We start from the raw sequence: 288,358 nt of genomic DNA on the forward strand, positions 1-288,358 counted from the left end.
GATGAGAGAGAACCATCAATCAGGTGCCTCCTGCACACCTCCCACCGGGGATGTGCCCGCAACCAAGGTACATGCCCCTGACAGGAATTGAACCTGGGACCTTTCAGTCCGCAGGCCAACACTCTATCCACTGAGCCAAACCGGTTTTGGCAGAAGTAAGTTTTTAAATATATATATTTCAGAGAAAGGGAGAGGGAGAGAGAGATAGAAACAACAACGATGAGAGAATCATTGACCAGCTGCCTCCTGCAAGTCCCCCAACTGGGGACCAAGCCCCCAACCCAGGCATATATATGCCCTTGACTGGAATCGAACCTAGGACCCTTCAGTCAACAGGCCAACTCCAACCCAGCCAGGGCAAGAAGTTTTCAGCTTTAGGAGGAATAGCCAGTGGCATTATGCCAAAGTTAAGGTTGGGGCATCTAAATCTCTTCCAAAATGTTCTGTGGCTGTTGCTTCTTCCAACAGTCAAGTCATTACACAGACAAGGGAGTGTCATTCAGCACAGCTACACACTAGCAGCAGACTTAAAGGAAGTGATGCCATTGGAATGAGCTAATTCTCATCTCTGCGTCTGGATAATCAATGACCAGAAATCACGTTAAGGACACGTGGGTGCTCACCCCGTTTTATCCAGGGTACTGTATATAAAGGTCATGTTTCTTGTCAGTGAACATTTATTCCGCTTTTACACTAACTTTCAAATAAGTACATTTCTGGTGCGCACACACGCAAAAAAAGAATGTTGGGGCCAAAACCGGTTTGGCTCAGTGGTAGAGCCGTCGGTCTGCGGACTGAAAGCTCCCAGGTTCGATTCCGGTCAGGGGCATGTATGTTGGTTGCGGGCACATCCCCGGTGGGAGGTGTGCAGGAGGCAGCTGATTGATGTCTCTCTCATCGATGTTTCTGACTCTCTATCCCTCTCTCTTCCTCTCTGTAAAAAATCAATAAAATATATTTAAAAAAAAAAAAAAAAAGAATGTTGGGTAAGTTTGAGTCAAAACTTGGTTTTCATAAAGAACAACAGGGAAAGAACTGTCACGATGTTGCAATATCCTGGCTTTTGTTCATTCTTTTAAAGCAGTGTTTCCCAAACTTCTCTCTTGATAAGAGTCACCTGGTGGAGTTGTTAAACTACAGATTCCTGAATCCCAACTAAGAAGTAAGCACTAGTTAAGTATACAATTTTACCTATATGTTCCCAAAAATTCTAGTTTAGCACTTCTTAGTTGGGATTCAGGAATCTGTAGTTTAACAACTCCACCAGGTGACTCTCATCATGAGAGAAGTTTGGAAAACACTGTTTTAAAGGATTCGCTTTTAAAAGTATTGAAATGGGAAAACCACACAGACTTGGAAAGCTGTCGGGGTGGCACTCATCCTCTTCATTCTGTAAGTGTGGGCTGAGTCTGTGCCACGTTCCAGGCACTGTTCAAACTCAGAGGGAACAGCCGGGAGCAAAACTAAACCTCTGCACGTGTGGAGCGTGCACTGGGTCATGGGATGGCAGTGAGGGGGCAGAAAATAAAGGCAAAGGTGCAGAATATAGACAGTGTGTCAGATGACCACCGTAAGAAGGAGGGGAGATTGAAAAGACGACTAGGAGGATTAGGGAGGGTTGCAATTTTTAAACAGAGCCATCAGCTCATTGAATGGATCTGGAAGAGATAAGGAAGAAGTTGGGAGCTTTTTATGCAGAGAAAAGAGCAAGGGCCAAGCAACCCACTCTGATACAGAGAGCTTTGTTAGTTCACCTTCTCTAAATAAAACTCTGCTTTCCCTCAAAAAAATAAAAATAGGGGACCCTTCTCCCCCTCCCCACCTGGAAGTCCATTCTGTGTCACTCTTCCCTCTCCCCATGTGGGAGTCTTGTTCTTCAATAAATCTCCACCTTTGCTTTTTTTAAAAAAAAAAATTAACAAAAATTGCCGAAACTGGTTTGGCTCAGTGGATAGAGCGTCGGGCTGCGGACTAAAAGGTCCCAGGTTCGATTCCGGTCAAGGGCATGTACATTGGTTGCGGGCACATCCCCGGTAGGGGGTGTGCAGGAGGCAGCTGGTCGATGTTTCTAGCTCTCTGTCCTTCTACCTTCCTCTCTGTAAAAAATCAATAAAATATTTTTTTAAAAAATTTAATAAAAATAAATAAAAAGAGAGAGCCAGGGCAAAGGCCCTGAAGGTGGGATTGTGATAAGTGACCATTAAAAATAAAAGTAAAAAAGATAGATTGCTCTCACTGTGGATTTTGGGACAATTTGGGAGTCATCAGTATGTAGATGATATCTATCTGAGTCTTGAACATAGTGCCTAGTAATAGCAGGTTCATCTGAACCTGATAGAAAAGGGGTCTGATATTTATAATAGAAACAAAAAGTTTGAACAAGTCTTGGAAAACTAAGTAATAAAATGATGGATCTACCCAAGGAGAAGAAGGGAAAATGTAATTATTTCCAGTCTTCAATATCGAAGAGTAAATGTTTAAGAAATTTCCCACTATCTTACCTTACCCCATTCTTCCTTAATAACAAAGTAAAAATTTCTGTCTTATTTCCAATCATCTTTCTAGAAAAGAGATGTGAAATACACATAATATGGGTATTGGAACTGTCTAATTTCCTGAAGACATCACTCTAATTTCTTCTTAGCTGCCCTGCTTATTAAAATTACATTGAGCATGCCGAGACCGGTTTGGCTCAATGGATAGAGCGTCGGCTTGGGGACTGAAAATTACATTGAGCAGTGCCCTAGGGGGAAAAAAAAATACACACACACACACACACACTTTTTCTTTCCTATATATAATTTCTCTGCCCTGGCCGGTGAGGCTCAGTGGCTTGGGAGTTGTCCTTTGCATTGAAAAGTTGCACTGAAAGATTGTCTTAACAATTCCAGTGGTGCCGAAACCGGTTTGGCTCAGTGGATAGAGCATCGTCCTTCGGACTGGAAGGTCCCAGGTTCAATTCCGGTCAAGGGCATGTACCTTGGTTGCGGGCACATCCCCAGTGGGAGGTGTGCGGGAGGCAGCTGATCAATGATTCTCTCTCATTGATGTTTCTAACTCTCTATCCCTCTCTCTTCATCTCTGTGAAAAATCAATAAAATATATTTAAAAAAAACAACACACCAATTCCAGTGGTAATCTTTCCAACCTAACCATTCTAATGGTCCTCTCCCAAACTCAACCTGGAAGCACCCCACTGGCCTCCACACCCGCATTATTCATTTTCTCCACTGCCTGCAAGCTGCAGAATTCTGTTGGCGCCTCAGCCAGCTTCAAAAGCTTAACACCTAGCACTGGCTGGTGTGGCTCGCTGGGTTGGAACATCACATCTGCCAGTGCACCAAGAGGTTTCAGTCGGGGTGCCTGTGGGAGGCCGCAGGTCTCTCTGTCTCTCCCCCCCCCCACACCACCACCACCTTCTCTCTGGAGTCAATTTTTTAAAAGTCTTTTTTAAAAAAATCTTAAGACCTTAATACACCAGAGGTTTTTGTTTGTTTGCTTGCTTGCTTGCCTGAGGTCTTTATGACTTCTCGGCAATCCTTACCGTACTTAGGGAGATTTTTTTTTTTTTTTTTTTTTTTGCTTCATCCCACTATGCAACCTGTTCTAAGTCTTCATTTCGCTCACCTCCTAATCTGCCCATAGTCCCAGGATATCAAGAGAAGCCCTCAAGCAATAGATTTCTCCTTTACTGTTCCCTTCCTCCTTCAGCGGTACTATTTCCTTCTTACGTTTCTTCCCTGCTCTATGGCTGCCTTTGAGCCCATGGTCTTCCTGTTATTTCATTTAAGCAGTTTTTACTTCATTAGTGAGATTCTGTTCTAGCATCCTCAGTCTCAGCTTCATTAGCTCCTTCTCTGCTGTTTAGAGGTCACCTCCGGGATTGAGCCCGCAACCTGGGCAGGTGCCCTTGACCGAAATCGAACCTGGAACCCTTCAGTCCACAGGCCAATGTCTATCCACTGAGCCACACTGGCTAGGGCTTCTTCATCTTAGAATGCCTCTTCCCTGGAATTCTGTGACACCTATAGGCCACCCTAGCTCCTCACCTCTATGTCCAACTAAGATACCTTCACCATCTCTCTCTGGTTACTCCCTCCTTCAGAACCGGCGCGGCATCTGGAGCACTGCAGGCCTCCTGATCCAGCGAGAGATTCCAACGCTGAATCTCCAGCCCTGGAGGCTTTGGTCTGTAAACTCCAGCCCATTATCTCTAACCTCCCAAATATTCCTTTCATTTCCACCCGAGACATGTTCAGACCTGCCCCGCTCTGAAGCTTCCTTTTCTGTCTACAATAGTAGGCACTTTAAAACAACTGACAATTATTTCTGGACATTTTCTTCCTCCCCACTGAAAATTCATTTAAAGCTGTTCAAAAATTTTATTGATTTTTAGGAAAAGAGGGAGGGAGAGCGGGAGAGAGAAAGATATCACCATCAGCTGCCTCCTGCACACCCTCTATGGGGGGTGGGGGAATGGAGCCTGAAACCCGGGAATGTGCCCCCACTGGGATTGAACCAATGGACCTGCAACCTTTCTGTGCATGGGAGGATCTCAAACAACTGAGCCACACCAGCCAGGGCCCCAGCCCTCTTGTGGGATCCATGACCAAATCCCATCCATTTTATTCCCTTTGTGGACAAAAAGGGGCCACAGAATAACCCGACTAGCTCAGGGAAGGCCTGCATGGCGGCCTTGCAAACTCAGAGGCCTAAAGAAACCACAAAGGATGGTCTGAGATTGAAATTTTAACTGAAAGCGGTTTATGGTGGGTAGTTATGTCCTAGGCTGGTATCTTTCCTGACAAAGATCAATCTTTATCTTAACTAAGCCAGCCTATTGTCTCTTGCATCAATGATAACATTCCTTTGGAATGTCAGGGTAACTTCCCCTTTTCCAGACCCCACAAGGCACACCCAGGACCCAGAGGAGACCATAAATCCTTTCAGTGTTTCACCGTGTCAGTTGTTGACTCTTAACTCTCCTGTACCCACCTATGTAAAAGATATATGTGTCTATCATCTTACTTTTTATACAACCTCAAAAATTTTCCCACTTTGCTTTCTCCCGACTCCCTAATCCAGTGTTTCCCAAACTTCTCTCATGAGAATCACCTGGTGGAGTTGTTAAACTACAGATTCCTGAATACCAACTAAGAAGTGCTAAAAGTTAAAGTATACAATTTTACCTATATGTTCCCCAAAATTCTAGTTTAGCACTTCTTACTTGGGATTCAGGAATCTGTAGTTTAACAACTCCACCAGGTGATTCTCTTCATGAGAGAAGTTTGGGAAACACTGCCAAATCTATCAACAGTGAATTTCATGTAGCCCACTTACATCTTTTATTTATTTATTTATATATTTTATTGATTTTTTTTACAGAGAGGAAGGGAGAGGGATAGAGTTAGAAACATCGATGAGAGAGAAACATTGATCAGCTGCCTCCTGCACACTCCCCACCAGGGATGTGCCCACAACCAAGGTACATGCCCTTGACTGGAATTGAACTGGGACCCTTGAGTCCACAGGCCGACACTCTATCCACTGAGCCAAACCAATTAGAGCTACATCTCTTTTAAAAAATATTTTTTTTTTAAATTTATTTCAGAGAGGAAGGGAAAGGAAGAGAGAGAGAGAGAGAGAGAGAGAGAGAGAGAGAGAGAGAGAGAGAGAGACCAATGATGAGAGATAATCATTGATCAGCTGCCTCCTGCATGCTTCCTGTTGGGAACAGAGTCTGCAACCCAGACAACCTGGGCTTGTGCCCTTGACCTGAATCAGCCTGAAACCCTTCAGACCGCAGGCCGACGCTCTATCCACTGAGCCAAACTGGGTAGGGCTATATCTTCTCCTTTGACTGTAAAATACAGAATGATTGTAGGCGGCAGGAATGGCACCAGTTGTCTAACTGGTAGGGTCAGACCAGACCTGGGGTCGGCAACCTCAGTGCTTGAGTTCTGGCTAGGAAAGAATTCACAGACAAGACCCAAACTATCAGAGAACACTTATTTGGTAAAATCAGAGGTAGAAAAAATAATTCCTAGAAGAAATGGGCTTAGGGCAGTGTTTCCCAAACTTCTCCCATGATGAGAGTCACCTGGTGGAGTTGTTAAACTACAGATTCCTGAATCCCAACTAAGAAGTGCTAAACTAGAATTTTGGGGAACATATAGATAAAATTGTGTACTTAAGTATACACTAAAGAAGTTAGCACTTCTTAGTTGGGATTCAGGAATCTGTAGTTTAACAACTCCACCAGGTAATCCTCATCATGAGAGAAGTTTGGGAAACACTGGCTTAGGGAAACAAGTTACGGAGGTAAAGGAAGTTGTCCTTGGAGTCTGGAGGCGGGGAAGTTAATGGTGAGGTGCCTGGGGCAGAGAGGGGGAGAGGAGGGGAAAGGAAAGGCATTGGTGCCCTCCTGGGAGGGAGGGTCCGGGCCCTCTGTCCTAAGGGTGGAGATTTTAGGGGAGGCCCCAGGGGGAGATCTTAATAGAAAATTCAACAGTTTTCCAGGCGTGTCCTTTCAAGGCTACGGCCTCCACTGGTGGATTGGCCAGCACCAAGGCCATTATTCCGTGCAGCTGGTCCGGAGGTCAGCCAGGGCAGGTTTTGTTGATTATGGGCCCTGGAGCAGAAATGCAATTGAGGCAGAGATGTTATCTCTTAGGGATTCAAACCTCCTGACCAGCCTTTTGGAAGGGAGGGAAAATTCACCCCAAGGGCAAGGTCCCACCCTACAGTTGATGGTCCAGTCCTTGGCACCTGGCTTTCCACCCTGACCTAGTGTACGGGTCCCAGCGTCCTTGGTCTGCTCACGTAGGTCTAACTGCCTGCCACAGAGTAAGGTGCAAAGCTACCCTCCTCTGGAGCATTATCCCAGTCTGTTAAGATTCTGCTTCCCGGCCCTTGTCAACAGGTTGGCTCAAATAAACTCACAAAAGTTCCTCACAGGTTTGTTTCTTACGTTAACACCTTCCCTGTGTCTCAAATTCATCAACTTCCCTTTACTCCCCTGGCCTTTACTTTAGAGCAGTGTTTCCCAAACTTCTCTCATGATGAGAATCACCTGGTGGAGTTGTTAAAACACAGATTCCTGAATCCCAACTAAGAAGTGCTAAACTAGAATTTTTGAGAACATATAGGTAAAATTGCATACCTAACTTAGTGCTCTGTATATAAAATCTGTCTTAGAGCACTAGTTAAGTATACAATTTTACCTATATGTTCCCAAAAATTCTAGTTTAGCACTTCTTAGTTGGGATTCAGGAATCTGTGTTTTAACAACTCCACCAGGTGATTCTCATCATGAGAGAAGTTTGGGAAACACTGCTTTAGAGTCTAAAGTTTAGACCAAGTGCCACATCTTACAATAGCCTACTTGTTCCTATCTCATAGCCAACTATAAGTACAGTGATCTCTTCTTAAATATATTTTATTTTTTATTTTATTTTATTTTATTTTATTTGATCATTTTTAAAAAATATATATTTTAGCCCAGGCCGGTTTGGCTCAGTGGATAGAGCGTTGGCCTGCGGGCTGAAGGGTCCCAGGTTCGATTCCGGTCAAGGGCATGTACCTTGGTTGCGGGCACATCCCCAGTGGGGTGTGTGCAGGAGGCAGCTGGTCGGTGTTTCTCTCTCATTGATGTTTCTAGCTCTCTATCCCTCTCTCTTCCTCTCTGTAAAAAAAATCAATAAAATTATATATATATAATAAATTGATTTCCGAGAGGCTATAAGAGGAAGAGATGGAAACATCAATGATAAGAGAGAATCATCCATTGACTGCCTCCTACTCCTTACCCCTCACTGGAGATTGAGTCCGAAACCCAGGTATGTGCCCTGACCCCCTAGGTATGGAACTGTGACCTCTTGGTTCATAGGTTGCCGTTCAACCACTGAGCCACACCAGCTAGGCCAGAACGATCTTTTGAAACATATACCTGACCACGACAGCCACAGCTTAACACTTTGGCCTCATGTTGCTTCTAGGCAATGACGTGGCTCCTTATAGCTACCATTGGCTATAAGACGTGACCTATTTCTCATGTCACAAACCTAGTTCTGCCACTAGCCACAGTGGCTTTCTCCTCTACTTGCAAAGCAGTATTTCTACTCTTGTAGACCAGTACACTTTATTTACAGACAAGTTTCATTTTAGGCAGGAAGAGCCTCTAGAGATCTCCAGTCTAGTAGCTCCTTCTATTGCCTTACACATTTGTCTGTGGAAGTCACCTGCCTGATCCCTGGATGGCCTTTGAATTTTGAACCTTGAATCTGAGTGTGATGATGCATTCTCTCTCATCAATGTTTCTAACTCTCTATCCCTCTCTCTCTTCCTCTCTGTAAAAAATCAATAAAATATATATTTTTAAAAAATAGCATAGCTGTGCTGAAATCAGTTTGGCTCAGTGGATAGAGGGTCAGCCTGCAGACTCAAGGGTCCCAAGTTCTATTCTGGTCAAGGACATGTACCTTAGTTGCGGGCGCATCCCAGTAGGTGTGCAGGAGGTGGCTGATTGAAAGGTCCCAGGTTCGATTCTGGTCAAGGGCATGTACCTAGGTTGCAGGCACATCCCCAGTAGTGGGTGTGCAAGAGGCAGCTGGTCGGTGCTTCTCTCTCATCGACGTTTCTAGCTCTCTATCTCTCTTCCTTCCTTTCTGTAAAAAATCAATAAAATAAAATATATTTTAAAAAATAGTAAGAATTACATCACATTATGCACTTTATTTATTTTTTTATTTATTGTTATTTTTTTTCCTAAGTATATTTTATTGATTTTTTACAGAGAGGAAGGGAGAGAGATAGAGAGCTAGAAACGTCGATGAGAGAGAAACATCGACCAGCTGCCTCTTGCACACCCCCTACCGGGGATGTGTCCGCAGCCAATGTACATGCCCTCACCTGGAATCGAACCTGGGACCCTTCAGTCCGCAGTCCGACGCTCTACCACTGAGCCAAACCGGCTTCGGCTTATGCACTTTATTTTAAAATTTATTAATTTTTAGAGGGGGAGAGAGAAACATCATTTTAAGATCTAATTACCCACAGACAAAAATATAACCAGTCTGCTCATCCTAGGAACACTGACTACCTACTCCCAGCCATGCAGCTTTGTCTTTCTCTGCTTCCAGGCCCTCTGCCACACCATCCTCTGCCAGGACCTAGGTCAGCATCCAACTGGCTGCCCCTCTTTAACCTTATTGGAATGGAGGTTAAATACTGGCATTGTTCAACCCAGATGTCTGTTGGGACAGAACCCTGGGAAAACCTGGGGTTTTTCCCCAATGATCAATTCAAGTTGTACTCAGTCAGTATAGATGAAAACAAACTGAAGAAAGAAAGTCCAGACTTTGAAACGAAATGTTTCATTATAAAGCTGTTTAGAATGAAGGTATTCTTTTTTTTTTTTTTTTTTTTTTTTTAATCAATCTTTATTGTTCATATTATTACAAAGGTTCCTCATTTCTTCCCCCCTCCACCAGGTTCCCACCCCACCCTCTGCCCCCTCCCCATCCCCCATTGTCCTCATCCATAGGTGCACAGTTTATATTCAGTCTCTTCCTCCCTCCCTTTCCCCGATAGTAAATCCCTTTTCAGATAGTAAATCTGTTACTTAGCATTTTCTCATATCAATAATACCTCCACATGCCCAATGATACATTTCACACAAAAGACATTTCCAAATAGGTCAACCAGCCTCATCCAGGCCCCACCCAAGGCACTCACAGATCAACACCCCAGCGCTATACTAACTCAACACATCCAGATCTAAGCCTTCATCACTTGATTCAGCAGACCCTCAAGTTCCTGCAAAAGTTTCCAGCCATGTCTGAGAGGCAGCCATGGGCAGGGACAGGCGAGGAGCGAGCTGTTTCGGGCCTGGCTGCTCCGGGCCTGGCCTCTGTTGCTCTGGTTCGTTCCACTGCCGCTCCCGACCTAGTTGCTCTGGACTTGGCTGTTGCTGCTACAGGCCTGGCCGCACCCGACCCGGCTGCTCTGGGCCCGGTTGCTCTGGTCCCGGCCGCTCCGGGCCTGGCCGCTCCCAGCCTGGCAGCCGCTGCTCCGGGCCTGGCCACACCAGACCCGGCTTAGAATGAAGGTATTCTAAAAGCCATCTGCACAATTTTCCACTTACCCAGGAAATATTTCCCCTCCAAATGCACAAAATCATGTTGGTGTATTGTGTTGGGATTTATATTGGTTAATAAATATTTGAAGCTTAAAAAATACATAACCAAAATGTGCTTTAAAAAAATTCAAACCATTGCCGAGACCGGTTTGGCTCAGTGGTAGAGCGTCGGTCTGCGGACTGAAAGGTCCCAGGTTCGATTCCAGTCAAAGGCATGTACCTTGGTTGCGGGCACATCCCCTGTGGGGGCTGTGCAGGAGGCAGCTGATCGGTTTCTCTCTCATGAATGTTTCTAGTTCTCTATCCCTCCCCCTTCCTCTCTGTAAAAAATCAATAAAATATATATATAGTTAAAAAAGTGTACAATGAAAAGTGAAAAGTGAAGTTCCCCATTCTTTTTTTAAAATGTATTTTTATTGACTTCAAAGAGGAAGGGAAAGAAAGAGATAGAAACATCAATAAGAGAGAATCATTGATCAGCTGCCTCCTGGGGATCGAGCCTGCAACCCGGACATGTGCCTTGCCCACGAATTATACCATGACCTCCAGGTTCATAGGTTTTGATGCTCAGCCACTGAACCACACTGGCCAGGCCATCTATTCCCTTTTTATCACTACATTTTTATGTTCCCATCAGCCCTCTTGCCTGCATTGCTGCAAGAGCTTCATAATTCGCTTCCTTGCTGTCAGATCTGTCAGCATTTACCTTCCCAATTGTCCTATTCATCTCTCCCAGATTAAATTTTTTAAAGCATAGCTGTCACCAGCTTCTTATTACCCACTGCATTAAGTCTAGGCTCTTCAGCCCAAGATGAACTGAGATTAAAACTGTGCATGATATAACCTTGCCCTCCTTTTTGTATAAGTACCGCGCGCTAACTGATTGTGCCATTGGAGCTCCTTGCCTTGCCCTCCTTTTTGAATGTTATTGGTCAGCGTTGGGGAATCATGAAGAGGGGTCACGCATCTTAAGAGAAGCAAACGTGCCGAAACCGGTTTGGCTCAATGGATAGAGCGTCAGCTTGGGGACTGAAGAGTCCCGGGTTCGATTCCGGTCAAGGGCATGTACCTTGGTTGCGGGCATATCCCCAGCGGGGGGTGTGCAGGAGGCAGCTGATTGATGACTCTCTCTCATCGATGTTTCTAACTCTCTATCTCTCTCCCTTCCTCTCTGTACAAAATCAATAAAATATATAAAGAAAAAAAAAAAAAAAGAGAGAAGCAAATGTGACTATTTTGGGGGTCTTTGGACATGTTGAATTTTCCTGTGTGTGTATGTGTTTGCCTTGGGGGACACACATAATAAACACATTTTATATATAATATAAAAATATAATATAAAAATAATCATAAAATTAAACTAAAATAGAAAAAAAGATAGCGGGTTTTGGTAGGGATGATGCTGACGTGGGTGGTAATTTTATTTTATTCTTTATTATTTTTTATTTTTTTGTGGGTGGTAATTTTAAATATTATAGCCAGGAAAGTCCTCCCCCAAAAAGGTAATATTTGTGTAAATACTTAAAGGAGAGGAGAGAATGAGGAATTTGCATGATCTAGGGGAAAAGCCATACAGGCCTAAAGAACCGTGTGTGCAAAGAGCCGGAGGGGAGAATGCCTGGAATTTATGAGGGACAAAAAAATCAGTGTGACTCCAGGGAGTCCTAGGATTGGAGGTCAGAGATATACCTAGGAAACCAGTAAACCACAGTAAGAATTTCTGTAAGCGCCGGGACCGGTTTGGCTCAGTGGATAGAGCGTCGGCCTGCGGACTGAAAGGTCCCGGGTTCGATTCCGGGCAAGGGCATGTACCTTGGTTGCAGGCACATCCCCGGTGGGGGGTGTGCAAGAGGCAGCTGATCGATGATTCTCTCTCATCGATGTTTCTAACTTTCTATCCCTCTCTCTTCATCTCTGTGAAAAATCAATAAAATATATTAAAAAAAAAAAAAAAAGAATTTCTGTAAGTGATATGGAAAGCCATTGAATGGTTTTGGAATAAGAGATGACAGATTTGTTTTAGATTTTAAAGGATTGTTTTGGCTGCCATATTGAGAATAGACAGTAGGAGGCCAAAGAAAGCAGGGAGACTAGGAAATTAATCAAAATTGCTGAACCGAGAATGGAGTTACTACTTAATGAAATAAAGAAAGGCTGTCGCAAGAGGACAACGACCATCTTTTTTTAAATATATATTTTATTGATTTTTTACAGAGAGGAAGGGAGATGGAAGAGCTAGAGAGCTAGAAGCATCGATGAGAGAGAAGCATCCATCAGCTGCCTTCTGCACGCCCCCCACTGGGAATGTGCCTGCAACCAAGATACATGCCCCTGATCTGAATCAAACCTGGGACCCTCAGTCCACAGGCTGACGCTCTATCCACTGAACCAAACTGGTTTTGGTGACAATGACCATCTTTTTGGAAAACTGTGGTAACTGTTTAGGATACCCAAGGAAAACTTAAGCAATGAGTGACTTATGCTCCTACTGTGGACAACAGGACAGTGAAGGCATCAACTGGCGGATAAGCCCCAGGGAGAGGAAGGAGGAAAGAGAAAGAGAAACATGGACGGAAGCTCAATCTGAATATTCCCTGTTACAAGTCCTTCTTCTAATCAGGAAATACCACACCTAGAACCATCACAACCTCCTTTGGTGCCCAGGCCTCATCATCCCTCTGACAGAAAGCAAGGATCTTTTGGCTCTGAAGGACCACGGCGCCCCCTTTCAGCAGGTAGCAGCTACAGAAGAGACCCTGGACGCCTTTTCTCTGAAAGAATGAATTCAGTGGCAGCCCTAGCTGGTTTGGCTCAGTGGGTGGAGCGTCAGCTTGTGGACTGAAGGGTCCAGTGTTTGATTCCAGTCAAGGGCACATGCCCGGTTGCGGTCTCAATCCCCAGTGCCTGCAGGAGGCAGCCAATCAATGATTCTCATCTTTGATGTTTCTATCTCTCTCTCCCTCTCCCTTCCTCTCTGAAATCAATAAAAATATTTTGAAAAAATCCTGAGGGGGGGTGGGGGGAATGTTAGACCCCCAGAGCAAGGATGATGGGCCAGCTACAGAAACTCACCAGGGTAGAAAGCTCCAGATGCCCAGTGAGGGGCCAAACTGGGAAAACAAGAACCTTGCCCCCAGGGCAGCCTATCCTCCCCTAGCAGATCGCTGGTCACGTGGTTTGGATCTCTGATCTTCCTCATCTCTGGTCAGGTGGTGTAGACCCCCTAACCTTTTCCTCCCCAGTGATAACATTTAGGCCTCAGTTGTATTTCAGCTCTAGGCCCAGAAAAGCAGCAAAACCAGACAAGTGACACCATGGCTGCCTCAGGAGGACCAGCTGGATTGACCAATAACCCCCTGGCCTGGCACAGACCAGTCACTGGAGATCACAACTCTGGAAGCTCACACCTGGAAAGCTGAGGAGTGGTCTATTAAGATCCTCCCCTGAGAACTTCCCTAAGCTGTCCACGTGCAAGAAAGAGAGAAGCACACTCAGGACAAAGGATCCAGTGCATGCTCTCCCTCCAAGGAGCACACCGGTGGTGCCCTCCCCCCACAGGAATGTACCCCCTAACCTCTAAGGAACTCCATGAGACTTGCAACCAGGGGCGCAATGGACAGCAGCTGCTCATCCTGGGCTAACCCCCTGCATCTGTCTCCAAGGCCCCTTTTTTCTGGGTAGCCCTTCCCTTTGGATATCCCCACCTCCCATTCCCTTTTCCTTAAATAAATTCAATGTTTAAAAAAAATAAAAAATAAAAAGGCTGTCATTGCTCGAAGTTGCTCAGTGGATAGTGTGTTGGCTTGTGGATAGAAGGGTTGTTGATTCGATTCCAATCAAGGGCACATGGCTAGGTTGCAGGCTCCATCCCCAGTGAAGGGGTGTGCAAGAGGCAGCCGATCAATGATTCTCTCTCACCATTGATGCTTCTACCACTCTCTCTCTCTGCCTTCCTTTCTGAAATAAAGTAAAAAAAAAAAAAAAAAATTAAGGCTGTTGGATTGGGGGGGAGCAATGGTATATGTACAAAGATAATAATTTAATTGAAAAAAATTTTTTTAAAAAGGCTGTTGGAGTAGCATGTTTGCAAAGGAAGATGATATTTTAAAAATTATGAGGTTTGCCGGGACCGGTTTGGCTCAATGGATAGAGTGTCGGCTTGGGGACTGAAGGGTCCCGGGTTTGATTCTGGTCAGGGGCATGTACCTTGGTTGCGGGCATATCCCCAGTAGGGGTTGTGCAAGAGGCAGCTGATCGATGACTCTCTCTCATTGATGTTTCTAGCTCTCTGTCTCTCTCCCTTTCTCTCTGTATAAAAACCAATAAAATATATTAAAAAAAAAAATTATGAGGTTAGTGAGAGCTTAAAAATGGCCACATGGGGAAGAATCCAAGATGGCTGCACAGGTAAACACCTAGCCGCAGCCGCACACAACAATTTCAATAAAATACAACTAAAATATAAAATGGACATTACCCAGAACTACAGGAAAGTCGACTGACTGGAAATTCTACAACGAGAAGCAAGGAGAAAACCAGAAGGAAGAGCGGGGGAGCTGTAAAAGCCTAAGGTACAGAGACACATGGCGCACGCGGAGCGGACGGAGCTGGAGAGTACGGGTGGCTGAGTGCCTGGCTGGCATTCCCTAGCAGGAAGGAGATAAAAGCTCCGACTGTGCTGGGCCCCAGTTCCGACTGCTCTGAACCCCAGTTCTAGGCCAGACCCTGGGGACCCAGGCTCATCCATAGGAAGCTGGGCTGAAAGGCAGAACCCCGGGGGAGCGGCGAAAGGAGGTCCTGGAGGCGCGCACATTGTGTGCAGAGAAGGGACGGTTGGCTGTGCGGCGGGATTGCCCTGACGGGAAGGAGACTGGGGCTCCAGACTGCTCTGAACGCCACCTCCAATCCCACTTCCAACTGAACTGAACCCCAGTTCTGGGCTCATTGGGGGAGAGCCTAGACTGTTTGGTAGCAGGCGAAAATCGAGGGCACCTTTCTCTCAGGGGTGCTTGCAGCGAGTTCTGAAGGACCCTGAGACTCAGGAGCAGCATAGGGGGTGGCTGACGGAAGCCAAAGCTGTAGGCTCCACCCTGAAACCCCGCCCCATCAGGGAAGCTGCGAAAATGCCGAGAGATGAAATAGATCACAAACGAAAGAAATGGAGGACAAAAAGCTACTGGATATAGAGTTCAAATCTAAACTTATAAGGTTTTTCAAGAATTTCCTAGAGCCGAAACCAGTTTGGCTCAGCGATAGAGCGTTGGTCTGCGGACTGAAAGGTCCCAGGTTCGATTCCAGTCAAGGGCATGTACATTGGTTGCGGGCACATCCCTGGTAGGGGGTGAGCAGAAAGCAGCTGGTCGATGTTTCTCTCTCATCAATGTATCTAGCTCTCTATCTCTCTTCTTTCCTCTCTGTAAAAAAATTAAAATATATTTTTAAAAAAAGAATTTCCGCCGAAACCGGTTTGGCTCAGTGGATAGAGCCTCGGCCTGCGGATTGAAAGGTCCCGGGTTTGATTCTGGTCAAGGGCACGTACCTTGGTTGCGGGCACATCCCCATTGGGGGGTGCAAGAGGCAGCTGGTTGATGTTTCTCTCTCATCGACGTTTCTAACTCTCTATCCCTCTCAATTCCTCTCTGTATAAAAATCAATAAAATATATTTAAAAAAAAAAAAGAATTTCCTAGAAAAGGTCGATAAGACCTATGAGGATATGAAAAGGGATCAACTAGAATTAATAAGGAATCAAGAAGAAATGATAAGGAATCAACAAGAAATAAAGAATACATTGTCTGAAATAAATAATATTATACAGAGTCCTAAAAACAGAATGGAAGATCGCAAGAATCAAGTCAAAGGTTTGGAACATAAAGAGCCAGAAGACACTCCTCCGCAGAAGCAAGAAGGCAAGAGAATCCAGAAAATTGAAGATAATGTAAGAAACCTCTGGGACAATTTCAAGCGAACCAACATCAGAATTATGGGGGTCCCAGAAGATGAGAGAGAGAGCAAGATATCGAAAACATACTGAAAGAAATAGTGACAGAAACCTTCCCCCACCTGGTGAAAGAATTAGACTTACAAGTCCAGGAAGTGCACAGAACCCCAAATAAAAGGAATCCGAAGAGGACCACACCAAGACAAATCATAATTAAAATTCCAAGAGCAAAAGACAAAGAGAGAATATTAAAAGCAGCAAGAGCAAGGCAGGTAGTTACCTATAAAGGAGCACCTATACGATTGTCAGCTAATTTCTCAACAGAAACCATGCAGGCCAGACGGGAATGGCAAGAAATATTCAAGGTGATGAATAGTAAGAACCTACAGCCAAAGATAATCTACCCAGCAAAGCTATCACTCAGAATCAAAGGCCAGATAAAGAGCTTCACTAATAAAAAAAAGCTAAATAAATTCATCAACACCAAACCAGAATTATATGAATTGCTGAAGGGGGTTCTTTTGGAAGAGAAGGTAAATAAAGATAAAAATTATGAACAACAAATATGTAACTATCAACAAGTGAATCTAAAAACCAAGGAAATTAAAAAAAAATCTGATGAACAATATTAACTGTTGAATATAATAGAATCAGAGGTATGGAAGGGGAGTGAACTGACAATTCTTGGGGAAAAGGGGAGAGGGGGATGTGGGAAGAGACTGCACATAAACTATGCACCTATGGATGAGGACAATAGGGGGTGAGGAAAGGGCAGAGGGAGGGATGGGAACCTGGTGGAGGAGAGCAATGGAGGGGGTGGGGGGAAAGGAACATTTGTAATAATATGAACAATAAAAATTTATTTAAAAAAAAATGGCCACATGGACATGCTCCCCGGACCAAACTGAAATTATAGCTGAAATACAGAAAAACTTCCTGAATAATCAAAGGAAGACCCTCCGGAGAGAACGGTGATAACTGAGGACCGAAAGTGGAGACCACATATAGACTGGAAGGAGGGGCGGAGGCGAGAAAGGGCTGGCTGGCCTCCCACAGACAGAAACGTAAGTGCCAGAGGGATTTCTGGGTCTCTGACTAATGACCCCCTGCCCTGGCACAGACCGATCACTGGAGAGCACAACTCCGAAAGCACCCGCCTGGAAAGCTGAGGAGTGGTCTACTAAGATCCTCCCCTGAGAACTTCCCTAAGATGTCCACCTGCAAGAAAGAGAAAAATATGCTCTCTTTTTATTTTTTTTAGATTTAATAAAAATAAATTTTATTAAATAAAAATTTAATAAAAATAAAAAGACTTTTTAAAATTTTTTTAAGCTGTGGGGGGTTGCCACTGAGAACTCTGGGGACTAAGCTGGACAATCCCCCCCCCCCCCCCCCCCCAGCAGAGAACATCAGAAATGAGAAGGGCACTGCAACCTAGGAGCCTGCAACCTAGTCATGTGCCCTTGACTGGAATCGAGTCAACAACCCTTCTATCCACAAGCCAACACACTATCCATGAGCCATATCGAGCAATGACAGCCCTTCTTTCTTTCTTTTTATTTTTTTAAGCTGTGGGGGGTTGCCACTGAGAATTCTGGGGGCTAATCCCTAAGCTGGACCCCCCAGCAGAGAATATCAGAAATGAGAAGGGCACCCACACAACAACTGGCTGTAAAAAGCAGGGGTGGAGTGGTAGGGTGGTGGTGGTGGTTGCTGTCTGCCAAGGAGAGAAGGCTGGACAGTCAGGCACCCTCTTGAAGGGCCAATGCACACAATTGCCTGTGGAGCCACCCACCCTGTGCTCCAGCAGAGGGAGGGCAGAGTGGACTGGAGCGATGTGAGCAGAAGCCGGCATCAGGGGCTCTGGGTCGGGAGCTCAGAAGGCAGACACTGGGGTTTCCTGAGCCATCCCCTCAAGCTGCAGAGATCATCTTTCTCCTGCAGGCATTTGTTATTCAGGAGATATTGCCTGGGGGGGAAGACAGTTGACCCACCCTATTGGAAAACACCTTGCCTCCTTGGAGACTGAGAATAACAATTAGCCTCTAGGCAGAAACAGCATTTGGCACGGTCCTGCACTAGAGATTGAGAGGCGTAGCAGATCTACCTACCATAATACATAGTCACAAACCCAAACAGGCAGCCAAATTAGGAGATAAAGAAACAACCCACAAATGAAAGAACAAGAGAATTCACCAGAAGAGGAGAGGAATGAAGTGGAGATAAGAAATTTACCTGAGCCGGGACCGGTTTGGCTCAGTGGATAGAGCGTCGGCCTGTGGACTGAAAGGTCCCGGGTTCGATTCTGGTCAAGGGCATGTACCTTGGTTGTGGGCACATCCCCAGTGGGGGGTGTGCAAGAGGCAGCTGATCGATGATTCTCTCTCATCGATGTTTCTAACTCTGTCCCTCTCAATTCCTCTCTGTGTAAAATCAATAAAATATATTTAAAAAAAAAAAAAAAGAAAAAAAAAAAAGAAATTTACCTGAAATACCAGTGGAATTCAGAATAATGATGTTAAAGATGCTCAACAGCATGAGAAAAGATGTAACTATGAAAAGAGAAATAAAGAATGACATAGCACAAACAAAGAACACATTGGGTGCTTCAGTTCCAAAGAAAAAGATGAAAAGGTGTAGTTCCCAGGGAATATGGAAGGTTTTGTCACTGGAGATGAGGTTGGTGATGAGGAAGATTTGGAATTTCAGAAACTTCATACATTGGGCATGGCATTTAAGTCTGGTGAACAAAAATGATGATGGATGGTTTGGTTGAAATTAAGGTAGACAAGATCAAGGGACTTGATCAAGAAAATGAAGGACTTTTGGAAAATGGAATTAAAAATGAGGAAACTACAGAACCGGGCGCTGATCTGCTGAGAATGTTGATGATCCCAACAAAAACACAAGCGAAAATGCAATGGCCAACGTGCTGAAAACAAGGAGGACTATCCAATGCCAGAGGAGTACAGAATTGAACCATATCAACCCAATGGATTATGTAATATCTAAGACAGGGTTTTACTATACGCTGTGTTCCCTCTTTTATCCAGATGAACAAGTGGCAAAGACTGCTCATTGCAGCAACCTTCCCCATGATCAGAAGTTAAAGAAATTCCTGAATAAGAATGCAGGCAGAAGAAAGAAGTTTAAGATGTGCAAGAGGCTTAAGGATTTCAAAGGAAATAACAACTCTCCATTTTCAATGATAACCTTTTTATTTTTTTAAATTATTTTTTTAAACTTTTTTTAAAAAATATATTTTATTGATTTTGTACAGAGAGGAAGGGAGAGAGATAGAGAGTTAGAAATATCAATGAGAGAGAGTCATGGATCAGCTGCCTCTTGCACACCCCTCACTGAGGATATGCCCGCAACCAAGGTACATGCCCTTGACCGGAATCGAACCCGGGACCTTTCAGTCCCCAAGCCGAGGCTCGAGCCAAACCGATCTTGGCACCTTTTTTATTTTTTAAAATTTTTTTTTTTTTTTTTTTAAATATATTTTTTTTTTATTGATTTTGTACAGAGAGGAAGGGAGAGAGACAAGAGAGTAGAAACATCGATGAGAGAGAGTCATCAATCAGCTGCCTCTTGCACACCCCCCACTGGGGATGTGCCCGCAACCAAGGTACATGCCCTTGACCGGAATCGAACCCGGGACCCTTCAGTCCCCAAGCCGACGCTCTATCCATTGAGCCAAACCAGTCCCGGCTATTTTTTAAAATTTTTTAAAAAAATATGTTTTATTGATTTCTTACAGAGAGGAAGAGAGAGGGATAGAGAGTTAGAAACATCAATGAGAGAGAATCATCGATCAGCTGCCTCTTGCACACCCCCTACTGGAGGAAGTGCCCACAACCAAGGTACTTGCCCTTGACTGAAATCAAAGGTGGGACCTCTGAGTCCGCAGGCCGACGCTCTATCCACTGAGCGAAACCGGCCAGAGCTGTGCTCTTTTGTTTTAATGGAAACATAATAGATGTCTGTTCTTATAGCAAAAACACATATATGGTTAAATTAATGAAGAATTTTTGTTTTATCAGAATAATAACAGAAAAAAGAATAATAACCGACAAGTTCTTTGTAGAGATTGATTTTTTAAAATATATTTTATTGATTTTTTACAGAGGGGAAGAGAGAAAGATAGAGAGTTAGAAACATCGATGAGAGTGAATCATCGATCAGCTGCCTCTTGCATACCCCCTACTGGGGATGTGCCCGCAACCAAGGTACATGCCCTTGACCGGAATCGAACCCGGGACCTTTCAGTCCACAGGCCGACGCTCTATCCACTGAGCCAAACCGGTCTTGGCTAAGTAACTGGCTTTAGATTTTGTATTTTTCCGACCTTGGAAAATAGATAGAAACATTGATGAGAGAGAATCATCGACCAGCTGCCTCTTTCACACCCCCTATTGGGGATGTGCCTGCAACCAAGGTACATGCCCTTGACCAGAATTGAACCTGAGACCTTTCAGTCTGCAGACAGACTCTCTACCACTGAGCCAAACCGGTTTCGGCTCAATTGTTATTTATATCAACTTTCTATTCTTTTTTTTTTTTTTTTTTTTAATATATTTTATTGATTTTTACAGAGAGGAAGGGAGAGAGATAGAGAGCTAGAAACGTTGATGAGAAAGAAACATGGACCAGCTGCCTCTTGCAAACCCCCTATCGGGGATGCGCCCTCAACCAATGTATAATACATGCCCTTGACCGGAATCGAACCTGGGACCTTTCAGTCCGCAGACAGACGCTCTATCCACTGAGCCAAACCGGTTTCAGCTCAACTTTCCATTCTTGATCTGGATTGGGTTTGGGGCCGTTAAGTGATTAACTAAATCTGTAAGGTATATCTCATTGGGAGTGGAAACGGAGGAGGAGAGGTATACCCGTACAGCCTATAGGACAGGGGAAAAATACACATTAGCACTAAAAATGGACAGTTTTGCTAGTTACATAACATAAAAATATAGACCTTTCTCTTTTGTTGCAACATAAAAAAACCTCAGGGGGCTTTTTCTTTGTATTTTTTATTATGATAAAATATACTTCATATAAAATTTACCATTTTTAGACAAGATCGGGCGTGTTCAGGGTGGTATGGCCGTAGACAAAATTTACCATTTTTAAATATGCGGCTCAGTAGGATTAATTACATTTACAATATTGTACCACTATATCCATTTTGGGCAGCTTTTCTTTTCATTAGACATATAAACTATAAATAATCACATTATTATAATGGGTCTGTATTTTCTGGTAGAAATGTAAAATTGGGAATATGGGGGGAAATAAACTTGAAGACTGGACTCATCATTAGTGATGGAATGTGACTAGAAACATCTTGCAGAGGCATATCCATAGAAAGAGAAAGAGGAGACAAGTGCCCAGTAATTAGGAAGGCTGGAGTAGTAAGTATAGAGGAAAGCAATAAACAGTTAACTTATGAGACGATAAAAGGTCAGAGCAACTTTGGTCACAAAGTCTAGGAATGAGTTTTTTTTTTAAAGGCTGCCCTTGTTTTCTGAAAGTTGTAGTTTCTTTTTGTTATATATATATTTTAAAAATATATTTTATTAATTTTTTACAGAGAGGAAGGGAGAGAGATAGAGAGCTAGAAACGTCGATGAGAAACATCGACCAGCTGCCTCTTGCACCAGGGATGTGCCCGCAACCTATGTACATGCCCTTGACCGGAATCGAACCCGGGACCCCTCAGTCCGCAGACCAATGCTCCACCACTGAGCCAAACCGGTTTTGGCTGTTTTAATATATTTTTATTGATTTCAGAGAGGAAGTGAGAGGGAGAGAGATAGAAACAGCAATGATGAGAATCATCCATTGGCAGCCTCCTGCACGCCCCCTACTGGGGATCAGCCTGTAACTCCTGGCATGTGCCCTTGGTTGGAATCGAACCTGGGACCCTTCAGTACGCAGGCTGATGCTCTGTCCACTGAGCCAAACCAACTACGGCTAGGAATGAATTTTGAGCAGAGTGGAACCGATGAGATGCTCAAGGTAAAAGAATTGTGCTCAAAGGGATGGGCCAGGGAGCAGAAGCTGGGGTTTCCTGAGTTTAGGGCAGAGATCTGGGATTGGTGGGGAGTAGCGCCCCGTGGAATTTGAGAGCTGAGATTCAGAAAGGCCTGACAAGGCATAAGCATTGGTGAAATGTGTAGGGCTCCGAAGAAAGAATACGCTGCCTTAGCATTATTTCTTTGCAAGAGGTGGTGGGGGTGGAGTGAATGCTTCGTGGGGGTTAGACGGGGCAGAAAGCGAGGGTTAGTGAGCTCTGCGAAGGCGGGGCTGACTTGGAGGGAGATGGCGCGATTGCACAGGTTCCTAGAAAGAGTCCGGAAGGAAAGGCTGGCGCTGGACGGGGTCCATCGTAGGGAAGTCAGTAGACAGCCGCTGGGCGGGTATAGGTCAAGGGTTCATATAAGTCAAAAGGACGGGTGGGGCAAAGTTGTCCGTTCCCGCCACGCTTCTCGCCTAGCGCCAGAATAGAGGGGGAAAGCTACCAGTCGGGGCAACTCCACTTCCGGCCTAGGTCCCGCCCCCCACCGCGCCCGGTACGTCATCAGCCCGCGCCCCCCCCCCCCGGCGCCGCGGGGTGTTGATCTGCCCCGCCCTCGCGGCTGTCGGAGTCCAGTCAGTGCCGGTAATGGCTGTGGCTCCGGTGCTTGGATTGTAAATTGGCGACTACAGCTTCCGACGTGGCCCCGGTCCCGATGGCGGCGGCGGCGGCGGCGGCGGCGGCCCTGACTGCGGCCGACCCGCCTCCCGCGATCCCGCAGGCGGCCGGAGCCGCAGGGCCCACCGCCCGCCGGGACTTCTACTGGCTGCGCTCCTTCCTGGCCGGAGGTGGGTGTTCGCGGGGAACCGGCCACCTCCGCGCGGGTGGCAGGGGCAGCCGGGGGCTCGCGGCCGCGGTGACATTCTTGGACAATGGCTGCGGCAGCCAGTGCCCTGCCAGATGCTGTCACCCTTTCCTAATAACCACTTGACTCGTGGCAGCAGGGTCCCGGGGAGGAAGGGTCTGGCGCTGTCGTGGAGCGGCTGTCGTGCTCACACTGCTGGGGGGACGTGGAAGGGCAGACCCGGGCACCCGTTCTTCCGGGCGGGGTGGCACGGAAAAGAGGGGGAGTCTCTTACAAGGACCCCGGGATTCCAGGGACACATGCAGGGCACTGCTTTCTTGTAGAAAGACCAATAGGTGGCTGAGAGTAGAGGTGAATTTTGCTGTTTAGCTTAAAAGAAAACATATAGCTCTTAAAACGTGGTTTGGGAATCTATGCAAAACAGTCTACAACCAAAACAGGTTCCAGTGATGCTGGTAAACTCTGCCGCTGCTACTTGGCAGGTAGCCGGTGCAGCCCTGCTGTAGGGCCAGAAGGTTCGTATTGTCTCCGAGAAATGCCTTCTGCCTTCCCATAAAGAGGTGCTTCAGTCCTTACCCTTTCTTAACTGATTGTGTGGGCTGTCATCGCGTACTTGTTAAGGCTAAGAATTAAAAAAAATCAAATTATGATGACTTATAGGAAGATAACATCTGTCTGCTGCAGTAATTTTTTTTCTTTTTTAAAAATCTATGTTTTATTGACTTTTTACAGAGAGGAAGGAAGAGGGAGAGAGAGTTAGAAACATCGATGAGAGAGAAACATCAATCAGCTGCCTCCTGCACACCCCCTCCTGGGCATGTGCCCGCAACCAAGGTACACGCTCTTGACCGGAATCGAACCTGAGACTCTTCAGTCCGCAGGCCGATTCTCTATCCACTGAGCCAAACCGGTCAGGGCTGCTGCAGTAATTTTAAGAATTGATTCTGCTGTTGGAAAGGACATTCACTTACTTATAAAAGGAACATTTGAGTGCCTGCTCCATGCTCATTGTACATCAGGGAGCAAAACAAAATCCTGGAGTTTACATTGGTTGAGGAGAAAGACAATAAGCAAAACGAAAAAATAAGTTCTATAGTATGTTAGAAGGTGATGAATGCAATGGAAAGAAGTGAAAAGGAGAATGGAGCAAGGAAGTGGAGAGATGCATCTGTATACATAAAACCCTAATATGCAAATAGACCCAACGGTGGAACAACCGAACAACTGGTCACTATGACTTGTGCTGACCACCAGGGGGCACGTGGGCGGAACATGGCAGGTGTTGGCAGCTGTGGCAGAGCATGGAGCATGGCATCAGCCTTGGTGGGATGGTGGAGCAGGTGATTGGGGGCTCCAGACAAAGGCGGTGCACTGGTTGTTGTCATCAGGGTGAGCCTCTAGTGGTTACTGAAAATTCTTTTATATATATATATATATATATATATATATATATATATATTATTGATTTTTTACAGAGAGGAAGGGACAGGGATGGAGATTTAGAAACATGGATGAGAGAGAAACATGGATCAGCCACATCCTGCACACACACCCTCCCCCCCACCGGGGATGTGCCCGCAACCAAGTACATGCCCCTGACCGGAATCAAACCTGGGACCCTTCAGTCCACAGGCCGACACTCTATCCACTGAGCCAAACCGGTTAGGACTGAAAATTCTTTGCTTGCGTGCCTGGCTCTGGAACCTGCTGTTGGCACTGATGCTGCTTGCACCTGCTGCTGGCGCTGGAGCCGCTGCTGGCACCTGCTGCCAGCGCCTGGCGCCAGCCCAGATCACTCGGCACCTCAGCCGGTGCAAGCGGTGGCTGCAGGTCCCGATCACCCCTCAGGGCTTCTCCACTTTCCCCTGCTTCTAAGGGCAACCAGGGCTGGCAGCCACCGCTTGCACCTGCAGCTGGCACTGGAGCTGCTGCTCTGCGGCTCGCACTGCGGGGCCGGCCCCAATCACTGCGCTGTCAGCGGGTGCGAGCCCGGCCAGCGCCATCAGCGTGTGGGAGTGGAGGCGGCAGAAGTGGGGCTGATGGCAGAGAGGGCACCGGGGGCTGTGGGCAGAAGGGGCTGGGTGGGGGTGTGGAGGATGGGCCGAGACCCACCTCTGTGCCCACTGCAGCCTCGTAGCCCACAGTTCTTTTCAAGGGACACGAATTTGTGCACTTGGCCCTTGGAATTAAATAAGCTAGTCGAAATAAGTCTCCTTTGGAGGGTGACACGTGAGCAGACTTGAAGTGAGAGAGTTTAGCTAGTTGATGGCTAAGGAGGAGCATGTCTGGAGGAGAGAAAGTATTATTTAGATAAATAAATAAGTCCATATTATAGACTAATTTGCAATTGTAACAATTATAAAAGTATTAATTGACTATGAACAATGTTCATAATCTATTAGTTGAATGTGGAAATATTACAACATACTAGAATCATATTGCGTTTTATACAAATAAACGTGCTTAGACAAAAGGCCAGAAGGACAGCCCTAACTGGTTTGGCTCAGTGGATAGAGCATCTTCCTGCGGACTGAAGGGTCCCGGGTTCGATTCTGGTCAAGGTGCACATCCCCAGTTGGGGAGTGTGCAGGAGGCACCTTGGTTGCGGGCACATCCGCAGCTGGGGGTGTGTGCAGGAGGCAGCTGATTGATGTTTCTCTCTCCTTGATGTTTCTAACTCTCTCTCTCTTTCCCTTCCTCTCTGTAATTCAGATGATGGATAGTGGCTTGGATCAGGTCAGTAACAGGAGAGGTGGTGAAAAATTGTGATAATCTGGATATAAATAGAACAAATAGGATTGTCTAACAGATTAGAAATGGGATAAGGAAGATAAGTCAAGAGTGACTCTTTTGGTTAGAGCAGCGGAAAGGTTGTGCTCATTGGCTGAAACGGAAGACTGTGGCTGGAGCAACTTTCATGATGGTGGTAGCAGGGAGATGAGGAGTTCAGTTTTAGACATGTTATAATACGTTTTGTGATTTGATTAGACTTTGAAATAGAATCATGGTATGTGTAGGTGAGGATAGCTGCCAGGACTTTCTGTATATATATGTTTTTAATATACTTTTATTGATTTCATAGAGGAAGAGAGAGGGAGAGAGAACTAGAAACATTAAAAATGAGAGGAAATAATTGATCGGTTGCCTCCTATACGCCCCCTATCACAGCCCAGGCGTGTGCCCTTGACCAAAGTTAAACCCGGGACCCAATAGGTTCATCGGGATGTAACCCATTGTAAATCAGGAATCCTGTGCACACCTAAGGTGTCTTAGTTCATTTGGGCTGCTCCAACAGAAATACCATAATCTGGGTGGCTTGTAAACAACTTTTATTTCTCATGGCTCTAGAGGCTGGGCAGTCCTAGATCATGGAGCCAGCAGATGGACATTCTGGTGAAGACTAGACAGCACCTTCCTTGCTGTGTTTTCACAAGGTGGAAGGGGCCAGGGGCGCCTGGGGCCTCATTTATAAGGGCACTGATCCCGTGGTTAGTGCCCTAATAATGGTTGAATCATATTATGTGGGTTTTTTTTTTATAAGTAATGTTTATTTATTTTATTTAAAAAAAAATTTTTTTAATTTAATTTTTTTAAAATATATTTTCAAGTGTACCTTCAAGTGTCTCTAGAACCACATGTAGCAAGATTCCCAGTGTCCTTCAGTTATTAGGAGACAGATTTACACCCTTTAAACTTAATTTTATTTGTTTATTTAAATATATTTTTATTGGAATCAGAGAGGAAGAAAGAGGGAGATAGAAACATCAATGATGAGAGAGAATCACTGATCAGCTGCCTCCTGCTCGCCCCTTACTGGGGACTGAGCCCGAAACCCAGGCATGTGCTCTTGACCGGAATCGAACCTGGGACTCTTCAGTCCACAGGCTGAGGCTCTATCCACTGAGCCAAACTGGCTAGGGCCAAACTTAATTTTAAGTATATCATGTTTGTTTGGTAAGTTACAGAGAACAAGGGCTAATCATCTGCTAATCATCACTTCTACTGGGCAGTGGAAGATCAGAGGGTGTCTGTTGGCTGAACAATAATGATTTCCATCTGGAAAGAAATGGTATGCAATTTCTCCTAACCTCTTACATTTTTTTAGGTATTGCAGGATGCTGTGCTAAAACAACAGTTGCTCCTTTGGATCGAGTAAAAGTTTTATTACAAGCTCACAATCGTCATTACAAACATTTAGGTGAGTTAATAGATGCTAAAGAAAAAGATGAATGAAAACATTATCCATCTGCACGCTTGGTTTCCGTTTGTGAATTACAGTAGAGGATCCAAAAGGGAATTAAAGTTTTGGGGCACATTTTACAAGGACTATCTCTTATCCAATTTAGTCTTCATTTGCAGTATGGTTATAATCATTTTAGTGTGCTGATATCCTCTAAACCAAAATCTTTGCATCATTGAATCATTGTTTATTGGGATTAACGTGCCACAACCTTGACAGACATGTTAACAGCATAACCTGATACAAAAAAAATAATATCAGTGATGGAGATATGGTTTATTCATTTTTTAAAAATATATAATTTTATTGATTGTTTACAGAGAGGAAGAGAGAGGTGCAGAGAGCCAGAAACATCAAGAGAGGAACATCGATCAGCTGCCTCCTGCACACCCCGCACTGGGCATGTGCCCGTAACCAAGGCACAGGCCGCCGACCGGAATCGAACCCGGGACCCCTGAGTCCCAGGCTGACGCTCTATCCACTGAGCCAAACCAGCCAGGGCTGGTTTATTTCTTTAAACACTTAAGTATGCCTTCTAGAAATCTTAGTGCAAGCAGAATCCAGTGCAATTGGTATATATGGGTAAATGTACATTATAAAAAAATATGAAGCCCTTAGTTGTTCTTTACAAACATAAAAATCCATTTAATTAACATGGACATTAATAATATATCATTGCCCAGGCCAGTTTAGCTCAGTGGATAGAGCGTCAGCCTACAGACTGAAGGGTCCTGGGTTCGATTCCAGTCAAGGGCATGTACCTTGGTTGCGGGCATATCCCCAGTTGTGGGGGGTGCAGGAGGCAGCTGATTGATGTTTCTCACTCATCGATGTTTCTGACTCTCTATCCCTCTCCCTTCCTCTCTGTAAAAAATCAATAAAATGTATTTTTTAAAAAGGCTAGGAGAATAAACATTAACATTAATATTAAGTGGTGAGATTAGAATAAATTTTTTTTCTCTAAGCCTGTGATTTTCAAACTTTTTCATCTCATGGCACACATAAGCTAATTACTAAAATTCTGCGGCACACCAAAAAAAATTTTTTAAAAATAATTTGCTGATCTGATGAAAATAGTATCATATAATTTTGATCCATTCACACTGGACAGTTATTGTTGTGTTGGTTGTTGTAATTAAAAAAAAAATGTTTTTGTTGACTTAAAAGAGAAAGGAAGGGAGAAGAAGAGAGAAACATAGATTGGCTGCCTCCTACATGCCCCCCTACTGGGGATTGAACCTGCAACCCCAGCATGTGCCTTAACCAGGAAGTGAGCTGGCAATCTCCTGGCGCATGGGGCAACATTCTAAACCACGCTGACTTGACATTTTTTTATTTGACAATTTAAGGCAGAAGAGGACAGAGCCCTGACTAAATAGTTAGGTATCGCATGTTTTAAAATTTTGGGATACACAGGTTGAACATCACCGTTATAAGTTAATTTGTAATAAATGTTGAACATACATATATTACCTTTTCAGTTGGAAAAAGATTAAAAAAAGGAAGAAATTAGGTTGAGGCGACTAACTCAGACCACTCCATTGCTTTACAGTTTCATGCTTCAACTGATAGGAATGATGTATGCTCTGCTGTGCAGCATCCTATATAATAAAAGCCCAATATGCAAATCAATAGATGGTTGGAACAACCAGCAGAAAGACTGGCTCAATGCAGGAGCTGCTGCCAGCCGCAGGCCCCAGGCCAGCCAAGGCGGGTGCTAGCAGGGCCCCCCCCCCAATTGCCCCAGTGGTCGCCCTACAGATTGGCCCTGATCGCTGGGCAGGCCTAGGGACCCTATCTGTGCACAAATTTTGTGCACTGGGCCTCTAGTCAGTGTATAACAGAGTAGATAAGAATCAATTATTATTTTTTGAAGATGCCACATACTTTTAAGAAATATATATATTTTATTGATTTTTTTTACAGAGAGGAAGGGAGAGAGATAGAGAGTTAGAAATATCAATGAGAGAGAGACATTGACCAGCTGCCTCCTGCACACTCCCCACTGGGGATGTGCCTGCAACCAATGTACATGCCCTTGACTGGAATTGAACCTGGGACCTTTCAGTCCGCAGATCAACACTCTATCCATTGAGCCAAACTGGTTTCGGCGAGCTATCAGTATTCTTTTTTTTTTTGCTATCAGTATTCTTAATTAAAGTGTTCTAATGAAAATTTGCCCCCAAATTTAAATTGCTTTAATAGTTTTTTATTTGTTTCTCTTATTTAGCAATACTTTTAAAAATATATATTTTTTATTGATTTCAGAGAGGAAGGAAGAGGGATAGACAGGTAGAAACATCAGTGATGAGAGAGAATCATTGATTGGCTGTCACCTGTATGCCCCCTACAGGGGATCGAGCCCACAACCCAGGCATGTGCCCCTGACTGGAATCAAAACCGGGACCCTTCAGTCCACAGGCTGATGCTCTACCCACTGAGCCAAACCAACTAGGGCACATGTGTCAAACACAAGGCCCGCGGGCCAAATCCAGCCCGCCAGGCCTTGCAATGTGGCCCGCACCGCGCTGTCATCACTGCACTCCGCTGTCAGTTTATGACATTGTCAGTTTATGACTGTTCAGTAAACCATTCGGCCCGCGATTTAGGCTGGATTTTAGATTTTGGCCCCTTCTCTGATTGAGTTCGACACCCCTAAACTAGGGCTATTTAGCAGTAATCTCATGTAAACTAACCACACATGTATCTGGGCAGTCTGGGGAACTTTTTTTCATCCTTCCAGATAGACTTCATCCTCTGCACTGTGTGTATAGACCTTGAATGTATTTCTGCTATTAATATTCTTTAGATTGCTATAGTTGAATATAATTTGTGATAATTATAAATATAATTTGTAGCTGTTTTTGCTATTATATGTTTTATATTTCTACATGCAGTATATTTATGTAATTTGAGCAAGTGAGGTATTTTAAGTAGTATTAACTTATATAGAAATCACTATTCATATAATTCATCAAACAAAATTATATTATAAATGATGGCATTAGTGATCTATCTTTGATTGTCATGAAAATTTGAATGTAGTTTTCTGTTTTAATATTTTTTCCCCTAAAAATAGGAGTATTTTCTACATTGCGTGCCGTTCCCCAAAAGGAGGGATACCTTGGATTGTATAAAGGGAATGGTGCAATGATGATTCGAATCTTCCCCTATGGTGCAATCCAGTTTATGGCATTTGAGCGCTACAAAACGGTGAAGTTTTGTTTTCTTTTGTTTCCTTAAATATCATGCTTTTGCTTTGGCCTATAAAGTTACTGTGGAAGAATGGCTAAATTAATGCCTTTTTGAAGGAATAAGACTGTGATAGTTTAAAATTTGCAATATAACTTGGTTTTAAAGTTATCTATTCTAGAATGGTTAGTCATTTTTGAGAAAATTGTCTATATTCACACTTATGAAAGAGCTTAAGAATCCTTCAAGTAATGTGCTTTTTGTGTCTCAGCTATAGGAGAGGAACATTGTGGCTTTAAAAAAAATTTTTTTATTGATTTTTTACAGAGAGGAAGGGAGAGAAATATAGAGAGTTAGAAACATTGATCAGCTGCCTGCTGCACACCCCCCACTGGGGATGTGCCCGCAACCAAGGTACATGCCCCTGACCGGAATTGAACCCGGGACCCTTGAGTACACAGGCTGACGCTCTTTCCACTGAGCCAAACCGGTTTTGGCAACATTGTGGCTTTTGATTTTCTTATTAAAATGGCAAAATCATACTTTAAAAGTTTGTTTATAAATAATGATTTTAAAAAAATATATATATTTTATTGATTTTACACAGAGAGGAATTGAGAGGGACAGAGAGTCAGAAACGTCGATGAGAGAGAAACACCAACCAGCTGCCTCTTGCACACCCTCCACTGGGGATGTGCCCGTAACCAAGGTACATGCCCTTGACCGGAATCGAACCCGGGACCCTTCAGTCCGCAGGCCGACGCTCTATCCACTGAGCCAAACCGGTCCCGGCTATAAATAATAATTTAATAAGTTAACAGCTTTTCCTGTCTTACTCATTGATCAAGTTTTTTTTTTTTTTTTTTTTTTTCTAGCTTACTGAAAGGTTATCTTCTTAAATATTCAAACTTCTTAACACAGAAGGGGGTTAAGTATGTTAAATTTCACAGTGTATCTTTTTTTAAATGACTCCATTAAATAAATTTATTTATTTATTTGTTAGATAGAGAGGGAGAGAGAGAAACATCGATGGGTTGCTTGCCATAAGCACCCTTCCAGGAATGGAATGCACAACCTGGAATCAAACCTGCCACCTTTCGGAGTGTGGGATATGCTCCAACGAGCCACACCTGCCAGGGTTCACAGTGTATCTTACAGTGAAAAGTGACCATTAGGGATGGGACAACCTTCTAAGCTAGTCTGTCAGATAGAATGGCTGCCTCAGTAATTAAGACTGCATTATCTGTGGAAGCATTTTATTCCTACTACTCCCGTTCACACTTTATTTGTGGTCATCAATGTGTAGTACACTCAGAAATTCTAAGGTAGATGCTCTGTAAAAGTACAAAGTTAGAGCAGAGGCTACAGAGGAAATATCTGACCTCTTTATGATGTGATAGAACACTGTCCAGCTTCCTGTAAGAGGGCTCATTTCACTCCCCTTTAATACTGATTTTCTTTTTACTAGTTCTGTAACTCCTTTGAAGTAAGTCCTCATTATTAAACAGTGAAATGGGTAGCATTTTAAAAATGTCTAATTTAATTTGATGTGTTTGGTTTCTAGTTCATTACTACAAAGCTGGGAATTTCTGGCCATGTGCACAGATTAATGGCTGGATCCATGGCAGGTAAGAGGAGTGGGTATATTTTATTTCTAACCAATTTAATTTGGTTTAGCTGATATGTGTGACATTGATTAAGTAGCATACATTTGTTAGCTTTCTATATTCAATTATGTAAGAAATCATTGATATTTCTACTCAAAACGAGCATTTTATATTAGGAGATGGTAAGGAATTGTCTAAACTTACAACAAAGGAAAAAACATACAGACTCTTTGACAATATCCTTCTGAAAATGTTTTTATTTTATTTTTCTTTTTAAAATATATTTTATTGCTTTTTTTACAGAGAGGAAGGGAGAGGGATAGAGAGTTAAAAACATCTATGAGAGAAACACCCATCAGCTGCCTCCTGCATACCTCCTACTGGGGATGTGCCCACAACCAAGGTACATGCCCTTGACCAGAATCGAACCTGGGAACCTTCAGTCCCCAGGCCAATGCTCTATCTATTGAGCCAAACCAGTTTTGTTTTTCTAAAAAAATTTAAAATTATAATGACTGTAGCAATACCTACTCCTATACAATGAAAATAGTTTCACTCCCTAGAAGCAATCAGTATTAGTAATTTCTTATGTATGCTTTTTTCCTAACCCTAATCCTCTATGGGATAAGAACTTTTCTTTTAGTTATCTCAAGACTTTCTATATCAGTACATAGATCTTATTATTATTATTATTATTTTAAGTATTGTGTTATATCCTTTTTTTTGAGAGGTCAAATTTCTTTCCTTTTATTTTTAGAACTGTGTTATATTCTAAGGAAATGTACCGTGATTTACTTAATCAATCCCCTATTGATTGACATTTGGGATATTTTCAGTTTCTGTTGTTGCAAACAACACATTGTACTTGTGTGACTATATATGTAGAATAAATTTTCAGAAGGGAAATTGCTTTATCAGAGGATATGTATGCTTAAATTTTGATAGACATTGGCAAACTGCTCTCCATAATGCTTTCAGTGGCCTTTTACATACCAAAACTGGGTTTAAAAAAAAATTTTTAATACATGGAAATTAATTATGAATAAGTTTGATCAGCATTTCAAACTTTAGTGACCATTTGTGTTTTTCTTAGTTGTTTCTATTCTTTAAATATTCATTTTTATAAGTTTTAGAATTAGGATATTTGTTTTCTTTTCTGTGAAATATTGCTAATATTTTATTTCCCAGTTTTAGATTTGTCTTTTGACCTTAACTTGTGTCTTAGAAAAGTTAATCTAAAAGTTGTTTTTAACCCCCTCATATAGAAGTTTTACATAGCCAAATGCATTAGTCTTTTTCTCTGTGGCTTTAACATTTTGTGTTGTGCTTATAAATGCCTTTCCTTTTCTTTTTTAAAAAATATTTTTTATTGATTTCAGAGAGGAAGGAGAGGGAGAGAGACATAGAAACATCAATGATGAGAGAGAATCACTGATCGGCTGCCTCCTGCACACCCCCTACTAGGGATCCAGCCCACTTCCCCGGGCATGTGCACTTGACCAGAATCGAACTCAAGAGCCTTCAGTCTACAGGCTGACCCTCTATCCACTGAGCCAAACCTGCCAGGGCAATGCCTTTCCCTTTCTAAGAGCAACAGCTATTTGCCAGGTGGCCAGATGGTGTAGAAATATTTGAATATTTTATATTGGCATGAGTAATATTAGCTAACATGTATCGCTCAGTTGCTATGTGCTGTTCACAGACCTAAGCCTGTGACATGTCATCTTGCCCATTGGTACGGAGATAGTCAGTTTTTCCTTCTGATATCTTACGATGAAATAGACAAGTAATAGAATTTACAAAATACTCGTGACCCATTTACGATGTACTATTTTAGGGCTAACAGTATATCTTGACAATGGGAAGAGCTTGAAAAGATTTTACAAACTGACCCTTTACTTAGTACAAAGTTGTTTTCAGCTGATGATATTATGATAAAATTGTATCAATATCACCTTTGATTTCATTGCTGTAATTTGAGAACACAACAAATGATAGGAAAGATGTGTGTATCTTTCATGACTGACATATATGATGTGATGTAATGATAGGAGAGAGACAAGTGTCAACATTTTATTCTACATTTAAGTTTCTGTTTTTTTTCAGGCATGACAGCAGTTATCTGTACTTACCCTCTCGACATGGTTAGAGTCCGCCTAGCATTCCAGGTGAAAGGGGAACACACTTACACAGGAATTATTCATGCATTCAAAACAATTTATGCAAAGGTATATATTTACTTTTCTCATCTATACCATGTCTTTTTATATTTAGGAAAATACTTTGAATATGATCTAGATAATTATTCTATTATTTATAAATAATTGATAATAATAATAATATTAGTGAAAACACATCTGTGTTTCAAGATGGGTCCCAGAATAATATTTTTGTTATGATGTATGCTTTTCCCCCCCTACTAATCCTCACCTGAGGATTTTTTTTTTCTTTTTAATATATTTTTATTGATTTCAGAGAAGAAGAGAGAAGGAGGGATAGAAACATCCATGATGAGCCCTAACCAGTTTGGCTCAGTGGATAGAGCATAGGCCTGCGGACTGAAGGGTCCCAGGTTTGATTCCCGTCAAGGGCATGTACGTTGGTTGCAGGCATATCCCAATAGGGGATGTGCAAGAGGCAGCTGATCGATGTTTCTCATCAATGTTTCTAACTCTATCCCTCTCCCTTCCTCTCTGTAAAAAAATCAATAAAACGTATATTAAAAAAAGAAAAGAAAAGAAACACCATGATGAGAGAGAATCACTGATCGGCCGCCTCCAGCAAAACTCCCAATGTGGATGGAGCCCACAACCCAGGCATGTGCCATTGGCTGGAATCAAACCCGGGACCCTTCAATCCGCGGGCTGATGCTCTATCCACTGAGCCAAAATCAAATCTGGGACCCTTCAGTCGGAGGGCCTACACTCTATCCACTGAGCAAAACTGGCTAGGGTGATGTATGCTTTGTAAAAAATTTTTATTTATTGATTTTTATTTTTCTTTTAGAGAGAGGGAAAGAGGGAGAGGGGGTGAAAGAGAAAGCGAAACATTGATTTGTTGTTTCTTATTTATGCATTCATTGATCGCTTCTTTATGTGCCCTGACTGGTGATCAAAGCCACAACCTTAGAGATGCTTTCACCAACGGAGCTATTAGGCCAGAAATATAATGTATGATTTGTTCTTTGATGTGTATCATAATGAAAGAAATGTAATCTTACTTCTGTTGTTTCTTCATTCAAAAGGAAGGCGGTTTCCTTGGATTTTACAGAGGCCTGATGCCTACTATATTAGGAATGGCTCCATATGCAGGTATGTTTCAAATTTAGCAGAATCTTGGTTTTTATTTTCTTCTAAGAATGATTTTTTAAGTTTAGCATTTTATATTTAAGCCAGTAATCTGTCAGGATTATTTTTTTTTCCTCCTTAGAGTAACCATTTGACCAGCACCACTTACTAAATAGTCCCTCCTTTCCCCAGTGATCTTCAGTGCTACCTCTTAAAACAATAGCGTGCAGTTTCATAAATCTTTATAGGACAAGTCCCAGGACTTTATGCCCCCCCCCCAGGATTGTAAGAACTGTAGATATTTTGTTATTTCACACACTTTGGAATCAGTTTTTGAAGTTGCAAAGCACTCTTATTGGGATTTTGAATGAAATTTCATACAGTTTTTGGACATTTTTGCTAGATACAGTCATAGACACCTTTATAAGCTTTGTCTTTTAGAAAATTACATTTTAAGTTTATTGCTTGATTTAATTGTTACATGACCTTATAACTTGCCATTATCCTACTTGCTGAGATGGCTCCTGCCATTGGTCCTATGGAAGAAGGAATCACTGAGTCTGAAACTCAGAGATTAAGGTCAAGTGACAAGCTTATTATTAAAGACCATGAAACATAGGAGAAGGCAAATAAATTTGTATATTTATAAAGAATAGGGAAACTTTGGCTGGTGGGGCTCAGTTGGTTGGGCATTGTCCTGTGTTCTGGTCAGGGCATATGCTGGGTTCAGGGCTCAATCCCCAACAGGGGGCAGTGCAGGAGGCAGTTGATCTATATCTCATTCCTCATAGATGTTTCTCTTTCTCCCTCTCCCTTTCTCTCTTTCTAAAAATCTATTTTTTAAAAATCTTTAAATAAATAACTTCAGGAAGGTTAAAAAAAAAAAAGAGTAAGGGGGTAAGGGTTTAAAAAATAAGCAAACAGCCGAGACCAGTTTGGCTCAGTGGATAGAGCGTTGGCCTGCAGACTGGAAGGTCCCAGATTCGATTCCAGTCAAGGGCATGTACCTTGGTTGTGGGTACATCCCCGGTGGGGGGTGTGCAGGAGGCAGCTGATCGATGATTCTCTCATCGATGTTTCTAACTTTCTATCCCTCTCTCTTCCTCTCTGTGAAAAATCAATAAAATATTAGAAAAAAAATAAGCAAACAAGGTAAGAAAGGAGTTTTAAAAGGAAAAAGAAAAGCAACACATAGGAATCAAATAGCAAGGTATAGAAACAAGTCTAAATACATCAACAATCTCAATAACGATTAAGTAGACTAACTGACAAAATATTTTACAGACTGGATTAAATAAAATATCCAGCTACAAATGATTACAAAAGAAATACCTAAAACATAAAGACACGAAAAAGTAGAAAATAAAAAAGGTGAAAAAAAAATATACCAGGCAAACATTAACTTGGATATGACCAAAAAATAATTATGAGGTAGGTAGCAATTTGAACAATGATTAGATGCTACTCAGAATTTATTTTAAAGTTTCAAATGGTATAAGGTCATGCTTTTTTTAAAAAAAGAATAAATGTATATATTGAGGTATTATCCTGGACAGAATTTTTGTAAATGCTTATTTGTTCTTAAGCATCAAGTATCTCTTTAAATATGTTTTTAAAATTTAGTAGATACCAAAATGTCTTGATTAATACTTAGGTGATAGGAATGCTTGAACTCTATTATTGATTTTTTTAATGTACAACTTTAATAGGTCTATTATAAAATTGTGTAAATTTTCAGCAACCTCAACTTCATATTATCAATAACTTAATTCAATATTTATCAGATTTCATGTGCCTTGGGAGGCAATATGAACATTTGTCTCATGGTCACAACTCTTTCTTGACAAAATTAGATGCCAAGTTAAAATAAAAATGCTTAGTCACTTCTGAATTTTTTGCCTCTATTTTACCTTATCATCATTATTGTTATTATAAATAGAAGTTGTCATATTTACTTGTAATTATTAATTTTTTAAAGAAATATATTTAAAAAAATATATTTTATTGATTTTTCACAGAGAGGAAGGGAGAGAGATAGAGAGCTAGAAATGTCGAGGAGAGAGAAACATCGACCAGTTGCCTCTTGCACACCCCCTACCGGGGATGTGCCCGCAACCAATGTACATGTCCCTGACTATACATGCCCCTGACCGGAATCGAACCTGGGACCTTTCAGTCCGCAGACCGACGCTGTACCACTGAGCCAAACCGGTCGGCTACTTGTAATTATTTATCATGGATATAATATTTATTCATATAAAACCTTGGAAAATAGTTCAATCACATTTCTATATAACGTGGCATTTAATCACCTTTGCCCTTATTCAGTAACTGAAGTATATATTAGTGTGTGAAAATCAATGCTATGATTTTTTATAGGTGGTAATTTTGTTGTCTGCAGATTACTTAATTGTTTTTTTTAATCTTAGAGTAAGCCCAATATCAGGCAACAGGAAATGCATAGATAGCTTCCTGAGTTAATTGGCTATTTTGTAAGAATGGTGTCTTTTCACAGCTCGTGTTCTGTTAAGCATCGTGGTGAATTTATATTTTGTTTTTCAGGTGTTTCATTTTTTACTTTTGGTACCTTAAAGAGTGTTGGGCTTTCCCATGCTCCTACCCTTCTTGGCAGACCTTCATCAGACAATCCTAATGTCTTAGTTTTGAAAACTCACATAAACTTACTTTGTGGTGGTGTTGCTGGAGCAATAGCACAGACAATATCGTAAGTTTCTTCATCAACTTAATTCAGTCAAATTACAGTTTCCCAATCCTGATTTTTAGCATTGGTTAATCATTTTTTTTTTTAACAGATTATTAAAACACATGATTCCTTGCAAAAGATGTCTTAATTTAATACATTTCTTTTCAGACATGCCTGCACTTTTAGCATATTATAAATAATTTAGTGCCAATTGACCAAATTAGTTTTAACCCACCCAATTTCCTGTCGATTCATTTACAAGAAAGAAAGGTAGAAAAACACAAAACAAAAACAGAGGATAGTCTTCATCCATATTTTCTCATGAATTCACCTAAATGAAGTTCTGGATTTTGAGCCATTTATGTGTTTGTGTGTGTAAGGCACAATTTCTCTTGCACTAAAATCTCGAAGGCCTGCTTTGTCAGACAGTGTATAAGGCTTTGGAAGGTTCCCTGAAGGAAAAACACAGTTATTGCCTCAGGAAGCCTATACTGTTATTGAGACAGTAGCAGTACATGGAGTTACTTGTTAACTTAAGTGCTAGTGGGAACATAAAGATATTATTATAAAGTACTTGGAAAGGTGGCTTCAAAGAATTTCTCTAGACCGGGAGTGATTGTGTAGATGAGATAAAAGAGGCTGGAATACTGAGAATTAGAAACTTTTCAGGAATAGGAAGAAGAAAAGCCGTCTGTGACTGAGGAGTATCCTGTAAAACAGGAAGTAGTAGTTTCAGACTCAAAACAGAGGATCCAATGGAAAAAGAAAAGTTAGACAAGTACTGAAAAGTAAGATGTTGATCAGATTTTGCAGTTGTTACTTTTGTGAAAGCAAATCTGGTGAACTTGTGTGTGAGAACAGATCACACTAGATTGAAGGTGGAGAAGAAGACAGGTGTGTGGTTTCCTTTTGGAAACCTTGCTGTGGGATCTTGTTCATGTGCAGAGATATGATCACCTCTGGCTGTTATTCTCTTCTTGCCTTTTTTCTATATTACTCACTTCCAACTTAGAGCCTTAAAATCTGTCTTCTCTTTCCCACTTCTCTTCTTAAACTACATTCTACACCATTAATTCTTCACAGATTCAGTGGCTCCTTCTCAGGTCTTTTACTCTCAGTTGTTCTAGTTCCCTGGTTGTTTTTAGCAGGGCCCTCTCTTGTCAGTCATGCTCCTTACCCTTCCTTTTCCCTTTTGCTGCTCACGTTCTCTTCTTCCTACCTATTGGTGTAGACCTTTGCTCTCCCCTTAAATATCTAGAATTAGCTTATCTGTCCTTATGGTTTCAATGGTCACTTCTCTACAGATAACCGGTTCTGTTTAAGCCTCCATTATTGACTCACTATTACTTCTCTGGCAAGCTCTTGGATATTTATACTTGGACTTCTGCAGTCAGTGCCAACTCTGTAATTCCGGTATTCCTTTCTTTCCTCTTTGTATTGATAAACATTGACCTTATAGTCCTAGTAATACCTTGAGATCATTTTTCACATTACCTTGAAATAATTTTTCACATTTTACATATCTGTGTAGTCGTTAAGTCTTATCATTTTTCACTTCAGAATTTTGCCTACAGTGCTATTTTCTTTCTTCCCCAATGTTATTTCCCTAGTTCTGATCCTTGGACCTGTCCTCTTACATTCTCTCCTTTATAATAATCAGTTTCTTCTAGCCACTTCTTTTCCTGCTTGGAAACAGAATCATTCAGGTTGAGGTTTTGGTCCCTTTACCCTTATGAAGTTTTTTCCTCTCCCCAAACCTCATTAAAAAATCATTCCTGGAGATGCTGTTGAAGTACATAGGGAGTTTCACCTATTGGTACTCTTATTTCTTGAACTGCTTGGTTGGTGCATGTTTGTGTTTTTTTTTTTAAACCTATTTCATAATAAATTTAAATGTATATAAAAGTATATGATTATTTTTCATCACATATCACTTATGTATCTGTTAGGTACCATGAAGAAGTTTGAGTAGGAAAGTAGAAAGCAGCTTTGTAACACTGGAAAGACTCAGTTTGTTAGAATTTTCTTACCTTAATGCGAGGATAACAGTACGTATGTCATGCAGTTGTTGTGAAGATGAAATTGTCTAGCACAGGTCAATATTAGCAAAATAAAAGTAAATCTCCTGGAATCCTACTCTGAAAAGAGATTACTTTTGTATATTTCATTTCAAGCAATCTTTACATAGAATTTTCTCTGTCCTCTAAATGTAATTCACTATATTGTTAATTTTAGTCCTTAAAGAAATTTTTTTGGTTTATCTATTGTATACAGGGGATGTGGTGACTGTTCTTAGAGTAAGGTTCTCAACTGGGTGATTGTGACTCCAGTGGACATTTATTAATGTGCGGAGACATTTGTGGTTGTCACAACGGGGGGAGTGCTCCTGGCATCTAGTGCGTAGAAGCCAGGGATGCACCCGAACATCCTACAGCGCACAGGACAGCCCTTCCCGGTGAGGCATCCCCCCCAATGTGCCACAGCTGAGAAGCCCCGTCTCAGGTTACATACGTTTCTGCAGGAAGTGGCATTTCGTTTGGACTTAAGGAATGAATAAAACTTGATATTGTGATAGGAGAGGAGAACCATCTAACCTGAGGGAATCGCATAAGCAAAGGCCAGGAGACCTCTGTATTGTTGATTTATTTTATTTATGCGCCTGTATCCCGACTCCCAGATTAGACAAAACAATAGGAGGATAGGAGCACATTATTTCTTAGCATATATAGGGCTTTGTATTCAATAATTGTTGAGTAGGAAACTAAAAACCATTTTTAAGTCTTGCTTTTTTTATCCTTTCAGCTATCCGTTTGATGTAACTCGTAGGCGAATGCAATTAGGAACTGTTCTTCCAGAATTTGAAAAGTGCCTGTAAGTTCTCCATTTGTTACTGTTTCTTTTCTTTAGGAAATGTAATGTTTAAAGTAAGTAGTGAGATAGTACTGTGTCTCACCGGTAGTCTAGAACTCCCAGTTTGTCTCCCATAGTTTAACTTGATTACCTTGTAAAATTTAAAAATATACATATATATATTTTATATATGTATAAATATATATACATAATAATATATAAACATACACAATAAAATATACATAATAATATACATATATGATTTCAGAGAGGAAGGGAGAGGGAGAGAGAGACAGAAATATTAATGACCAGAGAGAATCATTGATGTTATGTAATTTCAATTTTTCTGGTAGCCACATTAAAACTTGTATAAAAATAAACATGAAATTAAAAATATTTCTATTTAATCTAAAATATAACTTCAATTTATATCCCTTTTAAAAATATGCTTTTATTGATTTTAGAGAGAGAGAGAAAGGGGGAAGGAGAGAGAAAAACATTTATATAGGAGTGAGATATAGATCCACTGCCTCTAGTGGGGATTGAGACCTCAACCCAGGCTTGCACCCTAACTAGGAATTGAACCAGTAACTCCATGTTTCTATCTCTCTCTCTCCCTCTCCCTTCCTCTATGACATCAATAAAAATATATTTTAAAATATATATTTATGAAATTAAAAAGACTACATCAGTATTTCAGATATTATTATAGAATAGTGTTGCCAGTAAATGTCATTAGCACAGACAAACAAAATATATCTAATTAATGAGCCTAGCAATTCTTTGCATAGTGCTTGTACGAGTTTGGGATTAATTGCAGCTTTATTGTGAATTTTTAGCTTGTTTTAGCACCTGTGTTCCAAAACCTATTAAAGATGTCATTTTGGCTTCTTTTTAAAATGCTATTATGGATCTTAAAATTGTCCCTTCATGAGTGGGCTAAAGGTGTCAATCTTTTTAACCACTGTCTTTCAGTACCATGCGGGAGACGATGAAGTATGTCTACGGAAACCATGGCATTCGGAGAGGATTGTATCGTGGCTTATCTCTGAACTACATTCGTTGCATTCCCTCTCAAGCAGTGGCTTTCACAACATATGAACTCATGAAGCAGTTTCTTCACCTCAACTGAAGAAAAAATCGTGACTTCCCTCAGTAAATCCTCAGAGGGAGAAATAAAATGTTACTTTAATTGGGGGGAGAACATTACTTGAAGGGGGACACTTACCCTTTCACAGGAACCACTGGTGTTTTAGTACTTGATTTTTTTTATCATTACAAATCAAAAGTGCTTACTGTACCTTTTGATGCCAAAAGTTACCCTACAGAACATTGAAAACATTTCCTAAACTGATGCTGGCTAATCAGTTAGGATATTTGAAAGTGTTATTTGTAAGTAGAACTTACTTAAAACGGGACTCAAGAGGTTGTCATTAGTTTTATGCTGTTCCAAGCTTTTCATTGTAATCATGATTTTTCAAAGACTCTAACATTGCTTATTATTATCACAACAAACAGGCTTTGCAGCAGAATATGAAAACTGAACTTTTAAGTTATATAAGCTGTAGCTTAGAAGCCGGCATGGAAATATTATTCTTACTATTTCTCTTCTTACAATTCTGCTCCACTGGATAAAAGGACAAATATTTTTCTCTTCACTTTTTCAAAAAGCAAACGTTGTATTTAAAAAGTAGCCATGTAGGACTCAACAAGTGAAGAATTTTTCAGACATTGCTGAAATATTATTACCAAATACTATGACTGATTTAAATATTTTAAAAGTCAACATATTTCCCAAAGGTAGTAATAGTAAATACTGACTATCTGCTCTCAAAACAGATGATCATTATAGATTTGTTTGGTTAGATGATTCAGTGTATACTAGGACATTTATTTCGGTACACTATGAAATATCCATTAATATAGTTGTGAATGTCAAAGACTGTCTAAAATATTGTCATGATACATCAACTTGTTCTTCCATGTAAAATAGTTTTAGTGTAATATAAACTTACGTAGAAATGTAAAAATCATTTGAATTGCTATTTTTTATGTTAAAATGGTTTAAAATGTAAGAATTCCATTTATTGTATGTAAAACACTTTTTATGTTTTATTATAAACATGACAGAAATGAGAGGGGAACAGTTACAGTGTTGTCCTCAGACATACTGATTTGTAGAATTGATGTGATTTTAAAGACATTAGAAAACTAAGTTGAAAGTGTTATTTCTGCTTCAATTCTTACTTTTGCATTAAAGGTTTCTTGTTTGTCACACTTTGGTAAAATTTGGATGAACTGGTTTCATTTTCAAAGTGTATTTTAAAATAAATATGTATCTTTATATGATTTATAAGTGTACATGCAGGTATAAATACATGTGTTCCTAAAACCATTTTGTATATTTTCATTTCTGAATTACACTGTAGCTAAATATTGTTATCAAATCTCAAGATAATTTAAATATATATAAAATAAGTATCTCAGCGATGTTATCAATAAAAAGGATTGCAGGTATTTTTTAAATAAAAAATTGCATTGTATCTTTTTTTTTTTTTTTTGCATTGAGAGGGAGGAAGGGAGACAGAGAAAAACATTGATGTGAGAGACACATGGATTGACTGTCACACACACACACACACACACACACACACACACACCCGCCAGGGGATGAAACCCTCAACAGGGCATATGCCCTCACTGGGCATTGAACCCAGGACCTTCCCGTGCCCCGGGAACAGGTTGGCTTGTCTAGACAGAAGGCGGGAGCACACGGTTTGGGCAGGATTTGTGCAGCCTCTGTGTTCCCAAACCGAAGGCGAGAGAACAAAGCTCCTTTCCCAAGGGGCCCTGGCCCAGGTGCGGTGCAGCGGGTGGGAGCGCCCGCTGGGGGCGCTGCAGGCGGGCGGCGCGTGCGCGGCGCGGGGCGGCGGGGCGCCCTCCTCTCTCCGGCGGGTCCCCCGGTGGTGCCCGGCGGCCGTTTGCGGGGTCCGCACCGGGATGGAGCCGCTGGAGGACCTGGAGCTGCTGATGGAGGAGACGTTCGCGGAGGCGGCCGAGCCGCCCGCGGAGCTGTGAGCGGGCGGGGCGGGGCGGCGGGGCGGCGGGAGATTTGAACGGGAGGAGCGGGAGGCGGCCCGCGCCGCGGCGTGTCCGGCGCGGGGCCCGCCGGCCGGAGCCTGGAGCCTGCCCTGGGCCAGCGGCTCCTTCTCGCCCCCGGGGTCACGTCTTTCCCGGATTGGGGGAGCCCCAGCCGCTCACAGGTCTTCTTCAAAGGGAGCTGCGAGCTGCTTTCCTCCGCGTTTGCTTGGAGAGCTCTGCACCCGCCTCGCGGTGTATAGGGTCGGGGGTGGGGGGACGACCCACAGCCATGGGTTTGCACAGTTTGCACAAGTGGTGGAGTGTGTGGTTTAATTTTTTTAATTTCTCTCTTTTTTTAAAAAAATTTTTTATTGTTTAAAATATTACAAGTATTAATAGTAGTACATAGGTCTCCTCCCCCCCCCCCCCTTGACCTTCCCCCGTCATTTTCTCTTTAATTCTTATAACCATGGGGCTTATATTTGGAAATATCCTTGTCATAAGTATGTTTTCCAACAGCAGTGACACTGGTGCTGACTATTGGTAACGGATCTTGGCGTTTGGGGTTTGGGGGATCCGGAAGGCGTCCCAGCAGCTGCCTCGGGAAATGTGTGGGTTAGTGCATGTGGAGGTTCCAAAATAACAGAACCTAGGGTGATGGCAAGGCGATTTCAGAGCAATGTTCAAAGCATTTGGTGTGACAATTGGAGGGATGATGACTTCGGGCCCTGTGGGAGTCTTACTGCAATCAGACCGGAGAGACTTCAGAGGAATTTAATATTTTCTAGAGGAGAGATTATTCTGCATGGTTTTCAGGCGGCTGGGATCAGTGCATGAAAGGATTGTGATAGTGACTTGCCCATGATAGGAGAGATTTCTGAGTTACTCTGTGAAGGAACGAGCCACTGTATTGGGTGTGCTTTCTGTGCAATGCAGGGGCTGGCTGATTCCCAAAGAGATTTCATAGGATTTCCTGCATGAACTAGTACATTGGACTAGATGATTTCTATGTTTGCTCCTAAGTTAAAGATTAATGCAATTCTGTGGCTCACTGTTCTATAACAAACATCTCTTTAAAAAAAAAAGTTTTTATTGCCCTGCCTAGCCGGTTGGCCCAGTGGATAGAGCGTCGGCCTGTGGACTGAAGGGTCTGGGTTGGATTCTAGTCAAGGACACATGCCTCGATTGCATGTCGTTCCCCAATAGGGGGCGTGCAGGAGGTAGTCAACTAGTAAATCTCTTCAATAATGTTTCTCTCCCTCTCCCTTCTTCTCTGAAATCAATACAAAAAAAACCAAATAATTTTAAATTGATTTTTAGAGTGAAAAAGGGAGAGAGAAACATTGATGTGAGAGAGGAACGTCGGTTGCCCTCCATACACACCCCCGCAGGGTTTCGGACCGGAAACCTGGCATGTGCCCTGCCCAGGAATGGAACTGGCAACCTTTTGATGACTCTGAACCAACTGAACCACAGTTGGGCCAAGCGTCTCTTTTATTTACGAAAAGGATAGTGTCCAAAGTGGTCCCTTTAATTTGTCTGCGTTAGATTTCAGAAGGTGGCCGCTACGACGGTCCTGGGCCGCGGAGTGGATAACCGGTACCTGGTGCTGGCAGTCAGTGCCGTGCAGAAGGAGGACGGGAGCCACGAAAAGCACCTCGTCATCACGGCTTCCCAGTCGCGAGCCTGCAAAGAGCTGTGCATCCTCAGGAATGGCTGGTAACTTCTGTGCGGCTCCCGGCTCTGACCTGCAGGCTCTTCAGGGTCCCATCGCAGAGCCCGTCCCATGGGCTTGTGCGGCGGTCACTATCATTTAGATATTAACAGGGGGGGGTTGTTTTCAACCTGAACTAATTCCACATGAAAGTTACCCCAGCAGCATGTCAAGTCCCTTATCCCGAAAGTTGATTTTTATTGTCCGTTGAAACGACAGAGGGGCTTGTTAAATGATTGCATCCTTTTCCCAGTACTCTGTGTTTTAAGATTACAGCTTGGAACTCATATTCTCACAAAGAGCAAGATGAATCACAGCATAAGAACATGCTTTGACCTTACATTTCTCTACCCAAGTAAAGTGTGGTACGCTTGGGTGACGGGGAGATGCAGCGAAGTCAGCTCTGATTTTGCCTAGATTTTCTGTCGAGGCTGCAAGTAGGATGGTATGAACTAGATGAATATAGTTTTACTCTTGCTACATTGCATTTGGCTCCATGCCTCATTGACGATGTAGATACTATGTAAGCCTTAAGAATGAGATAATTTGGGGGAGATAATAGATCAACCGAAGGACTTGTATACATGCATATAAGTACAACCAATGGACATAAAACTCTGGGGAGGGAGGGGATGTATGGGAGGGAGGGGGGCAAAAAAAATCAATAAAATATATTTTAAAAAATTAAAAAAATATATCAAGCAAAAAGTAAAAAAAAAAAAAAAAGAATGAGATAATTTAAAAAAATGAGATAATTAATTATTAAAACAAAATCATCCGTAATTGGAGCTCTGTGTTACCCCATTAAAGATTTGATAGCTTTGGATGCTGCTAACGCAGCTTTCCTCCCTGGGATTAAAGGAAAACCCACGCGTATTCTCAGGAGTGTTTCAAAGGTGGGAAAGGGTGGTGTGACCAAGAGCTGATTCAGAAGACTGCATCCTGGTATTGAATTTTTTAAAAAAGGATCCATAAGTTTAGAAATACTCCTTCAGACAAAAGATTTGTTTATTTTTGAAGCCAATTAATAAGCTTAAATGTAGGAACCGAAACGGTGTTGATACTTGGCTTTCTTTGTAGGTGCTCCGTCCCAGTGGAGCCAGGGGACATCATTCACCTGGAGGGAGACTGCACGGCGGACACGTGGGTAATAGATGAAGATTTTGGCTATTTGATTCTGTACCCGGACATGCTGATTTCTGGCACAAGCATAGCCAGCAGCATTCGATGTCTGAGAAGAGCCGTCCTCAGTGAAACTTTCAGGGTGAGCAATATAACAGCACAGTTTCTGCAGGGGTGTAGAGTTTGTAGAGCACTTTTACACTTTCTTTTTTTTCTCTTCTCTTTGAGGCTGGAGGAGAGGGAGGGGAGGGAGTGTGGGGTACCTGGGGTGCGGGTTCGGGGCAGCAAGGGAAAGCAGGGTGGGAGGAAAGGGGAAGGGGCAGGAGTCACTTTCACACTTTTGTTTTACTTAACCCTTCCAGTAATGCTGTGAGGAGATGGTATGAACCAGCTGCATGTTACAGATGAGGGAAATCAGGCTCAGAGACTTAAAGTGACTTGCTAAAGTCATGTAGCTAGTAAGTGGCAGTACTGGGACTCATGGCCACGTGCCTGACTCTTTTGAATCTTGTTAAACACGGATAAAATAATTCTAATGATAAGGAAATTAGTTTAGTGATAAAAAATTAGTACATCTAGCTGAAACCGGTTTGGCTCAGTGGATAGAGCGTCGGTCTGCGGACTGAAGGGTCCCAAGTTCGATTCCGGTCAAGGGGCATGTTCATTGGTTGCGGGCAAGACCCCGGTAGGGGGTGTGCTGGAGGCAGCTGGTCGATGTTTCTAGTTCTCTATCCCTCTCCCTTCCTCTATGTGGAAAATCAATAAAATATATTTTTTAAAAAATTAGTACATCTAGATATTTCCAAACATTGCTTCATGTGATTGCATTGCTTTTCAGAGAGAGTGGAAGGGAGGTTGGAGGGGTGGGAAAGAAAGAAAGAGAAACATCCCTGTGAGAGATACACATTGACCGGTTGCCTCCCGCACGTTCCCCAACTGGGGCGGGGAGTGAACTTGCAATCCAGGTATGTGCCCTGGACCAGGAATTGAACCCTTGAACCTTTGGTTCTCTGGTCGGCACTATAACCACTGAGCAGCTCCAGCCAGGGCAGACCCTGAGTGTTTATTTGTTAAACGTTTGCTCCTTGCTCTGGCCGGATGGTTCAGTTGTTTGGAGCGTTGTCCCGTACACGGCAAGGCTGCAGGTTCAATTCCATGTCAGGGCACATACCGAGGTTGTGGGTTCAGTCCCTGGTTGGGCTTGTAGAGAAGGCAACGGGTTAATTGCATGGATGTTTCTCTCTCTCTCTCTCTCTCTCTCTCTCGCTCGCTCGCTCTCGCTCTTGCTCTCGCTCTCTCTCTCAAAAAAAAAAAAAAATAGTATATTCAGGTGAGGATTAAAAAGTTTCTTCCTCCCAGTGTGTTGTTTTATTTATACAAGTAACCTACCTGTATGTAGAAAATCAAAATTACAGCTGAGCAAGAGCTAAAGAAGGCAAAATACTTACGTAGATTTTTTTTCTAATAGTGTTAGTTGCTACTTATTTGTAGTTTAGTTTATCCACTTTTTTTCTTCAGTTGTGGGAGAGTATCAACTTCTCTCTTAATCATGTATTATAAGGTGGACCTAAATATTACTCTATTAAAAACTTTTATTTTAAAATAATTCAGACTCAACATCAAATTTGCAAAAATAGTACAAAGAGTACCTCTGTAAGTTTTTTAAAATCCCTGATGGATGGTTTGGTGGACTTTATCTAGTTTTTGGTTAATAAAAGAGTTACTTGAAAAACACTTCCTTTTTGAGTAGAGAGAACTTTCTTGCCAAAAATCTCTACTGTAAGTTAACATTTTATGTTTCAATAATATCTTTTGCTTTCAATAATTTGTGAACTATGCCTTTATTGACCTTTTCTATTTGGATAAATTATAAAATGAAATTAGAAATGAATATATTACAATAAATAGTTGAGAATATGTTGAACATTTTCACTTTAAAAAAAATATATTTTATATTTTTTTTACAGAGAGGAAGGGAAAGGGATAGAGAGATAGAAACATCGATGAGAGAGGAACATCGACCAGCTGCTTCCTGCATACCCCCTGAATGTGCCTGAAACCTATGTATATGTATATGTCCTTGACTGGAATCGAACCCGGGACCTCTCAGTCCGCAGACCGACGCTCTATCCACTGAGCCAAACCGGTTTCGGCTACTTTGGTTAATTTTTAAAATAGAAATATAATGATTTAAAAAACAAACACAACTCTCATACTTGTAGAATAATTCAGGCCATTCTGAATAGAAGGGTAAGTCACACTGGCCGGTTTGGCTCAGTATATAGAGCGTGGGCCCGAGGACTGAAGGGTCCTGGGTTCAATTCCTGTTAAGGGCATATAACTTGGTTCCAGGCTGCTGTGTGCAGTTCTGGGTGTATGTGGGAGGCAACCAATCAATGTGTCTCTCTCAAATTAATGTTTCTCTCTCTTTGTCTCTCCCTGTCCCTTCCCCTCTTTTTAAAAATCAATGGAAAATATCCTCTTGTGAGAATTAACAAGAAAAGAAAGGGGAAGTCACTTATAATTCCTCCCACCAGAAAAATGCATTGGTTGATATTTTGATATTTGTCTTACTATCAATAGTACACTTTGGCCATGGTGGTTTAATAGGTTAGGTAATAAGTATACATTCATTCCTGTTAATATGTTATAAAATAAAAGTTTTGTTCTTAATAGAGCTCTGATCCAGTCACACGCCAAATGCTGATTGGTACGGTTCTCCATGAAGTATTTCAGAAAGCAATAAGTGATAGCTTTGACCCAGAAAAGCTACAAGAACTTGCTTTGCAAACCGTTCAAGAGATACGGCACCTGAAAGAAATGTAAGTAGTTACAAGAAGTACAATTTTATTATATAACTTCTCCTAAATCTGTAAGGTACTCGGCCATTTTCCCAGTCAGTGTAAATTAGTGTAATACTGAAATGCAGATTCCAAAGTTGCAGTCCCCCCTTCCAGTTCTGCGGAGAGCTTCTAACATTGCACAGCAGGAACTCTGTGGCTAAGAATAACTGCACGTTCTGTCCAGCAGACTCAGAGAGTGTGCGGGTCGTGTTGTCCCCCCTTTAGAAATTGTGACACGCTGAACATTGTATGCGTTTGGAAGTCGGGCCTCCTTTGAAATTCTAGCTTTGCCAGTGAGATGGCCGCAGACGTCACTTAAACATTCTGAAAACGGCGATGACACCTGGTTTGCATTTTGTGACAATGGAAATAACGTGTATAAACCCACAGGAGGTTTTATGAGTGACTGACGACCTTCAGAGGGATTAGCACGCTCTGCCGTCTGTTTCTGCCTCTCCTCCTCCTGCAGCCCATCTTCTCTCACAGGCATGTCTTCATTGGCGATGAGTTTGTTCTGACATTGGTCTATTTTCCCAGATAGTAATTATATGTCTCACTGTTTATGTGGGGGGAAATGTGTTCCAAAATTTCACACAAATGACATAGCGATGACGCGTAATCTAGTCGTAAAACATGTCCGGCCGCGGCCGTGCGCCGGCCCTGTGTGTGCTCAGACGCGGATCCTGAGCCGTCCGACAGCAGCTCATTGTAAACGAGGAAACTTTTCATGACCATAAAGCACAGCATTCAGAATATAAAATAGATTTAATAAAGGTTTTGCTTTAAGAGTTCTATTTATTGCCTACTTGCCACTTTGCGTTTCAAAATTTTGAATTTTTTGGTCACAACCTAACCAGCAAATGATTACCTTATCTGTTGCATATTGGATTGATTATTGCCCAGTAGCCAGTCACATCACATCAGTGGCTTACGTGGCAAATGTCTAACCAGTGACTTCAGGGTTTCTGTAGAGTAGAAACTCAGGGTGGCTCAGCGGGTGGTTCTGGTCCTGGTCTCCATGTGGGCGACCGTCATCGAGGCTGCCCAGGGCAGGAGGAGGACTCACATGTCAGAGGGAATGTGGGACTGTTTGGGACACTGGTGTCAGCCGTGGCTCCCTGGCTTGAGGGACTTCAGCTTCTCTCTGGAACTGAGGCTCAGCCTGCTCAGGAGATGCTCTCGGCAGAGCCGGCTGCTCATTCTGTCCTCTTTGCTGACCCTGCTCTTCAGAGACCAACAGGGCTCTGCTCTCCCCCCTTTTCAGGCTGAATAATAACGCTTTGTACGTGTAGTTCACATTTTGTTTATCTGTTAGTCCGTGGTACTTGGGTTGCTTAATTGGATGTTTTTGTCCTTTTTTACTATTTTCATATTCATGCTTTAACATGTATTCTTTTACTGCACAGGTACCGCTTAAATTTGAATCAAGATGAAGTGAAACAAGACGTAGAAGAGTACCTTCCTTCATTTTCTAAGTGGGCTGGAGATTTCATGCATAAACACTCTCCAGCTGACTCCCCGCAGATGCAGCTCTCTCTGTAAGAAACCTCTGTATCTATGTGGTTCATACGTTTAGACCAGGATTCTGCTCTGAATTTTGAATTAAAGCTTTTTAAAGATTGAGTTATTGCAACTAGCCTTTTTGTTTGCTTATTTTACAAATTACAGTCCTGAGTATCTTTCCACTCTGGCCAGGGTTTTTATACTTTTTTAAATATCAATTTTATATGATATAAAATAAAATGCTTTATTACTAGAAAATATATTCTTTTCATGTCAGATTTATATTTCTAGTTTTTTATATGGCTTTGAGACTCAAATAGGATTAATAGAAGTTGGCTCTTATCTGAATTTTCTTCTGCAGAATGACTTTCTGCTCTAAAAATAAGTAAATCTTAGATAAGAAAAGTGTAAAAGGCTTTAAAAGTTATTTTTGTCTCTCCAGGATTGTCACAGGGGTGTAAGTGTTGGATGATCAAACTCATTCTTACCCACGTTGTTATGGTGTTACATGAAGGATCACATCACATGCAAGCATCAGTCTGTGTAATATCTAGTTGTATATCAGAATATTCAGATTGGTATTGTGGCTCCAGCAGTACAAGTAGCGAGGCTTGCAGTAATCTAGGCCTGAGGAAGGAAGGGCCGGGGTGGGAAGATTGCAGTAATAATGAACTGAAAGGGACAGATGACAAAAACGAGGAAATGTATGTTACATGAGTTGGAGCCTATAGGACTGGTTCCTGAACTTGAGTGTGCGTCAGAATTGCTTGGAGAGTTTGTTGAACAGATTGCTGGGCCTCACCCGTTAACATTTCTGATGGAGTAGGTCTAGAATGGGGCTTGAGAATTTGCAATGATCACAAGTTCCCAGATGATGCCAGTGCTGTAAGGTATATAGACTCTTTCCCCTCCCCACGTTCTCTGAGTGAAAAGTCAGTGGTAGCAGATGAGAATCGAGCCAAGTGTTCTCATTGTGTGTTTCTGTGTTTTGTTTTTAGGCCAAGTGATGGTGGTAACAATCATGCAGCATGTAATATTGAAGTCATAAAGGCATTGGATATCGAAGAAAGCATTTGGTCCCCTAGGTTTGGATTAAAGGGCAAGATAGATGTTACAGTTGGTGTGAAAATTCATCGAGGATGTAGAACCAAATATAAAGTAATGCCATTGGAACTTAAAACTGGCAAAGAGTCAAATTCTATCGAACACCGTAGTCAGGTATATAAATCTTCATAAGAAAACTGAATGTTTAATAGATTTAAAAATGTAGTCTGCAACCAAGTATATTTGTAGATATAATGATGCACATTTTAGGAGAAGACTTAAAGTAATACGGTCTGTTTCAGCTACATTTAACCTAATATTTCCTAAACCTAATTTTATGATGGAGCCATTGTTTTTATGTAACATCTACACAGGACACTCGTTAGGAAACATCATTGTAGCCTGGCTGGCATGGCACAATGGTTGAGCATTGACCTATGAACCAGGAGGTCAGGGTTTGATTCCCGGTCAGGGCGCATGCCCGGGATGCAGGCTTGATCCCCAGTGTGGGGTGTGCAGGAGGCAGCCGGTCAGTGATTCTCTGTCATCATTGATGTTTCTGTCTCTTTCCTTCTCCTTTCCCCTCTGAAATCAATGTAATTTTCAAAATGGAAATAGCTTAATTGACCTTTCGATTTTAAAATTATAGTATTGATTGCAAACACATACGGAAAAGCAGAAAGTTGAAGTTTCGTTTGACAAAATGCACGCTGTTCCCACAGCTGGTTCTGTACACGCTGCTGAGTCAGGAGAGAAGAGCTGACCCGGAGGCTGGCCTGCTCCTCTACCTCAAGACGGGCCAGATGTACCCTGTGCCAGCCAGACGTCTTGACAAAAGAGGTTGAGCTGTTTCCTCTCATCTTTACTTCTCTGGGTTTTGTTTGTTTCCCCTTCAACAGTCAGTGATGCATACAGCATACCTGGGCACGGCAGGTTTGGTTCCAGATCACCGCAGTAGAGCTAATATCACAGTGGAGCGCGTAAACATAATTTTTTTGCTTTCTTAGTGCATATAAAGGTTATGTTTACATGATCCTGTAGTCTATTAAGTGTGCAGTAGCATTATCCTCCTATATAATAAAGAGGTAATATGCAAATTAGCCCTCACGTCTTCACAAGATGGCTGCCTACAACCAGGCTGGCAGGGGAGTTAGTGAGGGATGACCAAACGACTGAATAGGCTGCCTGGGGCAACCAGGCCAGCATGGGGCATTGAGGGGAGACCAGGCCGGCAGTTGGGGACGACCAGGCCGGCAGGGAGGTCAGTAAGGGATGACCCAGCTGGTGGTGGTGGGGCGCAGTTGGGGGCAACCAGGCCAGCAGGGGCAGTTAGGAGCAGCTAGCCTGGAAGGGAGGGGCAGTTAGGGGTGACCAGACCAGCAGAGGGGCAGTTAGGGGAGATCAGGCTGGTATGGAATCAGTGATGGGTGATCAGGCTGGCAGGTGGGGGCAGTTACGGGCAACCAGGCAGGCAGATGAGCAATTAGGAGCCAGCAGTCCAGGATTGTGAGAGGGATGTTCGACTGCTGGGGATCGGGCCTAAACTGGGAGTCAGACATCCCCCAAGGGGTCCCAGATTGGAGGGGTGCAGGCTGTGCTGAGGGGATTTTGTGCAAATCTGTGAAGTGCAATAAAGTGAAGCACAATGAGACAAGGTGTCCCTGTATTTATACCTGACAGTAGCTCACTATACTTGCTAGGCCTAATAGAGGTTTTAATTTGTAGTTATGGTATTTTTTAGAAATAATTTTAACAATATACAGAATAGTTGAAAACATTAACTTATTAAAATTTTATCATATAAAACTTTAATTTCCTGCCCTATACTCTAGATAGTTGTATTTATCCTTAGCATTCAGCGAATAAAGCACCAACTTCAAAATTTGTACTAATTACGAGATACATGATTTAAAAAAAATATATTTTTATTGATTTTCCACAGAGGAAGGGAGAGGGATAGAGAACTAGAAACATCAATGAGAGAGAAACATCGACCAGCTGCCTCCTGCACACCCCCCACTGGGGATGTGCCTACAACCAATGTACATGCCCTTGACCGGAATCGAACCTGGGACCTTTCAGTCCGCAGGTCGAAGCTCTATCCACTGAGCCAAACTGGTTTCAGCAAGATACATGATTGTTGAGAGAATTTATCAAGTGAACAAAAGTTGGAGGAATTATACCAAAGTGTTAACGGTGGTTATTCTAGAGTAGTGGGAAAAATGAATGTTATTCTTTACTTTTTTTAAATGTTTTTAAATCTGAAAGTTTTATTTATGCGATGGAAAAGGTATATAATAAACTTATAATAAACTTTAAAGACACCTGTCCTCCCCCCCTTAGAATTAATTAATTTTTTCTTTTTCTTCCTCTCCCCCCATAGAATTATTAAAACTAAGAAACCAGATGGCATTCTCTTTGTTTCACCGTATTAGCAAACCTGCTACTGGAAAGGAGAAGACAGAGCTTAATCCTTTGCCACAAGTAATTGAGGAACAGCAAACCTGTAAATATTGTTCACAAGCGGGTAACTGTGCTCTTTATAGCAGGTAAACACACTGTCTTCCAAAAATACCAATTTCATTTAAGTGTGCGCCCAATTTAAAATGATTTAACATTGCTGGCCAGTCTGGCATTGATGGTTTCATTTTAGCCATTTTTTTCTGTGTGTATTTGTAAAATGAAGGGACTAGGAAAAAAAGCACAGTTCTTATTTTTTTTTAATCCTCACTCGAGGATATTTTTTCCCATTGATTTTTAGAGAGAGTGGAAGGGAGAGGAAGAGACAGAGAGAAACACTGATGTGAGAGAGATGTATCGATTGGTTGTCTCCCACATGCCTTCCACCAGGGCCAAGAACCTGCAACCGAGATACATACCCTTGATTGGGATCAAACCTTGGACCCTTCATTGTGCATGCTGATACTCTGTCCGCTGAGCCAAACTGTTTAGGGCCACAGTACATCTATATACCGTATTTTCCTGTGTATAAGACGACCTTTGATACGAAAAAAAGTCAACCGAAAATCGGGGGCAAAAGACCAAAATTGCACAAAAATTACCTGCAGATCTTGACAGCAAAGTAAGTCTTTTCTTTGAAGTGGGGGGTAGTCTTATACAGCGAATATAGGCTAAACCTATGTTTTAACTGTAAAATTAGGGGGTCGTCTTATACGCCAGAAAATACGGGTATATAAAAGGCTAATATGCAAAGTGTTCTCTTGGGAGTTTGCTTGCTTGCTATGACATGCCATGACCACCAGGGGGTGGCACAGAACGAAGGAAGATCCCCACCAGCAGCTGGCAGCCAGGGAAGGAAGGCCCTGGCCAGCAGCCGGAAGGCCTTGATCAGTCCTGATTTCTGGCCAGACCTACGGACCACCGGGCCTCTAGTATTTTATGCCTGTTTCCTTGGGGAACAATAGAATGCTTTTTGAACTCTGGTTCAGAAAGATGTCATATGTAGTATAGGCATTTTGAATGCAACTTAAATGGTGTTTTAAGAAGTCTTTCGCTTCTTAGTTGCTATTTTATTTCAGGCCTTTTGTAGTTTAAAATAACAGGGAAATTGGCCGAAACCGGTTTGGCTCAGTGGATAGAGCGTCAGCCTGCGGAATAAAAGGTCCCGGGTTCGATTCCAGTCAAGGACATGTGCCTTGGTTGTGGGCACATCCCCAGTAGGGGGTGTGCAAGAGGCAGCTGATCGATGATTCTCTCTCATTGATGTTTCTCTCTATCCCTCTCTCTTCCTCTCTGTAAAAAATCAATAAAATATATATTATTATAAAAAAATAATAATAAAATGCCGAGACCGGTTTGGCTCAATGGATAGAGCGTCGGCTTGGGGACTGAAGGGTCCCGGGTTCGATTCCGGTCAAGGGCATGTACCTTGGTTGCGGGCATATCCCTAGTAGGGGGTGTGCAAGAGGCAGCTGATCGATGACTCTCTCTCATCGATGTTTCTAACTCTCTATCTCTCTCCCTTCCTCTCTGTACAAAATCAATAAAATATATTAAAAAAATATATATAATAATAATAAAATGAAATAAAATAACAGGGAAATTGTTTCTTCCAGACACAAAGTTTGGTATGATCCAGTGGCCTTGAATGTTATGTCTATTTTATTACATGTGAGAAGTTTTTAGCTCTTATAAGCAGTCGTTTGTATTTATACCTTCATAGGCCAGCAAAAGGACACAAAAAAGTAGTTTGATGTAAATACAGACTAGATAAGATCAAATCAGAGCCAAAAATTCTAATTCAGCCTGAAAATTCACAGAAAGAATTTCTTTTTTAAAATGATTTTTTAAAAATATTTTATTGATTTTTTTTTTTTTTTTTTTTTTTTACAGAGAGTAAGAGAGAGGACTAGAGAGATAGAAACATCTATGAGAGAGAATCATCGATCAGCTGCCTCTTGCACACCCCCCACTGGGGAAGTGCCCGCAACCAAGGTACATGTCCTTGACCAGAATCAAACCTGGGACCTTTCAGTTTGCAGGCCGATGCTCTGTCCACTGAGCCAAACCGGTTTTGGCAGAAAGAACTTTTAAAACTATTGTATCAAAGGATCTCTTAATAGCAGAAGACTGAACCATGGGAAGCTGGGGCCTTTCCTATCAGCACGTTGTTTTGAAATCTTATGTTTTATTCTCAATGTTTTGTAGGCTTTCCTGTGAGATACTTGTTTCTATATAAAAATTTAGAAAAATCTTATTTTAGAAATTAGCATTAAGCAAAATGAAATTCCAGATAATTCTCCTGTTTTTTTATGTTGACCTTCCTGTGGCACAGAGCTGGCTGTACAAATATTGTGACTTTGAGAAATGTAGTTGTACAAAAAGCCAAAACTCGCTTCCAATAGGAATGAAGACGAGTGTACCAAGTAGTTGTTAGGGGCCCAGTCATTGAAGGCAAAACAATGCAGGATTGAGTTTCTTAAGCATTTTGTTTTGTAAACAGCCACTTTACTTTTAAAGAAAATTAGGGGCTGTGGTGATAAGTTATGATGACCATCATTATATGTACTTACTTTAGAAGTATCTCATTTATAGCCAGCAAAATGTGTTGTTTTTTTTTTTAAATATATTTTATTGATTTTGTATAGAGAGGAAGGGAGAGAGATAGAGAGTTAGAAACATCGATGAGAGAGAGTCATCGATCAGCTGCCTCTTGCACACCCCCTACTGGGGATATGCCCGCAACCAAGGTACATGCCCTTGACCGGAAACGAACCTGGGACCTTTCAGTTCCCAAGCCGACGCTCTATCCATTGAGCCAAACCGGTCTTGGCCAGCAAAACGTTTTGTACCCGTGTCTGACCTGGAGCTTTATCCTTAGAGCAGTGGAACAGCACACGGATGACCGTTCAGCCACCAGGGGCATGCTGCCCAGAATTAAAGAGGAAACCCAGCACCTCAAGGCCACACACTTGGAGTATTTCAGCCTGTGGTGTCTAATGTTAACTCTGGAGTCAAAATCAAAGGATAATAAAAAAAATAACCACAATATATGGTTGATGCCTTCATCAGAAATGTAAGTACTACATTTCATACAGTAAAACTTCAATAATCTGGATTAGTTAGTGGGATGGCATTTGGAATTCGTGACAAATATTGGTTATATTGTGTGAGAACGACATGCCGTTTCATATATTCATGCTAACTCCGGATGGCTGTCAGTGAATTGTTTCCGAGGAGAGCACCATTGTTAGCTACTTTCAGTAGGAAAAATTTGCCTCAGGAAGTCTAATTTTAAATATTTTCTTATTGATTTCAGAGAAGGAGACGGGGAGAGAGAGAGATGCATCAGTGATGAGAGAGAATCATTGATCAGCTGCCTCCTGCACACACTGGGGATCCAGCCCGCAGCCCAGGCATGTGCCCTGACTGGGAATTGAACTGTGACTTCCTGGTTCATCAGGTCAACGCTCAATCACTGAGCCACACCGCCAAGAGCATTTCTAAGATTTTAGTGCGGATTGTGGAATATGTGAAAATGACAGGCTCAATATTAGCATTAGAGTTTTTGGGGACCAGACAAACTAGAAAATTGGGGAAAACTGCCAATACAGTATTTATATGTGTGATATATAAATATATGTGATATATCTCTTTCTACTCCATAGGGAGCGAAGTGGCAACTGCGTTGGAAACCTGATTAGAACAGGACATGTAAAGACGGTTTGCGACGGACAGTATTTACACAATTTCCAACGTAAAAATGGCGCCATGCCTGTCACAAACCTAATGGCAGGTGACAGAATTATTTTAAGTGGAGAAGAGAGAACCCTGTTTGCTTTGTCTAGGGGATACGTGAGAGAGATTAACGTGACAACAATAACCTGTTTATTAGACAGGTAATGAAATGCTCCCTTTTTGGGGGGAGGGAGAACAGCTTTATTGTGGTGTAATTCACATGCCATACAGGTTCATCCATTTTACATGTACAATTCAATTGTTTTTAGTGTATTCAGAGTTACACCCATCACCAGGATCAATTTTAGAACACTTTCATCTCCCCATGAAGAAACCCTGTGCCCTGTAGCAGGCCCTCCTCCAGCCCTAGACAACACAGCCACCGTTTCCTTTCTGTCTCCGTAGCTTTACCTGTTCTGGACATTTTATGTAATGAGAGCGCACAGTATGTGGTCTTTTGTGATTGGCTTTTGTCATTTACCCTAATGTTTGTGTTTGTTTTAGCCTATCATTTTTTAAAATATATTTTATTGATTTTTTTACAGAGAGGAAGGGAGAGGGATAGAGAGAAACATCGATGAGAGAGAAACATCAATCAACTGCCTCCTGCACACCCCCCACTGGGGATGTGTCCGAAACTAAGGTACATGCCCTTGACTGGAATCGAACCTGGGACCCTTCAGTCCTCAGGCTGATGCTCTATCCACTGAGCCAAACCGGTCAGGGCTTAGCCTACTATTTTGAGATTCATTTTCATGTACCAGTATATATCAGTACTGCCTTTCTTTATTTAAAAATTTGAGGTAAAATTCACATAACATAAAGTGGACCGTTAATGATTTTAAAATGCACAGTTCCGTGGCATGTGGCACAGCCACAGCACTGTGCAGCCAGCACCTCTGTCTGGTTACAGGACACGTGCATCACCCTGGAAGGACACGTGCCCATGAAGCCATCGCTTTCTGCCCTCCCTCCCTCCGGCCCCTGGCAACAGCTCCTCTGCTTTCTGTCTCTATGGACGGACCTCTTTTAGCATGTTTCTGAGGTTCATCCATGTTTTAGCATTTATCAGTACCCTCATTTCTTTTTCTTTTTTCCTTTAGTACCTTATTTCTTTTTATGCCCAAGTAATACTCTGTTACATCAATAGACCACATTTGTTCATTTATTCACCAGCTGATAGACATCTGATTGTTTTGGGTGTTATGGCTAGTGTTACTATAAATATTCACCTGCAGATTTTAAAAAAAATATATTTTATTGATTTTCTTACAGAGAGGAAGGGAGAGCTCTACCACTGAGCCAAACCAGTTTCAGCTGCAGATTAAAAAAAAAAAAAAATTATATGTATATATATATATATATATATATATATATATTTTTTTTTTTTTTTTAATTGATTTTTCACAGAGAGGAAGGGAGAGGGATAGAGAGCCAGAAACATCAATGAGAGAGAAACATCGACCAGCTGCCTCCTGCACACCCCCCACCGGGGATGTGCCCGCAACCAATGTACATGCCCTTGACCGGAATCAAACCTGGGACCTTTCAGTCTGCAGACCGATGCTCTATCCACTGAGTCAAACCGGTTTCGGCTCACCTGCAGATTTTTATGTGAACATATTTTTCCTAGTGGAACTGCTGTGTCATCTGCTAATTTCCTGTTTGACATTTGAGGGACTTCCAAACGGCTGAACTTTTCTTTAGTACATCATGACCCCTAGTTCTAATGTGGACATAGTCTTTCCTCATTCTCACAGCCACATGTCTGTGATAAATATGTAGCTTATTTTTCCTTCTTAGCATTCTGGCATTTACCATTTCGTTCTTTCCCTTAAATTTATTCATTAATAATTGTGATATAAAGTATATTTATCTCAGTTCAAATAAACAGGTTGATTTAAAGAAAAATATTAATAGTAGAACAGTTACTGTAAAATTTTGGGGCAGAGTCTAATCTCCATGTTCATCAATATTCATGTCTTCTCCTTCCTTCCTATACTGCCTGCTTTCCCTGCTTTGAAGTGCAGGCATGTGTCACATGTGTCACCATTTCTTAATGGATGGAGTTGCAATGACTTCTGGGTAACTCAATGGAAATGGTATCCATTTTAAAAGCTATTAATATTTTGGCCCATTTGCTCTTTTAGCAGATAGTTATATCTGCTAAAACTTACCGTGTTAAGTGAAAAACATTCGTGTACACCTGTTTTGCTGTTTTAGGAACTTGTCGGTACTCCCAGAATCAACCTTGTTCCGATTGGACCAGGAAGAAAAGAATTGCGATATAGATACCCCATTAGGAAATCTTTCTAAGTTGATGAAGAATACTGATGCCAGGTTTGTAACAGTGAATGAATCTGAACTGTACCCCACTTTTCTGAGAAATATTACTAAAAGCATTTTTTTCTTTTCAGCCAAAAGCTCCGCGATTTAATCATTGACTTCCGTGAGCCTCAGTTTATACCCTACCTCAGCTCCATCCTTCCGCATGATGCGAAGGACACAGTTGCCTCTATTCTGAAAGGTATGCTGTAATCAGCATTCTGCTCCCAGTGTTTTTGTTCTATTTATAATTTAACCTACCGTCTAGTGTTTTTTTTTTTTTTTTTTTTTAAATATATTTTATTGATTTTGTACAGAGAGGAAGGGAGAGAGATAGAAAGCTAGAAACATCGATGAGAGAGAGTCATCGATCAGCTGCCTCTTGCACACCCCCTACTGGGGATATGCCCGCAACCAAGGTACATGCCCTTGACCGGAATCGAACCCGGGTCCTTCAGTCCCCAAGCCGACGCTCTATCCATTGAGCCAAACCGGTCTCGGCCCGTCTAGTGTTTTAATGACGTATATGCAGTTACAATTACTACACAAAGTCTGTTTGGAAGTAGTTTACATATATTTTTTAACATCACCATATTTTCTTGCTTTGCAAAGTTGTATTGGAGAAACTTGAATAAAAGGCTGCTTTTCTTATAGAAATAGTGAATTTGTTCACTGAAATTCAATACGTTTTTTTCTGTTATTTTTACATTTAAATGCAGGTCTGAATAAACCTCAGAGGCAAGCCATGAAAAAGGTGCTTCTTTCCAAAGACTACACGCTCATCGTGGGCATGCCCGGGACAGGAAAGACCACCACAATATGTGCTCTCGTAAGCTCATTGTTCTTTCGCTTAGAAACTAAATACGTAAACCAGCTCTTTGTTCAGAGAAGGTGATGTTTGAGATCAAAAGAGCTAGATATTGCCCGACTGGTGTGGTTCAGTGGTTGAGCTTCAACCTGTGAACCAGGAGGTCACAGTTCAGTTTCCAGTCAGGGCACATGCCTGGGTTGCAGGCTCAATCCCCAATGGAATCAATAAAATATATATTTTAAAAAAGAGCTGAATATTAACTCAAAATGCCTTTATTTCAAATTACCTTTTTAGAATGACATGAGAAATAGAGAAAGCTAAATGACCTATAGTTGTAATCATGTTGCAGATTCCTTGCATTTTGGACTGTCTAAGGTCTCTTCATGTTGATGGCATGTGTATCATTGTATGTTTTCCTTCCCTTTAAAAAACGATCAATTATATAGAGGTGGTTCAAATAGATTTTTCTTTTTTTCTTTTTTTCACATTGGCAAATTTCTGAGTGGTAATTTACTGATTAATGATAATGATGGTAGCAAGTATTTATTGATTGATACTGTGTGCCAGGCACTATTGGAAGTTCATAAGTATTCAGTTTTATTACTTTACATAATACTTTCATAACACATTTAAAAATATATATATTTTATTGATTTTTTACAGAGAGGAAGGGAGAGAGATAGAGAGCCAGAAACGTCGATGAGAGAGAAACACCGACCAGCCGCTTCCCGCCCCACCCCCCACCCCCCGGTCTGCCTCTCCCCCCCCCCCCCCCCCCCCCGGGGATGCGCCCACAACCAACATACATGCTGTTGACCGGAATCGAACCCGGGACCCTTCAGTCCACAGACTGACGCTCTACCACTGAGCCAAACCGGTTTCGGCTCATAACACATTTTGACCTTATAATTTTTAAAAAAAGTTATTTGATTCAACTCTTAGATATGCTTCATATTAAGTTTTCTAATTCTCTTAACATAAAAACATAAGCATGTTAAAAATGGTCTGGAATTAAAAGTAATGCTGTTTTCTTTTCTCTTATTCATCCTTAGGTAAGAATTCTATATGCCTGTGGTTTTAGCGTTTTGTTGACCAGTTATACACATTCTGCTGTGGACAATATTCTTTTGAAGTTAGCGAAGTTTAAAATAGGGTTTTTGCGCTTGGGTCAGACTCAGAAGGTACATCCAGATATCCAGAAATTTACCGAGGAGGAAATTTGCAGATCGAAGGCCATTAAGTCCTTAGCGCTTCTGGAAGAACTCTACAACAGTCACGTAAGTACAGTGTGGCATGGGAATGCTGATATTCATGTCTGCAGCCAGAACGGGGAGAAACAGCACTCTGGGAATTTCGGTCACACTGACCACATGTTACATGATTAATCCAGGTAAACTACAGGACCAGTTTACTAATTTATAGTTCGCTGGCTTGCTTCGGAACTGAAATGAGGTTTTTGGTTTATTATTCAGGGGTCTCCCCTAGTTTAAAATATCCTGCTTCTCTCACAACACTTCTGACACTCAGCCACCTGGAGTTAGTGTAGACCCCTCAGCTTCAGGGCTTCGTCCCACAAGACTGCCCCCCACTTCAGTTCTAAACTGCAAGTCACGGCCTCTTGTGCTTCTGAACAACTAGCTGTAAATCGGGGCTCCCATGACCCCCTCCTTGGGTTCGGTAATTTGCTAGAATGGCTCATAGAACTCAGGAAGGCGCTTTTCTTACTGCTCCTGAGTTCATCTTATAGGATGCATGCAGCCCAGGAGCAGCCAGGTGGAGAGCTGCACAGGGGAGGGTGCGTGGAAGCACCTGCAGCTTCTGTGTCCTCTCCAGGGGAGCCGCCCTCCCAGCTCCATGACGTGTTCACCAAACCCTGAGGTTTGGGGGTTTATGGAGATTCCATCATGTAGGTGTGGATGGGTCACTGGCCATTGGAGGTTAGCTCAATCCTCAGCCCCTCTCCCCCTCGTGGAGATGGAGGGATAGATGAGAGTCCTAACTCTATAATCACCTGGTTGGTTCCTCTGGCAATCAGCTCCAATCCCAGTGTCAAATCTTCTTGTAATAAATGCTGGGTTGGGTGCAAGGGGCTTATTATGAATAACAAAAGATGTTCTTCTCACCCCTATCAGGAGCTCTCTGCCAAGAACCGGGAGGGAGACCAAGTGTATGTGTGTGTGTGTGTGTGTGTGTGTGTATTTTATTTCTTATTATATCACACTGTCACACCTAGAAAACCATTCATCAGGATTTTTTAGTGAGTTTGAATTTAAAGGCAATAGCACACGAACAGTCTTGTGATTTTATTTTTCTATATAGAACCTAATTTACATTTTACTATTTAATGTCTATATATTTTTACTGGGAAGTCTTAACTGGTATTTTTTTCTTTTAAGATAATCATCTAGCCCTAGCTGGTTTGGCTCATTGGATAGAGCGTCAGTCTGTGGACTGAAGGGTCCCAGGTTCAATTCCGATCAAGGGAACATGCCTGGGTTGCAGGCTCAGTCCCCAATAGGGGGTGTGCAGGAGGCAGCCGATCAATAATTCATGCTTCTATCTCTCTTCCTCACCCTTCCTCTCTGAAATCAATAAAAATAGATTTAAAAAATTCATGTAGCCCTGGCTCATGTGGCTCAGTCTGTTGAGCATCATCCTACAAAAAGGTTGCCAAGGCAGAAATTAGTTTGGCTCAGTGGATAGAGCATCGGCGTGCAGACTGAAAGGTCCCAGGTTCGATTCCAGTCAAGGGCATGTGCCTTGGTTATCGGCACATCCTCAGTAGGGGTGTGCAGGAGGCAGCTGATGGATGCTTCTCTCTCATCGATGTTTCTAACTCTCTATCCCTCTCCCTTCCTTTCTGTAAAAAATCAGTAAAACATATTTTTTTAAAAAAAGGTTGCCAAGGTCACCTGTTTGATTCCTGATCAGGGCACAGGCCAGAATTGCAGACTCAATCCCCAGTAGGAGGCTGCAGGAGGCAGCCAAATAATGTTTCTTTCTCACACTGATCTCTCTTTCTCTTTCTCTCTCCCTTCCTCTCTCTCTTAAATCAATAAAAACATTAAGAAAAAGAAAAGAAACAGCTCTAGCCAGTGCGGCTCAGTTGGTTGGGCATTGTTCTGTGCAGCAAGAGATTGTGGGTTCGATTCCCAGTCAAGGGCATAAGCCTGTGTTGCAGGCTTGGTCTGGCAGGGGATATGCAGGAGCAGCTGATCGGTGTTGAGCTCTTACATCAATGTTTCTCTCTCTCTCTCTCTTTCTCTCTCTCTCTCTCAAAATCAACAAACTATATATATACAAAAGAAACATTATTAAAAATAAAATTACGAATAATCTAAAATAAATTAGACTTAATAAGTTGTTCCTTCAACTCCTTTGTCTAATACCTATGCCAGTTATTTTAAAGTTTTTGAAAATTAACCTTTTTATTTTGAGATAATTATAGATTCACATGTAGCTGTAAGAAATAATACAGAGATCGTGTATATCCTTAGCCCATTGTTTACCATTTTACAAAACTGTAGTAAACTCACAACCAGAATGCTGACATTGATACAGAATAATTAATCCATTACTACAAGGATCACTCATGTTGGCATTTTTATAACTCCACCCATTTCTTTCCCACTCACCCCTGCTTAACCCCTGATAACCACTTAACTGTTGTCTATTTCTACAATTTGGTCAAGTTAAGAATAGGGAGCCTTATAAACTAGGGGCAGTTGAAGTCTATGCACACTCCCCCCCCCCCCCCCCAATTAGGCCTCTGCTAGCATCGGTGGGGGGATGAAGCCACAGTTTTGTTTTTTAAATATTTTTATTGATTTCAGAGAGGAAGGGAGAGGGAGAGAGAGATAGAAACATCAATGATGAGAGAGAATTACTGATCGGCTGCCTTCTACACAACCCACACTGGTGCTCGAGCATATATATATATATATATATATATATATATATATATATGTATGTATATATAATTTTTTAAATTGATTTTAGAGAGGAAGGGAGTGGGAGAGTGAGACAGAAACATCAATGATGAGAGAATATCATTGATCGGCTGACTCCTGCCCACCCCCTGGGCATCGAGCCTGAAACTGAGCATGTGCCCTTGACTGGAATTGAACCCAGGACCTTCCAGTCTATAGTCCAGTATTCTAACCACTGAGCCAAACCAGTGAGGGGCACAGTTTTTTCTGTGGTGCTTGGCTAGAGCAGAGTGGTTATTGTATAAAACCTTTCTCTACTTGGCTTCTCTTTCCTATTCCTTTGGCTTTTGCTGGAACTGTTTTTGATCTGTAAATCTGAGAACTGTTATAATGTTCGGAAAATTTACTTGATTTTTTTCCCATTTGTAGTAAAAAAAATTAAATATTTTTGCATGCCATGTCTCAGGATTAATTAATATTGGGGTGTTCCTGTGATTGGGAGCAAAATCTTCTTAATATATTTTAATCTCAAAAATGGGGGGGAAAAAGAAATTACATTTCTTGGACATAATAAATAACTGATGGGTTTTCTTGGTTTTTAGCTCATCGTGGCAACGACATGTATGGGAACAAACCACCCAGTATTTGCTCGTAAGGTTTTCGATTTCTGCATCGTGGACGAAGCCTCTCAGATCAGCCAGCCCGTGTGCCTTGGGCCCCTCTTTTTCTCGCGGAGATTCGTGTTGGTGGGGGATCACCAGCAGCTGCCGCCCCTGGTGCTCAACCGTGAGGCCAGGTAAGCGGGTGGTGGAGTCCTGGCTTTAACCCTGGTTCTGTGTGAGGGGCGGGCACGGCGCTGACACGCGGGGTCTCTGTCGGCAGGGCCCTGGGCATGAGCGAGAGCCTGTTCAAGAGGCTGGCGCGCAAGGAGGCCGCTGTGGTGCAGCTGACGGTGCAGTACCGCATGAACAGGTACCTGTGACCTGCCCGCTCCGGGGCCGTGCGTGTCCGTCCTCACCGCCCAGGCTAACATGGCTTTGTCATCCCTCAGTAAGATCATGTCCCTCAGCAACACGCTGACCTACGGAGGGAAGCTGGAGTGTGGGTCCGACAGAGTGGCCGGCGCAGTGATAAACCTGCCCAACCTCAAGGACGTGACGCTGGAGCTGGAGTTTTATGCCGATTATTCTGAGAACCCTTGGCTGATGGGAGCATTTGAACCAAACAATCCTGTCTGTTTTCTTAATACAGACCAGGTAAGAAACCAAACTTTTATTTTTTTTTCTTTCAGTTTTTCTCCTTTTATTCTACTATTTAAATTCTTGTTTTCAATAGCAAATGCTTCATTAAAAAAAGAAGAAAAAAGAAGAAGAAGCTGCCCTAGCTGGTTTGGCTCAGTGGATAGAGCATCCGCCTGCGGACTGAAGGGTCCCAGGTTCGATTCCGGTCAAGGGCACAGGCCGGGGTTGTGGGCTTGATCCCCAGTGGGGGGGTGCAGGAGGCAGCCGATCAATGATTCTCATCATTGATGTTTTCTATCTCTCCCACTTCCTTCCTCTCTGAAATCAATAAAAGTATATTTAAAAAAATAATAAGCTTCGTTTGTGCTTATCAGTTAAAACTAGTATAATCTTACACACTTTTGCAACACTCGCAAATTTTTTTATTTTTTTATTTTTGTAGATTCAATATCGTTGGGGGAGGTTTTTCTGAGGATCAATAGATGTCAAAATTGACTTTTGAAGTAAGAAAGCTTGAGAGTGAACTCAAGTGTGTAATTACATTTTCTAAAAAGAAATTGGCATTAATACTACCAAAAGCTAGGTTTACCAATAAAGAGAAGATAGAATAAATTTTTGTCCTTTTAAAGACTTTGAAGAAAATAGACTTTATTTTTCTAGAATAGTTTCAGTTTCTCGGCACAATTGAGCTGAAAGTGAGGAGGTTTCCTATGTACTTCCCGACCCCACATAAAATCCTCTTTACAAACTTGGCCTTAAACAAAAATCTTCACAAGGTCTTAAATGACCTAATATTTCTAGCTCTTAATTAGAACAAAGTTTTGACCCTATATCTCTATAATTTGTCTTATATACTGTAGTGCTGCTCAGCATTGATTTGGAAATCTTTACATGAGTTCAAATAAAAATATAGTGGCTACTTATATGTATGCATATTACTCTAAAATGTATCACTTGTTATTAAGATGGGTGGAGTTAGCTGATTGTTAAAAATAGCTTTAACTGTTAAAACAAAACAAAACGTGTCACTGTGCAGTGTGCAGACCCTGCTGGGATTTTCCTTCTCTTGAATAATGGCCAGAGTCTTTCAGGTTCAAGAATTAATAACTAAGGGCAGGCAGATTCTGGAAAGTGTATTCAGATAAGCTAATATCACGAAGGACTGCTTTTATAAATCACATCTCCAATTTATTACTTATAATTTACTATTGTTTACCTAACCAATAATGACTCAAGTTCTTTATTTTTGCTACTCAGGTTTTTTCTTCCTTAGCATCAGGATTCCAAAGAAGTTGTATTGAAAGTAATCAAGGTTAGCCCTGGCCGGTATGGCTCAGTTGGCTGAAGCATCATTCCATGCACCAGAAGGTTGCAGGGTTTTGTTTTTATATTTTTTTTTTTATTGATTTCAAAAGAAAGGGAGAAGGAGAGAGAGAGGTAGAAACATCAACGATGAGAGAGTCATTGATCAGCTGCCTCCTGCGTGCTCCACACTCGGATCAAGTCCCAAACCTGGGCATGTGCTCTGACCGGGAATCGAACCATGACTTCCTGTCGTAGGTCGCTGCTCAGCCACGGAGCCATGCCGGCTGGGCAGGGTCACAGATTTGATTCCCATCGGGGTGACCGAGGTTCAATCCCAGTTTGTCTCTTTTCCTCCCTCTCTCAAGTAAAATATAATAAATAAATAAATAAATAAATAAATAATAATGAAGGTTAATTAGGGATGTGTAGAAGCAGAATGGTCCTTGGAGAGTTTTACCAGGTATTGGAGAACCCGGGGAACTTTATCTGCTCCATTGTTTGTATAAAAGGCAACAAGAAAATGGAAAGAGCACAGATATTAGAGTCAAATCTAAGTTTTTCTGTTTTATTTTTTAAGATTTTTAAATTAAATTTAACAATCCGTGAGAGAGAGGGAGAGAGAGAGGGGGATGTGAGAGACTGTCTTCTACACATCCCTTCCTGGGAATGGGTGTGCAACCCAGGCTTGTGCCCCAGCCAGGGATTGAACCAGCAGCTTTTCGGTGCATGGGATTGTGCCCAACCAACCGACTGAGCAGCCCCGGGCCAGGGCCAGATCTCCGTTTTCATTCCTAGTGCCGTGACTTACTGTGAGACCTTGAGCAAGTTCATTATCTTTTCTGGCCTTTGATTCCTTAAAATAGGGGATTGCGAAGTAAAGCAGGTGAAGCCCAATGTATGGTCCCATTCATGGAAATTTCAGCCTGAACTGTGGTATGTTTAAGATGGTTGCTTCTGGATGGCTTTCTGAAAAACGAATAACCGCATTCATTTTTGTTAATTCTTTTACCTTCAGCTTTTAGGATGAAGAAATTCTCAGCTGTCTCCACAACTGCAGTGCAGTCTCTATAGCTACCTCTGTGCTCTTTAGAGATTGTTTAATAAGCAGGATGCATGTTTTTCTGTTTAGGTTCCAGCACCAGAACAAGTTGAAAAAAGTGGTGTGAGCAATATAACAGAAGCCAAACTCATAGTTTTCCTGACCTCAATTTTTATTAAGGTAATTCAGAATTTTCATTTCATTTCATTTCATTAATATTTGCAACGTAATAGGATGTTAGAATGCAAGGACTTAAGATATAGTAGCATTTGCACTTGTTTATTAAGACAAGAGGATGGAACCTGATTAATTTTGAGAAAATTTATTTCAGACGTAATTTTTTTCCAGTTTTTTTTTTATTTCAAAACTATTTTAAACATAACAATGTTCCATGCAATAAACCTTAATATTTCAAGAAAAACGATCTTAAATATAAAATGTTACATGCAAGCCAAAACCGGTTTGGCTCAGTGGATAGAGCGTTGGCCTGCAAACTGGAAGGTCCCAGGTTCGATTCTGGTCAAGGGCATGTACCTTCGGCACATCCCCGGTAGGGAGTGTGCAGTAGGCAGCTGATTGATGTTTCTCTCTCATCAATGTTTCTAACTTTCTATCCCTTTCCCTTCTTCTCTGTAGAAAATCAGTAAGATATATTTTAAAAAAATAAAAAATAAAAATTTTATAATTATTTAAAAAAATGTTACATGCAATAAACATTAATATCTCAAGAAAAACGACTTTAAATATGATAACGTTACCTGCAGTAAACAATTATTCAAGAAAAATGATCTTACATATAATATTACATGCAATAAACATTAATATTTCAAGAATAAAAGGATTTTAAGTACACTAATATTACCAAAACTGTACTAACATAGTATGATATCACAAAAGTTATAGGAAATATTAAAAATCTGGAAATAACAGGATTGCTTCGATTATATTAAAAAAAAAACTATATATATATATATATATATATATATATATATATATGTATATATATATGTATTCCCCCTCTGGCTCTGTTTTCATTCATCACTTTATGTTGTTCTTTGTATTCCACAACTGATCATATGATATTTATCTTTCTCCAACTGGCTTATTTCGCTTAGCATGATGCTTTTAAAGTCTATTTTGTCAGATATGAGTATTGCTACTCCAGCTTTTTTTCTTTTCCATTTGCATGGAATTTCCATCCCTTCACTTTCATCCTGTGAGCGTCTTTTGTTTTGAGGTGGGTCTCTTGTAGGCAGCATATAGTTGGGTCATGTTTTTGTATCCATTCTGCTACCCTACACCTTTTGATTGGAGCATTTAGTCCATTTACATTTAGGGTTATTGTTGAGAGGTACTTACTTATAATCATTTTAATTCCATATGGCTAGGTTTCTGTTTCTTCTTCTCAGCAATCCCTTACTGCAATCCCTTCAGCATTTCTTGCAATGCTGGCTTGGTGGTGATGAACTCCTTTAGCCTTTTTTTGTCTGGGAAGCTCTATTTTGAATGATAGCCTTGTTGGATATAGTGATCTTGGTCTCAGGTCCTTGCTTTCCATTACCTTGAGTGCTTCATGCCATTTCCTTCTGGCCTGTAGAGTTTCTGATGAGAAATCATGTGCCAGCCTTATGGGAACTCCTTTGTAGGTAACAATTTTCTCTTGCTGCCTTTAAGATTCTCTCTTTGTCTTTAATTGTTGGGATTTTAATTATGATGTGTCTTGGCATGGGTCTGTTTGAGTTCTTCTTGCTTGGGGTTCTCTGTACCTGCTGAGCTTGTGTGACTTTTCTTTTATCAGGTTAGGGAAGTTTTCTACCTTAATTTCTTCAAACACCTTCTTTATTCGTTTCTCCCTTTCTGCCTCTTCTGGCATATCTACTATTCTAATATTGTTACATTTCACATCGTCCCACAGCTCCTTTAAGCAGTCCTATTTTTTAATTTTTTTTTCCTTTTTGAATCTTTGAGTGATATTTTCAACTCTTGTCTTCTAACTCAATGATTCAATCGATCCTCAGCTTCCCCTAATCTGTGGTGTATTCCTTCCAACGTGTTCTTTGTTTTATGTCATTCTTTATCTCAGACTGTTCTTTTTTAAATATATTTTATTGATTTTTTTTTTTTTTTTTTTTTACAGAGAGGCAAGGAGAGGGATAGAGAGTTAGAAACATTGATCAGCTGCCTCCTGCACACTCCCTAATGGAGATGTGCACGCAACCAAAGTACATGGCCTTGACCGGAATCGAACCTGGGACCCTTCAGTCTGCAGGCCGACGCTCTATCCACTGAGCCAAACCGACCAGGGCAGACTGTTCTTTTTTCATAGTTACTGTATCTTTTTTCATACTGCTGAGCATTTTTAACGTCATTTTAACTCTGTTTCAGATAAATTTCTTATCTCTGCTTCATTTATCTCTTAGTTCTTTCCTTTGGGGGTTGTTTCTTTGTTTCCTCATTTTGGTTGTTTAGGTTTGTGATTATGTTTTAGGTAGATCCTCTATCTCATGTAATATTTATAATGGCATTTTGGGTTTCCTTTTAGGACAACTTTTTGTAACATCAAATAATTCTGATTGTGTCAATATTGTGCTGCAGTCAGTATGATTGGGGATTGGAAACTTCAGTGATTTGTAAGGGATGGCAGTTTTCTACCTTAATTTCTTCAAACACCTTCTTTATTCGTTTCTCCCTTTCTGCCTCTTCTGGCATATCTACTATTCTAATATTGTTACATTTCACATCGTCCCACAGCTGAAATGTATTCTTTATACGCTTTGTATGGCGGCACTGTTCTATAGCGTGCAAACCGTTATACTGCCAGGAACTTCTAAACATCAGGGAGCAATGTTTGAGGAAATTATTCCATCTCAGGAAATGTGAATGTTGATTTAGAACAAATTCAATAATTGTATTTACTCCTTGTGATAGTTATATCTATTATAAACATCAATTTGGCAGATTATGTAGTAAACATTTAATTAAGTAAATTTAGTACTAGTAAAGCTTAAATTACAAAAATTAAGAGTATAAATTTTGAACTGTTTCCTTTTCTGTTTAGGCTGGATGTAATCCCTCTGATATTGGTATCATTGCACCATACAGGCAGCAGTTAAAGATCATCAATGATTTATTGGCACATTCTTCTGTTGGGATGGTTGAAGTTAACACAGTAGACAAATACCAAGGAAGAGACAAAAGTATCGTTCTAGTATCATTTGTTAGAAGTAATAAAGATGGAACTGTGAGTTAATTGTTTTTTTATTTTCTGCTGATTTGTCTGGGATACTTTCTCCACCCCCCCCCCCTCTTTTTTTTTTTTTTAGGAAATTGTATTTAAAACACAGAACATAAAATTCACCACCCTAACTACTGTTAAGTGTATCATTCAGTAGTGTTAAGTATGTTCACACAGTTGTTCAACAGATCTCCACAATGTGTTTTTGCAAACTGAAACTCTGTCCCCATGAATAACAAATAACTCCTTAATTCCTTCTCCTCCAGCCCCTGGCAACCATCATTCTAATTTCTGTCTCTATGAATTTAACTGCTCTAGGTATTTTATATATGTGGAATCATATAATATTTGTCATTTCACAAGTGGCTTATTTCACTTAGAATAATGTACTCATGGCTCATTAGCATGCTGCAGAATTTCCTTCCTTTTAAAGGCTGAATAATTCTCCTTTGCATACATGTATCACAATTTACTGATCCATTTATCCATGAACACACATCGAGTTGCTCCCACCTCGTGGCTGTTGCATTTGGGGCATTTTAACTATAAAGGCTTCCGTAGACATACTTTTAGATTTATAGATAATTCCAGTTTTTGTTGTATTGCATTTTTACCTCTTCTTTTTAAAAAAATTAATTTCTTTATTAATTAAGGAATCACATATTTGTCCTCAACCCCCCATTCCAACTCCCCACCTTCCCACTCATGTCCCCACCCCCCTATTGTTCTTGACCACTGGTTAGGCTCATATGTGTGCACGTAAGTCCTTTGGTTGATCTCTCCCTTTTATCCCCACCCTCCCTTTGAGGTCCAACAGTCTGACCCATGGCTCCTTATCTCTGGGTCTGTTCCTGTTCATCAGTCTATGTTGTTCACCATTTCCCCCAGATGAGATCATGTCCTACTGGAAATGTACTTATAAGAATAAAAAATGAGACCAGCAATAATCGTTATGCTGAAAGGCAAATGAATCAGTCTGTAGTAAGCTTCTTTCTGGGCCACCAGTTCTTTGAGACCCAATTTCAATGTCAAACAGTTCCTTATGTGTTCATGTCAGCAATGATATTTCAGTTCTGGATGGTGGGCAAATGGTGGTTTTACCTCTTCTTGATTAATTTTTCTTGACTATGTGATAACTCTATATGGCTTTTTAAATGTATGTCTCCCTTCTACCCTGTTCCTCATGTACTCAGTTCTTATCCTCACAGATAGTTGCATTTCCGAGGCTTTTACAAGCTGATGTGGGTCAGTATTCTTAGTTCCCTCCTTTTCACACAAAAGGTAATACGTGTACTATTCAGGACTTTGCTTTTCACTTAATAAAATAGCTTGGAGATCTTTTCATGTAAATACTGTATAGAAAGAGATTCATTCTGTCCTGATTGTTGTGTAGATTTCCATTATATATACACGTGTCATGGTCTATTTATGGGTCTTCTGCTTTTGTTACTGTTACAAACAATGTAACCATGAGGGGAGATAGCTCTACTTTAAAATTTTTATTGTATCTATTTGATATATATTTTTTTAAATATATATTTTATTGATTTTTGTACAGAGTGGAAGGGAGAGAGATAGAGAGTTTGAAACATCAATGAGAGAGAGTCATCGATCAGCTGCCTCTTGCACACCCCCTACTGGGGATATGCCCGCAACCAAGGTACATGCCCTTGACCGGAATCAAACCCAGGGCCCTTCAGCCCCCAAGCCGACGCTCTATCCATTGAGCCAAACCGGTCCGGCTCTATTTGATATTTTTAAATTATAGCTAGGATCTCACACTCAAGATAAAATATTTGAAGTTGACATTGTGGGCTGTCATCTGTCTAGATTTTTTAAAGTGTTGAATCTTTTTTGCAATAAATATATATTTCTTAATAACAAAATAACCTTCTCTAGTGGTCTAATGTTTAGGATTAAAAGTAATAAAATAGTTCAAGACAAATTATGTTCCTTGCCAGAACATACTCAAATATATGAAAACTTAAATAATGGAGAATTCTATGTCTTTCAGCTTGGTGAACTCTTGAAAGATTGGCGACGTCTTAATGTGGCAATAACCAGAGCCAAACATAAGCTGATTCTCCTGGGAAGTGTGTCCTCACTGAGCCGCTATCCGCCTTTGGAGAAGCTGCTTTGTCATCTGAACTCAGAAAAATTAATATCCTTTTCGTTTTCTGCATGGTCACGTTGGATTGTGCTATTTTGAGTACTTGACTAGGTATTGTGTAAATTAAAACTCAGGTGTCTTGTTTTTTCCATGTGCATATTTCAAAGATCTGATTCTACAAAGGGGAGGGAGAAAATTCATAGGAAGTAATTTTAAGCCAAAAGTGAAGTAATGAAGAAGATGGAGAAAGATAGTTTGTGAAGTGAGAAAGGGGAAGAAAAGGACTTAATCTGTTGCCTAATGAGCAGGGTGAATGGTTCCTAGACAGAGCTAGGAAAACTGGGTATCTCTTCTGGGTCCTCTCACCCCGATTTATAAACTTTAAAAAAAAATCCAGGACAAAGCATTATATCAAAAAATGGAGGCTCAGTTGGTTGGAACATCCATCCACCTGTACACCAAAAGGTGGTGGGTTCGATTCCTGCTCAGGGCACATTTGGAAGGCAACTGATTGGTTTCTCACATTGATATTTTTCTCTCTTCCTTCTCTCTAAATCCATGAGAAACATATCTTTGGGAGAGGGAAAGAAAAAGGAGAAGTATTTCATGTCATATTTTAGTAAAAATAAATCTTTTTTAAAATCCTCACCCAAGGATATGTTTTATTGATTTTAGAGAGAGGAGTGGGGCAGGAGGGAGGAGTGGGAGAAAGAAACAATAGATGTGAGAGAGAAGCATGGACTGGTTGCCTTCTGCATGTGTCTGGACTGGGGGCCAGGCATTGAACCTGCAAGAGGTATGAGTCCTTAACCAGGAATTGAACCCTCAGCCTTTAGGCCGAGGACCGATGTCCTAACCATTGAGCAAATAGGCCATTTTGTTGTATGGGAGAATGCTCCAATCAACTGAGTCTCCCGGCCAGGGCAAAAATAGATAATCTTTTTTTTTAAAAAATCGTATGAATACGCCTTCGTTGGGTTTTCTCAGTGGTCAGAGTGTCAGCTCGTGGGCCAAAGGGTTGAAGGTTTGATCCCTGCCCTGGTTGTGGTGCGTGCGGAGGCAGCCAATTGATGTGTTTCTCTCACATCCCTGCTTCTCTCTCCCCTCCCCCCTCCACTCTGTCTGAAAACCAATGGAAAAAATATCCTCAGGTGAGGATTAAAAAAAAAGAAGAAAAAATATATATAAAATATGTTAGGCCAGCGGTCGGCAAACTCATTAGTCAACAGAGCCAAATATCAACAGTACGATTGAAATTTCTTTTGAGTGCCAAAATTTTTAAACTTAAACTATATAGGTAGGTACATTGTTATTAACTTAATTAGGATACGTGGTATTTTGTGGAAGAGCCACACTCAAGGGGCCAAAGAGCCGCATGTGGCTCACAAGCCACAGTTTGCCGACCACTGTGTTAGGCTAAGATACATAAACCATATTGCTTAAGTAAATTATTATCCATAGAATGCCATAAAAATCTTTGTAATTAGCAGTCCTGTAAATTAATTATAAAATATTAAAGTTATAAATCTTTTTATCCTATTATATATAATAAAAGGGTAATGTGCAAATCGAACAGTAGAATGACCGGTTGCTATGATGCACACTGACCACCAGGGGGCAGATGCTCAATGCAGGAACTGCCCCCAGCCTGCAGGCCCCGATCACCTGATTGGGGCCTGCCGACCAACCTCTCAGTCCCTTCCTGCGGCTGGCAGACTCTGATCGCCCGATGAAGAACAGGACACATGGGTGCCGGTGAGGGGCGGGGCCAGCTGCCGGCAGCTGGGGAAGATGGCCCTGATTGCAGGTCAGGCCTAGGGACCATACCCGCATATGAATTTTGTGCGCCGGGCCTCTAGCATAATTATATAGTGTATTAAATATATCTTCCTTAATTTATTTTACATCATTGATCTTCCATCAGGAGAACATGAAAGTCTTTGTCACATATTGGGTGATTTTCAAAGAAGATGAAGCACTGTTTTCCTTGCATTTTTCATACTAGCATAGTGATCTCTAGCAATTGCCTATTGTTCATAATTTGGGCGTGCTGTAAAATCAGTGCCTGGTTCGGTGATAGAGATAACTTTTATCCCAAGGGTATGAAATGGTGTAAATGTACTTTGTTCAAAGTTCCAGGGTTTTTTGTGTGTTTTATTTTTGTATGATGTTGTTAAACCAAGTTTTATCACCATCCTATTTATTGAGCACTATTTATTTTTTCAGTATAGGTGTACTCAAAACTGAATTTATAGTACTACATAGGTGTTTTTGTATGACCTACAAAGAATGTGCTGCCCTAGCAGGTTTGGCTTAGTGGATAGAGCCTCAGCCTATGGACTGGAGGGTCCCAGGTTCGATTCCCTTCAAGGGCACATGCTCAGGTTGTGGGCTCAATCCTCAGTAAGGGTCATGTAGGAGGCAGCTGATCAATGTCATCATTGATGTTTCTGTCTCCCTTCTCCCTCTTCTTTCCCTCCCTCTGTGAAATCAACAACAACAAAAATTTAAAAAAAAAAAAAAAAAGAATGTGCTAAATGTTTACCTGCTTTAGAAATGGATTCTTTTGGGATATGATGCCTAAAATTTCAAGATTAATTTGATTTTATACATTTTTATTATATTTTGTTTATTTGAAATATAGGTAAAGAAAATTGATTTTTTTTTTCATTTAAGCACAATCTTGTGATTAGAACATAGGTGAAATTTTATATTTATAATTTTGATTCTTTTAAAAAAAAACACTTTGTTTTTATTACTTTTTATAGAGAGGAGAGAAGAGAGATAGATAGAAACATTGATGAGAGAGAAAAACATTGTTGGCGGCCTCCTACACATCCCTTATAGGGGATGGAGCCTGCAATCCGTGCCCTGACGGGAGAATCAAACCCATGACCTCTTGGTTTCTGGGTCAACTGTCAACCACTGAGCCATACAGGCCAGGCTGGTTTTTGTTTTGTTTTGTTTTCTGGTATTTTGAGGTCCCTGATTGAAAGGCCATTTTGCTGTTTTTCCCTCCATGACTTTTGCTTTCTGGTGCCAGACATGTTTTGTTTTTGTTTTGTTTTTACTGATTTCAGAGAGGAAGAGGGAGAGACATCAATGATGAGAGAATCATTGATTGGCTGCCTCCTGCACACCCCCTACTGGGGATTGAGCCCGCAACCCAGGCATGTGCCCTTGACTGGAATCGGACCTGGGACCCTTCAGTCCGAAGGCGGTCACTCTAAAGTCTAGCGATTTTAGAAAAAGTAGCGTCCTATACATGGAAAACTACGGTATTTTCTGATTCTGTCTTGCTCTCCCATTTGTTGTTTTTAGTATTCAATATTCTAATGTAGATTTTGATATAAAAGAAAATAATTCTATTCTTCTTTAGAAATTTTGTTTGCTGAATTGATGACAAATGTAAAATGTATGATCCTATTTCACCTATTAATTTCATATGCCCCTTTGTTTTGGGGTATTCTCAAAGTTCTTAATTATGTGTGTGGTGACCAATTTTAACCCTGGTGTATCCATCTTCTTGGGGAAAGCTCGAATTTCTCTCAATTGCTTCTACCTCACATGTTTTTAAAAAAATTATTACTGAAGTTTTTATTAAATAAATTGTTTTCTACCATTAGATTGTACTGTGTTAATTATTAATACTGAATAATAATTAAGTTCAGCATTGCCCAGCACTTTTTTCTGGTACTGACAAGTGAAATAAATCTCTAATGATGAAACCATGGAGTGCTGACATTACATAACAGGAAGGATCCTAAGATAATGTCAGTTCCTGGGAGTGAGATGAGTAAGAAGTTTTTTTGGTTTAGGCAGTAGTTGCTTCTTTATAAGTGAGTATGGCCCATACAGAAAAGCCCTACGGAAGAACCCGAGGAAGAGTTCTAAATTTTCAGTCATTCGTGAACCTGTCTTGGTTACAAGATTCTAGCCACTGTGTGTGTGTGTGTGTGTGTGTGTGTGTGTGTGTGTATAAAATCTTTTCACCACCAAAACATGTTTAATTAAATTTGTGTGACATTGGTCAACATGTTCTATAGGTTTCAGGTGTGGGTTCTGTGTTATAGGATCTGTATGTTACACTGTGTGCTCACCACCCAAAGTGAATCTTCTCCCCTCACTCTATATAGGACCCACTTCTTCCCCCACCCCTTCCCTCTGGAACCACCGCACTGCTGTTTGTGTTCACAAGTTTCTGTTTTATGTCCGACATATCAGCAAAATCATATGGTTCTGTACTTTTCCTGACTTTAAAAATGTATTTTTATTGCTTTCAGAGAGGAAGGGAGAGGGAGATAAGAAATATCGATGATCGAGCCCCACTGGGGACTGAACTGTGACCTTGCAGAGGGACCAGAGGGAAAGACATAGCCTTTCTTACTGACCTCTGGCAGCCCCTAGCAGCCGGTCCAGTGAGTTTCTGGACTTGGCAAGACTAGGCTAGGCGCTTATCTAGCAGAACATAGATAAGGGAAATGCCTGCAAGCAGACCAAGGACAAACAGCCTGGTGACGCCTGTTAGCTATCAAGGATGTGGGAAACACTCCGATCCTGTGCCCCTCGGACTGGGAGGGGGAACTGGGCCATATCCTGGCCTGACCCTACAAAAAAAAGGTCAATAGAAAAATAGGCTCAAGACTTGAACAGTCTCATTGCAAAAGAGAATCTCAAAATAGTAAATAGACACGAGAAAAGTATTCAATGTCATCAGTGTGATAGATATAAAATAAACCCAGCATACAATCAGCTACCCACCAGATTGGCCAAAAATGAAGAAATTCGAGCATTAGAATGGAGATGGAGTTACAGAAAGACTACATTGCTGATAGAAGTGTTAATTTTGAGAAGAGTTTTAAAAATAATTTGGCATTATCGAGTAAACTTAAGAAAGGCATATCTAGAGAATTTAAGAAAGTTGTACCTGATTTCCAATAATTCTATCCTTAATCATATGCCTTTAAGGCTGTTTTGCATATAGGCACCAGGATGTATGTAGAACAACCCAACCTGGAAACTCCTCATGGACGTAGATAATATGTTCAAGAGAAACAAGTAACAAAATTCATAGTGTTACTCCATTTGTGAAATTTTATAAATAAACTACATTGTTTAAGAGCACATACTTGAGTGGTAGTAACATACAGAAAAGCAAGCAAAGCTCTATCCACTAGCTGGTTTGGCTCAGTGGATAGAGCTTTGGCCTCTGGACTGACTGAAAGGTTCAGTTCCAGGCAAGGGTACATGGCCCGGTTGAGGGATGAATCCCGTGTGGGGAGTGCAGGAGGCAGCCAATCAATGATTCTCTCTCATCACTGATGTTTCTCTTCCCTTCTCCCTTTCTCTCTGAAATCAATAAAATATATTAAAAAGAAGAAAAGAAAAGCAAGAAAATGATTCTTTTAAAAGTCAGGATAGTATTTGCCTCGGGAGGGGGATTGTGAGGGTGCCTGGTGGCTTTTCTCGGGGAAGATGCTCACTCAATCTGGCAGTGGTTACCCAGCTGATCGTTTTATGGTGATTCTTTATATGTTTTATACATTTTATCCATGTATGACCACCTCACAATAAATAAAGTTAAAAACCGAGAGCAGTAAAGAGGCATCATAGGACTTGATAATGGCCAAAGTGATGATGAGAACATGTCGCCCGATTTTCACGAAATATCTCTTTTTCTATTTCTAGCAACTGCTGGTCACCTCACCTTTCCCCGCTTAAACACGGCCATCTGACCGTGAGGTTTTCCCCTCTCCCTCAAATGAGGAGGCGCTGGCTTTACCCCGACCCCGGTTTCCTTTGATTAGTACAATGGTTCCTCCTCGCTTTTTCCATCATTTAAAGATTTGCCAGTTACAGTTGACTCAATAGCATCATCTCAGCGTCAGGCGGACAGCCTAGTGGTCAGACATCACACCATCTGCGCAGTGGCCCCCCAGGCCGGCGTCCTCCCTGCGGTCCTCAAGCGGGAGGTACCGGTGTGGCCGGCAGTTTCCGCCCGCGGCTCACCGCTTCCGGTTTCCTAAATCCTCCGTTCCCGGGGCCTGCGGAGAGGACCGGGAGGCCCCGCCCCCACCCCGGGGCTGAGAGCGCGCACGCGCCGCCTCTCCGGGGACGCGCTCCCGCGGCGCGACCGGGAGCCGCCCTCCGGCGCCCAGACCCCGGCCCTCCGCGCCCCGTCTCCCGCTTCCGGCGCCCAGACCCCGGCCCTCGGCGCCCGTCTCCCGCTTCCGGCGCCCAGACCCCCGGCCCTCGGCGCCCCGTCTCCCGCTTCCGGCGCCCAGACCCCCGGCCCTCGGCGCCCCGTCTCCCGCTTCCGGCGCCCAGACCCCCGGCCCTCGGCGCCCCGTCTCCCGCTTCCGGCGCCCAGACCCCGGCCCTCCGCGCCCGTCTCCCGCTTCCGGCGCCGCTGGGCCGGGGGTCCGCGCAGGCGGCTTTTTCGCTGCGGCCGCCGGCGCGCGCCCTCCGGCCGCCGGGAGCGCTGTGGGCCGCCGGGCCCGGTGCTGACACCGTGGCGGCCGCCGCGCGCCCGAAGGGAGCCCCTGGGGCCCCGGCAGTCCCCGCCCGGGAGCGCGCCGCCGCCGCCGCCGCCGCCGCCATGGGTAAGGGGAGCGGCCCTGGGTCCCGCGTCCTGGGCTGGAGGCCGCGCCCGGCGGGGGGACTGGAGGTGATGGGCGCCGAGGCTCCGGGTCGGAACGGGGGCCGGAGCCGGGCCCGGGCGTGGGCAGCCGGGGACTCGGGGGCGCCCGGGGTCACCATGGCAACGCGCGGCCGCCCGGGTCCTCCGGTCCCCGCGCTGGTGCGCGTGGACAGGGCCGGCGGGTGCCGCGGGCGGGTCGGGGGACAGTTGGGGTCGAGCGAAGACCCCCCGGGTTTGGGGTGGCGGAGGGATGGCGGGGCTCGGGTTTGGCCGGGGTGCGGGGGGGTTGGGAGGGGGGAGACAGCGACGGCCGCAGCGCCTGTGTGACCCCTTCGCGGGGGTCCTGGGCCCCGGAGCCTTTGGACAGCCTTGTGGGGGGAGATGGGGAGGCGGGGCGCGGGCTCTAGGCCCCGGCTGGATGCGGGTCCGGCCCTGAGCGCGGCCCGGGGGCCACGACCCGGGGGGACCGCTCCTCTGCACCGACCTGCCTCCCGCAGCGGCTGGGGCGCCCTTTGTCCGCGCGCCGCAGCGGGCTGTGCAGGAAAATGGAGAATTCCCATAGATTATGAAACACCCAGACGGAGTCCCAGCGCTGAGCCCACTGAGGAAATGACGGTGGAAATTTCCCACCCGCGCGCGGGATCGTAGCAGGTGTGGCTGTTTGCGTTTCGTGCCCAACAAGGGCCGCCTGAGGACAGAGCCGGAATGCTGGGTCCCTGGGACCCCCCGGCTTCTCGTTCAGGGAGGAAAAACAGGCACTTGGGGCAGGGAACTTGTTCGAGGATGGAACCTTTACTAAGTGCTTTGTTTTTCTGCACCTCGTCTTGTCATCTGTGTGTGCTGACGGTACTCCTGCCCATTATATTAATTTAAGGTATACAGCAGTGATGGGAGTATGGGGTAGCATCTGAATGTCTGAGCAAACTGCGAATACAGTTTGTGGGAAAGAAAAGATATCTTTTTGTCAACTAAAAATGTGCATTGGCCGAAACCGGTGTGGCTCAGTGGTAGAGCCTCGGCCTGCGGACTGAAAGGTCCTGGGTTCGATTCCGGTCAAGGGCACATCCGCGGTGGGGGGTGTGCAAGAGGCAGCTGGTCGGTGTTTTTCTCTCATCGATGTTTCTAGCTCTCTCTCTCCCTTCCTCTCTGTAAAAAATCAATAAAAAAATATATATATTTAAAAAAAAAAAGTCCATTGAGATGGGTTGTTTGAAATGTATGTGTTAAACTTGTTCTTCACCTGAATCAGCTGCGTGGAAGAACCTTCCTGTGAAGTTGGACCCTGTTTTTATTTCCTCTGGTCACGGGGAGCAGTCATGCAACATAGGCCGAGAGTTGAGATGAAAAAACAAGACAGTTAAAATGAGTGGACATTGAATGGCTTCCCCTGTACCCGCTTATTTTGTCAGTGTGTTTTTATTTACTTGTCATGACTGTTACGCGTAAGACTGGAATCTTAGAATTTTAACTACCTTTTATTTTGTGGCCAGTATCATTCTATATTTTTGCCTTGGAATTCATCTTTGGATGGTTCTTGCTAGCCACCTTTTGCATGAGACCCTTAACATGTTGTCTATTCGTCTAAACTTGTCTCTACAGAAATTCATGAAAAAAACACACACCCCAAAAAAACCTCCTTCTCCCTGGAAAGGGGTTCCATAAAAGTAGAACCAATGCCAGGGACCAGCCGGTTTTCAGGATCGTGGGGAGAATTCATGAACTTGGGGGTGGGCATGATTGAGTTCTATAGTGGATGTGAGAGACGTAAAGAGAAGTTGTAGGTTAGTTAGGAAAACTAATTTGTCGGACAAGGAAATGCAAGCCAACTGTTGGTTTTAGAGGGGAAGGAAAGGGTTTGTACTGGTATATTGTTCAATGTCATGTCTTGCGAATGAAGTTGGACTCCTTTCTTGTGCTTTCAGCTACAAAAGACCCCACAGCTGTAGAGAGAGCAAACTTGTTAAACATGGCTAAACTGAGTATCAAAGGACTCATTGAATCTGCTCTCAGCTTCGGCCGCACTTTGGATTCTGACTACCCCCCCTTGCAGCAGTTCTTTGTTGTTATGGAACATTGTCTGAAACACGGTCTTAAAGGTATAATTTTTAAAATTAATTCACTTTAAGATTAACCCCCCCCAGCCCCGCCCCAATCTTAAACATCCTTAGAAATGTGGTGGTTTTGAGGCCATAATTACTGTTACTTTATATTTTAAAATACTTGGTGGGTTGGTTTTGGGAGAAAATGTCCTACTGTTTTGTTTTGAAATGGGTGGTCTTAGAAAATGATATTTAATTTTTAAAATTTTCAGCATACCCTGAGTTGGTTTCCATCTACTAGGACATTTATGGAATTATTTAAAAGCTGTTAAATTTGGTGATTCTGATATGAATTCTTATTAGTTTGAGCCCCATTGAACAAATACATAGAAATAGTTGATTGTTGAGCCCTGCTGGCATGGCCCAGTGGTTGAGCATCGACCTGTGAACCAGGAGGTCACGGTTCAATTCCGTCAGGGCACATGCCCAGGTTGTGTGCTTGATCCCAATGGGGGGCTTGCAGGATACGGCTGATTAAAGCTTCTCTTTCCTCATTGATGTTTCTATCTCTCCTTCTCCTTATATTTATAAAAAATATATAAAATAAATTAAAATAGTTGGTTGAAATCTAAACCTCCTTAGTGCATGGGAGCATGTCTTCTGGATTGGATTGCTGTAGAAATATGAGTACTCCCTGAAAACAATGATAATAGTGAATATTATTCTATACAGTTCATATTGAATAATGTGTGTAAAATATTTGTATTATATTTAGTTATTTTACATATGTTGTGTAGTAACTCTTCTTTTACTTAAAATAACTACTAATTTGCCACAGCCTTTGTGGCGGGGTTCAGGACCTGAAGGAGGGGCCAGCACACAAATGCAAATACTGCACTAGAAATAGGGGTTTAGAAGGCACTGGGGGCCAGGTGGAGCCTCTTTCTGAACGCACACCTACTTCTGGCCCGATCTGCCGTTTTCTTACTGGACTACACATTTGCCCTTTAGCAATGATACAGGGATATCTAAAGTTTGGTAAATAGTAAGAGGATTATTAGGTTAGGGAATTGCCTCGAGCCACCACTATCTCAACAGATGAGGTGCTTAGCCTCAGCCCTGCTAAAGCCCCTGGTCTGTCGGCCTTCTGAGCTCCTCGGTGCATTGACCATATTGGCAAGCGGTGGCTTCCCGCACTTCTAATAACAGTGGTTGGCAGTTTAGGTCTTTAACTCATATTATCAGCATCTGTGTAGAGGGCTATGTAAGTTATATTAAGGTGACTATTATAAAGGAAAAGAAGCTTGGCTTTTTGTTTGTACTTGGAGCCTAAGTAGGTTAGGATGGCTTAGGAGTTCTGACTATGGTGCATGAAAGTGTGGGTTAATTTAAAAAGCAGAAGAGGATATTTATCTAAACATGGTTTTAATAAACTGAGGAGTCTTGGCACCAAAATTTGAGAAACCCTATGTGATATTATTAATGTACTCACTTCTTTTTCTTTAAATTTTTTTAAAATTTATTTTTATTGAGATATAATTGACAAGTAACATTATATTAATCTCAGGTATACAACATAATGATTTGGTATTTGAAGTCATATTAAGAATGTTCACAAATGGCCAAAACCGGTTTGGCTCAGTGGATAGAGTGTTGGCCTGCGGATTGAAAGGTCCCGGGTTCGATTCTGGTCAAGGGCATGTACCTTGGTTGCCGGCACATCCCCAGTAGGGCGTGTGCAGGAGGCAGCTGACCGATGTTTCTCTCTCATTGATGTTTCTCACTCTCTATCCCTCTCTTCCTCTCTGTGAAAAAAATCAATAAAATATATTTTTTAAAAAATGTTCACAAATGACAATGAGATAAAAGTAGAAATCAGCTACAAGAAAAAACCCTGAAAACCACGAACACATGAAGGCTAAACAAAGAAGGGTTAACGAAGAGAACAAGGGAAGAAATTAAAAGGTACCTTAAGGCAAATGAAAATGAAAAGGCAAGGACCCCATATCTAGAGGACACAGCCAAAGCAGTTCTAAAGAAAAAATTATAGCTCTGTAGGCAAAGCTAATAAGTAAATCTCAGTTTAAAAATATAACCTTACACCTAAAGAAACTAGAAAAGTATCAAAGCACAAATAAAGGACGTAGTAAAGAAATGAGTAGCTCAGCCACTGTGACTCAATGTTTGAGCATCAACCCATATACCAAGAGGTCCCTGGTTCGATTTCCAATCAGGACACACGTCAGGGTATCCAGGTTCCTGGGGCTTGAACCCCAGCAGGGGGCATGCAGAAGGCATTATTCTCTCTCTCTCTCTCTCTCCCTCCCTCCCTCCCTCCCTCCCTCCACCCCCCCACTTTTCCCCTCCACCTCCCATCTCTTCTCCACTCTCTAAAATCAATAAATCTTACTTTAAAAAATAAATGAGCGTCTTAGCTGGTTTGGCTCAGTGGATAGAGTATTGGCCTAGAGACTGAAGGGTCCCACATTTCATTCTGGTCAAGGGCATTTTCCTGGGTTATGGGCATTATCTCCAGGAGGGTGCAGGGGGCAGTGGGTCAATGATTCTCATCATTGATGTTTCTGTCTCCCTCTCTCTTCCTCTCTCTAAAATTAAACTCTTCTGAATTTATTTTCCTTTATTTCAAAGAATAATAGGAGGCATGTCCTAGCAATCATAGGCTTATATTAGGGAATCATTTTATTTTATTATTTAAAAATATATATTTTATTGATTTTTTACAGAGAGGAAGAGAGAGGGATAGAGAGTTAGAAACATCGATGAGAGAGAGTCATCGATCAGCTGCCTTTTACATACCCCCTACTGGGGATGTGCCAAGGTACATGCCCTTGACTGGAATCGAAGAGGGAATCATTTTAAAACTACTTTGTTCCGATTGATTTTTCTCCCCCAAGGAAAAGTTGCTTATCTTGGTGATTGTCCACGGCTGCTGCATATTATAGGCACATGGGATCTGCAGGAGAGCTGGGCAGTCTTGAGAAAGAAATGGATAGTGATTTCATGGTTTTACCCAAATCTCAGAAGAAGAAAAAAGAAAAAGTAAAGCCACTTTTGTTTAAAAGTAAAGTGACTTTTTATTTGTCCTTGGTTTACTTAATAAACTGATAAAGATCAACCTTTATTTTGGCACTGATAAAGAACGTGCCCTTATTATGGTTTTTTTTTTTTTTTTAACTGTAATTACCTGTCTGCATATTTCTGATAAGGACAGATATCAGGATCCTGGTTAACTGGCTCTTCTTGATCCACAGGGCTGTGTGGGGATAAAAGAGGAAAGGCCTCTGAATAATTGTATGTTGTTAGATATGTTGCTAGTAAATATTTAAAAGGAAGTTCGTGCCCAGCTACCCAGGAACCAAGAGGTCACGGTTCAATTCCCGGTCAGGGCATATGCCCCGTGGGGGGCGTGCAGGAGGCAGCCAAACAACGATTCTCTCTCATCATTGATGTTTCTATCTCTCTCCCTCTCCCTTCCTCTCTGAAATCAATAAAAATATATTTTAAAAAATAGCTGGGACCGGTTTGGCTCAGTGGATAGAGCGTCGGCCTGTGGACTGATAGGTCCCGGGTTTGATTCTGGTCAAGCTGGTCGATGTTTCTAACTCTCTGTCCCTCTCAATTCCTCTCTGTGTAAAATCAATAAAACATATTTAAAAAAAAAAAAAATAAATAAATAAATATATATATATATATATATATATATATATTTAAAAAATAAAAGGAAGTTCACACAGTTATATACATATGTTGAAGTCATATTCATCATATTTCTTTTTTTCAGTAAGAAAATCATTTTTGAGTTATAATAAAACTATCTGGGGTCCTTTGGAACTGGTGGAGAAGCTATACCCAGAAGCAGAAGAAATAGGGGCCAGTGTCCGGGATTTACCTGGTCTTAAGTAAGTAATCTTATTACTTGTTCATTTCTAACCACAGAAGTGTGTGTGTGTGTATATTTTAATATTTTTATTGATTTCATAGAGAGGGAGAGGGAAAGAGAGAGGTAGAAACATTAATTTTTTTTAATGGTTTTATATTTATTTATTTATTTATTTATTTATTTATTTATTTATTTTAATATATTTTTAAATGATTTTTTACAGAGAGGAAGGGAGAGAGATAGAGAGCTAGAAACGTCGATGAGAGAGAAACATCGACCAGCTGCCTCTTGCACACCCCCTACCGGGGATGTGCCCGCAACCAATGTACATGCCCTTGGCCGGAATCGAACCCGGGACCTTTCAGTCCGCAGGTCGAAGCTCTATCCACTGAGCCAAACCGGTTTCGGCGATAGAAACATTAATGATGAGAGAGAATCACCGGTTGGCTACCTCCTGCATTCCCCCCACGGGGGTCCAAGTCCCGCAACCGGGGCATGTGCCCCTGACTAGAATCGAACCCAGACTCTTCAGTCTGCAGGCTGACACTCTATCCACTGAGCCAAACTAGCCAGAGCCACAGAAGTATATTTACTGTTCCTTAAAAGTGCCTTACATTCTAATTTGTCTTCTCTCAGCCTTAAATAGCTTTCTTCCATTCTATCCTAATAAAATTCTGTTCAATCTTTATGGGTTAGCTTAGATTTCATTTCTTTTATGGTTTTTATTAGTCCTGTCAGTAAGAATTTACTGCTTTTAAAAATACTCTTATCACTGTAGTCATTCCTTATTATATCACCCACTAGAGGCCCAGTGCACAGAATTTGTGTACAGATACAGTCCCTGCAGGCTGGGGGCAGCTCCTGCATTGTACGTCTGCCCCCTGGTGGTCAGTGCACGTCACAGCGACTGATTGTTCTGTCTGGTCAATTTGCATATTACTTTTTTATGATATAGAATTTTAATTCAGCATTGTAATGCAGGAAGTTGCAAGTCCTTTTAAGGTACGATGTATCAATTATGCGTTTCTGTTTCCTGAATGTTAAGCTATTTTGCAGTAATAGGCAGTCAATCAGTAACAGTAACAGTTTGTTGGAGACTGATTAGGTTAAATCCAGGCAAAGGCTCAGGAGGTTTTGAGTTCTCAGATAAGCCATTTGAGGCCTGATGCATGAAATTCATGCAAAGGGCTCGGCCCCTGCCATGGTGGCAGCTGCCTCTGCCTCTGTCCCAGCTGCTGTGGCGTTGTCCGGAAGGTTGTCCGGAAGGTTGTCCGGAAGGACCTCTGGTCTAATTAGCATATTATGCTTTTATTATTATGGATAAGACAAGTACAATTACTTTCTTTTTCAGAAATTAGGACTTATGGAGCCCCCTGCCTATTTCACTGGACAAATGTATATGAAATGTCCTAAAAGCTGAATATTCTAGCTAATAAATCAAGAGTGTTGAAATTTTTAAAAAAATATATATTTTATTGATTTTTTACAGAGAGGAAGAGAGAGGGATAGAGAGTTAGAAACATCAATGAGAGAGAATCATCAATCAGCTGCCTCTTGCACACCCCCTACTGGGGATGTGCCTGCAACCAAGGTACATGCCCTTGACCAGAATCGAACCTGGGACCTTTCAGTCTGCAGGCCAATGCTCTATTCACTGAGCCAAACCGGTTTTGGCAAGAGTGTTGAAATTTTTATAGTCATAAAGTATTAAGGCAAAGGTCTTACACTTGTCATGATTAGTTTCAGGTGTACAGCATAGTGACCCTTGATGTTTCTTTTTCTCCCCCCCTCTCCTCCCCTTAATATATTTGTATTGATTTCAGAGAGGAAGGGAGAGGGAGAGAGATATAGAAACATCAATGATGAGAGTAAATCATTGATTGGCTGCCTCCTGCACACCCCCTACTGGGGATCGAGCCCACTGCGCGGGCGTGTGCCCCTGACTGGAACATAACCTGGTACCCTTCTGTCTGCAGGCCAATGCTCTATCTGCTGAGCCAAACCGGCGAGGGCTGCTTTTTAATCTTTATAAATGATAGAACTTGGATAAGAGAGGTCTGAGATTTAATATTTAAGGACAATTGAATAAAAGAAACATTTGAAAAATACCAGCAAGAAGCCTGGTGATTTCTCTCTAATTACTAGTGTGGCACCTTAGCTTTGTTATGCTTTTTAAAAAAAAGATGTTTTTATTGATTTTAGGAGGAAGGGGAAAGGAGAGAGCGGAAGAGAGAGAAAAAGATTGATGAGAAAGAGAAACATAGATGGGCTGTCTCCTGCACACCCACTGGAGATCAAGCCTGCAACACCGAGCATATACCCTGACATGGAATTGAACCAGTGACTTCTTGGTGCATTGGAGTCATACCAGTCAGAGCTGTTATGACATTTTACATTTGGAAATAGTGTTAATTATTGTTTGAAGGCATTGCACTGCCCTATTGATGTATTTTGCATAATCATTTTATGGAAGGCTAAACCCATCTGACAAAGTATTTCTTGTAGAAATAGTCTCACTTTTTGGAGTCATTTCTCTCAAGGCTTTAAACTGTGCCTAGATGTCCTGCAGGTGCAAACTTACCTTAGAGATTTAAATAGCTCACAGGGATTGGTTTGCATGCTCAAAGAAACTAGTTAAAACTATAGAAACAAAGACAAAACTATATGATAAATTGCCTTTTTTAAAAATTGTACCTCAACAGAGGTAAGACGTGTGGTTTGTGCTCTTGGGCTGGGACTGTTTTCTTACAAGTTGGTTTACTTTTTAGGACCCCCCTGGGTCGGGCACGAGCATGGCTTCGTCTAGCCCTCATGCAGAAAAAAATGGCGGATTACCTTCGTTGCTTAATTATTCAAAGGGATCTCTTGAGGTTAGTACCATTAAATCATGTTCATTTTCATTTTTTATTTCATTGACATTCTGTCTCCCAAAAATCATTAAAGATGTGAAAAAGGAATTGTAAAATACGATAAGATGGCATAAAACAAAGGGGGGTGCGAAATGAGTGAGAAAATCATGGTGGAGGTGTAACATTGATTAGGAACTACCCTAAAAAATGATAAGGAAAAATTTTATATTTTATATTTCTCAGTTAGTTTCCTTTTTAAAAGTCTAATACACACATTTTTTCTAAATTAGTTAATTTTATGAATAAAAATATATGTGAAGTTTGGGGCTTTAATTCAAGGGGTCTTTTTTTTAGATCTTGAATATCCAACTACTGCTTCAACTGTATTGTGGGCTTTCTTTAAACTGTGAGTTTATTTTTTATTTTTTTATTTTTATTTTTTTAATATATTTTATTGATTTTTGTACAGAGAGGAAGGGAGAGAGATAGAGAATTAGAAACATCGATGAGAGAGAGTCATCCACCAGCTGCCTCTTGCACACCCCCTACTGGGGATATGCCCGCAATCAAGGTACATGCCCTTGACCGGAATCGAACCCGGGTCCCTTCAGTCCCCAAGCCGACGCTCTATCCATTGAGCCAAACCGGTTTTGGCTGTGAGTTTAAATTGAAAGCCAAGTGCTTAGGACAGACTTTCAGAGTAAGACAATGAGTTCTTAAAGGGAGTGGGCCCATGGTGGCCCCTCAGTTCTCCCTTGTTCTTCTAGAGTGCTGTCTGATGTTCTGGAGAATTTGTCATTTTTGTTTTACTTGTGACTCCAGTTCATCTTCGTTTACCCATTTTGTAAATGAGGATGACTGTATTTTAAGCACCTGCAATTTCTCAATAATATTCTGAAGTGATTAAATACTATACATGGGATTTAAAAAAAATTGATTTTAGAATGGGGTCGGGGGAGAGAGACAGACAGACAGACAGACATTGATTGGTTGCCTTTCCCAAGTGCCCCAACCAGGGATCAAACCTGCAACCAGGAATCAAACCTGCTTCCTTTTGGTACAGAGCATGGACGATGCTCCAGCCAAGTGAGCCACACCAGCCAGGGCTACATTGGACTTCTTGAGGGAGGCATGAGACAGTGATAACTAGTTCTCTGAATATACTTCGTCAAATATTAGTTATAAAAAAATATTTTTATTGATTTCAGAGAGGAAGGGGGAGAGATAGAAACATCAATAATGCGAGAGAATCATTGTATTATTATTTTAATTTTCACAGTGAATTCTATGAATATCATGCACTAATGATGGAAGAAGAAGGAACAGTAATTGTTGGGCTGCTGGTTGGCCTGAATGTGATAGATGCTAATCTGTGTGTGAAGGGAGAGGATTTAGACTCACAAGTAAGTAAAGTGACTAGCACCAAATGCAGAGTGTTTGCAGTTTGCACGGCTCCTCTCTCAGCCAGGTCTTACTCCGTCAGTTGTAAACAGTGCTGTTAAACAGTAAAGGAAAATTAAGAATGAAATTTATTTGTATGTTACAGATCCATCTGATATTTCTCCCCTTTAAATAACTTTATTTATAAATTTAGGTTGGAGTGATTGATTTTTCCATGTATTTAAAGAATGAAGATGATATTGGAAATAAAGAAAGGTACGATTTCCATAAGTTACTTCACATGTATTTTTTATGTGGCTCTTCATAAATCAGTATGAGGTCCATCTATTTACCATGTGGTTTTTATTTCCTTTATTTGTGTGGATTTCTTGCTTTGTTTAGTTTTCACTCCCATCTTTATAAAGCAAAGACCACTTGGAAGGAGGCTTTAGAACAATGTGTAACTTCTGTTTTACACGTTAATAGTTAATAGACCCATTTTAATAGTTATGTTTTGTGATAAAAGGGATGAAAGCTTATTCACAAGCTTACATATGCTGGTTTATTTCAAGAGCTAATTGTGTTTGTTTGTTTAAATCGTTTTATTTATTTGTACATTGTAATAATAATAATAAATAGTAATTGTTTATTCAGTTTTCCAACTACTGAAAAGGAAGGATAATTATGTAATATAATAGAGGTGCTAATAATTGCTATGGCAGTTATAATATGTAAATGTATCGAACATGTTGTATGCCTTAAATTTACACAGTGTTATATGTCAATATATTTCAATAAAAAATTGAAATCATACTGATGCAAAATTTTTTAAAATATACTAATGGTACTGTTAAATCTAGTGTTAGTAAGTAGTTTATTTAATAAAGATTATAGTTATTTAGTACACAGTTTACTGCTACATAATCTTGAAGTTTCTTAAATTTTACTTTAAAGACAAAATAATGTTTTACCATTATGACTTTACAACAATTTTAGATGATCTAGACATTATTTTTGGCATCCAATAAATACCTCTCCATTGAGCACAAAACTACTTTTCTCCCCTCTAGGAATGTTCAAATTGCTGCCATATTAGACCAGAAGAATTATGTTGAAGAATTAAATAGACAACTGAAGTAAGTGTTATGGAAACTTGGAATACTTAGTGCATTTCTGGCTATTGTCTTAGGGTCCCCCTCTTTGCAGGGCAGCTTAACCCTATTGCCTCTACACATCTTTGAGAAGGGGTTGAGAAGACAGAGAAAATCTAAATTAAGTATATAGAGAATTATTGGAGATAATTCATTTTCAATAGTAAATAAGTCAGACTTTAAATAATCTTCAGAGGATTAAAAAAGAGAATTTCTTACTTATCTCTATACCCTTAAAATAAAGGTTAGCCCTGGCTGGTTTTGCTTAGTGGATAGAGCATCAGCAGGTTCCCTTCTAGTCAAGGGCACGTGCTTGGGTTGTGGGCTGGATCCCTAGTAGGGGGAGTGCATTAGGCAGCCAGTCAATGATTCTTTCTCATCGATGTTTCTATCTCTCCCTTCTTCTCTGAAATCAATAAAAATCTATTTAAAATAAATAAATAAAAAATAAAGGTAGCCAAAACCGATTTGGCTCAGTGGATGGAGCATCAGCCTGTGGACTGAGAGGTCCCGGGTTCGATTACAGTCAAATGGCACGTACCTTGGTTGTGGGCACATCCCTAGTGGGAGGTGTGCAGGAGGCGGCTGATCGATGTTTCTAGCTCTCTGTCCTCCCTTCCTCTCTGTAAAATAATCAATAAAACATGTTAAAAAATAAATAAAAATAAAGGTTAGATAGGGTGGAAGTTTATATCATTTTGATGATTCAAAAATTCATTGAAGCCGGGACCGGTTTGGCTCAGTGGATAGAGCGTCGGCCTGCGGACTGAAAGGTCCCGGGTTCGATTCCGGTCAAGGGCATGTACCTTGGTTGCGGGCACATCCTCGGTAGGGGGTGTGCAAGAGGCAGCAAGAGGATGATTCTCTCTCATCGATGTTTCTGGCTCTCTATCCCTCTCTCTTCCTCTCTGTGAAAAATCAATAAAATATATTAAAAAAAAAATTCATTGAAACTGAGTTAATACTCAATCTGGGAAGAATGACTGAGATCTGTTTGTATCTCTAATGCTATATAATAAAACCCTAATATGCAAGTTGATCAAATGGTGGAATGACCTGCAGAACAGCTCGTTGCTATGATGTGTACTGACCACCAGGGGGCAGACGCTCAATGCAGGAGCTGTCCCCTGGTGGTCAGTGAGCTCCCACAGGAGTGCTGCTCAGCTAGAAGCCAGGCTTGCACAGAGGCAGTGGTGGGAGCCTCTCCCACCTCCGCTGCAGGTGGTTGGTAAGGAGTGAGGGGTCCCGGACTGCTAGAGGGATGTCCGTCTGCTGGCTTAGGCCCAATCCTCAGGGGACATCCCCCAGGGGTCCCCGACTGCAAGACCCTCGGTGTCCCCCCTACCTCAGTGCACGAATCTTATGTATTGGGCCTCTAGTAAGAGTATTATGTAAATCAATAGATAATTTAAAATTTCTAGTAAACCTCATTAAAAAGGTAAAAAAGAAACATGAAATTAATTAAAAATATATTTAACCCAAGATAATAATTTCAACATGTAATCAATATAAAAATTATTGATATATTTTAACTTTTTGGTACTATCTTCAGAATCCAGTGTATATTTTACACACAGTATGTTTCAATTTGGACTAATCACATTGAAAGTACTTATTGTAGTCACAAATGGCTTATGACTGCTATATACTATATATATAATGAATATTTGCTACATAGTTAGAAATGGACTGTTCTCATTAGTTAAAAGGAATAATTAGTAAAAATGGCTCCTCTGGATGATAGGATTATGAATAATTTCTATTTTACTCTATACTCTTTATTTTCTGAATTGCACTCAAATAACATGTATTACAATCTGAAAATACAATTAGACATTTTCCCAATAAGCAGTAACTTTTGCTTTCCTCTGAAGTTGAAGAGATAGGAAAGATCTTTTTTTTTTTTTAATATTTTAAAAATGGATTTTTAGAGAGAGAGGAAGGGAGAAGGAAGAAACATTAATGTGAGAGCCAAACATCAGCCAGCTGCCTCCTGCACACCCACACTGGGGATCATGTGCCCTGGCTGGGAACTGAACCATGACCTCCTGGTTCAAAGGTCAGTGTTCAACCACTGAGCCATGCCAGCCAGGCAGTGTCTTCTTATTTAATCACGGAGTTTTAATAATAGATATAGGAGATATATGTGTATTTTGTACTTCTGAGATTGTATTTCTAAGTGCAGTCTTGTATTGCTTATTTTCTTTTAAACTTTTACTCACTTTTTGGAAACAGGCAATATATTCCCATGGCTTGAACTTCAAAAGGGACATTAAATGAAAAGTCTCCCTCTTCCCTTATCTTCAACCCCACCTAGCTTCTCTCTTAGGAAATAATTAACATAGTATGTTCTGATGAATACCTCCACAGATATTCAAATAAACAAGAATAAGCATATATATATATATATATATATATATATATATATATATATATATATATTTTTTTTTTTTTTTTTTTTTTCTTTCTTTTTTTTTTTTTTAATTAAAAAATGATTTTAGCCAAAACCAGTTTGGCTCAGTGGATAGAGCGTCAGCCTGCGGACTGAAAGGTCCCAGGTTCGATTTCGGTCAAGGGCATGTACCTTGGTTGTGGGCACATCTCCAGTAGGGGCTGTGTAAGAGGTAGCTGATCGATGATTCTCTCTCATTGATGTTTCTAACTCTCTCTCTCTCTTCCTCTCTGTAAAAAATCAATAAAATATATTTAAAAAAATGATTTTAGAGAGGAAGGGTGAGGATTTTGGGGGGCGGAAGGGAGAGAGAGAGAGGAAACATTGATTTGTTACTCCACTTATTTAAATTTCTTGTATGTGCCCCAACTGGAGATGGAAACTGCAGCCTTGGGGTATTGGGATGACACCAAACTGAACACCTGGCCAGAGCCTGCATATTTTCTTACACTTCTCACCTCCCCCCAGTTCTTTACACATGAGGTGGCATACTTTTTTGGTTATTCTGTACTTTGTTTTTACTCAATAACTTATGGTAGAATCTATTCCATTTGGTTCAAATGAGTTGTCTCAGTTATTAAATTATGTGTGTGTTAATCAGGTACCACAGTACTTATGCCATACTTTTGTATGTTTTTATATATTAAAAACATTTCGTTGTTTTTCTAATTAGAAAATAGTTCTGGTACTTTTAGAATATTTCAAAAGTATAGAAACAGATTTTTAAAAAGTAGAATTCACCTGTTACCTCTCACTAAAAATCACTATTTGGGGGGGAGACACACAATGGTAAGATATGTTCACATATAATTCCTTAATAAAAAAATGGGGGGAAAAGAATAAAAACCACTATTGAGAATTTACTGTTTTTATAAGTGCTTTGATTATTTTTTCACTAGAAGCCTGGTGCACAAATTGGTGCGTGGGTGGGGTCCCCTCAGGATGGCCTGCAGGGATTGAGCACCAGCTCGTGCCCCTCGCCTCACAGCGCCGCCTGGCACCTGCCCCACCTGCTCCACCAACGCTCCTGTGGGGGGATCGAATGGGCCAGGCCCCCCACCCGGCTCCCTCAGCATCTGGGAGCTGGCGGCGCCCTGTCTCCTGCCGTGGCCACTGGTCACCGTGTGCAGGGCGGTTGGTGGGGTGATCAGTCCCTGCATGCACCTCACCTGCCTTGGCCTGGTGCCGCCTGCTCACCTCCTCCTCCATCCCGCTGTGGTCCCGCTCTTGTTGCCCGCTGTCAGTGCCATGTCACTGACACCGCCATGCTTCACACTGCCCCCAAATTCGTGCACTAGGCTCTAGTTTAATATAAATAGAAAAACATTTTTCTTGTTTCACATCTAAGCTTAAAATGCCCATAGTTGTTTCTGAGGCTGTTATAAATTTTTGAATCTATTGTAGATTTCTACTATAATGTATATAGCATATTACATTTTATCAGAGAAAGTTTGAAATGGTAAAATCAAACAGGACTTAAAAATTAGACTCAGTAAAATGTATAATAATGCCGTCTTGATTGATTTAAACAGGAATATAAATAAGTTTTTTCATGTAGTGGAACCTGATTTTTTACTGTATCCTTGAAAGATGGATGTTTCCTTAGCTTCAGGCTGACTGGGTACCTGATAGTAGGTATCTCATATTTGCATTTCTCAAAAATGGTGATTTTGAAGGTCTTTAAGTTATTATGAAAGTGGAGAGAGGTAATAGAATGGGGTTTCTGTTGATGAATACTGTTTATAAGCGTCATTAAAGTTTATCCTTTAAAAATAATTTTAAATTTAGTTTTAATAATATTTAGTTATCTTTATGTGGAATTTCCATTTCTAAATAGTATAAGTTACATGTAAAAGGGACCCTAAAAAGACAAAAAATAATGAGCAGTATTAAATGAAATTTTAATAGAAATATTGGTTCTTTTGCTACAGTCTGTATTGTTCTAGTTAAATCAAGTTATTTTTTTAATATATATATATTTTAATATATATATATATATATATTTTTTTATTGATTTTTTACAGAGAGGAGGAGAGAGGGAGAGAGAGCTAGAAACGTCGATGAGAGAGAAACATCGACCAGCTGCCTCTTGCACACCCCTTACCAGGGATGTGCCCGCAACCAATGTACATGCCCTTGACCGGAATCGAACCTGGGACCTTTCAGTCTGCAGACCGACGCTCTACCACTGAGCCAAACCGGTTTCGGCTAAATCAAGTTATTCTGACTTAATGAAATTCTCACACTAAAATATTCAGACAGGGCAGTTGGTGAATGTCATTTAACATACAGAATCCAGAATAACATACTTTTTCTTGCCTTTGTGAGTGAGTTTGAATGAGTTTTTTCTTCATTAATTTCAGCAGCACAGTCAGCAGTCTCCATTCAAGAGTTGATTCATTGGAAAAGTCAAATACTAAGCTGATTGAAGAGGTATTGTCATCACAGTCCTAGTATTTGTGATGCTTTTTCATTTTCAGTATGAGTGTGTGAAGCACGTATACATTGTCATTAGGGTGATGCAGGACTTGTAATATAGTTGTGATTGAGACGTTTGAGAGAAACCACATATCTCAGGTGAATCTGAATTGTTTTGAGATACTCAGCTTCTAAAAATGAGCTTCAAAGATAAAACTCAGACATACTCTTCTGTAAATAAGCTGTGCTTCTCATTTTAAATCTGGATGACCTGAAATTAGATGGTGCATATTTCTTATGTATGAAAAACATTTCATTGTTTTTCTAACTAGAAAATACTTCTGGGACATTTAGAATATTTCACCTATAGTTAAATTACCTGCTAAAATGATACTCTTCCTCTTGTTCCACAAGTCAGATTACTTTTCTTTTCAAGCATGATCATATTCACCATTTCTCAGCCCTCTCATGTGTAAAATTTATCCCACGTGCTCCAGTTTTCTGCATTTTCAAAGTGGCTATCTGATCGTCCAAGAACCAGAATTTTAGCTCTTTTTTTATACTATTTTTATATAACTTGAAAAAATATCTATCAAACCATAGATGTATTACTTTATATTTTCAAAATTATTTTGTATAGAGGAAGAAATCTGTTATTTTATTAGTGCTATTTTCCATGTTAATTAAAATTATTTCTTTTAAAACTTGCCCAGTTTTTTCAAACCAGGGAACACATGGTTGTTTGCTTGTCTGCAGTTAAGAATGCATCTTTGTTTTGATAGTTTGGGATCATCAAAGACTGCTCATTGGTTCATGCCTCTTGTTGGCCTTAGGCACACTGTGAAGTTCAAGTTGTATCCCTGATAAATTATTCAGAAATTGACTTGCGAGCCTATGTTGTGGAGTAGCCCCTGCTTCCCTTTCCTAGGATCCTTCTTTTTATTCTGGGCGTCAGCCAAGCCACTTAGCCATTCGTGTTTAATTCTGATGATGAGAGCTGACTCATATTGGCCCTGCTCACTCAGTGTGCCATGTTTCACAGAGTATCCTATTTGCTTATCATGAATGTCATTTTTAATGATAGTGAAACTTTTTTTCCTTACAGATATTTCTGTCTTTACACAAGTCTTTACAGTTTAGCTGTTTAACACATAATTCTTTATATGCTTATTTAGGCACTTTATATTCAGGACATATTGTAAACCAGATAAGCATAGTATGTTTTGATTGACATAATGCATATCGACTAACAAAAGGAAATAGTAGAAATTAGTAAATTTATTTCATTGATATCTTGGGATAATGGGGGCCTATTTTTTTATGCAAGTTTTTGTAGCTGTGAGATTTTTACTAGCTTTAGGATTTTATTTTCTATTATTGATAGCCTTGAACATAACCTGTAAAGCAAATATAAATAAAGCTGTTTAAATTTTTTTCTTGCCCATTTCATAATTTTTAGTTAGCAATAGCAAAGAATAATATCATTAAACTTCAAGAAGAAAATCATCAATTACGAAGTGAGAATAAGTTGATTTTAATGAAAACACAGCAGCACTTAGAGGTAAGTATAGACAGATTGCAAACACTGTCTCGTGTCAGAAATTGTTACTTGTTGGGGCTTTGGTATAGATTGGGTATTTCTGTGCTGTGTTAACAATAGCGATTATAGAATAAAAAGCTTTCTTCCTAGGTTACCAAAGTGGATGTGGAAACGGAGCTTCAAACATACAAGCATTCTCGGCAGGGGCTGGATGAAATGTACAACGAAGCCAGAAAGCAGCTTCGAGACGAATCACAGCTGCGACAGGTATGATCCGTTAGAGTTACATGAGGTCATTAATAACAGTTCCATTACTGTGACTATTTACTCTTTTTTTTTTTTTAATATATATTTTATTGATTTTTGTACAGAGAGAAAGGGAGAGAGATAGAGAGCTAGAAACATCGATGAGAGAGAGTCATCGATCAGCTTCCTCTTGCACACCCCCCACTGGGGATATGCCTGCAACCAAGGTACATGCCCTTGACCAGAATCGAACCCGGGTCCCTTCAGTCCCCAAGCCGACGCTCTATCCATTGAGCCAAACCAGTTTCGGCTGATTATTTACTCTTACGCAAGCACTACTTAAAATCTCTTTCAGCCTTATTCACTTAATCCCCTCAAATTCTTTTTTTTTCTTTTTTTTTTTGTTTAATATATTTTATTGATTTTTTACAGAGAGGAAGAGAGAGAGAGAGAGAGCTAGAAACGTCGATGAAAGAGAAACATCGACCAGCTACCTCTTGCACACCCCCCACCAGGGATGTGCCCACAACCAATGTACATGCCCTTGTCCAGAATCGAACCTGGGACCTTTTAGTCTGCAGGCTGACGCTCTATCCACTGAGCCAAACCGGTTCGGCTCCCATCAAATTCTTTAAGTTCTCATTGTATCTTTGTTTTTTAAACAGTGTTTTTAAATTGTTACTGTCTGTGTTTGTGAAATAAATAGATTGTGACTAGCACTACCAAAATGGAAACAGAATAAAATGTCGTATTCAGATATTAATGGAATCATATTTACAATTAACGTGTTACCTTTTTAAATTAAGAAATATAACACCTACAGAAAAAAAAAATGTATAGCTTAATAGGTTAGCATGTAAATACTTGTATAACTACCTCCCAGGTCAGGAAGAGAATATTGTCAACTTCATCCCTTTTGCAATTTGTCTTTAATATTAGGAAACATCTTTTCCTTTTGATGTAAACTTCTTTAAGCAAAAATTTTGAGTTATCTTGGCTTTCACTTATATGGACTACTTCATTTTTCTGTCTAAAGAAAGTCAATACTGAGATTTTGAGGCAAAAAATATTCATGAGCCAGTAAAACAGTAATAATTGACAGAGTGTTAGAAATTCTTTCATTTTAGCAAAATATTTATTATTTATAGAGAGAAGGGCAGAGAGAGACAAAGAAAAACATAAATTTGTTGTTCCACTTTATCTAGGCATTCATTGGTTGCTTCCTGTATGTGCCCTAACCAGTGATGGAATCTGCAACCTTGGTGTATTAGAATGATACTCTAACCAAATGAGCAACCAAGCCAGGGCTACATTTGAAAATATTTAGAATGTTGTTACAGGGCCTGATTTATTCTCTTCAGTGGAGCTTATAACTCAAAAGGAGTAGTGTACATATTGAATATAAACTTTTGTTGTAAATCCTCACTCGAGGATATTTTATTTTATTTTTAATTTATTGATTTTTTACAGAGAGGAAGGGAGAGAGATAAAGAGATAGAAACATCAATGAGAGAGAGACTTCGACCAGCTGCCTCCTGCACATACCCTACTGGGAATGTGCCCGCAGTCAAGGTACATGCCCTTGACTGGAATCGAACCTGTTACCTTTCCGTCTGCAGGCAGACGCTCTATCCACTGAGCCAGACCGGTTTTGGCGAGAATATTTTAAAATTTATTTTTAGAGAGAGTGGAATGGAGGGGGAGAGATAGAGAGAAACATCAATGTAAGAGAGACACATTGACTGTTTGCCTCCTGCATGTGCTCCAACGAGGGCCAGGGATCAAGTCTGCATCCAAGGAATGTGCCCTTGACCAGAACTGAACCAAGACCCTTCAGTGCCCGGGTATAGCTCTGTCCACTGAGCTAAACCCGGGGTCTGTTGAGGGCTAGAAACTTGTATTTTTAAATCCTCACCCAAGGATATATATATATATTTTTTATTGATTTTAGAGAGAGGAAAGGAGAGACAGAGACAGAGAGAGGGAGAGAGGGAGGAGAGAGAAACATTGGTGTGGGAGAGGTTGGATTAGTTGCCTCCCACATGCATCCTGACTGAGGATTGAACCCTAACCCTTTTTGGTGCACAGGAGGACACTCCAGCTAACTGATCCGTCTTGCCAGGCTGAATACAAACTCTTCCTTGGTCTCATTAACTATTGTGTGTCTGACTTTTGACATCCTGAAGTGGCATCTAACTGAGGATATATTGCAATTATAGGATGTGGAGAATGAGTTGGCTGTACAAGTTAGTATGAAGCATGAGATCGAACTTGCCATGAAATTGTTGGAGAAAGATATCCATGAGAAACAAGATACTTTGATAGGCCTTAGACAACAACTAGAGGAAGTTAAAGCAATTAACATAGAGATGTACCAAAAGATGCAGGTAAGGAATGCTTTTAATTCTTGGAATTTCTTGTTATATAAATTGAAAATGAATATTTGTATACAAGGTTTGGTTTTTAAGAGATGAGCCTATTTTAACTGTGCTATATTGGTTATAAAAAGCAATGAGGCTTGTTTTATTTCTAAATGGAAGCTTAAGAAATGTAGCAATGAAAAAAGTATCAAAGAATGAAAACTTCACCTATGTGAATTTGTTTTTTAATTCTGAATTTGTTTTTTATTTATTATTTTTTTATTTTTTCACCTGACACCGTCTTTAATGGCAGTGGGCACGGTGGGCAGCAAACTGGCTGGAAGGTCCTCCAGGGTCGGAGGGCACAACGGGGCTGCTCCCAGCCAGCTGGGGGCCGGGCTGAATTTGTTTTTTAATTCTGAATTTGTTTTTCATGCTTCATGAAAGCATGAAGGTTATATCTTTTGGGAAAACTCGGTCCAAATCTGTATGACATTTTTGTGAACTTGAAAAAAAGTTTTTTTTACTAGAGGCCTAATGCACGGATTTGTGTAAGAATGGGCCTGCCTTCCCCTGGCTGCCGGCACTTGCCTTTGCTCGGGGCCTGTGCATTTGCTCTATTTATTTCACAACAGCCTCCTTTCCACCTTTTCTCACTGCCCAGAGGCCCAGAGCTGCTGGGGTGGTGCAGAAAGCAAGCATCCTGCCCCTCCCCTGGATGCTCAGCACCTATATATGCAAATCAACCTGCCATATTTGTTGGGTTAATTTGCATACTCACCCCTGATTGCCTGGTGGGTGTTGTGAAGGTACAGTCAATTTGCATCTTTCTCTTTTATTAGTGTAGATTGATTCAGAAAGGAAGGGGGGGGGAGGGGGAGACAGAGAGAGAAAGAGAAAGAGAGAAAAAACATCAGTGAAGACAGAATCACACTGGAGATTGAGCCCATAACCCTGTCATGTGCCCTGACCAAAAATCAAAACAACTGACCTCCTGGTTCATAGGTCAACACTCAGCCACTGAACCATACAGGCCGAGCTTTGTGAACTTCTTAAGATTTGATTGAAATGGTTTACTCTAATGATTGTGAATTTTCTTACAAAGTGACATTTTTGTTAAGTAGACTAGTTGCCAAAATCTCTTTACAATTTAATTTGAAAAATAGTGTAACAAGAGCTTATTCTGTTTTCTTCCAAAAACATTGAAGGCTGTTCCTTTTCCTTTACTATATTTTAAATGAAGACTGGTAGTACTACTGCTTAATGTCATAGGAGTATTTTAATCTATAAATTAACTCTGTTCATTTCAAAGTAACAGTCCCATTGCAGAAGAGTATACAAAACTTACAAATATTCAGGGTTAAAAATCAAAGCCACTGTAGCTTTTATGTTTTTCTAAATAGGGTTCCGAAGATAGTTTGCAAGAAAAAAATGAAATAATTGCCCGACTAGAAGAAAAAACCAATAAAATTACTGTAGCCATGAGGCAGCTGGAACAAAGGTACAGCATTTCTAGTCTTAGTTTCTTTTTTCCTTTCTTTCTCCCCCTTTTCTTTATTCAACTCTGACATCTGCCACAAAAAAAAAAGAAAAAAAAAGAAAAAAAAAAAGAAATGTAGGTTAGGACATGTTTTTCTTTTAGCCCAGCAGAATTTTGCCTTTTTTGTTTTGGTTGCATGGAATCAAGTTGCTTTATAGGAAGCTGATTTCATTTGAACTTGCCATTTTATATGTATATATTTTAAAGGCTTAATACCAGCAATTTCATGTGGTACAATCTATTACGTTACATAAAACAAACACACAACCAGAAACCTCGAAAAAATGTAAAGTGAACAAAATTCATGGTGGAGTTGTTCCTGATTGGTTTCCATGCATACTGGTTATCATACCCTTTGTCATTCACCATCTCTCTGCCTGAAATCAAGCTTTCTGAGTTGACAGTTGAATTGTGTTTTCTTTGAGGTAGGCTCCTTAACTCAACCCAAGAGATAATTTTGTTTAAATTTAATTGTTTTATATTGGCATTTTTCACTTTTATTGTTGGAAAATGTAATGTATTTCCATTGACCTGTCATGTTGGTGTCAACATATGTCTTATCATTGCTTTCTTTAAATCTACTTATGAAAAACATAACTATTAATGCTCTATTGACATGAATATTCTTTTATTGACATCCTCTTTCTTCTTTTTTCTTTTTTGTTTTCTTTATCCCCATTTTTACATTTTGGACATCTTTATTACCTTTTTCTGTCTTTGATTTCTGTCCATTCCATTATGAAGTGACAATGATTTGTTAACTCAAACTAGGACAATTGCAATGTCATTGGTGAAATGTGCCAGCAGTGACACTCAGGATCAGTACAAGCTGGTCAAAGATATATCTTTCTAAAAACCAACCACTGTATTTAAATAGACTAAAAGAGAATCAACAATTTTACAATATATTAAATAGAAAAGAATTTATGCTATTAAGTCTTCTAAAAGGGTGTTAGGGACCCTGTACACTTCTTGATCAGCTGCTGTGTTAATACACTGCCATAAAGCAGAGTGGATGCACTTGGATTTCCAAAACTCATCCCTTAGACCCTGTGCACAGGGCTGATTTTGAGTATTGACCTTTGGAGGTCAGGATTTTTAAATGCAGCTTTATCTTTTTTGCTACTTTTTGATGGAAAATATAAAAATTTAGTTTAAAAATAAGTTAGTCATTAGTTTCACAATGTGTTGGCACAGATTCACCACCTCCTTTCCCCCACCCCCACTATTGGTCCCTTTCTTGCCTGATGGCTCTTTTACTAATTTTAAAATATGTTTAAAATAATTTGTAACCCAGATTGGCCATCATCTTGTGCTTGAGCCCTCAAGTTTTTAGTTCCCTTTAGCACTCTTCTGTGACGGCACAGCTTCATGGCCTACCTCACACTGACTGACTTTTAGTTTCTGTAACATGAAAACACTTGTGTCCCCTACTCCCCCCCCCACCTTAATATTTTAAATTTAGAGATAACTTGAATGTTACTCTCTTTTCCTTAGAAGTAACATTCATACTTCTGAAATATGTGAGGGTTGCCCCATTGGTATGGTTTTAAGGAAGAAAAGAAGAGGCAATATTTTTGGTTAGTTGAATAGAAATTTCTCTTAGGATTCTCTAAAAGGAATTAATGTCTCTTGAATACTTGGGAGATGTTTTCTTATAAATATATTGAAGTTTTTTTCATATAAGAAATCCTAGGTGGCCGTAGGAGGCAGGGAGTGGAGCTAAGCACAGGGAGAAGCAATGCCTTACAAATAAAAACAGAAAAAATGGAAATCACAGTTTTAGCCAATTTTTAAAATGCAAGGATGAGGAACAAAAAATAATCTCTATAAAATGTTGCCAACTAGTCCAAATTCTTTTAAATCTTAAAACACAAACACACATATACATACAGCTTTGGCATAAATTAGTAAGTGTGTAATGATCCTATGGGGAGAACTAAACTATTATTTGAAGTAATTGCAGGTCTTTGCTCTTGGCCTTGTTAGCACACTCGATTCCTGGTATATACATCCTAACATAATATATGACAATGCGGTTTCTTCATCTAGTATAGACATAAGTACTGTGCTTTTCATGGTTTTGTAAAAAGACAGTAACACACCTATTATACTTTGACAGTTGATCCATTATGCTCTACAAAAGTGGTAAAGGCTGTATTGCTTTGCACTGTTAATTATAAACAAGAAATAAAACAAATTTGAAGATAGTATTCTGGGCATATTATATGTTATATTGAAAAAAATCACAAAACAATTTTTAGACATTGTGTGGCTCTTTCACGTTTGAGTTTGTGAGTTTTCCCCCAAACTTTGTTTTCATTTAGAAATGTTTCTATTTCCCCATTTTTCTTTTATTTGTCTTCTTCACCCTTTTACACCCTAGTTCTAGCCTCAGTTTTACCCAAAGTTGATTTGAATTACACCAGATTGCAGCAAGCAGAGAAGGCGCAACTGGAAGCTGAAGAGGAAGATAAGAAATATCTACAAGAATGTCAGAGTAAATCCGACAGTCTGCAGAAACAAATCTCTGAAAAGGAGAAACAGCTGTGAGTATTTCGCTCTTGGAAAAAAATATTTGTATTAATGTAATTTCCACGCACCCCCTTTCTTAATATATTTTTTATTGATTTTACACAGAGAGGAATTGAGAGGGATAGAGAGTTAAGAAACGTCGATGAGAGAGAAACATCGACCAGCTGCCTCTTGCTCACCCCCAACTGGGGATGTGCCTGCAACCAATGTACATGCCCTTGACCAGAATCGAACCCGGGACCTTTCAGTCCACAGGCCGACGCTCTATCCACTGAGCCAAACCGGTTTCGGCTACACACCCCTCTTTCTTTTGTACCTGTGGTAAAATATATTTTCTTTTATTTAATGATGTCAGTTGGATTGTAGAGTTCTTACAAATAAAAAAAATCAGATAACATACTTATGATTAAAACTTGTTTTTTACTACCTTTATTGCTTATAGAGCGCTTTCAACTGTATTGCAGTCTTTTTGCTCAAGGAGAATTTTATTTTTGTTTAATATTAATCTGATGGCCATTGTGTTTCTAGATTCTAAGTATAATAGGCCTTTATAACTCCAAGGAACATGTTATCAAAGAACATGATGTTTTCTGAGAACATTTTTATGAGTACTTCATATGATAGTTCTGTATATAGCTACGTAAGAAGGATGTCAGTATATGTCATTGAGTTGAAAAAAAAAGTTGCAGACTGTATGCTAGGCTAAGTATGATCCTATTTTTTATAAAATTAAAACTGCATATGTGTATACTTACATATACATAGAAAAGAGTTTATAAAGAATACAGATTCTGGGATTGACAGGGTTATTTTAATTTTACTTTATAAACATTAATATTTCTTCACAGTAAATATATATTACTTTTGTTATTAAAAAACAACAACCCTAACCAGTTTGGCTCAGTGGACAGAGCGTTGGTCTGCAGACTGAAGGGTCTCAGGTTCAATTCCGATCAAGGGCATGTACCTTAGTTGCGGGCACATCCCCAGTAGGGGGTGTGCAGGAGGCAGCTGATTGATGTTTCTCTCTCATCGATGTTTCTAACTCTCTATCCCTCTTCCTCTCTGTAAAATATCAATAAAATATATTTTAAAAAACAACAGTAGAAAGTAGAGTTATGTATTATGTGTAATAGATCATTAAACAAGACCCCATATCACGTCTGATATATAACTTGCTAAGCTGCCTTAAGATCTGTTGGTTGAAATGTTAAGTTCTCTGTTCTTACTGATTTTTTGTCTAGCGGATCAATTATTGAAAGAGGATTGGTTAAATTTTCTATAATTTCGAGTAACTTGGACTTAGATATTTCTACTTTCTGGTCTATCAGTTTTTGTTTGTTGTATTCCAAAGTTTTGTTGTTTAGTGTCCACACATTTAGGATTGCTATGTCTTGTTAGTGAGATGTTGTAAACTTTTCACATGGCACAGATATGTAAATAAAACCCCATATTTCTCATACTACACTGTTACTGTAACTAGTTGTAATAGGATAGTGTGACCTTAAAATGAATTATAAAGGCAAAATAATCAACCAAAAAGATGCTCTAGTTAAAGAATACATACAACTGTCATGTGAATAGCAGTACTGAGCTTCTGTTTGTTTGTCATTCAAGGGCACAACTGGAAACTGATTTGAAGATTGAGAAGGAATGGAGGCAGACTTTGCAGGAAGATCTTCAAAAGGAAAAAGATTCCTTATCTCATCTTAGAAATGAGACCCAACAAATCATTAGTCTTAAAAAAGTAAATAGTGGTAAAATTTAAAAAATTATATATATATATATATTTTTTTAAATATATTTTATTGATTTTTCACAGAGAGGAAGAGAGAAGGACAGAGAGTTAGAAACATCGATGAGAGAGAATCATTGATCAGCTGCCTCCTGCACACCCCCCACTGGGGACGTGCCCCCAACCAAGCACATGCCCTTGACTGGAATGGAACCCGGGACCCCCCAGTCCACAGGCTGACGCTTTATTCACTGAGCCAAACCGGTTCCGGCAAAAAAATTATATTTTGATGAAAGTTATTTATAGAGAACCAAATCATAATTTACATTTATACTAAGGAAACATTATACTAGTCATCTTACAGGAAGGAGCCCTAGTTGGTTTGGCTCTGTGGATAGAGCATCCGTTATGGGCTCAAACCCCAGTAGGGGGCGTGTAGGAGGCAGCCAACTGATGAGTCTCTCTCTTCATTGATATTTCTATTCCTTTCCCTTTCTCTCTGAAATCAATAAAATTATTAGAGAGAGAGAGAGATTAAATGAGTAGAAAATAGTTGGTCATTGATAGAGCAATTATTAGAAAGCTTTGGACATATAATTTTGTTTTTTTATTTTTAAATTTTTATTGTTGACAGTATTACAGATGTCCCCTATTTCCCCCTTTTGCCTTCCTCCACCTTCTCCACCCCACACCTTCAATTGCACTACTGTCTGTACCCATGGCCTAGGCATATCCTATATAATAAAAGTGTAATATGCAAATGACCAAACGGTGGAACAGCTGGTCGCTATGATGTGTACTGACCACCGGAGGGCAGATACTCGATGCAGGAGCTGCTCCCTGGTGGTGAGTGCACTGCCATAGAGGGAGTGTTGCTCAGCCAGAAGCCGGGCTCATGGCTGGCGAGCTCAGTGGAGGTGGCCTCTCCTGCCTCCACTGTAGGCGGGAGGTAAGGCGCGAGGACTCCGGACTGCGAGGGGGATGTCCACCAGCCGGGGATCGAGCCAGAGCCGGCAGGGGGACATCCCCTGAGGAGTGCACGAGTCCTGTGCACCAGGCTCCTAGTATGCATATAAATTCTTTGGTTAATCTTTTCCTTTACCCCCCTCCCCTCTGAGATCTGTCAGTCAATACTGTTTTTTATAAAAAGCTAAAGGATTTGTGTTCCTAATTAATGGAATGTATATAATGTGGAGTTTTCTTGTTTCTTTTAAATTGCATTTTCTGGTTTTTGTTTGTTTGTTTTTGCTGTTTTGAAGGAGTTCCTTAACCTCCAGGATGAAAATCAGCAGCTGAAAAAAATATATCATGAAAAGGAGCAAGCTCTTCAAGAACTTGGCAACAAACTTAGCGAGTAATTTCTTTTTTCCTTCAACTAAGTAGTCATTGGTTTTTATTAATTGTGCCAAACCAAATAGGCAGAAAAGTTTAAATATAGAAAAGAAAGATAACTATAAAAAACAGCCCTAACAGGTTTGGCTCAGTGGATAGAGCGTCAGCTTGTGGACTCAAGCGTCCCAGGTTCAATTCCAGTCAAGGGCATGTACCTTGGCGTGTGGGCACATACCCAGTGGGGAGTATTGCGTCTGTAAAAAATCAATAAAATATATATATTTTTTAAAAAGAACTATTAAAAACAAAACCAAACATAAACTTTGAAGATTAATAAATAAGACTATAGGGTAGAGTTTTTATTAAGTTTCCATATTAGATCTTGGCTCTGAACATTTTCTAGGAGATGGAAGCTAAGACTTTAATTTCTTTAAATCAGAGTATTCAGGAGTTATATTTTTCTCAGAACAACAGAAGCCAGGTTTTAAAAATGTCTGGAGACAGCTTTTGCAGGGTGTTTTGAGAAGGAGCCAACATTGTGGAAAGTGAAGGGTTTTATCTTGTCTGGAGTGAGGGCATGGCTTCATACGGTTTGGTTGGTTTGAAATGTTATTGGGTTCCTACAAAGACAAGAGAAATGGTTTCACATATTTCTCCGTGTTTCCTGAGGTCTGCATTTTTCTTAAGATGGGATTCCATTAAGAAGTTTTGAAACCAGTTTCCAAGAGCAGGGGAAAGAGTAGTTCATTAAAACCACAAAAGGGAACATTAGCTTTCTAACAGTTTTTATTTCTTCAAATTCAAAGAAACAGCTGCATTGTGACTCGCATCCATTTACTTAGCACTTTGAGTCAGACCCAGTGCTAAGTGCTTATTACCTTTCTTCCATTCATTCATTTGATACTTGTTGGTCTTCTGCTATGTGTCAGGCACTATTCTAAATGCTAGGGACTCAACAATGAAGAAGCCCCACAACAAAAAATGTTTACATTTAGTAAGATCATAAAGGTTTAATATTACAACAGATTAGAATAGTTAAATAAGGAATGTGTCTTACTTTTCACCCATCTCTTTCAACACAAGAAATTATTAAAAGCATGATCTTTTGACTGTTCAGATAGCTGAATTCAGACTTGTTTTTTTCTTTAGTTCATTGTTTCTCAAATTTTAGTTTTCATGAAAATTACTGCTCAAGGTCAGATACTTAGTCTATACAGAAATTGATTGACTGCCGACACCGGTTTGGCTCAGTGGTAGAGCGTTCGTCTGCGGACTGAAAGGTCCCGGGTTCGATTCCGGTCAGGGGCATGTACGTTGGTTGCGGGCACATCCCCAATAGGTGGTGTGCAAGAGGCAGCTGGTCGATGTCTCTCTCATCGACGTTTCTAGCTCTCTGTCTGTCTCCCTTCCTCTCTGTAAAAATCAATAAAATATATTAAAAAAAAGAAGAAATTGATTGACTAAGGAATTTTCAAGGATTATTTTGACTACTACATGTTTTCATTGTAAACTGAATTCTTAACCCCTGTGTAACTGGGCTATATGCATGTTTTTCTGAAGTTTGTGCATTTTTTTACTTAATGTTTTAGAAGTTTTTCCATCTCAATACATAACGATATTCCTTAGGATGAATGTGCTATCATTTTTATTTGTTTATATTTATTGATTTTTAAAAAATACATTTTATTGATTTTGTACAGAGAGGAAGGGAGAGAGATAGAGAGCTAGAAACATCGATGAGAGAGAGTCATCAGTTGCCTCTTGCACACCCCCTACTGGGGATATGCCCGCAACCAAGGTACATGCCCTTGACCAGAATCGAACCCGGGACCTTTCAGTCCCCAAGCCGACGCTCTATCCATTGAGCCAAACTAGTCTTGGCTATATTTATTGATTTAGAGAGGAAAAGAGAGAAAAACATTGATTTAAAATATATACTTTATTGATTTTAGAGGGTGAGAAGGAGAGGGAGAGATATCAATGAGAATCATTGATTGGCTCCTCAACCCAGGCATGAATCCTTGATTGATAGGAATTGAACCTGGGACCCTTCAGTCTTCAGACTAATTCTCTATCCAGTGAGCCAACCCAGCTAGGTTGAGAAAAATACTGATTTGTTCCACTTATTTATGCATCTATCGATTGATTCTTGTGCCCTGACTGGGGATCCAACCCAGTGTTGGTATATTGGGACAGCACTCTAACCAACCGAGTCTCCTGGCCAGGGCCATGAGTGTGCTATCATTGAAACTGTTCCTGTTTTTAAAAAAACTGTTTCTGATTTTTATTATTTTTTTAAAACTTTAAAAAATATATATATTTTATTGATATTTTATAGAGAGGAATAGAGAGTTAGAAACATCGATGAGAAACATCGATTAGCTGCCTCCTGCACTCCCCCCCAATGGGGATGTGCCTGCAACCAAGATACATGCCCTTGACCCTAATCGAACCTGGGACCTTACAGTCCGCAGGCCGATGCGCTATCCACTGAGCCAAACCCTGCCTGGCCAGCATGGCTCAGTGGTTGAGCGTTAACCTATGAACTAGGTCACAATTCAATTCCTGGTCAGGGCACATGTCTGTGTTGCAGGCTTGATTCCCCCCCATGGGGATCATGTAGGAAGCAGCTGATCAATGATTCTCAACATTGATGTTTTCATCTCTCCCTTCCTAATAGAAAAACACTATCACCCAAAGATATGTTGTATGTATATGTTGATATATCATGATATACTTTATTAATGAGTATATCTAAAAAGTTTATAGAGATGAATCCTGGGCCAAAAAGAATGCTTTCAAATTTTCTGATGGTGTCAAGTTACCCATCGCTTCCAGTGTTAAATCCTTCCCCAGAAAGTAGGAGAGAATGTTTATTTTTTGCAGTTTGATAATTGAAAATACTATTTATACTTCTTTAAACTATGGCAGGGTTGAACTTCTGTTTGCGTTTCATTTGTATTGTAGTTTATATTCTTTGCACATATTTTGGTTGGATTGCTTATCTTTTTCTTATGGGACCTTTGTAAATTAATTGTACACAGCATACATCTACCCCCCCCCCCCTTTTGTCATTTGTCTTTTTACTTTATTTAGGATATATGTAGTTTTTTCCTTGCTAATGTTTGAATTTTTATCAGCAGCTTTATTAGTTTTCCTTTTCTGCTTATGAAACCGATAGTCCCTAAAATATGGGTAGGGCCAATTTTGAGTCAAAACACATTTTACCTTTGTCAACATTAGTCCTCTTCGGCAGTGACGAGAATTTAATCAGGACTGGTGGGAGGACCAATTGCCCTGTGTTTTCCCAGACTGTATCAGTTTATCTGCTGAAATACTCTTTTTCATCCTCTATTCCTATGATTACATGTTATCAGGTTGAATTAAGTAAAAATAAATTCCTCCCTAATACAAAGGATGATGAATTTTGCTTTAAAAATTTGATGATGATAAGGGCCCAAGGTTGGCTCAGTAATTTAAAACTTTTTTTTAATTGAGTTCAGAGAAGGGAGAGGGAGAGAAACAATGATGACAATCATTGATCGGATGTCTCCTGTGTGCCCCACATGGGGATTGAACCTACAAACCGGGCATGTGCCCTTACTGGGAATTGAATCGTGACCTCCTGGTTCCTAGGTATATTCTCTACCATTGAGCCAAGCTGGGCCAATAGCCTTTTTCTTTAGGATATTTGGCAGTTTGTATTAGAGAGGGGCAAGGTTTTTAGAGTCCATGTTTGTGAATAAAGGTATTTTAACTAGCAATATAAAAAGTTAAAAAAAATTTTAAATGGTGATGGAAGATGATTTGACTTGGGGTGGTGGGCATACAATGCAATATACAATCATGTGTCATAGAAATGTACACTTGAAACCTATATGATCTTATTAACCAGTGTCACCCAATACCTTCAATTAAAGTATTACTATTCTATCTTCCATAATTTCTCTTTTGCACCTGTTAGTCAAATAATGTGTATAATGGCAGCATGTGGACTTTGTGGTCACAGAGACCAGGGTTTGACTCCTGGCTTCCCCTGTTACCACTTCTGTGACTTGTTACCAGTGACTAAACCTCATCAGAACTCACCTTCTTCATCTTTAAAATATTTTTTAAAAAAATCAGCCGAGACCCGTTTGGCTCAATGGATAGAGCGTCGGCTTGGGGACTGAAGGGTCCCGGGTTCGATTCCGGTCAAGGGCATGTACCTTGGTTGCGGGCATATCCCCGGTAGGGAGTGTGCAAGAGGCAGCTGATCGATGACTCTCTCTCATCGATGTTTCTAACTCTCTCTCTCCCTTCTTCTCTTTACAAAATCAATAAAATATATTAAAAAAAAAAAATCAGATGAGATTATGAATGCAAAGTCTATAGCATAGTGTCTGGCATACCATAAGCCAAAAATGATTGCTAATTATTAATACTAATTTCATAATCACATGAAAATGTCAGTATTCTTTTAAAAAGCAATTTTTTAATTTAAAGAATACATTTTTGCTTTCAGACAGAAAATACAGGAAAATGTAATATGTAATCCCACTAGCCAAAGATTATTAGAATCATGTATGATACACAATTTTATATTATGTGTAAAAGCAGTACCTTTCTAGTGAATTGCTAAATGTCCTATATTTAAATATGTGTACTGAAATTTGGACTTATTTGTAATCTTTTTAGATCAAAACTTAAAATAGAAGATATAAAAGAAGCCAACAAAGCATTGCAGGTGAGCAGAAAGTGTTTTCCACATATATAATCTCCATCCATCCATCCCAGTCCCCGCAGCCCCCAGCCGCCCAAGGCTTGCACTGCTGGCAGTGGCAGCAGCAGAGCTGTGATGGGGGTGTCACCTTCCCCTGGACTCTGGGTTGCCTCCCACCCCTAAGGGCTCCCGGATTGTGGGCACATCCCCAGTAGTGGGTGTGCAGGAGGCAGCTGATCAACGATTCTCTCTCATCAATGTTCCTAACTCTATCACTCTCTCTTCCTCTCTGTAAAAAATCAAAATGTATTTTAAAAAAGAAAAAACAAACCATTATCCAGTTTCAGTATTTACCTACATGTGACCAATCTTACATATATATACACACACAACCCACATCCTGTCCCTCATCTGGTCATTTTGAAACAATGCCACACATTTAATTTATAACTATTTCAGTATATCTCAAAGAGAAAGGACTCATCTAAAAAAATTTAACTTTTGAGAGAGGGATAGAACCATCAATGAAAATCATTGATCAGCTGCCACTCTTAATGGGGATGGAGCCCACATCACAGGCCATTCCCTGATGGGAATGAAACCTGTGACCTCCTAGTTCATATGTCAATGCTCAATCAGGAAGCCACACAGGCCAGATGAGACTAATTGTTGATTCTCCACCTGTATACATTCCTATAAAGTGTTCTCGGTTAAAAACGTTTCCACATATAACTTAGTGTTGCCAATTTGAGTATTATGTTAATTTTCCTCCTACTAGGGACTGGTTTGGTTGAAAGACAAAGAAGCAACACATTGTAAGCTCTGTGAAAAGGAGTTCTCACTCTCTAAGAGAAAGGTAAGTGAAGTAGAAAGTGAGTCCAAAAGTTTCAGGGCAAATATGGCTGTTAATTTTATTCATCTTTTCTCTCTCCATTCCCATAAACAGCACCACTGTAGAAACTGTGGGGAAATTTTCTGTAATGCTTGCTCTGACAACGAGCTGCCTTTGCCTTCTTCACCAAAGCCAGTACGGGTTTGTGATTCCTGCCATGCGCTGCTGATTCAGAGATGCTCATCTAACTTGCCATGAGGTTCTAAAGCGAAATCATTGTATGGAAGTACTAATGATAAATGTTATGTATGAACACATGCACAGCATATTCAGACAGCCCTTCTTAAGCAGCTTTCAGACAGTATCGGTACCAGCTTTATTTTTCACATCTTCAATTATTGGGAATTAAAAAGTTGTAGAATTTGTTATTTACTTTCCATTTTTAAAAAAGAATTTCAACAGGGCATGCTTTAAAATAACCTAATTCCTAGTTCATGTAATAATCATGTAACTCTTTAACAACATTGATAAGGCCAGACAGCATAGCTAACACAGTTGCCTTATTTTATAAAGGCCTTCTTAAAAATAGGGCTTCAGATTTTCTTCTCCAGATCGCCAAGTTGATATCTGATGGTGCCTATAATTTTTTTAATGCACTTTAAAGCTTCACGGTTCTCAGAGAAAGATGGGAAATGTGTAGAATTTTTTAACATTCCAATTCAACAGATTTTCAGTTAGCTTCGTAAGGTGTCAACTATATTTATTTGGCCCTTTGCTCATGTTGCATTAGAAAAGGCCAGTATTTTATGCTATATGGTCTTGCTCCTAAAACTAGTGTTGTGGTTGCTATCTTTCAGATACAGCGGGTTAAAGGTTTTGCCTCAACCTTTTCCTTATTTTGAAAGTAAATTTAAATCATTCTTTACCTTAAGTTGCTACTTGCAGATCTTTCCAGTAATTTTTAAAGCATTAATATTGCAGTGGTTTGCTGCTGCATATATAATAAAAAAATGTACCACATACTGAGCACCTCTAAACCAGGGTTGGTTAGCAGATGAAGATGTGGTCTCAGCCCTGCCACGAAATACATACTTGAACCATTTCAAGCATGAGATTGAATAAACACTAATCTCACTGTATTGCTTATAGCATATACAAGAATTTGTAAAAAGCAAGCTACCCCTTGTATATAATCACTTGAATGGCATCACTACTAGGGACCCTGCCCTTCCCCCCCCTTTTTGGGTCAGATTTTAGCCATGCACTTTACCCCTGTGAACCTTTCAAACAATGTGATATTAGAATAATCTTACTCTTAGGGGCATTATATTTAGTGAATTTAATCATGGCTACACCCTACCCCCTAGGATGGGGTTACTTATTTTGCAGGATCTTTCCCCCAGAGTACATACTTTCATTAAGTTTAAAAATTATTTTTTTAAATTGCCAAAATATGAAACTAGTATTTTACTTAACAGATTTTCTTCGTAATTCAATTTGAGGTCTTCTGGCAGAACGACAGATTTTTAGGTGGTCTTTCTTGAATGCTCTGATAGAAATGTTGAAGAGATAAATTATATTATTGAAACTGTTTTGTATTGCTGGATGAACATTTTTATGATACCAAGTGTTTAATTAATGTCCTTAGAGCAAATTTAAAAAAAGTGATTTTTTGCTTAAATTCCAAGGCTGGCTAACTATGATTTTTAATGCATCACCACTGAGTTGGGATTTTTGTAGGCAAGCTTTTGACACAATTTGCTCCACTTAGTTTTAGCTTTTAAAAAACTAAACACATACCAATTTTGAAATTTATGTTACTTGTGAACCTACACTTGTTTTTCCAGGAAGATTTGCAAACTTCACATACCATTCCCTCATCTAGCCAGTACTACCATAATAATGCTATCATGGTGCCAAGGAATTGTGATTATAATCCTTCTACCCTGTAATGTTTTAAAATAAAATGTGAATTTTATAAAACAAATAAAAGATTTGAAAACTTATCCTGCTTTAGAAGAGCAATTTTCGTTGATAACACTATTTAGTTTTACTCATGGGAAATAAAAACATGTGATCTCTAAAGGGACTAAAAGGGATAGTTAAAAGAGTAGGTACAGGCATTAAGATGAAACGTTGCTTAGTTGACAGGCTATCACAGCTACCTTCTCTAAAGCAGAAATCACTCCTTAGGAGTCACTTCGTCTTATCTTCAGTGAGACATATTTTAATATATGGTCAGTAATTGACACAAAGCATTCTAGGACAGACGCCATACTATTATCTCCCACATTGATATTTATTACATTCTAGCAAAAACAAGTAACAAGTTCAATAACTGAATTCACATTGACAGGTTTCATTTTGATCCATTAGCCAATCTGGAAAAAAGCCATATTGATCAAAGGAATTAAAAATAAAAAGCACCTTTTCCTTGCTACATATAATATTTAACACAATGGCCCTGAAACTCCAAACAGCTATCTGATACAAAATCCAACTGTAGGATTATCATTTTAATTAAGACTACAACATGGATTTGTCTCTTACATTTTTAAGGGTTATACAGTTATTTAAAAAATGTTTTAACTATTTGGCTTAAAATGAAAATATACCTGTGAGAACTATACTCCATAGTTAATACCTTTGTACTGAATTCTCATGTCACTTGGAACCTTAACCTAGTCTAAACTTGAGATAACTTACAACTATCACTTTTTAGAAACATTTTTTGGTACTTCAGTCAAGTGTGAGGGGATTTTATTCTAAAATCTAGGGCTAGAATTTAAACTTCCATCATTGGGTAACACCATTATGAATATTGAGAAATCCAGATACCTCATCAACATTTCAGAGCTATGCCTGATAAGTGACATTTGAAGATTAATATAGAATTAACAGAATTTGTACTCTAGAGCCCATCTAAACCCATATTTAGGTTTTATATTTACAGTATTGTTCAGGAGAAATTGAAGTTATTACACTTTTTCAAGCTCTATTCCATGTCTCATTAAGATTTGCAGCTTATGCAGATGTGAACCATTGTTCTCTAAAATTACAACTACTTCTTGTAGAGCTAATAATAAAATACAACAACCCAAATCTTATGAAAGCAGCACATTCTTAGGAGTAACTAGTATATAAAAAGTATCAACATCAGTGGTTTGAATATAAAAATTTATTTTAAGTGAAAGTATGCAACAAATAAAACCTACAGAAACAGATTTTCCCATCACAATCTGTTGCTTTACCAAACGAGATTTGAGAAAACATTCCTTCAGTCATTATAAAGTTCTTAAAATACAAAAGAAATTAAATCTGTAAGAAAGTCTAGTAGACCAGATTCTGTTGTCAGGACTATTATGTTGGTGGTTTGCTCTAATACATCCCACGCCATCCACCTCCACTCATGCCACCTTGCCCATAGTAACCTCCACTTCCTCCACCACCACGACCTTAGAAAAAAAGACATTGGGTGTTTAATAAGAGGTTACCAAAGTAGAAGACAGTCTGCACCACATATGGGGGCTAATGAACTGAACCAGAGTAACCACACTTACCATAACCACCCAGGCCATCAGGAGTCCCGTATCCTCCACTGTAATTGTTCCCCATTCCCATTCGTCCAACAGATCCATAACCACCCTGATTATCTTTAAAAACAAAACAAACAAGTTTGAGGTTGACTGCTAAGTGTCTAACTCAACTCCATTTACTTTACAAAACTATACATACCCATTCCATCTCTGCCATAGCCTCCCATTCCAGAACCTCCCATTCCAGAGCCGCCTCCAGGAGTGGAATTCAAGAAGAGTTCAATGTATCGATGTTCTTTAGAAAAAAAGAGTAATAGGGAAAATGGATCAAATTTATCAAAGCATAAACAGGCTGACTACCTAATATGTTTACAGATTCTGAGGGGAGTGATAAAACGAATGCTGGTCAGAGATAAAATCTAGTTTTGTTCAAACTATATAATCTTTAACGAGTTTCCTTATCTATAAAAAGGACTGATACATTGTTTCAGAACCAGCTGGTACACTTCTTAAAAATATATTACAGGCCAAAACCGGTTTGGCTCAGTGGATAGAGCGTCTGCCTGTGGACTGAAAGGTCCCAGGTTCAATTCCAGTCAAGCGCATGTACCTTGGTTGCGAGCACATCCCCAGTAGGGGGTGTGCAGGAGGCGGCTGATCAATGTTTCTCTCTCATTGATGTTTCTAACTATCCCTCTCTCTCTTGCTCTTGTAAAAAATCAATATATTAAAATATATATATTACAGGCCCAATCATAGAACTGAATTAGAATCTTAATAGTAATGTCCAGGAAAACTTTTTAAGTACCCTTTTTAAGTGATTTAAAACGTTTTTAAGTGATTGATGTGTAGCCATATTTGGGAATAACTGGTCGAAGTACAATTAAATGGCTTACAAAACTGATTTGATGACATGAAGGAATAACTTATCCAAGTCGATCAACGTATAGAAGATGTACTGCCCAGCAGGTGCTGCTCAGTGGTTGAGCGTCAACCTATGAACCAGGAGTTCACAGTTTGATTCCCAGACAGGGTACATGTGGGCTCGGTCCCCTAGAGGCAGCCAATCAAGGATTCTCTCTCATCGATGTTTCTCTCTTCCTTCCTCTCTGAAATCAATTTAAAAAAAAAAATTTTTTAAAGTGATACCCATGGGCAAAAGGCATGAAACTCAGACAAGTAACATACCTATTCCCCCTTTTAACAACTTAAGCGATAATTACCTGTCAAGTATTAAGAATCTGAATTAATGCTTCAATATAAAATATAAAGTTCCCTAGAAAGCTATGAAAGTCTGAACTTATAATAAACAAGTTCACACCTAGGAAACAAGCTAGCATGCCGAGGATACTACTTACGCATGTTATTCTTATCTTTGGACATGGCAGCTACTGCATCTTCATGTGTCACAAACTCTACGTCTGCTTCTCCTGTTGCTCTGCCATCAGCTCCAACATCAATATGCACTCGTATTGGATTTAGTGGTGAGAAGAACTAAAGAAAAACGTTACTTTTTTATTACCAAAATCACCAGATGCCTTTGTTTTTGTTCATTAAAACAACCCTTCTAGCCGAAACCGGTTTGGCTCAGTGGTAGAGCGTCGGTCTGCGGACTGAAGGGTCCCAGGTTCGATTCCGGTCAAGGGCATGTACATTGGTTGCGGGCACATCCCCAGTAGGGGGTGTGCAGGAGGCAGCTGGTCGATGTTTCTCTCTCATTGACGTTTCTAGCTCTCTATCCCTCTCTCCTCCTCTCTGTAAAAAATCAATAAAATATATATATTTAAAAAAAAAACAAACAAAAAAACAACCCTTCTACTGCCCCGTCAGTCATTATAAAATTCTTAAAATAGGCTAACAATTACATCAACACTAAGGTTCTAAGAATATAAGACCACACTTAGGAAAATACAGATACCTGGAACTTAGGCCAAGAAGGTTCCCAATTAAGAGTTAGAGCAAAGATTTTCTTTAAAAGCTACACAGTAAATACTCTTGGCTTTGTAGGCCACTGGGAGCCAAATACCGGATGGCTTTTGGGCTGAAGTTCGCTAAATCTCTAACCAATATGAAACCAACCATTTTCAAATTAATAGCAGCATCTATTTCCATTATTTTCAGCACCATATAGCCTAGAATGCCAAACCAAACTACTTGAACTTTCCACTTGTTAGATATATTTGTACTTCTGAAACTCCACACAAAGGAAACCATCTCCCAGTTACCACCACAATGCTAAGCAGTCTTTCACTGAATTCTTAACTGGACTTGTAACTGTAGCATTTACTTGCTTGAATCCTATGTAGGTCAGCACAAAATGGACACAAAAATATTCATCAACTATTGAAGATATATACAGTCACATTAAAAGGATTCTGATATTAAAATGAAAACAAGAACATTAAGAATGCTTTAAAAATGTAGATAACAGAATTAGTATAAAACCACTAATTACTAAAATTACTCACATTAGCAATGTCATTTTCAGTTGCACGAAAAGGCAGTCCTCTCATATGTACAAAATGACCGCCATGAAAACCTGAACTGGCATCACCAGCTCCACCATAGCCATGTCCTCCCATACCTAAAAAGACATTTCCAGGTCATAAACTGGTACCTGTAGGAAGGCATTTCAACAAAGTATTTCTTCCCTATACACATCTTTTCCTATTTACAGCTTTTTGACAACCCCAAAAGATTTTAACACTTATAGTTGTTAATACATCAAATGGAGAATTTATCAATGAGTATACATACACACACTAATAGAGAAATATGCAAATTATCTGCTAGTGTCACGCCACGACTGAATCAGCAGGCTGTGTCCCTGCCCTCTGCTCAGGCAGCTGCAGGCCCGGGGAGGGACAGGATACAATAGGAGGGAATAAGAAAGAGACGGAGAGGAAGGCAGGCCTGCACGCAGGCAGGCCAAGAGAAACAGAAATACAGAAAGGGAACAACAACAAAAGATGCAGGAATAGGACAGGAAACGCAGAGCTGCAGGCGGGAGGGGTGTGCCCAGCAAGGGGCAGGGCGGGATCCTCGGCGGCAGCAGCAGTGCCTGGGCCTGGGCCACCCTCGCTAGGCAGGGAATGGGAGCAGGATGGCAGCGGAGAAGCCAGGGAAGGGGGAGGGGGCAATGAACAACTGGCTGGGCCGGGGATTAACGCCCCTCACCCAATGGAAGCTTTAAGGAGGGAAGGAGGCAAGAACTTTATAAAGGAGTCAGTAGAGAGCAGAGTTAGAGGAGGAGAAAGGATGTATAAGTGAACTGTATAAACGAAAATCAAGTATAGTTATTAGGGACAGATTTTAAAAGTAGGAATCAGAAAAGAAAAAAGATAAATGATAGTGAATAATTAGGCAGGTAGATATTAAAACAGTGGAAGTAAGTAGAGAAGAATGTATGGGGAAGGTAGGATGAGAAAGAGCAAGGGAAGAAAAGTTTTAAAGGTGAGCAGGTAGACCTTAAAAGGAGAATGGGAATAGGGAAGAAATGGAGTGAGCTAAGCATGTGTGAGGGAGGAAGTGAGGAAAAAAATTAAGGTGGGAAGGAAGGAAAAGGGGTGGGAGGGCAGGGATAAAGGTAAAGGGAAGGAGGATTGTGGGGAGGGAGGATAGGAGAAAGATGGGAAGGAGGATAGAAAAGGAGGAGGAAAAAAAGGAGGAAAGAAAAGTTTATAAATGAGTTGGTCGGAAAAGTGTTAAAGGAGAGAAAAATTTTGTGAGGGAGAAGCCAATAAGAAGTCAAATACAATTGCATATGAAGGGAATAAGACTAAAAAAAATTATAGGGGCGACCAGGCCAGCAGGGGAGGGCAGTTAGCGGGATCAGGCAGGCAGGCGAGGGTTAGGAGTCAGCACTCCTGGATCGTAAGAGGGACGTCTGCAGGAGCGGGCTTAACTGGCAGAAGGATATCCCAGGAGGATGCCTGGATTGGAGAGGGTGGTCAGGCTGAGCCCCTCCCCCATGCATGAATTTCATGCACCGGATCTCTAGTATAAAGGTCTATTTAGGAATACACTAAAATATGCCTGAATTGATTTTACCAAAATTCACCTAAAAACAAGTATGTCTTTAATATTTAATTTACCTCTTCCATCTCTCATTCTGTCATCAAAGCCATCATTTCCATAGCCATAATTATTATAGCCACCATAGTCATCAAAACCTCCATAACCTGTATAATTTGAGAAAATACATGAATACTTTAAGAGATAAATTTTATAGTTTACAAAAGCATACTCTATATAAGCAGTTTGACTAAAGTATTACAACTCCCAACATGTGAAAAAAAAGCAGTTAACACCTGGTAAAAAAATTAAAAATCTAAAAAGGATACATTTAGACATTTAATTTCACTCTGATGCCAAGAAGAAAATGTCCAAACGGGTCAATATCTTCATTTTAATTTTTGTATACATTATCTAGGTGTCAATATGTGCATCAATCAAGTCCCACAGCTGGCCATGGGAATCCGTAGTTTCATGAACAGGTTTTAAAACCTAGTAGGTACTGAAATTACTGCCATTTCTGTATTTCTTGACAAAGTGTCAGGAACATTAAGAAAATGACAACAGAACCTTTGTTCATTAGATACACATACCACCATCATATCCATCACCTCCTCGTCGCATTCTGTCATACATACTTCCACGCCCAGCTCCATAATAACCCCCTCTTCCTCCTATTGGTCTATCATATGGTCCTGGTCGCTGGCCCAGCAATCTTCTTGGTGGATCATAAAATCCTTTGATTTCACTCCTGCTACTTCTGAAGATCTCAATATACCTATTTAAAAATGGTTTAAGGTACTGGTTTCAGCTTAAATGTATTAGAGTAAGTAAGATATTGGGCAAAATGCAATAAGTTTTTCTGTATCTATATACATAACCCAATTTATCCTAAATACACCATAAAGTTAACATTTTTACACCTACAAACTTAATAATTAATATATTTAAGTTTTACATAGACAAATCAATCATCTGAGATATAAATATAATAATTTTAGCTTGTTTCCTTAAGCACAAGATAGATGTTTAGAGAAAATAGTTGATTATACAAAAGCATTTATCAACATCCTACAGAGAAATGGAAACAATCTAATTTTAATTTAAGCAAACTATTAGCATTAATTCCCCACCCATATCTGTAGTTTCCAAGTTAAATTATCAATTTTTTAAAACCATCCCAGAAAAATGTTACTGGTACCCCCCACTTAAGCAATAGTGACCCACAACCCCCAAAAATAAAAATGTAACACCATCCCAAACTCTCCATCCCCACCTGTGCCCTATTCTTTCCTTGTGTTTCCCCAGAGCATTTTCTGCTATCTCCTTTGAAGCAAACTGCACGAAGGCCTCCCCTGTGCTTCTCCCCTGGTAGTCCATCGTCAATGTTATCCCATTTGGCACGATTTCCAACCCTTTAACCCAAGGACAAATAACCCCATCAAGGGGAACAGTGTTAAAGGCTGAAACATTCCCATCTGAATCAAATATTTAAAACAACTCTAAACAAAACAAAACAAAGTACTTAGATCCCCATCACCCCATAATACAAATGGAAGATTTTTTCAAAAATTGGATTACACAATTTTTTCTATCTATGTCTTTATAAATCACATACTCTACAGCCCACCTATATTACATGAAAAAAAAGAAAAAGAAAAAAAAAGAAAGCTGAAATCAAATTAAACTATGCTCCATCTTCTAATTCATGGTTCATTTCATCACACATAATTACTCAATTAAGTTAATTGCACATTAGTTAGGTTTTACATATTCTATACATTCTGTATTAAATATTAACTGGAGCAAATTTCATAACTATACATTAACCAAGATATATCCAAATTAAAAAGTCCCCCAAACAAGCAAATGGGTTTTATAAATTAAAAAACTGAGTAATAACAAAATCTACTAAACTTTGACTAATACTAGAGGTACCTTGGAAGAACTGAACTATTTCCTCTTTGCTGCAACCAAATGGGAGTCCACGAAGCCGTACTGTCCCATCACTAGCGTCATTTGGACCATTATGTTTCATAACCCAATCCATCTCAATACCGTTTGATTAAATGCTATAAAAAAATAAACAAGCACATAAAGCAGTCAATCAAAATATACTCAATCAAAATATACTGAAGAAACACCTCTCAATGGTGCACAACAGGAAATGTAACAGGACTCAATGACTCCAATGACAATGCTACAACACAACACCTTTCTGTTTTGGGTCGGGCAAAAAAATTGGGAAAGCCAGTGAAACCTGCCTCCTCCCACCAAAAAGCACTCAATTCCTAAGAATCAAATATTATATTTTACCTAATTGAGTAAGTTTACTTAATTCCACTCTAAGTCTTCTTGTTCAAACTCTATTTCCTAACCTATCTTTTAGTATCAACTCTACCTCTGCCCCATCTCTCAAATTTTCATTCATTTTCTATGTCCTGCAAATTCTTTAAAACCTGATCACTCAAAAGTTGCACATAAGTACTACCATCCACTCACATTAAGAACACAAGCCAAAAGTACGTATGAGTACTTCTTCGATGTTGGAAAAAATGGCATCATAAAAGTGTAAACTTATTAGATGCACTATAGTTCTGAACATATCCAATCTTTTGAAGGGGGAAAATTTTTAACACTCTTGTAACGAAATCTGGTTCACACACTCCCAAGAGTAAGTTTTAAGTGATTAAACTAGATTGAATTTCAAAAATGGAGTTGTAAAAAGGCACTTAAGTTACTGAACATACTATATTAAAAGTTACTCACTGCTTTACTTTTAGACACAAATTTTAAAAAATTACAATACATTCACACTCAAAAAGTATTAAAAAGGGTACAGTGAATAGACCTCTTTCCCCTCCAGAAAGATCCACCCACCCAGGTCCCTTCCCAAGACAACCATCCTTCCTTAAAGATTCCAGAACACTTTAAAGAGGCTAATGCAGAAGTCCTTCAGCTGCAGAAACTTACCAGAGCTTACAAATTTCATTATGCAGCTGTAGGAATCCTACTCACCTGGTTATTTCAAAAATTTCCCTCACCACCTCCTCCCCTGTAAACAAAACAATTTGTTCACTCGATTCCTTTATGCTTAAGACTTATTTCATACCAACAGGATTCATTAATACTTAATTTCACATGATTGAATTAGCAGTGCAACTGTTAGGGGCAGCATCTGCAGAGAGTGAAATTCCCCTGCCTAGAATTCTTGCTTTCATTTAAAATAAACTAATGTAGAATTTCCCAAAAGTGGTTACAAATCAAATCAGCTCTGCATATGAATCACTTCTGGTGCCCGTTCTTTATTGTTGCTGTAACTTTTAAAATATTTTTGATTTTTAGAGAGAGGGGAAGAGAGAGGGAGAAACATCTATTGACTGCTTCCTGCATGCCCCTTACAAGGGACCAAGCCTGCAACCTGGGCATGTGCCCTGATTAGGAATCGAACTGGCAACCTTTTGGTGCACGGGAGGATGTTCAACCAACTGCGCTATACCAGCCAGGCTGCTGCTATTTTTTTAGTCCTACACAGAGATCCCAAAAGTGAGAGTATGCATTTTTATTTGACATTACAATTCTTATGCACACAAATAACTGGTATGGACTTAATTTTAGAGAAAAGAAATGGCTTGAATCCTTAAAGTCTGTCACTCACTGGCTCCTTAATTTAGGCAAAGTACTTACTGCTGTGTCCAACTGGAAAAATGAGCAATGCTGCCTAGACCTCACTGGACACTTTTAAGAATTATTAAGGGCACAGTAGAACTAATGAAATGCACCACAAAGTAACAGGTTGAACCTTCTAGGACAGAAAAGTATTCTGAATCTCAAAAGGACAGTTTCATATTTCCTTGGAAATCGTCTAAAGCAGAGGGAAAAACTGTTCTAATAGCCCTCAAAGTAGGCCTCAAATCAGTCTGGGGGAAAAAGAGACATTTTGAAGATCTACCATTTTCTTAAACTGTTGTAAAAACAAACAAACAAAAAACAAAAAAACAACAGCACCAACTTAAATAGCTGTTTCCTATAAAGAGTGATTTAGGGACAAGGGAAAAAAGCGGAGATTTAACCTTATACATCACTTCCTCATGAAAAAAATCTAATAACTTTGCAAAGTCAATCTAATCTGTTGTGAAAAGATATTAGTATGGTGCTTTTTATCATTAGCATTTTTTTCAATGTGAAGGTAATATTTTGGGAACAAATACAAAAAGCTGGATATAGATTACCTTTACGACAAGCACTAGTGCGCAAACTAGTTTTGATTTTCAGGATCAGTTACTCCAATGAGAGCCTATATAGTAAAAATAACAGATAAGGCACAACGTCTTTAAAAAACACTAACTCTGGTTGGATGGCTCATTTGGTTGGAAGTCTTCCCACACATTAAAAGGTTTCAGATTTGAATGCCAGTCAGGGCACATACCTAGGTCGCTTCTCATCAGGGTATGTACATGAAGCAACTTTATTCCATGTTTCTCTCCCCCTCCCTTCTACTTTCTCTAAAAACTAGTAAAAGCATCCTTAGGTGAGCATTAAAACACACACACACACATCCTAAAGTTAACACAATTTTAAATTACGGAAAAGTTAAGCAGATTCAGAGGAAACTTTTAAAAGGGTGATTCTTCTTCACCTGTGTTCACAGAGTACACAAAAACGGAAGCACACACTGTTATCTCTTTAAAACCCAAAAATTGCGTCTAGAATTCTACTTAGAAAACCAAAACGAACTTTAAAGGCATACAACCAACTTTGGTACCTTAATAAAGCTGTCTCAGAAACCACTTAGCTTTTACTAATTATTCAGGATAATTCTTTGCAACGGCATCATGGCCAATCACATTGTTTTAAGATTTCCAAGTGTTAGCACCAATTAAAAATACCAGCAGTTGAAATAATAGGACAATTTGAGTGGGTTTTGTATAAGACTTTAGTTCCTTAGTAAAAGCATCTAACAGATTCTTTTATCACAGAAATTACACTATCTTCTTAAGCATACAATACAAAAAGGGTTTGATGCATCAATAATAACTTTCTAAATGACAATCCTCTGGTCCTAAAAATGAAAATGAACTTCAAATTTCGGCAAAAAACGTGGTGATATGTTAATTTAAAATCATTCCCCTTTTCAAAGTGCTCACTCAATTAAAAAAAAAAAAAGGCACATCACTAATACCTAAAAGGAGGTAAGTTCATAAAAAGGGATTTGAATGAGTTATTACATTCAGCCACTTGTTTACTAAAACGAGGACATAAAACACACACACACGCGCGCGCACACACTCTTAAAAAATTTAAAGGAATTTACATAGATTTCCATATTATGATGCGTATGAGGGCAGAAAAAAGATTTCTAGGGCAATCATATTAGGAAAGCTGTTATATCACATATCAAAGTCCCCAAAGTAGACCACCCTCTTGTAAAGATTCCCATGAATTAGTGGAAACTCCTCTTCCCCTTTCCTATTGTCTTCAGTGTAAACTTCCGACCCAGCTTCTCCCGTGTCCTAAGGACCCAAATCACCCCACTATCTATGGACTGGGCTTTAGTGTGTCTCTCTGTTGAGTAGGCCTATGCTCCTGTTCAAAATATTCCGATAGTTCTACACTAGATTAAAACAAAACAAAACATGCCATCAGAAAATAAACACCAATTGTATTTTTAAGTCATTTTACTTCTACAACCTAATGCCCGGCCCCCCCAACCCAGGTCTTCGAACAGTAACTCAATTCCTGCACACAGACACATTTTTGCCTCCACTGATTGCTTTCACTTCTTTCCAAATGGAAACGCCTAATGCTAACCCAGCCTGTGCCAAACCACACAAAACCAACCGCTCCACTGCCCCCCTCCCGCCCCCGAGTTCAATAAGCCTCATCACACAGCTCCCTGGGCCCGGGCGACCTATTTGAAATACTATCCATTTCACATTCCTATTTAACCCCCTTTTCTGCTCACAAACCAAATCACCCACAGATTCTTTAAATAGTACGTTTAAGGTAAGCGTGAATAAAATAACAACAAAAAGACCCGTTGGAAAAGGAGTACGTACTCTTTTCGAAGTTCCAAATCTGGGCTACAAGGGCCGGCTAAGCGTCCCGTACTCCGCCCCGGAGGCTTTCCGCTTATCTAGCTGCCCCAGGACCGGAGAGCTCGGGAGCGCCCCCGCCCCCCGCGCCCCGGCGGCCGGGCCCGCTCACTCCGCCGCCTTTGTCCCGGCCGCGAGCGGAGCGCCTTCGCCGCCATCGGCTCTCCGCCCCCAGCGCCAGCCTCTCTGCTCTGGAGAATCTGCGTCAGAAGACACTCGCGGTCCCGCCAGCCCAGGTAGCCCGGCCGAGACTGCGGAGGGAGGGAGGGAGGAGGAGGAGAGAGGCCGGGCCCATCCCGCGCCATTTCCATCGGGAGCGCGCCCGCCGGCCCAGGCCGCCCCACCCGCTGCCCGGCCTCTCCCGGCTCGCTCCGCTCCCCACCCTCTCCCCGCCGGGGCGCCCCGGCCACCCTCCGGCCTCCCACGCCAGCTTCCGGGAGTTGGGGAGCCGAAGGAGAGAGAGGAAGGCGCCGGCGGGAAGCCCGGGCGGCCGCGCCACCGTGCCCAAGATGGCGGAGGCCGAGCCAGCGGGGAGACGGGGGAAGGCTGCGTGACCCCCATGCCGGGCTGCGGTGTCCCTCACTCAGTTCCGCATGAACGGGTGTTCCCCCCTCCCCCCGACAAGCCGCCCCCCCAAACCCCCGGGAAGTGGGAGATCGCCCGGGAGGCGCAGCCTGGCCGTTCCCGAGCGGCGACCTCCACACTCCCCCTCCCCCACCCCTTCTCCCGTCCTTCTCCCGACTCGGCTCCCGGCGCCGCCAGCCCAACCTACCCCCTTGTACTTCAGATACCCTGTCAAGCGACTGCAGCGCCCGCGGGGTCCGGCCGGCAGGAGGAAGAAGCCGCGTTCCTCGGGTTGGCGCTCCCACAACGGTTCTCCCAACCGTCTCCGGCGGAGGCAGCCGCGGAGGGAGCTGCGCAGCACAGCGACGGGCTTGGGGGGATGGGGCCGAGCGAGCGAGAGCAACGGGGACCGGCCGGCGGCGTTCTCGCGAGACGAGAGCGTTGGTCCCGCTTTGGCGCAGCCGGCAGGGAGTGCGCTTGCGCGCTGCTAGGGCCCGAGTCCGACGCGGCGAGGAGCCGAGGCGGGTCCAGTTGGAGAAGGGGCGGGGCGGAGGGACTTCCGCTCGTCTTTGCTCCGGCGGGCGCAGCCTTCCACGTCTCAGCACCCACCTTTCTGGCCTCTTGGAGGATGAGGGGCCGCCGTGGTCCTGCCCGCGTGTGTAGAAAGGACCGTGGTGCCTTGGTTTGGAGCGGCTCTCCGGTCCTCGGGGCCCCCCAAATTCCAGCGGGGTCCCCGCTCGCCCTGCGTGGAAAGGCGCCGCGTGGCTCAGCCGCCAAACACCGGGAAGGTTTTCCGTGTCCACCATGTTTGCATTATGCAGGAAAAATAGCTGTGGTTCGACACTGGGGAGGTCCGGGTATCCGGCAGACCATTCTGGGCCTGGGGGCTGGGCCTCCCTAAACCCGTTTCCTTGCAAATCTCACATCGGCATTCCTCTGGCCTTGCATCTCTCGCACTTGGTCACCTGAGTGACTGGCTCAGCGCTCAGGGCCCAGTCGGGTTTTCTACATCGAGCTTTGCTTTCTTGAAAATGGTGACACCTAGTAAATGCCTTTTGGTTATGCTCACATACCACCAAGGTTCCTAGTGACACCTAGTTTTTTTTTAATTGTTATTAAAAAGAAAAACAAGCTCAATTTTGGGGAAGGATGAAGGGCAGTCATGGTAAAGAGATCAGAGCAAGTTAAGGCCCAAACGTAGGAACGGACATGAAGTGAAAAGGGGGAAACTAACGTGAAGTTCAATGTCCAGTCAGACTATGTCCTGCGGACATTAGGAAGCCGGTGGGACAGGGGGTGTTAGCAGTGAAGAAACCTAAATAATCCCCCCCCCCACCCCCCCCCCCACCCCCATCTGGAGTGTGTAGGATGGATCCAGGAAGCTAGTTACCTCCAGATAATGGAAACTTCCATTTCATGACTAATTCAACCTCAAATCTGCTCAAGACAAGTGTGGGACAGCCTTGAGCTCGCCCCGGCACCTTTCCCCTCCCCGCCCCTTCCCCCCAAGGGTCTCACTATGACTTTTTTCTCTCCTAAGCTCAAAGGGCCCCATTTTTTGCCTCTGTAACTTGTTTCCTGAAGCCCATATCTTCTGCTTATTTATTCTACCTCTGTGACTTTCTAAATAAACGTTCTCTTATGGTTTGGGAAAAAAAGCAAGTGTGGTGTTGTGGGGTCAAACCCTGGGTTCAAAATAAGATCATCGGAGGCTGATGATTTATTTAAAAAAGCAAATATTTATTGAACTGGCCAGGACAGCCGCAAGAGCACCACACGCAGGCGGACTCCACAGGACTGCACTGCTTCAGGGGCAGGTAGTTATTTTTAAAGGTTCTGAGAAGGAAAACCCCTATTTTGCAATAAACTGTTGTTCAGAATTTTCTGCTGTTCTTCCTAGATAAAATGTTGCTTTCTAGTTTGCGTTAGCCGGTTTGAAGAATGATGAAGATAAATTTAGTTGTCTGATCTTGTAGGCCAGAGACCAGATATGCCCACAATCTCAATACCATGCCAGATGCACTTTTTCAATTGGATAGAACTGTATTGTTTTCAAGGCCAGCATCCAGATAACCACTAAGTGTACATAGGGCTGGCTCTTTATTTATTTTTTAAATACATTTTATTGATTTTTTTACAGAGAAGAAGGGAGAGGGATAGAGAGGTAGAAACATCGATGAGAGAGAAACATCGATCAGTTGCCTCGTACAACCCCCCGCACCCCCGCCTCCCCCCCCCTCCCCTCCCCTACCCCCCCCCCCCCCCCCCCCCCCCCCCGGGATGTGTCTGCAACCAAGGTACATGCCCTTGACCGGAATCGAACCCGGGACCTTTCAGTCCACAAGCCGACGCTCTATCCACTGAGCCAAACCAGTTAGGGCAGGGCTGGCTCTTTAATAAAAAATAATTTTTTAAAAAAGGAAGTTCTGCCTGTAACCTTGCTTAGAATTTGAATTCATCCTCCCTAAAGCCCATTGCTTGCGATGAACAAAGCAAGTCTCTCCAAACTCTCCCCCTGCACCGTCCAACGCTTGGGAACTCTGCAACAGTTCAAACCACAGGAATTTTCCTTTGTTCTAAATTCTAAATCCTAAAGACTATATTCTAAGAACTGGGGACAGCCCGCAGGGTTGTTCCCAGTCACGCCCTGCTGGACATTGGAATGTGGCCCTGTCTTGCAGGAGCAGAACTCAGCGGTTAATCTCCAAAGGTTATGGTCCCAGGCACAGGAAAATTGCCTCAGCAGGCTTAAAATTCAAACAGTTTTTGAGAGGTATATTCTTCATGTCTTACTTCATGTGGGGCAGTAGAATTGGCTAAGCCATAGTGCTATAGTGCCTTTCTTGAGCCCACTCCCTCAAAATGCCCCCAGAGAAAGGGGGGAGGTAGTGTCTGGTCATCATTACGAGAGGCAGGAAAACAAAACCAGGAGAACAGTAGCTCACATGTATTGAGAACTTGCTTGAGCTAGGTGCTGTGCTCAATTCACTGACTCTTTACAACCCTGAAAGGTAATAATTAGTAGTATTATCCCCAATTTACAGATGAGGTGCCTTAGTTTAGAAAAGTGAAAAAAATTGCCCATGGTCACACAGGCAGTGACAGAAGCTAGGATCTGAACCCAGGTGGTTTTACTCCAAGGGCAGGGTCATCATTTCAGGCGAATGGAAGTTACTTCCCCTAAAAAAACACTGGACTTACCAGAACAGGACACCTGCAGTTAACCATTAATTGGCTGGAGACTTTTAAATAGGGCTGAAACTTGATGTTCTGGTGACACTATGAGTACCTCACCCTCTTCTTTTTAAAATAACTGCTTATTAGTCAAGACTCCAAGATTTCACCCTTCAGATGGAGTTCTTTACTAGTTTCAAGTCACATCCCTACTTTATCCTTCCAGTCTTTCCACCTGATTTGGTAGATGGAATTCTGTAATCCATTTCATCCCTTGCCTGAATTGGAACAATCGATAATTACTGCCTGGTTGAGTTTGGCATTCTTTCCGCATACTTAATTTATATAGTTAGGCCACAATCCTAAAAGCATTGTAATAATTTTTTATCACCACACCTTGATGTTTTCTTTGGACATAATTTCTTTGTAGTGTTCACTCTGCTGTTTGCCAGTGTGAGTGCTTAGGAAGAACTTGAAGCGAGTACATATATTCCTTTTGCTTTTTATCATTATAGCAAGAAGGAAGTTTTGAGTTTTTAAAAAAGCACGCTATATATGGGGTACACCTAATTTTATTTAACTTCCTACTTTAGTATTTTTCTAAAAAAATAAAAATAAAAATAAAAGGCTATCAACTATTTCCATTTGCAAGTTGAATCCTGCAAGTATGGCGTGGTACCCACTGCTCCAATGATCCCTACGGAATTGTTTCCAGCTGGATATTCGTGGAACTGTTTCCATAGAGATGGTTAGAAATAAGGGCTTCCAGCTGCTTTGGGGATTTCCCCCCTCTATCTGTCTTCCTTTCAATCATTTCAGTGCTTCCCTATTAGCATAGAGATCAGAGGGGCCCTGGAGAGGATCTTGTTAGAGGCCATAAGGAGAGAAAAGATGAAAAGGGAGAAGGAAATGGAAGTACCCACACCACCCAGGGGAAAACAAGACAATGAACATGTGACCATGTATTACACCATCCGGAGGAGAGGAGAGGAAAATTCCATGCAGAGCCCAAGAGAAAGAGAGAGATACAGAAATCCAGAGATTGCACTTCTGGGGAGGAAGGCATATTAACCAAAAATTGGAAATTGGTTAAGACAGTTGTTCACATATTTCTCCAATGACATTCTAAATTGATATAAAAGTGATCATCATAATCTTTTTGCCTATATGAAAAGCATATTTTAAACAGCAAAACTAAGTGTTTAGAAGTGTGACTAATTAAGGCAGTTAATGCCTTTTGAACACTAAATCTGTCTTACTAATGTTTTGTGAAATGCTTATTCTTGGATTTATATTATATATACCTTCCATCTTTAGAAAGAAGTGATCTTCCTTGTCATGATTCCAAATTACTTCTCAGGACAAGGCTTAATTAACTGTTAACATTCTTAATACTTTTTTGTTTCTTTAAGTCATATAAGTGTTCATCTGGGAATAGGAAAATTCAAAGGTCTCACCCAATTTTTAATAATTATGCACTAAGTAAGCAATGGAAATTTAAAAGAAAAAAAGCACCTAACATACTAATTTTTGAAAATAATTAAAATTATTGAACATTCTGCCGAAACCGGTTTGGCTCAGTGGTAGAGCGTCGGTCTGCGGACTGAAAGGTCCTGGGTTCGATTCCGGTCAAGGGCATGTACCTTGGTTGCGGGCACATCCCTGGTAGGGGGTGTGCAAGAGGCAGCTGGTCGATGTTTCTAGCTCTCTCCCTTCCTCTCTGTAAAAAAATCAATAAAATATATATTTTTAAAAAATTGTTGAACATTCTTTTTGTACCAGTGGACTGATGTTTAGAATAGGAAAACAGTTACAAATTATAGCTACGGTACTTAAGGATTTGAAATCAAATTGTTGTATTGCTTTTATTGTGCACAATAACTTAGAAAGCAGCACAGATAAAAGAATAGCACACCATTTCCTGCCCTCCCACTCACATGATTTTAAGCTTCTGACAAGTAGATAAAAATACAGGTTTCATTATATATGTACCTATGCCTCTGACTGGTAGATAAGAATATAGCTTTCATTTATATATATATACCTATGCCAATGATTGTTATGTTGAGGGTGAATGCACTTTAAGTAATTCATTTTCTTTCTTTTTTTCTTTCTTTTTTTTTTTAAAATATTTTATTGATTTTATACAGAGAGGAAGGGAGAGAGAGAGCTAGAAACATCGATGAGAGAGAGTCATTGATCAGCTGCCTCTTGCACACCCCCCACTGGGGATATGCCCGCAACCAAGGTACATGCTCTTGACCGGAATCGAACCGGGGACCCTTCAGTCCCCAAGCCGACGCTCTATCCATTGAGCCAAACCGGTCCCGGCTAAGTCATTCATTTTCACCACCATCTAGTCTAGTTATTATGGACCAAAAAATAGAAAAATCAGGAGATAAAGCTCCAAAGATTACCAAGAAAATCAATGGCAGCCAAAACCGGTTTGGCTCAGTGGCCTGTGGACTGAAAGGTTCTAGGTTCGATTCTGATTAAGAGCATGTACCTTGGTGGCAGGCACATCCCCATTAGGGGGTATGCAGGAGGCAGCTGATCGATGTTTCTCTCTCATCGATGTTTCTAACTATCTCTCTCCCTTCCTCTCTGTAAAAAAATCAATAAAAAATATATTTACAAAAAGAAAATCAATGGCAAAATTTAAAACTGTCTTCATAATCAGAGTCAAACAGGCCTAGGCTCCAACCCCAGTTTTGACACTTACCTACCAGTTGTTTGGTTCTGAGGCAGTTAACTTTTTGGAATCTCAGTTTCTTTTTAAAAATTTATTTATTGATTTTTAGAGAGAGAGAATGGGAGAGGGATAGAAATACCAATGAGAGACCTCATCCATCTGCTGCTTCCTGCACGCCCCCTGTTGAGGATGGAGCCTGCAACCTGGGCATGTGCTTTGACTGAGAATCAAACTGACTTCTTGGCTGATGCTCAACCACTGAGCCACACCAGCCGAGCTGAGCCTCTAAAATGGGTTGTTAGGTTGTTATACAGGGTAGTGATTAGTAGTTGAAATAATAAAAATTCAAGTCCCATCCTGTTTCATGTGTGTTTGTCACACCATTATTAATAAAAGCGGTTCATTCCTATTAAACAAGCCCTTACTTGTACCTGGCACTGGATCCAGCTCTGCAGCGTGGTCCTGGGTGGGCTTTGGAATCCTGTCAACTACACCAAGTAAATGTTGATGTAAGAAAAATTCAAACCTATAGAGAATTTTTATGAGTTTATTTAAATCAAACCGATGATATATGCCAGGGAGCAAGATCTCTGGCCTTTTTTTTTTTTTCTTTAATATATTTTATTGATTTTTTACAGAGAGGAAGGGAGAGAGATAGAGAGTTAGAAACATCGATGAGAGAGAAATATCGATCAGCTGCCTCTTGCACGCTCCCTACTGGGGATGTGCCTGCAACAAAGGTACATGCCCTTGACCGGAATCGAATCCGGGACCCTTCAGTCCACAGGCCGATGCTCTATCTACTGAGCCAAACCAGTTTCAGCTGATCCTTTGCTTTTGTTTGTAGGTTGATAATCAACCTCAAATTAGGTAATTTTGGCTGAGGTGGGGGGCATAGATATTGAGAGGGGGAGAAGAGAGAAGACTAAGAGGAGGCCCAGCAGAGATGATGAGCACTTAAACTAGAACAACAGTATTAGGGATACATATAAGAGGATGTCTTTGAGAAATATTTAGGAGCTATTTTCAGCAGGATTTAGTGGTTGATTAGAGGGGCTATGGGTGGGTGAGTTAAAAAAAGTCAAAGGTGAATTATTTTTGGTTTAGGGTTGGATGGTAGGGACAGCAATTGACATAGGAAATACAGGAATGTTGGGTATGTTGATTTAGAGATTCCATGTACAATCCAAGTGGATATGTCTAGGAGGAAATTAATATGTGCTAATTAACATAGATCTGGTATTCATCAACATATATTTTGCTTTTACATTTCTGGAAGCAAACGTGCTATAAAATATGTTGTAAAAACTGGAATTAGAATTTAACTTATACTGAGTAATAAAGAGGAATGAGAGTTACACTTAATGTAATTACTGATCAGGTAGGGTTAAAGCTTGTCATTTTGCTATTGGTTTCTATATGTCTTACATCTTTATTGTTCCTTTATTCTTTCATTTATTGCTTTTTTGCATTAACTAGCTATTATATATGAATATACATTAATATACTGTATATTTATAGTAAGCACGCATTTGTAAGTATACATAAAAAAACAGAAGGATACAAATAAAATGGTAGTGTCTTTCTGAAGATAAATTTAACTGTGTAAGTTAAGATGTCTACCTACCCTCCACACCCAAGGATTTCACTCTTAGGAATCTATTATAACTTGAAAAATATTTATGCTATGAACTATTAAGAGGGTAAAAATTCTGATTAAATGCAATGTCTTAAATATTAGTAATGTTATTGCTTGGGGTCAAAAGGTACAAACTTGCCGAAACTGGTTTGGCTCAGTGGATAGAGCGGACTGAAAGGTCCCAGGTTCGATTCCGGTCAAGGGCATGTACCTTGGTTGCGGGCACATCCCCAGTAGGGGGTGTGCAAGAGGCAGCTGATCGGTGATTCTCTCTCAGTGATGTTTCTAACTCTCTATCCCTCTCTCTTCCTCTCTGTAAAAAATCAATAAAATATATATTTTAAAAAAAAGGTACAAACTTATTAAAGTTAACAAAGGGGCTCAGTTTGTTGTCAGTCTGATTCAAATAAACTCTATGGGAAATTCTCAAAAAATAAAAATACAGAAATAGAAATACCTGTGAGCTGCCAAGGGGGCTGGGGCCTGGTGTGGGCAGCCAGCAGGGCTTCCCAGGCCTTTTCTGTTCTCCTGGAAAACCAGAAATTCGTGTTAGGTGGGTCATTTTCTTTTAGATATAACCAAGCACCGTCTAATTTGCTGAATCTTCAAAAAGTACGATAACTTTGGGAGGGAGGGATCCCTCCATTACTATCACAAAGTCCATGTTTCTAGTAAAGAAAAGGGAACACCCAGAATATTAGTAGAGTTTCTCTTTAGGCAGCGGAGTACAGGAGATTCTTTTCTCCTCCCCCCTGTTTTTCTGTATTTGACAGATTTGAAGTAAAAAGGAAGTATTATTCTTTTAATGAAAAACTTTAACTAATCTGTGTCATGAGCTCACAAAAATCTCCATCTGCAGATTTAATAAAATAACACAAAATTAATTAAAGCATTAGGCTTCTTTGATATTAAGTCCAAAAGTAAAAAGAAATGTTGTTATATGGATATGGGTCACTTTAATTTGCTAAGTTTTTTTATTTTTATTTTATAATGAGCATACTTTAATAATTAGAAAACATACATTCTTTTAAAAGGGTAGTAACATTCATTGGGTGACTTTAAGCACATATGTGCCCCTTGGATGTTTCGTTCACTTCATCAAAAACATAGCCTAAGCTAGTTTTGGCTACTTTAAGAAAGACTATGATGATGTTGTTAACCATATGTACAGTAGGAAACATTAATACACAATTTGAAAAGAAAATATTCTATTCATTTTGGAGGCTTAAAAAATTAGGGGTCACATGTCTTTAAATGTAGGTGTGTTGGAGTAATTGCTTGACTTTGTATCTGGGAGTTGCCTCTGTACACCAAGTGAAACATTAACTTTCTGACTTTTTTTTCCCAACAACAAGATTACCAGCGATTGTGAGAGCCTGCAGAGACGGCCTGCAAGGAAAATGAAGCTCCCTATTTTCATAGCAGATGCCTTCACAGCACAAGCATTTCGTGGAAATCCTGCTGCTGTTTGTCTCCTAGAAAATGTAAGTATTCGTTTGGAAAGACAGTGCTTGGAAATCTAGATTCCCTGAGAACTAAATATGCCTTAAAAAAATCAGGCCTACCTGTTTACCTCTGTGTTTTTTGTGTGCCAAATGATAGCAGCAACGTTCATGTCTGCAAATTGATTGAGGCGAGAAAGCTTACGCCGACATGTTTAATTCTAGAGAAATGAGGGCTCATGTAGGGAAGGATTAGAACTCCCGTTAGCCCTCAGGCTTTCATTTAGTTAGCACCAAATGTGGAGGAGAATAAAGTTAGTTGAGTTTTATGTGATTAGACATGGCTGGTATTACATTTAGCATGAAAGCTCCAAACTGCATATTTTTAATCTTACCTATAGTCCATGTAATTAGAGATTTTTCTAAGGATGAAGAAATAAGATGTTTTGCAAGGAGTTAAGTAGAAAGATAGAAGGAATTAAGCTCTAATATAGGGAGAACTTAGTTTATGGAAAGTCTCATTTTTAAAATGGCTTTCTGATTAGGATAAGCATTAACAGGTTAATTAAATGTTCCCTGACCTTAAGTGCTTTGTGCTGGTCCCTGGTTATTATTAGGAAGCAAGCCAAGATACCCTTCCATGCAGAGCAGTTAGTGCCAGAGTATGTATGTATATGTGAGAATTACTTCAGAAACACTGTAAGCAATTCATGATCTTGAGTAAGTTACTAAGTTGGGCAAAATGCGTGCTGGGGCATTGGTGTGCAGTGAATCCCAACTGGCCCGCACGTCAGAATCACAGAGGAGTTTTAACATGTCTAAGCTCAGGCCTCATCCCAAACCAGTGACAACGGACTCTCTGGGGTGCAGCCCCGGCTGCCCTATTTGTTCATCTCCGTGTGTGGGTCCAGTGTGCAGTGTGCAGACAAGGTGGCGAGAGGCCCAGGTTTCCCTGAGATAGGTGAGGACCGTTGAGTCCTTGGTGTGCTTATTTTCTTTCCCAAGCAGAGCAGCAAAATGGTGATCAAGAGTTCAAGAGTCCTCCACTCACTTTAACATACATTCATTACGCAACCTTGCAGTTGGCACTGGCCAACCACACAATGCTGAAAGAAAGTAATAAAATTAACAGGCTTTATCTAGTAACACAATAGTTTGCGAGGATTAGCAAGAGAATAATTAACAACCAGATTCTAAGTAATGAACTTTCTTTAGAAACAATCTGGCAGCCCAGCTGGTGTGGCTCAGTGGTTGAGTACTGACCTGTGAACCAGGAGGTCGTGGTTTGATTCCCAGCCCAGGGCACATGCCTCTGTTGCAGGCTCACTCCCCAATGGGGGGCATGCAGGAGGTAGCTGATTGATAATTCTCATCATTGATGTTTCTCTCTCTCTCCCTCTTCCTTCCTCTTTGAAATCAACAAAAATATATTTTAAAAAAAGAGAAAGAAACAATCTTCAAATACAACTCCACCTTGAGGAATTGTGAAATTGACTAAAGCTGCCTGTCAAGAATCTCAGTATATTTGCCCATGTCCCATGTTTCCTTGAAGAGTTTTGAAAATAGTTTTAAGTGATTTATATACTCAGTTTTCACTAGATGACAAGGATCAGGATTATTCCTCATTTTTTAAAAAAATCTCCAGTGTACTCATTAAGCAACAGGCTTAAGGATCTCTCTCTCTACCTACCTAACTCTATCTCTCTATCTACCTCCCCAATAAGATATATTTTACAAGTTATTTATGTATTTGGAAAAACTAGGAAATAAAATTTTAACAAAGAACTCAACATAATTCAAAGCAAAGTGCTTCAGTACAAATGGGAGAAAGAAAAAGATGAGGAAGTCCACGACGGGACATTCTTTTGTCTCCCGATTCACTTCTGGGCCTTGGACCTGTGAGACGAGGCTCATTTGTTGGCCAGTCAAAGACAACTGAAAAGACAGATATCTGAAGACCAGTTTGCTAGCTTTTCTATTCTATGGACATGAGAATCCTGTTCTCCTGAATGCTAATTTAACACTTTCCCCAATTCATAATCAATACAAATTATAAAGAAAGTGTAAGCTGTTTTCTGCCCTTGGATTCCTTGTCCCGGGCTGGAGACAGAGACCACCTGAAACACAAGTGAACTCAGGAAAATGTCACTGACAAACAGGGCTAAACCTTATAATGCTGACCACAGTTCAGGTGTTTAGCATGTCACTGACATATTCTACAAATATTTATCAACACCTGCCAGGAGCCAGGCTCTGGGCGAGGGCTGGGAGGTACAAAGTTTGTCTGCCCCAGAGGTGCTCAAAGTCTAATGTAAGCCTGATCACGATCTTAGATCCATTCTGTCTTGTTTCAGAACACCCGGCCTAGCACATGGAAGGCACTACATCAATATCTGTTGAGTGAAATTAAAAATATAATCAATTAAATTATGGCAAACTCTCTGAAGAGTTCTGGTTAACCATTTGTCATTGGCCTTACTTTCTCCTTGGTGGGGCAGGATAGGGGGTATGGGGAGTGAGAATGAGCTTTGGGTTCAATTTGGAGCTGGAGAGATGAGGCATCCATAGAACTACCAAGATGGCCTACAGCTTGAGTACCGCATTGTGTGGACATAACTTCACAATAAGAAGTCCCAGTGCCTCAGAAGGAATCTCTGATTTCTTCCTGGATGATTTAGAACTTTCTACATCCAACTGTAGTTTTTTCTTTGCTGGAATCCATCTGCAGCAGAGGGACAAAATAAAGACTGAGAGCAAGTTATATGTGGGCTGTCATATTTCTGAACTGCCACAAGATGGGAGTATTTTAAAATTTTACTCATTTTCTGATTATTAACTTTTGTGTGGGCCTAATGATGATGGAACCTCAGTGTCCCAATGCAGTACACTGGAACTAAAAAAATAAATAAAAAAAAAAAATCATGGTTGTTATGTTGGAAATGTGTCTCATGTGACATTGCCAAAGGGAAATGGCTATTAAAGCAAAAGAATTAAAAGTTGTTGGTTTGAGCCAAAACCGGTTTGGCTCAGTGGACTGAAAGGTCCGGGGTTCGATTCCGGTCAAGGGCATGTACCTTGGTTGGGGGCACATCCCCAGTAGGGGGTGTGCAAGAGGCAGCTGATCCATGATTCTCTCTCATTGATGTTTCTAACTCTCTATCCCTCTCTCTTCCTCTCTGTAAAAAAATCAATAAAAATATATTTTTTAAAAAGTTTTTGGTTTGCAATTATTATGTGCTGCATTTGAAAATAAGGTTGTAGTGTAAAATGGAAAAATTATTTGACCAAAAATTCAATATTTTAAATGAGTGTTTCTAAAGTTTCTAAAGTTCTTTTGTTTCTAAAGTTCTCAAAGTTGAACCAGTATGAGCCTTCTCAGGATTCACCATCATGTTGACCTTTGGTTCCACTGCAGAAATTCAGCTGTATATGGTGCATACTGAGGGCTGCTATTACCAAATTTTCTACATTATGTCTGTCCCTCAGGCAAATAACAGGTATCCTGGCACAGAAATTTGTTACAGAAGTTCAAATTACATTTGGTGTCATATGGTAGAGAGGATTAAAGTAAAGCATGTATAGCCGAAACCGGTTTGGCTCAATGGATAGAGCGTCCGCTTGGGGACTGAAGGGCCCCGGGTTCAATTCCGGTCAAGGGCATGTACCTTGATTGCGGGCATATCCCCAGTAGGGGGTGTGCAAGAGGCAGCTGATTGATGACTCTCTCTCATCGATGTTTCTAACTCTCTATCTCTCTCCCTTCCTCTCTGTACAAAATCAATAAAATATATTTAAAAAAATAAAAATAAAGTAAAGCATGTATTCTAGCTGATGTGCAAAACAGCCCATTTGCAAGGAAATTTATTGCCAAAAGATGGTGAGCTTGGCTACAATGTGGGATGCTCTAATGCTTGCAGAGGGTCTTGTCTCAGGAAGCAATAGATAAAGAAATGAAGATATAAGGATAGGGAGAGTTTGACCAGATCAGAGAGAGGAAGGACAGGCAGGCGGGCACCACGGGTCCTGCAGCCCAGGAGGCACACCCAGAAGACAGGCACCGGCTTTCCTTTGTCACCTGCCATTCACTGTGAGCCCCGGGACCACAGGCTCTGCACCAGGGAACCCAACGGCTTTGTTTCTCTCAGGTGCTGTGTGCACAGCCATGTGAGCCAGTTTCCACAGAGAACATTCTGTAGGCCATGGCAAGTGCTTGAATTCAATTCTCTCCCCCCCAATTATAAGTTTATTTAGAAAATCACAGAGCTAGTAGAAGTTAGCCGACTCGGCTGCACAGGCTCAGGGAAAAATGATGGAAGCAAAAGAAGGGCCTTTAGTCCACAGGATGACTCTCTAGACACTGAGCCAAACCAGCTAGGACCGTTATCAATTTCTTAAGTGATTTTTCTTTCTATAGGACTACAGAGCTTCTATAGATTTTTGAGTATAGTGCTCCTTTAAGTAAACCTCTTGCTAGGATTTTTATATCAGCTGATAATTTAAAAACCATGACTAATTTTTTCACAATAACTACTGTTTTTTGCCTTATATGAGTGTATGGAAAGTATTTTGAAAGAATTTGAAACAACTAAAAAACCAAGTGTGCTTAACTTGCATAACTCAGATAAGTGAATTATAAACTTATGAACTTATTAGAATAAAGTAATAATTCTTATTTCTGGGTTTAGTTAAAGCATAAATTCATTTGTCTTTGGAATTCAAACTATAGCTAGTAAGCATTATGTTGATTAAAATTTTATTTTTATTTTCAAAAGGAAAACTCATTTCTTTTTTTTCTTTTTTTAAATTTAATCTTTTAATTAAATTATCTGTGTACATATTTTACCATTGCCGGAAAACTCATATTTCTGACCCATTTTTTCTTAAGAGGAATGTGTGTGTTTGCAAATACATATGTGTATGCATGAAACTTCACTAAAGAACTATTACTCCCATTTTAAAGGTGAGAAAACTGAGGCCCTATGAGAGCAAATGACTTGCCCACTTTGCACTGCTCTGAGGGCTGATCCAGATATAAATCCAATTCTATCTGTTTCCAAAGCCCACATTATTTATATTTTATTTTATTTTATTTATTCTTTTAATCTTCACCTAGTGATATTTTCCCATTGCTTTTTAGAGAGAGGGGAAGAGAGAGGAAAAGACAGAGAAATATTGATGTGAGAGAAACACATGGATCGGTTGCCTCCTGCACTTGCCCTGGGCTGGAGAGGAGTCTGCAACTGAGGTACATGCCATGGACCAGAACTGAACCCAGGACCCTTCAGTCCACAGACTAACGCTCTATCCACTGAGCAAAACCGGCTAGGGCTATTTTTAACATTCTATTTTGAAAACTTAAAAACCTACAAAAAAGTTTCAAGAATGGTACAATGAACAACCATATAGTACCTTTCCTCTAGATTCATTGCAAAGCCCACATTCATAATCATTTACCATTTATTAACATATCATGATCTTAGGATATTCTACAACCCCTGTGTTTAATTTCTTAATCTGCAAGTGGGTAAAGTATCTGTATGGAGGGTTTTAAAAGTGAATATTAAGTGAATAATGAATTGTCCTTTCAGCAAATGTTTATTGAGCCCCTCTCATCCTGGGATGAATACAAAGCACTGTTCTAAGCCAGGTCTAAGCAAGCTAGCACCGTCCGTGCCCTCTCAGAGCTCCCAGTCGGAGGTGGGGGGACCCACAGTAAAGGACACACTGGGCAGTGGTCAGCAAACTCATTAGTCAACAGAGCCAAACACCAATAGTACAACGATGGAGATTTCTTTTGAGAGCTGAAAATCAACTTCTGCGCACGGGCCACGAAGTTTTAATCGCACTGTATGTATGCCCGCACGTGGTATTTTGTGGAAGAGCCACACTCAAGGGGCCAAAGAGCCGCATGTGGCTCATGAGCCGCAGTTTGCCAACCACTGCACTAGGGAGTGTCAGGTGGCCAAGGCACTGGGAGGAGGCAGTGCTTTTGGACAGAGCAGTGGGGAAGGCATCCTGCAGGAAGTGACCTCGGCCTGGAGCCTGGCCCACGAAAGGGAGTGAACGGTGCATACATGGGGCAGAGAGGCCTAGCCTGTCCAATGTCTGTGCCACTTTTTTTTACCTGACGAGAAAGGGAGTCTGCGAAGTTCCCGTTGGCGGAGACTGTTGTAGAAGAGAGCACATGCTCTCACATAGACAGCGTCATAATCTCACAAAGGACAGGCCAGGCCAGTAGGTTTTTCAGAGTCTGTTCCAGCTTCGCATACACCTACAGCCCTTCTTCATAAGGTGCCAGTCTTTATCAACGTGCCTGAGTTCCTTGGCAATTATTTCCTGTTAAGCATGTGAGTTTTAACATTAATAAATGATGTTATTAACTGATAGCAGTCACTGTCCAAGGACTGAACCAAGGAAGTCTGATTTGTGTTTCTGGAGTCTCAATGACCTTTTGTTTCTAACTTAGAAACTGGATGAAGACATGCATCAAAAAATTGCCAGGGAAATGAACCTCTCAGAAACCGCCTTTATCCGAAAACTGCACCCAACTGACAGCTTCACACAAAGTCAGTAAGCTTTTTGTCTCTTCTTTGTCTTTTAAAATATCGTTAAATTGATTGGGGTGACATTGGCCAACAGGAACATACAGGCTTGAGGTGTGGGCTTCTATGTCACAGATCTGTATATTGCACCACGTGCCCACCACCCAAAGTCCAATCGTCTCCTGTCACCTTAAATAAGCATTCTTTAAAAAAAAAATATATATATATATATATATCATCGATCAGCCTCTTGCACACCCCCTACTGGGGATGTGCCCCCCCTACTGGGGATGTGCCCGCAACCAAGGTACATGCCCTTGACCGGAATCGAACCCAGGACCTTTCAGTCCCCAAGCTGACACTCTATCCACTGAGCCAAACTGGTTTTGGCTAAATAAGTATTCTAAAAAACCTTTCTTGAATGGTAGAAGCTGCTTTTCCAGGGGGAGGGTGATAATTTAAGGGCAACGCCCATTTGTTATTTGCATGCAGACAGGAGAGCGAGGGGGAGATTTTGATTTGGTTCTCAGTTCATCTGGGGGGTGGGGTTGGTTGATTTGAAAGTTTCAGCCTGACCTAGCACCAAGGAGCCCTGGGATGTATGCTTAGAGTTCACTCCTCACAACATGTTTCAGCAATTAATTCACGCTGACGAAAAATTCTGAAGAGAATAAGGAAAGGAAAAGTTTGCGACTCACTTGTACGGGACTGATCTTGTCTCTCTCTGGCTTGTCTTTCCCTGAAGGTTCCTGCTTCGGATTAAGGTGGTTCACACCGGCGAGTGAGGTCCCTCTCTGTGGTCACGCTACCCTGGCTTCTGCAGCTGTGCTGTTTCACAAAATAAGTAATGTGATTTAAAAAATGAGCCCATCACTTAGCAAATAGTTTTTTTTGTTTTTGTTTTTGTTTTCTTAATTCTCATACTCTTTGTGATGAACACTGGAATGGGACGTTGCAGTTTATTTCATGTAAAACATTATCCAGAATAAAAAACAGCCCCCTGCAATAACGCTGGCCTTTCTGAGGATGTGTCAGACACGTTGGAAAGCCACGGCGTTGCTCCGTGGATGGTTTACTGTAAACCTGGAGTCTTCGGGCTCTGTGGAGGGGAGCCTACAGGCAGAACAGGTGCCATACGTGATATCGGGGACCCCAAAGGCACACTTTGCCCTCAATATGTCCCCACCCGCACTGAAACAAGAGCTTATTTACTCTGAATTATATTTATTTATGTATTTTATATTTTTATTGATTTCAGAGAGGAAGAGAGAGGGAGAAACATCAATGGTGAGAGAGAATCCTTGATTGGCTGCTTCCTGCACGCCCCCTACTGGGAATACAGCCCGCAACCTGGGCATGTGTCCTTGACCAGAATTGAACCTGGGACCCCTCAGTCCACAGGCCGACACTCTATCTACTGAGCCAGACTGGCTAGGGCTGCTCTGAGTTTTAAAGATCCATGCACCCAACTACTTACAACTACTACTTACAACTACTGCAGCACCTAATCCTTAATCCTACCAATTTCCATCCAAGCTGCATATACAATAGGTAAAGGTGAGGGCTTTGTGGGAACAGGGCAGAAGAGAGATGCCTGGCAATGCCCTAAATCAGAGTAGGAAGCAGCTATGAACATGTTTAGACAACATGCAGAAGTAAACAGGATGATGTGGCAGGACCACTGTAAGAAGCGGGGAGTTAGAAAGGAGGCTCTTCGGAGAACTGCTTTAAATGGGGACAGGAAGGGAAGGGATTGGAGGGCAGCTTCCACCAGGGTGCAGGACACATTCCGGGACACATCTGCATGCTAGAGGAACTGCGGGCAACAGTCTTGGGATCAATATTGATAGGGGAGTAAAGAAAGGATTAAACAGAGGAAGAAGTTGAACTGCAAAGTGGTTTTACAGGAATATTAGGGCGGGAAAAACAATTATGTCCCAAATCTCTGTTTTCACCAAGAATGTTATGCACATTGAAGTCAGATATGTGGCTCAAGTTGTATCAGAAACACGGAGGGAGGGCTATGATATCAGCATTTATAGTCTAATCTTTAAATCAAAATGTTATGTCTAGCTTGGTTTATTTAAAACAAACCTAGTTTGTTCCTATCAGATTGTTGTTCATAACTTGTATGTTCTATTTGTCATCTACTGTATAAACTGATTAGTAGAGCTTATAAGTCTAAACTAATTGTATAAATATATTAATTTAATAGAAAACATAGCATTTCTATGAGTCAGGCTTAATTATTACCCTATTTTATTGGTAAATTAAAATTGATATAGATTGAACTATTACCTCACTTTGTTGATGTGGAAATTGAAGTTTAAGCAGGTTAAGTAATTTGCTTAAGGGTATAGCTAGGAAGCGTAAGGAGCTGGGATGTGAAGCCTTGAAGTATGATGCCAAGTCTAATCAATCATGTTCCTGGTTCTCAAATTAGAATCCAGTGAGGGACCCCACTGTAGACCCAGCAAACCAGATGTGGGCAGCACTGCTAGAGAATCTGAGACAACACAATGGTGTCTGAAACAGACTTATAAGCACACTAGAGGCCCGGGGTACGGATTCGTGCACTGGTGGAGGGTATGGCCTGCAGAATTGGCCCACTGTGGGAACGCCACTCATCCCGGTCAGCGAGCGGCACTCCCACTGTGGAAGCGCACTGACCACCAGGGGACAGCTCCTGTGTTGAGCGTGTGCCCCTGGTGGTCAGTGTGCATCATAGTGACTGGCCTAGCAGTTGTTCTGGTCATTCCACCATTCTGTTGTTGGAGATATATATATCTATCTATCTCAACGTTTATTTCCCCATTTCATGATTCCTTTTCAAACAGTTTTATGATCAACAAAATAAGACTATTTTTTTCCCCTTTATTTTATTTTATTTTTTTATTTTTGCCAGAAAATGTGAATAGCACTCTAACCTTTGTCACACTGAGTGGGGAACTAAAGGCCAGAAAAGTGGAGGATGGTATCGTCCTGGACTTGCCTCTTTACCCAGCCCATTACCAGGTCAGCTCTTTTGAATTGGTAAATTGTGTACAGACAGAGTGACTGTTTTATAATGGTTTGTCTTTTTCCCCATCTAGGACGTCCATGAAGTAAAGGACTTGATAAAGGTTAGTGACAAGAATCAAGCCTGAGCTCATGTTATTTGAACACTTGTTAGTATTTGAACACAAAGATTTGGTACCATTTGATCCCCAAAGACAGGCCTGCTACCGGTATCAGTGTTCCAATTTAAGCTGGAATGAACAGCAAGCAGTGCATTGAGGTCTGAATTGTAATACTGAATCTATCTGGTGAGAAGATTGACCAGTTTTCCCTGACTCTTCATTGTCAACATTAGCCTCCCTGGCAGTGTGGGGAGAACTATTTAAAGCATAATGGCAGGAATGGAAAATATTCAGAGTTCTTTCTACCTTGTTCATGGTAAAAAAAAAAACCAAAAACTTAACCTGATCTCTCTAAGCCTCAGGGTCAACATTTGCAAAATGGGAATGACGAAGGGTTATTTATCTTATCACGGGTTGTCATTTTGTGTTCCTAGAAACTGGCAATAAGATTCCCAGCTGAGAATTAAACTTTCCAATCACGTAGAACCCATACAGAGAAGGGCTGGTTGACCCTTTAGAGACTGGAAGGTCCTGGAGAGCCGGAGGGATCTGGTGCTGGGATTTGTTTCCAGAGAGAGGGATACTGATTAGCTATTTGCATATAAGGGTTTTATATACAATATATAGATAATAAAAGCATAATATGCTAATTAGACCAGATGTCCTTCCAGACGAAGCTGGGCTGCGAGGGAAGCCCGGGTCCCGGGTGCGGGAGGGAAGCCAGTGCTGGCAGCCAGGGGAAGGAAGGCCTCTGGTTGGAAATGAACAAAATTATGTGTGTGTGACCCTGGGCCTCTCTAGGTCTTTCTTCTGATCTGGGGGGGAAATACCCATTTGAAGGAGTTGTGTGTTCAGACACATATTAACACTCGGGAATAATGTCTCTTTGGCTCGGAAAGGGTAAGCTCAGTTCCTTTCACGGCCTCTTTAATCACCAGGAAACTGGCCTTTTCCTTGGGCAACACCTTACGCCCAGAAACCTCACTAAAACTTGGGGACTGGGGACCACGGGTGGGCCTGGCACTCTGGCGATGTGCAGAAAGGTCATTTCCTGAAAAGCCTTTGGTCTGTCTTCACAGACTGCCATAGGCGACACAATGATCCAGGACATCCGCTACTCCCCAGACACCCGGAAGCTCCTTGTCCGGCTCAGTGACGCTTACGACAGGTGAGCGAGAGTTTTGGCTTCGTCACCTCTTTGGAGAGGGCCAAGCACCCCCTTTTACAGCCCTGGCGTGGTCTGGCTGTGCTCTGTCCAGGCAAACCATGATTTCTGCAGCCCGAGAGCTTCGTGCTCAGGTAGGAAGGTATTCCGCTTGCTCCTCCCTCCTGCTCCTGCTGATGCACGTGGGTCAGCCACACCCTGGCCTGCTTTATGGAGTCTACGTGGTGGTGGGGTGTGTGTGTGTGTGTGTGTGTGTGTGTGGAATGGGGTTTGTCCTAATCCATCCCATTTATGAACCAGGTCATTTCTGGAGAACCTGAAAGTGAGCACACAGGATCTGCTGCAAATAGAGAACACAGGGAAGGTGAGAGGACTCATTCTCACCCTCAAAGGAGAGCCCGGTGGGCAGACCCAAGCATTCGACTTTTACTCCAGATATTTCGCACCCTGGGTTGGTGTGGCAGAAGACCCTGTGACAGGTACTTTCTGATGTGGGTCCTGGGGAGGGTTAAACACTGAAGGGGGTGGGTAACAAAGAGCTGTTTAAGCGTTGTCCTTCATGTGACCCTTCAGATGGCGTGGGTTTTGAGCTGTCTTTGTTTTCCAACCTCCCCACCCCATCCCTTCACATAAAAACGCAGAATTAGGAGAATCCAAGATGGCTGCCCAGGTAAACACCTAACCGCAGCCGCACACAACAATTTCAATAAAATACAACTAATATATAAAATGGACATTACCCAGAACTACAGGAAAGTCGACTGACTGGAAATTCTACAACGAGAAGCAAGGAGAAAACAGAAGGAAGCGCGGAGGAGCTGGAAAAGCCTAAGGTATAGAGACAAGCTGCGCGCGGAGAGGACGGAGCCAGAGAGCAGGGGCGGCTGAGTGCCTGGCTGGCATGCCCTAGCGGGAAGGAGATAAAAGCTCTGTGCTGAACCCCAGACCCAACAGCGCTGAACCCCAGTTCTAGGCCAGACCCTGGGAACCCAGGCTCAAACAGAGGGAGCCGGGGCTGTGAGGCAGAATCCCAGGGGAGCGGCGAAAGGCAGAACCCCTGGAGGCGCGCACATTGTGTGCAGAGGACGGACTGTTGACTCTGTTGCTAGATTGCCCTGGCAGGATGGAGACAAAGGCTCCGGACTGTGCTGGGCCCCAGTTCCGACTGCTCTGAACCCCATTTCTAGGCCAGACCCCGGGGACCCAGGCTCATCCATAGGGAGCTGGGCTGTAAGGCGGAACCTTGGGGGAGCGGCGAAAGGAGGTCCCGGAGGCGCGCACATTGCGCACAGAGAAGGGACGGTTGGCTGTGCCGCGGGATTGCCCTGGTGGGAAGGAGACAAAAGCTCTGGACTGCTCTGAACGCCACCTCCAACTCCACTTCCAACTGAACTGAACCCCAGTTCCGGGCTCATTGGGGGAGAGCCTAGACTGTTTGGTAGCAGGCGAAAATCGAGGGCACCTTTCTCTCAGAGGTGCTTGCAATGAGTACTGAAGGGTGGGGCTGACGGAAGCCAAGGCTGTAGGCTCCACCCTGAAACCCCGCCCATCAGGGAAGCTGCAAAAATGCCGAGACAAGAAAATAGATCACAAACGAAAGAAATGGAGGACAAAAAGCGACTGGATATAGAGTTCAAATCTACACTTATAAGGTTTTTCAAGAATTTCCTAGAAAAGGTCGATAAGACCTATGAGGATATGAAAAGGGATCAACTAGAATTAATAAGGAATCAACAAGAAATAATAAGGGATCAACAAGAAATAAAGAATACATTGTCTGAAATAAAAAATATTATTCAGAGTCCTAAAAACAAAATGGAAGATCGCAAGAATCAAGTCAAAGATTTGGAACATAAAGAGCCAGAAGACACTCTTCCGCAGAAGCAAGAAGGCAAGAATCCAGAAAATTGAAGATAATGTAAGAAACCTCTGGGACAACTTCAAGCGAACCAACATCAGAATTATGGGGGTCCCAGAAGATGAGAGAGAGCAAGATATTGAAAACATACTGAAAGAAATAGTGACAGAAAACTTCCCCCACCTGGTGAAAGAATTAGACTTACCAGTCCAGGAAGCGCACAGAACTCCAAACAAAAGGAATCCAAAGAGGACCACACCAAGACAAATCATAATTAAAATTCCAAGAGCAAAAGACAAAGAGAAAATATTAAAAGCAGCAAGAGCAAAGAAGGTAGTTACCTATACAGGAGCACCTATACGGTTGTCAGCTGATTTCTCAACAGAAACCATGCAGGCCAGATGGGAATGGTAAGAAATATTCAAGGTGATGAATAGTAAGAACCTACAGCCAAAGATAATCTACCCAGCAAAGCTATCACTCAGAATCGAAGGCCAGATAAAGAGCTTCACTAATAAAAAAAAGTTAAAGGAGTTCATCACCACCAAACCAGAATTATATGAATTGCTGAAGGGGGTTCTTTTGGAAGAGAAAGTAAATAAAGATAAAAATTATGAACAACAAATACATAACTATCAACAAGTGAATCTAAAAACCAAGGAAATTAAAAAAAAATCTGATGAACAATATTAACTGTTGAATATAATAGAATCAGGGGTATGGAAGGGGAGTGAACTGACGATTCTTGGGGAAAAGGGGAGAGGGGGATGTGGGAAGAGACTGAACATAAACTGTGCACCTATGGATGAGGACAATGGGGGGTGGGGATAGGGCAGAGGGTGGGGTGGGAACCTGGTGGAGGAGAGCAATGGAGGGGGGCGGGGGGAAAGAGGAACATTTGCAATAATATGAACAATAAAGATTTATTTAAAACAAACAAACAAAACAACAAAACAAAAAAACCCCCGCAGAATTAAGGAAGTAATATAGTCCTGGCCAGTGTTGCTCAATGGCTAGAGTGTCAGCCTGCACACCTAAAGGTCTTGGGTTTCATTTCCAGTCAAGGGCACGTACCTGGGTTGCAGGTTCGATCCCTGGCACTGGTTGGGGAAGGTGCAGGAGGCAACCAATTGATGTGTCTCTCTCATATTGATGTTCCCTCCTTCCCCCTCCCTCTTTTCCATCCTCTAAAAATCAAAGGGAAAATATTCTCACCACTCCCCTCTCCTCCATAAAAAGGAAGCAGTATAGCAGAGTTAAACCTTAGTGTCAGACAGCCTTGGTTTGCTTCCTAGCTTTCTAGCTGTTGACCTTGGGCAAATGGCTTAACTTGTTTTTTAAAAAAGATTTTTGATTGATTTTTAGAGAGGGTGGGAGGGAGAGGGAAAGAGAGAGAAAGAAACATCAATGTGATAGTGAAACATTGATCAGCTGCCTCCTACACACCCCACACGGCAATCGAGCCTGCAACCCGAGCATGTGCCCTGACCAGGAATTGAACCAGCAACCTTTCCATGCATGAGACGATGCCCAACCAACTGAGCCACACCTTCCAGGGCGTAACTTTTAAAAGTTTCCATTCCCTCCTCTATAAAATACAGAGAATATTTCATAGGGCTGTGGTTGGCAAGCGACTCTTTGGCCCCCTGAGTGTGGCTCTTCCACAAAATACCACAGCCTGGGCGAGTCTATTTTGAAGAAGTGGCGTTAGAAGAAGTTTAAGTTTAAAAAATTTGGCTCTCAAAAGAAATTTCAATCGTTGTACTGCTGATATTTGGCTCTGTTGACTAATGAGTCTGCCGACCACTGCCATAGGGTTATGCAAATCCAATGCCAGTTAAGTACTTACCTCAGTGCAAAGAGTGGGCTGAGCAGCAAAAGGGGGCGATGAGGAGGCTGGCACATGGGATGGTGGCCAGGGCAGAAGGAGGCTGGGCAGACTGTCTGGTCAGATGGCAGGGGCTGGGATGACTTAGTTACTCTCTGAGGAACAAAACATGTGAAATTCAAAGCTCAGTAAGCAAGCACTTTTTAGATGTCAGGAAAATGCCCAAATGACATCCAAACAGGCCAACTCAACCCTTTCCCCATGGAATAGAAGTTCTGAGTGGATCTGCACAGCTGCTTTACAAAGATTTTAGTTGGCACAGAGGGCAAGTTTTTCCCTGAAACGATGCTTTTCTACAGCAGAAAGGTCTTGCACAGTGATGACCAACCATCTCAGTTTGCTTAAAATTGAGGGATTTTTCAGCATACAGGGCCTTTGGTGCTAAAACCAGGACAGTCTCAGGGAATTGGGAGAGTTGGTCATGCCATGTGGACCTCCCATAACATTTAGTAAGTTTTCCTGAAGGAGGGGCTCTTTCCATCCCAGCCTTTTCTGCCCCATAGACTTTTCTGCCAGTTATTACTTTACAGTTCATTCCTTCATTTCACTATCCACTCTCTGATCTTGGGCACAATTATCTTAAAAAATACCTCACTGAAGGACAGATCTTTGGCCACCAAAATGTGTGCTTGATGGAGATTTTGGATTTTGTCAGAGTTCCACCTTTCCTTGCGTGTGCATCCCAGGAGCAAGCGGATGGTCTCTCTTGAAGGAGGTAGATTTAAGAGAGGGACTGGATTTTCCTATCATGGGCTGACCGTGACCTGTAGACAGGACAAGAATGAAAACCTGCAGTTTAATTCAGCTTTCAGAAAGTGTAAAACATTGCAAATGTATCATTTGAAGGAGCTTATCCATACATCCTGTGTCTTCCTCTCCAGCTCCATTCATAATGCCACACTCTGCTGTGGCCATGCCAAATAATGACCAACTAGTTGATTGCAACTGCTTATAAATTTACCCCAAAGTTGCCCCTGTTTCCCTTATGCTGTATCATAACTTCCCATTTCTTTTAAGGGTCTGCCCACACTGTTCTCAGCAGCTACTGGTCCCAAGAACTGGGGAAGAAAGAGATGCGTGGTAAGACAGCTCTTTTTCAATTAAAAAAAAAAAAAGCCTAATCTTAAACGAATATTCCTTCTCAAATCTAAAATGTACTTGAAGACATGTTTCGTATCACCGACATGAAAATGAAAGGTTTTTAAATTCCTTCACCCTAATCTCTCTACTCTAAATATCCTGTACCCCAAACACATTCTACCCGTTTCTCCCAACACATAGACACACTTCTCGTACAGTAAGTGCCCAATGAACGTTTGTTGAGTAAAATTAACCAGCTGTGTAGCTCTGGCCCAGAGAAGTTATCTATGATGTGCAGATGGAGATTGGATAATCGGTAAGGTTCCTTACTGCTATTACTAGCCACAGGGTTGAATCATACAAATTGCTTTTGAACCAAGTCCCTTGGTGATTAATATATATTTTCTCAGGGGCAGAGAAAATGGACCTCAGACAATGGAGACTACATAACCAAATTAGGAGTCCAACTCTAGAGGTCTTCCTCAGTGGCAGGGTTAGGCCTCCGTGAGCCTGATTTGGGGAGAGCAGGTGGCTGCTCCTAGGTGAGACCAGTTACTCCCCTAAGCACTGAGCTCCAGGAAGGCTTAGTCGGTACCTCTTGTCTGCCTGACACGTGTGGTTGCTTGGTAACCACAAGAATGAATGAGATCCCTTTGTCTTATTCAGGCCTGGAAAGACGGGCCTTCTCAGGAGGGCCAAGACCTCCTAGACATCTTTATCTTCCTAGACCTGCATCTGTCTTTTCACATGTCCTTGCTCACCCCGAGACAGAGCCAGGCAGGAAGTGGGGTGGGGTGGGCGTTGCAGGAGGTGCTGGAGGAAGTAGCTCAGGAAGAGAAGGCCTGGAGCTGTGTGTTTTGTGGATGAAAGTGCATTTGTGGCCCCCACTCCTCAGGAGAACCGGGTGGGCTGGGCAGCACCATGGACAGGTTTTATCCTTAAAGAATTTTTATTTTTATTTTTTAATTTATTTTTATTTTTTTAAATTTCTTTTAAAAACCTTTTTTATTTATTTTAAACCAAGCAATGTCCTTAAAGAATTTTTAAAGAGTTTATCTTTAAACTGACCCAGGAGGATTCTAGAACTTGCAATAAGAGGCGTCTCACTATTGGCTGTTCATTAAAAAGGGTGAAAATTACCCCCTTAACTTGTGGTTTGTTTTGTTCTCTCCAGCCTTTCAGTGCTCCTCCCGAGGAGGAGAGCTGGCGATTTCCTTGCGCCCCGACGGCCGGGTTGACATTCGGGGCGGCGCCGCGGTTGTCCTGGAGGGCACACTGACAGCCTAGAGGCGCTGTGCCCAGGTGCTGCTCTCCCCGTGACCGTGTCCATGAAGAAAAACATTAAGGGGCTCCCTTAGCAAGCTTGCATAGTAGTCTACTTAATCCTCATGTTAGAAATAGAAAAATGAAGACATATTAATGGGGAGTTAACGTGGGCTCTACCTGTGAGTGTATTTGAAATATAAGTAAGTAACTCGTAATAGGTAGTCACCTTTGATTGTGGCTACTGATCACAGAATGAGGAACAAATGGTTAAAAACAAACCATTTAAATGTAGGTGATTGTGATAGAATATTTTGCAGCCATTAAAAAGATCCAATAACTATGTGGAAATACAGAAAAATATTTCATGATACAATACTAAGAAAGAAGATCACAGATTATAAAATGTTAGCAATGTTATGCTGTCTATGAGAATAGGAATCTATATGGGCAGGATGAGTCATGAAGATGGTGAAAACAGTTCATTTGTGGAGAATAAGATCGGGAATAATGTTAATGTATGTAATAAAGAAGTATTTCCTTCATTGGAACACACATGTTCAATAACCAAAAAAAGAGCATATAAGTAAGTAACTAGAAACCCCAGAAATTTAAAAAATGTATATGTATTAGTATGGTAATAAAATTTAACACTAAAAGTAATGTAATATCTTTATCTTATATATATAGCTTTAGAGTGGTAACTTAAAATGGATTCTTCTCTTACCTTAATAAAATGGGTTTTTAACATAACTTTAAATTCAGTTAAATCTGTAATATTGAGTGCCTATAATTGACTTTGGGTTGGGGACTTTTTCAAGTCATTAAGATGGCAGTTCTCGGCCATCTCAAAAACTGCTGGCTGATCAGTTAGAAATTCCTGTCCCTTTCCCCCGCCACCTTAATGCAACCATGTTTTCTTTTTTCCTTTTGTTAATCCTAATTATAGGATAGGCTTTTATTTTCATTTTCTAAATATGGTTTAAAAAAAGAAATTTAAAGAGAGGAAGGGAGAGGGAGAAGCATGGAGGTGAGAGGGGTAACACTGATAGGATGCCTCCTGCACAGTCCCATCCCCCTCACCGCCACTGGAGATTGAACCTACAGCCTGGGCATGGGCCCTAATCAGGAACTGAACCAGCGACTTCTAGGTGCATGAGATGATGCTCGCCCAAATAAGCCACACTGGATATGTTGTTGTTAATTTTAGAGAGAGAGGAAAGGAAAAAGAGAGAAAACTATTGATGTGAGAGAGAAACATCAATCGGTTGCCTCATGTATGTATGTGCTCCAACCGGGAGACTAACTAGCAACCTAGGTTCTATGCCCTGACCCAGGCGTACAGGATGATGCTTCAACCAACTGAGTCACCAGGTCAAGGCACCATGCTTTTTATTTTTGTTTGTTTTGCTAAGGCATGTGAGAGTGAATTTGTTACAGAAGTAAGCTTGTGTTTCCCCTAATTTGCAATGAAGAGAATAATTCACTAGCTTCAGTACTTTAGCTTACTGAGTAACCAATGACCCAGCACACACTGCACAGCTCACCACAACTCATCGGTTGGTTCTGACACGAAGGGAGAGAATCACTGGAGGGTCTGCCCAACCCAGGACTGAATTTTCTGCATAATTTTATATAAATGCATAGTTGAAAGGGTCTGGATTTTAGCTCTTAAATGTATACCAAGTTCTTTTTCGAAATTATATTTTTACTGATTTCAGAGAGGAAAGGAGACAGAGAGATCAGACCATCAATGATGAGAGAGAATCATTGATTGGTTGCCTCCTATACATCCTCTACTGGGGATCAAGCCCGAAATCTGGTCACGTGACCTGACCGGGAATCGAACCATGACCTCCTGGTTCATAGGCTGACGCTCAACCACTGAGCCACACCAGCTGGGGCGTATGCTAAGTTCTTACTAGCTATTTTTGGGAAATAAGTCCTTGAAATGACTCTAAACTCTTGTTTTTGCCTTAAAGTTGCTATTTGAAGCTTCTGAGTTGATTTTTCACCCTATATTTTCAAACCCTATATTTAGTTTTATAAGCGATTTAAAATTTTCCCATTTAGCAATGGAGAGCTGAGTCAGACTTAGTCAGGGCAACTGTTATATTTAGTGTTTACTCGGTCCACCTGCTGAAGACTGACTGATGGCCACCGTGGCAGCAGTGCTCCCGAAGTGGCCCCAGGGAAGCTGGGGCGGGAGTGGGGGGAGCACAGGCACACGGGACAGATGACAAGAGGAAAGGAAATGACATCTTTAGTTAGCAGGAGCATAGAGCCTCTAGGATTAGCCTCCTGTGCTGATATGAGCTGGGCAGGATGGGGGCACTTCAATATCTCTAGTCCTGCTGGGTTTCTCCTGGCCTCTTCTGCTTCTGCCCGCCTCTTGCCTATCTAATCTTACTGAGAGTGGGCACAGGGGTAAGTGAAGAGAGATCGTTGGAGATGGATCCCAGCACTCAGGTGTAACGTTACCAGTGATTGAAAAAACGCACTCCCAGCAACGTTGGCATCCCTTGGTATACTGAGTTAGAGTGGGTTACACTAATATCTCAATGGCTTAACATAATAACCTTTTATTTGCACTCATGTTATTTGCTTAATTGGCACAGGTCAGGAGGGGGTTCTGTCCATTCTGGTCCTGCAGGGGGCCCAGGCTGATGTGCATTCTGGCATGTCGACATGTGGCCTCCATGGTCGCTGCAGCAGTGGGACAGAGTGTGTGAAAATTGCACTGGGTTTTGGTTCAGAAGTGATAGGTGTCAATTCTACTCACAGCTTATCGACCAAAACTGGTTACACACCCCCCTCTGATAGCAGGGGACCTGAGAAGTGTGGGGAGCTCATGCATATGTCCTGTGTGCAGTAAATATAGCTGCCACCCCGTGGGAAGACTTCCAGACCACTCTGATGGCATTAGTTGGGTATATTCATCACAGTCTGGGGACTCAGGGCTGCAGGCTCAAACGCCTAAAATGTAAACGTACCACATTACATGCAAATTCACATTAACCTAGTGCAGTGGTCTGCAAACTGCAGCTGGGGAACCACATGCGGCTCTTTGGCCCCTTGAGTGTGGCTCTTCCACAAAATACCATGGCCTGGGCGAGTCTACTTTGAAGACGTGGCGTTAGAAGAAGTTTAAGTTTAAAAAATTTGGCTCTCTTGCCGGGACCGGTTTGGCTCAGTGGATAGAGCGTCGGCCTGCGGACTAAAAGGTCCCGGGTTCGATTCCGGGCAAGGGCATGTACCTTGGTTGCGGGCACATCCCCAGTAGGGGGTGTGCAAGAGGCAGCTGATCGATGATTCTCTCTCATCGATGTTTCTGACTCTCTATCCCTCTCTCTTCCTCTCTGTGAAAGATCAATAAAATATATTTAAAAAAAAAAAAATTTGGCTCTCAAAAGAAATTTCAATCGTTGTACTGTTGATATTTGGCTCTGCTGACTGATGAGTTTGCCGACCACTGACGTCGCACATAAAGACTGATATGTAGAGCTAGAATACCAATTGTTTTTGTTGTTGTTAATCCTCACCTGAGGACATTTTCCCATTGATTTTTAGGGGGGGAGGGAGATAGGGGGAGAGACAGAGAGACAAACATCGATGTGAGAGAGAGACATAGATTGGTTGCCTCCTACACGCACCCTAAGTCCTGAAACCAAGGTACATGTCCTTGACTTGAATCAAACCCGGGACACTTCAGTTTGTGGGCAATGCTCTATCCACTGAGCCAAACTGGCTAGCGTTTTGTTTTTGTTTTTTGTAGAATACCAATTCTTAATTTTACACTAAAAAATGTAACCACAGGATGCTTTAGAGCAGAGCATTATCTCCCCATGTGCATTTCTGTTTGGGAAGCCAAATTATAATCAGAAAGCTGCTCGGTGACTGTGGAGCTAAAACAAGCAGTCAGCAAAATGGACCTAAAAGGCAGATGCCATCAAGGTGTGATCAGCTCTCCCCTTTCACAGCGCATTAGAATGTACTTGAAATTAACTTAATACACTCAAGGCAGGGCCATATGTGATCATAGTGTTTAAATATATTTATTTATGAAACAAAAAGGGGAAAAAAACAAAAACTATTTTAAAAAGAAAAAATAAATAAAGGTAAGAAACTTTTACTTTTGGAACAACCATGATCCCTAGTTCAAGACCACACTTTTATCCAGCACCAAGAAAACAGCAGTGCATTCCAGCACTGGAGGAACACTGGTGTAACTGTCCACTATGCTTAATGGGTTAAAGGACTTTCAAGGATACTTTTGACAACACCCAACTTTTGCCCTACACACCACGGCAGCCTGACTCCAAAACGCTCTCAATGACCCCCCCTTCTGCTGTGCCGCCCCTTCCCACACTGCACCAGGGTTGGTCTGTGTGTCCAATAGGATATTCGGAATGGTATGTCCCTGCTGAGATTGGTTATAAAAGACCACCTCTGTGCTGGCCGACTTCTGTGTGGGCCTTTTTCTCTTTCCTCCTCTGTGGGAAGCCAGCTGCCCATTGTGAGCAAGGATCTGAGGCACCTGACCAACAGCCACATGAATGAACCTGGAAGCAGATCCCCAGCTCATCAGGCCTCAGACGCCCACAGTCCTGCTGACAACTGGACGGCAGACTTGTGAGACCCTGTGTCGGAGCACCCAGCTAACCTGTGTCAGATCCCTGACCCACAGGATCCGAGAAAATAAATGTTTGTTGTTTTAAGTCACTAATTAATCTTGCAGCAACAGATAACTAATATGCATGCTATCTTTTAAATTTTATTATGAAAATTTCAAGCACACACCGAAGTAGAGAACCTCTTATGAGCTCCCATGAACCTCCCAGATTCAACAATTTTCAACTCTTGGCCAATTACTATATCTCAACCCACTTCCCCGGCCTCCTGGATTATTCTAAAGCAAATCTCACTCAGACATCGTAAGTGTTTTCATTGCAAATATTTTAATATTTAGCTCTAAAATATAAGGGCTCTTAAAAAAATAGTAACTTCAATACAAATACACATCTAAGGAACACAGACCCTGATTCCTGCCCCCTCAAGTGCTTGTAACCAATGAAGTACGATAAAGATGATGGGGCACCTGTGATTATGTGGACATGATTATCCTATTTAATAAAGAGTTGATATGCTAATTAGACCGAACAGCAGGATGACCGTCCGGACATCCTTCCGGATGACCTTCGGGATGAAGCCAGTGCTGCGAGGGCCGAGCCCCTTGCATGAATTTCGTGCATCGGGCCTCTAGTGTTACATAAGACTGCAGCACCGGTCTCATTGGCATCTCTTTCTCCCTTGCTGGCTCTGAAGAAGTGAGGTCCCACGCTGGGGAACTCTCAAAGTAACTGCAGGTAGCCTTTGGAAGGTCAGGGCTGCCTCTGGTCGATAGCCAGCATGAAGACGAGGCCCTCGGTCCTGTGGTAGCAAGGAACTGAATTCCACCAACCCCCGAGTGAGCTTGGAAGCAGCACTTCCCCTCAGCTGAGTGTTCACATGAGACCGAGACCCCAGCCCACCCTGACACCTGACTGCAGCCTTGCAGAGGACACGCTAAGCCAGGCCAGGTCCTCGGACCCACAGAAACGCATGTGGAATGTGTGGTTTTAAGCCCAGAGTTTGTGGTGATTGCTGTGCAGCAATGGAAAACTATTATAACGTTAAAAAATTAGCAACCATGACTTAATGTTATTGAGTATCCAGTTAATATTTCTACTTCCCTGGTTGTCTCACACATTTCTTATAGTATTTTTATAAGACGCAGTGGCTTCAGCCTGTACTCGTGTGAGATGTGAATTCACCGTATATAACTGGCCTCAGCACAGATCAGCCTCTCTCTCAGGTCCGACCTGGCTGGGCCCTCTTATCTCTCTGAGTAACCTTTCCCAGGGCCTCCACTGCTGACCAGCCCTGTCCTTCCAGTTTGACCAGAATACAGTCAAGCCATCCCATTCCTTTAATGTCGTCAGAAATTGCCAAATACTCCTGAGGTGGGGGCAGGGGGCAAAAGTGACCACCCTGGTCGAGAACCTCTGCTTTAAGTTGTCCTTGTTTTTCTCTTCTCTGATTTTTAAAAATACGTTAACTCTCAGAGGGTAGACTATGTACTACTTTCCAGGTTCTCTCCAAGTTGCTGTTACTCTCATGTGTTCTGAAAGCGAGGTGCCCAGTTAGGATCCGGATTCACAGCCTGTGGGGCGGACCCGCTGGTCAGCAACTGACATGGCTGGCGAACTGTACTTGGCTGTCCCCCGTGCGTAAGACACCAGGCTGGAAGCTGGCAGGTGGAGAGCCAGGGAACGGGCTGCCAAGGGGATTGGAGAGGAGCTTACAGTGCTCTCAAGGGACTCTGAGTGGGGAGGCCAGGCCCATCCTTTCCTGAAAAGATAATGAGCACGCACACTGGTCAGTGATTAGGGTCTACGCGTGGCAGAGACACTGAGAACGGTGGCCGTCAGGGGAGCACTGAGGGCCGAGGCTTAGAAAGACTGGGGCACAAACAACCATTCCGGGATAAAGTACAGGCATGTCTGGGTGTTGTCTACACTTTCTTTTTCTTTTATTTTTTTATAAAATATATTTTATTGATTTTTTACAGAGAAGAAGAGAGAGGGATAGAGAATTAGAAACATCGATGAAAGAAAATCATTGATCAGCTGCCTCTTGCACACCCCCTACTGGGGATGTGCCCGCAACCAAGATACATGCCCTTAACCGGAATTGAACTTGGGACCTTTCAGTCCGAGGGCCAATGCTCTATCCACTGAGCCAAACCGGTTTCGGCTGTCTATACTTTCTACATGTAAAAAGTAGTTGTTAGGTTCTGTTGTGGCAGAGAAAGAAGTAAAAGAAAGGAATTCTTCAACAATCCAGTTGTAAACACAAGGCCAGAGAAATAACCCTAAAAGATATTTTCATTGTTTTTTAACTATTCAAAAACACAGAAAGAACTTGGGCGTCATTCCCCGTGTATGAGGAAGGGTAGAACCGTGAATCTCTAAGTGTGGTCCCCAGACAATCAGCTTCCATACCACCAGGTGGGGGCTGTTAGAAAAGCAAATTCTCAGCTGCTCCTCTCCACTTCCCTCCCCTCCCCATCCCTTACTGAATCAGAAGCTCTGGAGGCAGGATCAGAAATCTGGTTTTTAATAAACCCAGGTGGTTCTGGTGTGTGCTTAAGTTGGAGAACCACTGGTGTCCAGGCCTCTAGAGTGAGCCAGTGTATTCTCCCAAGCAACAATTGTCTATGCGGCTCAGTAACTTCTAAATGTGCGTTCTCTCAAAATCTCCCTGACCGTCCCAGCGTACCTGCTGCTCGGTGCAGTTTTGGAGGAGCTGGAGTTTTCTGTTCGCTTCCAGTTCTGTTCGGCACAGAGAAATTAGCTGTGCTCAGGTGGGAGCTGTTCAGTAATGTGTGGGTAATAAACAGATTAGTTAATCAGCCATGATTTATTAATGATGAATTAATTATGCCTGATTGTGCAGTTCTGCTAGCTAAATGGAGCTTTAAAGGGGTTATTTTATTAATCATCATGGTGCTAATTGCAGACACTTACAGAAGGATCACTAATTAAACATGCAACCATATGCAGAACAAGTTGGGCTGCTGAGACCTGCAAGAATAAGAGACACTGATTTTTTAGGGGAGCTAAAACAAACTTTATTTTGTGCAACATGAGGGAGTTGGCTTAGTAGCGTTAGTCATTCGCTTCAAATTAATATTGCAATCTTTTCCCACGGGAATTGATCCCTACATCCAACAGTGAATAGCACTGTAGTAGAGTCTGTTCAGGGAAAGATTGTTCAGTCTTACTTTCTGTTTCACACACATGCAAACTGCTCTCCTGAGTCTTTGCTAAGCAGAGACCACTGACTGGTGGGCTGGGGCTGAGAGCAGGCCTTAGTGCCAGAGAGCTTCGGGTGAGAGGGAGGCGGTGAACTCTCAGAGACCAGGCACACCCTCTGCACTGGACCACAGCGAGAGGCTTCACAGCTTTGTGCCGTTGGAGCTGAAAATGAAACTGGACTGTTCAGTCAAAGGGGCGTCGGGTAAATGCAAGGAGTTAAAGAACAGGAAAATGGTTTTCGATTTCTAGCTCAAATGGAAGCCATTTCGTGATTTTGGTGTTGTTATGTTTGTTTGGAGTGAAGCCGCATCGGAACACCACCCTCCTAGCACCCTGGCCTGGAGATCCTCACTGTGAGTAGCGAAGGAGGGAGGGAGTGCCCAGCTCCCACAGGAAGCCGAAGTGGCACGGCGCTATCAGGCTTAGCCAAACCGGAACCGATCCCCTGCGAGCCTGGACAAGTCCCGAGGAGGTGGCTGGAGGCCTTGGGTCCCTGCAGGGGCTGCTCCAGGAGCTGACCTAGGATCTGATAGTTGGAGAAGCAGCTCAGAATAACGGGTGCAGGAATATTTATGTCATTTTGGTCTGTTAGGCGATACAGTCAAGTCTGTACGGCATGAGCATATACGGAAAATGTGTGATGAGGGTGATAAGGATGATGGTGATGACAAACTTCAAGGTCGTCCTGATTTTCTTGGAATCCCCCATCCTGCACGTTCTTTTTCCTTACAAATAACGAACTGCCTCAGTACTGTGTATTGAAAAAGAACCATTTTCCTCACTAAATTTCAGTAATGCCTGTATCTTAAATCAAATAACTACCTGTGTGGGTCTTCTGGACTTTCTATTCTGTTCTGCTGGTCTATTTCTCCATCTTCATATCAACACGCTCTCTTAATTAATGTAGCTTTATAGTCAATCTTTGTATCTAGAAATGTAAGTTGGCCAACTCTTGAGGATGAGGTCTTCCAAATCCTGCAAGATCGCATTGAATCTATAGCTCAACCTGAGGAAAGCTGATTTCTTAACATTCAGACTCCCCTCCAAAGACAAGGGAAACAAAAACAGAAATGGGACAACATCACATTAAAAAACTTCTGCACAGCAAAGGAACCCATAAGCAAAACAAAAAAGCAACCAACTGAACTGGAGGAGATATCTGTAAATGACACTTGTGAGAAGGGGTTAATAGCCCAAACATAAAAATAACTCATACAACTCAACAACAACAAATAAAGTAGACAATCTTATTTAAAATTGGGCAGAGGATCTAACTAGACATTTTTCCATGGAAGACATATAGATGACCAACAGGCATATGGAAAAAAAAATGTTCAACATCACCAATTATTAAGAAAATGTAAATATAAAACTACAAGATATCACTGCACACCTGTTAGAATGATTGTTATAAAAAAGACAAAACTAGTAAACAACGAGCGTTGGCCAGGAGGTTGAGAAAAGGGGGTTGAGAAAACCTTTGCACACTGTTGGTGGGAATGTAAATTAGTGCAGCCGCTATGGAACACAGTATGGAGGTTCCTTTAAAAATTAAAAATAGAACTACCATATGGTCCAGCAATTCTTCTTCTTGGTATATATCCAAATATAAAAACATTAATTTGAAAAGTTAAATGCATTTCTATGTTCATTGCAGCATTATTTACAATAGCTTATATGTGGGAAAAACACATTGTGTCCATTGACGAATAAATGGATAAATAAGAAATTCATGCACGGGGGAGGGGGCGTGTCCCTCAGCCCGGCCTGCACCTTCTCCAATCTGGGACCCCTCAGGGTATGTCTACCAGTTTAGGCCCAATCCCACAGGGTGCAGGCCAGGCTGAGGAACCCCCACCTCCATGCACAAATTCCATGCACTGGGCCTCCAGTACCTGAATAAAAATGGTGAGAATGAACATCTTTGTGTTGTTCCTAACTGTGGGAGAAAATGTTAGCTACTTCACCACTGAATATGATGTTAATTATAGCTTTTCTATAGATATTTTATATCAGAATAAGGAATTTTCCTTCTATCCTTAGTTTGCTGAGATAAAATCTATGGATTTTCTCCTTTATTTTGTTAGTGGATTGAATTATCTTGATTCATTTTTTTATTTTTAAATACATTTTTATTGATTTCAGAGAGGAAGAGAGAAATAGAAACATCAATGATAAGATAGAATCATTGATTGGCTGCCTCCTGCATGACCCCTACTTGGGATTGAGCTGAAACCCGAATATGTGCCCCAATGGTGAATTACCTTGATTTTGTAATGTTAAATAAACGTGTTTCTGGAGTACATCCTGATGGGTGATAATTTTTTAAAGAATATATTTTATTGATTTTTTTTTTTACAGAGAGGAAGGGAGGGAGATAGTTAGAAACATCAGTGAGAGAGAAACATCGATCAGCTGCATCCTGCACACTTCCCAATTGGGGATGTGCCCGCAACCAATGTGCATGCCCTTGACCGGAATTGAACCTGGGACCTTTTAGTCCACAGGCCGATGCTCTATCCAGCGAGCCAAACCAGTTAGGGTGTGGGTGATAATTTTGATTACTTTAAAATATTGCTGGGTTCTATTAGTTTTTTATTTTGCTTAGAATTTTGAGTTTTTGTTCATAAGAGATATTGGTCTATAATTTTCCTTTCTTATGTCCTCATTAGATTGGTGACAAGTTTATATGGGCTTCATAAAATGAGTTGAGAAGTAATCCCTCTTTCCCTAGACTCTGGATGAGTTTGTGTAATACATACTTATACACTAATGTTCATAGTATTATTCACAACAAACAAAAGGTGGAAACAACCCAATTATCCATCAACATATGAATGGATAAACCAAATTGGTATACACATACAATGGACTTCCATTTAGTCATAGAAAATTAATGAAGTCCTGACACATGCTACAACATGGATAAATCTTGAAAACACTATGTTAAGTAAAATAAGCCAGACACAAAAGGACAAATGTTGCATGACTCTATATGAAATATCTAGAATAGAAAAATCCACAGAGACAGAAAGTAGATTAGAGGTTACCAAGAGCTGGGGGAAGAGAAGAATGGAGGGTTACTGCTTAAAGGTGACAGAGTTTCTGACTGAGGGTGATGAAAGGGTCTTGGTAATGGTTGCTGTCTTAGCTGGTACTGCTATAACAAATATCATAGACTGGGATCTTAAAGAACACTTATTTCGCATTGTTCTGTAGGTTAGGAAGTCCAAGATCAAGGTGCCAGCATATTTATGACAATAATAGGAAGTCACATGATTTCACTTCTGCTACCTGCTGCTGGTTGAGGTATTTACAAAGGTCTGCCCAGGCTCATGGGACAGGAACACAAATCTCACCTCTTGATGGAGGACGGTTAATGTCACATTGTAACAAGGGCATGTGAGATGGGATATATTTAACGGCAGCTATCTTTGGAAAAATACAGTCCATCTACCACAAGAGTATTTGGGGGAATTTCCCATATTTTTGGGAAGTTGGGGATACTAATGGTTAACAGGAACAAAAAAATACCTTTATTGAAAAGAAGACGACTTGGTGTAAATCTTGAAGTTTTGTTTATAGAAGAAAGGCAATCTAGTCATTGAACCATCATCAACAAATATATAGATGTGCTTACAGACCACCACCAAAGACTTCTGAAATGTTCTTAGACCACTGAGCCAAAAGATATCTTCAAAAGGAACCTGAAACACTGAGGTGTCAGCTCTGAAAGACTTGGCAGGCTCTCGAGCAGACTGCAATGTGATGGACAGACCAGCCTGGAACTGTCCACCCTCAGAGTGAGAGTGTTCCTTGGCATAGAGCTCTCTGTCTTCATCTGTTTGGGCTGTTGTAACAAAAATGCCATAGACAAGGTGGCTTACAGCCAACAAGCATTTATTTCTCACTGTTCTGGAGGCTGGAAGTCGATGTTCAAGGCCCTGGCAGATTTGATGTCTGGTGAGAGCCCAATTCCTGGTTCACAGGGGACTGTCTTCTTGTCCTCACGGGGTGGAAGGGCCGAGGGAGACCGTCAGGGTCTCTTTTATGAAGGCACTCCGCCCATTCTTGAAGGCCCCACCCTCATGACCTAATCACCTCCCAAAGACCCCCCCCCCCCACCTCCAAATACAATCACTTTGGAGAGTAGCTCCAACGTAGGAATTTTGGGAAGACACACAGTCAGTCTGTACCCCTTTCTGGGAAATGCCTTGCAGTTACTGCTTCCTGATGCTGCCAAACACTTCTGGAGAAGGTAGAGTGGCCATTCCTGCAGATGAGTGGTCTATGACTTTGTGTAAGAGCCGAATGAGGTTATCGCAATACCTCTGGGCCGGGTTATTTTAAGTTACAATATCATCAACCAACTGGAGGCTCTTGCTAGCTGAAATCGTGATTTCAGCACAAAGAAAAGAAGAGGTAAGTTAAAAGTGAACACCTGTTCTTCTAAAATTGCTCCACTGCAGGTACCAGCCCCAGAGAGTTGGCAGATGGTTTTGTGTTTCTAAGCCTGACCTTAGCAGCCCTTCATCAATCTTGAGCTGATTGATTCTCAGGAAAAGAGGAGACTCCGCTTCCCAGGGCACCCGAGACACCTTTGATTTAGTTACTACCTGAAGAGCAATTAATTAGCCCTCCCTGGTTCTCCTAACAAAGCTAGGAAACCCTGGGCACAGCCTGGCGGGGGCAGCTTTTCACCAGCTCATTAATTACGGGCACCGCAGACATGGGGAGTCCTAAAACACAAGGATAAGAGCGGCATTGTGCGCCAGGGAAGACTGGTGATCGCCAAGGCCTGCAGCTACCCTGCGCTGTGATGCCTGAAGGGCCTCCCATCCTCATTATTATTATTCGGTTAATCCTCACTGGAGGATATTTTCCTATTGGTTTTTACCAAGAGTGGAAGGGAGGGGGAGAGACAGAGAAAGAGAAACATCGATGTGAGAGGGATGCTTCCATAGGTTGCATGGACCCTGACCAGGGCCAGGGATTGAGCCTGCAACTGAGTTACATACATATGTGCCCCTGACCGGAATTGAACCCTGGACCCTTCAGTCCACAGCCGATGCTCTAGCCACTGAGTCAAACCGGCCAGGGCAAGAGGCCTCCATCTTTAAAAAAATCTCCATCGATAGCACTGGAACCACCAATTGTGTCTTCCCTTTAACTTTACCCAGGCTGCCATGGGGAGCTCATTAGCAATGAGAGAATTTGCCTCTTCGCTACCAGGCACTTTATTTTTTAAATTTAGGAGGTTTTACTTAAGTTATTTTTCTTTAAAATATATATATATATATATATATATATATATATATATATATATTAATTATTGATTTTTTACAGAGAGGAAGAGAGAGGGATAGAAAGCCAGAAACATCGATGAGAGAGAAACATCGACTAGCTGCCTCCTGTCCACCCCCCACTGGGGTTGTGCCCACAACCAGGACACATGCCCTTGATCGGAATCGAACCTGGGACCCTTCAATCTGCAGCCAATGCTCCATCCACCGAGCCAAACCAGTTGGGGCAAGTTATTTTTCTTTTTAAGTCAAATGGGATTGTATTTTTTTATGACAGAGAATTAATTCATAATCAACTCTCAATTTTCCTCTAGACAGATTACCTGGGGACCCCAACCACACAGCCAGTTTCCCTTCTTCGGTCTCCCACCTGCCCCCATTTCTCTCCTGGTTTCTCCTCAGTCTTTCCTCTTTATTCCAAGCTAGGAAAACCGGGGAGAGTCGAGTTTGGATGTGGGATGTGGAGTGTGGTAAGAATTGAACAGCATACTTACTCGTTTTAAGAGCCTTCCTCCTTTAAGAGCCTAACCACAGTTGACTTTTGTTACCAAGAACTTCCTCCTCGTGACAGATGTTACATTTGGTAGTGATAAAAGATAAACGGACACACATTTAAAATATTAGTTTATTTGAACAAAAATGGGTTCCAACGGGGCAGTGCCAAACCAGAAGTGAGGAGCACTCCGCTGACAGGAGATGGGGCAAGACTCTAACAGAGAAGACTCGGAAGCTGAGCAAGGAAATTGGGTGGCTCTAGTTTAAGCATTATTTGGGAAAGCCTGGTTGGCTGTTTGTGATTGGTTGTCATTAGGTTTTGATTTCTTTTTAAAATATATTTTTATTGATTTCAGACAGGAAGGGAGAGGGAGGAAGAGATAGAAAAATCAACGATGAGAAAAGAATCACTGATTGGCTGCCTCCTGCAGGCCCCCCACTGGGAATCAAGCCCCCAACCTGGGCATGTACCTTTGACTGGACTCAAACTCAGGACCCTACAGTCCACAGGCTAATGCTCTACCCACTGGATTTGATGCTCTAGCCAGGGCTAGGCTTTGATTTCTTTACCTGGAGGTACTTTCAGGCTTAGCTTTGCGTTTGCTTACGTAGGTGAATACGACATTAGAACCACCTCAGAGGCGTCCTTGCTTAGTTAATGTAGTAGTAGTAGTTATGTACTAAAATTTTTATTATGGGAAAATTTCAAACAAAAGCAAAGCACATACTTTAGTGGCTCTTTCTGGCCTCCCTCGCCCGCCATATGCCCTCCCCCAACTTCCATGTATCCATCATGCAGTCTCACCATTATTAACTCATGACCAATTTTGTTTCCTGTATGCTCCCAAACCCAAATGTTCTGTGCTCAACGTTCGGATCCACCTAAAATCCTGTTTCCTCAGCTGAGTATACCCAAGAGCTGACCCTGGGGCGTCAGTCTGTGTCTTCCCCCCGTCCTGTGGACCAGCGCTTGAGAACGCCTCCAGTGTCACATTCTATTACACTTGATGGGCAACTCCAGGCGTCCTGGTGGCAGGCAGGACAAAGGGACAGCTGTGCACAAATTAGGGCATCTTTGGAGGCTGCCCTCAATTCCCAATTAGTTTCTAGGAGAGCTTTAATGATGCCATCCCCATCTTTACTTAAAGAGTCACAGCCTCGCTGGCTTAGGGGGGCAATGAGTGACTGACTAGATTTGCATAATCATTTACCCTAATTAGAATGTCAAAAGTTGGTGACAAAAAGGCCAAGTTATGCTGTAACTTGGTATCATTTTAATTGTCTAATTTCCTATTATTGCAGCTGTCTTTCTCTTTGCATCTTAGTCCCCTTTCTAAACAATTTGTAGTAAAAACAAAATGGAAAACAGGACAAATAACTCACTTATAGACTGAACTCCTAAAAACCTCTAAAAGTTTCTTTCCCTTTTAAAAAAAATATATTTTATTGTTGTTTTTTTTACAGAGAGGAAGGGAGAGGGAGAGTTAGAAACATCGATGAGAGAAGAAACATCAATCAGCTGCCTCCTACACACCTCCTATTGGGGATGTGCCCACAACCAAGGTACATGATCTTGACCAGAATCGAACCTGGGACCCTTGAGTCTGAAGGCCAATGCTCTATCCACTGAGCCAAACCAGTTAGGCTAAAAGTTTCTTTCCTTAATCCAAACCATGATTTTAGCTTCTATCTAAGTTTATAATTGCACGGCCATTTAGATTAGACACTGGGAATTTAGACAGACACTTAGCTTTGAATCTAGAAGCATGTTCTTTATGTGTGCACATCTGTGTGTACACTTGCAATTTTAAGGTGGTAGAATCATCTTCAGGTTGTCCCATGTGAAAAAATAGTGCCTTTTAATAGTCACTTTTATTCCAATGTTGTTTTTTTAAAAATCCTCACCTAAGGATGTATTTTTATTGGTTTTAGGGGAGGGAGAAAGAGAGAGAAACATCAATTGGTTGCCTCCCCATATGCACCCTAACTTGGGATTGAACCTGCACCCTAGGTATGTGCCCTGATCTGGAATTGAATCCCCAACCCTTTGAGGAATGGGATGATGCTCCAACTGAGTTACCTGCCCAGAGCTATTCCAGTGTTTTAACACAAGGGTTGGTGGGTAATAAAAACGATTGTAAGATATACTCATTAATAGATAATATTGTTTTTAATTATGTGTAAAGCTTCTATGATGAACGTTTTGGACCACAAGATTTGAAAACTACGCCGAAACCGGTTTGGCTCAATGGATAGAGCGTCGGCCTGCGGATTGAAATGTCCCGGGTTCGATTCCGGTCAAGGGCATGTACCTTGGTTGCGGGCACATCCCCAGTAGGGGGTGTGCAAGAGGCAGCTGATCGATGATTCTCTTTCATCGATGTTTCTAACTCTCGGGGAAAAGGGGAGTGGGGGGAGTGGGAAGAGACTGTGCACCTATGGATGAGGACAATGGGGGGTGGGGAAAGGGCAGAGGGTGGGGTGGGAACCTGGTAGAGGGGAGCAATGGAAGGGGGAAAAAATGAGGAACATTTGTAATAATATGAACAATAAAGATTTATTTTTTTTAAAAAAGATTTGAAAACTACAAAGTTTGCTAAAAAACAACAAAACAACAACAACACAACAACAACAACAACAAAAACAAGACCCACACACACACAGAACTTTAGGTCTCAAACATAGAACCACCCTAACCCATTAGAGACTGTTTAGGCATGCATCGGTGGTTTCTGGGTCTGGCTGGTGAGCTACTTAGCCAGGTCCTAGTTAAGTCAGGCATCCTGTGTGTGTGTCTGTGTGTGTGTGTGTGTGTGTGTGTGTCCCGCCCTCATTCCCTTTTAGCAGCAGGAGGCCACCTATTTAATTAGTTGGGGTGGGAGCGTTTGTAATCTCCTGGGGTCAGCTTTAGCCCCAAGGCTGGCTAAGAGAGAGAATATAACCCAGGGCATGGCTAGCCTCTCCCCTGCAACATATGGGGGACCTGCCACGCCTTCAGCCCCAGTTCCAGCAGCAGGCGTTAGAGAGGCCTTCCCCGCTGGGAACACACCCTACAAAGCCCAGGGCAGGTGGCATCACTAGTAGAGGCTGAGCCGTGCTTAGACCAAACAGCATCTGGCGAACTGTGCCAATTGAAAGTCAATGTCCTCTCCTGGGTCTGCTCAATTTTATGGTTGTTTGCACAAACGTACAGCCGCTAAGGGGCAGGGCAGGGCTGAGAGCATCCTCTCAGGATCGGTCCGGTGGAGTCTGATGTCCTCCCAAGCCACGGGTAAGTAGAATTGAAGGGTCTGTTTACTAGAGGCTCAGGGTGGAGCCTGGAGATCAGGCTCAGCCAGACGAACGGTGGGGTTAGCCACTGTTTACCCAGGGCCTGGAAGTCTGACCCCAAATTCAAAACATACAAGCCTCCAAAGCCTTCCCACACTGCCTCCAGCCCGGGGAAGGCGTGTGGCAATACGGAATCACGATGTTCAATCTTGCAGCTTCATGTTACGCAGGCCAGTTTTCTTTGGATTGATGTACTAATACTTTTAGTGCTTAAAAGGTTAAGTTCTGCAGTCAGATCAATTCAAGTTCCGTCACTCACCAGCAGAAGGACCCTGGGGCAAGTTTGTTATCCTCTCTGGCTCTCATTTTCCTCATCTGTACAACGAGGGTGATAACTGTCCCCACCTCACTGGGCTGCTGAGCAGTCCAATAAGATAACACATTCAAATGTTGTATTTCAGTGCCTATGACTGCACTTTTAATAAATCTTGGAGATTAAAAATGACAATAAAGAGAACAATGATTATTCCAGAGAAATATGAACAAGATAGGCCTATTAAAATAGGCAGGAGCAGAACACCGGAATGAGTAGCACTGGGTTTAAAATCTTGATTTTAGCATTAAAAAAAAATTTTTTTAACCACTGAACTCTGTCATCTTAAAGTTGTATGGGAAGTCTTTAACTTGTTCATTTCTCCCTTGCTCTGATTGATTCGTCTTTCTTGTTTTTCAATAAAGAGGTGAACACCCAGGCATAATGCTATGTATTTGTTCACCCCGTAATGAATGGGCTGCTGCTTTAGAAGCACTCGGTGCCCGGGCCCAGGTCCTCTCAGAACCAGGCAGCCAGGGAACCCAGAGAGTCATGGCACAGCTTCTGTCCTGCTTCTCAGGCGGATCATTCCCAGGAGAGAGCTGGATAATCAAGACCTAGCCCCGCTCCTACGGGAGAGAAACTTCTGTGTGGCTGGGGATGGGTTGTCCTCTTCAGGGCCAGGCCCTCTGGTGCATGCGGGCCGGCCGGCTGATGTCCCGATACTCTCCTCTCCCCCAGGAGCGGCGGTTTCACTGCAGGGGCCTCCGAGGGAGAAGGGGAGAGCAGCCCCTCTGAGCGGGCTGGGTGAGGAGGCCTGGAGAGGAGGCCAGTTCCCCGGAGGGACAGAGCAACGGTGGTCCGAGGACCGTGCGACAGCCAGAACCACAGCTTCCATGAGATGCTTCAGTACACCTTTTCTTTTTCTTTCTTTCTTTTTTAAATATATATTTTATTGATTTTTTTTTTTTCAGAGAGGAAGAGAGAGGTTTTAGAGAGTCAGAAACATCAATCAGCTGCCTCTTGCAACCAAGGCAAGAGGGTAACTTTATAGCATGACTAAAGACACGAGTCCCTGGAAGGCCCAGTTCAATGCCTTCTCTTTCCTGCCACGGAGTGCATTTTCTCTCCCCGTGGCCATGACCAGCCTCCCTCCCCCATACCCCCCCGAGAGCTGCCCTGGGCACAGCCCATCCTCACTTCCGCAGGAGCCATTCAGGGCATCAGTGGTATTGCTTTGGTATTGCTTTCGCTTATGGTAGCTTCACGTGATTCACCAAAACTTTCTCTGCGTTCCCTGGAGTTGCCATGTTTCCATGTCATGAATGAGCAGGTACAGCCTTCTTGTGGAGTGCCACGCCTGAGGACTAATGTGCTTTCCACTCGTCTCTCTAAGCCTCCTACTCTCCCCCACCACCCCCCCCCCACACCGGTAGTAAAGGGATGGGTCCAAAACATGCAGTGGGCCAGGGGCCGTTTGCAGGAGGGTCCAAAGAAGAAGAATAGTCAGTGAGTCCTCAGGAGTCTCTGATTCACCCTCAGGAACATTAGACACCAAGCTCAGGGCTAGGAACTAATTCGAAACCACTAGTGGGCGATGGCACTCCAAGGAAACCTCAGACTTGGTTCACAGAAACAGGCTAATCTGTGCCTGCAGATCACCAGTCCCATAGCCTACTGGTTAGAAGGGCTGGGACAGGCTGGGTCTGGCACAGTGCAGCATACATGTCTCAGCACATTTATTTTAAAATATATTTTATTGATTTTTTTACAGAGAGGAAGGGAGAGAGATCGAGAGCTAGAAACGTCGATGAGAAACATCGACCAGCTGCCTCTTGCACACCCCCTACTGGGGATGTGCCCGCAACCAACGTACATGCCCCTGACCGGAATCGAACCCGGGAACCTTTCAGCCCGCAGACCGACGCTCTACCACTGAGCCAAACCGGTTTCGGCACATATCTCAGCACATTTAATGAGCATCTATACTACGTGCCATCCCAGATACTGGGAGCACAATGCTGAATGGGCCCTGCCCCTGACATCCAAGCTCTTCCAGACAAAACCCAGTGCAGCACAGAGCATGGGCTCTCGCTAGAAAGAGAACTGCCTTTCAGATCCAGGCTGGATTTCAAGAAGGCTATAGAGCTCTGTGTAACCGGGGTCCTTGGGTTTCTTGTCCACAAAGGAAACATGTTAAGTCCCTGTTCAGAAGGTATTGTGAAGTAATGAACTAGCACCTGGTAAGCATTTGGTGTTTCTCGAAAGAGTTATTTTTTAATTTTATTTTTTATGGTGGTGGTACTGGTTTCCTTAGCTTAAGGTCAGCCTGAGTAAGAACGTCAGTCAACCAAGCAGCATGGACATATTTACTGAACACTCTAGCAAGACCCAGGTATCTACAATGTGCCCCTTCCTTCACAGAACTTGCAAACTGTTTAGAGAGACAAAACAAAATTTGTAAGGTACCAAGGATAGCAGTGTTACACAGTCGCCAGGGTGGAGACATTTGCAGTGTGGCCAACTCTGTTTCTAGTGTCTACAGCAGCCCCTGGGACATAGTAAGTACAATACATTTGTTGAGCAAAGGAATGAAGGGAAATCAGTTAGAAACAACGAGATAAGCTGGTACGAGGTTGCCCAATGAGTAGAAACGAGTACATATGGCTGCCAATGCTGGATCCCACTGAGAGGGAGCCTGGGACTCTGCCTGGCACAGCTGTCTGACCAGGAATCCTTTTGCCCCCAGCCCCTTCATTGGAGGGCAGTAGGAGGCTGAAAAGGCAGGGAAGACTCAAACATGAGGGCGAGGAGGGATGGGAACACAACCTCAGAATTAAGAGACCTGGGTGTCTGAACAATTAGAATAACTTTTTCAGCCAAGCTGCTGAAATTGCATAAGAAAACAAAAAAGCAACACCAACTAAAATCAACAAAAAGCCGCCTTCCCCTGGGGCAGGGAGCCCGCAGCAGCGGCTGGCCTGGGCCGGTGAGACCTCGGAGCTTTTACGCGGAGCTGACTCAGGTGCTGCCTGAAACCTGGATGGTAATGAGAGTCACCCTTTGGGGAAGTAAGCCACCTGCTCACTGTGAAACCGCGGATCCCACACTTTCAGAGCAGAAACAAGAGCAGCAGGCCCGCGGCCACCGCTTTTGGAGGGCACGGTTTACCCCCAAAGAGTCCTGATGAGCAGGAGAAAGAAGAGCTGTGTTGATAGGGGAGCAGTATCTGCTCTCTCGTTGTGTGTAGGGGAATCCTCCATCCACTCTTCCTTCTCCCTCCCTCCACCCAGTGTTTCTTGAGCATCTATTATGTGCTAGACACAATTCTAGGCACTGGAGGCACAGCCAGGGGCAGTGCAGGGGCATATCCTGATGCCCCGAGTTTCCAAACAAACAACCAGGGACACACTAGTAAAGCATCTAACGGAACAGGAGCTGAAAAACACAGAGGAGCCAGCCACGAGGAATCTGGGGAAATGGCACTTAGGGCTGAGGGAGCAACCAGGGAAGAAACCCCGAGGCGGGGGTGAGCACAGGCAGCGGGAGAGCACCCTTCTGAGGGTGCAGCAGTAAGAGGGGATGTCAGAGACGTGGGGCCACCAGACCAAACCCTTCTACCTTCAGGGCAAGTAAAATCTCCGTCCTCGGAGTTCCTACTGCTAATCATGCTTTGCCACAGTGGACCTAGTTTATCTAACCACACACTCCTATCAGAAAAGAAAGAGCACTGGCATATACTCACATATATGTACACACGTAGTTATAATGTGTATAGTATAAAACATACCCCAAGACAGAAATGAAAAGAATGAGATAAAATAAATATCAGCAAAACGTCTACTCTTTTCCCATGCCCTTGTTCCCCACTAGAGGTAGTTTTTTGGTGTGTATGGGTCTTATCTCTACAACCGGACTGTGAATCCCATTAGGCTAAAGGCTGTCCTATCCCTGATGCTGCCCAGCACAGGGCGGGACAGTTGGAAAATGTAATTACAGCCTAAGAGGCGAAGGCTCTACTTCTGGTGGACACACAGGCCATGGAGCACCAGTGTGGAGGCCTCCACTGGAAGGCAGGGGTAGTCCTGTGGCTTCACTGAGGCCTGGATGAAGGATTCCTTGTATCAGCCAGAGTCCAACCAGGGAAGGAGAGCCACTGTGAGTGTTATGGAAGAGGAATCTATATAATAAAAGCCTAAGTGACTGGTATGGTGGGACAACCAGAACAATCAGTCACTATGATACGCACTGACCACCAGGGGGCAGACGCTCAATGCAGGAGCTGTCCCAGGTGGTCAGTGCAACCCCACAGGGGGTGCACGGCTCCGCCAGAAGAGGGCCCACCACTGCAGCTGCAGCAGCAGCAGCGGCAGGAGCCTCTCCCATCTCCCTGCAGCTCTACGGAGCAGCGAGCAGATGGACGCTAAGGAGCGAGGGCTTTTGGACTTCGGACTTCGAGAGGGTGCAGGCCGGGCTGAGGGACCCCCTCTCCCCCATGCATGAATTTCATGCACCGGGCCTCTAGTTTAATATAAGGATGAGGATTTACACAATTGGGGAAGGAACTAGGGACATAAAGGTCCAAAAAGGGTTGCTTAAGCAGCCCAGACCCCAGTCTGGAAGTCACACAGGTCCAGCTGTTGGAGTAAAACTGGGTGCAGACGTTGGCTTTTTTTGTGGCTACCACCTCTGTGAGTTTGTAGGAAGCATCTGATAGTGGGCCTGGGGTCGCTGCTGACAGCAGGGCTGGGGTGGGGGGGGAAGGGGGGAAGGAGGGAGCACTGGGCACACAATGAGGAGGCGCAAGGAGGACTGGAACCCACCAGCACCTCTGCGTCTCTCTCACGGCCCCCGACCTACAACGATGCTCAGGGCGCGGTGGCTTCACTTCTGCCTCCCCAAACACCTGGAACCTCACTGTGGCCAGACTCGAACCTGAACCACACAGGAGAGCGTTCTGAGAAACAGAGCTCCCACCCGATAGGAGAGGCCCGCCTCTCTCCAAGACGGATTCCTTTCGTGCTGCTCCTAAGATCGTGAAAAGGAACATGATCACGGACTTGTCTTCTCGGAAACCTCAGGACTAGCCGGGGAAGGCCCCTGGATGGGGAGTGAGAACATTCCAGCCACCGGAAAAAGGAAGCACCCCCTGAAAACGAACCCTTCAAAACACAAGAGTACACTTACCACCATCGACAGGCTTTTGGGAGCTGTGGCTTTAAGCAAAATGTCATATGACAAAACCAACTTCACCACAGGCTAATGGATGGAAACAAGAGTTACGTTCCTAAGGCATATTCCTGGTCACAAAAACACCACAAAACTAAAAAAACAAAAACACAAAAACACAAAAAACAAAAACAAAAACACACAAAACTTCTATATAGATACCAAACATTTGCAATATTAAACATCAAAATAAATGTGAGCCATATAATACATTTAAGAAAGATTGATAAAAACAAGTAAGAAAATTCTTTTCTAACCTGCTTATTCCGGCCCGGGGTGGCCGTGCCCAGAGGTTCTCCCAGCAGCTCAGGGGCATAAGATGGGAACTCACCCTGGACAGGCCGCCTCCCGCGGCAGGGGCATCACACCCACACCCACACCCATTCAGACAGGGGCAGCTTAGACACCCCAGTTCACCCCGTGTGCACATCAGTGTGCGTCTGTGGGAGGGGACTGGGTACCTGGAGGAAACCTACACCGACACGGAGAGAATGTGCAAACTCTACGCACACCGTCACCGGGGGGCAGAAATAGATTTTTTTTCTCATCAACATTACAATGAAATGGCACTGAGTGAAAGGATATTAGAAGGCCTATTACTGCAAAGTCAAACCTCACACTATAATGAAACCATCCAATTTACCACCAGGAAGGCCCCAGCAGCCTTTCTTTGGCTCCTGTCTTTGATATTTCAAATGCAGACTGCTCCAATATCAAAGGCAAAAGGAACTCCTTTGAATTTGGCCTCTTCTTCTTGTCCCATCTCAGTCGGTGGACAGGGAAATACAGCAAAAAATGAGCTTAAAGGAGGGATGGCTAGTCTGTATCCTGGATAATGGCAACCAGTCATTTTGTTTATCTAAACAAGCACCTATATTGCATCTAATTCGATGCCAGGCATGGATCTAAGTGCTTTACAAAGATAGCTAATTCAATCCTCATATCAGTTTTATGAGACTTGATCTACAGTATTATTAGCCCTCTCTTACAGATAGGATAAGAGGCCTGGGGTGATTAAGTAAGTTAAGATCACACAGTTGGAATTCACATCATGGCCCACTGTAGTTTTCTGTGTAAAAGGTCCAAAATTATCCCTTGAGTTCTAAGTCTGCAGAAACCAATGAGTTCATTTTCTTTTGTAAGAACTATTCCTAATGCGCACTATTAGCTGTCACTGAAAGAGTGACTTTCTGAGGGGCCAGGCAGAGTCCTTTGCAGGTACACTCCCATGTCAACGCTCACCCCTGCCCTGGGAGGTAGGTGTTATCGCTCCACTTTGCAGATGGAGAAGCAGAAGTGACTTCTCCAAGAGCATACAGCTCGTTGATAGGGGATCCAGGATGGAGAGCTGACTTCAAAGATACAGCTTAGCCCAGATGCTCAAAGGAAGCTAAGTTCCACCAACAAGAAAAAATGAATGCAGAGTCCAAACCAGGTACGTCTGACTGCCAAGCCAGAATTCTCACACAGAGTGTGAAGTGACTGGGGGTTGGAGAACCACCCGGGGCCCTCTGGTGAGCCTGTACTTTCTAAGTCTTGGGCCTGGTGCCGGGTCTCCCATCTTTGTCATCTTTCTCTTGGCTCGTTATTAGTCTCCAACCCTTCTTAGCTTCTGCCCTCCACTGAGATCTCTCTGCATCTCTGAGGGGCAGGGAACAGAGGTCAAGACTTTGCCTCCTTTCCTTTCTGTCCCTTTGTAACTAACTTCACAGCACATTATAAAATTACTAGAGTCCCGGTGCACAAAATTCGTGCACAGGGGATGGGGGTTCCTCAACCAGGCCTGCACCCTCACGCAATCCGGGACCACTTGGGGGATGTACGACTGCTGGTTTAGGCCCGATCCCACCTAAACTGGCAGTTGGACATCCCTCTTGCAATTTGGGACCACCTGCTCCTAATCACTCGCCTATTTGCCTGCCTGATCGCCACTAACCACTCTGCCTGCCTGCCTGCCCCATCGCCCCTACCTTCCCCTGCCCTGGTCCCTCTTGCCTCGGCTTCCTCTGGAAGGACATCTGGAATGACTTCTGGAAGGTCATTTGGCTGTCCGATCTAATCAGCATATTGCGCTTTTATTATCATAGATAAGAACTTTTACACCTCGCTCTCGTGGTCTTTAATGAAATACAAGTGGAACTCAGCTTCATCATTCCTTTGTCTTTTGCTGGCTTACCTCTGAGTCTTTCAGGGACCGAGTCCCCCAATTGCCACCCCCTCTGGAAGGGAGCCCTGCTCCTCATTTTCCATATTTTTCTCTGCAAATTTCAGAGTGAACTTTTTTTTTTTTTTTTGCCAAGTGTTTTCTTCTCTTTATTTTAACTGTGTGTTTATTTGGAGAGTTTCCATTTTAAAAAATTAAATATGGTTTTTGGATAATAAAGGAATGTTTACCCTTGAACTTATTCTATACCTTTTATGTAATAATTTTCAGCTATTGATCTTTTTCCTCTCAAATAAGATATCGCCTGTTTTTCTACTCCTACAGGTGTAAGCTTCCTCTGTCTTCCCTGCTCTCCCATCTCCATCTGCCAGTTCTGATTTCTGGCCAACCTCCCGCCATACAGCAACTGCCAATTCAGCTGGCAGAGTCATGCCCTCAGCACTGAAACACTGAGGAAATGAGTCTGACATGCATGTTCCTCTGGCTCAAATGGCTACGGGTGTGTTTCTGATAAGAATCCATTTTTGCATTCCTAATCTGGAGCCGGTGTGTGTTCTTTACAAGGTAGGGGATAAAAGTCCTTCATGTGGGTTATTTCATGAGGAATGTACTCATTCTGATCAGCACCTATTAATCTATCATTCATCTAATTTATTTTCCAGCCATTCAGCCTGGGTCATTTATTACCTATTACTTTCTAGGCGCTGTGCTAGACAGTAGGTGTATAAAATAAATGGCACTGTCCTTTAAGCACAAAATTTCTAATTCTATTCCTGGCACTGTTACTAGTGACCTGTCTGACTTTGGGAAGTCACTGGTGGATCTCAGTGGCCCCATTGTAAACTGAAGGGCTTGTATGAAGTGACCTCATAATTTTAAAACCTCTAAAATCAAAGGACACAGCAGATTGACCTCTTATCTTAACTCAGCCATTCCATTGCTCAGTGCCTTTGAGCATAGTGTTTCGTCTCCGACCTCGGTCTCCTCCTCCATAAAATAAAATGGGAGGTCCTAGATCAAGTTTGGAAAAAGTGTGTCCAAGGAAATTGGTTACTAGGCCTTCCTAGGGGGGAAAGAAAGGTCCTGTGTTCAAGAAAGTATTGGAAACACGAGTCAATGGGCCTATTTACTTCTGGACATCTCAGAAACTTGACTGTACCAATTCTGCTCATGGCTCCCCGAGCAAGAGACAGCAAATATGTTCCCCAACTTATATGACGATGGAATTCCTTTCTCCAGAATCTTTATAGTACTAACCAAGTGTCCTTCAGCATTCCACTGGGAAATAGGTTACTATGTGCCTTCTGGGACCCTTTATTGCAGCAGTACTCTCTATCCTTGGATCAAGTTCATGGCATGGATATCTGCTAGTTTATATCTGAATACAGCTGGGCTGTGTGCATCCTGCTTGCTATGTTTCCCTTTCTCCTCAAGGTATGCTTTTGCTTCTTTTGGTGCACAGACTATAATCTCCCCAACCCTGACTACACGGCCTGCCTGCAAAATCACGCATCTCATCAGCACCTTGGTCACCAGTGTCCAGAGTAAGTGCTCAGTCTGTAGGGAAATATCCCAAAGACGAACCCAGAGGAAGCTCTTTGGGGGAAAGGGATGAGATACATGAACAGGAGAAAGAATAGCATTCATCAGGAAGATTTCCATAAAAACTCAAAAGAATATATTCAACATCTTGGTGACTAAAAAACAGAATGTTTCCTGTCACAGGACAACTGTTCCTGACCAAGACTGTTGAGACCCAGAGGAGCAGAGCGGAGCGGGTCCATGCGAAAGTCTGTGTTCAGCAGCTGCCATGCTGGAGATCATTCATGTCCCATTGCATTCTATTGTCTTCGTGTTACTCAACTTCATTTCACTGACCTGGCTTCAGCTGGGGATTAATCAACTATTTATGGGAAGGCTGGACTTGGAGTCAGGGCAGGCACAGTGGGGTTCCGTTCTGCGGCAATGAGGGGGGAGCAAGCCCCAGTCAAAAGACCCCTGGTGGTAAGAGTTTGTTGGTAATGTAATTAAATAAAAGTGGCTGAGAACAATCCTGGCAAACCCGTATTTCAAAAGGGGAAAAGAATGCATTGGGTCTTCCTTTAGAATCCAGAAATGGGCTTGAGTCTATGTGGAGTGGGTCTCTTTGCCACTTTACTTTTCCTTAAGAGCTAGAGGGAAGCTGTGATGAGAGAATCAAGCGAATGGATTCTCTGTATAAATCAGTGCATCATTGTCAATAGTGGAAATTGTGCTTCAATATTGTTCCTGAGGACAGCTGACAGACACAACTGAAACACCAAGTAGTATGAAATATTTACAGCTTTATGACATGGGGGTTGGGGGAAAAAACAACCCTTTTATTAGGAGCTACTTTTTTTTTTTAAATATATTTTATTGATTTTATACAGAGAGGAAGGGAGAGAGATAGAGAGTTAGAAACATCGATGAGAGAGAGTCATCAATCAGCTGCCTCTTGCACACCCCCTACTGGGGATATGCCCGCAACCAAGGTACATGCCCTTGACTGGAATCGAACCCGGGTCCCTTGAGTCTCCAAGCCGACGCTCTATCCATTGAGCCAAACCGGTTTCGGCTTAGGAGCTACTTTTAAAAAAATCTCACAAATTACTTAGATGTTTCCATGTTGCACATATATGTGCATTATGGTTAGTTTTATTAGACTTAAATGTCAAATTAAATAATGAAGGGACCAGCATCCTAAATGGTTGTCCCCAAAACATTTATTTACCTGTATCAGGAGAAATAGAGTATAAATTCTGAGTCAATTTGCCTACGTATCCCAACTCATGCAATCCAATGACATAATGAGAATAATATACATTTTTGACATATCATTAACATCTTTTGATACGTTATAACAAATTATTCTGCAGAAAACAGTCAAACGGTTCGCACAGTTAAAATTCCAGGAATGCCATATGCTAACTTGTCCCAACTTCATAAGCTAAAATTGAAACGTCAACACGTTAGATCAGCATGATCCGAAACTGTCACACATCTCGAGACAAAGCTAAATCTTCTTCTTCTAAACGGATACAGCTCATCATTCCAAGACCAACACTGTTCATGCAAATGACTTCTAATAAACTGAAAGCCTCGGCTAAGTTTTTTGATATGGGAGCTGCCCGCTGATGTGGGAAAAGATGGGCCAGGCTCTCCCCGCACCCCCACCTTGTTGTTCTTTTGGGGACGGCCAGGCCCCTCCAGATGGTGCGCTCCTGTCAGGGGCATAGCTTTGGAGAAACTTCAACAGACGAGGGCTGTAATGTCAGGATTTTGCTGTGCGTCCCCCCCCCTCCCCCTCTCCTCCGTCCCCCCCGCCGTTCCCAGGGTAGGAAGGTGCTGAGATGGAAGCCGAGGGACGCCCGCCCACCTGCCACCACCTGTTCCCTCCTCGGCCTCCGCTATAAATGCTCTTCCCTCCAAGATGCAGCAGCATCCCTCCTCCCGCGGCGTCTGCGGAGGAGGCGCTCCCTCCCCGGCTGAGCTCCCACCGGCCGGGAAAGGGGCTCGGGCTTCCCCGGGGACTGGAAAAGCCTCCCCGCACTCCGTTCTGCCCCGGGAAGTTCTGCCCCGGGAAGCCTCCCTTCTCTTGTCCACCTTCTCGCCGGGAACATGACTTTCTCCTCGGCCTCGGCGTGTCCCCTCACTCCGGGCGAGTGAAGAGACGGACCTCCGGCCGGCCGCCTACCCTCCGGGAGCGCAGGAGGCGGCGCCCGCGCCTCCCGCCGGGAACTCCGATTCCACGCGAGTTGCTGCCGCGGGTGTGTCACTTACTCGCCAGGAGGAGCCGCTGCACAGACCAGCCCGCGCGCGCCCGCTCCGTCCCGCGGGGGATGAAGTCCTGCAAGCCCGGCCTCCCCGCGGCCGGGGCGCGCGCCCGGCCCCCCTGCGCCGCCGGCGGCGCCGAGTGCGCGTGCGCCGGGCGCCCGGAGAGCGTGTGCGCGTGCGTCGGCGCCGGGGCCGGGCGGCCGGAGAGCGCGTGCGCGGGGGCCGGGCGGCCGGAGAGCGCGGCGCGCCGGCGGCTGGCGGCCAACGCGCGCGAGCGGCGCCGCATGCAGGGGCTGAACACGGCCTTCGACCGGCTGCGCCGCGTGGTGCCGCAGTGGGGCCAGGACAAGAAGCTGTCCAAGTACGAGACGCTGCAGATGGCGCTGAGCTACATCATGGCCCTGACCCGCATCCTGGCGGAGGCCGAGCGCTTCGGCGCCGAGCGGGACTGGGTGCACCTCCACTGCGAGCCCCTGGGCCGCGGCGACCCCTTCCTCCCGTTCGCGGGCGCCAAGCTGCCGCCGCCGGGCGAGGGCGAGCCCTACGGGCAGCGGCTCTTCGGCTTCCAGCCCGAGCCCTTCCAGATGGCCAGCTAGGGCGCGCCGCCCCGCCGCCGGGGGTGCTGGCCCCGGATCGAGCCCCGGAGCCCGCCCCCCCTTCCCCTTTCACCAGAATCCGCAGGGCCTTTTGGTGACCAAGGATGCATTTTGAGCATAAAAATGAGCCAACGTTCAGGTTTACCTGATTTTGCATCCCTAGGCGATGGACACGGTGATTTGTCTCCCCCCCACCCTTCTTACCAGTATTTTGCAGATGTCATAGATGGATCTTGTGAATGGTTTTGATTGCTGTGAAAATAATTTCCCTCCTCCTCCCCCCCCCCCTTTTTTTTTTTTTGACTACTCGGAGGGAAAACCATCTAAAGTAAAAAAATAGAAGTAGGCTATCCTGCAGCGTTAGTCCTCGGAGAAAGGATCACTTCCTTACACTTTGTAAGTTTGTACTGTGCGGGTGAAGTTACAGTATCCGTTCCTTGCATATGCTGAACACACAGCTACCTTCCTGTCGTGTAAATGCCTTTTGCTTAGGGCGTCGTGTGCGCATGCATGAAGTAGACTCTTTCCCCCTCCCCCCCCAGAGTACATGGCTGTGAATGTTCTGTATTTTTAAAAACTGTGTATACATGATTATAATACAGATTTTGTAAAATATGGATAAAAACGTGGGTCTGTTCTTCGTGCCAGGTGCCCTGCTAGTTCCCTGATGGCACTAAAGGCCTAATTGGGGGTAATGATACTGAGTGCTTCCCTGAGCAAAGATGTGGAGTATTTAAATCTAATCACACCAATGGTAAATGTGCTCTTTTGTAATACTTCCTTAAAAAAAAAAAAAAAAAAAAGGCAAACTGAGGCTAGTACACATAATTCATGTGAAAGTTTTCGCTGTAATCTTGAAAATAGAGATTTTTCATGTTTTTTTATTGATTAATTAAAATAATATTTAGCTTTAAGTAACTATACAGTTCCTCAATATTTTGTTTTCCATATTAAGCCCATTACTATTAACTCCTTACAAATACCCCAATATATATACATTGTTCCTGTTTGTTCATACACACACACACACACACACACACACACACATATATATATATATATATATATATATATATATATATACATACATACAAACTGTCACTGAGAGGAATTTTAAAAATGTTCTTTTTGGAAGTAATTTCCTTTAATCAGCACAAGTTGATCAATAAGAGCTTCACTACCATGAAGGCTAATCAAGATGTGAACAAAAGAATACACATGGCATTTGTTTGAGTTACTTTTATAAATTTGCTTACCCATTACCAAACCTTAATGTAAAGAGGGACGTTGTAGTCAACAGCACCGAATGCATTTGGGAGAATGTCCTGCTAATAATTAGAGTAAGGAGGATTCTTAAGTTACCTTTGGACCTTGTCACAAGTCACAAAAAACGAGACCCCCTAAACCCTTGGTATGGATTCCAACGCCTAACACCAGATACAACCCTCAATTTGCAAAGTATCTACAGAGAGTCTTTGTTAAAATGTTTACATTCTTAGTTATGCTAATTATCAAAATCCATTTGGTTGGTAAGGAATGTGTCTTCCCCAGCACTTAAATTTAAATTTACACAATCACAAGTGTATCCCTAGAAATCCATTGAGAGACTAACTATAAATTTCCCTTCTGATGTCTGGTAGGAAGAAATGGAAGAGGGTTGAGGACTTTGCTTTTGAACTGCAAATTAGAGAGTAAAATGTTTAGCCTCAACAGCTCTTCGAAGACACTACTGTCCAACAGGCAACGCAGTTCTGGGAATGAGGATGCCAGGGCCCTTTTCTGGTCACACTCCACTCTCAGTGGACTAATGACAAGGCTCTGAGCATCTGCTGCCTCACTGTGTGGGACCAATAGCTTAATTATTTAGACTTAGAAGCCTTCATCAATAACCCCAGTAAAAAAAAATATATATATATATATATATATATATATATATATATATATATATATATATATATATATTGTGTTCACATTCCCCTGCCGGGACTGAATAAATATCTTGTAAAAGAGACCTCAGCTATAAACAATAAATATTTCTTTTATGGTTATTAACTTAACAGCTGTTTCTTAATGAAATTGAACAACTTAATTAAAATGATGGGATTCTATTCCAATGCCTCTCCTTCCCCCAAAGGAATGAGAATGTTTCTGTTCAATACCATGCCTTCAGCTGCCTGTTTCTATGCTCTGAGGTGAGGCCTGGGCACAGATATTTTTTAAATGCTCCCCAGGTGATGTTAATGGGCTCAGGATTGAGAACCAGTTAATTACACCGTACCTGCTATGACACCGTTAACCTCACCACCATTCTTTCTTTGTATTTGTAAATGTTAAAAAGGGTTAGGCTTTCTCAACAGCCAATGCAGCCAGTTCCTAAGATGATGAGGTGCCCTTTATGTAATGAAGATCTAAAATTGCTGCTAGATATGAGCCAGATAGCCCTTGTTTGGGTTGTGGTTAAGAGAGCTGCAGGTTTCAACAATGAAGGCCCAGTTCACTTGAATTATACCATCTTACAGTAAAAGTGACGTGCTGCCCAGCCGCTTGGCTCAGTGGCTGAGCGTCAACCCATAAACTAAGAGGCCACAGTGTGATTCCCTGTCAGGGAACATGCCCGGGATTTCGGGCTCAATCCCCAGTAGGGAGTTTGCAGGAGGCAGCCGATAGATATCTCTCATCAGTGTTTCTCTCTTTCTTAAATCAGTAAAAACACATTAAAAAGAAAGTGAAGTGCTGTTTTTGGACTGAATTTGGCTAGACTCTGCTCTATGTTTTCTTTGGGTCCCACTAAAGATAGCTCTTTTTACTACCGAGGAGGTGAAGGAAATTTCAAAGTGCATGTAAGACCATAAACATATGACCTATCTTCTCAGAACGTATACCCTTCTCTCTGGTCATGAATGCACTATGAATACAAGCTCCAACAACCATTTCGTTACATTAACACGGGCGTTTGGTTTGCTATTTCATAATGAATACCTGAGCTGAGAGAAAACCCCTGACAGCAAGAACTTACCCATCTCACACTCTTAAGTCAGGGAACAAAAACAAAACAAACCCAACAATTAATTGAGAATAAATAACGTTTTATTTAATGAACACAGAAACTGTCCATCACATCCTCTAAACTGCTTTTTAAAACATCCATTAAACAACTTTTTAAATTCTTAATGTTCTTTTTTCTAGTTACAAAGTTCCCAAACAAAATACAACCCTCAACAAATCTTTAAGATAAGCATGACTAGAAAACAGCAACGGGTGTCATGGAGATGACGTGGTCTCCTGGAACACGGTTCCATATAGCTTCTGAACAAAGACACAGTTGATGCTCACCAACGTTTTGGCTTAAGCCATCAGTTCCACAGACTATCTAGCATGCCTGATGCAAAGGAACAGGAATAAAAGCCAACGGTTTTCTAGCAATAAAAGCAACATATACAGTTTATGTAACTCACTCTTGACTACTACATTTCAAAGTGACTCCTATCATGATTTTTCCATTAGGATTTCAATAACCAAAAAGTACCTTTGAAAATAAGCAGACTCAAGCTTCCTAAGATGGAAGCACACTATATATGTGAGCTTTCTGGGGCCTTGGGTGTTTTCAAGGGGAAAGAACTCATGCAGGAAGAGAAAGGAGAAGTGTAAGAGGAATCACTTGTTCTGATTGGATTAGGTTGGCTATGGATGCTCCACGACTCCTTACTTGGTGTGTGTGTGTGTGTGTGTGTGTGTGTGTGTGTGTGTACATGCGAATACATTCCTATGGCAGGAATACATCCTCTGACAGTCCTTATGACTGAAATGAATCACCTGGGTTAAATTCAGACTTGATGTAACTGTGAATGGGAAAACAGAGACTGAAATATATGCTCGTTTTGAGGGTCCATATCTACCTGTTATTCTAACGCTGATCCCTTTCACTGTAGGCCGCTGACATGCTAGCATGGAACATTTCTTCACTGTATGATGGCGCTGTCTGAGTGCTTAAGCCACAAAAGAACACAGGAACGCATTTGCTATTTCTCTGTGCACTGCAAAGTCATTTTCCCCCCACTAGCTTCAACCATAGACACAAGAACCAGAGTTCCCTTTGGCTATTCTTGCTCATGCCACAATAAATTTCCCCGGAATCTGCCTGCAGAAAGCAGATAGGATAGTTCCTGAATTAATTTTTTTCCATATATTTTTTTTTAACTATACCATCTTTGGAGGAAGATTTTGCCATTATGTATTATCCTGTTAAGACAAAATAAAGTAGTGAGGCAGGAAAGAAATGTGAACCTTTAAAAAACAAATTAACTACTTACTTGGAAAAAATATTTTTAACATTTCCCTTGGAATTAAAAGAAAAACAAACTGCTACTACTTTTTATAGGGTCTCTAAAATAAACTCTTCATAAATATCTATTTATCCTATCCTTCATCCTGGGAAAGATTCAAGTATTTTGCTTATTTTATAGATAAACAGAGACCCCACAGTTACAGGAAAATTGAAAAACATGTCTGAAATTTATAGGAATTATTAAAATCCTAATGCTATTAAATATTTTACAGATTTTTATCTTGACAGGGGGGTAATGAAGAGAGAAGGGTCTATCAAGAAACTTAGTGCTAAGGGTTGAAAAAAGTAAGTGAAAATTCATCAGAAAAGAAGATAAGGTATCTGAAATCAAAATACTAAAAAAATATTTCATTTACTGCCGAAACCGGTTTGGCTCGGTGGTAGAGCCAAAGGTCCCGGGTTCGATTCCGGTCAAGGGCATGTACATTGGTTGTGGGCACATCCCCGGTAGGGGGTGTGCAAGAGGCAGCTAGCTGGTCGATGTTTCTCTCTCATCGATGTTTCTAGCTCTCTATCTCTCTCTCTTCCTCTCTGTAAAAAAAAAAAAAAAATCAATAAAATATATTTTAAAAAATATTTCATTTACCAATGTGCATTAAAAATATAGTTGCATTCAAATTATGTCATTTGAATTGCAGGGTTTTAACTCTCCTTCAAATACACAGTAAAACCATCTATACTGTGCACACATACAAATTTAGTAATCTTTTGTGCAACTGATTATGGTAATGACTTCTGTAGTCAATACTAGTGCATAGATAACTGCCTTCTTAAACCACTAACTGGGAAAATGACAAGAACCTGCCTCTCGTTTGCAGATAACTCACTGAATCTGTGAAGAAATATCAAATTCCTTGGGATTTTGGATCATTGAGCAATTCCCTTTTCCCACATAAAAATAATTCATATTTCTTGTGGGAATTAGAACACCTAGCATTGTGACAAAACTGTACTTGTGTGTCCATTAATCTCCAATATAAACTTGTCTCAAAAGTCTCACTTTTTAAAGTGTCTGCTTTCAGGAAGTAGAATACATTTTAACCGTAGATTGCTAATGGACATTCACTGAGAAGTCTATTGAATCTACTGGGTATTTGAGAAAGACCAAAACTCAGTTATCTTTCTGTTGCTCTAGAGTAGGGGTGTCGAACTCAATCAGAGAAGGGGCCAAAATCTAAAATCCAGCCTAAATCGCGGGCCGAATGGTTTACTGAACAGTCATAAACTGACAATGTCATAAACTGACAGCGGAGTGCAGTGATGACAGCGCGGTGCGGGCCACATTGCAAGGCCTGGCGGGCTGGATTTGGCCCGCGGGCCTTGTGTTTGACACATGTGCTCTAGAGATATTTAAGCAGGTTATAATTTATGTAGTAATTTATATAATTTAAAAAAAATCCTTTTTAAAGTCTTAAATACCTTTGTACAGTAAAAAAGTCTGTTCTATTATAATAAAAAAAGTAATTTTTAAACTTGAACAATAGAACTGTTTCCTGCATTTGAAAGGAAAAATGTACACTTATTTAAATTCAGCCTTAAAATATTTTCAAGTAATGTTAACACATTTTAATTTTTATCATTAGGGAAACATTTTCTATTCACTTATATATTAAAATCTTCTGGCAAATTAGTGTTTATACGCCTCTGTAGTACAGAAGACATTTTCTTTGTGCTTACTCTTAACTTTATGGCACAATTCTCAGAGGATTGAAAAGTGTATTCTTCCTCTACTTCTTGCATTTCAAGGCTATCATTGCTCTTTGGAGTTTGATGTGGCCATTACTTACACTTTAACAAAAGGCAGTGTGTTTATGGTTCTATAATACCAAGTATGCTAACTAATATGTCATTAGGCATATTAGTTAGCATACTAACTAATAAGAGGCAAACATATTTTTAAACAAATATGCACATTTTTGCACCACACAGATTTTTAAAAATATAATATTAGCAACTTTCTTTTAGCATATTGATGACCACTGCATTGTCAAGGTTTAGAAGATGCTTGGCATTCTTTAAGCAAAGCTTTAGTAATTAACTTTTTGAAATATTGATCCACTGAAGAAAAAACAATTAATGGTGTAAAGGAGTTCAACAAACTCTACTGCAATCTAAGTGACTGTACAACTTACTGGTAAGGCACATTGATTTTCAACCCAACCATCATCAGAAATACTTTGAGGCCAGGTTAACCAGGGACCCTGTAAGGGACCGTGAATAAAAGTCATGACAAGTAACTTGGTCTTTTAGTTAATGATCGATTTATAGTCCACATACAAACAGACGCAGGCTAGGATCTCAGCGTGGAAGGCACTTTGGGATTGTGGGGAGGCGGAGGTCCGGAGGAAGCTGCTGTGATCAACAAGGACAATATGGGGGGTCTGACCCAGTCAGTTTTCTAGACCTCCTCTCATGGCCTGTTTTTTGTTTGTTTGTTTGTTGTTGTTGTTGTTGTTGTTGTTGTACTTTGTTGGCAATTCTATCAATGAGTTGCTGATGGGAGTAAGAAAGCAACTGCTTTTAGAAATGCAGCGCCTCTGAGAAGTGAAAGGACTCTCAGGCATTCAGAATTCGTTCAATTGCACTGCTCCCTTCTGAACATCAAGCCAAGATGCATGGAACTGGAGTTAGGCCATTTTGGATCATGAAGCATGCTGACATGCTGACAGGGAAGGGGTGAGATGGGAAGGGTTAGAGCAGGGGGTTATAGGACATGGGGTATAGGGCATCTGGGGAGAAAAACACAGGAGGGGAATACATACAGAAAGGACCCTAGACATTCGTTAGCTCTGACACATCATAGACACAAAAAAGGGAGGAGGAAGTCTTTCATCTCCTTATTGGCTGCTTTACCTGGATCCTATTGTTGGATCATCACCCAATCAGGCGTAGTACATTTTGTAACTCAGTCATGAATTAAATGGGTGTTGCTGGGTTCACTTGGGAATATTGTATTGGGTGATATGTGTGTAAGAAATTTTGTTCTGAGTTTTAAACTACCAATTTACAAGTGAACATTTAGAAGGCAACCTATGCACCATTTGAGAATTATCCAAATTAACCCATCCTTACGAAAGTCAGCTTTTATTCCTCTGGGAGTTACCCTCCATGGTATGTGTGATTCAGGGCTACAGCGCTACCACTTCTAGTCTCTTCACCATTTAATTTCTCATTGGCTGCCTCCAAAAGCTAAGAAAGGAATAAAAAGAGAAGAATGCATTGAAACCAGTTCCACTATGTGGCAATTCTGATTAAAACCTTACTTTGGTGTCGAAACTGGTTTGGCTCAGTGGATAGAGCGTCAGCCTGCAGACTAAAAGGTCCCAGGTTCAATTCCTGTCAAGGGCATGCACCTTAGTTGCGGGCACATCCCCAGTAGGGGGTATGCAGGAGGCAGCTGATTGTGTTTCTCTCTCATTGATGTTTCTAACTCTCTATCCCTCTCTCTTCCTCTCTGTAAAAAATCAATAAAATATATTAAAAACAAAACAAAAAAAACCCCTTACTTTGGTGCAGGGCACTATGTTTCAAAAAGACGGCGTGGTTTTAATGGCCCATTTTCTTTCTCACCGGTCTCCATGTCCATGACTGCATTATAAAAATCCCTCCGTTCTTTGGAGAGAAAGGTGCTTACGGGAGCTGCACAGCTTTTTGAAACGAAGGGCTGGATGCATTGCACCAACTTTCACTGGTCCATTTTTGCACGTTTTTGAGGTTCTTCTGGGGTTTCATGAACGATACATGTCTAATGAACAGTGGACAAAATAGTAGGGTCTAACGGCACCAAAGGGCGTGTTTATTTCTACTTTCCAGGCAGGCCCTGCATGGGCAACGAGGGGGAGTGCGTCCCTCACCGACGCCAAGCGGACGGCTTTATGGCACCGGCATCCCTCTGGGCCTTTCTGGGTAAGCTCTGACGTGACCTTCCTGAACCTTGGCTTCTTGTTCTTATTGGAATCACCTGGGAAGCTTTAATGATACTGATGCCTTTTAGGCCACAGCTTCCTGATTTGGAATTGTGACCTGGGCACCGGGATTTTTAAAAGCTCCCCAGGAGATCCTGATGGGCAGCCAAGGTGAAGAACCACTCCTCTACACTCAGTTCACTTTATATTAGAAACATATTGGTTTACATAGAATTTGGAAAGTTCAATTTAGGTCAATAAATATTTATTGAGTACCTACTCATACAAGGTACACAGCAGACTTTTGACACAGCCCATACCAACAGGAAGCTAAAATCTAGTATAGGAAAGACTGGGCTAGAGCAGGGGGAGGGGGCAGGCAGCTAGAGAGAGGCTGTGCTTTACATAAAATACTATACAAAGTGCTCTTCTTCCATCGAAGACATTTGCTGTGAGATTTCAAAGAAAAATGGAGCTGGCCCTAACTGGTTTGGCTCAGTGGATAGAGCATAGGACTGCGGACTGAGGGGTCCCAGGTTCGATTCCGGTCAAGGGCATTTACATTGGTTGTGGGCACATCCCCTATGGGAGGTGTGCAGGAGGCAGCTGATCGATGTTTCTCTCTCATCGATATTTCTAACTCTCTATCCCTCTCCCTTCCTCTGGGTGAAAAATCAACAAAATATGTTTGAAAAGAAAATAGAACTGCGTTCGGTTGGGGTCTGGGGAGTCAGAAGACATTTCACAGAGGCAGTGGTCTCTGACATGGCTCTTCAGGAGCAGGGAAGATGTCCCTAGGTATAGACAGGGAGAGAGGCTTCCAGGCCGAGGTGAAAGGGAGGCCTGTGGCTGGAGAACAGGGGCCTGCGTTGTGTGTGCTGCCCCCTAGGGGGGGGGGGGGTTTCTGAGTGACAGGTGAAGAGCGTTGGGATCATATTGGAGCAAGCCTTGAATGCCCTAGGGCGGAACAGTTGGCACCGGAGTGAGCTCCAGAGAGCCACTGGGGGTTTGAAATTGGGGAATAATATGACCAGAGTAGTACTTTGGGAAGAATGAGCTGATGCTGAGATTTGGGCTGGATTTGAGTGGGGGAGAAACAACAGGGTTAGAGGCCAAAAGGCCACTTAGAAGCATTTTATCATGATTGAGGGAAACTAATAAAGTCACAAAGTCACAAAGGTGACTGCAGGGGGATAGTAAGAAAGGGCAGATTGTTAAAAAAAAAGTTTTAGAATTAGCAGGACTTATCAATTGATTGGATAGAGGAAACAGAAAAATAATTTGGATCTTTTTACTTGGATGACTAGGTGCATTAATAGAAATTATTAAACTAGGTTGAAGAATCATTTATGAAAGGGAGGATGATGGGATCTGCTGAATATGTTGAGTTCAAACGTATCCAGGAGAACTACAACTTCTTATATAAGTATTCCTCATTGAAATTGAATTCTCATAGAATTCTCAAAGCAGGGCACCAATTTATTCAACTCAGTGGTTCTCAGCAAAGGGGGATTCTGCATCTCAGAACGTAAGGCAATGTACAGAGATGGTTTGAGTGGCCACAACCTCAGAAGGGGCTGCTACGCTACCGGCATTTAGTGGGTAGAGGCCAGGGATGCTAATAAGCATCCCCACGTACACAGGACAGTTCCCCCAAACAAAGAATCATCCAGCCCCAAATGTCAATAATGCTGACCTTGAGAAACCCTGCTTTACATAATCCAATAGCTCAATTTCAAGTGTGTGTGTGTGTGTGTGTGTGTGTGTGTGTGTGTGTCTTATATTTTAGGCTACACAGTGCCATCTAATGGTCAAATATAATATTTATCCCAGCTCTGGAACACCAAAAGGCAGCACATTTCAAAAAAATATTCAGAAAGCTAGGACAAATAAAGATGAAAACTTCCTCCCGTGGGAGAACTGTCTAGGGTTTACAGAAATGTGATGGGGAGGTTGGGTGTGCAACTGTGAGGGAGCCATCCTGGAGTTAGAAAGTTACAGGAGATTTCATAATAGACGCCAGTAGGGAAATAGAATGTCTTACAGGATGCATTCTACACGAAATGCATGCTATTTTATTACAGTTGCCCATATTGTTAGCAATGTTTCTGTATACATGAAAAAGGAAACAAAATCTAATAATTCTGCTAAATAATTGACCGAAATCTTGATTTCAGTCATGAAAAGATAGGACGAGAACTAGAAACTTCTATTTGAACATATATACACATACACATACACATACATACACATACACATATACATATACATATATGTGTTGTGTGTGTGTATATATATATATATATATATATATATCCCCAAGAAGCATCACTCTAAATGCCTTATATCTTACCTTCTCTACTAGATTGTAAGCTCCTTGAGGCCAGGAGCTTCCTATGTTTGTATATCTTACAGTCTCCAGCATAGCATCTTATATATACACAAATGACTTTTTGAGTGAATGAATTTCTTTTTATACTGAAAATCCTTGCCTTGAAGTGAAGAAAAGTGCCAAGCCTTTCTAAGCAATAACTATTTGTTCACTTGCATCATTTGTCTGCGGCGGGTGCCCAGCTCAGGGAACACCAGAAACGTGCGCACAGGGATCGGTAACAGATGCTTCCAGTTCACATCACTGGGGAGCAGACTGTGCTCTGATGAGCAATCCCAGGACAATTTTTGGGCTGGTGTGTGTGAATGGTAGATTTCTTTATCTAATGTAAGATTCATTCACCCAAAAAATATCTGTGGAGTGTCTACTTGTGCTAAGCACTCTTCTAGGCACTGGGGATATTGCAGTGAGCTTGTCCAAAAATCCCTTAAGTGGAAAGGCAGGTTTTGAATTGGTGGTTTAGAATACAGAGGCAAATTCCCTTTCCCTTCTACTTTCCCAGTTAGCGTAATATTTCATAGATAGAAAATGCAATTTGATTAATGACCTCCTAGGGGTTCACAACTACTAACTACCTCTCCTTGCACACCCACTGCTCTGCAGGGGCAAGTGAAGAACTCTCCTGTCACTTCCTTCCCTTGTTTGCATCTCTTTCTTCCTCACTGCCTCATACACTTCCAGACTTTGGGGGTGAGGGGAGGAGTGGGAGGGTCAGTATATTTATGGGCAGACAAAGATGATTCTTGCATAGTTTGCAAGTGGCCACTGAAGCTAGTCATTTTTAAAAAGTGTCCCCACAGAAGATTTCTTATTGGCTGGTTTATTAGCAGCTCCGTAGTTCTCGAGTCTAGGGATATATAAATTCCACTCACCATTGTAAAAAAAAAAAATTGTGCAGACAGGTGGGTGGAGCCCTGTTTTGGCTATAGGATAAGTGCCCTGTGCAGTACTGAGTGTCGCAGTGATTTTGTTATCTCAAGCACACTTTGGCACCTGATTTTGTGGCTCAGTACACCCGGGATAAGCAAAAACGCTTCTCGACGTATGTGACTTGCATGGCATGACCTCCTGATGCTAAGTAGAAGCTGACTTAACGAAGCCACCGGAACTAAAGCTGTGGATGTAATCAGTGAAAGGCGATGGAGAACTCCCATCTTCTTCCTTTTTATTGTGTGGCGAGTTAGTGAAACCTAAGGTCACTACTGTTAAACTCTTCTCAGCCCAAGCATATATGGCCCCTAATTGCTCCTAGGAGAGTCTACTAGGAGCAATCTACTACTAGGAGCAATCCAGTAAGATCTGGGACTACATCCCTGACCCAGCACGGGGCAGGGAGCATGCTAGCTTTCCCCCAGAGCAGTGGGTGGCAGCGGCTTGACATCTTTGGTTCCCTCTGCTATTGTCCTCTCACGTTTTTGTTGGAATCTTTAGAAGGCACAGGCCCACCTCTCTTCCGCAGCGGAGACCGCAGGAGTCCGCCAGGGATTTACACAAAACACTCCTTGCCGCAGGCCCAGCAGGGTGGGAACTTACTCAAATCCAGTTGCTTGGAAAACTCTGGTTCTGGCTCACCCTCCTTCCCTCTCCACAGTCTGCCCCCTGACACAGCAGGCACCTAGACCTCCTCACAGTTCATCACTCTCCACCACGCTCTGAGAAGAGCACGAATACACCATGGTGCTTTCCATGGAGGAGAAGGCAGAGAAAATGTCAAGTCCTTTGCTGGTGAGAGATCCGTAGCGGCTGCCACTGGGCCGGATGGACATGGGCGGCGGGATCTGCTGGTGCCACTGAGCTGGAAAAGGAACCGAATGACATGTTGCGATCAGAGGAGTGCACCGCAGGCGTGCGTTCTTCTGCCACGCCAGCACTTTCTGTGGGGTCTTGGGAAAGCTTTCACATGCATCTGGGTCTGCAATAACTCGTTTGTAAAAGAGAACAATGAAATCTTTCCTTCCCTGCCAGGAAGAGGGAAACTGGGCTAGTGATCTCTTTAACGCCTAATTGAAAAACCTGTGATTGCAATCCAGTAAGATCTGGGACTATAAGAAGGAAGAGTGGGCGCCCAGGTGATTGATCAAAATTATCCCCTTTGACCGACCTAGCATGGGGCCTGCGAGGGGCAGTGTAGAGAGGGCTGTAGGCTCTCAGGAAGTGAAGACAAGAAACCTGTGGAAATGGAAGCCAAAGGATGGGTCCTGACCTCTGAGAAGTACCCGCCCCATGCTCTTATCACCCTAATCAGCCATGAGTTATAGCAAGAAGACTGAAAAGCAATTACATGCCATCAAGCACGGTTCAGGGCAAAAGAGAATGTACAGGGGATCCCATGTTCACCAAGCACTATCATAAGGAGACCCTGCTTTTAGCAGACACAACCAGTAGGCGTGGCCCATGGCTTGAACGAAATATCCATCCAGTCTCCGCTGTTGTCTCTGATTCAGAAACTGCCACACAAGTCTTTTGAGTAGGCTTTGGTGTGAAGAAGAGGGAGTATCAGGAGAGGAATCACATTCTTATTTATAAATTGGTCCACTGTTCATTTCATTGTTTTAAATCAGTCTTTCAGAGTTTAAATACTTCTGAGTGAATTAAGATCAAACTTCGGAAGCTACAAAACCCAGGACAAAACTTACAGGGATTCCACAGGAAGAGCCAGCCCTTGGTAGCTAAGCCTCACCCCCAGCCCACTATCCCTTAGCCTCACCCTGCTCTCTCTGAGATCGCACCCAGACTTTTATAATTGTTACTTTTAGAAGTGAGTGAGAGAGAGAGAGAGAGAGAGAGAGAGAGAGAGAGAGAGAGAGAGAGAGGCCTACTGTCCGCATTCCTCAGACAGGCAGGAAGTGGGGTGAGGGACAAAGTGGACTGATTTTAGCCCAAGTTTGCCATCCCCTTCTCCACCCACAAGTCCCAACTAAGGAAACAGCGCCTCCTATTGGTGCTGTGGAGTCAGGACAGGAACAAGGAAGCGGTGAGCCAGGACAGATTGAACTGGGAACTCCGCCACTGTGGGCAGGGTTGGGTGAGTCATCAGTCTCAGGGGTTATTGGTCTGGAGCTGGAGACCTAGTTCCTTCAGACAGGTGAAGCTTGTGAAATGGTGAAGGAACCTGGCCTAATTAACAGACATATCACTGTCCTCTCTCCACTGACTTTCCCTGGGGAAAGTACATTAGAGTCAGCTTCTCTCAGAGTTGAGTTTCTTTTAGAGCCTAAGAATAAGGGAAAATAATCAGAAAGCCATATATTTCCTCTAAATAGTAGACCTAGGAAAATAGCAGGCCAAGTCTCCTCCACTACGGCACAAGAAAAAAAAAAGGGGGGGGGGGAAATTTGGTATATGCCTATGAATAAATAGCAGGGACCTTAGGTTCTAAACAATTACTATTTTTTTGTTGTTGTTGTTAATGCTCACCCGAGGATATTTTTTCCACTGATATATACAAGTAGAGAGAGTGGAAGGAAGGAAAGGTGGGAAATAAGAGAGAAAGACTGAGAGAGAGAGAGAGAGACATCAATTGGTTGCCTCCCCCACACACCCTGACCAGGGCCAGGATTAAAGCTGCAACCCATGTTCAATTGACCAGGAATTGAACCCTTGGCCCTTCAGTGCAGGGGTCAACACTCTAATCACTGAGTAACACTGGCCAGGGCAAAAGAAAAAAAAGAAAGATTTAAAAAGTTGCCTATTACATGCAGATGTTCAACCGATGCCAGCACACCTACCGTATATATCCAGCCGAGCGGTGCAGGACACGATACCGGCTTCGTTCTTTGCCGACAGGGTGTACCATCCGGCGTCTGACTTCTTGGCGGGCTGAATGAGGAGGCAGACATAGCCCGTTGTGTCCTGGTGCATACTGGAGAAAAGAAAGAATATGTCCCTATTGCATCTGGGGGCAGAGACGGCTTGTCAAGGTTTGGGCTCAGGGACACTCTGGGGACACATCCAGTGGTGCGGTGTTCCTAGGCGGGGGGAAGGGGACCCCAGTTTAAAGCAAATATCAAAGCTAGCTTGAGGTAGAAGGAAGTGACAAAAGAGCCACAATTAACCCAGCGAGGCCGTGAGGAGGCTGAGACCCAGTCTTGTTCTCCCGATCGCTCCAACTCCCCACCGAGGCAGCCCTACTCGTCACAACCAACGTCCAGAAAAATCTCTTTTCCAAACCTTTTGGACATTTCTACAAGAACTCTGTTAGGAAGTGATGGAAAAGCTTGGTCCCAAGCCCAGAGGAACTGTTGGCATGGAGGGAGTATTTCTTAATGTAACCAACTGGGCATGTGCAGCATTTAGCTCAAGACAGTTCAGGAGCAAATGAGCATATTCTCCTTCTGTTTCCTCCACATCAGTAGTTCTCCACCTTGCAATCCCGGATAATCCCACCAGGATTTCAGGCTGGGTTGAACCTGTTACCTTCATGTAGACCAGTGGTTCCCAATGTGGGGCACATGCCCCACAGGGGGGCAATTTGATTTTTAAGGGGGGCAATTCGAGAATGAGTCATTAACAGTGAATTTTTGCACTTCTTATGGCTCTAGGGGGCTCATATACAGTATATAAGTATATATTGTGACATATTTATGCATTTCAGTTCTCTATTATATGTTTTGAAACTTTATTTGCTATTTTTCATATCACTTCATATTCTTATTTTTTAAAAAACATTTCTTAGTAATTTCTTCCTCAGTACTTCAACTGGCCTTTCATGGTTTCATTTTTCTTTTTCATGGATGTGATGTTCTTTGGAAGCTTATTTAGACCAAGTTAGTGGCCTTTTAGGCTTCTTCCACATGAATAGGAGTTCACTTTTTGAATAAGAATTATATGTCATGCCCTGGCCAGTTTGGCTCAGTGAATAGAGCGTCAGCCTGCAGACTCAAGGGTCCCAGGTTTGATTCTGGTCAAGGGTATGTACCTTGGTTGCGGACACATCCCCAGTGGGGAGTGTGCAGGAGGCAGCTGAATCGATGTTTTTAACTCTCTATCCCTCTCATTTCCTCTCTGTAAAAAATCAATAAGACATATTTAAAAAAAAGAAGGAAAAAAAAGGGTTATATGTCAACAGGGAGGGGGGCATCAAGGTTTTGGAGATGCTTAGGTGGGGCATGGCCAAAAAAAGGTTGGGAACCACTAATTTAGACTTGTGTGAATTTGAGAATATTCTCAGTTCTTCCAGAGAAAAATCCTGGCCTATATAGACTTCTCAGATGCCCAAATTCTTTAAAACCTGACAGCTGCAACAGTCCCTGGGACAAATTTCCTTGACTGTGAAGAAATAATTCTCAGTAGGAATTTCTGTACTCTGGCTGCCTTTGTTTGCTTGCCCCCTTGTGGCATAAAACCAAAGTGGCAAAGAAATGAAGTTGGTTAGGGAAGCACTGTAAGAAACTTGATCCTTAAAGTTACTTTAAAAACAACCGTGTGGTGATGATGGATAGAGAAGGAGTTTAACTGCCTTAACGTTTTGTTTTGCTTTATTTTATTTTAGCTTATCATCATCACAGAGGTTTTCTGGGTACTGATATGACTAAAGACACATGACAGAAACTATGCTTAGTCTTCATAAATTCTTTGTTCATTTTTGTTTATTTGTGATTTTTTAAATCTTCACCTAAGAATATGTTTTATTGATTTCAGAGAGAGAAGAAGGGAGCAGGAGAGAAACACTGATGTGAGAGAAACATCAATTCATTTCCTCTCATGTGTGCACCGAACCTGCAACCTAGTTTATGTACCCTGACCGGGAATTGAACTTGCAACCTTTCGGCGCATAGGAAGATGCTCTAACCAACTGAGCCACCCAACCAGGGCTGTTTATAATTTTTATAGGAGTTCATTCGAGCCAAACTGATGACATATGCTGGGAAGCAAGATCTCAAGTGCTCCTCTTTAGACCTTTTTTTCTGTATATATTTTATTGTTGATAGAATTACAGATGTCTCCTGTTTACCCCCCTTTACACCCATCCTCCCAGCCCCTCATATCTCCCATGTCTTCACAGTTAAAAACGGTGGGATGTTCATGCGACAGACTATTCCCCAGCAACAATGAGGAATAAACTCTTGATATGCACAATACCATGGACATAACTCAAATGCATTCATCTCAGCAGAAGAAGCCAGATTCAAAAGGCTACAGACAGATGTGGGCGTCTGTCTGAATGTGGGGTCCGTACCTGATTCTCTCTCTGGTGCCAGGGATGGTCTCGTTGTCCTTCTTCCAGTAGAACACGGGCGGCGGCATGCCTATCACCCGGCACTCCAGCCTCACCAGGTGGCCCTCGGGGACCCCGCTGTTCTGCAGCTTCTCCAGGATCACTGGTGCTTTCTTCACCTCTTTGGCTGAACGAGAGAAGGACCGTTCTTGTGTGAACAGTAAGTGCCTGGGGGTTCATTTCTCAAACGCATTCCAGTCCTGGAACTTAGCAGAGTAGACCCCCACCCCCTTAGCTCCTCTTCAGAACACTTCTCTCTCCTCCAAGCGGGAGTCACTGCCTTGACAAAAGCTCCAGAAAGGATTAAAAAAAGAAACGAGGAAACCGTCTCTGTCAGAGGCAACCCTCAAGGGTCTAGGTCTCACACAGGGGATGCAAATAGTAGGTGTGCGATTTAAGGAGTTCCCCTCTTTGCTCAGCAGTAAAATTTGAGAAACAATATATTTTATGTGCTGCACATATCCGCTTTCTTTTATACAGGAGTTCATTTTGTAAAAGATATATTAATTTTCCTGAATTTTATTTGGAAAAAGTTTCTAGCTATAGAAAAGTTGAAAGAAGTATATACTATTTTTTATTTTTATTTATTTATTTTTTAAAATATATTTTATTGATTTTTTTTAGAGAGGAAGAGAGAGGGATAGAGAGTTGAAACATCGATGAGAGAGAATCATCGATCAGCTGCCTCTTGCCCACCCCCGACTGACTGGGGATGTGCCCGCAACCAAGTACATGCCCTTGACCGGAATCGAACCTGGGACCTTTCAGTCCGCAGGCCGACGCTCTACCCACTGAGCCAAACCGGTTTTGGCAGAAGTATATACTATTTTTTAAAAAATACACAAATTATACTTCCCAAGGAGGCTTTGAGGGGAGGCAGAATCAATTAAGACAATATACCACAGATCTTGGGGTTCCAGAGTCAATATTTCAGCAAAAGAGCGGGGAAAAGTAAAAGTTGGCAATCAACATATCATTGCAGAATAAACTTGTTCTACTCTGTCGGTAAGAAGAAATCACGAGTGAGAAAAAGAAAAAGAATATTGGGGGAACCAGCCACTAGCCTGGAGAGAGAATTAGCATGCGTAAGCCACCCAGATTTCCTGTAGGAGCCACACCTGGGAGAAAACCCAGCACTCAAATTTGTATGCTCTGAAATTTAATTCTGTTTGGACTACTACCCCGAAGGGCTGGTACCGTAAAGGTGACAATGACTTGTCCTGGTTTGCAGGCGTTCATTTTGTTCACATCATCTTTTAAGGTAAAAATTCATTGTCTAGTTATGGACTCAACGTTTGTTGGGCATCTTCCATGATGCAGGCAGAGTCAAATGCTGGAGATCCACAGAAGAGCAGGTCAGAATCTCTGACCTTAGAAGCTCATAGTCTCTTCCGGGGGCATGGGAATGAGCGACTACAGAGTAAGTGCTCTGAGAGCGTCTCCTGGCCTAAGTACCATGGAAACAGAGGAGGGTGTGCCTCATGGATCCTCTCTGCCTTGGTAGTGACATTTTAATTAAGCCTTAGGGAATCAGTAAGAGGTTCCTAGGCAGAGAAGGGCAGGTAGATGGAAAGGTATGGAAGCTTAAAGAGTGGGGTGAGGAAGAGCCTTGTGTGTTCCAGGAGTGATGATCTGTAGGGCAAGTGACTTGAATTTAGTAATGCTCAGTTAATTAATTGGGTAATTAATTAACTGATAAATTAACTATTAAAATGACTCATTTACTGCATGCATACTAGGCACACGGCACCCTATTATATTTTTAGCTTACTGATATGTCTTTGAAGCAATAAAGCAATGTACAAAATATGGCCCCTATTACTGTGAAGGGGAAACTAAGATTAGACTTGGTGGGGAAAAGGCCTAAAGAATTCTCTCAGCGGCTCTGCATATTTGGGCAATGACATTGGAAAGAGTCACATTTAAGCAGCAAACCTTACCTACTACAGTGAGCTCCAGACTAAAGGAATTCTGTCCCGTTTTGTTGGTAGCAACACACGTGTAGGTCCCCGCATCACGTTGAGTGAGAGGGTCAATGAGCAGAGAGTGGACTCCGGTCTCTCTGACCAGCATCTTGTGGGAGACATCTGGTAGCACAGGTTGGCCATTGAGCAGCCACGTCAGCTCTGGGGGTGGTAAGCCACTCACCTAAAAAAGAACCGGGACAGCTGAGGCAAATGAGAGACTGATGACAGGCAGATTGATTTGGTGGCTGAATTCTTCATCCTTATCTGGCACCAAATAGTGAAAGAAAACATGGAGTAGCGAAGAGACATTGGGACAAGAGGAATCTGGATGAATGGCCATATTAATTTAAATTGTATAGTATTTTGACCCCAAATTCAGGTCATTATAAATATATATGCCTAAGTGATCAGCTGACTAGCAGACCCACTGGTACCTATGATATGCAATGACCACCAGGGGGCAGACACTCAACATACGAGCTACCGAGTGACAGCAACTGGCTTTCGGGAGATGTTGGACTGCCAGTTTCATCCTGATCCCCACAGGCCAGGCCAAGGGACCCCACCGGTGCACAAATCCATGCACCAGGCCTCTAGTTATAGAATAAATAAGAATGAAGAAGCTAAATAGGTCTGCAGCGCCAGTTTCAGTGATGACATCTTGTTCACATATCTACCAAGTAAGAAGAGCCGAGTGAAAGGCAGACATTAAACCAGTGTTCCCAAACACTGCTGTGTATTATAATCACGTGGGAAGCATTTGAAAATCCTGATGCCCACTATTTAACATAGCAATGTTAAATCAGACTCTCTGGGGATGGGACCCAGGCATGGGTATCTGTTAGGGTTTAGGGTAATAGAAGTAATAGTCAATCCCAAATATTCTTTAGGCATTCATTGGGAGAGCAAGAATCACCAAGAGAAATGGACTTTATGAATGCTTACCCATAAGCCTTTACTAACTTGCATATAAATTTTCCATCGTACTCTGCATCTTTGTCAAGGCAGATGGGATGATTAAGCTTCTCTTCATACTGAGAGATATCCAGGCTTCCTAAGTGAACCTCATTTCTGATCACAGAATTAGCTTGTGGCATAGCTACAGGTGATGAATGTTGATTAGCAGTAGAAACTAGTGTCTGTTTTCATAATTGCCTTGGAGCCATCTTTTTATGATTATAATTTTTATTTTTATTTATTTATTTTTAAATAATTTTTATTTTTAAATATATTTTTATTGATTTCAGAGAGGAAGGGAGAGGGGGGAAAAAGAGAGAGGGAGAGAAAGAGAGAGAGAGAAAGAGAGAGAGAGAGAGAGAGAGAGAGAGAGAGAGAGAGAGATTATTGATTGGCTGCTTCCTGTATGTCCCACCCTGGATCGAGCCTACAACCCGGGCATGTGACCTGACCAGGAATCCAACTGTGACCTCTTGGTTTATAGGTCGTCACTCAACCACTGAACCATACTGGTCGGGCCATGATTATAATTTTTAAAAGGCTCTATCTCACAGCAAGTTGCTCCAAGGATGGAAAAGTCACACTTTTGGCTTTATAGTAATAAAGAATTTCCAGGCACCATAAGGAAAATGAAATTATAACACCTCTTTGGTTGTCTTTTACAAACACAGCATTAACTCGATACAATACCATGATGAAAATATGACGATTTAAGCCCTAGCCGGTTTGGCTCAGTGTATAGAGCGTTGGCCTGCAGACTGAAGGGTCCCAGTTAATGGCCTTCCCTGGGTTGCAGGCTCCTCCACGGCCTGAGCCCTATTTGGGGCTCATGTAGGAGGCAACCAACTGATGTGTTTCTCTCACACTAATATTTCTCTCTGTCTTTCCGTCTTTCTTCCACTCTTTTTAAAAATCAATGGAAAAATATCAAGTGAGGATTAAAAAAAAAAAAAGATATAATGATTTAAAAATTTCATGGAATTTGCCTGGTATTAAACGCTCTAAAAGAGCCTTGTGGGTGGGTGGGGGAAGTGATCTCTTGCTCTTCCCCAATCCCCTCTTCCTTGAAACAAACAAACAAATAAACAAAACAAACACAAACAAAAATAAGTGCAAACCAGCAACTGCAAAATGTGAACCGATCGGGAACCAAGGATGGGTGGGTGCCAGGGCCTACCTTACAGTCCAGCCGACAGAGGCGCCCCTCGTGAGCTACCATATCCCCAGGAGCCTGCAGGAAGTGTGGTCGGAAAAAGCGTTCCTGTAGGGGCTCCTTGTCTCTTTCTTGCACTCGGGACCTTCCCCTAAAACAACAAAGATGTTCAGGCATTAAATACAGAAACCAGTTTACAACTTTATGACAGTAGGCATGCAGGCATGACTATAGGGCCTGGAGAACTTTTTTTTTTTTTTTTTTTTTTTGCGGGGGGGGGGGGGAGAGAAGGGCAGTGAGGGAGGGAAAGGGTGTTGCTGGGCCATAAACAAATAATAAATATAATATTTGTTAGTGGTGTGAAGCTCATGTAAAAAAAACAAAACAAAGTGGTAAATATTTCATATGCTGTAGGATTATCTTGTGAGATCTGTAGTCAAATAAACAGGCTTTAGCTTCTTTCTCTCTGAAGTCATTCTGGGTTAAGTGGCTCAGCTCTTCTTGGGTTTGACCAGTTGTTCAAAAGTCTCAAAATAAATAAATATCTCAGTATTCAAGTCGAACCTCAAATGAGATCCAAAAGAGAAGTCCTGTTTATTGCCCAGAACAAGGCTGCTGCAATCCGTGTGTCTCTGAGTAATAAAATTTGACCTGCCTATAAATTATGGCAGACCATTAAGATTATCATGAACTTACTGGTTCAGACTGACCAACAGTAACAGCTGCTCTTGAAAAAAAAAAAAAAAGAGAGAGAGAGGAGAGAGAGAGACGAAGGTATAATGCAATGGTGGTGAAATACTGTATCTGAAACATGAATCTCTATTTTTGTTTCTTTGGTAAGTCACATTTAATTCGTCCATGTCAGCAACTATGGAATGCTTTGCTAAGATTTTATGGCCTCTATAAGAGTCAAGGAAATGCCATGATTTTTCCTCTTAGTGGTTAGTAAAATCAGAGAAGAAGAAAGCCAAGAGATTTATTGGAGAAAATTGGCATATTGGAGACAACAACAATAGTCAATCTATGTGCATAAAAATCATTAACAGTTTTTTCTTTATTAAAGAGAAAATGGTAATTTAGTCTAAAGATCTGATTTATATGTACACAGTTGCCATTGATGGTTACAAATTTTGAAGTATCAAAAGTGTGCTATAGACCAGTACTTCTCAAATTTAGTGTGCTTACGAGTCACCTGGGGATATTATTAAAATGTAATTCTGGGGTGGGGGGTGGGATTCTGCATTTGCAACAAGCCTCCAGGTGACACTGACGCTCCAGGTGGAGGACTACACATTAAGTAATGGTGCTTGGGAGGGGCTAGAGAAGAAAGATTCATATTGTCTTTACCTGTGAGACTGACCAGCAGATGTTAGTCGACTGCGAATAGGCAAACTTTGTACCATTAAGTGGCCAGAGCAGCTGATTCTCCCCTAAGAAAATGAACAAGATTAAAATTAGAATTATACATTTTTTTCAATTTATATGAGTTTTTCTGGACATGAACATTATGAACCTAACTATTATAAGTTTTCTTTGGGGGGATAAAAATATAATATGACTCCTTAAATCATTGTTCATATTCCAGGGGAAGGGGTTTTTAAGAACACTTTGATGACTTCCATTTTTTAAGTTGAGAAATACAAAGAGCACAACTGAAAAAAAGAATTCTTGTGCATTTAACATTATCTGCAGCCACACACAGAGATCATGGCCAAGTGTTTTTATACTTTCCTCAATAAAGATTACCTTCAAAATTAATATTTTAATAGAAAGAGTGGGTGAGAATAGAATTTCCTATTGCAATGGTAGTTGAACATATTTATTCAGCCATATCTTTTAGGAAAAGTTTAAGTTAATCTTATTCAGAAAAGGAAAGCAAAATATTATGGCCTTCTAACTTTCACTCTCCCCCAAAAAAGGAGATTATGAGTTTGAGAGAGATTCACAAGACTTTGTGAAGTAATTTGCTTTTTCTCTAAATAACAAAAACAACAAATTCTTTGATAGATTAATTTGACTCTTCAGGAGATTCACTGAGTTGATATACACAAGTGTAAGCCCAATAGGCCTGGGAAGTGTTCACAGTGAATAGATATCACTAAGGCCCTTTGACAAAGGCTGAGGGGTTGAGGGACCCATCAGTGGCTAACTGGTCTTCTAAGTTGTGGTACTATGCTCCAGTTACACACAATCACACTGCTCCTTATTCATTTTCCTCAGTAATCCTTAGCAACTTGCACTTCTCAAGTTATCATTTCTGACATCAACTGCTCCTTCCTCAGCATGCAGCAAAACTCTGCATCTCCACCTGGGGGTTGGCAGCCATGATGGTATAGTTGCCATCGTCATCACTAGTGGTGGACTCGATGTGCAGAGAACATGTCCCATCTCCTTCTCGCTTCATTTTGCAGTGCTCATTTCTCTTTGAAATCTGCTTCCCATCTTTGAACCAGTAGACCTGAAATAAAAGATAGTTAAGGAGGAAATACATTGTTCTGTACATCTTTAAGGAATAATGAAGTAGGGAGTAGGGAGAGGCAAGGGCTGATTCCCATCTTTATAAGTGACTCATCTTTTACAGAAGTATGGTAGCAACCATACTTAGGTAAAAACTGCTGTTTGAATTTTAACCCTGCTATTCTGGCTTCGGCACTCGCTTTCTTGCTTAAACAACAGGGTAGTTGCCTCAGCTTCCAGATTGAGACCTGGAGGCTAAGGCAATTTTCCTGTGCCTGTGGACCAGGACACAGAAGATTGATTCCCACTGACTCAGTAGCTTTAGGAGTAGAAACTGTAGATAACCTTTAGAGATTAACCGCTGAGCTCTGCTTCTGTACTATAATATTTACTATCACAAGATAGGGCCACACTCCAATGTCCAGCAGGATGTGGCTGGGAATGACTCTGTGGGCTGTTCCCAGCATTTAGAATTTAGAATTCAGAACAAAGGAAAATTCTTGTGGTTTAGACCTTTTAAAGGACTGCCTACACCTGAAACAGTGTGGTCTTGTGGACTCTACCTGCGTGTGGTGCTCTCATGGCCATCCTGGCCAGTTCAATAAATCCTTGTCTGCATTTTTTAATCAATCATCAGCCTCCAGTGGTCTTATTTTGAGCCCAGGGCTCGACCCCACAACATTACAAAACACTTAGAAAAATTGTAAAACATATTAAAAACAGTGTGATATGCTCCTGCACTTATACAATGCTTAAGTTAAAAAGTCTATATAGCTGGGGCCGGTTTGGCTCAATGGATAGAGCGTCAGCTTGGGGACTGAAGGGTCCCGGGTTCGATTCCGGTCAAGGGCATGTACCTTGGTTGCGGGCATATCCCCAGTAGGGGGTGTGCAAGAGGCAGCTGATCGATGACTCTCTCTCATCGATGTTTCTAACTATCTCTCTCCCTTTCTCTCTGTATAAAAATCAATAAAAATATATTAAAAATAAAAAGTCTATATAATTTATAAAGCTTTTGACTATTTTTATTGTACTTCATAATTACTTAAAAAGTTACCCTAAGACCAGACATGTTTTCAGAGGTAAAGTAAAGAAAATCAAGAGCCTGAACTTTTCCCATTATTCTATTCCATCACAGGCTCAAGTCTTCTGCAGCTGCAGATCTCAGGACCTGGAATAGCTCACCTTGCTTGAAAGAATAGTGCGCTTTATTAATGCCAAGTAGAATAAGACCAGGATTCACTCACTAAATTTCTCATCTGGCTAAAATTTGAATATATATATTTCTCAGATTAAATTCTGTATGTATCAAGGAGCTCCCTAAAAGAGGGGAAGGGGGTGGGATTTAGTACAGGTTGCAGCTGCCCTCCTCTACATTTCCTGGTTACCTAACCATACATGCTAATTAGTCTTCGTGAAAGAAGAGTGGAGAGATCTCTTGCTGCAGCCATACTGGGTGTAAATCCTTCTCTCAGCCGACTGCCAAAAAATCTGATGACTCATAAGATTTTTCAGCAGCCAGTGATAATGACATGACATTTTTAGCATTTACCAACCTAACAGTAATGATACAAATATAGCTCACTTTGTACAACAACAGGCACACTGGATATTCAATAAGTGCTAAGAAATATATATCAATTTGACGAGAGTGATGGTTGAGAGACTCAATAGCCCAAAACAGAGGATCATGACTAAGAAGGTTATTTTAACATTTTAATAAAATTCTAATTTACCCATAAGTCTGATTGATTTTTGGCTTACTTAACAATCCTATTCCTGACTGCCTCTTTTAGTCAAATTACTGGATTTTGTTAACTTTCTGGTATTTAAATATATATATATATATATATATATATATATATATATATATATATATATATGTATTTTTTATTGATTCAGGGAGGAAGGGAGAGGAAGAGAGATATAGAAACATCAATGATGAGAGAGGATCATTGATTGGCTGCCTCATGCACACCCCACACTGGGGACTGAGCCCACAACCCAGACATATGCTCTGATGGAGAATCAAACCCTGACCTCCTAGGTTCATAGGTTGACGCTCAACCACTGAGCCATGCTGGTGAGGCTTGATGTTCCCCCCCCCCCCAATTTTTATTTTATTGATTTTAAAGAGAGGTAGGAGGGAAGTAGGGAGGAAGGGGGGAGAGAGAGAGAGAGATAGAGAGAGAGAGAGAGAGAGAGAGAGAGAGAGAGAGAGAGAGAGAGAGAGAGAGAGAAACATCAAATTTATTGTTTCACTTATTATGCATTCATTGGTTACTTCTTATATGTACCCTGACCAGGGATCAATCTGCAACCTTGGCATATTGGGACGACACACTAGGGCTCTGGTATTAGCTTTTATTCCCCTAGTAGATATTTCACTTGAGTCTGCTAAGATTTTCTTAAGGTAATGTCTGCAGTTCTGTGTTGTTGCTTTGCCAACTGGCTGGTCATCTTCCCTTACCTTTGGGATAGGTATTCCAACAATTTTGCAGGTGAATGTGACTGGAGAGCCTTCTGTGACTCGAAAGTGCTTAAGTCTTTTGTCAAAGATGGGGGCGATACACTTGCCCGTGGGGATCTCATCGTGTTGGATTTCATCATCAGACTCATCAACGGGGGTACGTTCCAAGCGGAATTCTATTTCATTCATCAGTCTCTGCTCAAAGCTGGAAATTTTGTACTCCTGTCAAAATGGCAAACATACTTCAATTTCTACGGGTGAGGTAGAAGGTGTCATTAAAACATGCTTCAATTTCAATTTCTACGGGTGAGGTAGAAGGTATCATTATAATTTGAAGGAACAACTTTTTATGGTTCAGATGTTAGATTTATATTGTGGAATCCCAATAAACCAGACATGTACCATTTCCAGTTCCTCACCATGAGCACTAAAGGAGATTTCAGTATCTCTACTATAATCCCAAACTGCCTTAGTGAGTCCCGATTCCTCACCTTGAGCATGGAGCCCCAGTAGAATCCTGTAGGGAATGGAATGAAGATGGAATGTAATTTCCACAACTATTATTAATGTCCATTTCAATATGTAGAACTGCCTATCTGGTATTTTGGCAAAGCTTTTCTGAATTGCATTCTGATGTATGTCTGCATTACTGATGTCCTGATTTCTACTGAACAGTCCCCTCTGCATACTTGAGGAAAATCTATCTCGAATAAATCTTCCTTGACCCCAATTAGGTCTTCATTGCATCTCTCTGCTCCTTTCACAACAAAACTACTTGAAGCAATTTTATATTGTTATAGGATAATTTCCATGCCACATATTCTCTTGTTAACCTACACCAATTAGGATGGCATTCTCACTGTTCCACTGAAATTACTATTGTTAGGGTCTCCAAATTTGCCAAATCTAGTTGTCACTTATCTATTCTTACCTTACCAGACCTCTCAGCATCTTTAGATACAGATGGCTACTTTCTCCTTTTTGAAACATTTTCTTCCATTGGTTTTAATGACACCATACTGGTTTTCCTTCTCTTTCTCAGTCTTCTTTGCTAGCTCCTAGATAGGTGATCTCATCCAATCCCTCAGCTTCAGATACCTTCGGTATGCTGATAGTCCTGTCTCCAAGCCTGGTCTTTCCTCAGAACTCATATGTCTAATGATCTACTCTGTATCATGAGAGTCATATACCCAACAATTTACTCTACATCATGGGTTGGGTGCCCAATGGGCATCTCTAACTGAGCATGGTCCAAACCATGCCCACTTGATTTTCATCTCCCAAGAGATGCTCCTACCCAGCTCTTTGTCATCTCAGGAAATGGCATTACTACTCATCACTTGGTTAAGTAATTAAGCCAGAGTTTCCCCACATTATCTTTTCCCCTCATTTCTAAAAATGTCCAACCTGTACCTTTGTAAAAATGAATTACTAGAAAAACAAAAATTTAAAAGCATTCAAAATTATTATGTTTAATAGACATAAAATTTCTCTGTCAAGTTACATAGAAATTTCTTAACGGTTACTCTCAATTTCTGTACTTATCCCAAGGTGGAGAGGGGGACAGCTTGCAGATTGCCGCAGGTCCTCAGACCACCCTTTGAGTACCCACTTAAACCCTAAATTTAGTACTTTTCCTCAATTCCCTTTCACTCACTTCCCTGTTATATTCTATCAAGCTTAAATGTCAACTCCCTAAAGGAGCCTTCCCAGGCCACTTCATTTAAAGTAACTTGCCAGCTTGTTGAGCATTGACCCTTGAACCAGGAGGTCATCGGTTCAATTCCTGGTCATGGTACATGCCCCGGTTGTAGGCTTGATGCCCAGGGGGGTGTGCAGAAGGCAGCTGATGGATGTTTCTATCTCTTTCTTCCTCTCCCTTCCTCTCTATCAATGAAAACATATTTTTTTTAAATAAAATAACTCTGCACTCTAATTTCCTGTCTAATACCAATTGCTATCTATCTAGTATTTTTCTTGTTTGCTTGTTTCTTGATTGAAATATTGAATATCTCTAAGCACTGGAATGTTACTTTCATAAGAACAGAGATCTTGTTTATCTTGCTTACCACTAAGTCAGCAGCACCTAAATAGTGAATACTTGCCTCATAGCAAGTACTCAGGGAGTATCTGAAGAATGAGTGAATACATGAATGACATGGGGGCAAGCACTTGTTCCAACTCTACCACATCTTTGAGGAATCCGGAATTTGTTCTGATGATTTTATCAAGATGCGGCCTGATTTTACAGAATTTAAAATGTTTGAATTGGGGATTTAACACAAGGGACTACAGAAGCAATATGATGAAAATATGCATATGTTGTTATACTAAAAATGCATACATACTGGTTAAATATTTGTTTTACCAATACTACAAATTGGGGGATGGTGAGAATAGAACACTCAGTGAATTATTTTTAAAATATTAAAATAATTGAGAGCCCAGAAATAAACCCACATATAAGGGCAAATAATTTGTGATAAAGGAGCCAAAAATAGAGAATGGCGAAAAGAAGCCTCTTCAATAAATGGTGCTGGGAAAATTGGAAAGCCATATGCAAGAGAATAAAACTAGACTGCTATTTGTCTCCATACATAAAAATTAAATAAAAATGGATCAATACCTAAATATCAGACCTGAAATAATAAGTTACATAGGAGAAAATATAGGTACTAAACTAATGGACTTAGTTTTAGAGAGTGTCTTATTAATTTGACCTCAAAGACAAAGGAAGTAAAAGCAAAAGCAAGAGAGTGGGACTAAATCAGACGAAAAAGCTTCCACACAGCAAAAGAAACCGGCAACAAAACAAAAAGGCAACCAACCGAATGGCAGGAGATATTTGTAAACAACACTTCTGATAAAGCATTAATATTCAAAATATATAAATAACTCATACAACTCAATAACAAAAAACAAACAATCCAATTAAAATTGGGCAGAGGACCTGTATGGACACTTCTCCCAAGAAGACAGACAGATGGCCAACATATATGAGAAGATGCTCTTCACTAGCTATTAGGGAAATGCAAATCCAACTACAATAAGATACTACCTCACACCTGTGAGAATGGCTATTAGCAACTAGATAAGCAATGACAACTGTTTGAGAGGTTGAGGAGAAAAAGGAACTGTCCTTCACTGTTGGTGGGAATATAAACTGGGACAGCCACTTTGGAAAACAGTATAGAGATTCTTTAAAACATTAAGGCAAGAGTTATCATATGACCCACCAATCCCTCTTCTGGGTATCTATCTGAAAAAATTGAAAACATTTATTCAAATGTTCATTATAACTATTCACAGTGGCCAAGACATGGAAACAACTGAAGTGTCCTTCAATAGAGGATTGGACAAAGAAGATGTGGTACATATATACAATGGAATTCTACTCAGCTATAAGAAAAGATGGGATACTGCCATTGTGACAACATGGGTGGATCTTGAGAATATCATGTTAAGCAAAATAAGTCAGATGGAAAAAGTCAATAACCACGTGATTTTACTCATATGTGGGATTTAATAATGAAAGTACATTTTCAAAAGCATCCACCCAGTAAAAATTGCCCAACATATAACACAATTATAAAATATTGTACATCCCTGGGTCCACTGGAAATAAGAGACAGAAAAGGAAAGGAAAACAGCATATGGTCAGGGGGAACTGGACCCTCCCTTCCAGCCTTGTTTCCAGCACTTATGCCACAAATTCCACAATATTTGGCATATGGTTTTGATTGAAATTGTATGCTTTATTTCAAAGTAGATTCTATCAATTCCCATGTTGGCAAATAAATCAAGAGTTAGGTTATTAAAAATGTAAACCTGCATTAAAAAAAACAACACATCACCTTATAAATGCAAAAATAAATGACTGGAATAAGAAAACAGTCTATCTTTCTTTTATTTGATGATCACATATGGCTTTCCTCTTCCTCCTTTAGTGTAAACACTTACTATCGGTAGTAAGCAAGGATTTGTACAGATTGAACCGCAGGATATTGCCTAATGGCTGCTTCACACGTTTCAACAATTGCAAAGATTGAGAGGAAATGGTGAGCAGACCTCCAGGCACATTGGATTGAAGGAGTCAGAAAAAAAGAAGCTTGAACCCAGCTCCTTAAAGTCTAGAGCATCTCAAGCTCAGATATTGAACTGTCTCAAAGATGTGATGGTGTCTGTCAAAACCAAGCTGAGGATTGCTCGAATGGGCCACAGACCATCTAGTCTCTCTCTCCTGCCTTGACATGTTCTGTTTCAGGTAAACACTTGTAAAAAGGTAAACGGAGTTAACTACGTGGTAATCAAGAACTTGAGATCCACGTGGATGGAGTTTACTAAGTGACCTTCGGTTAACCTCACTGAGCATGTGATTTCTTTTGAAAAGTATGCATTTGCTTGGGGGGATGTTTCAGTTTGAAAGTTTCAGATCCAGAAAGCTGGACTCTTGTCCTACTTGATGCCTAAGCAAATGAAGATGACCTGGGCACCCGAAGAAGGTCTGAATGAAGCAAAATTATTTTCCTCACATTGAAACAAACCACCTGAACCCACCAATCTTACCTGCTGGTTGGATCTGACATCACTGAAATTTATCTTTTTCCCCAAGTCTTGAATCACTGCATTCTTAGCTTCACGAATGTGATCATCGTTCATTGGCTGGGGAGACTTTGCATTTTTCTTCATTAGTCCCTGGGATGGCCTGTAAAATAAATTCACACCCAACACACCTGTGAAAAGCACTGGTCAGAGTAGAAAGGTCCAGAAATCAGTGTGGTTAAGATGGCAACAAGACAGCAGGAGTCGTTGTGTGCAGAGGTGGGGCACTGCACAGAGCATCTGTGCTGGTAGAAGTGTTTTTCAACATTTTGATTACAAAAATTATTTAAATGGATCATGCCCTTTGCCTTAAGGTGCTCACTATCCCTGTTGGGTCTAATAAACAGGATTATTCATGAATCCACTCAATGAGAGTCCTGGCCCAGACCAAGCTGCTTTGTATGCGTCCCTTCCTAACGGACACCTTTTAACGTGGAGAAACCTCAGGGACACTTACGTGGATGGTGCGCTTCTGGGCAGCCCCATGGCATTGGTGGGTGGGATAGCAGGGAGAGAAGGCAGGACGGAGCTGAGGAAAGCCACTGGGTTCTCAATCCGGCTGGTGGGGGAGACGGGACTTGGAGACACACAGCGGGGCTGAAACTGGTGTCTGCCGGCGATGGGAAAGGAGAGAGGCGGTTGTGCCGGCTCTGCTGGACCTGGAGGAGGGGCTGGCTCGTTGTGGACGGGAACTCCTCCTAGAGATTTGGTCTGCACGAAGGGGTGAGACACTAAGAGGCTCTCTTTGCTCACGGTCCTCTGCATGGTCTGAGGAGTGCTGCTCAGGGTGAACACCGGGGAGCTGGAACGGGCCGCGGCTGCCGTGGAGGCGTTGGCGGAGGGGAAGAAGTGCTTGGGCCGGGCCAGGCTGAACGACTGCGATGAGGGGCTCTTCACCGGCCTGCTGGGCGATGTCCCTGCTGGGGAAGCAACGGAGTTCAAAACGCTCATGTGGAAGGGAAACTCCTTAGGAGACGAAGGAGATGGGTTCTGCAGCTGCTGCTGTTCCAGCAGGACCTGGTTGTGAAGCTGCTGGAGCTGGCTGGAGTCGCTGCACAAGAGAGAGGGAGAGAAGAGAGATCATCACAGGGCATGTCCTGCGGGATTGTCCACAGACAACAGGAGCCGCCAGAAATCAGCGGATCAATTCCTTGTGGGTTGTCTCTCCTTTCTAGATCTGTTTTATGGTCCTGAAGAAGGAGAAAGGCCAGTGCGATACATAACCCCCGAGGCATCATGCATATTGTATTCTCTGTGTGGTGACTGACCCTGGAGTGGCGCAACCCAGCAGCCCGATGGCAATGTTTATAAATTAGAAAAAAGACACAGAAACAATGGTCCTCTTGCTGGGAGTGCTCAAGGGCCTGGGGTGAACAGACAGTATTTCAGCTTTGAGACCGGAAGCACCGGGCTACACGCTGAGGTGAGTCGCCCAAGGGACTGCATTCTCTGAGCCAGCACGCTGCTGTATCCTTCACTCTGCCTCCTTTGAGAGCAAACCTGCGAGTCTCAATGTTTCTCATCCTCCCTTGACAACAGTGCTGTATAGGAAAGGTGACCCTTTGTCCCCATTCAGCCTAGACTGTTCTGGTTTGTGCCTATTTTCCTAGCTTACTTATTAATAGTTTCTTCCAGTCTAAAAAATGTCATGGTTTAAAGGATGAATTATATGACCCCCCCTATAAAAGTTTATGGTTTGTCAAAGTCTAATTATAAACATGGACTTAGATTTGTTTTGCTCCTAAACAAAAGTAAGTCAGACTGGGGGCAGTCTCTTCATTTATAGGAGCCCGAGTCACAGAAGCATGACACGACTTGCCTCAATCCCACAGCCTATTTCACTCCTCTTAGTAAGCCAGTTATTTTTAAAGAACAAAGATGTCTAAAAGTCATACATGCAGAAAGTTGTCAGGGCTGTCCAACTTTGCTGATTAGAGACTCTATTCCTAAATGCATGACCATAGGAAGATCCACAAATGAGAGTGCAGTGCCCCAAGGCCACGTGGTTTTATGCTTTTTGGACATATAGGATGCTTCTGAAACACAGAAGGTGATCTGTCAAATAGGAGGCCTATTAAAAATGAAAGGTTTTGTATTTGCTTACCATCAAGAAAGTCAACACCAACAGCAGTTATGTTGAACCAGAAGGTTCTCCAAATCTTGATTTTTCTTTATTTTTAAAAAAATTTAAAGATTTTTAAATTGTTTAGAGAGAGAAACATTGATGTGAAAGCAAAACATCAACCGGCTGCCTCCTGCATGCTCCACCCTCCTCATCCCTCCCCCTGGCATTGATCCTGCAACTTGATCATGTGCCCCATCTGGGAATCAAACCTGCAACCTTTTGGAGCACAGGTCAATGCCTAACCAACTGAGCCACACCAGCCAGGGCAAACCTTGATTTTCCTTAATTCTTGGAGTTTAACTTTTTCCTTTCCTTCATTAATGTTTATGTTACCTAATATATGGAAAAGTAACTTTACAAAATGCAGACCCATCTCCACTTTTCATTACTGCTGTCAGATGCCACACACTGTGCAATCCTTTGTTCATCTATGAAAGCTTTGTCTTGAGTTAAACTAAGAAATCAGGAGTATTAGGCACTTGCCATGGTAACTTTCTTCTCCTCTTAAGAAGTGAGCTTTTAAACTGGGAGAATAAATTCATACAATTAAATATTAATTAAACCTTTTTGTTTCACAATAGGTGGAAGATTCAGAAATGAGGAGAAATAGAAATATTTTTGTGAGGCTATCCTTAGGAAAAAATATGTACAATTAGCATTGATTCTGCTGGTGTTGACTTTATCAATGACATAAAAATACAGAACCTTTACATTTTCGGTGAACCACATATTCGCAGGTCACATTCTGTGGCTGCTATAGCATAAACACAATGCTACATAGCTTTCAGGACATGCTTGTATTGCACTCTGAGAAAAATTAATCTGATGACTTTGCATAAGTATTTTATTATGGCTAAGGGTATAGAAAAAAATAGTAAATGAAAAGGAAGTAATCTCGAAAGATAAGGGTGATAAAAAGAGGCCAGGAAGTCATTTGGTATTTATTGATTTTTCTTTTTCGTTAGTTCCCACTGAATGAAAACTAATAACCTCCAAAACCGGTTTGGCTCAGTGGATAGAGTGTCGTCGGTCTGTGGACTGGAAGGTCCCAGGTTCGATTCCGGTCATGTACATTGGTTGCGGGAACATCCCTGGTGTGGGGTGTGCAGGAGGCAGCTGGTCAATATTTTTCTTTCATCGATGTTTCTAGCTCTCTATCTCTCTCCTCTCCCTTCCTCTCTGTAAAAAATCAATAAAATATATTAAGAAAAAGAAAAGAAAACTAAGAACCAGTTGTTTTTACTTTAATATTCAAATAGCATGTTAGTACTTATCATTCAATGCAGTATATTAGATTACAGAGGTGGGTTTAAACCTTAATGATATATGAAATATAGTGTCAAATTGTTTTGATTATCTAAGAGTCTAGAAAAATTCATTTGAGAGTAATGTCTCTTTTTGTAGGGAGAAACAGTATTTCTCCCTCCTCCCCCCCATTTTATTAAACTCTATCTTGTCCAGAGGGGATTTAAAAGAGCTGTTTGGATTTGCTCATTCATTACATTAAGACAAGTCCATTGTTTGATGGACTTTTATTGAATCTTCTATGTGTCTAGTTTGCTAAGTACTGTAGGAGATATAAATATGCCTTAGATAGTATGAGTTATTCAGGGCTCAAAAATCTTACTATATGTACATGTAACACAAATCAACAGTGGTTATTTACAGATAATATATGAAATTCACTTATATTTACTAATTAAGGTATAGCATTAATGAAAAAAATAAAGGGAGGGAAGTTTAATTATAAAGCACACCAGTTCTAAAATCCTGAGTAACCTGTCTATTTCAAACTAACAGCCTGCCATAAATTGCTATAAGCTCAGTTGCTCATTTATTGTTGCTGTAAGGATTTCTGAAATCAGCTTTATACCTCAGCTTTCTTCCTGTAGATTTATCAATTTTCTTGGGTTACTTGAAAATATCTCTTCTTTTGCCACAACTTAAGCATTATGCTCAAGAATATGGGCTCTTGGGGGGAATCCAAGATGGCTGCTCGGGTAGGCAACTAGCCGCAGCCGCACACAACAATTTTAATAAAATACAACTAAAATATAAAATGGACATTACCCAGAACTACAGGAAAGTCGACTGACTGGAAATCCTACAACAAGAAGCAAGGAGAAAACCAGAAGGAAGAGCGGAGGAGCTGTAAAAGCCTAAGGTACGGAGACACGCGGCGCGGAGAGGACGGAGCCGGAGAGGAGGGAGGCCGAGTGCCTGGCGGGCGTTCCCAAGCGGGAAGGAGAGAAAACTCCGACTGTGCTGGGCCCCTGACTGCTCTGAACCCCAGTTCTGGGCCAGACCCCGGGGACCCAGGCTCACCCATAGGGAGCTGGGCTGTAAAGCGGAACCCCGGGGGAGCGGAGAAAGGAGGTCCCGGAGGCGCGCACACTGCCCCCAGAGAAGGGACGGTCGGCTGTGCCGCGGGATTGCCCTGACGGGAAGGAGACTGGGGCTCCAGACTGCTGTGAACGCCACCTCCAACTCCACTTCCAACTGAACTGAACCCCAATACCGGGCTCATTGGGGGAGAGCATAGACTGTTTGGCAGCAGGCGAAAATCGAGGGCACCTTTCTCTCAGAGGCACCGCAGCGAGCACTGAAGGACCCGCATAGGGCGGGGCTGACGGAAGCCAAAGCTGCAGGCTCCACCCTGAAACCCCGTCCCATCTGTAACTGCGAAATGCGACAACAAAATAGATCACAAACGAAAGAAATGGAGGACAAAAAGCGTCTGGATATAGAGTTCAAATCTACGCTTATAAGGTTTTTCAAGAATTTCCTAGAAAAGATGGATAAGGCCTATGAGGATATGAAAAGAGATCAACTAGAATTAATAAGGAGTCAACAAGAAATGATAAGGGATCAACAAGAAATAAAGAATACATTGTCTGAAATAAAAAATATTCTACAGAGTCCTAAAAACAGAAGGGAAGATCGCAAGAATCAAGTCAAAGATTTGGAACATAAAGAGCCAGAAGACACTCCTCCCCAGAAGCTAGAAGGCAAGAGAATCCAGAATATTGAAGATAATGTAAGAAACCTCTGGGACAACTTCAAGCGAACCAACATCAGAATTATGGGGGTTCCAGAAGATGAGAGAGAGCAAGATATCGAAAACATACTGAAAGAAATAGTGACAGAAAACTTCCCCCACCTGGTGAAAGAATTTGACTTACAAGTCCAGGAAGCGCACAGAACTCCAAACAAAAGGAATCCAAAGAGGACCACACCGAGACACATCATTATTAAAATTCCAAGAGCAAAAGATAAAGAGAGAATATTAAAAGAAGCAAGAGCAAAGAAGGAAGTGACTTATAAAGGAGCACCTATACGATTGTCAGCTGACTTCTCAACAGAAACCATGCAGGCCAGAAGGGAATGGCAAGAAATATTCAAGGTGATGAATAGCAAGAACCTACAGCCAAAAATAAGCTACCCAGCAAAGCTATCACTCAGAATCGAAGGCCAGATAAAGAGCTTCACTAATAAAAAAAAGCTAAAGGAGTTCATCACCACCAAACCAGAATTATATGAATTGCTGAAGGGGGTTCTTTCAGAAGAGAAAGTAAACAAAGATAAAAATTATGAACAACAAATACGTAATTATCAACAAGTGAATCTAAAAACCAAGGAAATTAAAAAAATCTGATGAACAATATTAACTGTTGAATATAACAGAATCAGAGGTATGGAAGGGGAGTGAACTGATGATTCTTGGGGAAAAGGGGAGAGGGGGGCGTGGGAAGAGACTGAACATAAACTGTGCACCTATGGATGAGGACAATGGGGAGAGGGGAAAGGGCAGAGGGTGGGGTGGGAACCTGATGGAGGAGAGCAATGGTGGGGGGGGGGGAGGAAGGAACATTTGTAATAATATGAAAAATAAAAACTTATTAAAAAAAAAAATAAAAATAAAATAAAAATAAAAATAAAAAAAAAGAATATGGGCTCTTCAGGCAGAGAGACGTAGGTCCTAATCATGGCTCTGCCACTCATTATTGTGTGGCTTTGGGAAATTTCTAGACTTTGCTGACCCCGATTTCCCCCTAACTAAATAGGAAAAGTAATAGATATTGATTTTGTTGTGAGAATTGATAAATAAATGACAAAAGACAAATTTATAAGTGGTCAATAAATGGTGGGCATGTTTTTTAGTTTCTGAACTACAAATATCAATTTAAAGATTTGTAAGAATGAAAATCAGGTTCAGAATTAAAAGGATGCTTCGGAACACTAAAGAATTTCTCAGGGATTTTGAACTGTCAAGATACAATGCCAATGACAAACACAACAAAACAAACTTGGGATACTGTATCCAGTATTTTTGAAAGCAATTTTGGCAACAACAACTTTGGGCAGCGTGTGCTGGAACCAGCTCCAGGTGGCTCTGTCCACAACTCATCCCTGGTCCCAGTTCAATGATCCTTCTTTAGTAGCTTGAAATCAGCCACGGTGGGAGGAAATTTATAAATGCTACCCTCAGGGCTTCCCTGCCTCTGCCCATTACTAAAACATTGGCCAGCATATCACTGATTAGGACAGTGGTTGGCAAACTCATTAGTCAACAGAGCTGCAGTTTGCCAACCACTGGATTAGGATAACTGATTCTGAGTAAATCCGTCTCCACCATCAGCTCTTAGCTGTGGTCTCAGCAATGGTAACATCGCTGGCGGCACATTAGAATCACCTGGAGAGCTCAAAAGACAAACAAACCTCACTGATTTAGGCACCATGGCCCAGAGAGTCAATTGGCCTGGGAAAGGACCCCGGCATAGTTATCATTATCTTTTAAAGTGTTGGTCAGTGGTTCTTAAGCTTTAGTGGGCCCAAGAATTCTCCAGGGCTCTCGTTAAAACAACACAGGTTTCTGGACCCCACCCCCAGAGTTCTAATTCAGTAGCTCTTAGACTGACTGATTCAGGGAAACAGACTTTTTAAAAAGAGTTTGATATTAAGACCCACCCATTTGCCGAAACCGGTTTGGCTCAGTGGATAGAGCGTCGGTCTGCGGACTGAAAGGTCCCAGGTTCGATTCCGGTCAAGGGCATGTACATTGGTTGCGGGCACATCCCCAGTAGGGGGTGTGCAGGAGGCAGCTGGTCGATGTTTCTCTCTCATCGATGTTTGTAGCTTTCTATCCCTCTCCCTTCCTCTCTTTAAAAATTCAAAATTCAAAATTCAAAAAAAAAAAAAAAAAGACCCACCCATTTGCTCTTCCTGGTGCTTGAAATGCAGACATGATGACCACACCACCAACCTGGACCATGAGGGGACCTAGAGAAGTAGCCAGTGCTAAAGACGGCAGAGCAGAAAGATAGGAGGCTCGGTTCTTAACATAGCCACAGACAGTTTCTCTGATTCCGTAATTTAAGAGAAAAACAAACTCTCATGTGTTTAACCTACTGTTAGTTTGGGTTTTCTGCAACATGAAACTAAATCTAATCCTATCTGACATACATAATAGTTCCTAAACAGTCCCGGGGTAATAGGAGGCAGTTTTCAAGGAGATTGTATGGGTTATTGTTCCCACAGCCCCCTTCTCTACGAACTCCCACCCAAGCCCCACAGTTCTGTGATCCATTTGACTCTTTCTCCCTCCAAACACAAGTCCTCTGCGCTTGACCAGGCTGGACCATGTTGGTATTTGGAATCCAGCTGTTGAGAACGAGTTAGTTAGCAGTGCAACTTGACACAAATCGGGATGGAGAATGGGACACACCATGATGGGCCAAGCCATAAACTGATAAATCTTCAAAGAGATAACAGTGGAGTAGATACACAAAGAGGAAACAAGGAGGCACTTCGGAAGTCAGGGAGTGAGAAGCGACTGAGGCTGAACTAACCATGTGATCCCAGCTCCCACTTCGCCTTTTCTGTGCGGGGCCTGGCTGTTTCTGCATAGATCCCCACAATATCCTCTTCCTCTCTTATTCTTTTAAGTGGATTTCGGTAATTCTGGATGTGACTTGCTAAGAGGCATATTACATAACATTTCATTTTATGCCCTGCAATCTGCCTGATGTGGTAGTGAGAAGAATATAAAATGAAACAACAGGAACTACTTGCAATGAACATCTTGTTGTCATCACTGAGAAACACATGATAGGAGTGCTGATACTGCAGATTTTAATGTTGATATTTAAAGATTTATATAATTACAAACATAATTTTTATCATTTTTAAAAAAATATATATTTTATTGATTTTTTTTACAGAGAGGAAGGGAGAGAGATAGAGAGCTAGAAACGGCGATGAGAAACATCGACCAGCTGCCTCTTGCACACCTCCCACTGGGGATGTGCCCGCAACCAACGTACATGCCCCTGACCGGAATCGAACCTGAGACCTTTCAGTCTGCAGACTGACGCTCCACCACTGAGCCAAACCGGTCTCGTCAATTTTTATCATTTTGATGTGTGGCTCAAACAGAACATAACAGTAGTATCATGTTCTGTGTTTGCTTTACTATGAATGAACATCATACATTGCAACATGTCTCTGGCGAAGCTGGAATATTAATAGTAAGGATGATAGTGATAGTATACTTAGATTGGTGTAAGGATGCATGGTTTTTAAAACATTTAAAGCATATTTTCTGCCCTAGCTGGTTTGACTCAGTGGCTAAAGCGTTGGCCTGCAGACTAAAGGGTCTCGAGCTTGAGTCTGGTCAAGGGTACATGACCGGGTTGTGGGCTCCATCCCCAGTAGGGGATGTGCAGGAGACAGCCTATCAATGATTCTACTCTCATCACTGATGTTTCTCTCCACCCCCCTCCCTTCCCCTCTGAAATCAATAAAAATATGTTAAAAATAAAATAAAGCATATTTTCTCATTTTGTAATTTCAGCTCCATCATTTTGAAGAAGGGAAGACTCACAGATGCTCTCAGGCACTTGGTTATCCATTCTAGTTTTTACTTACAGTTTAGGTTTGGCCAGGACTGGTGGGGGCTCTTTGACAGGTGACGAAGGCTCGGGGAGTTTTGCTGGCTGTACACTGAATCTCTCCAGGAAAGAGTCAGGCCTGGTCTGGTGGGCAGTCATGGTGCCACCCTCAGGAGACGCTTCGCTTCCTTTGTCATCTTCGGGAAGGTTGAAGTGTACTCGGAGCCCGATTCTTGAGCTGGACCGGGGCTCGTTGTGGTTCACCAGAACCCCTTCGAGTTTGGGTTTAGGGGGTTGTTCCACAGAAGGGGGCTGTGGGTTGGGTGGGGATGGCTGCTGCTCAATCACAGCCAGGTTGGTGACGGAGTTGGCTGAGTGAAGAGACCCATTATTTCTGAGGTCTTCATTTCCTGAAACAATAGGACCTCAGCTGTTATCTTTCTCAATGAGACTGAGATCAGGTTGTAACCCCGAGTTGGGGCATGTGTCCAAACAGATGATTATGCAAGCGGGAAAAAGCTTGTCAAAAACAGAGAACATAATCTGGGGCATTAAAGAATGGCGAGGATACAGGAAAAAAGCTGAACTAGAAATCTAAGTACTGTTTTGGAAAGGATATTAGTAGTTTATATAAAACCAAGGAGATGTTTTCTTAGGGAGTGTAATACATAACAGTAGGACAACTGGGGTGGTAGTGGTGGTTATAAATGCAGCAAGAAATTGAAAATTGGATATTGTTCAAGAACACTTTCCTCAATAATTCAATAATTCAATTTTTAAAAGGAGAGCCAAGGTAGCTTTGTAAGAAAAGCAGTAAGAAGGAAAATATAAACTTTCCATACTCAAAGTCATGGTCTAAATTGTTCTGACATGTAAAGAGCCCTTACCTCTTACATCCAGCTGTGCGATGCTTGACACTGTGCCGTATTTGTTGCTTGCAGTACATGTGAAGCACCCAGAGTCTTCTGCAAATACTTCAGCAATGACCAAAGTACAAATCTCCTCTAAATGCCAGCAAAACAGAACGGTTACTGACGTAATTATGAAAATGGAATTATGCAATTCACTATCAGACAGTTTTTCTATAAAAGTCAATGTGAGACATTGATTGCATTAGTTGTTTGAAAATAATTAGTCCAAACAATTATTTGATTGAATGAACTGATTAGGAGCCTAAATGAATGGAAGCACATAGAACAAATAACTCCACACAGACAGATTATTGGCAAGAGAATATTATGATGACATATTATATATTATGGATTCTCATAATTGTCTTCTATATGTCACCAGTTCACATGACGAAAATAGAACTGAGGAACAATAAACTTTTAAAAAATCACAAAAACAACTTAGGAGTTAAGGCAAAAGGAGATTTGTATGAAATAAAAGGATTAATAAAACATTTTTAAATCCCAGATTTCTCACTATTTATGTGAGGAACTTTTGCAGTTAGGTAATTTTAAAGGAAGGCCACAATTTAAAACTGGACAATAAATATTTTGCTTAGTGAAATATTTGAAATCCTGGGTGAAAAACAAGAGAAATGCATTTTTTCCCCATTATAATACTATGGTAATTCTGTTGGATTACTCCAATACACAGCTTGAACCCTCTTTTGAATAATTATAGAAGTGATTCCCAGGTAGAACCATATGCTTATAGCCTAAAGTTTTCATAATCAGATATTACTTGGCAGCTAATGAAAAGATAACTAAGACAGTCGCATAAACATCCAGTTATCACCCAGTAGACCTGACATTAAAAACAAAATTAATAAAAGCATAGCTGCTTTAGGAGACACTTGGCCTCTCAGTGTTTCGCGATAACTGAATTTAATTAGCTGGACAACCGCTAGGAAGGCTGCACAGGAAGTCAGGGCAGACAGCGTTGAGCACCTGCTCAGTAACTACATCCTCTTCCCTCCTTACTTACTGAACCCTAACTGTTCGCCCTCCCTGGAGTGTCCATGTGCTTTAGTCAAGTTGGCCTTGTCCAGCCTCAGCTGGTCATGCTAAGCCCATCCTGCTAACTCTATTCTTGATAAGTGATGCCATATGACACACAATTCTGGTCAATGAGATATTAGGGAATTTCTGAGAGATATTTTCTTGTTCTTTACAAAAGGAAGTGTTATTCCATATTTTTCTCTCTGAATATTGTCAGCTGCATATAATATCCATAATGATGGCAACTGTAATGGGTATATGAGTGGAACCAGCCTAAGAAGACACTCTGAATGGAAAATGGAAAAAAAAAAGGTTGGCCCCGATGAACTCTGAGATGCTAAATTAATCAATCTCAAGACTGCTACTTCTTAGGGCATTTTGCTATGTGAGAAAATACATTTTTTTCTTATTGCTTAAGCCACTTTTAGTTAGGTCTTCTTCACTTGCTGCCCAAAGAATCCTAAGTGATAGAGAGGCAACGTTTGCTGTTGGTGCCTCTCTGTCCTTTTTTCTGAGCCCTCGGCCTAAGCTTCCTTCTTTATGTTCCCCTTTCCAAACATTCGTGCTTTCCTTTTTCAGCAACCAGCTCTCAGAAAATGATCTGATAAATTCACTCACACGACACTATACCTGCCTGCTAAGATAAAGCATTCTGTCTCCAAAGGGTACCTACATTATACAAGGTGGAAGGAATGCCTCTGGCTGTGGGAGTTTAGCTCATGGAGCTGGGAAAGGCAGGATTTGTTTTGGGCAGGGACATCTTTTGAGCGGCTCTGAAAGTGTTTTGTATATGAGACTGCCTCGTGAAAACGCCTGCTTTGGATGAATGTACTAAAAGCCTGAAATGTTTTCAAGGGGAAAATACTTCTCTACTAGAAGAATGCAAGAATAAGGGCCCTCTGGTTTTTACTATGTACCCCCATTGTGAAGAGCTATGCAACATCTACTTCTGGAACACCTTCCCATTCAGTTTTCTGAAGAGAGTTATAAATTCCAAGCCCTCATTCTTACCTGGGGGTAAAAATACAATGGGATATTTCAGGGTGATCACAAGGAGGACATCCAGATGTTTATGCTTTGATTGTGAGTGACTTGTATTTTTTTGGAGGTAAGAGTTTCACCTACTTGTCACTTTCATGTCATCTTAGTATCCTTCCAGTCAAATCTAATACTATCATAGACAATTTATTGATTCTTCAAATTTCAACATTTGATGCATAAGTTTTCAGAAATATAGGCTGTGAAATTGGACTTAATCTAGCATTATAGAAATTGTTCTGCCCAGTTTTGAAAGGTCCTGAGAAGGGGCCAAGGGAAGAGGGAAGAAAAAATCCTCAATGCCAGAAACTAACTGCATTCACATTAGGGATTGAATACATATTCCAAATTTTCACATAGTCGCCTTCTTTCATTCTTCTACAATAATAGCTAGAGTTGGTTTGGATCATTTCCCTAAAATTTTATTTTTCACGAACCCATTGTAATTTCAATATGTTTTGTTATATATATCAAACCACTGGTCACACACTAATAAATTAAAATTAAAATGTTCTTTACCCGGCTCTGCCATGGATCGAGGTTCTAGAAGAAAACAAATTAAAAGACTCTTAGAATTTATTTCACTGAGAGACTATATTTTCACCAGAAGCTTCCTATAGAATTTCATAGTCACTTGCATACTCATTAGTGACTCTTTAAGGTTAAGCTACAATGTTAAGTAAAAGGAGCTAAGCACCAATGACCTCCATAGGGACACGATGGTTGTCACAGAGGGCAGCAAGAAAGCTGCTAACTAAATGATGTTGCTGTACCTTGAGACACATCTGGGTTCCACGTAGGTGAGGAGGAAAAGTTACTGAGTTAGCTGGGATTCAGGAATGACTGGCTTTTACTGATACCCATTCAGCCTTACCTGGAAAATGTTTGTGCAGAATGAGAGATTATTCTTGGTTTGGGGTTCTCATATTCTAATAAAATGTAGGATATACCTTTAAGGTTTCAAATATCAAAAGCCCCAGGATGGATGACATGAGAGCTGGTCCTTAACCTTAAAATTCTTTATCATTCCTGAAAGTGCCTGCTGGGTACTGCATACAGGTGTTCAATTAGTGTTTATCAAATTGCAGGCACTCAGTGAGTAGCTGTTGACCTTAGTTACAATCTTCTATACGGATAGAATATTGAAGTATTTTTCTCAGTTTCAATGGTATTTGGAATATATTATTGTTGCTGCTACTGCTGTTAAACTTGATAGTACTTTGATTCATATATCATATTGATCTAAGTACTACTATTTTGTGATCGACAGAAAGAAATTAACATAAAAGCAAATAAATTTCAATGTATTTAATGCTGAAATGGGTCAAGATGAAAGCACTTATGTGACAAGGAAAGAATAATTAACCATTTCAATATATAAATAACTCTTACAATAAAAAATAAAAACAATATAAAAAATGAGCAAAGGATATGAATAGGTAATTTTAAAACAATGAAATACAAAGACCAAATAAATATGAAAAACAGTTCCACCTCACATCTAATTAGTGAAGTGAGGATCAAAAAAAGTATTTCCATTTGGGGCCTATAAAATTAGTGAAGATAAAAAAGTACTTAATCCCCATTGTTAGTGAAAGTTGTAGTAAAATATAGGACCATGTGTGTCCCAACTTAGCTGGGACAAATCTGATTTATTCCTGAGATCTCTATGTAATTATTAATAGTACCCTCTTTCACACCCCTAAGTGTCCCAGATTGAATGATAAATTATGTGATCATCCTTAGTTTCAACCTTCAGGGATGACATTTTGGCAATATACAGGGGTAGGCAAAAGTAGGATTATAGTTGTTCATATGGAAAAAGACACACAGGTTATGATTATTACAATAGCTTTGTTAAATTTGTGTTGCAGGCACTCACAACTGTTAAGCTACTTTGCCCACCTCTAGATATTAAATGTCTAAAAAATGTGAATTAAAAAATAAAAAATAAAAAATGTGAATTTACAGTAGTAATTCTAGTGCTTTATTTTTATATTCTCAAAGAGTTTTCTGTTAACATTCATTGAAGCATAGTTTATAATAGTAAAAATTTGTGAACAATCTAAATGTTCAACAATAGAAAATTAAATAAATATGAAATTGATCGTATTGATCTAATTTTTTAAAGTAAGAAAGGCCTATATTTATTAACAAGGAAAGATGTTCCTAAAATGTTGAGTAAAAAAAATTAATTTACAAAAAAGAGTATGATTTACAGTTGATATACAATATTACATTAGCTTCAGGTGTACAACCCAGTGATTAGACATTTATATAACTTATGAAGCACTCACCCCAATAAGTCTAGTATCTATCTGACACCATAAAAAAAGAATATAATTTATTTTTATTAAAAAATATTCATGGGTAGACACAGACAATAGGGTGGTGAAGGATTGTGGTGGGGGGTGGAGGTTGGAGAGGGGAATGGGAGAAAAAGGGAACATATGTAATACTTTCAACAATAAAGATTTATAAAAAAAAATTCATGGGAAAAATGTTGGAGACTATACACCAAAATATTAATAATTGGGTTTAGATTGAGGGATTATGATTACAAGTGATTTTTAGAATATTTTTATTATATTTAAATTAGTTGTGAAAAATTATAAAAATAAATGCCTACAATACATTTATAAAAATTAATGATCAGAAAAATAATTCTGAAGCATCAACTTACTTTTCTGTAAGATTCTAAAATCTGGAGAATCTTCTATCAAGGTCCCTTCTCTGTACCACTCAACTTTAGGAGATGGAGCTCCTTTCACTCTGCATTCAAAGACAACCAGCTGACCCTCCGAGGCTGATAAATTTTGTAGCATCTATAATGAGAAGAACATTATTAGTACCCAAAAGTGTACATTTTTGAGAACTAGTTCCAGTACTAAATTTTTAAAAAAGATGCCATTGCCTCTGTATTTGGATTTTCTCCAAATCTACATCTCCAGCAGCTCCAATTTAGTTTACTTTTGAATAAATGTTTGAATGAAGGTTCACTCTCTTCTTTCTTTTCTTCTCTGTGCCAGACAAGTTTATTAAATACTAGACAAAACTGCTGAGACCAGTTTGGCTCAATGGATAGAGCGTCGGCTTGGGGACTGAAGGGTCCCGGGTTCGATTCCAGTCAAGGGCATGTACCTTGGTTGCGGGCATATCCCCAGTAGGGGGTGTGCAAGAGGCAGCTGATCGATGACTCTCTCTCATCGATGTTTCTAATTCTCTATCTCTCTCCCTTCCTCTCTGTACAAAATCAATAAAATATATTAAAAAAAAATACTAGACAAAACATTTCGAAGGGTTCCAAAAATACTACTTTTTTTAGTAAAGTACTTCTATTCTTAAATGCTCAAATAGAGTTTGGTTTTCAGAAATAATAACAATTTTTAAAATCTGCAGTGAGTATTTACTAGGTATACTTGGCATAAGAGTAATATTTTTTTTTCCACAGAAGACTATTGCTGTCCACAAGGTGTAACATCTCTGTGGTCCGGTCCAATGAACTAACTGTTTTCCTGGCTTTGCCTTATTTACATTCTGTTGTCCTGGAAATTGACTTTGTTTGCTATTTTGTTTTCTTTATGTGTTCTTTCAGTATAGCTTCAGCATCTATGCAGGAATATAAACTCTGACAATCTCTATAAATTAATAGTCATATGTGTAGTACTTAGGTCATGATAAATATCTTGTAATTTTGTGAAGCTGTCATTAAATATTTTTCCACACTTCCATAAAAAAAGGTTTACAAAAACCACTTTGAACTGTAAAATATCAGTATATTCCATAATAGACTCTATGAGAGAATGGAACTCACATTTTCTTTCCACATCTAGTCTTCCACTCACCAAGATTTGTGAATCTAAAGTCACACATTCATTTATGTAGTAGGTGCTTCATTTGATTATGAAATGTTTCTTTGGCATGTGTGTGAGCATGTTTTTTTTTTTTTTTTTTTTTTAAATTTTGGCCCAAGTATTATAAACACAGAAAGGTTATGATTAACTTCCTCCACAAGCTCTTTTTAGTAACAAATCCTACAAGGCTTTCTATTATTACAATTTTTGGATCTGCAACTAGGAAATATTGGTTCTTGCTTCAGGGAAGAGAATAACTATTTTAAAAAAATATATTTTTTATTGATTTTAGAGAGGAAGAGAGAGAGAAACATCAATGATGAAAGAGAATCATTGATTGGCTGCCTAATGTTTGCCCCCTACTGGGGATCGTGCTCTTAACCTGGGCATGTACCCTTAACCGGAATCAAAGCCAGGACCCTTCAGTCTGCAGGCTGACACTCTATCCACTGAGCCAAACCAGCTAGGGCAGGTTGGCTAGTTTTTGTATGTTTATTTGTTTCTTTTTTGTTTTTATCATTCACTCTTATAAATATTTTGTGATTGTTTATAGCTCTTGTATGAACAATTTATGATATTTTGTGCATGGCCATATCATATTTATAGCATTTGTTTAAGGAATACAGGGGTGGGAATAACCACCTAGCTTCAGCTACAGTAGGAAACTTTTCTCTCAAGGGGTGTGTAAGTCAACACTGGGACAGCCAGGGGGCGATGTAGTTCAAAATTAGTGCTTCTTTGCGTTTCCAAATTTGTTTGCTGAAATAATTCAAGATGGGATTTGCAAAGAGTGGTTTCTAAATTAATAAGGAACTACTTGATTAAAAATCTTGTTATTCCTTGTTCACCCTAAACAACATCCTCTGGTGACAAGAATGGAATACTCCAAGTAAGTGGGGAACATCAACGATTCTTGAGTGCTCCTGGCAAGCTGGTGAAAGTGCCCTCAACCCTGACATTTGAGCAAATTTTATATTTAAACGGAAGCTTTGGGGCCTATTGAGTTCTATGGCAGTTAGACATCTCCCTGGGATTCATATGCTAGTATAATGGGGTTTCATTCCTTCTTGAGGAATGAAACAAACTAGAAAAATAAACAACAACAACAACAACAACAACAACAAAGATGGTGATGGCAGAAGGGATTGAATAAATAAAATATGGCACATTTAAGAAATAGATATAATCAGGATGAGGTCAATCTATGTGTTTTGACATAGCTTACAGTTCAGTTCAGATATATAAGCCACTTCTCAATCTGCAAGGCCACACCAAAGCCCTGTTTGCAAAAGGACCTCCTTGAGAGAATATGTTGCTTACAACTGAGACCAACATTATTGTTATGATTCACTAGACATTGACAGCCAAGACCTGTGTTCTATAGCAGAGTCCAGCCAAGATACCTGAGATATTACAGTGTCTGGAACATGCCCACTAAATGTCTGTGATATAAGATGGAAGCTCATTCCAGTGTGACATGTCATCAATACTCCGTAAAGGAAGTGCCAAGGGTCATCTTACAAATCACTTAGAAAAAAATGATTGGAAGTCGTGGATTGAAGGACAATGATAGCTGTTATTGCTGAAAACTGCTCTTCTACAAAAGTCTCATGGGAAGGAAATAGCACACAACACCACATGTCAGGGTCCGAAACAGTTGCACCATTTAAACATAGTACAGATGGTGCCACGTTCAACACAGCAGTAGGTCTTGGGCTGTTACTAATGGCACAGTGTGTTCACTGTGTACAGACATGATCATAATTATCAGGATTTCACTGATGACGAATTAAGGCAAATGAAACATTCTCCAACTAGCAAAGGTTAAGTTAGTCTTAACTAGGAATTATAGATTGAACTAAAGTCACGATAACCCATGTCTTTAACTTCTTATCCAAAGTACAAGTCCGTCTGTGTGTCATGACCATACTGATCATCTGGGAAGACGTTCTTTGCAGGGTAACTTGACTACCCAGAGTTTTGAGAAGCATGTCTTCCATGGCCATTTGATATTGGATTTCTTTTCCTTTATTCCCCCTAAAGACACTCAGATGCCACAAAGCGATGAAAGCAATGATTCCTTCTTAGCTGAAATGGAAGTTATTTGCCACAGAATAAATGTTGCTGTCTGCCTGCTTTGTGCCAAGCACTGTGTCACGTGCTGCACAGTCCTATAAATACAATGCTGTGACATCTGGAGAAAGGGCGTCTTCCTTAATGGTTGAAAGATGTCAGCTTCAAAGGTTCACATTGTCATTTTCTTCCCATTTTTCAACCCAGCTGATACTTTGCACCTTGGAAGATGCTGCAAATGAATGTTCTCAGTGCTTTCGGCTGGAATTGGATCAGTGCAGTTTTTACTGATAAAGAACTGTTTGTCTGAAGACTCTTTTGCCCCTTGCTTGTCAGAGGTGTCCTGTAAGAGTGAGTCCGGAAAAGCCTCCGGAATATCAGGTTGGGGAGAGGGGCCCGTGTAATCTTCAGAAATCTGGATCCTGTCACTAGTCCAGTTTCAGGGTTTCCTGCCTCTGATATTATATAAGGAAGCACTCTTCTTCAAATTCTCACTTCCCCTGCCCCCTTCGCTTTTCAAATGACTGCTGAAGCAGCTGGAGCCAGGGCTGCTGCAGCCTTGAAAGCCCGCCAAAGCAGCTGCTGCTGGAGAGGGAGCCGTGAGAGGAGTAAGATTCTAATTTGATCGTCTACCTCCCTTCACACTCGAGAAGTGTGAGCACAGTTTCCCCTCAGAAATAGAGTGAATGTGTTTTTTGATACTGTACAGAGTATGAAGGATAGCCTATCTCCATAAAATATGTTAAAACATAGGTGTCACCTACCATCAGAGCAATGAACTAACAAAGAGAACCCCTGTCTTCTCTCAAGCGCTACCACTGTTTTGTTGTTCAGCCCTCCTTTTCATTTTAACCTTCTTTAAAAAGAGGGTAATACCAGCAACTCCCTATCACCAAAGAAGGCACAAGGAGTTAAATGAAACTCTGCCTCTCTGATGCTTTTTTTTAAAAATTGGCTTCTTGCCTTTACTGTATTGGCAAAGACATGCTTTGTTGGGCAGTATAGAAAGTGAGTCATGGTGGGTTGAAATGCCTGAAGTTCCTAACCAAGTACATAGAGCAGAAATAACCCAAATAAACATATGCAAATGACCAGTTATCAGGGCTCATGCCACGTTATTACCATCACCAGCGGCTCTGACTCAGACTTTTTCTAATGACACTGGCAGTGACTATGACCTCAATCCTGCCGGTACTGATGGAAACTAACGTAAGCACGCTGCCACTGATAAGTCCCTCTGGAATCTGAGTCACAGCCTATCCCTGTGCCCTACGCCTGAGCAATCCTGGTCCATTTATGGAGGCAAAAGCATACATCTGAAGGCTGAGAGAGCCTCATCAGAGTTTGGGTCTTTGTACTAAGGACTGTTTTTTCCACTATGGATCTAATGTTTTTGGAGATTTATCTAACCAACAACTTATAAACTAATGATTATTCATTTTCCCATTTTTATTTATCAAAGGCATATGTATATCAGCCAATCAGAGTATCTAATTAGAAGTTCATCAGAGTCGCCACACAAAGACAGCTAAACCTGTTACTCTAACCAGTCCATGAAAATGCAATGTAAAGAATAAGTGTTGAAGTCCTACTGTACTCTTTGGAACAATAAAAATGACTTTGGACCTATTATTACCTTTATGGACTCCTATGCAGATATTAGAAATAGGCTTCAAAGTGCTTGGGAGGGACAGAAAAGTAAATAGTTTTATTATTGTGCTGAATGTTGTATCAGAGGTCTGCACCAGGTGACAGATGCAGGGAAGACAGAGCACCTAGGAAGATTTAAAAGTGAGTAGAAGGCACTCACTGATCTCTGGCTGGGCAGCTGGTAGTAAGGAAGAGAAAAGAGAAGGAGATTTCAGTTGGGACTAGGTACATATTATTCTGTGATTTAGTTGCTTTTGAAGAGTCAGCACTGTTTCTCGGGTGTGACAAAGTGTCCTGATTTCTGAGGCACTTAAGCTATGTTTTAAGGCTAAGTGACTCAGCTGTGAAATAAGAGACGATTACAGATAGCTCTATTAGCTATATCACACACACACACACTCACACACGTCCATTTATGACTCATCACCAAAGTCTTGTATTTGCCAAGTCACAGCATGTTTCTTTCCTATGTCACATCTTTGAAAATAGCAATGCTGAAACATCAAAAGCAGGTTACAAGAAGTGAATCTGAAAAATCAAGAGGCATCTTGTTTTCCATATCAATGTTGACTCAACTGATATGGATACGGATAAGCATGTCTCCGTCTAGACTTTAGTTGATTTTGGAAAACCGTTTTGGATGAGCCGATATGGTGGGCACCTCCCTAAAAGTGATGTCTGTGGGGGTTGTGGATTTAGCTCTTTCTTTAAGGTCAGTACTCATTGGGAAAGACACCGTTTTTGCCATTTTGCTCTACATCATGATGTCTCAGTCCCAAGACTACTGGCAGTTCGGTTTGGATAGGCCTTTGTTGTGGGAGGCTGACTTTCTATCCATTGCAGGGTGTTCAGCAGCATCTCTGGATGCCAACAGCACAATGTCCCAGATGTGACACTTAAAAATGTCTCCATACATTGCCAAATGTCCACTGGGAGTGGGTGGGGGGTAAGGTGGAGAGGAATTAACCCTGACTGAGAACCCATTTCTCCAAACTAAAGCATACTTCTGAGAGGACAAAATCTCTTTGGGTCCAAGTTAGCATTGATACAAACAATAAATTATAAATCCAGTCATAGATTCCATCCATGTAGTCTTCATAATACCAAATAAAAATACAATGTCACTCAATTTTTTACCTTTTAATTTATTGCCTTATAAAACATATAAACAAAGTCAATGCTATCTAAGGGGAAAAACAATTGAGTGAGAATTGGGAAAACATGTTTTTAGTCCTGATTCTGACACTAACTAATTCTGTGACTTTAATTAAATTGCTTACTAGTAAGCTCTCTGGCCCTCCCTTATTTTTTTTTTTTTTTTTCCATTTGTAAATGAAAGTGCTTAAGTAAAATTTCCAGTTCTAATACAAAAACTATGAGACTCAGAATTAATGCCACCACAATAGTTGATACCAGGCAATAGAAAAATAGGACTCTATCTTACAGTAAGGTTTTATGTTGAGTCTCCTAAGAACATCTACTCCATCTCTTTGAGTGCCAAAGAGACTCTTTTGGTGCAATTCAACTCTTTTGAAAGCCCTTCCAGAGAAACCTTTGGCATATAAATGGCTAGAAACTTGTCACCTGACCCCTAGGTGTGGCTATTGTATTGAACAGCAACAGGACGCCATAAAGAACAATGTGGTTAGTGGAGAAGACATTTCTTTCATTACACAAACTGTTATTAGAAATCTGAGATTTGAATGACATGGTAACAAATACTAAAAATCCCAAATCCTATACTGTACTTACAACAAACCAAAATCCTGAGATAAAATCAGTAAATATTGGGTCCTACAAGTTTGCTTGGGTATTATAGTATATTTAAAGCCATGACAGAAAGAAATAATATTTTCATTACCTTTGTAAACACCGGAGCTGCAATGATAGGTTTTCCATCCAATCCTTGCAAATAGTTAGTAGGGCTCCGACACTGTTAGAAGGGAATGAACAATAGATTCATTGTCACTAGCATTACTAGATAGATAGATAGATAGATAGATAGATAGATATAACACATTTACAGAATTTGGTGTGTGAAATTAATCTAAAACCAAAAGACTGACATTTTCTAAATCTATGAATTACAGACTTCAAACTTTATACTGAACTGATTGTTTTTCTTTCTAGATCATGGTGACTGCCTCACATGTGTAATTAACCCTAAATCCTGAAGAGCTTCCATAGAATTCCTGAGCCTCCACAGATCATAATTTGAAAAACTACTGGATTGGAAATAAATGTGACCCCTGTGCATTACTCAATGGGTTAAATAAGCAACTGTTTAAATTTTAAATGGTTTTAAGTCAATAATTATATCAAACATGTTACAAATATATTTAGAATAGTATGATTTTTATATTTTAGAAGTACATACATACATATATTTTCATATATATGCCTAGAAAATGCATGACCCTATCTGCTAGAAACTATTAAAAGAAGGTACCTCTGAGGAGTAGAACCTTAACTAAAGCTTTTACTTAGTATAGCTTCTTCTCTATTTTTCCAGTGTTTTCACACTAAGCATGTATTAGTATCATCATTATCATCATCATCACCATCATCTTGAAGGATGAGAGTCTTTAACATATTAAAAAAAACCCAAAAAACAATTTCATGGTTGCTCCCTTAGAAAGTAGAATTCTGAGTGTCTTGGGCCATTGTGCGTAATCCATACTCTAATGCCAATAAAGCTGGAATATTAGGGACTAATTTATAAAGGGTCTCTATGAAATTGCCCATGAGTTAGAGAGTGTGTTTCCAAAGTAATAGGAACCACTGATATCCTACATTAGAAGTACAGATTATCATGATCATGGAAATGAATTGCCCAAAGTCATTATGATGATGCAACAGAGAAGAACATGATCGTGCCATACAAATGGTCATGTTCACAGTGCCTGCCTGTCACAGACTATGGCACTTGTGTTTCCCTTAGACTTTTGTACCTGTTGGATGGTTGATACACTCGGCCGGGCCACCACATGCTGGGCTTGGGGTACTGCTGAAGGAATGGCTGCAGAAGTAGTGGGAGGGGGTGACACCTCTTTTGGCTTCTGGATTCTGAGAAATGATTAAAACTTTTATAAAAATAGACCTATCATTGCTTGTGAAAATTCTTTCAGCAAAGTTAGTAACGCTGTCCCTGCTTATAGTTAGATATAATACAAGTCTTTGGTCAACAAGATTCCACAAGCCATAGGGCTTCTTTCCCACACACTTTATTACATGTGAACAGGAAGAGGGTATCATTCCTGTCCCTGTGTTAGCTGCTCTCAGCCAAGCTGGGGACTTGTGCATGTTCACAACTGAGAATCCAGACAAGCATGAGGAGCATGTGCAGAAGATAATTTTTGGAGATTTGTTTTGCCCTCTGTATTTTCCCTCCCCCATCCATTTCAAGTAAAAGGCCAGGCTTTATAAATCTTTGCTTCTGGGATTTGAGCATGGCAGAAAGCAGAAATAGCCTGAGCTCTTCAAGTTGTACAAATTAAAGGGATTATTTTAAGGTCAAGAGAGCCAAGAAATATTATTGAAGAGGCTGCAGAGGGAAGATTATTTTAATTTTGTGGATCTTGCCAGAGAACTTGAGTCCAGAGGGGATGGTAACACTTATGATTAAAGAGTACCACTCTTGCTAAAGATATCAGCACCCAAGCATATCAGAAAGCAACAAAGGACTGGACTTAAAGGGGCCTTGAGGTCTGGGACATGGACCTCTCCCTAATAAACTGGGTGGGGAGGGTTGGGGTGAGTAGAAGACCGATAACAGAATGGGCTTCCCTTTTGTTTAGATGTTACCTCTGTCTGTCTCAGCTTCCTCATCTCTAAAATGGGGAAATAATAATTTTTCCCTCATAGAATCTTCATGAGGGTTATAATTCATGAAAGATGTATAGAGCAGTGTTTAATATAAAATATTTTACACATTTATATCCCAAGGAGCTTTCCGCTGTCAGGGAGGAGGAAGGGGACAACCAATAAAGGGTGATTAAATATTTTCCTAACCAGGCAAGCTGGGGTCTCAGAAGCTGAATCACGTGGTCATACAGAGGCATCCATTTTTTTATTCCATAGTAATAGAACCCCTGATTTCTTTACATGGCTACTCCAGACAAACACTGAATCTCCCAAACTTCATTGAAGGTAGGTGTGGCCACACGACTACTTTCTGGTCATGGGATATGAGGGATAGTGATATCTGTGATTTAAGAGATATGACCTTAAAAGGGGGTCAGACCATGCTCTTATTTCTTCCAAGAAGAAGATGAGGCTACACCATAGAATGAGATGAAGCAGAAAGCTGAAAGCAGATTGGAACTCAGGGGAAGGTGGAGCTGTTCTATTAGCTAAATCCATATTTTTATGTAAATGAGAAATGTCTTATTTAAGTTATTATTTTGAGTCTTCAGTACACATAACTGAAGCTAAACCCTAACTATTACAAGTAGATATAAAGAGAATAAACAAATGAGTTATTTCTTAATTATTAAGTGTGTATATCAAAATTCACACCCAGCCGAAATCTGTTTGGCTCAATGGATAGAGCGTCGGCCTGGGGACTGAAAGGTCCTGGGTTCGATTTCGGTCAAGGGCATGTACCTTGGTTGCGGGCATATCCCCAGTAGGGGGTGTGCAAGAGGCAGCTGATCGATGACTCTCTCTCATCAATGTTTCTAACTCTCTATCTCTCTCCCTTCCTCTCTGTACAAAATCAATAAAATATATTAAAAAAAAATTCACACCCATTAGGCTTGTAACTGTGTTATAAGAGCCCCAAGGAGGCAGTGATAAATGAACAATAGATGTTTATTACAGAACTTGACTAGGTTTTGAAGGCCAGGCAGAGGAGATAGGCCATTCCTAGAAAAGTGAACAGCTAGACAGAGGTAAAATGAAACGTACATTGTTTGAGTGAGATGGCAGTGTGCAGAGGGCTTGAGGTGGGGGAGTGGAGGAGGAGAGGGATGGAAAGCCTGGATGATACTCTACTGAAAAAGGCTTTGTATGCTAAGCTAAGAGTTTTTAAAAATGTTATTGTTTTGTGTTTTATTTTCCCATAGATAATTTTTTTTTAAGTCAGAAAAATGACAGGGTCAGAATGATCTTTCAGAGAATAACTGGTTGTATTTGGAAACTATAAAAGAGAAAAAGGTTGGAACATCTGTAAGGCGGTGACTGGCATAAAGAGGCAGGAACAAAGGAGGAATTGAACTGAAGCCATGAGAATAAGGAAGACAGCTGAAGGGAGAAATCATTTACTCTGGCTATGAATTTTCATATCTGCACAAAAGCTAAAAGCAAGTTATCATTTCAAAGTAGTCACACAAAGGATTTTGAATAATAAGACATGATCTCTACCCTTCAGGAGTAAGTACCCCTTGTAGGGGAGGACAGAATGCGCAAACACAGTTACCAGCTCTTTAACCAGTCTTCCAAATATTGCCACTTGTTTCAGGTAGTCTCAAGGCATGGCTCTTGTGTCTGTTTCCAGTTCTCAGGTCTTCTCTTCATTGCCTCCTCTGAAATGCCTTTTCCTTTCTTATTTGGGAGTGTCTACCTATTGTTCTTTTAAGCCTGAGCTGAAGGTCACCAATTCTGTGTCTTCCTTCCTGATCTCTCTTTCCATCCTCAACCAATATCGTCCTTTGTGCCAAGTCTTTTACAGCTTGTACATAATTATACCACCGTTTATTACACTTTATTACTCTTACGTCTATATGCTTGGTATATACCTTTTGCTATATTTGCTATATATTTCATTGCTCTAAATTACATTTGTGTTGGACTATAAGCGGGAAGGCAGGAAATATCTGATTTTTCTTAGTATCCATTGCGTCTAATTAAATGTCTGGTGTAGAGTAGATGCTTTGTCAATGGTTGTGAAAAGTAAGGAATAGATAGATGTAACTTTGTTTAGTACTCATAACAATTGTTCAGCAAAAAAAACTCACTTGCCCAGATCACTCACATAAATAATTTAGGATCACCAGGTTTTGTGTTCTTGTAAGTATGATTATTTAGTCAGAAAACAAAGTTTTTTTGAATCACTGGATGTGTGTTTTTCACTCGGTATATATAGATATGAAGATAATTCATTGGTGATATCTCATCTTTAAAATAGCGGGAAGCTTGCCTGGCCAGTATGAGTCAGTGGGTGAGTGCTGACCTATGAACCAGGAGGTCACAGTTCGATTTCCTGTCTGGGCATGTGCCCGGGTTGTGGGCTCCGTCCCCAGGAGAGGAAGTGCAGGAGGCAGCCAATTAGTGATTTTCATCATTGATGTTTCTATCTCTCCCTCTCCCTTTCTCTCTGAAATCAATAAAGATATATTTTAAAAAATATTGGGAAGCTTGAATTCACAATTACTTTTCACTAATGTGTTGGAAATGGCCTTTTATTTTGCACAAGTAATAGCACATTTACTGAGAAAATTTAGGAGAGCCCATTTCTAACTCTAAAGGGAACTTATAAAAAAAACCCACTAGCAAAGCTACTGATGCAGATGGGTCACATGGTTATTGGAAAACCTCCTATGTGGAAAGAGTATTTTTATTCCTCCTGTATATTTCTCTCTTTTAACTGCTATTAAACAAGAAAGCCTATATTTAAATAACTTAATTGAAAGCAATGATTAAATAACAGTAAAACACTGGGAATATTAAAATTAATCTAGGCAAGACTTAAGCAAAATTAGAATTACCGATTCATTTCTTCCTTGTTAGGGTCCCCTTCTGAGTCAGAAGAAGAAGCCCCTGAAAAAAATAACCAAGACATGAAACTTTTAAGGTAATTTCTTAAACTGGTTCCTAGGCATTTGAAGACCTATAGAATTTCAGACGTAAAAATGAACTTGGTGGTTCCCTACACTAACACACACCCACTTTTACAGGTGAGGAAATGGATTTTAAGTAGCTGAAGGGCTTGCTCAAAGCCACATGGTTAATTAGTGATAGTGTTCAAATTAACTGGTCCAAATTCCAAGTGTTCTTTATATAAAACACCTGCTGATGCCTTTGGACTAAAAAAAGTCTTTGCAGACATTAATGTGGTGTCCATAAGTCCTCTTACTCCTGACCTACCCAGACTAAATAAAAGAAGGGATTACATTGGATTCCAAACATTGTAGATGTAGGTGGATGCTCTTCCGCCTAGTCCTAATATTATCAAGTTATATTTCATCTCAGGAGGGGGGTGCTTCATGTTCTGTTGCCATAAAATGAAAAAAAAAAAATCAGCAATCCAATCTCAACACTGTTCCCAGAACTTTGATCCTGGCTTTACTTCTCGATATAGTAAATTCCAGGAAGATTTATCAGAGCTAAATCTGGAGGCATTTACTGAAATCCAAAATTTTGAGAATGAAAATATACCACACACTTCTACTCACATATTATTCACTATTATCATCATTATACACAATCTATTCAATAAATATTTATCAGATACCCACTATGAACTTGGCATTATATTGGAGATATAGAAGAATGAGACAGTACCAGCCTTACAATCTAGTTCATACATGGGCATTTAAATAATAATAATGCATTATTTAAGTGCTGAAACCAAGGCCTACATAAGGTATTTTAGCTGATAAAAGTGCCAAAGAATGGTTCCCAGAAAAAAAAAACCCAGGAGATGAGATAAATGGGAATAAAACTTTACAGATATGTAAGGAACATAAATTGATTTATTCTCTAAAATTAGTCATATAAATTTTGTGCTGATGTAAATGCCTTTCTAAGGTTGACAAATGGTCTCCTATCATCTACCCTTGAATCCCTGTGGTATATTTTCACCCAGGAACCAGAGTGACCATGTTAAAAGCTAAGTCAGATTATGTCACATCTCTGCTCAGAGTACTCCATAGCTTCTCATCTCCCTCAGAATAAAAGTCCAAGTCCTCGCAAATGAACTACATAATCTGTTCACTTGCCTCCTCCCATCTTGAGCCCATCTTGAACTTCTGATCTACCTGATCTTTTTTTTCTTGTTGCCTTACCCTGGCCACATTGCTCGTCTCTTTGTAGTAAGACAGGCACACTGCCACTTCAGGGCCAGTGCACTGTGGATTTCTGTGCCTAGAGTTCTTTTCTCTTGAATATCCTTGCAGCTCACTCTTTCACTTCCTCTAGGTCTTTCTCTTATATGTCACTAGTTAGTGAGGTCTTCCTTGATCACCCTATCTAGAATTGCAGCTTACACACACACACACACACACACACACACACACACACACACAATCAGACTTCCTATCCCCAATTATATATACTGTGAAATAACAAAAAAATATATATAGGTCACTACCCCTGGTTCCTGGCACAGAGCCCCTAAAACTGTTATAATTTCCTAAGAAATGAGCACTTTAGAGTATCTCTTGTTTTTGCCTTTGACTCCATTCCTGACACAGGCCTCCTAAAACTCCTAAGTGATAAGAGCACTTAATGGACCTTTTGTTCTAATGAGATAACTGGGTCAGCTCCTTTCTGGTTTTTGGATGGAGGCTCATCTTCAGAAAGACTAAGCCATGATTAGAACCTTGGAATTTTCAGCCCCACCCCCTACAACCCAGGAGGTGAAGAGGGGCAAAAAATGCCTTTGTGAGGAAGCCTCCTGAGCTATTATTGTAGGTATAGGTGGGCGGGGTTTGGAGAGCTCCCAGGTTGGTGAACATATTAGAAGCTTGGAATCCAGGAGAGTGGCACACCCAACTCTACTGGGACAGAGCTCCTATACTCAAGACCCTCCCAGACCTCACTCTCTTTATCTTTCCATCTAGTTGTTCATCTGTGTCCTTATCACATTGTTTAATAAACTGCTTATCAAAAGTAAATGTTTACCTGTGTTTTGTGACACACTAGAAAATTAATCAAACCGGAGTTGGGGAACATGGGAACCTTTGATATGTAACCAACCCAGACAAATTGTGGGTAATCTGGGAACCTACTACTTGTGATTGTGTGAATTTGAAGTGAAGAAGGAGCAATCTTAAAGAACTGAGCCCTTAACCAATTGGATCTGACACTATCTCCAGGTAATTGGTATAAGAGTTGAATTAAATTGTAGGATATTCAATTGGTGTCATGGAGAATTGCTTGTTGATGTAGGAAGTTTCCTACCCCCACACATACACCTGCTATATATATATATATATATATATATATATATATATATATATATATATATATATATATATATATATATTAATCTCATATACTTTATGTCTCTCCATTGCAATGTAAATTCCATCTTTCCATGAACCTAGGAATTTCTGTCTATTTGGTTCACTGCTGTTATCCCCACTGCCTAGAAGGATGTGTGGTAGAATAGTCCCTCAGTAAATATTTATTTATTATAACTATATGTCTTACCAGTAAATGCCATACTCCAAGAGTACTTTGCTTTACCTTCTATGTAAATCTCGGCAGAAGTTGAATCTGTCCCATAGATGTTAGAGGCAAAGCAGGAATAGCGTCCTGTGTCCTCTTCAAAGGCCTCAGCGATGGTCAGTGAGTGCAGATTTCCCGCCTGGACAATGTGAATGTCTGGGGAATTTTCAAGTTCCTTGCCTTCACAATACCACCTGCCAGGAAAGGAATATGGAATATGACTGAAATGTGAGAATGAATGACATAGATGGCTTCAGATGTTCCTTAAGAAGAAAACTGTGGCAAACTTAGAGTGAAAACATTAAACAATCCACTATTATAGTATAATTTAATTGTAACTATGAGAAGACCTGGCAATATTCAAATTATATTGTCCCTTTACTCAGGAAATTATAAAGTGGCTTCTATGAAGAGTGATACAACTGTGAGAAGATGGATGAAAAAACAAATATAGCCAACCGTGAAGAGCAGGGTCTTGGATGTGGAACTCGGCTTCCCTTAATAAGACTTACAGCTTTCTACAGTATGCATTAAGTAAGTACTAGTTTAGCTTATTTGAAGATGAGTTGAGTTTGTTCATTCCCTTCTACAAAATTTCTCCTGACCTAACTAAATAAAAATTATTCTGTTAGTTACTTGAATCATCAAAGTAAGGAGGATGGGTCATAGTCACCCAGGAGTGGCCCAATTCTGGCAAATAACCTAAGCATATTGCTATAAGTTATGGTATTTTATTTTAATTCTATGTATTTAAAGTTAGAAATTTTTATTATAACAGATTTTTGGCCAGAAGTTTACACAGAATATTACATAAAATAAAGTTTAAAATGTGGAGGTGCAAAATAAGGGGAAAGGCCAGTAAAACTACAAGGAAATACCATTTCTCACATAACAGATTGGCAAAAGTGTAAAAGTTTGAGCACTATCATACACTGCTAGCAGGGATGTAAAATGGTACAACTCCTATGAAAGGAATATGGCAATAACTTCCAAAATTACAGATGCATTTATCCTTTGACCCAACAATCTCACTTGTGGGATCTATCATTCAGGTACAGTTGAATAACATACAAAATGACAAATGTATAGGTATTCATTTAAAGCACAAACAATTAGAAACAACCCAGTGTCCATCACTAGGGGGCTGGTAAATAAACTATGGTACAGCCACATAATTGAACACTATGCAGCTCTATAAAGAGAATGATAAAGATCACTCTGTACTGAGATGGAAAGAACCCCAAGATATACAGTTAAATTTTAAACAGCATGGTTAAAACAGTGGGTATGGAGTGTTAGCATTGTGTAAGCAATGTGGGAGAGTTGAAAAATCAGGAACCCAAGTAAGTGCCTTGGGGATGCCAATGAGAGAAGCCAATTTGTACATCAGAACCCCAGCAAGTTTCAGGATTTGGAGATCCAAGTTTGGGGATGTGGAAACACACTGACAGCAAGGGAGAGACATGGACCTTAAAAGAGAGTAATTTATTTCAAATTTGAGAAATGATCATTTAGACTCCCACAGCTTGTCACATCCTGTCTTCAGTTAGGGGATGCCCCAGAATAAAGGCTGAGAAGCTGGCTGTGTGAGTAGCTGCTTCGTATTGGGACAAGAGGAAGAAAGGCTGCGGGAGGGATTTCTCTAGGGGGAAAAATCGGCCTGATGACTTAACTGCATGGAACAGAATACTTAGGAAATATTTTACAAATGTATTGGAGAATCGAGACAAGTCTGTGATGGGACCACAGAACTATGTACATAAAAAAGCAAGATAGTAATCAATTCCAGGCCAAAATAAAAAGTTGTATCAGCAGCCTGGCCAATGTGGCTCAATGGTTGAATGTCGACCCATGAACCAAGAGGTCACAGTTTGATTCCCAGTCAGTCGGGGCACATGCCTGGGTTGTAGGCTTGGTCCCCACTAGGGACATGCAGGAGGCAGCCGGTCAATGATTCTTTATCATCATTGATGTATTTATCTCTCTTTCCCTCTCCCTTCCTCTCTGAAATCAATAAAAACATATCAAACTAAAAGAAAAACAAAACATTCATTTTACCCTACTTGGATTAGCAGTGAATAATACTTACATAGTAACAAAAAGATAAACATTATTTTTTTAAGCAACAGTATGCTATAATTATATTGAGTCAATGCAGGAAGGAACAACAGAGATTCTGGTTTAGTGAAAGGGACGCTAAACCACCATTTTTTGGAACAGGAAGTCAATAGAAAATAACTAATATCAGCATAACAAGCAACAATAGAATAAGTATTACAGTGGTTCTCAAAGTGTATTTCACTTTCTCTGAAGACAAAACTATTTTCATGTAATACTAAGATATTTGCCTTTTCACATGTTGACATTTACACTGATGGTGCAAAAGCCACAATGGGTAAAACTCCTGGTGCTTGAGCAGCACAAATTAAAGTGCTGTCAACATTGACTAATGGTCATTGTGTTCTTTACCATCACACTCGAAAGCTTAAAAAAGAAAATCCGTTTTTACCTTAAAATATCCTAGATGAAGCAATAAAAATCATTACTTTTATTAAACTTCAACCGTGAGTCCATTTATTTTATTTTATTTTTTATTGATTTCAATGAAGAAGAGAGAGGGAAAGAGAGACAGAAACATCAATGATGAGAGAGAATCACTGACCGATTTCCTCCTGCAGGCCACCTACTGGGGATCAAGTCCACAACCTAGGCATGTGCCCGGACCAGGAATAGAACCCACCACCTTTTGGTGTATGGGACTACACCCAAAAACTGAGCTACACTGGTCAGGTTAAGTCCATGTCTTTTTAACATTCTGGGTGGTGAAATGGGAAGTAGCATAAAGCATTCCTATTAGATATGAAAGAGCACTTGTGTGATTTTTTTAGTTGAAATAGGAACTGAAGAGCCACTGACAGCTCATGGCTTCTCAGATGTGGGTATTAAGCAGTCATTTTCTCAAAATGTCATTTCAAGTACAAATAACTGATAACATTTCAAGTATAAATAACTATAACATTTGTCACCAATGAAGAATAAGAGAATTGGAAAACTGGAATCCTCCACAGTAAGTTTAGGTCTTCCCAATAGTTAAAGACTTTTTAATGAAATCAATTATCATATTAACAGATATGGTTTTTAAAAACTATCATATAAAAAATGTGCCAACATTTGGCAGGTCAGCATTACTCATTTTCCAAATGACTAATAGGTGATGCTTCCAGTTTTAATTTCTAATATGATAATTACAGATATAAACCACATAGATAAAACCTCTCTCTTTTAGGATTCGATAACTTTTAAGACTACAAAGGAGTTCTGAGAACAAAAAGGTTAAGAGCCAGTGGCATATCATTTAGAAATCTAGAGGTAAATAAATAGGAAATTGCAAAAAGAGTTGAAAGTGGTCTGCTCTTTAATATTCAACTTTTTATGAAATCTACCTGTATTAATTTGGAAAAACAAATTTAAATATTTCAAAACCAATAAGTAAATACCTCCCCTTATATAAACACTATAAGGTTATCTCATTTCTTTAGATAACGTTTCTCTTCCTTACCAAAATGAGAGTGGAAACATCCATGAGCAATTGGACAGCCAGGAAGTGATAAGAGGAATGATTCAAATGCCCAAACTCTCTGTCAGAAGCATTTTGTCCTTACTCAGACAGCCAGGATGGCTTCAGCCAACCCCAAAGAATAGTAAGTAACATCACTCTGACTTTAACACCATTACCCACTCAGAAATAATGCACCAGTCAGGCTGCCTTTTGAAAAGGTATTAAAATTGACCCAGCTATCCTAAGACTTTTGAGGGTAAGGTCACAAAGACATCTATCCATGTTAGGGAATGCTTTCATAGAAATGCCCTGGCCCAGCTATGTGTTTTAGAACGCCAAATCCTCATGACAGTTACAGAATAGCAGTGATTCATGGCTCAGAAGAAATGAGTCATTGATCTGGGGAAACAGGGCAGGTCCGGATTATAAAGAAGAGCCCACCTTTAATGCACTAAGGATAGCTCACCAGATCTGCTAATGTGGGCTAGCTACAAGCCTAAGAATGAAGACATGGAGGAGACACATTTTCTTCAGATGTAACTGGTGGGTTGCATACCACCATTCTGCTGTTCGGTTCCTCTTTTATCTAAGCTACGGCTTGAATAAATATTATGACTCATAGCTTTAGCACATTAAAAACTTCTAAATGTAATTTGAATGTGTTCTTCTGACTCACCAGTAATAATGCTCATTAAAAAATGATTACTCAGAGCCTTTCTTTAGTCCAGCTCCTGCCCTTCCAGCCCCTGTTCCACCTCTTATTGTTCCCTCTCCTAATGCCTTGTTCACTTCCATCTCAGAAGCTGTATATCATTTATAATTATACATTCATTCTGTATAATATACCCAATACTGGACAATAATGCCACAGGGCAAAGATGATCGCGTCTATTGACCACTTGTTTATCTGGCTCTTGGCCAGATATGGCACATTCTAGATGCTCCAAAAAGTGTTGTATACATGTTAAATGAATGAATTTAAATTAGGATTATTATAGCCTAAAGTCTTCCATTTTTTTTTTTTAAAAGAAGGCCTGGGGTCTGAAAAAGATCTTTCCTTGATTGTCTAGAACCATCTTTGTCTAACAATGCCTGAAACAACTAAAAGGTAATATGTTTACTTACTGACATGTTCAGCTCTCTCCCTGACCGAAGTGACTCTTCATATACTGAGTGCAACAGGAATATACTGGACAGTAGGATAATATTAAATGTTTTCTAACAGGACCCAAAGTTATGCTGGATTTCATGATAAAATTTGGTGTTTTCTGTATCTTGTTTAACTGAGTTTCCCACTGATGGGTGTGGGGAAGATTTGTCTATGCTTTAACTTTTATTAAAATATTAATTTTTCTGAATGGTAACTTAAGAAAAGCATAAATAAAATAGTTGCCTAATATAAACTCATCAAGACTACCCTTTACCACATAGCCAACTTTAGGCAAGAGGGAGGATGAATAAATGTGAAGTTCAGAATAATTCCTAAAATAATTTTAAAGGATTAATTACTTTGAATAGGGATGACTAGAAACTTTTTTTCCTCTTTCTAGAATTCCTCTTTTCTTTCACTTATAGCACTTACTATTGAACTACTGTATAAATCACTTCTTTATTAAATATATGGTTTATTGTCTATTTCTTTCACTTCATGTAGAATAAAATTTATCAGGAAATTCTGTTTTATTTACTGATGAACCCTAAGTGCTTGGAATAGTTCCTGATGCATAGTGAGTACTGAATAATTATTATTGAACAAATAAGTAAACAAATATATTACGTTTTCTAGTTTTGTTATTAATGCAATATACTTGATTTTTCCCCCAATGTTACATATTTAAAGTAAATTTCTTTAAAAAAATATATTTTATTGATTTTTCACAGAGAGGAGGAGAGAGGGATAGAGAGTTAGAAACATCGATGAGAGAGAATCATTGATCAGCTGCCTCTTGCACACCCCCTACTGAGGATGCGCCCACAACCAAGGTACATGCCCTTGACTGGAATCGAACCCAGGACCTTTCAGTCCTCAGGCCGACGCTCTATCCACTGAGCCAAACCGGTCCCGGCTAAAGTAAAGTTCTTATTTTCATCTATTTGCTATGTTAATCTTTCTTTAAGAATAAATTCTATTTGTTCAACTTGGAGCCTCTTTTATAGAGTTGCCTTTGTTTGCCCCAAGAATTTCAAGTTTTGTTTGTCATAATAAAAATCAATGTTCTTTACCATAGTAACAATATAAAAGGGGGAAATCATAAAATAATATCAATAAAAGCAGAAAAAATTCAACATCAGTCATGATTTTAAAAAAATCATATTTCTAAACTAAAGGAAACTGCAACAAAATCCTACATAATGGTGAAAAATGGAAGTCATTCTCTTTTAGAACACAAACAAGACTGTAGCACCTAGTATCAACACTTCTAGTCAACATTGTACAGGAGGGCTTAGCTAGCTTAACTGAAATATAAGACACAGGAGAATATATTAGAATGTTTATAATAGCGTTGTTCATATTAGGAAAAAGAAACTGGAAGCAATGCAAATATACATCAATATCCTCCAGCCTTGCAATTAAATAGCAATGAAAATGAGTGAATTAGAGTTATATGCCAACATATATAAAATATATACATGGATATATGTTTTAGGGAAAAATTCAAGTAGAGAAGAATATATACATTGATTTCACTTATATAACATTTTAAAAACATGAAATACTAATATTATTTTAAAAAACTTATGAAAACTTGCAAACATCTACAAAGTAGAGACACTGGTTTATGAACCCAATGCACACATTACTTAGCTTCAACAAATTATCAACAAGTAGCAAATAAGTTTCTTATATATTCTCCACTTCTCCCCACCTTGGATTATTTTAATGTAAATCTAGGATTTTTGTCATTTCACCTGTAAATACTTCTGTACCGATATTGTTTAGGGTTATAAATTAGTCTGGTTTTTAATCTCAGATCCTGCCTCAAAGGACCACGTGCTATGGTGAGGTGACTCCAACACAATTCCTTTAAGTGAACAGGTGTTCTGTTGGAGTGAAGACTAAGGAGCAGGTGCTAGAATGTTAACTGCAGATTGCAACATCTGGGTCAAGGAACTGAGCAGGGGGAGACCTTTGGGGGTTGGGAGGAGGTCCCTCCAGGTCAGGAAAAAGAATTTGCAAAAATGCTCAGCACAGAAACAAACAGCAATTTGTTAAAATACAGATGTATGGGCCTCACTCCTACAGGGCCTGAGTCAGTAGGTCCAAGGTGGAACCTGTGAATTTGCATACCCACCAAGGTCCCAGGTGACGCTGACACTGCTGATCCAGGGACCTGCTTTAGTAGCGTGTTCTAGGAACCTCTCAAACTCTAGCCTCTGTTCCCTCTCTAAACTTATCTCAAATCATTTAATCTTTCCTCTTTATCTTCTGGTGATGCCATTTTCTTCAATTCCTTTAAGTGAACCATTGTCTTGCTGCCTCAAGAGCTCAAATTTGCTGTTCCCTCATCCTGCAACACTTTCCCTCACACCTCATTTTGCTGGGCTAATTCCTAGTCCTCTTTTATGTCTCAGCTTAAGTACCACTTTTCAGAAAAATCTTCTCTAATATACTCTCAAGGTTTGATTTATTTGCTATATGCCTCTCCTTTATGACATTTATCACAATTGTAATTATACAATCATTTATGAAATATTTCTTTATTGTCTGTGTTCCTTTCTAGATTCCAGGCTCCATGCTTTAATTTTAGTGCTTTAATTTTCAGTACATATACCATTATTGGCACTTAATATTTGTTGGATTAATGAATAATGGAAGGTATCTAGATTTTCCCCAAAAAGAACAAGAAAAACCCTTAAATAATGTAATATTTAAAAATATTTACATAATATTTCACATGATAATTATATATACAGGGTTGGGCAAAAGTAGGTTTACAATTGTTCACATGGAAAATAATACAATAATTAATAAATAATAATACAAGAATAAACTGTGTTTCTCATACTCACCACTGTAAACCAACTTTTGCCCACCTGTATAATTTCTTATAACATTTTAAAGAATTGTTCTAAACCATTTAAGATAAAGATATTTTTCTTCATAACTAATTTATTTCCTCAGCACACTACTAGAAAGCATAGGTCCAGAAGTACCAATGGCAAAATTTAACAGCCAAAGCAGGCATGGACATTTATAAAAGGTAAATTTGTGCTGCTTCAGAAGGTTGCATACAAGCAAATATACTTAGTGTGACCCAGCTGTACATTCCTGGGGAAAGAATTTGGAGTCATGATATATAAAAGGATCATGGCCATTTGCTGTGAATTCCTGTAGACTCTTTCATCTGTGGGTAACCCATGAGTGTATTTCATTTCCTAAGACAAATCCTCCAATGAACCTATGTCTAAGATTAACAAGCTTTCAAAAACACTAGTGATATAGAATACCATCCCTACAAAACAAAGCATTTTCTATCCAATTCACTTGGAAATCAACAAAGATATGCAAAAATGATTTTTCATTGTGCTAACCTAGGGTTACAAGAACATAAGTAAAATACTGATTATACACAGGAGCACAGATACAAGGTTAGACCCCAGTTTCCAGAAAGACGTTACATTTCCTTGAAAAAACAGCAAAAGGGTGATTTTCTTATTCCCTGTGGTGTTCTTATATGGCAACCCCAAATGTCTCATTATTATTTTAAAATGAATCCTATGGATCAAAACCTATGCTCCTGGGTTCTATGGAGATGTCTTCATTTCTGGGGTAAGCAAGCAGGTAGGGGCTGGAGGGTCTCCCCACCCAACCCTAGTCAATTCCCAAAGCACTAATTTTATCTTTTTATTTTTTTTAAAAGTGTGTATGTGTGAAATATGTATTGGGTAACATGTAAACAAACTTATTATGAGAAGAAATGTGGAAGGAGTTACTGGTAGAAGAAGGTTGGAAAATACCATTCCAGTCTAGCACTACTAGAAGTTAGTTCCAAGTATTACCTGTATTTTTAGTCCCTTTGTAATTACAGAGATATTGTGTCAGGCTTTTCCTGGTGTCCAGGTCATCTTGGACTGTTCCCAGTCCCACTGCCTTCTCTCTTGACCTTCAGACCTGCATTTCCGACAGCCTATTGGATAGGATCCCTTCATTTCCTCACATTCAAGTCATCAAACTCCTCCATAAATCATCCACCTCTTGCATTTTCTCAGTCCTTGCCAGTGATCCCATAATTCTCTCAGGTGCCCAGCTTCAAACTTGTGGAGTAAATTTTTTTTTTTTTTAGTTTTCCTTCTTAGCTAATCAATCACCAGTTCAGCTTGATTTCTTGTCTCCTATATTTATTGCTCGCTCAAGTCTTTTCTCTGTTTTCCTAGTGCCCCCATGCCAGTCCCATCAGAGCATTTGCTGCCTGGGATAGCTTCCTTTGTAGTCTCATGGTTCCATTCATTTCTGATCTAACTCATTCTTCCAGATTAATGCTACCTAAATGCTCCCTTTCATATTGTTACTTTCCTATACACAACTGTAGATGGTTTCCATTTGGTTTGCGACCAAGTCTAAACTATTCTGCTTTGCTTTTAAGGCTCTTCAAAATCACCTGATTCCACTCTTCTTTCTAGTTAGATCAGTTCCTGTCACATAAAAATAGTGCAATTTCTGTGTCTGTATCTTCATATGAACATGTTGAGTGGACCTGGCCTAAAGCAACCTATCTCTCTACCTACTTCTTCAGTCTTTTCCCTCATCTTTTCTCACCTGTTACCCCAAGTTTCTCACATAGCCAAGTACTTGTAATTCCCTGAAAACACTTGTCTCTGGGCCTTTGCTCTTGCTTTTCTCTTCCACCCTATGTCTCTTCAAACTGAAGTTGCACCTCCTGTGTTAACTCTTATTTATCCTGCACTCCAGGCAAAGTAATCACATCTTATTGTGAGTTGTCATTGCACCCTATACATACTTCTATTATAGCCTTTATTATACAATATTGTAATGTTTTGATTACATTTGTCTGATCGCTCTTTTAAATTTGAGCTACCCTCTCAGAATAGTTTTATATATATATAAAAGACTGGTTGACCAGTCACTATGATGCTCACTGACCACTAGGGGGCTGACACTCAACACAAGAGCTGTCCACTGGTGGTCAGTGCACTCCACAGCCAACCTCCTGCAGTCGGCCAACATCCTGTGGTCCCTCCCCCCGGCTGGATAACCTTGATCGGCCCCCATGGGGACTGGGCGAGATGCCCTGATTAGCCCTGATTGCCAGCCAGGCCAAGGGACCCCACCCATACACAAATTTGTGTACTGGGTCTCTAGTTATTAATATTAATACTATTTCTGTTCTATCATATGAATATTCTCTAAGAAAAATATGAGGAACTGCTTACATACTGAGAATAAGTGTTAAATACTAACAAGGTCATGTTCTAGTGGTAATTAGGTATTAGGGAAGCAAAGTAACTCTTACAGGACTCTAAATACCAGCAATTCTCTACAAAAATAATACACTGCAAGCACATTATTCACATATTATTATAGGGTTACAGGTAGCAAATGTCACCTTGGGGCTACAGCTATATCCACATTTTGTTGGGCCTGAAGGTCATAAATGTGGAAGTTCTGCATAAAAAAAAAAAAAATCAGAACCCAAAGTTAGGTATAGTTTATGCAAATGAGGAGCCCTAAAGCTTAGGCTTCATCTGCTTCACAGAAAAGCTGAGTGGTTGGCACATAAAAGGTGGATTTTCTCTCTACTCATCTGTCATACTAGGGAAAGGCTTGGACATTAGGAAGAATAGTATTCATTAAACTGATGTCAAAAAGTTTATAATAAATACATTACCTGTAAAATGAATCTGTAAATCGACCTTAGCAACATCCTTATTTTATGTTTAATCTGTCAGCTTTTATTAGATTATTTGGCTTTCTTTAAAAATTGGGGGGGGGGGGAAATCACAGGTATTCATTGAGTATAGGTCATAAATACTTTCTTTTTCAAGTTTTAGTCTGTATACCTGTGCTGTCTGATACCATAATCATTAGCCACATGTGGTATTGAGCACTTAAAATGTCACCAGTACAACTGAGGGACTGAACTTTAAATTATTTTTAATTAAAAAAACTGATATCAACTCAATTTTACAAAATTGAATATTAGAAAAAAATTAAGTAGGTTTAGCATGACTTGTGTATGTCAATCTACTTTTTAAACTATAGGTTTTATAAAATCTAAATGTAAATTATTTATTTCCTAGGAAAATGTTGTAGGCAAATTGAGATGTACTGTAATTGTAGAATTCACATTGGATTTTGAAAGCCTAGTATGACAAAAAGAATGTAAACTATCATAAAAATAATGTTTATATTGGTTACATGTGGAAATGATAATGTTTTCATTTATTGGTTAAATAATGCACATTTAAAAAGTTAATTTTTCTCAGTCCTTACTTTTTTAAAATGTGGCTACTAGTCCTAGCAGGTATGGATCAGTGGATAGAGCCCCAGCCTGAGGACTGAAAGGTCCTGTGTTCGATTCCAGTCAAGGGCACATGCCCAGGTTGTGGTCTCGATCCCCAGTAGGGGACATGCAGGAGGCAGCCTATGAATGATTCTCTTTCATCATTGATGTTTCTATCTCTCTCTCCCTCTCCCTTCCTCTATGAAATAGATAAGAATATTAAAAATAAAAATAAAATAAAATAAAATGTGGCTACTAGAAAAATTTTAATTACATATATGGCTAACATTATATTTCTATTGGACAGTGCTGCTTTAAACTCTGTTTTTCTCAAAGGGAGTATATAATTTTTAAAACCACTTACTTAAAAGACAAACTTAGGAGAATCATGGTAGATGGAAAGCAATTACTAAGCATTACTCATGGGGCACTTTTACCTTACGTGAGGTGGTGGAATTCCTACCACTATGCAATCCAACTGTACTCTGGTTCCTTCTGGAACTTCTCTGCTCCATAACTTTTGAGTGAATCGGGGAGGTTGCCCCAGAGGTTCTTCATAGTACAAGGATGATGGTGAAGACCCTGGGGTGGTGTCTCCACCAGCTGCCTCGCTGGCAGCCTGCTCAGCCCCGCGCCGCTTGGCTTCCTGCTGCTCAAGGGCATGATTCACTTCGTTATCTCTAGTATCGGTCGGGATGGCAATGGGAACAGACGATCTTTCTCTTTTTTCTGATAGAGCTGAGAAACCGGAGCTATTTTCCTGCATAACTTTGTTTTGAGATTCCAATTTGCTCTTGTGGTTTTTGCAGGCCCGGGGCCTAATCCTTTTGGAGCTATGGGCTTTGAAAAGGGAGGACAGCTCTTCAATAAAATCAGCAGCCTTATTTAAGAATAGTTTTTTGGACTGAGACTCAGAACTATACTGTGGCCTTGTTGCCTCCGGAGGGCTCTCGTTAGAGCTGGTAGGACTTGGAGAGTTATCCTGGCGGAAGTTAGGGTCAAAACTTGATTTTGATGGGTGTTTCATCTGATCAGAAGAAAGACGTTTTCTGGCTTGAGCTTCATCTGTTTTCTCCAAAGGGTCGTGATTGATCGCCAATCTTGCCAGATTGACACTTTCATCTAATTCTTCTTGGCTCAGAAAAGCTGAAAGATCTGGAAGGTCGTCTTGGCTTCCTCCTCCTTCTGCATCCCCAGAAGGACTGCCAAAATGGAAAGGGTTGGAAGAAGGCTCTGCTCGGCTCCTCTCATCGTTTCCCCGATGTCTGGTTTCTGCTAAGTAGCTCTCTCTGAGGAGCTGAGAAATGGAAGTAGAAGCTTCTATGCTGTCGTCTTGCATGCTGTGAGAAAACAATAGTAATAAGTTTGGATCATTTCCAGAGAACAACAAGTCTATGTTTACTAAAGCATGATGGATTCCTAAGAATTTAAAGCTTGAAATAAACAATTGCCTAATTTTAACACTTTTACAAAATTTACTATAAAGACTTAAAGGCTATTCTCAAATTGTAAAATGAAGAGGAACTGAATGAGATTTTATTGAAATTGAAAATAAAAATATAGGCATTACCACTTTATTAAATTCTTTAAATATAAGTTCAACTGAGGAAGATATATATATATATATATATATATATATATATAGCTATAGTAACATTAAATAAAATTTCTAAATATAATTTTGACAGTATCTGTTAAGGGCTTTTAGTTATAAAGTACAGAGGTTTGCTCTCCATCCTCTCCCTTTTACCTTGAATGTAATAAAATAATAAAAATTAAAAGATATTGACAACATAATCTCAATTGGTTACTGAAATTATAAACTTGACCCAGCTCATGAAAATAATGCTTTTGTTTTAAGAAAGCTAGAAACATTTGTTTAAATTTGCTATTGTTTATAGGTTTAATCTGCTCTTGAAAACTATAATAATTTAGCCTTTTCAAATAAGGTATAACTAATTTAATTTCTATAAAGATATGAGTTAAACCCTAGGTTTTAAAATATCTCTTAAATTAACCTCAGTTAATTTAAGAAGGGAGATGGAAGACAGGAAAGTGGGGGCAAGACAAGACATTCCTCACTTTATACTCTTTCCTGACTTTTGAATTTTAATTATATGATCATATTACTGATTCAAAAATAAAAATTTTTGCCGGGACCGGTTTAGCTCAATGGATAGAGCGTCGGCTTGGGGACTGAAGGGACCCGGGTTCGATTCTGGTCAAGGGCATGTACCTTGGTTGCAGGCATATCCCCAGTAGGGGGTGTGCAAGAGGCAACTGATCAATGACTCTCTCTCATCGATGTTTCTAACTCTCTATCTCTCTCTCTTCCTCTCTGTACAAAATCAATAAAATATATATTTAAAATAAATAAATAAATAAATAAAAATAAAAATTTTTAAAGCTTAAGAAAATAGTACAGTACCCATAATTCTAAGTTCCCTGGACTAGAAAGTTTGGTAATGCAAACCAATGTTATATTATTAATATTATATCTATTTATTCATTCACACACTTACTAGAGGGATGGCAACTTGTGACCCACAGGCTGTTACTCCTCTCTCTCCTCCTTATAAAAGATGTAGCTAAGTGATTACAGTACTTTTTCCATCGACCTTGACTTTCTTAACACTCCACTCCATCTGCTACCACCAATCAATCAGAGATGGTAATGGAGATGAAAACTATTTGCCATTCTGCCCTAGCTGGTTTGGCTTAGTGGATAGAGCATTGGCCTGCAAACTGAAGGGTCCTGTGATCTATTTCAGTCAAGGGCACATGCCTAGATTGCAGGCTTGATCCCTAGGAGAGAGCATGCAGGAGGTAGCCAATCACTGATTCTGATCATTGATGTTTCTCTCTCTCTCTCCCTCTCCCTTCCTCTTTGAAATCAATTAAAAAACAACAACATTTTTAAAAAAAAGCTATTTACCACTTGTATACTAAGTGCTGGGCCTTGTGCTGGGAACATGGAGAGAAAACTAATCTCCTAAATCTTTTCTGTTTTTTATGACAAAACTTATTTCAGTTCACCTCTTATATGATAGTCTCACTTGTATCATAAATAAATTTCCCAAAGTTCTCAAACTTTTAAACTAACCTCTAAATTGGCAAAGTGAGCAATGACTTTGAGATGGCAATTACAGATGGCTAAAAGGATTACCTACAGCAGATATTTTCCCACTGTTGCAGCCTGGGATTTCCACTACTGAATCCATTTATTTGGGTAAGAAGTCTATTGTGTCTTAATAAAAGGTTAATTGAAAATGCAAAGACATTAAATGGGTACAAAGATTTATCTACAAAGATATTCATCATAGTATAGATGATAATATTAAAAAATTGGGATCATGTTCAATAAGAAATTAGTTAATTAAATTATTATATACTCATCAGATAGAACTATATGGCTGTGTTAAAGTTTTACAACTGTGAACGACACACATGAATGGGGGGAGAGGGGATTGGTAAGGTATGTACACATATAATATCTTAATTAAAAAAAACAAACAAAAAATAGTACATGAAAGTATAACTGACATCCCAATTGAAAATTTATTTATTTTGTGCATTAACTATGCAGCAGAATAGTTAAAGATATATGAAATCAGGTACAACATGCTATTTGAAAATGTAATTAATGTTCTGATTGAAAATGCTTCTCATTTGTTAATCAGCTACTTCATTAGCCTACTTTGAGTTTCTGTATATATTTAGATGTGAGGAAGAAAATTGAGAGCTTTATGAATCAGGATGGCCTTCTCCCTTTTGTTGGACATTACTCATATTGCATTTTAATGTACCTTTGTCTCTAACTATTTAATATGGCTTTTATCTTGAGCAATATGGAATGAGCATTGGCCTTAGAATCAGATTTGTTTTCAAATTATGGCTTCATTTCTCAGAAGTTATGTAACTTTGAGAAAATTACTTAACTTCTCTAAACTGGAATTCTCATCTGTAAAACATGGATAATACTTTTTCCGAGGGGAGTGAGGATTAACAACATAATGAAAGCAAAGCTCTTAAAACAGGACCCGTTATAATGGGCACCCAAACAATATTAGTAAAAATTAATACTTAGGTAAAGGAGATGTTAATGTTGAAAAACTTTTAAAATGCTTATATTTGGCTCAGCCAGTGTGACTCAGTGGTTGACCTACGAACCAGGAGGTCATAGTTCGATTCCCTGCCCAGGTTTGGGATTGATCCTCAGTGTAGAGTGTGCAGGAGACAGCCAATCAAGAATTTTCTCTCATTGATGTTTCTATCTCTCTCTCCCTCTCCCTTCCTCTCTAAAATCAATAAAAATTTACTTAAAAAAAATAAAAAGCTTGCCCTAACCGGTTTGGCTCAGTGGATAGAGCATCGGCCTGCAGACTAAAGAGACCCGGGTTCGATTCAGGTCAAGGGCATGTATGTTAGTTGCAGGCACATCCCCAGTAGGGGGTGTGCAGGAGGCAGCTGATCAATGTTTCTCTCTAATCCACATTTCTAACTCTCTCTCTCTCTCTCTCTTCCTCTCTGTAAAAAAATCAATGACATACTTTTAAAAAATAAAATAAAATAAATAAAAATCTTATTTTAGGGCAGAAATTGAAAAGAAAATACTTATATAAGTAATCACTGCAACTATTTTTTTTTTAAAGAAAAAAAGCTAATTAATGTGTAAATATGTGCCTATTCTGATGCTTATGGTTGTGAGAAATTTTTATAATAAAACTTCAGGTATTCAAAATAAAGAATTTATTTTTAAAAAATATATATTCTATTGATTTTTTTTACAGAGAGGAAGGGAGAGAGATAGAGAGCTATAAACATTGATGAGAGAGAAACATCGATCAGCTGACTCCTGCACCCCCCCGACACTGGGGATGTGCTCGCAACCAAGGCACATGCCCCTGACCAGAATCGAATCTGGTACCTTTCTTTTCTTTTTTTTCTTTTTTTTTTTTTTTAATATATTTTATTGATTTTTTTACAGAGAGGAAGGGAGAGAGATAGAGAGCTATAATAGAAATGTCGATGAGAGAGAAACATTGACCAGCTGCCTCTTGCACACCCCCTACTGGGGATGTGCCCACAACCAACGTACATGCTCTTGACCTTGACCTGAATCGAACCTGGGACCTTTCAGTCCGCAGACAGACGCTCTACCACTGAGCCAAACCGGTTTCAGAAATAAAGAATTTCTTTAATATTTTAGTGTAGTGTTTATTATCTAACACTTGGAGTTAGATAGATCTGGTTCAAATCCAATTCTGACACCTCTTAGTTGTATAAATTCAAGAAAGTTATTTAACTTTTGTAAGCTTCAGTTTACTCATTTATTAAGCAGGTATAATAACAGTAGCCATCTCATAGGTTGAAGTAATGATTAAATGTGTTTGGTATTTTATAGATGTTCAATAAATGGTAGTTACTATTATAATTATTGTTATTATAATCATTTAACAGCTTTAGCCACATTCCATGATAAGAAATGGAAGCAGGCTCTAGCTGGATTGGCTCAATGGATAGAGCATTGACCTGCAGACTGAAGGGTCCCAGGTTTCATTTCAGACAAGGGTGCATGCCTAGGTTGTGGGCTCAATCCCCAGTAGGGGCAAGCAGGAGGCAGCTGATCAATGATTCTCTCTCATCATTGATGTTTTATCTATCTGTCTCCCTCTCCCTTCCTTTCTGAAAGTTAAAGAGTAGTTATCGGTGGGAAAGGGTGAGAAATGGTCAGATTTGAGATATCTTTTGAAAATAGAGCGAGTGTGATTTGCTGATGGATTGAGTGTGGGATGGGAGAGAAAGAGCAGAGTAAAAGGTGACCACAATAATTACGGCTTGAGCAACTAGGTGAGTGGTGGAATGATTTACTTGAATGAGCCAAGAGCAGGTTTCAAGAAAGGAAATTAAAAGTTTTCTTAGACATTTTACCTACGATATTTTTTCTGCTTCTGAAAAAATTCAAACTTGGATTTTATGCCATTTTCAAAACAAAAAGGAGCAAATTGCCCTTGAAAACAGATAATGGTTGTAGTGAAATGGTCCTAGGTTGAAAATGAAACAATATGGCCTAAGCAATCATGACAGACTAGTAAATTATGGAAACTAACTTAGCCACATAGAATGCTTATTGAATGTTCTCTACTTTGCTAAATATCTCTGTTTTTTTTCCCCCCTAGGATTTTTCTTGAAAAGAAGATCTCTAAAAAACTTGCTGAAAATGTAAAAGTCCGATTCATACAAACAAAACTTGATGCTGATACCCTTGGGTATATAGTCATGTGCCATACAACAATGATTGGGTCAATGATGGAACATATATTCAATGATGGTCCCCTATAATTACTGTTAAAGTAGAGCTAAAACATTTTTGTTACCTCGTCCTGGTGTTGCCGCGGTAATGTCGTAAAGTACTAGTGCAAAGCATTACCGTTTGTGCTGTCTTGGGCTATCCAGAAGGACTGGAAATGCTTGGGTACTCAGCTGGCCACTACACTTTCCCATACACACTACCCCTTCCTAAACCAATGTGTCAGCTGGATTGACCCTTATAGTTCTTATTAGAATACAAGATAGCCTTCAGCAATAAGCATTAGAAAACTCCAAACAAAAAAAGAGTTTATTATTTACAGGCCCTGGAGCATACACAATATGCCATGGGCAACTGCAAGGTTGCAGGTAGAGAGAGAGAGAGAGAGGGAACAGGAGCCTGGCATTCTCTTTTTACTGGAGTCGAGGGTGGTAGCCTAGGTTTTCGTGGGCTCACTATTTATTGGTGAGCTTGAAACATAAAACCAGCCCTCGGATGGTTTGGTCTAGTGGATAGAGCACTGATCTAAGGAGTGAAGGGTCTCAGCTTCTATTCTGGCCAAGGGCACATACCTCAGTTGCAGCCTCCATCTCTGGCCCTGTTGGGGCAAATATGGGAGACAACCAATTGATGTGTCTCTCTCACATCAATGTTTCTCTCTTCCTGTCTCGCCCCCTCTCTTCTGAAAATCAATGGGAAAATATCCTTGAATGAGGATCGGCAAGAAATACAAATAAATAAATAAATAAATAAATAAATAAATAAATAAGAACCATGCCCTGGCTGGAGTGGCTTAGTTGGTTCGGAGTCATCTCATGCACCACAAGGTTGCCAGTTCCATTCCCGGTCAGGGCCCAGGTTGCATGCTCCATCGCCAGTATGGGATATGCAGGAGGCAGCCAATTGATATTTTGCTTTCACATTTATGTTTCTCGCACTCTCTCTTTCTTCCCCTCTCTCTAAAAATCAATTTAAAACATTTATTTTTAATATATATATATATATATATACAAGCCATAATTTAAGGCACGGGAAAAGGAAAAAACAAGTAACCCAAACGGTCAGTTACCAAAATCAACCAAGATTTCTAAAACAAAGGCACTCAGTGGGGTGAGGCAGCATGGTTATTTATCTAATCCTGAGACTGGCAATGCATTTATTCTAGGTAACCTTAGTTTAAGTGGATGCCTGGGTACTCGGGCATTTGCATTACACACACATAAAAAGTCAACTGTCAGGGCTCAGACTACATTACTCACGTGTTTGTGGTGATGCTTGTGTAAATAGCCCTTTTATGCTGCCAGTCTTATAAAAGTATAGCACATACAATGAACTAAAAGGCTAGAACATCCAGGTTTGTGATAGTCGCCCGATGAAATCACCTAACGACGCCTTTCTCAGAGCATATGCGCGTTAAGCAGGAAATGACTATTTCTTAACTCAGGTTAAGTCAGCATTACTCTTCATAGTTTTCTCTGGGAAAGCACTTTAGAAATGTAGAGCACTATACAAATTTAAGGTAACTCTTTTCTGTTGATGTGTAATTATTTTGTCTCTTAATTATATATGTGTGTGTGTGTGTGTATTTATGTGTGTATGTGTGTGTATTGATTTCAGAGAGGAAGGGAGAGGGAGAGAGAGATAGAAACATCAATGATGAGAGAAAATCATTGATTGGCTGCTTCCACATGCCCCACACTGGGGATTGAGCCCGTAACCTGGGCTTGAGTCCTGACTAGAAATGGAACCATGAGGTTGACACTCAACCACTGAGCTATGTTGGCCGGTCAATTGCCAGAATGTTCTTTAGGGAAAAAATGTTTAACAAAATTGACTTTGCTCACTCTCTTTAATGCTGGTATTGACCAGTTTGTCTTGTCTTCTATACCCCAAAATGTCACACAAGAGAAGTATTTAAATCAGTTCTGGAGAAACTCTTGCTGGGCCAAGAACCAAATCCCATTACATATAGACTAATCGAGCAGAGTTGGGTACATACCATCTTTTTAAAATTTGGCTGCAGATGGAATGCACTTGGAGGTAAATCCTTCTTCATTGTTACAAAATCATCCCCTCACTATGACAGTGAGCATCTCCATCTGTTTTATTTCTAGTCTAATTTTGGTGTGAGTGGCATTAGTAAATTAGTATATATTACATTACCAAAGTAAGCACTTGAGATATGTGGAAATATGTCAGTAACAGTATGGAAATAAGTCCCATTCTTAAAATTTCTCTTTCAGTTTGTCAGAGGAAAAACAGAAGATAAAATATAGACAAATGAAATGTGTCTATATTTTATTTTGAAAATAAAGAGACAGCAGAGGTTATATGTAGGATTAGTAGGAATCTATTTAATTAAGGGAATATACCTCAAGGGCAGACGTTTTAAATGTGAAAAGGTTTTTAGATAATAGGCAAAAGATGTGTAAGCCCTTCTCTTATATTGTTTGAATCAAATTGGTAAATATCAGAAGTTGGCAAGAAAGTAAAGTTTTAGTTTGTATGAAAGGAGGGGAGGTGGGCTACTATGAAACATACCATGTATGTTTTCATATACATAAGAAAATAATCACATAGAGAACCACTAATGTAAAGGATACTGAAGCCTAGAGCCCAAAGTTTGTATTTAATCTCAGAGATAGCAAAGAAACCAGTAAAAGTAAATTCTACAACCCATAGAAAAGCTAATGTAAGGCAAGCAAGAAGATTTCAGGAATCTAGGGCCAAAAAAAGGGTTTGGTGGTAGTCACAAAAAGTGATAGGCACAAAAGGTGATAGGCATGGGAAGTTTTACATCACTCTCAGAATTTCACTATTCATGATGAATTTAAATTAATATATAGGAAATCCCAAATGAGGAAACTATTCAATCCCCATGATCACAAAGATTCATTTTAAATAAGAAAAAAATTAACATTTTTGTACTCTCTCAGTCTCTTAATATTTTTGTCATTTTGTGTGTGTGATTAAGGGTTTGAAAAAAGACACACACACACACACACACACCCCTGACATAATACGTGTGCTAGATTGGGAGAGGAGCTAGTGTCCCAAAGAGGCTCCAGATTTCAAGATCTAGTTCTAGTTCAAGAACTTGGTGGGAAGGCTCTGTGGGCTCCTCCCACAGTGTGGAGTGTATTGTGACTCCAAGCAGAGGAGTGCGTAGCTTGTCAAGGTGACTCTGATATACATGAGCTCTAAGGACCCTATAGTGACTGCAGGTATAGTCACAACAACTTGTGTGCCCATCAAAAATGTATCTGCTGAAATAGGCTCTCAAATTTCTAAACAGACCATTCTCTCTTTACTGAGATTGTTTTCTTAGGCAAAAACGCAATGTTCTAGTAGTTTTTAAAGCTCCATATCAACTATGAAGCACCATTAAAATTTAAGAAAATATCTCCATGGTTTTGATTCTTCTTTATCTCTTAAGAAAATTCATTAAAACCTTTTCACTTTTTTGACTTGGCAATAACACCATGAGACAAGCAATGCCTTTGTCACATCTCAATGTCAATGAAGGAAACTAATTATTCTGGGATTAGCAGTATTATTTGTCTTATCCTTTCAGGTTAGTGAATTGAGTTTATTACTCCTATTACATATAGGAATTAACTGTTGAAATTTTTTAACTTAAAAATTTGTCACCTTTTTGCCAAGACCGGTTTGGCTCAATGGATAGAGCGTCGGCTTGGGGACTGAGAGGTCCCGGGTTCGATTCCGGTCAAGGGCATGTACCTTGGTTGCGGGCATATCCCCGGTGGGGGGTGTGCAAGAGGCAGCTGATCGATGACTCTCTCTCATCGATGTTTCTAACTCTCTATCTCTCTCCCTACCTCTCTACAAAATCAATAAAATATATTTAAAAAAAAATTTGTCACCTTTTCATATACTAACCTTATTTCAGTAAAGACCTTTCACAATTAAACCTGATTTACCTGCTGTGCCATTCTTTCAAACGTAAATTTGAAAAACCATCTCTATAAATTCCAAAACCATGTCTGCATAAAAACATGATCATTCAGTTTCTCTTGTTTATGAATTGCAGTTCTGAGTCTATTTTAGGAAACACATTGTAATAGAAACATGTAATAGTCTGTATTCAAAATTGATAAGTGGAACACTGGGGTTTTAACACATTGTTATGAGTTTCAATAGCATTAGCCATATTCTATAAGTGGGAATTAGGACAAACTTCCAGAATTTAGATAGTGTCTAGCTTTTTGTTTCATAGTCAATTATTGTAAGATTCTGTAATAATTATAATTTTGTCTCTTGACAAAGTAAGTAGAGTGCCCATATATTTCAGATTTCCTGAGATGCCCTTGATTTTCTTATTGTTAAATCATGTGTCAGACAGCATATTTTAATTTTAAAAAATTTTTATGGTTATAAGTAAATGCATTCTTAATTTCCTAGAAAATTATTATGAAATTTCTGTGAATCTAAGAGTTATTATTAAGGAGAGACTAAAAAGGTATGACAACTTTTTATGTTAGAGCCTGTAGAATTCATTTAATCATTACCACTGTGAAAGTAATTGGATCATAGTGATTTTTAGAGAAAGAAAACAGAGTAGCTATTTTATTTCTTTCAAATTAATGCTAGCATTTTTAATAAGTGTGAATAAAAATATGTTGATGCAGTAACAAAATTTCATAGCATTGTTACTATAATGTTCACTTTGGGGGAATGCGAATACAGATTAACCCATGTTCTCTTTTTCTTTGCTTATACAGTTTTTAAAATATAATGCAAGATGTGCATTTAATTACTGCCAATAGTGCAATGTCCTGGGCCAAACATTTGCCACTAACTGTCAAGTGTCTTTCTGATGCAGCTGAAGAGAAGAGAGAGAGAGAGAGAGAGAGAGAGAGAGAGAGAGGGAGAAAGGAGAAAGAAAGAGCAATGTCCTTTGAGCAAAACTTTCTGCAGCTGTTGTGTACATTAATCCAGGGAGCAGATCTCCCAACTCTAAATATAGCAAGCATATCCTCTTACATGATAAAAAAATAAAATAAAATGCAAGTCTTTCACTATAGAGTAATATTATTTTATATTTTATTTCCTATAAAAAGGAAATAGGCACTGCACATATATTCTCTATACAAACACCATTATTGTAGTAAGTGAATGTGTGGAAAATTCGAATGATATATGCAGCATGTTGTGACTTCCTCTGTTGAGATATTTTTCCTTAGTACCCAAGTAGACTGATCCCTGGGAATTTCATCAATCCCCTCCAAAATCTTTACATGTATAGAACTTTATTTTTCATGTGATATTGTGTCCCATCATACATAATTAGAAAGCTATCCTAGGTTTTACTCTAAATAACAGTATGTAGGCCTCGGAAATATCCCCTTTCCCATTGTCAGTGCCCTGTTATCAAAACACACTTGAGAACTTAAATCTGAATATTACCTTTCTTTTTTTAGTTGACCCAGATGAGGATGTCCAACCCAGGCACTCCACTGTGATGGTAATTATCCAAGGAGAACTTTTAGATGAATGCACAGGAGAAAAAGAAAATTCTTCATGCCCTTGGAAATAGAAAGTAGCTGTCCATAGAGAGTGAGGAGTTAACCTTAGTTTCAGTGAAGATGGCTGTAAGAAGCTGGACAACCTGTCACCACCGGAGCCAGAGCATTTGTCAGCTCACAGGTCCCAAGTTATTTTGAGCTGTATAAACCATGTGCCTGTCAAACATTCCACCTGATTGGATAGGAGAAAACTGAGCAAAGGGATTCCATAGCAGGACAGCACCTATGGGTGATGAGGGGTCAATCAACTTTTCTACCTATAGAATTTCTCTGATAGCTAGAGGCCAATGTTTATTGATTTTTGCTTGAAATTAATATTAAGTTTATCATACCACATTCCATCTTTCAAAGAAAATGGGATTATTTTTAAAATATATCAATATTTTTATTTTTTAATTAATGGGAAATTGACTCTCATTTAATCACATACATTTAGAATACTTGTCTATGAAAATGAATGAACCAATATGAAGCTGTGAGTTTTGAATGATTTGTCCAACATTAAAAATTGTTAAGTAGAGATCACAGAAAAGATGGAGAAGAGAAAAACAACAGACTTAGAATAAACCCAGTAACAAATTAGTCTGAACATACTTTTCAGAAAGAAAATAATCATATACTATTTAAAAGTCAAAATTACTACTTAATATAATATTTTACAAGTCCTATTCATGTGTTAGTATCTGGGATAACTTTTTCATATATTATTCTATGTCAGATGTATTCTTTCATAAGCATTCCAATCCTTAAAAAGAATCCTTAACCAAACCAACATTTGCTCAAAAACCTACTTTGTCAAAGTACAGGTTCTTTGATATGACTTTAATACATTTTCAGAATATATATTTGGAAAGAAAAAGTTAATCCTATGGATTAGTACAAATTAAGAGTGTTAATAACATCATGATCATCATCAATCCTGGGTTTTAAAAATTCAGAAAAATGCCATTGGTCATTGTTTTTTTGTTTTGTTTTGTTTTGTTTTTAAAGGATCACTCTTAGATTTGGATAGCATGAAATAATTGGTTTAAATCTAGCTTTCTTAAATCACACAGCTTGTAACATGCTTTTCATTCATTCATTCATTCACTCAATCATTCATTCAACAAATATTTACCTAATGTCTACATGTACCAGTTAGTAGATATAAAGCAGTGCAAAAAATATATCAAAACTCCAGACTTCATGGAAATTACTAAAAGAGTTTTTATTCTTTTCAGTCATCCTGAAACTCCCTATAGGATACTGAATAGCTATAAAATTTGTTTATTGTGATCACACCAGACTTTTCACTACACCTTTTGTAATGGAGCTTTTTATTTATACAAGCAAAATGAAAAAAATTTCAGGAAAACTTAAATAATCTGGATTAAAAACAAAACAAAACAAGAAGAGCTGAATTATATGGATAGGTATTTTCATTATCACAGTAACCCAGATCTTCACTGTACCTAATCCTATGTTAATTCTATCCTTAAGACTACTTAATTGTGTTTCTGCATTTTCAATTTATATAGATTTTCAAAAAAAATTTTTTTTTTATATTTAAAGAGAGGATCTTCTCCCATTATCCCACTCAGAACTTGAGGCATAATCAAGATAAATGCTACCAGGTCTTGGGTAGGAACATGGGAAAGTAGAACCTTCTTTTCTCCCTCCCTCCCTCTTTTCCTCCCTCTCTTCCTTCCTTCCTTCTTAAAATATATTTTTATAGATTTCAGAGAGGAAAGGAGAGGGAGAGAGAAAAACATCAACGATGAGAGATAATCATTGATTGGCTGCCTCCTGCATGCCCCCTACTGGGGATCGAGCCTGCAACCCAGGCATGTGCTCTGGCTGGAATCAAATCACGACCTCCTGGTTCATAGGTCAATGCTCAATCACTGAGCCACGCTGGCTGGGTTGGAACCTCTACTTCAGGTAGCAAATAGATATGCTACAATTTGATTTTCCAAAGGAAAATGCTTACAAAAGCCATAAGTAGACCCATTTTTACTTCCCTGCAAGCTCTGCCATGATAAGCCTGGTTCTCTACCTTTCACCCAGGTACAGAATTTTGAGGAGATCCAGACCGAAATATACAATAGAGTTGGTTGAGCAGTGGGATTAGGAATTAATAGGAAAAACTTAAAAAGATTTAAAATGCATAACATTTAAAGAAGAAAGCCAAAGAATTTCTGAATAGCAATAATATTTCTCTTCTCATAGTTATAACATTTCATATGTAGAGAGTGTACAAAATTTTTGAGCTCTTTGAAAAAAAGGTAGATATAAATATTTTAAATAATTAATACGCTGAAACCGGTTTGGCTCAGAGGCTAGAGCGTTGGCCTGCGGACTGAAAGGTCCCAGGTTCAATTCCTGTCAAGGGCATGTACCTTGGTTGTGGGCACATCCCCAGTAGGGGGTGTGTAAGAGGCAGCTGATCGATGTTTCTAACTCTCTATCCCTTTCTCTTCCTCTCTGTAAAAAATTAATAAAATATAATAAATAAATAAATAAATAAATAAATAAATAAATAAATAAATAAAACTCAGAAACTGGAGACATCTTGCTTACATCAAACTCATATTGTAGATTCTATATTTTTAAAATTAGTTTCTGTTCCCAGATAATGCAGCCACTATCTTGTGTATCCTCAGTACTAATTTTATAAACATTATACCAGAAACTACTAGGTCAGATTTTACGAGAGCTCATTAGTACAAAGAATAATTTTTTAAACTTAAAAACAATCTAACATAAATAAAAACAAACTTTATAAGTGACAAACAAGCAGAAGGTTACATGTCTTAAGCCTTCCTGATAAAGTTAAGTAGCCCTTCCAACACATGCATTTATTCTGGTTTGAACATGATCCTGTGCTTGTCTTCAGCTGTTTTCTTACTATAGTCACTCAGCTACAGAAACAATTCATTCACATTGGGATGATTCACAGAATGTCAAGGAATCTGGAAGATCTCTGACAGAGGAAGTCTTAGGATAAGCATGCGAGAATCTCTGGGCTAGTGGATTCATAAAAAAATTTTGTATTTGCTCTCTTTCCATATCGCAATGGGTTCTAATTCTTTAAAAGAAACTGCTCACATACACCAAGGTTTCAATATGTTTTGTTTAAAGTTTGTAGATTTAACCCTGGCCGGATAGCTCAGTGATCCAGCACACCAAGAGATTACAGGTTTGATTCCAGGTCAGGGAACATATGTAGGTTTTTTGTTAAATCCTATTTGGAGCTTGAATGAGTTAGCCAGCCAATGCATGTTTCTTTCTCACATTGATATTGCTCGTTCTCTTTCCCTTTCCTCTCCTCTAAAATCAATTTTTAAAATGTTAAAATCAATAAAAACATATCCTCAGGTGAGGATTCAAAAAACTTTGTTGATTTATATTGAGTACCCCTCTCCAATATCAGATACATAAAAAACAAAACCTCTATGTCTTATTTTAAAGAACAGAAGCATGTATATATATTTTTAACTTTTGTTAATGATAAAAGTAGTCACATCAGAGACAAGTTTTTTACCATCTGAAATGATGTATGCATGGTAGATTATAAAGGGTCTTATACAATCCCATGGTACAATGTAATTGAGAATTACAATTAAATCCTTAAAAATATATATTTTTATCTAAATGGTATTGAAAATGCTTATCTAAAACTAAAACTAAAAACATTTTAAAACATGTTTTTACTTAAAAAAAATAAAAACATTTTAAAAAACTATAAACAGCCCTGACAAGTGTGGCTCAGTTGATGGTATTGTCCATACACCAAAAGATCTCAGGTTTGATTCCCAGTCGGGGCATGTACCTAGGCTGTGGTTTCGAACCCAGCTGGAGTATGTTCAAGAGGCAACCAATCGATGTTTCCCTCTTACATTGATGTTTCTCTCTCTCTCTTTCAATCCCCCATACCTCCCCTTCCAACCCATAAACAAAACATATCCCTGGGTAAGGATTAAAAAAACAACAACTATAAACAGAATACCTATTTTCAAACATTATACTGAAAAATAAATTTTGGGTTACCTGTCTCAGAAGAAGCACCATTCCTACATCAATCAACGAGGATCATCCAAAGACTAAATCTCTCTGCCTAACTTGTGTCAGCCACAAAAGTAGCATGAAGAAATGTGATACTGCCCCAACAGAGTAATGAAGGGTATTTACAGGGTTCCGTGGCAGATCCAGGGACAGTCATTTAGAACAGATTGCTCTTTCAGATCAACTTTAATAACTCGAGTCTGCATGATGTTCTTAGCCTGAAGGGATGGTGGGGGTGGATAATGACTAAGGAAACAGACTTTCTGGATCTCCTCTTAGACTAGATGAGAAAGATAATAAGGACAATATATATTTTAAAAAAAAAGGAGCATAAAGAGTGCATAAAATATCCACATATAGATTGCAAATGTGTAAATACCTTTTTTGATACAAAACTTAGATTATGGTAAATATATTTATCAAACTACCTATGGAAAACAACCAATTATTATAAGAAGTTTACCATGTGGTTTCTATGAAAACCCAATAAGATTTCCATTACTTGTGGTTTTGATATGTAGTACATATCAAAGTTTACAATGTGTAGAAAGTATTACTTTCAAGAGAAAATATGTTCCCAGAATTTTTTAAAAGAGCACCCTGTGATTATAATTATGTCACTGAAGAAATCCAGTACAATTAGTATTCAGTGTGTATTCCTGAAGGTGTACAACTGATTCACACTTTTCACCACATTAATAAATGATTATATTAACACACGTGACAATATCATGTAGCTGGAAATGAGGTAACATTAATTAACTATGTACCAGGCACTATATTAAGCTCTTTATAGACATTGTGCTTTACTTTATACATTCCTTCCATAATCTATGAAGTAGGTTATGTTATAATTCTCATTTTACAAATGAGAATCTGGGGTTTAGAAAGAAGTTAAAAATTTGCCCAAGGTCACACAACAACCAAGTGACTGAGCCAGGATTAAATCCAAGGCTAACTCTAAACCTATGCTCTTTAACCACTGCAAATACTTAAATGTTCACATTTTTAAGTTATTTGTGGGGGAAAAAGGAAGGGCAAAAATGAACATAAAACATACTCTCTCTTTTAGAAAGTATTTTAAAGGAATGCTATGGAGAATTACAAGCTTATAATTTTTCTGATCGAAAACCAACCTTGAAATTCTTTTGTATGACTAAAACAAACGAATAGAAGAGCAAATATAGAAGGAAAACACCAATGCCTTTGGATACACTCTAGCTGCAATATTTTAGTTGAGAACATGAATTGATATGCCTTAGGCATGAACACTGAAGGGTAGGGCACCGGAGGGCAGTATGAACGCTTGGACAGACCTAGTTTTTTTTGTTTCTTTCTATGATAGTCATTATGCAGAGACAGTTTAGGAGCTTTGTTGTTTCAAAAGTAAATGTAAATGCTTTAGTTTTATTACTCAGCACATCAATACGGGTCAGTACAATTTTTGCAAGTTAGGGGTAGAAAAATAACAGTTGGCATACTCTCTTCATAACCTTAGCACTAAATATCTTAAATACCAGTATGCCAGCCTCTGGATGATTCCACTCAGATTCTATTTTTGGGCAGCACCGACATTTCAGAAAGCTGAAAACAAAGTTCACTGTTCTTAAGCATGACTCAAATAACCACACTAACACGAATAACGTGAAGGAAGGGAGCAGGGAACTAACATTTCCTTCGAGTAAGCTCTACGTTTACTGAGCAGCCTCAGTTGTCTCTTATTCATAGCAACTCTGCAATGTATTGTTAGCTGCATATGACAAGGAGGAAACTGAGGCTTAAAGAAGTTTAGCTTTCTCAAAGTTACTCAACCAGTGAGCTGCGCAGCTTGGTGAATTCAAACCTAGGCCTTTTAGTTTAAAACGGATTCTCTTTTCGTTGTCCCCTACCTCCTTCTGGAGAAGAATAACGATGCAGGTTAGTTCAAAAATTAAAAAAATAAAATTACCCGAAGGAGGAAATCCACCATTGTTTTCATATGTATTGATGAGCAAAGGGTTATTAAAGCTATTAATCTGATTTTAAGGTCTTGGTGTTTACTTAACAGAAACCAGAAAGAGAGCAGAAAAACAACATATGATTAAGCGTAGGGCTATTTTCACCATGAAGACAATAAAAATTAAAATAGCAAGTGCTGATACACATTTCTGAGAAGTTATCATCTTATTATCTGAAACCTCTCATGAAATTAGTAAATGTTGAATGAAAGCAACTTGTCAAGGGGAGAAGAGTATAGAGGAATATGTTGGAGAATATAAACCATGGAAATTTCAAATGACTTTGTATTTTATATCCTTAACCAAATTCACATTTTTATTTGCCTATGAGTCTATGTTTTGGTGTTTTCTAGCTCTAGCAAACTTCCTATCAAAGAAAGGCAGCATACATTAATGTAGGAAGACCTGGAAACTCTTTTTATCACCCCCCCCCCCCTTTTTTTCCCTTTATTGTTTTTTCCTTATTTTTTTAAACCCATTTTTGTTTTGCCTTTTTGTTCATTCTGCTTATCAAGCAATTGTTCTCTATTTCAAACTGAGAATGGATTAGTTAAAGTCTAGTCTAACCAGTCTCCTGTTAATATTTCAGATATCATCTTCTTTTATCCGCCAACCTAGACAATAAGCTTTAACTGAAAATGTAGATGACAATGTCAATAAAATGAGTAAACAAACAGACAATGCCACAGATAAATTTAACACAAACATTTACTACAGTGTAAACTGAGCTGGAGCTAAGTCTATTTATACAGTCCACTGGCCTGAAATATTATGCAAATTTCAACCAAGAATAAGAAAAGCCTTGGGATAATCATAAATGTGATCTTCCTGAACCTAACAGGGGTCTTCAAACTACGGCCCTCGGGCCACATGCAGCCCCCAGGGGAGTCTGATCCTGCCTGCCAGGTTTTTTGGGCAGTGAGCGCAGCCAAGGTGTTACAGTAGGAATTAGTACTTCATATAGTCCGGCCCTCCAGCTCTCTGAGGGACCATGATCTGGCCCCCACTTTAAAAAGTTTGAAGACCCCTAGTATAGTATAAAATATAAACAATCTGTTTTTCTACAGAAATTTTTGTTTCCAGTCAAAAGGTTCTACCAGTATTTTCATGCCTTCTTTTTCTTCCTTGCCTTTGTTCAATTTCTTCCAATTACTATGCAATTAGTAATTAGTGATCTAGTTTTTTGCAATATTTCTTATATTGCTGAATTAAACTAATTTTTTATTTGTATATATTTATATTTTGTCTATTTAACTAGACCAACTCTTTGAGAATCAGAGTCATTTAAAAAATTCTGTAAAGGCTACACAGTTCTAAACTCAAGGCATGGCACAAGATAGGCACTTAATAATTATTTGTCCATGGCATGCCACAAAAAAAAATATATTAATTGCTAGTTGTTCTAAGTTACTTACTCAATTCAACAAATATTTACTGAATACTTACTGTGTGCCAGGAAAGAACAAATGACCTAAATTCTCAACAACATTAACTGATTTAATTGCAATTAATGGGTTTGATATTAGTTTAACACAAAAATATTACCGTGTTTCCCCGAAAATAAGACATCCTCCGAAAATAAGACCTAGCGCATGGAAAGATAAGACATCCCCTGAAAATAAGACCTAGCGCAACTTTGGGAGAAAAAAATTAATATAAAACACTGTCTTATTTTCAAGGAAACAGGGTAGTAAGAATCAATTCAAATAAGAAAAGGTGCTTAAAATGATTGGGATGTTCACTGTGCACCAGTCACTGACTAAGGTACTATATGTGCTTTGGCTCAGTGGATGCCAATTAGTATGGGGGCCCCTTGCTTTTGGACTAGGCTTGGAGCTGTTTACAGCATCCACCTTGCCTAAGAGTTCTTCCCTAGATGCTCCATAAGAGGCATCCTCCTGAACTATTTTACTACTAATTTTTATAACCACCTTTGTACAACCTTTATTTTATATCAGGTCCTTGCTTTTTATCTGCTCCATGAAATCAGACTTTTTTTTTTTTTCATCCACAGACTGCTTCTCTTGAGTTTTGGCTTTAAGATTCTACTGCCCATAGCTAGCTGAGGGGCAGTTCTGTCCACTCACATGCCCTGGTTTTGGGATACTAGCTCAAGTCACAGACTAAGCTCCCTGTTTTCCTAGAAATAAAGAGTATACTTAAGACATATGTAAATTCTCTCTTACTTAGATCAAGATTTCAACTACTTGTGACTGACTCCAAATTGAACTTCTTGAAAGGCAGATAAGCCAAAATGAGTTATTTAGTGACCCAAGAGACCCTGAATGACCCAGCCCAGTGTCCACACCAATCAAGCTTTGTTGTTTATATATAATACATAATTTAGTTTAATACAACAACCCAGGAAGTATGAGTCATTATCCCAGTTTATGGAGGATGAAACTGAAAAAATTATATGCTACTTGTGGTATTTGCAAATTTGGGGATCTGAAAAAGTCTCAGGAAGTATACCTTGAGATTTCCAAAATATACTATATCATTATACTGTTTTATTTTAAAAATTTTTTATTCATGAGAGAGATTGATTTGTTGTTCTACTCATGTATGCATTCATTGGTTGATTCCTATATAAAGATCAAAACCACAACCTTGGCATATGATGCTCTAGCCTGAGCTACCCGGCCAGGGCTATCCTCTTTTTTAATAGAGGAATAAACTGAAGATCAGAGAGAAAAAACGTATAAGGCCACTCAGACTATGATTCATATCCAGGTTTACATGATGCTTCCAAGCCCTCGCTCTTTTCTACTACACCATACCACCTTTCAGAGGCATCCATGCTTGCTAGTAAAGTATCTAGGGATTAATTTGAAGAAAAGAAAACTCAGAAGATGTAGAGTGACAAGAAGGAGAACTCCAGTGATATTGAGATTATGTTGATTTAGTGACTCTCTTCCACGTCTTCCAAGTCCTTGGAAATCTAGATGATTCCCTCCCTCTGGCTGGTCAAAGGAACAACTTAAAGTAACTGAAGCAACAATTCTCTCTATGCATGTCTATTCGAAAATTACTAGACGTAGTGAAATCAAGCATAAGAGGCCATAAGGTTATTATATTTTAGGTAGATATTTACTTAGCATTTCATCTTTTCAAAGTTATAACATATATTGGCTATTATGCTTAATTAAAAAACAAAAACAGAACTGTCCTGGCTGGGTGGCTCAGTTGGTTGGAGCATCATCCTGTACAATGAAAGGTTTTGGCTTCAATCCCAGGGCAGGATGCTTACGGGAGGCAACTGATCAAGGTTTCTCTCTCTCAAATCAATACAAACATATCATTGGGCGAGGATTAAAAAAAAAAACAAAAAACAACAGAACTGTTTTGCCCTTGAAGTTGGTCTTTATTAAGATTGCTTTACATATAGGAAGATTAAGTGCTAGAATGGCCTTGCTACATAGAAATGTAAATCAGCGGTAAAACCCAGATTGCATTTATATTACTACTAGAGGCACAGTGCATGAATTCATGCACAGATCGGGTCCCTTGGGGTGGCCTGCCGAGATTGGGCTCTGGTTTGTGCCCCCAGCCACGCAGCCCCACAGCCCTGCTTGGCACACCATCTTGGCCTGGCACTGCCCACTCACCTGCTCCACCATCCCACCTGCAGGGCAATCAATCAATGCTGGAACCCCTGCCCAGCTCCCTCAGCACCTGGGAACTAGGTGGCAGCCACGCCCCTCACTACTACCTCTGGTCACTGTCTGCAGGGTGATTGGGCTCCCATTCACACCTGCCTTGACCTGGCACCACCCGCTCACCTGCTCCACCATCCTGCCATGGTCCCACTCTCATCATGGCTCATCAGGGCCAACAGCGCCTCCACTGCCACCCGCTGGCAGGGCCGCATTGCCGATGCCCACCATGTTCTGTGCCACACCCTGGTGGTCAGTGCATGTCATAGCAAGCGGTCAGATGACCACTTGAGGAGACAATTTGCATATTAGACTTTTATTATATAGGATTATATTAAGTTTACATGATCAACTTTGAAAAGAGCAATTTTTGGAAACACCCTAAAATGTATCTATTTGCAAAACTGGAGCAATAAATATGTGCCATATGAGATTTACCACATGCCTTGAGTATAGAAGACAACTAAAAGAAACACAGAAAATGATTATAGATTATTTTCTATTTCTAGCTGGTAAATATAGCAAATAATATTTTACTAAATCTTAAGAAAATTACTGTGAGAACCAGGATAATTGATTTTTTCCATTAAAATGATTGCATTGTTTATTAACTTCACTTTAAAGATTATTTATCTCAATGTACTAAAACTTCCTCCCAAGCTACCATGGAGAATCTCATAAAAGAGGCCCAGATTTTCAAAAATATACTTATCTGTTTTCTAACTTTGCATGAATAGCAGGTGGGGGAAAAATCCAATTACTATGTTAACAAAATGAGGCAGCTGGACTGCCTATTTGGTGATCATTCACTGTTTGTGTTGGGATAGAGTGGCGGGATTTTATTTTATTCGATTCTCCCTTCTTTATTAATGTAGAAAGATAAAGTCAGAGAATGTTTCTAAGTTCAAGTAATGTTGATCTCAAACAACAAAAAATAGATGCCATAAAAGCCACTGTCATATCAAGCTATTCAAGTACCTTAAGTTAAAAACAATGATGTACCTAAATCAAATTTAAGAAAGATACATGGCCTCTTTCAGAAAAAAATAAACTAGTACAGGAAGATGAACAGTTTTAAAGTTGAGACACTGACGTGTGCTCTGTTTGGTTGAAACACAGAAGAATTCGCGCACACACTTACATATTAGTGGTATAGTAAGATGGTAAAAGAAAAAAATCAAACAGATGTTATAATTAGGCAGAGAGTAAGTAAATTCAGGGTTGATTGCAGCTTCACCACTTATTAGCGGAGAGGCTTTAGGCAAGCTATTTAATCTCTATGCCTCAGTTTTCTCATCTCTAAAAAATGGGGAAGCCCAGCTGGTGTGGGTGTGGCTCAGTTGATGAGCATGGACCTATACACCAAGGGGTCACTGATTTCATTCCTGGGCAGGGCACTTGCCCGGGTTGTGGGCTTGATCCCCAGAGGTGGGCATGCAGGAGGCAGCCAATCGATATGTCTATCTCTTTCTCCCTTCTCCTTCTCCCTTCCTCTCTCTCTAAAAATCAACAAATGCATGTTTTGTTTAAAAATGGGTAAAGTAATAAAGGGTACCTACCTCATAGGATTATTGAGATAATTAAGTTAATATTCTTAGAACAATACTAGGCTCCTAGCAAACAGCCAGTAAATGTTAGCCACCATTATTACCATTGTTATTGAAAAAAGATATATTTTATTGATTTTACACAGAGAGGAATTGAGAGGGACAGAGAGTTAGAAACGTCGATGAGAGAGAAACACCGACCAGCTGCCTCTTACACACCTCCCACTGGGGATGTGCCCGAAACCAAGGTACATGCCCTTGACCGGAATCAAACCTGGGACCTTTCAGTCCGCAGGCCGAAGCTCTATCCACTGAGCCAAACTGGTCCCGGCTGAAAAAAGATATATTTTAAGTGAACATCTTTAAATCTGGCTTAGTGAGGTCACACAGAGTGAGGTGTATACAGTTGCGCTGAGCTGTAAGCTCTAAGCAAAGGCCACAAGCTGAATGGGCCATCTAGACTGATGACTCAGACACAGCCGCAGTTCAGGTTTCCAGATTGATTCAGTCAGTCCTTGGCTTCCAGCCTGATGCTGACAACAAGAATGTTAATTAGTGCCAAGAGTAACTAGTTTTTGTAACATGGGGCACTGCTCATTAGAGATTGAAATCAGATCGCTTACATCTTGTATAGAACATTAATAGTGATCAACCAAGTTCGCATTCAAACCCGTGACATAGAGGTAACACGTTTCATATCTGTTACCCTGCTCCCGAACCATCTGCTTCTGAATTCTAAATTCTCAACTCATCCACTGCCAAGGGGCTAAACATAGCTAAAGGATTTAAATTATAATTTGATCTGACAACCACGTATCAAACAAGCCTTCTTTAGCCAAATAAGGAGAGTGGTGACAAATATCACCGCAGTACATCCACCCTATGGTATGTGCTTTATGACAAGAAAATGGCAGCTGAGGGAATTGGTAAGTATCTAAGAAAAGATGTCAGCATAAGATTGGTATAAAACTCAGGTAAACAGGACTATTGCTAAGGTTAAGCGATCTGGAAAGGAGGTATCTAGGGAAGTAAAGAATATTTTAGTCTTTCTGTGATTCTGAATTGTCTAATAAATAAATGTTCAATACATATAAACACCATGTGGAATATAATAAAGCAGATTTAGATCTGCTAAATAAATGCTGCTAATGATGATGACCTGGGGCAGACATGAAAAACAAAGAACTGATGTTTTAAATACTATTATTTAAATGTGGTAACATATCAACACTGTAATTGAAAAGAGTTTTATTGTGTTTTTTTATTAGCTATTTCTCATGAGTCCTGTCAACAGATCTGCTTTAATAGTCATGTTTTACATATGAGGAAACTGACATACAAAAAGAATAATTAGCTAGAGTTACACAACTCAATACAGCAGGGTCCTTGAATAATGCTGTTTCACTCAAATGTCATTTCCTCCAAGGTCATTTGAGGAATGACCTTATAATGTTAATGAGAAAAATTCCCAGAGTGGGGGCCACTGTCTGTGTGGAGTTGGCACAGTTCGCCCCATGTCTGTGTGGGTTTTCACTCAGGACTCTTAAATTTCCTCCCACATCCCTAAGATGTCAACGTGAGGTCAACTGGCATCTCTAAGTTGTGTGAGGGCGTGTGGGTGTGGGTGTGAGGCACTCTGTGATGGAAGGGCTTTCTGTCCAGGGTGGGTTCCCACCTTACAGTGTCCTGAGCTGCTGAGAGAGGCTCTGACCACCTGTGACCCGGAACTGGAATACAAGGGTTGGAAAATAATTATTCTTACTTGTTTTTATTAATCTTTCTTAGATGTATGTCTGGCTTGCATTTATTTTGGTGTTTTGGTTCTTTATTTAGAAGCTTGGTGATGTTTTGGTGAACAGAAATATGCCATAAGAGCTTAATTGGATGTCAGTCGAGGGATCTCGGACTGTGAGGTTGGGCTGAGGGGATCCCTACCCCAGTGCATGAATGCCGTGCACTGGGCCTCTAATATGCATAAAATGAAATTTACCATGTTAACCATTTTTACATGTATAGTTCTGTGGCATTAAGTACATCCCTGTTGTACAACGATCACCACCTTCTATCTCCAGACCATTTTAATTTTGTAAAACTGAAACTTTTTGCCTACTAAACAATAACTTTCCATTCCCCTCTATCTCTAGATCCTGGCAACCATCATTCTACTTTCTGTCCCTTTGAATATGACTACTTACAGTTCCAGGTAACCTATTTATGAACATTCAGAATTGTTTTGGGTTTTAGAAAAAGCTTAAGGGGAAAATTCCTTAAACTGTTCATTTCTCATTAGTCTCAGTAGTAAAATTCTGTAAGGGTTCTGCCTTGAGAATCCACACTAGGCTGGTTTTAGGGACTCTGATTTAGCAGAGTTGTGAAACAATCAGTATTTCAGATGGGAGGCAGGACCCCTCCAATTTGTAATGTGAATTATGATTGGTTCTCCTGCCCTGACAATGCCAAGGGTTCTTCTGCAAACGATGGCAATGAAGAGTTATTCACATCCATTGGCTTTCATGTCTCACATCTTCACGTCTTACATCTTTATAGTTCCAACCACCTACTTTTTTTCTTAGAAAGCTCTAAAGAACAAGACCCAGTAAGAATATTTCAGGGCAGCCTAATTCTTATCATGGGGAAAATTTTACTTGCGATAAAATACTGCTGGCTATATTTTTAAAGCATTTTTTTTTTCAGGAGTTCTAAGCCATTTCATAATGCTTGAGAGTAAATACAATGAACTTCAAAGGCTGAAAGCACTGGTTCCTAATTTTTTCAAGTACAAGGATGCCTTTCCAACATTAAAAAATGTTGTGGTTCTCTTAAGTGATCATAAATTTAATTTTTAATCTATTGATTTAGAAAATACATAAAAAACAACCATTAATTTAATACTTAATTAAAAAAACAAACAAAAAACCTCCTAATAAGGATGTATTTTGTTTACACATAGAAAAAAAATATTGAGCCGAAACCGGTTTGGCTCAGTGGATAGAGCGTCGGCCTGTGGACCGAAGGGTCCCGGGTTCGATTCCGGTCAAGGGTATGTACATTGGTTGCGGGCACATCCCCAGTGGGGGGTGTACAGGAGGCAGCTGGTCGATGTGTCTTTTTCATTGATGTTTCTGGCTCTCTATCTCTCTCCCTTCCTCTCTGTGAAAAATCAATAAAATATATTTTAAAAAAATATTGAAAGTTTTTCCTCAAGCCAACCCCCTAAACAAACAAATAAACAAAAAAACCTAAAGACTAAAGTACACTGGGGGTGGGGGTGAGGGTGAGTTCGGGGAGGTGCGCGAGGAGGCCAGGAGCAAAATTTAGCTGTTGTATAATTGATGGTATCTATCTATCAAATATATGTGTATACAAATTAACTTTGTGTGTCTATATCTATTTCTACATCTACATCCATATCTGTATTTGAGGAGGTAATCAGAATGACCAGTAGGAAAGGGAAATAAAAAGAAAGAACCAGCAATGTTCATTTAAGAAAGCCTTATCTGCTCTTGATGATAGAGCTTGGAGCCCCAGTCCAACACGGCCAAATGCCATGACCAATTACCTGCCTTGCTGCAACCCTTGCAGCAACATTCTCATCTCAATTTAGTTTTATTTATTTAAATTTTTTTCTTCTTATTGACTTTTTAGTTTAAAATATATTGCCTTATAGATAAAAAGTTATGTTGATAGAAGAACATATTTGTTTGTTCTAAAGCCATTTATCTCATTGTAAATGAACAAATTGGAATTATGGCTGCTATATTGCTCTCTTGGGATTTTGGTTAATGTAAGTACTTTGCTAAAGGACTGGATAACTGTAAGAATTTTTGATAAACAAATTAGGTTTCTGAGCTTGGACGGCTGAGGACCAGATGATGGAACCTGGTGATTTCATCAAGGTAATTACAAGCTGCAAGGTCTTGTGACAGTCAACCACTGGACTTCCCTAAGAAGCAGTCTTATAATTCAATGTCTGACCTATAGCATGAAATAAATACGAGGCAGGTGTGTCTTGGAGACTTTGCCATAAAACATTCCCATAGTATGAACAATGGGGATGGTTTTTAGCTACAATCCAGCATACTTGGATCTGGAGTTGTAGATGAATTGTGAACCAGAAAAGGTCAGTCAATTATCCAAAACTGCAGCTGATATCAGATGGAACTCAAAATTATAATTGGTGCCTCCTAGTCCAGCATATGAAACTGTTTTATAGAGCCTTTATGAAAGAGTGTCACAGGTGTATAATGCAAATATTCATGTCTGAATCTCCCTTCCCTGTTTTAATAAGCATTTATTGAGTAACTAGTATGTTCAAAGCACTCTGCTAATTTAAAATTTTCTTCAAATCTGTTCTGTATGTCTTATAATATGAGTAAATGTTTAACATTCAAAGTAGGGTGGAGAAAATGTGGCTATTTACTAAGAATCTAATACTTGCCAGGCACTGTTCTAGACGTACCTATATCTTAATTCATATATTATTTACTAAAACCTTAGGATATGTACCATGTAAGTTCTCTAATGATATCATAATTGGATGCACTTCATTTCATCAGGTCATTCCATCAGTTTATCATTAAACAAAAATAATCAATTCCAAAAACCATTTATTAATCATATAATTTTATATAGAACTGAAGTGCCACCATAACTGAATAATTTTAGAGTAATAAGTTGTAAGTGGTCATTCAGAATGGAGATTGGAGGCAATGACAGTTCCTCTTGGTGATGAATCAACAATTAATACTACCTAAAGAAGAGTTTTTTCTTCTCCCATTAAGTTTTTAGGCGTTTCCATAAAAAAGAAAAAGAAAAGATCACAAAAGACCACATATTGTATGATTTCATTTACAGGAAATATCAACTAGGAATGACTGCTAAGTGATTATGGGTTTTGGGGGAGGAGGGTGATGAATATTTTAAATTTAATTCTGGCAATGGTTAGAAAAACGCTATAAATATACTAGAAAACCACTGAATTGTACATGGTTAGTTGAATTATTGTGTGGTATGTGACTATATCTCAATAAAGCTGCCATTTTTTAAAAGTTCTGAATTTTGCTGTCTAACACAATCCCTCAGACTGGCCCTGTGAGACACCCTCTTAATAGCATTGGAAGGTTTTACCATTAATCAATTGTAATTTCAAAAAGCAATGGGCAACCAAAAAATTGAATTCCAGAACAGAAGACAGGAACTTATAGAAACTATGGAGAGTGATAGATAAATACTGTAGGAATAACTTACATGCACCATAAAGTAAATCACTGACCTAATTCTTTATGAAATAATAATACTGAGAAAATCCTGATCCTCTCCAGGATTCTGTTGTCTGTCTTTGACCAGCTCAACCATTCTGTATTTCATCCATGAAAAAAGCACACTGTTGCGCATCCAGGCCTATTTGTATAATTTCTAACCTTTCCTTTTTGGCTCTGCAATATCTTGTCCACTTTTAAATATTACTTGGAGGTACCCTTTCTTCATCCCTCTTCCACCTGGTTTTACAATTTTCTAGGACAGCCTCCTCCCTGTACCTACACACCCCAGAGAGCCCAATTCCACAAGGAGAAAAGGAGTGGGTGGGTTGAAAACCTTGGGTGAGGATAGCTATAAAAATACTTTTATTGCTTTCTTAAACATTAGATTCCTGGAAGCACCAGGAAATTTCCTAGTAAAATTTCCTAGGCAATATTAAATCTCTCAGTTGTCTGGACATCCCCGTAAGTTTCTCTTGCTTTGTCTCCCAAGGTGATTTCCCAGGGAAGGCCTTACCTGGAACGAACTGCAGTGGGGCTCCACCGGCTAAGGAGGTATCTACCGGGACTCCAAGCCCCTCACCTCTCTTGCTGAGGGCAGGGAAAGCTGCCTGGCTGTCCCTTCCCGGGCTTGCCCATCCTGCTAATTTTAGGCTGCTTCCTCATTCGGCTGCCATGGGTATCAGAGCATGTGGCTCCCCTCCGAGGAGCTATTTTCTCCTGTGAGCCTCACTTGTTTCCAATTTCTCTCCCTTCTTTGCCCACCCCTCTCCACTCTGTGGGGTTGGACTGTTTCAAAGTAATAAATAAAATTATCTTTCAGAATTATGCTAATGCTAATCTGAATTTATTCCTGAATCCCAGGGACCAAGGAAAACTTTTTATATTAGATTTTAGTTGTACCTTCCAGGGGTCATATTTCCAAATCATGTGTATCTAACAAATATTTTCTAGGTTTTTACTGTGGCCTAAGATGTCGCCTTAAGTCACAGGGATACAATGATGAACAAAGCAAATATATATTTCAATCTTGATATCAGACATTTGTCAAACTTCCACAGTGTTCTGTGCTCTGTGTTAACACGTGGGACTGTAAAAATCAACAAGGTAGAGCCCCTGTCATCAAAGATATTTCAAAATACATAGAGAGTCAAAGAAGCAGGGCTTATAAAATCCTATTGAGATTTAAATATAATGGATTCACTCATTCATCAATAAAAAGGGGCCCGAGATGATTCTATTAACATAGTACTCTTCTAGGCTTTGGAGGAGATTTTTAAAAAAGTATAATATAGATCCCTCCCTTAGAAAGATTATAATAGAAACAAGGAACAATTATGCAACTGACAACTATTTAGTGGATCTTTATTATATATATGTTAATAGTCTTCACTTAGGGCTTCTTAATTATCTTCTTCCCTAGAGACATTGTTTTGAGAGATTTGTACAAAAATTTTTTTCTAAAGATTAATTTTTCATATTTTATTACTGAAAGATAAAAAATCTTGGCAACTAGAGCTCCTGACTAATATGAAACAATTTGTTTATTCTTGGGGATACAAGTTTGAAAAGACCCAGGTTCCTGACCTTGAGCTAGCACTCTAGTGAAGAAGACAGACAAGTGATCATGTTGTAATGTGGCAAGTTTTACAACAAAAGATGAAACCAAATTTGGGGGTGAGGGGGATTTCCCAGCTGTTATAGATAGGGCAAGTCTTCATTAAGAAAGAACTGTCTGGTTCTAACCGGTTTGGCTCAGTGGATAGAGCATTGGCCTGTAGACTGAAGGGTCCCAGGTTTGATTCCAGTTAAGGGCATGTACCTTGGTTGCAGGAACATCTCCAGTAGGGGGTGTGCAGGAGGCAGCTGATCAATGTTTCTCTTTCATTGATGTTTCTAACTCTCTCTTCCTCTCTGTAAAATCAAAAAATATATTTTTTTAAAAAAGAAAGAACTGTCTGAGTCAAGTCTTGAAAAATGATGATATCATTAGGTTGAAGGAACAATGTGAAAATGAAGAAAAGTGTGAGAGAACGTATTTCATAGCTTATATACTGAAGATAAGGTATGATTTGGAAGATGTGGCAAGAATGAGTTTGCAGATGACAATAAAGACTTAATCATGTACAATTTTTAATGCCTGGTGATAAAGACTTTAAGGATATTTGATCAAATCTGCATTTTAGAAAGATCACTTCCATGGCTGTGTGGATGGACCAAAGAGCCAAGACTATCGGTAGTCCACAGTTGTGGCAGAAGTCCAGGCTGGAACTGCTGATAGCTGTAAATAGGCAGTGTAGGAACAATAAAGATTTAAATATTTATGGCCATAAAGCCAAGAAATTATGTCTACATATGTTATTGGAAAATCAAACAAATTGCTTGTTAACTTAAAGAATAAAAATAAGCAAATGCAATAGACAAAATACATATGCTAAACAGCATCTCAAGGGTCTCCTTTATAGCATCTTGAGCATTTTGCTAGTCTGTGGAGCCTGAGGGATTGAAGAACCTGGTGAAGCTATTCTAGGCCTCAAAGCACAGATGATGATTCTCCAAATATAAACAAGGCATGTCTGAAGATATTCAGCTCAAGATTTTTGAAGTGGTGGAGGAATTAATTACCCTTACTGTGATAATCATTTCACAATACATACGTGTATCAAATCATCACATTGTACACATTAAACTTACACAATGTTACATATCAATTATATCTCAACCAGAGGCCCAGTGCATGGATTCGTGCACTGGTGGGGTCCCTTGGCCTGACCTGCGGGGATTGGGCTGAAACTGGCTAAGTACATGAATTTGGGCATGTTTCCATGCCTGTGCAAAGAACGTCTACCCCCTGGTGGTCAGTGTGCATAATAGTTACTGGTCAAATGGTTGGACACTTAGTATATTAGCATTTTTATTATATAGAATAGATAATGCTGGGGGGCGAGGGGGAAGACCACCACAAAATAAAATGAGTACAGACATACCTTGATATGTCTTGCAGGTTTGGTTCCAGACCACTGTAATCAAACAAGTATCACAATAAAGCGAGTTGTAATCTTTTTTCTGTTAGAGGGTTTTGCCTGCAGTTTGTAAAAAAGGGATCTCTTACCCTTTGGGACAGCTTGGATGGACCTGGAAAATATTATGCTAAGTGAAATAAGACAATCTGAGAAAGACAAATATCACATGATCTCACTTATTTGTGGAATCCAATGGAAAAACAATGAATTGACCAACAAAATAAGATCCGAAGCATGGAGGCATGGAAATGTTATTGGCAAATCAAATAAATTGCTTGTTAACTTAAAGAATACCTAAATGTGCAGTTGGGAGGACGAGAAGAGATAGACCAAAGAACTTACATACTTATAAGCAAAGCCCATGGACATGGGCAACAGGGTGGTGAAGACCTGGGGAAGGGAGACTGTAGGGGTTAGGAGGAAGAGGGTAAAGGGGGTGGGGTGGAAATGGAAGATATATGTAATACTATCAACAATAAAAATTAAAGACAAAAAAGAATATGGCAGATAAACTTATAAGAGCAACTCTAACCCCTCACTCAGGAAACTGCATGAGTCTCACTCTTTCCATTATTCTAACATTTTTTATTGTAGGAGGCATGCAGGTAGCATGCAGGAGACAGCATATCTATGTTTCTCTCTCTCTAAAAATCAATAAAAAAAACATATTAAAAAAAATAAGAACAGAGGTATCTGCCCATGATCTTTAATAGTGTTTTAAGAAGAAAGCATAACTTACCTCAGAGCCTATTAGTGGTTCTCCTTCATCTGTGTCTCCTTCCTTTTTCTTGGTTGTATCTTTTTTTAAAATGTCTCTTGGGTTTTTAAGTAGACTGTGACGCTCCATTGGTACAAAAAATAAAGATTCTTTAAAAAAAATTTAAAAAAAGGAATGAAATACGTGTGTAGTGGAACAAAGCAAAGCACAGAAAACAAGGTAATTTTTTTTGTAAGGATATTCTCTGATGGTGTAATACTTAAAAAAAGAAAGCTGTTTTCTACACCAAGACCAATTCTAACATTCACCACCCCCCAGGATTTCCATTCTACTGACAATACTATCAGGGCTAGTGAATGAGAGCAGTTTGGAAGATGCTTTTTGGACGTTAGCTTTCTTTTAAAGATTGAACAGATGAAGTTTGTTTATTGAAAGTGAACAGCCCAAAACACTTAAACTCACCTCTTAATATACTTATGTTTACAGAGTAATTTTTCTCTTTTTTAAAAAAAAGTAAAACAGCCCAGCTGGTGTGGCTCAATGATTGAGCGTTGACCCATGAAATAGGAAGCTACTGGTTTGATTGCCTGTCAAGACACCTGCCCAGGTTTCAGGTTCAATGATCAGTAGGAGGCATGCAGGAAGTTTGCTGGAGACAGCCCATCTATGTTTCTCTCTCTCTCTCCCTCCCTCTCTCTCTAAAAATCAATAAAAAACATATTTAAAAAATAAAAACAAAACAGCATTCTTAGAATATATTCTCAGAAGTGTGACCCTGGGTTGAATGGCAGTTCCATTTTTTTGATGCATGGAACAGACAGTTCTCAGAGGGAAGTGGGGTAGGGAGGATGGGAAGAAATTAAACTAAAGAACTTAATATACATTTATGCATGGCTCATGGACACAGACAATAGTATGATGAAGGTCTGGGGTGGAGGTGGGGTAAAAATGGGGGGAAATAGGGGACATCTGTATTAATGTCAAGAGTAAAAAATAAAATAAAAAAGTAAAACAGCAGCTTGAATTGTGTGGATTTTTCTTGGGCAATCATTGGTGTCATTTTAATATAGCTAAAATGCATTTAGATAATGTGGAGATGGCAAGTATAGTATGTCTTTTAGGAACACTGTCCTTCCTAGTCACTACTTCTCAACTGTTCCTACTGGCTATCACATCTTACATTGAGACTATAAGAATCCATTTTCAAACGCTAAAGAAAATCTATTCATAAAATGCTTGTGTTGTTTTTTTTTTTAATATATTTTATTGATTTTTCACAGAGAGGATGAGAGAGAGATACGAGTTAGAAACATCGATGAGAGAGAATCATCGACCAGCTGCCTCTTGCACGCCCCCTACCGGGGACGTACCCGCAACCAAGGTACATGCCCTTGACCAGAATCGAACCGGGGACCTTTCAGTCCGCAGGCTGACGCTCTATCTACTGAGCCAAACCGGTTTAGGCAAATGCTTGTGTTTTATTGATTTTTGGATGATAGATATTTTGTGATCTTCTGTGCTGCTTCTGTAAGATTTTTAATGCTCAACTAAGAACCTGAAATGTGTTGTAAATTCCCTTTATAAAGTAATAAATGTGCACAGCAAGACTGTTTCTTTTATACAGTTGTGTACTTTTAAAATTGTTAATAAAGGATTTAATAGGTGAACATAATCATTCTGTGTTTAGTTTCTATTCAAAGAAGTAGTAATGTTAATTTGACAAAGACTTGCCAAATTTAGTTTTAGTCCTGATCCTATGTGAAAGCGGTGAGAAATGCTTTTATATATATAAAATCTTGTCTATTGACTTGATGAAGGTTATATTACTGATTTAAGTTGGTAGGGGATCAGGCACAAGGAAGAAAATAAAGTGAACTTTCCAGATTTCATATTTCTGACAGCTAAATTAGAACTTTCCAACCTCAGATATCTTTATAGGACCTTTCAAAATCAGTAGCAACAAAATAGTTCAATTTGCTTCCCAAAAGTTTGACTGTTGAGCCCTATAGTGGAGATTCCTCCTCTTTATTGCTATTTTGTTTCTTTTAAAAGAAAAAAGATTCATCTAAGTATCGATACCACACTTCATACTGTATTGTTTTGGTGGTGCTCATTATTAATTAAAATTTGCAGAATCCTCATCTTATGATTGCTGGGATAAAATTAATTTTAAAGCATAATTTATGATATAGTTGAGTCTTTGCTTTTAAAAACAATTTCTTTACTGACACACAAAAAAGACTGAGGGCATTCTGAGCACTTTCTCTGCTTGGAAAGTATAGTAACTGGAGTACTTGCACAGTCATTTCAAAGGCTTGAACACATCCCCACATACTGGTCAAGGGCCACATTACATGTGATTTTGCAGGCTTATGCCTATTTCAATGCTAGATGAATGCCTAATAATTAGGGGACGAAAAATAAACACAAAGAAGTTGTAGAGTTATAAAAAGAGAGCATATAAAAAATGTTTCAGATATTCATAATATAAATATTACTACTGTTTCACACTAGGATACTGAGAGGGAAATTGCAGCTAGACTGTAAATTTGGAGCAGGATACAAAGTTAGTCTAATTGTGAGAATAAAAGTTGAGCAAAATTCTATAATAAATATCCAAATTGATTATCTTTATATTATAGATTAAATGGCATAGATTATAACAGAAAATATTAAAGCAAGAAAACTCCAGTGGCCCAGCATTCTTT

At 40.7% G+C, this 288,358-nt stretch overlaps 7 protein-coding genes and 2 long non-coding RNA genes across 22 annotated transcripts; 6 read left to right on the top strand and 3 right to left on the bottom strand.

Moving 5' to 3' along the window:
- The first annotated feature begins 22,646 nt into the window (after window positions 1–22,646).
- Window positions 22,647–43,387, top strand: SLC25A16 (solute carrier family 25 member 16). The gene is made up of 9 exons (XM_084904301.1): window positions 22,647–22,948; window positions 27,071–27,163; window positions 30,285–30,418; window positions 31,962–32,025; window positions 34,111–34,232; window positions 35,249–35,315; window positions 37,854–38,016; window positions 40,798–40,866; window positions 41,821–43,387. Exons 1-9 carry the CDS (start codon window positions 22,816–22,818, stop codon window positions 41,975–41,977), a joined length of 1,002 nt encoding a protein of 333 aa, XP_084760427.1. The 5' UTR covers window positions 22,647–22,815; the 3' UTR covers window positions 41,978–43,387.
- A 366-nt stretch (window positions 43,388–43,753) lies between these two features.
- On the top strand, window positions 43,754–78,200 carry DNA2 (DNA replication helicase/nuclease 2). The gene is made up of 21 exons (XM_084904246.1): window positions 43,754–43,919; window positions 45,475–45,645; window positions 46,721–46,904; window positions 49,439–49,584; window positions 51,012–51,143; window positions 52,107–52,326; window positions 52,875–52,992; window positions 54,536–54,701; window positions 57,494–57,688; window positions 58,281–58,511; window positions 60,574–60,690; window positions 60,768–60,877; window positions 61,395–61,504; window positions 62,539–62,763; window positions 66,018–66,211; window positions 66,298–66,387; window positions 66,467–66,671; window positions 69,091–69,180; window positions 72,059–72,241; window positions 74,250–74,396; window positions 76,251–78,200. The coding sequence occupies exons 1-21, from the start codon at window positions 43,846–43,848 to the stop codon at window positions 76,317–76,319; spliced, it is 3,177 nt and encodes a 1,058-aa protein (XP_084760372.1). The 5' UTR covers window positions 43,754–43,845; the 3' UTR covers window positions 76,320–78,200.
- A 2,180-nt stretch (window positions 78,201–80,380) lies between these two features.
- RUFY2 (RUN and FYVE domain containing 2) lies at window positions 80,381–116,003 on the top strand. 4 transcript variants are annotated; one of them, XM_084904267.1, is made up of 18 exons: window positions 80,381–80,947; window positions 82,908–83,081; window positions 86,827–86,944; window positions 89,694–89,795; window positions 91,054–91,177; window positions 91,369–91,430; window positions 92,225–92,290; window positions 97,124–97,190; window positions 98,635–98,736; window positions 98,866–98,982; window positions 101,181–101,348; window positions 102,725–102,822; window positions 105,291–105,410; window positions 107,014–107,143; window positions 108,391–108,485; window positions 113,141–113,189; window positions 113,944–114,021; window positions 114,112–116,003. In XM_084904267.1, the coding sequence occupies exons 1-18, from the start codon at window positions 80,944–80,946 to the stop codon at window positions 114,253–114,255; spliced, it is 1,818 nt and encodes a 605-aa protein (XP_084760393.1). In that variant the 5' UTR covers window positions 80,381–80,943; the 3' UTR covers window positions 114,256–116,003. The 4 variants fall into 4 exon arrangements, with proteins under 4 accessions (XP_084760393.1, XP_084760395.1, XP_084760394.1 ...); XM_084904268.1 differs by lacking the exon at window positions 80,381–80,947 and adding an exon at window positions 81,450–81,636 and having other exon boundaries at window positions 97,121–97,190; XM_084904266.1 differs by lacking the exon at window positions 80,381–80,947 and having other exon boundaries at window positions 82,862–83,081; window positions 97,121–97,190.
- LOC311632597 lies at window positions 108,496–112,806 on the top strand. The gene is made up of 2 exons (XR_014796812.1): window positions 108,496–109,878; window positions 109,913–112,806. It is a non-coding gene; the product is annotated as an uncharacterized lncRNA (long non-coding RNA).
- Window positions 116,004–117,157: 1,154 nt separating the features above from the next.
- On the bottom strand, window positions 117,158–128,697 carry HNRNPH3 (heterogeneous nuclear ribonucleoprotein H3). Of its 9 annotated transcripts, none has more exons than XM_084904276.1 (10): window positions 128,434–128,697; window positions 123,486–123,619; window positions 122,824–122,962; window positions 122,186–122,325; window positions 121,628–121,714; window positions 120,002–120,117; window positions 118,892–119,027; window positions 117,733–117,828; window positions 117,558–117,650; window positions 117,158–117,452 (listed from the first exon to the last, which is right to left on the bottom strand). In XM_084904276.1, exons 2-10 carry the CDS (start codon window positions 123,595–123,597, stop codon window positions 117,376–117,378), a joined length of 996 nt encoding a protein of 331 aa, XP_084760402.1. In that variant the 5' UTR covers window positions 123,598–123,619; window positions 128,434–128,697; the 3' UTR covers window positions 117,158–117,375. The 9 variants fall into 9 exon arrangements, with proteins under 9 accessions (XP_084760402.1, XP_084760399.1, XP_084760401.1 ...); XM_084904273.1 differs by having other exon boundaries at window positions 122,141–122,325; XM_084904275.1 differs by having other exon boundaries at window positions 128,415–128,697.
- PBLD (phenazine biosynthesis like protein domain containing) lies at window positions 127,607–154,821 on the top strand. Its single transcript, XM_084904303.1, has 10 exons — window positions 127,607–127,878; window positions 137,067–137,195; window positions 143,620–143,719; window positions 144,441–144,539; window positions 146,601–146,710; window positions 146,788–146,817; window positions 147,894–147,982; window positions 148,280–148,458; window positions 152,743–152,805; window positions 153,980–154,821. Exons 2-10 carry the CDS (start codon window positions 137,112–137,114, stop codon window positions 154,090–154,092), a joined length of 867 nt encoding a protein of 288 aa, XP_084760429.1. The 5' UTR covers window positions 127,607–127,878; window positions 137,067–137,111; the 3' UTR covers window positions 154,093–154,821.
- Window positions 138,597–182,464, bottom strand: LOC311632596. Its single transcript, XR_014796811.1, has 5 exons — window positions 182,326–182,464; window positions 152,316–152,489; window positions 151,687–151,820; window positions 144,394–144,523; window positions 138,597–143,489 (listed from the first exon to the last, which is right to left on the bottom strand). It is a non-coding gene; the product is annotated as an uncharacterized lncRNA (long non-coding RNA).
- Window positions 182,465–182,506: 42 nt separating this feature from the next.
- Window positions 182,507–184,636, top strand: ATOH7 (atonal bHLH transcription factor 7). The gene has a single exon (XM_084904308.1). The coding sequence runs from the start codon at window positions 182,562–182,564 to the stop codon at window positions 183,090–183,092; it is 531 nt and encodes a 176-aa protein (XP_084760434.1). The 5' UTR covers window positions 182,507–182,561; the 3' UTR covers window positions 183,093–184,636.
- Window positions 184,637–193,665: 9,029 nt separating this feature from the next.
- On the bottom strand, window positions 193,666–282,502 carry MYPN (myopalladin). 3 transcript variants are annotated; one of them, XM_084904240.1, is made up of 21 exons: window positions 282,427–282,502; window positions 265,289–265,407; window positions 253,989–254,891; window positions 242,548–242,723; window positions 239,844–239,895; window positions 236,088–236,202; window positions 234,998–235,069; window positions 228,243–228,384; window positions 226,079–226,102; window positions 223,460–223,576; window positions 222,610–222,982; window positions 214,015–214,608; window positions 213,522–213,660; window positions 208,956–209,177; window positions 206,337–206,486; window positions 205,376–205,458; window positions 204,053–204,179; window positions 201,892–202,099; window positions 199,913–200,078; window positions 197,463–197,596; window positions 193,666–195,529 (listed from the first exon to the last, which is right to left on the bottom strand). In XM_084904240.1, exons 3-21 carry the CDS (start codon window positions 254,888–254,890, stop codon window positions 195,360–195,362), a joined length of 3,966 nt encoding a protein of 1,321 aa, XP_084760366.1. In that variant the 5' UTR covers window position 254,891; window positions 265,289–265,407; window positions 282,427–282,502; the 3' UTR covers window positions 193,666–195,359. The 3 variants fall into 3 exon arrangements, with proteins under 3 accessions (XP_084760366.1, XP_084760367.1, XP_084760365.1); XM_084904241.1 differs by lacking the exon at window positions 265,289–265,407 and having other exon boundaries at window positions 282,427–282,470; XM_084904239.1 differs by lacking the exons at window positions 265,289–265,407; window positions 282,427–282,502 and adding an exon at window positions 269,437–269,498.
- Window positions 282,503–288,358: the final 5,856 nt, after the last annotated feature.

The sequence above is a fragment of the Pipistrellus hanaki genome (assembly GCF_964339955.1).
Source record: "Pipistrellus hanaki genome assembly, chromosome: 14".
NCBI classification, from domain to species: Eukaryota; Metazoa; Chordata; class Mammalia; order Chiroptera; family Vespertilionidae; genus Pipistrellus; species Pipistrellus hanaki.

What these genes read in the sequence shown, in the direction of transcription:
- DNA2 (XM_084904246.1), top strand. Translation starts at nt 43,846, where the DNA reads ATGGAGCCGCTGGAGGACCTGGAGCTGCTGATGGAGGAGACGTTCGCG. An exon ending in CCGCAGATGCAGCTCTCTCT is followed by an intron (nt 51,144 to 52,106) that starts GTAAGAAACCTC and finishes TTTTGTTTTTAG; the next exon opens with GCCAAGTGATGGTGGTAACA. An exon ending in AACTGTGCTCTTTATAGCAG is followed by an intron (nt 54,702 to 57,493) that starts GTAAACACACTG and finishes CTTTATCCTTAG; the next exon opens with AGCAGTGGAACAGCACACGG.
- SLC25A16 (XM_084904301.1), top strand. Translation starts at nt 22,816, where the DNA reads ATGGCGGCGGCGGCGGCGGCGGCGGCGGCCCTGACTGCGGCCGACCCG. An exon ending in TCGTCATTACAAACATTTAG is followed by an intron (nt 27,164 to 30,284) that starts GTGAGTTAATAG and finishes CCCTAAAAATAG; the next exon opens with GAGTATTTTCTACATTGCGT. An exon ending in AGGAATGGCTCCATATGCAG is followed by an intron (nt 35,316 to 37,853) that starts GTATGTTTCAAA and finishes TTTGTTTTTCAG; the next exon opens with GTGTTTCATTTTTTACTTTT.
- RUFY2 (XM_084904266.1), top strand. Translation starts at nt 82,877, where the DNA reads ATGAAGTTGGACTCCTTTCTTGTGCTTTCAGCTACAAAAGACCCCACA. An exon ending in ATTCAAAGGGATCTCTTGAG is followed by an intron (nt 89,796 to 91,053) that starts GTTAGTACCATT and finishes TAATTTTCACAG; the next exon opens with TGAATTCTATGAATATCATG. An exon ending in GAGAGGATTTAGACTCACAA is followed by an intron (nt 91,178 to 91,368) that starts GTAAGTAAAGTG and finishes TTATAAATTTAG; the next exon opens with GTTGGAGTGATTGATTTTTC.
- HNRNPH3 (XM_084904273.1), bottom strand. Translation starts at nt 123,597, where the DNA reads ATGGATTGGGTTATGAAACATAATGGTCCAAATGACGCTAGTGATGGG. An exon ending in AAGGAAAGAATAGGGCACAG is followed by an intron (nt 122,326 to 122,823) that starts GTGGGGATGGAG and finishes ATTTTTAAATAG; the next exon opens with GTATATTGAGATCTTCAGAA. An exon ending in CAAAGATAAGAATAACATGC is followed by an intron (nt 117,829 to 118,891) that starts GTAAGTAGTATC and finishes TTTTTTCTAAAG; the next exon opens with AACATCGATACATTGAACTC.
- PBLD (XM_084904303.1), top strand. Translation starts at nt 137,112, where the DNA reads ATGAAGCTCCCTATTTTCATAGCAGATGCCTTCACAGCACAAGCATTT. An exon ending in AACTGACAGCTTCACACAAA is followed by an intron (nt 143,720 to 144,440) that starts GTCAGTAAGCTT and finishes CTTTCCCTGAAG; the next exon opens with GTTCCTGCTTCGGATTAAGG. An exon ending in GGCAGAAGACCCTGTGACAG is followed by an intron (nt 148,459 to 152,742) that starts GTACTTTCTGAT and finishes ATTTCTTTTAAG; the next exon opens with GGTCTGCCCACACTGTTCTC.
- MYPN (XM_084904240.1), bottom strand. Translation starts at nt 254,890, where the DNA reads ATGCAAGACGACAGCATAGAAGCTTCTACTTCCATTTCTCAGCTCCTC. An exon ending in GGCACCAGAGAGAGAATCAG is followed by an intron (nt 197,597 to 199,912) that starts GTACGGACCCCA and finishes TCTTTTCTCCAG; the next exon opens with TATGCACCAGGACACAACGG. An exon ending in CGCTCGGCTGGATATATACG is followed by an intron (nt 195,530 to 197,462) that starts GTAGGTGTGCTG and finishes TTCCTTTTCCAG; the next exon opens with CTCAGTGGCACCAGCAGATC.
- ATOH7 (XM_084904308.1), top strand. Translation starts at nt 182,562, where the DNA reads ATGAAGTCCTGCAAGCCCGGCCTCCCCGCGGCCGGGGCGCGCGCCCGG.